Source organism: Physella acuta, unplaced genomic scaffold (assembly GCF_028476545.2).
Source record: "Physella acuta isolate Inbredline_101_S28 unplaced genomic scaffold, ASM2847654v3 ptg000089l, whole genome shotgun sequence".
Taxonomy (NCBI): Eukaryota; Metazoa; Mollusca; class Gastropoda; family Physidae; genus Physella; species Physella acuta.
Window position 1 is genome coordinate 103,699 of NW_026731609.1, and position 288,358 is coordinate 392,056.

The 288,358-nt window shown below is 35.2% G+C and overlaps 18 protein-coding genes and 1 long non-coding RNA gene across 32 annotated transcripts; 11 read left to right on the top strand and 8 right to left on the bottom strand.

The window, feature by feature from the left end:
• Positions 1 to 18,112: 18,112 nt before the first annotated feature.
• On the bottom strand, positions 18,113 to 32,860 carry LOC131927771 (uncharacterized). Its single transcript, XM_059283576.1, has 8 exons — positions 32,634 to 32,860; positions 28,933 to 29,121; positions 28,047 to 28,165; positions 24,027 to 24,099; positions 21,876 to 21,983; positions 21,017 to 21,205; positions 20,380 to 20,501; positions 18,113 to 18,416 (listed from the first exon to the last, which is right to left on the bottom strand). Exons 1-8 carry the CDS (start codon positions 32,717 to 32,719, stop codon positions 18,331 to 18,333), a joined length of 972 nt encoding a protein of 323 aa, XP_059139559.1. The 5' UTR covers positions 32,720 to 32,860; the 3' UTR covers positions 18,113 to 18,330.
• A 569-nt stretch (positions 32,861 to 33,429) lies between these two features.
• Positions 33,430 to 39,334, bottom strand: LOC131927713 (uncharacterized). Its single transcript, XM_059283489.1, has 4 exons — positions 39,177 to 39,334; positions 35,345 to 35,533; positions 34,600 to 34,718; positions 33,430 to 33,657 (listed from the first exon to the last, which is right to left on the bottom strand). The coding sequence occupies exons 1-4, from the start codon at positions 39,260 to 39,262 to the stop codon at positions 33,587 to 33,589; spliced, it is 465 nt and encodes a 154-aa protein (XP_059139472.1). The 5' UTR covers positions 39,263 to 39,334; the 3' UTR covers positions 33,430 to 33,586.
• A 5,186-nt stretch (positions 39,335 to 44,520) lies between these two features.
• On the top strand, positions 44,521 to 49,574 carry LOC131927878 (uncharacterized). The gene is made up of 5 exons (XM_059283751.1): positions 44,521 to 44,539; positions 47,546 to 47,642; positions 47,855 to 48,034; positions 48,595 to 48,719; positions 49,359 to 49,574. The coding sequence occupies exons 2-5, from the start codon at positions 47,551 to 47,553 to the stop codon at positions 49,436 to 49,438; spliced, it is 477 nt and encodes a 158-aa protein (XP_059139734.1). The 5' UTR covers positions 44,521 to 44,539; positions 47,546 to 47,550; the 3' UTR covers positions 49,439 to 49,574.
• An 864-nt stretch (positions 49,575 to 50,438) lies between these two features.
• Positions 50,439 to 59,328, top strand: LOC131927896 (uncharacterized). Its single transcript, XM_059283770.1, has 5 exons — positions 50,439 to 50,523; positions 55,520 to 55,616; positions 57,195 to 57,371; positions 58,056 to 58,177; positions 59,012 to 59,328. The coding sequence occupies exons 2-5, from the start codon at positions 55,525 to 55,527 to the stop codon at positions 59,089 to 59,091; spliced, it is 471 nt and encodes a 156-aa protein (XP_059139753.1). The 5' UTR covers positions 50,439 to 50,523; positions 55,520 to 55,524; the 3' UTR covers positions 59,092 to 59,328.
• Positions 59,329 to 60,895: 1,567 nt separating this feature from the next.
• On the top strand, positions 60,896 to 66,550 carry LOC131927887 (uncharacterized). Its single transcript, XM_059283759.1, has 5 exons — positions 60,896 to 60,945; positions 61,644 to 61,740; positions 62,028 to 62,204; positions 65,479 to 65,603; positions 66,242 to 66,550. The coding sequence occupies exons 2-5, from the start codon at positions 61,649 to 61,651 to the stop codon at positions 66,319 to 66,321; spliced, it is 474 nt and encodes a 157-aa protein (XP_059139742.1). The 5' UTR covers positions 60,896 to 60,945; positions 61,644 to 61,648; the 3' UTR covers positions 66,322 to 66,550.
• A 920-nt stretch (positions 66,551 to 67,470) lies between these two features.
• Positions 67,471 to 75,143, top strand: LOC131927754 (uncharacterized). Of its 2 annotated transcripts, XR_009383683.1 has the most exons (6): positions 67,484 to 67,519; positions 69,272 to 69,338; positions 71,246 to 71,342; positions 72,997 to 73,174; positions 74,141 to 74,262; positions 74,856 to 75,143. It is a non-coding gene; the product is annotated as an uncharacterized LOC131927754 (long non-coding RNA). The 2 variants fall into 2 exon arrangements; XR_009383682.1 differs by lacking the exon at positions 69,272 to 69,338 and having other exon boundaries at positions 67,471 to 67,519.
• Positions 75,144 to 78,976: 3,833 nt separating this feature from the next.
• Positions 78,977 to 83,359, top strand: LOC131927733 (uncharacterized). 2 transcript variants are annotated; one of them, XM_059283531.1, is made up of 5 exons: positions 78,977 to 79,131; positions 80,131 to 80,227; positions 80,446 to 80,622; positions 82,551 to 82,675; positions 83,045 to 83,359. In XM_059283531.1, exons 2-5 carry the CDS (start codon positions 80,136 to 80,138, stop codon positions 83,122 to 83,124), a joined length of 474 nt encoding a protein of 157 aa, XP_059139514.1. In that variant the 5' UTR covers positions 78,977 to 79,131; positions 80,131 to 80,135; the 3' UTR covers positions 83,125 to 83,359. The 2 variants fall into 2 exon arrangements, with proteins under 2 accessions (XP_059139514.1, XP_059139503.1); XM_059283520.1 differs by having other exon boundaries at positions 78,985 to 79,071; positions 80,128 to 80,227.
• Positions 83,360 to 89,820: 6,461 nt separating this feature from the next.
• Positions 89,821 to 92,805, top strand: LOC131927746 (cobalamin binding intrinsic factor). The gene is made up of 5 exons (XM_059283541.1): positions 89,821 to 89,923; positions 91,346 to 91,437; positions 91,629 to 91,811; positions 92,172 to 92,293; positions 92,544 to 92,805. Exons 2-5 carry the CDS (start codon positions 91,355 to 91,357, stop codon positions 92,624 to 92,626), a joined length of 471 nt encoding a protein of 156 aa, XP_059139524.1. The 5' UTR covers positions 89,821 to 89,923; positions 91,346 to 91,354; the 3' UTR covers positions 92,627 to 92,805.
• Positions 92,806 to 95,040: 2,235 nt separating this feature from the next.
• On the bottom strand, positions 95,041 to 112,059 carry LOC131927784 (erythroid differentiation-related factor 1). Its single transcript, XM_059283603.1, has 21 exons — positions 111,992 to 112,059; positions 107,331 to 107,560; positions 106,691 to 106,754; positions 106,267 to 106,395; positions 105,800 to 105,859; positions 105,406 to 105,482; positions 105,173 to 105,266; positions 104,710 to 104,949; positions 104,364 to 104,511; positions 103,719 to 103,930; positions 101,115 to 101,210; positions 100,659 to 100,946; positions 99,886 to 100,453; positions 99,396 to 99,584; positions 98,815 to 99,015; positions 98,275 to 98,492; positions 97,678 to 97,830; positions 97,222 to 97,371; positions 96,778 to 96,928; positions 96,104 to 96,299; positions 95,041 to 95,983 (listed from the first exon to the last, which is right to left on the bottom strand). The coding sequence occupies exons 1-21, from the start codon at positions 112,022 to 112,024 to the stop codon at positions 95,839 to 95,841; spliced, it is 3,642 nt and encodes a 1,213-aa protein (XP_059139586.1). The 5' UTR covers positions 112,025 to 112,059; the 3' UTR covers positions 95,041 to 95,838.
• Positions 112,060 to 114,512: 2,453 nt separating this feature from the next.
• LOC131927846 (uncharacterized) lies at positions 114,513 to 124,723 on the top strand. Of its 5 annotated transcripts, XM_059283725.1 has the most exons (5): positions 114,888 to 115,415; positions 115,722 to 115,902; positions 116,384 to 123,249; positions 123,434 to 123,564; positions 123,916 to 124,723. In XM_059283725.1, the coding sequence occupies exons 3-5, from the start codon at positions 116,384 to 116,386 to the stop codon at positions 124,464 to 124,466; spliced, it is 7,548 nt and encodes a 2,515-aa protein (XP_059139708.1). In that variant the 5' UTR covers positions 114,888 to 115,415; positions 115,722 to 115,902; the 3' UTR covers positions 124,467 to 124,723. The 5 variants fall into 5 exon arrangements, with proteins under 5 accessions (XP_059139700.1, XP_059139729.1, XP_059139708.1 ...); XM_059283717.1 differs by lacking the exons at positions 114,888 to 115,415; positions 115,722 to 115,902 and adding an exon at positions 114,513 to 114,600; XM_059283746.1 differs by lacking the exons at positions 114,888 to 115,415; positions 115,722 to 115,902 and adding an exon at positions 114,519 to 114,600 and having other exon boundaries at positions 116,685 to 123,249.
• Positions 124,724 to 126,298: 1,575 nt separating this feature from the next.
• On the bottom strand, positions 126,299 to 142,134 carry LOC131927781 (putative C-mannosyltransferase DPY19L1). The gene is made up of 22 exons (XM_059283589.1): positions 142,011 to 142,134; positions 136,983 to 137,007; positions 136,099 to 136,186; positions 135,655 to 135,792; positions 135,349 to 135,469; positions 134,945 to 135,038; positions 134,742 to 134,799; positions 133,930 to 134,021; positions 133,776 to 133,848; positions 133,174 to 133,278; positions 132,835 to 132,921; positions 132,678 to 132,734; positions 132,384 to 132,464; positions 131,872 to 131,973; positions 131,681 to 131,752; positions 131,387 to 131,469; positions 131,209 to 131,233; positions 130,926 to 131,045; positions 130,209 to 130,380; positions 129,743 to 129,842; positions 129,113 to 129,238; positions 126,299 to 128,741 (listed from the first exon to the last, which is right to left on the bottom strand). The coding sequence occupies exons 1-22, from the start codon at positions 142,132 to 142,134 to the stop codon at positions 128,582 to 128,584; spliced, it is 2,103 nt and encodes a 700-aa protein (XP_059139572.1). The 3' UTR covers positions 126,299 to 128,581.
• Positions 142,135 to 142,666: 532 nt separating this feature from the next.
• LOC131927790 (spermatogenesis-associated protein 48) lies at positions 142,667 to 147,770 on the top strand. The gene is made up of 9 exons (XM_059283618.1): positions 142,667 to 143,375; positions 144,418 to 144,473; positions 144,606 to 144,685; positions 145,163 to 145,301; positions 145,682 to 145,749; positions 145,998 to 146,039; positions 146,281 to 146,388; positions 146,488 to 146,598; positions 147,323 to 147,770. The coding sequence occupies exons 1-9, from the start codon at positions 142,835 to 142,837 to the stop codon at positions 147,444 to 147,446; spliced, it is 1,269 nt and encodes a 422-aa protein (XP_059139601.1). The 5' UTR covers positions 142,667 to 142,834; the 3' UTR covers positions 147,447 to 147,770.
• A 946-nt stretch (positions 147,771 to 148,716) lies between these two features.
• Positions 148,717 to 168,343, bottom strand: LOC131927822 (serine/threonine-protein kinase 17A). 3 transcript variants are annotated; one of them, XM_059283691.1, is made up of 8 exons: positions 168,183 to 168,343; positions 166,319 to 166,456; positions 159,660 to 159,872; positions 158,293 to 158,431; positions 157,193 to 157,319; positions 156,862 to 156,910; positions 156,037 to 156,216; positions 148,717 to 155,495 (listed from the first exon to the last, which is right to left on the bottom strand). In XM_059283691.1, exons 2-8 carry the CDS (start codon positions 166,411 to 166,413, stop codon positions 154,613 to 154,615), a joined length of 1,686 nt encoding a protein of 561 aa, XP_059139674.1. In that variant the 5' UTR covers positions 166,414 to 166,456; positions 168,183 to 168,343; the 3' UTR covers positions 148,717 to 154,612. The 3 variants fall into 3 exon arrangements, with proteins under 3 accessions (XP_059139674.1, XP_059139667.1, XP_059139663.1); XM_059283684.1 differs by lacking the exon at positions 168,183 to 168,343 and adding an exon at positions 167,761 to 167,838; XM_059283680.1 differs by lacking the exon at positions 168,183 to 168,343 and adding an exon at positions 167,650 to 167,832 and having other exon boundaries at positions 148,718 to 155,495.
• Positions 168,344 to 169,173: 830 nt separating this feature from the next.
• LOC131927798 (WD repeat-containing protein 11) lies at positions 169,174 to 185,799 on the bottom strand. Its single transcript, XM_059283629.1, has 31 exons — positions 185,687 to 185,799; positions 183,185 to 183,254; positions 182,694 to 182,735; positions 181,827 to 181,980; positions 181,518 to 181,691; positions 181,256 to 181,354; positions 181,021 to 181,147; positions 180,696 to 180,873; positions 180,421 to 180,544; positions 179,698 to 179,879; positions 179,032 to 179,184; positions 178,769 to 178,928; positions 178,408 to 178,492; positions 178,043 to 178,149; positions 177,824 to 177,896; positions 177,573 to 177,681; positions 177,194 to 177,321; positions 176,844 to 176,967; positions 176,525 to 176,631; positions 176,036 to 176,159; positions 175,778 to 175,946; positions 175,243 to 175,411; positions 174,971 to 175,036; positions 174,633 to 174,717; positions 174,292 to 174,474; positions 173,723 to 173,889; positions 173,505 to 173,599; positions 173,310 to 173,407; positions 172,780 to 172,860; positions 172,371 to 172,515; positions 169,174 to 172,014 (listed from the first exon to the last, which is right to left on the bottom strand). Exons 1-31 carry the CDS (start codon positions 185,749 to 185,751, stop codon positions 171,866 to 171,868), a joined length of 3,792 nt encoding a protein of 1,263 aa, XP_059139612.1. The 5' UTR covers positions 185,752 to 185,799; the 3' UTR covers positions 169,174 to 171,865.
• Positions 185,800 to 189,849: 4,050 nt separating this feature from the next.
• On the top strand, positions 189,850 to 204,925 carry LOC131927809 (delta-1-pyrroline-5-carboxylate synthase). 4 transcript variants are annotated; one of them, XM_059283638.1, is made up of 19 exons: positions 189,850 to 189,969; positions 192,268 to 192,332; positions 193,870 to 194,058; positions 194,346 to 194,441; positions 194,589 to 194,726; positions 195,595 to 195,624; positions 195,814 to 195,831; positions 198,179 to 198,286; positions 198,524 to 198,676; positions 198,850 to 199,062; positions 199,349 to 199,511; positions 199,705 to 199,848; positions 201,145 to 201,362; positions 201,490 to 201,627; positions 201,736 to 201,931; positions 202,088 to 202,209; positions 202,688 to 202,874; positions 203,067 to 203,162; positions 203,273 to 204,925. In XM_059283638.1, exons 3-19 carry the CDS (start codon positions 193,891 to 193,893, stop codon positions 203,452 to 203,454), a joined length of 2,370 nt encoding a protein of 789 aa, XP_059139621.1. In that variant the 5' UTR covers positions 189,850 to 189,969; positions 192,268 to 192,332; positions 193,870 to 193,890; the 3' UTR covers positions 203,455 to 204,925. The 4 variants fall into 4 exon arrangements, with proteins under 4 accessions (XP_059139621.1, XP_059139630.1, XP_059139641.1 ...); XM_059283647.1 differs by lacking the exon at positions 195,814 to 195,831; XM_059283658.1 differs by lacking the exon at positions 195,595 to 195,624.
• A 246-nt stretch (positions 204,926 to 205,171) lies between these two features.
• LOC131927840 (mitochondrial proton/calcium exchanger protein) lies at positions 205,172 to 218,410 on the bottom strand. The gene is made up of 13 exons (XM_059283704.1): positions 218,304 to 218,410; positions 216,772 to 216,838; positions 213,870 to 214,395; positions 212,683 to 212,823; positions 212,256 to 212,402; positions 210,805 to 211,008; positions 210,327 to 210,578; positions 209,720 to 209,851; positions 209,261 to 209,381; positions 208,973 to 209,160; positions 208,581 to 208,825; positions 207,881 to 208,022; positions 205,172 to 207,583 (listed from the first exon to the last, which is right to left on the bottom strand). The coding sequence occupies exons 1-13, from the start codon at positions 218,356 to 218,358 to the stop codon at positions 207,419 to 207,421; spliced, it is 2,385 nt and encodes a 794-aa protein (XP_059139687.1). The 5' UTR covers positions 218,359 to 218,410; the 3' UTR covers positions 205,172 to 207,418.
• A 198-nt stretch (positions 218,411 to 218,608) lies between these two features.
• LOC131927667 (calcium/calmodulin-dependent protein kinase type IV) lies at positions 218,609 to 224,655 on the top strand. 3 transcript variants are annotated; one of them, XM_059283425.1, is made up of 13 exons: positions 218,609 to 218,666; positions 220,310 to 220,406; positions 220,793 to 220,871; positions 221,446 to 221,508; positions 221,680 to 221,762; positions 221,886 to 221,958; positions 222,301 to 222,339; positions 222,605 to 222,656; positions 222,751 to 222,825; positions 223,105 to 223,180; positions 223,290 to 223,407; positions 223,506 to 223,664; positions 224,001 to 224,655. In XM_059283425.1, the coding sequence occupies exons 2-13, from the start codon at positions 220,315 to 220,317 to the stop codon at positions 224,112 to 224,114; spliced, it is 1,023 nt and encodes a 340-aa protein (XP_059139408.1). In that variant the 5' UTR covers positions 218,609 to 218,666; positions 220,310 to 220,314; the 3' UTR covers positions 224,115 to 224,655. The 3 variants fall into 3 exon arrangements, with proteins under 3 accessions (XP_059139408.1, XP_059139415.1, XP_059139425.1); XM_059283432.1 differs by having other exon boundaries at positions 218,654 to 218,749; XM_059283442.1 differs by lacking the exon at positions 218,609 to 218,666 and adding an exon at positions 218,673 to 218,684.
• Positions 224,656 to 224,923: 268 nt separating this feature from the next.
• LOC131927656 (uncharacterized) lies at positions 224,924 to 235,610 on the bottom strand. Its single transcript, XM_059283416.1, has 11 exons — positions 235,494 to 235,610; positions 232,934 to 233,033; positions 232,071 to 232,176; positions 231,498 to 231,933; positions 231,273 to 231,397; positions 230,930 to 231,028; positions 230,519 to 230,818; positions 230,147 to 230,289; positions 229,850 to 229,897; positions 229,061 to 229,376; positions 224,924 to 228,483 (listed from the first exon to the last, which is right to left on the bottom strand). Exons 2-11 carry the CDS (start codon positions 233,009 to 233,011, stop codon positions 226,316 to 226,318), a joined length of 3,819 nt encoding a protein of 1,272 aa, XP_059139399.1. The 5' UTR covers positions 233,012 to 233,033; positions 235,494 to 235,610; the 3' UTR covers positions 224,924 to 226,315.
• A 16,860-nt stretch (positions 235,611 to 252,470) lies between these two features.
• LOC131927720 (uncharacterized) lies at positions 252,471 to 262,604 on the top strand. The gene is made up of 6 exons (XM_059283501.1): positions 252,471 to 252,557; positions 255,508 to 255,581; positions 257,328 to 257,530; positions 258,467 to 258,701; positions 259,463 to 259,561; positions 262,195 to 262,604. Exons 2-6 carry the CDS (start codon positions 255,530 to 255,532, stop codon positions 262,260 to 262,262), a joined length of 657 nt encoding a protein of 218 aa, XP_059139484.1. The 5' UTR covers positions 252,471 to 252,557; positions 255,508 to 255,529; the 3' UTR covers positions 262,263 to 262,604.
• The last annotated feature ends 25,754 nt before the right edge of the window (positions 262,605 to 288,358 follow it).

Consider the following 288,358-nt stretch of genomic DNA (forward strand, 5'->3'; position numbering starts at 1 on the left):
TCTACAAACGTAGACTTCAATTGAGTGGGGGGGGGGGGGGAGGGGGGTGTAGAGGAGGTTCGTATATAAGAGTGTAAACATTGTGTAGCCCAATAGAGACTGCTAACGCCGCCCTATAGAGCTACATGTAGCCCATTAGAGACTGCTAGCCCCGTCCTATAGAGCTACATGTAGCCCACTAGAGACTGCTAGCCCCGTCCTATAGAGCTACGTGTAGCCCACTAAAGACTGTATGTAGACTGCTAGCTCCGTCCTATAGAGCTACATGTAGCCCACTTGAGACTGCTAGCCCCGTCCTATAGAGCTACGTGTAGCCCACTAAAGACTGTATGTAGACTGCTAGCTCCGTCCTATAGAGCTACATGTAGCCCACTAAAGACTGCTAGCCCCGTCCTATAGAGCTACATGTAGCCCACTAGAGACTGCTAGCCCCGTCCTATAGAGCTACATGTAGCCCACTAAAGGCTGTATGGAGACTGCTAGCCCCGTCCTATAGAGCTACGTGTAGCCCACTAAAGACTGTATGGAGACTGCTAGCCCCGTCCTATAGAGCTACATGTAGCCCACTAAAGACTGCTAGCCCCGTCCTATAGAGCTACATGTAGCCCACTAAAGGCTGTATGGAGACTGCTAGCCCCGTCCTATAGAGCTACGTGTAGCCCACTAAAGACTGTATGGAGACTGCTAGCCCCGTCCTATAGAGCTACATGTAGCCCACTAAAGGCTGTATGGAGACTGCTAGTCCCGTCCTATAGAGCTACATGTAGCCCACTAGAGACTGCTAGCCCCGTCCTATAGAGCTACATGTAGCCCACTATAGACTGTATGGAGACTGCTAGCCCCGTCCTATAGAGCTACATGTAGCCCACTAAAGGCTGTATGGAGACTGCTAGCCCCGTCCTATAGAGCTACATGTAGCCCACTAAAGGCTGTATGGAGACTGCTAGTCCCGTCCTATAGAGCTACATGTAGCCCACTAGAGACTGCTAGCCCCGTCCTATAGAGCTACATGTAGCCCACTATAGACTGTATGGAGACTGCTAGCCCCGTCCTATAGAGCTACATGTAGCCCACTAAAGGCTGTATGGAGACTGCTAGCCCCGTCCTATAGAGCTACGTGTAGCCCACTATAGACTGTATGGAGACTGCTAGCCCCGTCCTATAGAGCTACATGTAGCCCACTAGACTGCTAGCCCCGTCCTATAGAGCTACATGTAGCCCACTAGAGACTGCTAGAGCATGTTGTCCCTATCACGTCTCATCTTTTAAACTTGATCAAGGTAAACAAATTGACGAAAACAAATCAGTGTTAAATTATGCACTGTAGAAAAACACAACACCAATCATCTCTAGTTACACAAATGTTGAAGTCTAGCTTTTCTTTGTGTGCAGTTATACACAGAGTGTTATAACATTGTAGAATCCATGGAAAATTATATTAATGGCCATGTTAAAATATTATAGCGGCTATGTTAAAATATTATAGCGGCTATGTTAAAATATAATAGCCGTCATGTTCAAATTTTATAGCGGTCATGCTAAAAATATCTTTAAAACAATTTGCTAGAATATTACATCGACTTCAAAAAATTGGGTTGATATAAAAAAAAATTCAATCAAACAAACGAATCTGTTCGCAAATAGCCAACCAGGACTCATAACTCTGTACCCCTTTTCTTGTAGAGACTGGAGTGATTTCCCCTGTAGGAGATGTGTATCGCTGTGGTTGGGGCGGGGGCCGGCTAGTCCCGGGTCTCAAATTACACTGGGCGGTTGTCATGTCATTAAGGCAATCAGACTCGGTCTCCGCGCCACCTATGTCATGTGTATCGATTGTCTATCGATCTATCGGTTAATTGGCGGGGTAATGCTTGATTAGTAGGGTACATATTGGTGCAGCTGTGTGCGGCCATGTGTACACAGCGGCTATGGTCATGTGTGTACACAGTGCGTACGGTCACGTGTGTACACAGCGGCTATGGTCACGTGTGTACACTGTGCGTACGGTCACGTGTGTACGGTCGCTGATGCGTACACGTTTCGTGCGGTCACTGATAAGTACATACAGTCAATTGTGTTTACACAGGGCGTACGAGAATTGGTCCGTACACATTGCGTACAGTAACATGCGTGTAGACAGTGCATAATGCTACATGTGTATACAGTGCGTAATGTTACATGCGTATACAGTGCGTAATGTTACATGCGTATACAGTGCGTAATGTTACATGCGTATACAGTGCCTATAGTTACATGTATATACAGTGCGTAATGTTACATGTGTTTACAGTGCGTAATGTTACATGCGTGTATATAGTGCGTATAGTTACAACCCTAAGGGTTTGGTGAGTCCGTCTCAGGGGTTTGGTGGAAGTCAAAACACACACCCGACTCACATGATTCACGACTGGATTTTGTTCGGTGAATGCGTATTTGAATTTGATGGGGTTCATATGAAATTAATGGGATTCATACTTTTTAACAGTCACTGTATTTAAACAGTTTTTATTTAGTGTCACATAATCGATTTAGGAAACAGTTTAATCCGTCTGTAAACCCAAGTAGTAGTCTTAAAGTTGACAGTGTATAATAAAATAATGCATCCAGAGGCGTATCCAGGTTTTCGTTGTAGGGGGAGCGAAAAGAGCAAAAAAAGGCGCCGAATTTTTAACACGTTCTATATACGTGTATTATATATATATATATATATATATATATATATATATATATATATATATATATATATATATATATATATATATATATATATATATAAATATATAATATATATATAATTACTAGCTGTATGTCATTACTTCGCTATGATGTAAAATAAATTGAAAGTAGCACATTGAAGAAATAAGAAAAAACACACAATGTAGGCCGACAAAACAAAAACTGTATTAATCTAAACAAAAAAAACAAATATATATATATATATATATATATATATATATATATATATATATATATATATATATATATATATATATATATATATATATATATGTGTATATATACAAAACAACCAAAAACAATGAACGTAACACAATCTGTTTTGTAATTCTTGTAAAAAATTTCTTACATAATAATTCCTGGGAAATTATTTAAGACAAGTGAAATAGGGGAAATAATCACTCTCTTAATATAAATATGTATATATCTACACATTTAAATATAAATGTCAAAACAAATGAAATTGTTTAACACTATTCGTGTTTACAAAATGTTTTTGTCTATAATCAGAATTTAATATATCGTCATCATAAATGCTAAAGTATTATAGCATAATGAAAGTTTTTAAAATCAAGTTGGTATAAATAATAGTAAAACATTCGTAATATCAGCCCTCATTTAACGAAAATCGGTCTTTTAGTTCAGATCATATGTTTTTTAATTAACTACTGCTTCTTTGTGTTCTATAAAGATCATTTTTTAACATAGTGATAGGCATGGGTTAGATCACTGTATTGATCACACACCTTTTTACTGGTAATTGCAAAAACAATATTCATAGAGTTTTACGTTTAAAAAGCTAGCTTTCTGGCGGCATGGTACTTTGATACATCATTACGCTTTTTTCTACATGTACTTAACAGATCAGTTCGGGGTGAGTTGGGGGGTGGGGGGGGGGGGGGGGGGTTCAACTTCATTTACCACTGTCCGGTCACTTTTGGTCAATTATCCAACCCAGTGTATACCTTGGTGTGACATTAATGTCGCTCTACACAATTGTGGTGGTGAGGTGTGTGTGTGGGGGGGGGGAGATAACCAACTCAGAGTGAACATAGCGTCAGGTTTTAGATGACTGTTCTAAACATACATATATATTACACAAATATATATTACACAAATATTTATTACAGAAATAGATTTAAATAAGTAGCAGTGGTATTATGACAATATATTTTTTTACAGAGGGGTCCATGGGGGAGGGGGGTTGTAACTGTTTCATATAATTTGTAATCGTAATCCCTATCGCCCAAACTGTAAGATAACTACTACGCAGTTTGCTCATAAGTAAATTTAAATAGAGGTGCCACATCAGTTGTATTTGTTTCTGTATTGTAATTTTTTAAAATTAATCACAAGATTCAAACTGTATATATAAAGTAATTATGTGTGAAGTTTTATGTATAACATTTCTAATTCAATTATTCCTAAGCAAATACATTATACAGTTGCCTTCAACTTAACACCCCTCTTGCCAAGTGGTACTACCCGTAGAAGTTTTTTAAACATTGCAATGCATCGTAATGGTTATTTTTAGAATGGCAAACTGATGCAGCTGTTAATACGTGTTGTAAACGTAGACACTACTAGACTAGTACAATAATGTTTAATTGCTGCATGAAAAGAAATCTTGTAATTTACATAGCTGTGCCGACCAAAAATAATTTTTTAACAAATATCATTGTTTAAAACTTTGAGTTTAAAAAGTTTCCAAAAAGGCGCCACTTTGCTGAAAATGGCCAGAGGGGGAGCGGCCGCTCCCCCTGCTCCCCCCTGCGTACGCTACTGAATGCATCTCATAATTAGAAGTTTATTTCTATTTCTACCCCTTTTGGCGCCCCTTTAAGGTCAGCACCCGGGGCGGCCGCCCTACCCGCCCTCCCCTAGCTACGCCACTGTGTCAATTTATTGTCATATTGATGACTTTGTAGCAATTCGAACAACACTCTCGTATTTTAACTATCCTCGAATGGTCAGAAATTTCCGGCACAGTTTTAGAATATCCGGCACGATTACCGGAATAGTTTTTATAACTCACAGCATTGTGTTTCGCCGCTAGTCGTGGTTTTCATCGCTCATTAAAAAAAAAAAAAAACAACCGAAGGCGATTGTTAACAAGTAATTAATTAGCTGGTCACGATGACCTGGTCCAACATAAAACCTCAAGTTATTTTTGTATTGTATGTGTGTATTGCATGTGTCAGATAAAATTCAGATTTAATGTTTTAGATCTGGTGAACAGTCGGTTTTAATTTAGAATTGTATCGAACAGTCGGTTTTAAATGTGAATTTTATCGAACAGCCGTTTTTAAATTTGAATTTTACCGAACAGTCGGTTTTAATTTGAATTTTACCGAACAGTCGGTTTTAAATTTGAATTTTACCGAACAGTCGGTTTTAAATGTGAATTTTACCGAACAGTAGGTTTTAATTTGAATTTTACCGGACAGTCGGTTTTAATTTAAATTTTACCGAACAGTCGGTTTTAAATTTGGATTTACCGAACAATCAGTTTTGAATTCTAGAATAAAACGTGTTTGGTGAAGACAGTGCGTGAACAATAGATTACTGCAGACTATAATCAGGTGAATCTGGTACCGCTACTGACAGTGGCGTAGGTAGGAATATGTCATGGGGGTAATTTTTGCTGTCCATATAATATATATATATATATATATATATATATATATATATATATATATATATATATATATATATATATATATATATGATTTAGTAAGGTGAGATAGAACTGTGGTAAACAGGTGAGATAGAACTGAGGTAGTCAGTTGAGATAGAATTGAGGTAGACAGATGAGATAGAACTGAGGTACAAAACTTTTAGGTCAGATTTGTCAGAAATAATAAAAAAACTCTTTTAACGAATTCCATCAAACTGAAAAGAAAATGACAAATCCGTCTAAAAAAAAAGGTTTATAAACGTTTTTAATAGCAAGCTTTTATGTAGTAATGGATTAAAAAAGAGAAAATATAAGATTTTCTTTAAATATAATAATTAACTACTATTTAAATGACCCAAAATAAAAGCGTGGGTAGCTATATTATGTATTGAATACATTTACCAAAATAATACATTATTTTTAGTTATTTAAATAGTAATTCATTATTATATTTAAAGAAAATCTTTTATTTTTTCGTTTTTAATGTGTTGTTACATAAAAACTTGTTATTAAAACGTTTTTATTTTATTTTTATTTTTTTGAGAACTATAAAATTTTGAATACAGTAGTGTTGCATGACTAAAATCTATTGCGCACCTTGAAAACATGAACAATGCGGGCTTTATAGCGCGGTTAATAGTACTTTTTAATAGGAAATTTTAATTAACTCATAAAAAATTAATTAGACATCCAATCAAGTTGAATTTTATGTCAGATTGCATTGTCAACGGGTATTGTTCCACGTGCCAAGTTTGAAACGAATAGATCAGTTAAGAGTGATTGAAATTTTGCTCGGCAGTTTCGATCCAAGACGAAGAACGACAGACACAGAGGGAGCGCGTTACATAAAAGCTCGCAAAATAAAATGGCTACCATATCTGGTGTTTAAATATTGTGAGACGTAGATTAACTGCCTCGAAAAAAAAAACTCTAGCGTTCAACTAAAGCTGAGACCAGTTACAAAATAAGCTCAAGAATTACCTTGTATTGATTCTAAAATGTAACATTTTTTTATAAAGACTTGAAGTGGCTGTGAAATAAAGACTAGCCACATTTTCTGTAATGAATCTTCACGGGAGGGGAGGTAATTCTTACGTTGTTCAACGGGATTTTTTTTACCACGTGACTGCGCCGTGAATTCTGTCGAGCATTATGAAGGAGATCCGAAATTTTGTTACGAAATGTGACAGGTGGGCAATAACGGAACTAGAAAAAAGGGCCACCCCGCAAAAAAAAATTCTGGGCCCCCTATATATATATATATATATATATATATATATATATATATATATATATATATATATATATATATATATATATATATATATATATATATATATATATATATATATATATATATATATATATATATATATATATATATATATATATATATATATATATAGCCTATACAAACACAGAATACAAACATTGGATACTCATTTCTGGCCTGATCGGATTTTGAAAAAAGTGGCTTTTGTTTTTTTCAATTAAAACAAAACTTGTCAGGTGTGTGAGTGCACTCGTCTGTTTAAAAATTTTTATTTTAAATGTAGAAATAGTTTATTCACTGCATTATACACATTTCTTATCAACTAGTCTTTTGACGGTCAAAAGAATATAAAACAAGAAAGCTTTGTATGCGTAATGGTTTCTCGTGTTATGTTTATTTTAAAGTTTTTTTGTATTTATATTATTTGTTTTAAATATATTTCTTTTCATGCTATGTCATTCTTTAGTATATATTTTTAGAAAAAATAATAATTAAGAGAAGTAATTGCTTTTTAATTGGTTTAGAACAAATATTTTAAAAGAAGCTTATGAGCACCCCAATTTAACTATTTAAAAAGGGGAAATAAGTCATGGAAGTGTTTAGAACGTTTGCCTGCCTTTCATAGTACAGCTCAGACATATATATTTTTTACGCAACAGCATAATAATATGTTAGCTACTGCATAACATCACTACAAAAGTAGATCTATTTGTTATTCACAAAAGCTTTTACTGTCAATTCAAAAATGCAAGAAAATAGTTTTTTTTTAAAACTATAAAAAATTTATTATGGTGGGCTATGGGCCTCTAACTGGCGTGCCCCCCCCCCCCCATTGCGGGGTCTGGCGGCACTTTAGTTCCGCCCCTGCGGGTGGGGTGAAGATGGGGGTGTAACGACACACTACAGCATTTTTTTTAAATGTTCGGAAAAAATAGAAACTTAATGGACACCAGCGAGAAAAGTCTCAAAGGTATTTGAGAGGTGTATAAATTCATTTAAAAATCATGCACAGCGTAGTTACAATTAATATGGTTATAAAATCCTGTCTATCTGGTTTTTTTCGGACTTTACTAAAGATTGGATGTATTTGATGTTTATAATATTTTCGGTAACTAAATAAAAATTAAAAAAAAAAGCAAAAACAATTTGGTTTTCACGTGTGATGGCGACATAAACAATGGCATCCTGCTATTGGATAGGCCGCCATTGATTTTATTGTACACATTGTAAGCTAAAAATAGAAAACTAGGTCATGGGGTTTTAAATTTGCATTGTAATTTAAAAACTTGATCTGCAAAGTTTTGTAAACAAATAGTTATCGATCACTAAGTTACTGTACAGCCAATCAATATTTGTCTTACGAAAGTGAAACATCCGGTTATAACTTAGGCTTGATGAAAATAAATAGAAATGTAGCCTTAAACTCAACAAATTATTTTCAAGTTCTCTGGATTTGCAACTTTTATAACATTTATTCTAAAAATATAAAATTTCTAAATTAATTTTAGGCTTAAGTTTTTATTTTTTATTTTTTTTTACGGTCTAAATCTAAAAAGCACGTTTTTATTCCATGTCAACAACATTGGGGACGGAATCTCGTCAACTCGCTCGCCTCCATTGTAGCCTTTTATTTATCGTTTCAAAAGAGAGCTTTTGTAAACTAACAGAAATGGTTGAATGTACTCAATGTTGTCAGAGTTTGGTAAATATTTTTAAAATGAAATTTTGATGGTTAAAACTGCAAATTTTTGAATGGTGTTGTTGGTTGATGTGTGGCCTATGAGGAAGGGGAGGTAGAGGTAGAACTCGTACAAAAAACTAAAGCGTTACGTCGTTTATGGATGACCCCCTTAACGTAATTCAAGTACATTTCTTTATTTTTGTACGCACGGGACATCTTTATTTCAAAACGCAACAAACTCTAATTTAGTTATTACTATTTGAAGATTATACTAGCTTGGCAGACCCGTTGTACGCCTCGGTGGATAGAAAATAGCTCTCCTTTAAATTAACAAACGGTCACATTACTCTTATAGAGTTCCGCTGCCATTTGTCCGGGGTTTGATCAAGACCTATAAGATCTAATATCTTGGGCACCCGTGCTGATAGCCCCTACCCCCCCCCCCCCCGATAAGGTCTAACCTGGTCAAAACTCCATGAGGCTGACCAAGCCAAACTACCTGTATAGTTGAGCGAAGGACGGATGTAAGGCCATAATGACACACAGAGATTATTGGTTTGCTTTCTTTTGATATCAGAATGCTAATATCTTTTTGAAACCAATATTTTTTTTTTTCTAAAATCATAATAGCCTACATTAAAAATGGAAAAAAAGTGTATACAGTAAATGGAAAGAATAAACCCAATTTAATTTTTATTGTTAACAAAGCTTGCTCAAAAATCTTTTTAAATAACAAGTCGTTAAATGCTCTAAAAATAAACCTAAGATACATTTATCTGCAACGTTTGAAAGACATCTCCCCATTAAAAATAGGTCAAGATTGAGCAACAAGATCGTATCACAACCCACAAATCACCCTATGACCTAGGTTAACGTCGGTAAAAACAATAGTCGATAAATGCTAATTCTCGACAATTACAAGAATTCAATGACGCCGCCATGTTGCATTGTCATGCTTTTGATGTAGATATAAATAGAAACTCGTGACACGGAACCCATTGTTTAGACGTGTTCGCTATTTATTGGTGATTTGTCGTCATTAGGTGTCGCTCCGGAACCCCGGAACAAACTGTAGCTCGCGAATCGCGTTGATTTAAATCAGCTTTTAATGAGCTATTGTTTTCTTTCTTCTTGTAATAGGCCGTCTGTCTGTCATCTTATTGCGAAATAGAAAAAAATCTTTTGAATTTAACAGTTACAAAGTATCAGTTATGAAATACGGCACTTACGAAACCTAATCGTTTGAGTAATTTCGCCTAAAACATCGTTTAGTTTTTATCCTTAAATTCTTACATTATATTCTCGATTGTTTCTATGAAATAAACAAGCGTAGCCCTCGCCCACTGATGCGAATTTATGAACAAAGGAAATTCAAGGAAATTCATTAAGATAATATTCAATTGATACCTTCTTCTTCTTCTTCATCTTATGCTGCAATGTTGGACGGAATATCATCCAATAAAATTAAGTATTACGTGTCGACCTGTATATGCTGTTGACTGCTTTTAATTTAATATTTACATCCACAGCCTTTGTCCATCTGAGAAATAATTTCAAGGCATCAGTTGTTTCAATTTGGTGTTTTCTCTCCTAGATGGGTTGCTGTCTCCAGCTATCGAGTTGTCTCTCCTAGATGGGTTGCTGTCTCCAGCTATCGAGTTGTCTCTCCTAGATGGGTTGCTGTCTCCAGCTATCGAGTTGTCTCTCCTAGATGGGTTGCTGTCTCCAGCTATCGAGTTGTCTCTCCTAGATGGGTTGCTGTCCCCAGCTATCGAGTTGTCTCTCCTAGATGGGTTGCTGTCTCCAGCTATCGAGCCTCATCTGGTCGGGAATTGCTACTAATATAATTCTCCTCTGCGAGCCATTAGAAAACAAGCTGCAAGCGCCTCCTTACAGTCCCCTCTCTTTCTCTCTATCATTATCACTACCACCCTACCCCCCCCCCCCATCATTTACCCCATGACGGGAAGGGGGGGGGGATAATGCCCAGTTCCCTATTAGTTTTAGGTTATTGTCCGTTTGAGTTGTAAATTATAACGGGTGATAATGGTTCTTTTTTTTCTCTAAACTTAAACTTATACGTTAACCTAAACATAAACTCAAATCAAACCTAAACACAAACCTATACCTATACCTTAATCACAACTTTAATTTAAACCTTAACTTTAACCTCGACCCGTATAAATTGATCTGCAACAATGTACCACATGATCCTATCTGACCTAAGCTTGTGGAAATCTTGTAAAAATATTTGATCCAATATAAACTTTAAAGTGTGAATGTACCCCGTGGGTGGGATCACTGTATTAAACCACTTGCTAACACGTGACGCGTTTAGCATGAACTGTCTCATGTTTTATAAATAAACTGCCCGGGGTCTTCCATGTTTAACTCCCTTTGTCAGACTTGACCAATTATTTACCTCGGTGTGAAAAAAGCGGCAACCTAACACGCCCGCCGTTAATTGTGGCAGAAATGTCTTGTGGTGAAGGCCCAATTCACTACAGCACGATTGTCAATATGTGATCAATGAATAAATTATTGATTTTTTTTTCCGGGGTGGTTAATCTAAACGGTTTTCTGCGTTCTCCCAATATGGAACACTTGAAACTTGCCGGAGAAAATAACAAGTTGTGTCGTGATTGGCTGGACACTTGAGACTTGCCGGAGAAAATAACAAGTTGTGTCGTGATTGGCTGGACACTTGAGACTTGCCGGAGAAAATAACAAGTTGTGTCGTGATTGGCTGGACACTTGAGACTTGCCGGAGAAAATAACAAGTTGTGTCGTGATTGGCTTGACACTTGGGCCGTGGCAAGAAAATAACAAGTTGTGTCGTGATTGGCTTGACACTTGGGCCGTGGCAAGAAAATAACAAGTTGTGTCGTGATTGGCTTGACACTTGGGCCGTGGCAAGAAAATAACAAGTTGTGTCGTGATTGGCTTGACACTTGGGCCGTGGCAAGAAAATAACAAGTTGTGTCGTGATTGGCTTGACACTTGGGCCGTGGCAAGAAAATAACAAGTTGTGTCGTGATTGGCTTGACACTTGGGCCGTGGCAAGAAAATAACAAGTTGTGTCGTGATTGGCTTGACACTTGGGCCGTGGCAAGAAAATAACAAGTTGTGTCGTGATTGGCTTGACACTTGGGCCGTGGCAAGAAAATAACAAGTTGTGTCGTGATTGGCTTGACACTTGGGCCGTGGCAAGAAAATAACAAGTTGTGTCGTGATTGGCTTGACACTTGGGCCGTGTCAAGTCGGGTTTGTTTTGTCAGTGGGATGTGACCAATGGAACATGTAGGATGGAAGAATCTAATTCACGGCCAATACATCGCAGGGTGGTGGCGCTTTAGTTTCTTGTTGGGGGGGAGGGGGGGGGGTACCAAGTAGCCTGAATGTACACCCAAGCATTGAAGCAAAGGTTTATTAGTACCGCATCGGTTCTGCATTGTTACGTTTAGATTTCAGGCAACTACATCTTTTTTACCGAATTGATCAGAATATTTCAGTAAATTCACCTGAATTTTCATCAACTTAACCAGAGGTTAGGTTAGGTTAGCCCGTCACCCCACCTGGGATATGGGCCGCTGACAACAGCTTTCCAGGCGAGTTTCTCCAACTGTCCCCAGGTGTATCCAATTTGCTTAGTGTCTTCTTCCAGGTCACGTCTCTAGGTCTTTATTCTACGTCCTCTTTTCATTTTGTGGATTCCAGGTGAGGGCCTGTCTTGTTATGCTGGATACAGGCTTCCTGAGTGTGTGGCCAATCCATCTCCATTTTCTCTGGAGGCTCTCTACTTCAGCTGGTACTTGGTTTGTCCGTTGCCATAGAATCTCATTTTAAAAATACTACACCTGATATTTTACAAATTGAACCAGATCTTTGTAACGACTTCACCAGATCTCTTCACTAAAGTAACCATAACAACGCCCCTAATTCGCAACAAATTCTAAACCGGAAGAAAAACCGTTTCAGTTTAATTGCCGACAGAAATGTATCGATTAAAAATTAAAATCTCTAGTTCAGATTAAAGTTTCCAAACAAAACAAAAAAAACAAAAAAACTATATAATGCGAGAGAATGGCTGCGAGACTAAGCTCTTGAATGACCACGTGACAGCAGGTGTCAAATGGTTGCTCAGGTAACAACAAGGTGTGTTCAAGACACGGCCCATTGAGCACTAATTTCTGACCAACCACAGGGCGGGTTTTGCGCGATTAACAAACACATAAAATCTAGTGACAACAACAGACCCATAAACTTTAGGGACAGAACAACAGACCCATAAACTGACACAACAACAGACCCATAAACTGTAGGGACACAACAACAGACCCATAAACTGACACAACAACAGACCCATAAACTGACACAACAAAAGACCCATAAACTGACACAACAACAGACTCATAAACTGACACAACAACAGACCCATAAACTGACACAACAACAGACCCATAAACTGACACAACAACAGACCCATAAACTGTAGGGACACAACAACAGACCCATAAACTGACACAACAACAGACCCATAAACTGACACAACAACAGACCCATAAACTGACACAACAACAGACCCATAAACTGACACAACAACAGACCCATAAACTGACACAACAACAGACCCATAAACTGACACAACAACAGACCCATAAACTGACACAACAACAGACCCATAAACTGACACAACAACAGACCCATAAACTGACACAACAACAGACCCATAAACTGACACAACAGACCCATAAACTGACACAACAACAGACCCATAAACTGACACAACAACAGACCCATAAACTGACACAACAACAGACCCATAAACTGACACAACAACAGACCCATAAACTGACACAACAACAGACCCATAAACTGTAGGGACACAACAACAGACCCATAAACTGACACAACAACAGACCCATAAATTGACACAACAACAGACCCATAAACTGACACAACAACAGACCCATAAACTGACACAACAACAGACCCATAAACTGACACAACAACAGACCCATAAACTGACACAACAACAGACCCATAAACTGACACAACAACAGACCCATAAACTGACACAACAACAGACCCATAAACTGACACAACAACAGACCTATAAACTGACACAACAACAGACCCATAAACTGACACAACAACAGACCCATAAACTGATACAACAACAGACCCATAAACTGACACAACAACAGACCCATAAACTGACACAACAACAGACCTATAAACTGACACAACAACAGACCCATAAACTGACACAACAACAGACCCATAAACTGACACAACAACAGACCCATAAACTGACACAACAACAGACCCATAAACTGACACAACAACAGACCCATAAACTGACACAACAACAGACCCATAAACTGTAGGGACACAACAACAGACCCATAAACTGACACAACAACAGACCCATAAACTGTAGGGACACAACAACAGACCCATAAACTGATACAACAACAGACCCATAAACTAACACAACAAAAGACCCTATAAACTGTAGGGACACAACAACAGACCCATAAACTGACACAACAACAGACCCATAAACTGACACAACAACAGACCCATAAACTGACACAACAACAGACTCATAAACTGACACAACAACAGACCCATAAACTGACACAACAACAGACCCATAAACTGACACAACAACAGACCCATAAACTGTAGGGACACAACAACAGACCCATAAACTGACACAACAACAGACCCATAAACTGACACAACAACAGACCCATAAACCGACACAACAACAGACCCATAAACTGACACAACAACAGACCCATAAACTGACACAACAACAGACCCATAAACTGACACAACAACAGTCCCATAAACTGTAGGGACACAACAACAGACCCATAAACTGACACAACAACAGACCCATAAACTGACACAACAACAGACCCATAAACTGACACAACAACAGACCCATAAACTGACACAACAACAGACCCATAAACTGACACAACAACAGACCCATAAACTGACACAACAACAGACCCATAAACTGACACAACAACAGACCCATAAACTGTAGGGACACAACAACAGACCCATAAACTGACACAACAACAGACCCATAAATTGACACAACAACAGACCCATAAACTGACACAACAACAGACCCATAAACTGACACAACAACAGACCCATAAACTGACACAACAACAGACCCATAAATTGACACAACAACAGACCCATACACTGACACAACAACAGACCCATAAACTGACACAACAACAGACCCATAAACTGACACAACAACAGACCTATAAACTGACACAACAACAGACCCATAAACTGACACAACAGACCCATAAACTGACACAACAACAGACCCATAAACTGTAGGGACACAACAACAGACCCATAAACTGACACAACAACAGACCCATAAACTGACACAACAACACACCCATAAACTGTAGGGACACAACAACAGACCCATAAACTGATACAACAACAGACCCATAAACTAGCACAACAAAAGACCCATAAACTGTAGGGACACAACAACAGACCCATAAACTGACAAAACAACAGACCCATAAACTGTAGGGACACAACAACAGACCCATAAACTGTAGGGACATAACAACAGACCCATAAACTGACACAACAACAGACCCATAAACTGTAGGGACACAACAACAGACCCATAAACTGACACAACAACAGACCCATAAACTGTAGGGACACAACAACAGACCCATAAACTGACACAACAACAGACCCATAAACTGACACAACAACAGACCCATAAACTGTAGGGACACAACAACAGACCCATAAACTGATACAACAACAGACCCATAAACTGACACAACAACAGACCCATAAACTGACACAACAATAGACCCATAAACTGTAGGGACATAACAACAGACCCATAAACTGACACAACAACAGACCCATAAACTGACACAACAACAGACCCATAAACTGTAGGGACACAACAACAGACCCATAAACTGACACAACAACAGACCCATAAACTGACACAACAACAGACCCATAAACTGTAGGGACACAACAACAGACCCATAAACTGACACAACAACAGACCCATAATCTGTAGGGACACAACAACAGACCCATAAACTGACACAACAACAGACCCATAATCTGTAGGGACACAACAACAGACCCATAAACTGTAGGGACACAACAACAGACCCATAAACTGATACAACAACAGACCCATAAACTGACACAACAACAGACCCATAAACTGACACAACAACAGACCTATAAACTGACACAACAACAGACCCATAAACTGACACAACAACAGACCTATAAACTGACACAACAACAGACCCATAAACTGACACAACAACAGACCCATAAACTGACACAACAACAGACCCATAAACTGACACAACAACAGACCCATAAACTGTAGGGACACAACAACAGACCCATAAACTGACACAACAACAGACCCATAAACTGTAGGGACACAACAACAGACCCATAAACTGTAGGGACACAACAACAGACCCATAAACTGATACAACAACAGACCCATAAACTAACACAACAAAAGACCCTATAAACTGTAGGGACACAACAACAGACCCATAAACTGACACAACAACAGACCCATAAACTGACACAACAACAGACCCATAAACTGACACAACAACAGACCCATAAACTGACACAACAGACCCATAAACTGACACAACAACAGACCCATAAACTGTAGGGACACAACAACAGACCCATAAACTGACACAACAACAGACCCATAAACTGACACAACAACACACCCATAAACTGTAGGGACACAACAACAGACCCATAAACTGATACAACAACAGACCCATAAACTAGCACAACAAAAGACCCATAAACTGTAGGGACACAACAACAGACCCATAAACTGACACAACAACAGACCCATAAACTGACACAACAACAGACCCATAAACTGACACAACAACAGACCCATAAACTGACACAACAACAGACCCATAAACTGACACAACAACAGACCCATAAACTGACACAACAACAGACCCATAAACTGACACAACAACAGACCCATAAACTGACACAACAACAGACCCATAAACTGACACAACAACAGACCCATAAACTGACACAACAACAGACCCATAAACTGTAGGGACACAACAACAGACCCATAAACTGTAGGGACATAACAACAGACCCATAAACTGACACAACAACAGACCCATAAACTGTAGGGACACAACAACAGACCCATAAACTGACACAACAACAGACCCATAAACTGACACAACAACAGACCCATAAACTGTAGGGACACAACAACAGACCCATAAACTGATACAACAACAGACCCATAAACTGACACAACAACAGACCCATAAACTGACACAACAATAGACCCATAAACTGTAGGGACATAACAACAGACCCATAAACTGACACAACAACAGACCCATAAACTGACACAACAACAGACCCATAAACTGTAGGGACACAACAACAGACCCATAAACTGACACAACAACAGACCCATAAACTGACACAACAACAGACCCATAAACTGTAGGGACACAACAACAGACCCATAAAAAAGAGACTAAATCAATTGAATAAATCCGCTGTTTAAAACAACTGACTAAAAACAACTGACTAAAAAAACTGACTAAAAACAACCTGCTAAAACAACCCACTTAAAAATAATTGACTAAAACTAACTATACAAGCCAAAAAAAAACTGACAGAAAGTAATGCACTTTTTAACAAGTCCAAATTTATTTCTTGCTGATAACCCCACCGGTATCACGTGGTACACCAGTATTGAAACGTCCAGTGATGACGCCATCGGTGAAATTCGTACCTAGGTTTGATGATTGACTGGAATCTATGCTTGTATATGTCTTTTCCTGACTTACATATAATTTTATATATAACTCACAATATCACTAGACTTAGCAAGTTTAAGATAACTTTTACCCGAGTGTATTAATAAAATATACAAATATCGATCATCCAAATATATAATTAACAGATTCTCTAAAATTGTATACGTAGATAAACTTGGCATTTAATGGCGAAAATTGTAATGGGAGACAACAATCAAAATTAACAGATGTTGAAATGTTATAATTACTCCCCTTGTATTACTTGTGACGAAGTAAAGTGACAACTTGAATTTACTGGGTCGTTGAACCCCACCTACAGAGTTTCTTTCAGGCAAGTCTTTTTTTTTTTTAGACATCTGCTTGTGTATATCAGTCAGAAATTGATCCTAGCGGTTCTTACATTTTTTTTATGGTAACGAACCCCACTAGTTTCATACAGAGTTTCTTCCAGGCATCTCTCCGGGCCCCCCCCCCCCGAAATTTTTTTACCGCCCCCCCCCCAACGGAATGAAAATTATATAATTTATATAGAAAATATATACTTTTAACAGTGTCCGCCCCCCCCCCCCCCGAAGAAAGTTTACCGCCCCCCCCCCCCCCCCCCCCGAAGATTTCAAGAAAAAAGTCTGGAAGAAACACTGGTTTCATATGTGCATTCACTGAACCCTTTTTAGTATTTTATCGTCCGCACTGCCAAGATCCAATCGTGAATCATATGAGTTAGGCGTGTCTTGATCTCCGCCGAACCCCTGAGAATGACAAACCGAATCCCTAGGGTTCGATCGAACCCAAGATAAGAACCACTGCCCAAGAACTACGTGTTTGCTCACAGTGAAAAAAAAACATACACAAGGTTAAGCTTCAATATATATTTAAAATTTTTAAAACCGTAATATTTTAACGACACGAAAAAATCGTCACATCCATCGTCAGCAACTGAATTCTCACAGTGTCTTAACTCAATGTGAGCGTCGATGTTTGTGTGTGGTATCTAGGTCTGTAACACAATGGTGCCATTTGAAGCCTTGACCAGTGTCCAGGCTCCAGGTTTCTGCTGCCGAATGCTAAAAACTCACGTGAAGTCGTAGCCAGCATCCTGGTAGGTGGTGAAGTTAAACAGAATTGTCTCCCCGTTGACTGGGATATAGCTAGACACGCCTAGACACATGAGAAAACCGAATTAGTTCAGGAAATGGTCCGATATCTTGTTTTATGAAATGCCGGGTTTCTCTCTATATATATCTCTCTATATATATCAATATCATGTATAATAGATATTTTCAAGAGGGGGTGGGTATCAATATGTGGTTGATTGTCAGGGGCTAATTGCAATAGTGGAGGGAGTTTATTGACCGTTGGGGTAATGTCCTGCCCCGCCCTTCTTCTTCTTCGTTTTTAATTTTAATGTTGGACAAGATTTTCTCCAACACAATTAAGTACTACGTATCCACCTGTTATGCGCCATATAGGCCGCGGACTTCTATTTCAGCCTGCTTTTTGGTTTGTCTCATTAGTCCTTGTCTATCCAAGAACGAAAGTACAAGACAGCATTTGTTTGATTTTTGGAGTTTGCTATCCTAGATGGGTTGCTGTCTCGCGCTATAGTGCCGCATCTGCCCGGGGTTCAAACTCCACATTCATGCTACGTCATTTCGTTCGGTCGAGGGAATGTCTCCCAAACTTTCGGCTAAAACAGTTCGATAATGCATAATCCTAGACCACAATGCTTAATGCTCACGATAGCTACACCTGTGTTTTCAGGTGAGTGGATATAGGTTGAGACATTCACATGAGGTCTGTATGACCTGTATGACCTGTATGACCTGTATGACCTGTATGATCTGTATGTTCTGTATGACCTGTATGACCTGTATGACCTGTATGACCTGTATGACCTGTATGACCTGTATGACCTATATGACCTGTATGACCTGTATGACCTGTATGACCTGTATGACCTGTATGACCTGTATGACCTGTATGACCTGTATGACCTGTATGACCTGTATGACCTGTATGGCCTGTATGACCTGTATGACCGTATGACCTGTATGACCAGTATGACCTGTATGACCAGTATGACCAGTATGACCTGTATGACCTGTATGACCTGTATGACCTGTATGACCTGTATGACCTGTATGACCTGTATGACCTGTATGACCTGTATGACCTGTATGACCTGTATGACCTGTATGACCTGTATGACCTTATGACCTGTATGACCTGTATGATCTGTATACCTGTCTGTGCGTGATCTTTTCATTGCTAAAGTCCCCTCGCGATGTTTTTCTTTTTAAAACTGGCCCCCATTTTACCTGACACTGACACCTGTCGTTCACTCACGTGACCATACACCTGACTACCGTTCACTCACGTGACCGTACACATGACAATCGTTAACTCACGTGACCATACACCTGACTACCGTTCACTCACGTGACCGTACACATGACAATCGTTAACTCACGTGACCATACACCTGACAACCGTTAACTCACGTGACCATACACCTGACAACCGTTCACTCACGTGACCGTACACATGACAATCGTTAACTCACGTGACCATACACCTGACTACCGTTCACTCACGTGACCGTACACATGACAATCGTTAACTCACGTGACCATACACCTGACAACCGTTAACTCACGTGACCATACACCTGACAACCGTTCACTCACGTGACCGTACACATGACAATCGTTAACTCACGTGACCATACACCTGACTACCGTTCACTCACGTGACCATACACCTGACTACCGTTCACTCACGTGACCATACACCTGACAACCTTTAACTTACGTGACCATACACCTGACTACCGTTAACTCACGTGACCATACACCTGACTACCGTTCACTCACGTGACCATACACCTGACAACCGTTAACTCACGTGACCATACACCTGACAACCGTTAACTCACTTGACGATACACCTGACAACCGTTAACTCACTTGACCATACACCTGACAACCGTTCACTCACGTGACCATTCACCTGACAACCGTTAACTGACGTGACCATACACCTGACAACCGTTCACTCACGTGACCATACACCTGACAACCGTTCACTCACGTGACCGTACACCTGACAACCGTTAACTCACCACATTCGGCCGCCACACCGTTGCTGCTGATGTGCCAAAAAGTTTCATTTGGAATCGAACCTCGAACTCCGTTGATGCTGTCAATAAAGTAGCCCAGCCCAGCGTAGTAGGTGGATTCGAACCTGCATTTAAAAAACATTAAATTTGTCGAGCTTCTGAAGACCTAGGTTAGTCAAGGTAAAAACAAGTTAATAAAAAGTCTAGTGACAATTTAAGCGCAATTACCTTAATTAATTTTTTGTGACCGAATGAAAGGATATTTTTGAAAACTTTCTTCCGCAATATTGTTCTAAATTATGGCAGGAATCGATTGATAAATGTTTCAAGTCGCTAAGTGGTCTGGTTGCCGAGATATTGGCCAAAAACTGCATTTTTTCGAGGTTTTTTGGCTTTTCCGGGAAATCCAGGAAGGAATTCCGGGAATTTTTTTGGCCCACAATCATCCTCGGAACTTGCTTAACATATTTGCTTTGGAACTAGTCCTCGATATTGCTTCGTTGAGGAGGAGATACGACTTAAAGCTGCGGACACACATCGGACACACATCCATCCTTGACGAGTTAATAATAGCAATTGTCCGTATGGAAATTGCGCTAAAAAAATACTAAAATTTCTTAAAACGTAAAAAAGAACCAACTTGAAAGCAGCGTTGATCACACACGCTTTCTCCAAGAAGGTGAGTAGTTCTCTTTGAAACTCGTTGACGATGTTGGCGGTGAGTTCAAATGTAGGGGGTGTCAGGTTGTTTCTGGCTATGAGGGTCACGTTAATTTTTCTCCCACACAAGCCACACGGTGGTTGATCGAAGTCACATGAGTTCTGTGGGCTGGGGAATACAAGGTGAGTGGTGGGGGTGAGGTAGGTGTGGTGGGTGTGGTGGGTGTGGGTGTAAGTATGGTGGGTGAGGGAATACAAGGTGAGGGGTGGGGGTGAGGTAGGTGTGGTGGGTGAGGGGGGTGTGGGTGTAAGTATGGTGGGCTCGGGAATACAAGGTGGGGGGTGGGGGTGAGGTGGATGTGGATGTGGGTAAGTTTGGTGGATGTGGGTAAGTTTGGTGGATGTGGGTGTGGGTGTAAGTTTGGTAGTGTGGATGTGGGTAAGTTGGGTGGCTGTGAATAAGTTGGGTGGGTGTGGTTGGGTGTGGGTATAAGTGGTATATTTTCTCATGTTACAAAAACATACCAATACTTTTAATCAATTAGTTACTGACAAAAACAACCATAATGTACCAGCCTTTAATTAATTATCTTCATGGATATCAAAATTCTGTGGTTGAGTCGTAGGACAAATTACTCCTATCACGAAAGACATGAGTTCGGCTCTAAGACATGAGTTCACCCAGCTCCTATTGCGTACCTTACTCAAGCCGAGTAAAGTACAACTGACCTAGATAATGTGCATGACAAACAAACCTTTCACGTGCCGCTATCAAATAAACAGATAAACTCTACGTCACCTTTTTAAAGTGTCTGTACAGCAAATCGGGTTCAACTTACGGGCAGATTTTCTTTTTCTTCTTGGCCTGGCCCAGCATGAAGCATGAGAAGAGAATGAGAAGTACGGCCAGTGTCCTGAGTTTCATTGTGTCGCTGTGTCTCAACACACTGGCTCACAGTTCCAATATCAGCTCACTAGATAGATCAGTGTGCCTCTGTGTCTCGACACACTGGCTCACAGTTCCAATATCAGCTCACTAGATAGATCAGTGTGCCTCTGTGTCTCGACACACTGGCTCACAGTTCCAAGATCAGCTCACTAGATAGATCAGTGTGCCTCTGTGTCTCGACACACTGGCTCACAGTTCCAAGATCAGCTCACTAGATAGATCAGTGTGCCTCTGTGTCTCGACACACTGGCTCACAGTTCCAAGATCAGCTCACTAGATAGATCAGTGTGCCGCTGTGCCTCGACACACTGGCTCACAGTTCCAAGATCAGCTCACTAGATAGATCAGTGTGCCTCTGTGTCTCGACACACTGGCTCACAGTTCCAAGATCAGCTCAATAGATAGATCAGTGTGTCTCTGTGTCTCGACACACTGGCTCACAGTTCCAAGATCAGCTCACTAGATAGATCAGTGTGTCTCTGTGTCTCGACACACTGGCTCACAGTTCCAATATCAGCTCACTAGATAGATCAGTGTGTCTCTGTGTCTCGACACACTGGCTCACAGTTCCAAGATCAGCTCACTAGATAGATCAGTGTGTCGCTGTGTCTCGACACACTGGCTCACAGTTCTAAGATCAGCTCACTAGATAGATCAGTGTGCCTCTGTGTCTCGACACACTGGCTCACAGTTCCAAGATCAGCTCACTAGATAGATCAGTGTGCCTCTGTAAATATTTAACTATGTGAATACAGACAAACCAGATAAAGCTCTCATTAGTAAAAACTCCTGTAAGCTTTAATACTTAACAGATCTGAAATAAAATGATGATGATTTATGATAAAATGTTTTTTTATCCAAATTGTTTACACTTTACTGTAATATTGCAAAAAACAAATGGACTACACACAAAAAGTTTCGAACGAACCTGAAACTGATCAACAGCTTGCATGCGAATTGTGGTCTACCTGTGTTCGAATCCCAATGATACAATACCACAGTCACCTGTTGAAATCACTAGCACAGGTGTGGAGGTCTGGTGGTGACCACTGGCTCAATCCACCAAGATATAATCCATCACATGTTTATTCAGCAAGAATTTATGTAGTACTTTATCCACTAACGATTTTACCCAATATCCCCAAAGAGGAAAAAATTCGTCATAAGTCAAATTTTAATGTGTTTCGCATAAAACGCGCCATTTTTCCCATCGATTTTTACACCAAATCAATAAGTTGACGTGGATGATTGTGACTTATATTACTTGCAGTAAAAAAATCAATTTAAAATAAATTCCAAAACAATATATCATAGTCAGCTGAAAGTAGCCTTGAAAGAGTTTTACTTTGCATAACTAAAGGGTTTTACTTTCCATACCTGAAGGGTTTTACTTACATATCTACAAGTTTGTTATTTCTCACCTGCATATTTCACGTGGTATCAGGTCAGTTCTTATGCGGACAAGGCTTATCTTTCTGATAGGCAGTGGGGGAGGCAGGGGGCGCAATGGACACAATACCCCTCCCCTCCCCCCACCCATACTGAAATGAGAGTTGTCTCACGTCATTAATCAGTGTGTGCTTGTGGGGCTATATATTTTGTTTTTTTATATTTTCAAAGACAAAAAAATATTTCGTTCACAACAAAGTTATATATATATATATATATATATATATATATATATATATATATATATATATATATATATATATATATATATATATATATATATATATATAAAATTGGGTCTCAGGCTCTATACACTGTACCGCCAGCTACAGTGTGTGTTATAGTTTACTTTTTTTAATCTAGCATCTTATTTTCTATTTTCTATTTCAAAATGTTCTATCGTAAGATCCACAGAATTTTAAATGCCACAAACAACCCCTAGTACAAACAAAACTTATTACATAAACAATGTGTACGAACTCTACAAGGCGAAAACATAGCGATCACACAGCATAGCATATTTTATTGAAACAGTTTAGAAGGACAGTAAAGTCATCCAAGCCACAATTGTTCACTATCCACACATCACGGTTATCCAGTGGATGCATACGAGGTGAACTTGAAGATGATTTCTTCACCGTTTGCAGGTATGTAGTTGGAGACACCTAATGTAGTAGTAGGAGATTCAAGTTATGTATTGGCGGATATGTTTATGTATGGCTAGGGGTAGGCTAAATTTAAACACTTTGCGGTTGGAATTAAAGTATATATAATATGTATATCCATATCTCGTTCATAAATAAATAAATGTTTATATATCTATATCTATCTACATATATATATATATATATATATATATATATATATATATATATATATATATATATATATATATATATATATATATATATATATATATATATGTTACGTGGGGGTTGTTAAACCCGAGAGGTGATCTTATTCACTCATCCGTGGCATTCCCGTTGGGACAGGAAGGTCTAAAAGACCTGAGCAAACTAATTACTTTACAAACACTACAACATTAATTTTACACTAAAAAATAAAACTTAGTAAACACACAGTTAATGCATTTATTTATCTTCATTTTGACGTAACAAATATAGACGTAAAAGCCAAAGCTAAAGACACCACACAAATAAGACCTGGCCAGTCTTTCATATTCAAGAACATCACTAGAATTCTTAATACAGATTAAAAATGACCACAAATCCTTAAACTTCATCTTCATACTGAATTATTCACCTTGCTTACATTAATTCATAATAAAACATACAACTCAGAATACACACATATAAATGTCATTTCCTTAAGTCCTGCGCTACTGCTCTGCTTAGGTAATCTCAGAATTACACTCGTAACTGTTAGTTCTAATCCTAATTTCATTTCTCGCACTGTTACATAATCTCAGAATCACACATGTCAAAGTTATTATTTCTAGTCCTAATTTTATTTCTTGCACTGCTACGTAATCCCAGAATCACATCTGAAAATGTTAATATCCCTAGTTCTGATTCCACTCATTCTTGGTTTAAATCCTTCTAAAAATTCGGTCCTTAAAACAACCTAGTTCGACACTAGAACAACAGGAATATTTCCAACCGAGGAAACTAGACATCAGACATCTGGTAAAAACATCGTACTCAAGTGGCAGGAGGGTTTCCAACCACTGGAGAAAAAGACATTGGCCTCTGGTACAATATCTGGCCACACGTACCACATCCATCTAGGCCACAGCAAATAACAATAATATCACACAGGAACGAAGCACATTGTTACAAGAACACGACGTTGGGCCGCTGGTGTAAACACCAGGCCATATCAACCATACATCAGCTGCCATAAGGCCTCGAGTAGCCTCTAGCCCTAGCTGCGTGTGTGTAAGAGACAGAGAGCTTTACACAGTCCTCTTAAATAGCCTACATCCAACCAAACTTTTTCCCATACTTTTAGACCATCTGCTGACCCCAACTGACAGTCGCGACCTCAAGCTCGTAAATTTAAGCAGACGACCATTGGGGAGACAGGACATAAAATTGAACACAATGCATGCACACACCTAGGGACCGGTCACGGCCACAGTCCACGACTGTGAACCTCGTCAATTATCCGTGACACCGGCACACCCTGCCAGACCTCATCGCCGTGAGAACCGTGCGGCGTCTTGTGAGAAGGGGAGGGGGGAACATTACCCCGATCCAGCTATGACCAACCCAGAATGTAACTACACACAAAAAACCAGCAACCTGTGACAACCATTTAATAACCAGCCAGCATTAGGATACCAGCCAACATGCTTCCCCCGCAAAAATGATTGCGTCCCCGCAATCAACTTAACAAAGACAACTAATTGAGATAAACATTCTACTTTACTGTTCCCCTACTGACACAACACATACCTCTAGTTTACAGTAAAGGCCACTGAAGGCATAAACATCAATGAGCATACTGAAATGTCTCAAAAATGAACATCTACTGAAACCAGGTATCAACACGTATTTATCTCTAAAGGGTAGTTAACCAAAATGGACAAATCACGCCTTTCGACTACAAATAAATGGCCATCAATAAAGATAAATACTCGTCAGTCACACATACTTTTATACCACAAGGCCTGATCATGTACGTCCAGTACCAATATCAGCCAAGTCTTCCCAGTCATAAAATTATGTAACAGCATGTTTCATCTACAATAATTACTATTCAACGAATACCATAGTTGCCAATAATACGTTCAACACCATTAAAACTTACAAAGGTTGCATGTCAACTGGCCACCCAAATTCTTATAAAAAATGGTCTAAAAATAATTCCGTCAGTGCTAATATAAGTGTTTAACATTAGCACAATGCAAAAACACACAAAATAACAGCAATCACACACACATTCTTACAGTAAACTAAACGTATTCTACACGTTCCAACAGTTAACAATGCAAATAAAAAAAGGTATACACATAAAAAAATTATGCTGAGGTAAACCAACATATACTCAACATATTTAAAAAACCAATTTTTGAAAAAATCTTAATTTAGTTTGCTCAAGCACGGATCCCACTTCTGACACCAAATGTTACGTGGGGGTTTAGTTAAACCCGAGAGGTGATCTTATTCACTCATCCGTGGCATTCCCGTTGGGACAGGAAGGTCTAAAAGACCTGAGCAAACTAATTACTTTACAAACACTACAACATTAATTTTACACTAAAAAATAAAACTTAGTAAACACACAGTTAATGCATTTATTTATCTTCATTTTGACGTAACAAATATAGACGTAAAAGCCAAAGCTAAAGACACCACACAAATAAGACCTGGCCAGTCTTTCATATTCAAGAACATCACTAGAATTCTTAATACAGATTAAAAATGACCACAAATCCTTAAACTTCATCTTCATACTGAATTATTCACCTTGCTTACATTAATTCATAATAAAACATACAACTCAGAATACACACATATAAATGTCATTTCCTTAAGTCCTGCGCTACTGCTCTGCTTAGGTAATCTCAGAATTACACTCGTAACTGTTAGTTCTAATCCTAATTTCATTTCTCGCACTGTTACATAATCTCAGAATCACACATGTCAAAGTTATTATTTCTAGTCCTAATTTTATTTCTTGCACTGCTACGTAATCCCAGAATCACATCTGAAAATGTTAATATCCCTAGTTCTGATTCCACTCATTCTTGGTTTAAATCCTTCTAAAAATTCGGTCCTTAAAACAACCTAGTTCGACACTAGAACAACAGGAATATTTCCAACCGAGGAAACTAGACATCAGACATCTGGTAAAAACATCGTACTCAAGTGGCAGGAGGGTTTCCAACCACTGGAGAAAAAGACATTGGCCTCTGGTACAATATATGGCCACACGTACCACATCCATCTAGGCCACAGCAAATAACAATAATATCACACAGGAACGAAGCACATTGTTACAAGAACACGACGTTGGGCCGCTGGTGTAAACACCAGGCCATATCAACCATACATCAGCTGCCATAAGGCCTCGAGTAGCCTCTAGCCCTAGCTGCGTGTGTGTAAGAGACAGAGAGCTTTACACAGTCCTCTTAAATAGCCTACATCCAACCAAACTTTTTCCCATACTTTTAGACCATCTGCTGACCCCAACTGACAGTCGCGACCTCAAGCTCGTAAATTTAAGCAGACGACCATTGGGGAGACAGGACATAAAATTGAACACAATGCATGCACACACCTAGGGACCGGTCACGGCCACAGTCCACGACTGTGAACCTCGTCAATTATCCGTGACACCGTCACACCCTGCCAGACCTCATCGCCGTGAGAACCGTGCGGCGTCTTGTGAGAAGGGGAGGGGGGAACATTACCCCGATCCAGCTATGACCAACCCAGAATGTAACTACACACAAAAAACCAGCAACCTGTGACAACCATTTAATAACCAGCCAGCATTAGGATACCAGCCAACATATATATATATATATATATATATATATATATATATATATATATATATATTATCCATATTGGCATATATATATATATATATATATATATATATATATATATATATATATATATATATGCAAATTTGTATTTACCACAGTCAAGGCTATCCCCAGCGAAGATCTTCCAGTAGGTCTGTGTGACCGTTGACCCGGGCACGTTGTTGATGCTCTCTATAAAGTAGCCATTGCTAGGGAAGTAGGTCGCCTTAAACCTTTAGAGTGAGGGAGGGGGTGATGGGTAGTAGATGACAGGAGTTTAAGAATAAAATCATTTTGGTTAATGAGGCAATTTTATTGAATAACAGGTTCCCCATTTTTATCGGGGTTATTCATTTTAATATTGTATAGGATATCCCCCCCCCCCCCCAACGCAATTAAGGATTACGTGTTAACATGCATAAAGACCGTTGACTCCGGTTTCAGCCTGCTTTTCTTTCTGGATTTGCTTCCATAGCTTTTAACCATCCAACAACAATCTATATGGCAGCAGTTGTTAAATGTTGGAGTTTTCTCTCCTAGATGGGTTGCTGTCCTTGGCTAACAATCTCATGTGCCTATTTGTCCAAACTCGGGACTTTTGGAGTTAGAAATCACACGCTGTCCATTAGGTGATCCATACTAAGGTCTCGCTCATTAATGAGAAACGCAGGTAAAATAACAGGTCACAATCTGTCTGATACTCTAGAGTATGTACACAGCTACGTACACAATTTCGTGGTATGTTATCAAGAGACTAAAAAAAAGCCTTTGGGATTTCACCAAATAACAACTGACAACTCAAGGAGTTCAATGTGCTGGTTTTAGAGTGAAAATATAGAGCTAAAATTTAGAGCTAAAATATCGAGCTAAAATATCGAGCTAAAATATCGAGCTAAAATATCGAGCTAAAATATAGCTAAAATAGAGCTAAAATATAAGGCTAAAACATAGCTTAAATATTGAACTTAAATATAGAGCTTAAATATAGAGCTAAACTAACCTGAAGTTAGGCACCATGTTGGCCGCAAGTTCCAGCAGGGCCAACAACTCTCTCTGGTAAACGTTCATCAGGTTGGCGACGATGGAGAAATATGGCGTCTGTAAGCTATTTATAGCCCTGAGCGTGACGTTGATCTTGCTACCACAGAGCCCACAGGGCGGAAGTTGGAAGTCACAGTAGCCGCCACTGCTGGGGATACAGGGGAATTTTAGAGTCACAGTAGCCGCCACTGGGGATACAGGGAAATTTTAGAGTCACAGTAGCCGCCACTGCTGGGGATACAGGGAAATTTTAGAGTCACAGTAGCTAGCACTGCTGGGGATACAGGGAAATTTTAGAGTCACAGTAGCTAGCACTGCTGGGGATACAGGGAAATTTTAGAGTCACAGTAGCTAGCACTGCTGGGGATACAGGGGAATTTTAGAGTCACAGTAGCCGCCACTGCTGGGGATACAGGGAAATTTTAGAGTCACAGTAGCCGCCACTGGGGATACAGGGAAATTTTAGAGTCACAGTAGCCGCCACTGCTGGGGATACAGGGAAATTTTAGAGTCACAGTAGCTAGCACTGCTGGGGATACAGAGGAATTTTAGAGTCACAGTAGCCGCCACTGCTGGGGATACAGGGAAATTTTAGAGTCACAGTAGCTAGCACTGCTGGGGATACAGGGAAATTTTAGAGTCACAGTAGCTAGCACTGCTGGGGATACAGGGAAATTTTAGAGTCACAGTAGCTAGCACTGCTGGGGATACAGGGAAATTTTAGAGTCACAGTAGCCGCCACTGCTGGGGATACAGGGAAATTTTAGAGTCACAGTAGCCACCACTGCTGGGGATACAGGGAAATTTTAGAGTCACAGTAGCCACCACTGCTGGGGATACAGGGAAATTTTAGAGTCACAGTAGCTAGCACTGCTGGGGATACAGGGAAATTTTAGAGTCACAGTAGCCGCCACTGCTGGGGATACAGGGAAATTTTAGAGTCACAGTAGCCACCACTGCTGGGGATACAGGGAAATTTTAGAGTCACAGTAGCTAGCACTGCTGGGGATACAGGGAAATTTTAGAGTCACAGTAGCCGCCACTGCTGGGGATACAGGGAAATTTTAGAGTCACAGTAGCTAGCACTGCTGGGGATACAGGGAAATTTTAGAGTCACAGTAGCTAGCACTGCTGGGGATACAGGGAAATTTTAGAGTCACAGTAGCTAGCACTGCTGGGGATACAGGGAAATTTTAGAGTCACAGTAGCTAGCACTGCTGGGGATACAGGGAAATTTTAGAGTCACAGTAGCTAGCACTGCTGGGGATACAGGGAAATTTTAGAGTCACAGTAGCCACCACTGCTGGGGATACAGGGAAATTTTAGAGTCACAGTAGCTAGCACTGCTGGGGATACAGGGAAATTTTAGAGTCACAGTAGCTAGCACTGCTGGGGATACAGGGAAATTTTAGAGTCACAGTAGCTAGCACTGCTGGGGATACAGGGGAATTTTAGAGTCACAGTAGCCACCACTGCTGGGGATACAGAGGAATTTTATAACGGTCTGAAGGTCACAGTGAGCAACTTGGCTAGCAGTGTCTCTTCCAGACTTTTTTCTCCGGGGGGGGGGGGGGGGGCACTTGAAATTATCGGGGGGCGGTAGACTTTCTTCGGGGGGCGGACACTGTAAAAAGTATATATTTTCTATATAAATTATATAAATTTCATTTCGTTCGGGGGGGGGGGGGGCAATAAAAAAAATTCGGGGGGGGGGGGGGGGGGCGCTTCGCATCCCCGAAGAGATGCCTGGAAGAAACTCTGTTCGCTAGGGTCTGAAGGTCACAATGGCCTGATTCAGACAGTATTATTCAACTAGCCAATGACTGAAACAGTTTTGAGCCTTCCAGAATTGACATCAATAGCTTATAGCAGGGGTCTCCAAACTTTTCAGCCCGAGGGCCGCATTAACTATCAAATATCAGTTCGGGGGCCAGAGTTTCTTTAAGGCATCTCTTCAGGGTCGTGGCGCCCCCCGAAGAAGTCTACCGCCCCCCCCCCCCAATAAAATATAATTTATATAGAAATATATACAAATTTCAAGTGTCCATCCCCCCTCCCCCACCCGAGGTCCACGTTTGCTCTCAAATTGTTCTTCACGTATTTCATTCTTGAAAATGTTTTTTCACACAGGTATGTTGTTCGAAAATTTGAAAGGTACTTTGATGAAAAAGTTTTAATGTTAGCAAAGTCTTCCTTGTGCAAAAACGTATGAAAACCCATCCGGCCTTCTTTGAACTTGTCTCTGAGGAAGTCATTTTCTTGCAATTCAATGACCTCCAGCTGCAGTTCATCTTTGCAACTGGCCGCATTTGCTTCAAATGGGCTTTGAAACAGTCTCACTTCTTCTGCCTTTGAGTCCAAGTCAGAAAACCGCTACTGAAACTGCAGCTGGAGGTCTTCAACGATATCGTATGTTAATGACGTGGGGAACTCAGTGGTTGCTTCAGCCGTAAAGACCTTGCACTGCTGAAAGTGTGTCAAGTTGTTAGCCTGTACTTGTTCCAAAAACATGACAAGTTTGTATCTTAAGGCCTTTAGGTGGGTGTATAGATCAGAAACTAGATTTCACTCTCTTGCCGTTATAGGTTCAGAAAATTTAAATGACTAGTTATGTCTGCAGCAGAGGCCAATTTCTATACCCACTCTTTATCAGACGATAATAGCTGTGACTTGCCTTTACTATCAGGAAGTTGTCTATTTCTTTTCTTAGATACTCTGCTCAGAATTTTCTCGCAAAATTAGCTTCTTCTTCTTCGTTCTTAATTTTAGTGTTGTAAGGGATCCCCTCCCACACAATTAACTATAGTGATGCGAAATATGGTAAATCTTGCGATTTTCTGTTTGTCTCTGAACTATCTATGGTTAGATATCCTCTATGGTAACAGTGTCATACATTATATGTAGGGAAGCCAGCTCTTGTGTTATGTTTAGATCTTCACCCACACCTCTAATGAACACAAGAAGTTGAGAGGTGGAACAGCTGTCCAGCGACTCATCCATTGCAATTAAAAAGCGAAACTTGCTTATAGCGTAAGGGTTGGCACTTTCCCCCTCTAGTTAAAGAATCAAAACCTGGCGGTCAGTTTTAGATTGTTCCCATGAAGATAGAAATGGTACTGTGGCCACTGACCATACCAAAATAAAAACAAACATTATAGAGAAGGTAATGAGGAACATACCCAAGTAGACTTACAGACAAAGCTACGAGTTTTGACTATAAGATATGGGACATTTTTCTGTTGTGAACAACATTGGTATCAAGAAGACATCCATGTCAAAAGTAAGTCTAAGCAGTATATATACATACACACACATATATATATATATATATATATATATATATATATATATATATATATATATATATATATATATAATCTTAAATTTATTTGAGAACGGATTAGTTTTTTCTTTGTTGAATATCACTAATATGTATGCACTTACAGTAATGTGTGTATTGTCACCAATAATAATTGTATTACTAAATACCTCTTAGTCATGTTTATATACTAAATTTAAAAACCTGTCTTTTAATTCTGCAGAATTCTATCAGAAATATTCAAATACGTTTTTCATCAGATTCATTATGTTAAAACTAAAATGTGTAGTATTTTATTAAACTTAAATCACGTTTTACTAAAATATCACCGCTTGACTTACCATGAATCGTCCTTACCCTTCTTAGTTTGACAAACTATGAAAAAACTTGAGAAGACGACCACTGCAATAACTAACTGTTGCTTCATTCTTTTCTGGTACTTGTGGAGCTGGTACGACAAGGTATCACAGTGTTGGAGACCGGCTAATGGTAGAGACGAAATGTTTCAGCAGTATAAATTCTAAACTACTGCCCCATAAAATTCAAGATTTAGCCAATTTGTTTGCCCAGATCTCAGCATCTAAGACACAATACACACTTAAACGTCGTCAACCGCAGTCATCAACATCAAGCAAGTTTCGTATATAGTGTTTCATCTTACTGTACAGACATTTGTATTCATATTTTTATTTGATCTGTCACTCACAATACACAACACAGAGTGGCAACAAATTGATTAAAACATGTTATTCGGAACCAGGGGCGTAGCTAGCTACTATTCTCAAAATGCCACCTACCTTTTTTTCCAAGGTACGCTTCTGCTACGGCGTTTAAAGTTTGTTGTTATGGGGTTGATTTAGCGAACTTTTCTTACAAAACATAGTGATGGGATGTTCAAGGAAAATATATATTTAGAACTAGTTCAGTCAGCTTCAAATAATAAGTAACACAGTTGCCTACCAATATACAACAGCACAGTCGGTTTCAAAATATGCTTGTAAGTTAGTTAAAGAGTCAATATGAATTTTTGAATATAGGTTATATAAAGAGAAATACACTGTATTTATAAAAGTAGATATTTATATCAATATCCTATGGATGTGTGTGTGTGGGAGGGGGGTATCCAAATTTAAAATTGAAAGTGATTCATGAGATTTTTTTTGAATGAGTTTTTATTAGATTTTAAAGTAGTATGGCAAAAACATAAAACGCAGGGTCCGCATGGCAATCCACAATCCATTATCCACAAAGACGCGTATCCACAGAATGATATCCTAAGACGATATGCCTTGTATCAACCAAATGAAGAGGGCGAGTAAAGTAAGATGATTTCCTCTTCGTGATCAGGTACGTAGTTGTGTATACCTGGAGTGTTAAGAAAACATTCGGGTGAGTAGAGAAGTTTAGATGTAAAGTTCAAATGAGTATAGAAGTTCTGAGGAATAGAGAAGTACAGGTTTAAAGTTCAGGTGAGTAGATACGTTCAAGTGTGATGTTCAGGTATGATGTTCAGGTGTGTTGTTCAGGTGTAATTGTCACAGCCCTTTTGTATGACTGGGTTCACGACATAAACTAAAAGCAAATACCAACCACATTACTGGTGATTTCACAATTTTATTAATATTAGATCTACATATTCAGAATGATATTCAGCAGCTACACTACTCAACAAACACGACTTTCAGTTTCTTCATCTTTCTTGTTCTGTCGCCTTCTACCTCTCGCTTCCTTTCCTTTTACGCATGCGCACACCCACACTATCTTTTATATTTTATCTCGCCTTTTTAATACACACACTCGCAACATACATTCATATACATTTAACTGTTATAGTAATGTTCAAGTTTGATGTTTTGTGTGATCTACATGTGTGATATTCATGTGTGATGTTCAAGTGTGATGTTCAGGTGTGATGTTCATGTGTGATGTACATGTGTGATGTTCAGTGTGATATTCATGAGTGATGTTCATGTGAGATATTCAGGTGTGATGTTCAAGTGAGTAGATACGTTCAAGTGTGAGGTTCAGGTGAGTAGATACGTTCAGGTGTGATGTTCAAGTGTAATGTTCAGGTGTGATGTTCAGGTGAGTAGATACGTTCAGATGTGATGTTCAAGTGTGATGTTCAGGTGTGATGTTCAGGTGTGAGGTTCAGGTGAGTTGTAAAGTTCAGGTGTATTATTCAGGTTTGATGTTCATGTGTTATATTCAGGTGAGTAGAGACGTACAGGTGTGATGCTCAGGTAAGTAAAGAGCAATTTCAAAATGTTCATGAACACAAAATCTCCACCACCGAGATATATTTACCACAAAAATCGTCTCCTGCACCATTGTTAGTCAGCAGCCAATACCTTTCATTGGTCTTAACCAGGTCGTTGATGCTGTCAATGGAATATCCCAGGTTGGGATAGTAGTTCAGCTTAAACCTGGACAGTTAGGGAACATCAGGATATATTCAATTCACAATGGTAGACCATATATCTGAATTTAACACATCGGCCATTATTATATAAGTCAGCACATTGACCGACCATACCAACCTACCTAAAGTTAGACAACACCTTGACCGTCCATATCAACCTACAACACCTTGACCGTCTATAGCAACCTACCTGAAGCTAGACAACACCTTGACCGTCCATAGCAACCTACCTGAAGTTAGACAAAACCTTGACCGTCCTTATCAACCTACCTGAAGTTAGACAAAACTTTGACCGTCCATATCAACCTACTTGAAGCTAGACAACACCTATACCGTCCATATCAACCTACCTGAAGTTAGACAACACCTTGACCGTCCATAGCAACCTATCTGAAGTTAAACAACACCTTGACCGTCCATATCAACCTACCTGAAGCTAGACAAAACTTTGACCGTCCATAGCAACCTAGCTGAAGCTAGACAAAACTTTGACCGTCCATATCAACCTACTTGAAGCTAGACAACACCTATACCGTCCATATTAACCTACCTGAAGTTAGACAACACCTTGACCGTCCATAGCAACCTACCTGAAGTTAAACAACACCTTGACCGTCCATATCAACCTACCTGAAGCTAGACAACTTATTAGCCGCCTCTTCCATCATTGAACTCAACCTTCTCTGGTAAACATTGACCAGAGTCACTGAGATGTTGAAGTAGGGGGCGTTCAGGTTATTTATAGCCGTTATTGTCAGGTTGATCTTCCGCCCACACACCCCACACGGCGGCTGTTGGAAGTCACAGTAACCCACATTACTGAAACAGTAACGTTAGAGTACTCACAGTAACCACAGTAACCCACATTGCTGAAAATTTAAAGCAACAGTAATCACAGTAACCACAGTAACCACAGTAACCACAGTAACCACATTGCTGAAACAGTAAAGTTAGAGTAATCACAGTAACCACAGTAACCCACATTACTGAATCAGTAAAGCTAGAGTAATCACAGTTACCCACATTGCTGAAACACAGTAACGTTAGAGTAATCACAGTAACCACAGTAACCCACATTACTGAAACAGTAAAGCTAGAGTAATCACAGTTACCCACATTGCTGAAACAGTAAAGTTAGAGTAATCACAGTAACCACAGTAACCCACATAGCTGAAACAGTAAAGTTAGAGTAATCACAGTAATCATGGTAACCGGGCATAGTGCTGACCACACTATCTCTTCTTATTCCGAGGTAACAGAAACAAATGAACTCTACCTCACTTTCCCTATAGACCGTCAGGTTTGAAAAGAGAACATTACTTTTTACTTTCTCGTATATACGAAGTATAGAGAAAGTATTGTAATCGTGCAAAAAAATCTTTTAAAATTTTAACAATTTTCACCGTATTACACCTCAGTCCTTTATCACATCCGAAGTATAGAGGACTTATTTTAATCGGGCAAAAATTATCAATCCAGATTTATCAAAATTAAGAGGTTTTATGCGTAATCCATTCTGAAAAACTGGGCTTTGCAATTCTGTCCGTATGTCTGTGTGTCTGTCTGTCTGTGTGTAAACACGATTACTTGAGTACCGTTACAGCTAGGTTGATGAAATTTCATATATAAGTATTTTATAAAAATCGTAGATCCGTATCAACTTTTGGGCGATTTCCGAAAAACGGAAGTGGTACTTTTTCTACTTTGAATTTTTCAAAAGCCTATAACTTGAGTACTACTTCAGATAGATAAATGAAATTTCACATGTGAGTAAAAGATCTAATTTTCTACCTTCTGTTAAATTTTGAGTAATTTCCGTTGACCGGAAGTAGTAATTTACGCTACTTCCGATTTCTCAAAAAACTAATGTAAATTTTTAAAGTACTAATAATATTGCGCACTATTATGCGCGTTTTACTTTCTCGAATATACGAAGTATAGAGAAAGTCTTGTAATCGTGCAAAAAAAATCGCGATTTTCACAAATCTCGACGTTTTACACCTCACTGATACGGAAAAACATAATTTTGCAATCTTGTCCGTATGTCTGTGTGTCTGTCTGTCTGTCTGTCTGTGTGTGTGTGTGTCCGTGTGTAAACACGATAACTTGAGTACCGTTACAGCTAGATTGATGAAATTTCATATGTAAGTATTTTATCAAAATCGTAGATCCGTATCAACTTGAGCGATTTCCGATAACCGGAAGTGGTACTTTTCCTACTTTGAATTTTTCAAAAGCCTATAACTTGAGTACTATTTCAGATAGATAAATGAAATTTCCCATGTAAGTAAAAGATCTAATTCTCTACCTTCTGTTAAATTTTGAGTAATTTCCGTTGACCGAAAGTAGTAATTCACGCTACTTCCGATTTCTCAAAAAACTAATGTAAATTTTTAAAGTACTAATAATATTGCGCACTATTATTTTTTTTTTATTTGGCGTTCACTTAGTGTGCAATTAATTTGTCTACGAGATTTTATTCTATTTTTAAAACTTTAAGTATTTAAAATGGATTAAAAATCGTGTCTATAACCCGAGTTCCCATCCCCTGTTATTTTATATAAGAATATTCGAGAAAGTTTAGGGGAGATCACTCCCGGTTTATTAATCACAGTAACTGCTGAAAAAAAAAAGTCACAGTAACCGACATTGCTGACAAATTACTATTTCTTTTTTACTTTCTCGTATATACGAAGTATAGAGAAAGTCTTGTAATCGTGCAAAAAAAAAATCGAGATTTTTGCAAATCTCGACGTTTTACATCTCACTGATACGGAAAAACATAATTTTGCAATCTTGTCCGTATGTCTGTGTGTCTGTGTGTGTGTGTGTGTGTCCGTGTGTAAACACGATAACTTGAGTACCGTTACAGCTAGGTTGATGAAATTTCATATACAAGTATTTTATCAAAATCGTAGATGCGTATCAACTTTTGAGCGATTTCGGATAACCGGAAGTGGTACTTTTTCTACTTTGAATTTTTCAAAAGCCTATAACTTGAGTACTATTTCAGATAGATAGATGAAATTTGATATGTAAGTAAAAGATCTAATTTTCTACCTTCTGTCAAATTTTGAGAATTTTTCGTTGACCGGAAGTACTTATTTACGCTACTTACGATTTCTCAAAAAACTAATGTAAATTTTAAAAGTACTAATAATATTGCGCACTATTATGCGCTTTTTTATTCGCGTTCACTTGGTGTGCAATTAATTTGTCTACGAGATTTTATTCTATTTTTAAAACTTTAAGTATTTAAAATGGATTAAAAATCATGTCTATAGCCCGAGTTCCCATCCCCTGTTATTTTATATAAGAATATTCGAGAAAGTTTAGGGGAGATCACTCCCGGTTTATTTACTTTCTCGTATATACGTAGTATAGAGAAAGTATTGTAATCGTGCAAAAAAAAAAAAATCGAGATTTTTACAAATCTCGACGTTTTACACCTCACTGATACGGAAAAACATAATTTTGCAATCTTGTCCGTATGTCTGTGTGTGTGTGTGTGTGTGTCTGTGTGTGTGTCCGTGTGTAAACACGATAACTTGAGTACCGTTACAGCTAGGTTGATGAAATTTCATATATAAGTATTATATCAAAATCGTAGATCCGTATCAACTTTTGAGCGATTTCCGACAACCGGAAGTGGTACTTTTTCTACTTTGAATTTTTCAAAAGCCTATAACTTGAGTACTATTTCAGATAGATAAATGAAATTTCACATGTAAATAAAAGATCTAATTCTCTACCTTCTGTTAAATTTTGAGTAATTTCCGTTGACTGGAAGTAGTAATTTACGCTACTTCCGATTTCTCAAAAAACTAATGTAAATTTTAAAAGTACTAATAATATTGCGCACTATTATGCGCTTTTTTATTTCGCGTTCACTTGGTGTGCAATTATTTGTCTACGAGATTTTATTCTATTTTTAAAACTTTAAGTATTTAAAATGGATTAAAAATCATGTCTATAGCCCGAGTTCCCATCCCCTGTTATTTTATATAAGAATATTCGAGAAAGTTTAGGGGAGATCACTCCCGGTTTATTTTTTAATTAGTTTATGCAGCCGGTTAAGGGGAGCTAACTATAAACATATTTTGTTTCTGTGATTACATCCCTTCTCACATCTTAAAATATTCTTAAATCAAATTGAAAATGTTTTCGACATTAAGAGATACAACTTCGGCGTTGTCTGTTTGTTTAAAATTTTATACTCTACCCCCACTCGGAGAAATGCCTGAAAGAAACACTGTTCTGCATCGTTATCCACTTATCTAAACCCTCCCCTCCCCCAAATCCCTAATTAATTAGTACACATTGCTGTCATGTTCTACACATCCAATCATACACAGATGCTCTACACATAAATATCGACAACCTTTAAAATACATATCAAACGTAATCAACGGATTTTTAAAACGTTTACTTTTCAAAACAAAAGGAATTAAATTACACTTACACGCATTTCTTTTTCGGCAGTTTGGATTGACACAGAAGGAAATAACTTGAGATAAAAACAAACAAAATCAGCCTGTGATGTTTCATAATTCAGCTCAGTTCTCCAGACACTCATTAGCTCTTGGTAAAATAAACTGAGAGATTTAAACCCTGATATTGTATAGGTGAGGGGGGGGGGGGGCAGTATTTGTGGGAGGAGCACAGTCACATTAAGTTAGATTTATACTGAGCCCCCCCCCCCCCCCCCCCACCCCCGGCTTGATACTTCTATTTCAAACAACCAATCAATTAGCTCATCACCCCACCCCCACTGTTGTGAATATTATGTTTGGGTCGATGTGATATTAAATTAACGCGTCCATTTAGCTATAAATGTCACGGTCACAGCGACCTGCACATAAAGATTTAGACATAAACGCTTCATTGATTTATGTTCGTGTCGAATCTTTAAAATTTAAATGTGAATCGATACTAAAATCTACGGAATACCAGTTTGTTTTTTACTTGAACTGACCGGAGAATCGGGTAATTTTTGCCGGAGAATCGGGTCATTTTTACGGGAGAATTAGGTAACTTTTACCTGGGAATCAGGTAATTTTTACCGGAGAATTAGATAATTTTTACCGGAGAATCAGGTAATTTTTACCGGAGAATTAGGTAATTTTTACCGGAGAAAATTGTTGATACAAAATAATAAGATCGTTGGAAAGTTTGTATATTGGTCTGATGTGGACAGGCGGGTATATTGGTCTGTATATATCTATATAATAAATATTATTTAATAAATATTACTTAACGCAACTTTCGATAAATAAATACTATTCGGATCTTTTATATTTAAATTGCTTGTAATTATATAATTGTAGGTTTGTCCAACTACTGCTCAGAACACAACGAGGTTATTCTTGTAAAGCTGAAAAACTAAAGATTTGTAGAGTCTATGATTATCTAATAGGACGAGATTTGTGTATCTATGTCGGGAAAAACAATTTTCATTTACTTGACGAAAAACAAAACAAAGCACTCGAATAAATTAAACAATGGACACAAGCAAGTTGAAGAGATTCCTTCCACAATGTTGTTGACATGGAATAAAAACGTGCTTTTTAGATTTAGACCGTAAAAAATAAAAAATAAAACAACTTAAGACTAAAATTAATTTAGAAATTTTATATTTTTAGAATAAATGCTATAAAAATTGCAAATCCAGAGAACTTGAAAATAAGTTGTTGAGTTTTAGGCTACATTTCTATTTATTTTCATCAAGCCTAAGTTATAACCGGATGTTTCACTTTCGTAAGACAAATATTGATTGCTGTACAATAACTTAGTGATCAATAACTATTTGTTTACAAAACTTTGCAGATCAAGTTTTTAATAACAATGCAAATTTAAACCCCATGACCTAGCGTTTCTATTTTTAGCTTACAATGTGTACAATAAAATTTATGGCGGCCTATCGAATAACAGGAAGCCATTGTTTATGTCGCCATAACACATGAAAACCAAATTGTTTTTGCTTTATTTTTTATTTTTATTTAGTTACCAAAAATATTAAAAATATCAAATACATCCAATCTTTAGTAAAGTCCGAAAAAACCCATCAGACAGGATTTTATAACCATATTAATTGTAACTACGCCGTGCATGATTTTTAAATTAATTTATGGACCTCTTAAATACCTTTGAGACTTTTCTCGCTGGCGTCCATTAAAGACAAGTTTAAATGCTTTACAATTTAAAAGGAACAACATGTTTTAATACAAAAAGATACTATGTAAATTTAGTAAAGACGATTGTCTTTAAATTTTCTAACTTCTTAGATCGCAGCAAGGTACGTTAGCAAGCCTATTACATAACTCTAAAGTCAGCCCCAACTCTAATTTAACGTGACTCCACTAAACCCGGAAGTCTAGCTGATGGTATGCTAGAGCAACTCTCTAGCTGATGGTATGCTAGAGCAACTCTCTAGCTGATGGTATGCTAGAGCAACTCTCTAGCTGATGGTATGCTAGAGCAACTCTCTAGCTGATGGTATGCTAGAGCAACTCTCTAGCTGATGGTATGCTAGAGCAACTCTCTAGCTGATGGTATGCTAGAGCAACTCTCTAGCTGATGGTATGCTAGAGCAACTCTTTAGCTGATGGTATGCTAGAGCAACTCTCTAGCTGATGGTATGCTAGAGCAACTCTCTAGCTGATGGTATGCTAGAGCAACTCTCTAGCTGATGGTATGCTAGAGCAACTCTCTAGCTGATGGTATGCTAGAGCAACTCTCTAGCTGATGGTATGCTAGAGCGACTCTCGATTCTTAAGCCTGTTCAAAACTGCCTGGGAAATGAAATAAACCGGGAGTGATCTCCCCTAAACTTTCTCGAATATTCTTTTAACAACAGAGGATGGCAACTCGGGATATAGATATGATTTTTAATCTAATATATATAGATCAATTCTGTATGAAAAACGTTTGTAAAATGTTTGTCGTGGATACTTCGATGGATTTAAGTGTTAGATTATTAAAGTGCTTATGGTCTAAATGTATGATTTAAAAAATTAATACTGAAAGTGTTGGGAAATAATTTTCCTTTTTCAAACTGAAAGTAATAATTGTCGGCATGTTCATTAAACACAATTTTTTAAAAATATCATCTTTTACAAAATTCTATTTGTCTGAAAATTATTTATATTTAGTCCTTTAGCACTTACTTCCCTTTGATCAATTAGGAAAACACAATTACTTCCCTTTATAAAACATTGTATTATTGGAAAAGAATTTACTTTATATCACTTTGTTTTGGTGTTGGGAAAAAAATAATTACATAATTAGCGGGGATTGAGCAAGTGCAAAGGTTGTAGATATTTTTAATACTGCCTTTTATTTATTCTATACACTGAACTTACTGTTTACTAAACTAATTATTTTTTTTAAAATCAATAACAGTTAATAAGCCAGGTCCTACATGTCCTGTATGTTTTATTTCTTTCCGTTTACGGATAAGCTTGGAGTATTAAAATTGTCCTCTGGCGCCCAGACAGGGTGCTATTTGGGGCCCCGGGCCTCCCGTGTTCGGTTTGGCGTCTACGTTCGTTTAAGTGAGTGCAAAAGACTATGAATAAGTTGGGGTATTATAGTCGTTTATTAAGCTGAAACAGGCGATTTCGCCGGCGCCCCAGTATGGTGCGATTTGGCGCCCCGGGCTAGACTGTGAGTACTTTGCGTTTATGTTCGCGTTTGTGTTTTCTTTGTGTTTAGGTTGGGTTTGCGTTAGTGGTTGGGTTTGCGTTTGGATTTTGTTCGTTGATTTTCGTTCTTTCTTTTTCGTTTTCGTTTGTTTTTTTGTTTTTGGTTTGTGTTTGTATTTGTGTTTGTGTTTGTGGTTGGTTTTGTGTTTGTGGTTGGGTTTGGGTTTGTGTTATCGTTTGTATTAGTGTTTGCGTTTATGTTGTTTCCTTTCTTTATTTGTGTTTTGGTTTTGGTTGGTTGTGGTAAGGGTGGCCAATGCCGGTATATGCTGATTACTAAACACACATGTCATGTTTCTTTACAGATAGGTTTCAGAAAGCTCTTTTATAGACACCTGCACCAAACTACAAGAAGATATACAATTTTATATAATACTAGCCGTCTCGGTTTGTGTTGTGTTTTGTTTGTGTTGTGTTTTGTTTGTGTTGTGTTTTGTTTGTGTTGTGTTTTGTTTGTGTTGTGTTGTGTTTTGTTTGTGTTGTGATTGTGTTGTGGTCGTGTTGTGTTTGTGTTGTGTTTGAATTATTTTCGCGGTTCTTTTTTTGTGTGTTTTGGTTTTGGTTGGTTGTGGTTAAGGTGGGCAATGCCGGATATATGCTGATTACCAAACACACATGTCATGGTCCTTTACAGATAGGTTTTTCACAGAGGCCAGAGCAGGGCCTGGCCGGGACGGCTAGTACATTTTAAAACTTAAACTTTTAAAATAGAATAAAATCTTGTATAAAAAAAATTGCACACCAAGTGAACGCCAAATAAAATGTGCATAATAGTGCGAAATATTATTAGTACTTTATAAATTCACATGCGTTTTTTTTTTTTTGAGAAAACGGAAATAGTGTAAATTACTACTTCCGGTCAACGGAAATTCGACAGAAGGCAGAGAATTAGATCTTTTACTTACATGTGAAATTTCATCTATCTATCTGAAATAGTACTCAAGTTATAGGCTTTTGAAAAATTCAAAGTAGAAAAAGTTCCACTTCCGATTGTCAGAAATTGCTCAAAAGTTTATACGGATATAATACTTATATATGAAATTTCATGAACTTAGCTGTAACGGTACTCAAGTTATCGTATTTACAGACACACACACACACACACACACACATACACACACACACAGACATACGGACAAACGGAGCTGTAAAACGTCGCGATTTGCAAAAATCTAGATTATACGAGAAAGTAAAAAAGCTTGAGCCAGTAACGAAAGTATACGAGTCCTTCGATCTGTGATCGATATATTTAACCGAAAACTTCTCGACTGACAACCTCTTGTTGGCGGCATTTTTTAATTGGGTTTCGTTTGTGCTGTTTCAAAAAAATAAAATGATCAATTTATTGCTTGTCACCTGGCCTGCATATCCTACACATCTCCCCACATTCCATGTAGATCTAGTTGATAGAGGCCACCCCACACACACACCCACACAATGTATTTTTAGCTCATGAGAACTAATTTAAATAAAAATTTCCCCGCTAGACTGGGCACTAGCACTGTAGTTTCTAAAGCTTTGAATCTTTTCATCTAGAGTTGGTGTAGATTTCCCTTTGAACCAGGTAGTCTCCCTCCTCGATAATGCACCTGGTTGAGTGCTGGGCTTGATGCATGACGGCAATCCAAGTTTACGTCACATGACAGCATCACGTGACCTCAAAAAATGGTCAACAGGATACACGAAGTCAACAAGCATGGGCAGGTGATTTCACCCCACAAAGCACATCCGGGTGGCTTTTAGGTTTAGCCCATTCAGAAAATTGTTGTAGTTATAGTTTGAATTTGAATTTTTTTCCCCAAATGTGGTTAGTTGTCAATGTGTTCTATACAAACATTGAAAAAAAGATGACACTGCAAACATGCCGTGTAGCCCATGACATCACGTGACACAAGCTTGTCAACACACCCAGCATACACTCGGTTTTCATTGAATTTGTGACGTCACCAGCTGTTCATACCTGGATGACCTTCATCTTGAATTTTTTTTAAAGCAAATCACGATGACCTAACTATAAAAGCTCTGCTGGTCTCTGAGAGTTCTATACAATACGATCATTTTACAGAACAAGTGTAACATACAGAAGACTTTGTCATATACAGAACTACACAAGAAGTTGCAGGTGAGATTTTCTTGGCTATAGTTGACGAATGTGTTGTACGGCTAATTGCTGGGCTGTAGTTGTTCAATTGTTTGCTTTTATAGCCGCGTTTGGTGTGTTCTTTATTTGGATTGTGTCGTTTTTACTTTGATAATGAAAGAACTCATTAGAGATGGACTGTTTTTTTAGTGTCAGCGATATATAGACATCTGTATGCCGAGACGCCGTAACTCTCTCTTTAAAAAGCTGTGAGGTCTCATTGTAGTTCTATTGACGCTGACAAAGGGATCCGACCTCGAGAGTTATGGGCTATCAATCGTGTTCTACTACTTGACCAAGTGAAATCTGACCCCAGCTATTGAACTGGGTCTGATACTGTCTGTATCATTAAGATGAGTGTATGACAAAAGGCCGACACGGACAAAAGGCTGACACCAAAAAGGCCAACCGGACATAAGGCCGACTGACTATAAGACCCACCAGAACCAGCGTTAGGGGTACGCGGGGCCTAGGGCCAACCATCCGCGCGAGGCCTTATATTTTTCCATTGGTGTTTAAAACATGTACAGAGAGGCGTTTTTTTTTCTTCTTCTCAACGCGAATTAATATTTATAACGATATGTAAGGTATTTTAAAGCTGCTTATCAATGTCGTATATTAGTTTTAGCATAAAGACTGATTAAAAAATAATTTGTTTACTTAGAAGTAATTTTGAAATGTTGCTTGTTTATGTAAATGCTTTTTTGTTTGAAAAATAAAACATAAAACAGATATAAGTTCGAGACATGCATTTAAGAGACAATGAACGTGAGCTTCAAATCTGATTTTTTACATAAATGTTTATTTATGAACATCTTACTAGTACGTTCACAAACGAAGATCTCACTTTTCTTGCCTTTCGTGAGAAAAATTCCTTGATTATATCATCATAGTCCTAATTGGAGACAATGTCTTTTTCTATTGACAGAATCGACAGGCTACAGAGCCTGTATTGGGACATCGTTGAATCATGTTCCCAATTACCCGGATCGTATATATCTTTTACGATCATTGGGAATGAATTATTTTTGTCAGAATCATTTTCAGAATGGCCGCTTGATTTGTCCCTATTGTCGAAGTTCGTGGGGTTTGCAGCTGACAATAAATGATTCGAGGATTCATTATTACCGTCATCACCACAAATGGTTGTACTCTCATTGTAGTCCTTTTTGTTACTTTCTACATTCCAAAATCCACAACCAAATCAAAAAGTTTGTGTTGTTTAACGACTTTCTTTGGGTAGTGTATGTACTTGTCCAACGCTTTTGATGCACCTGATTCATACTTGCGAAATCTATCTCTGTCTCTTGTAGACATGGTGTCAAGGAAAAATAGTGAAATCACCGGGGAAAATAGCAAAACATTGATAGATTTCGGACCAAGCTCGAATCGTGAAAAAACACTGTTTACGGATATAGATATCCAAATGAAATGACTCTCAAATGTAATCACGGACGCTCAGTGGGGTGGAAAACTGGGGTGGGTGACAGTTGGTGGGGTGAGGTAAAGGATAACTGTACATTTAAATCTATGGGATGCCAAACGCTAAGAAAAAAAATCTCCCAGTTCGAACACTACGTTACTGGATCTCTGACCGCAGCCATTCAAGAGAAGGTGCGTGTTTATATAGCATACACGTATTACATTACAGGTTAAGATCACGTTCTCACAAGAGAAGGTTAGTGTCTATAATTAGAAAGTGAACCATGTGACAGCCAGCTTCACCTTATTTATGAGTTTCGCGACGGCATGCTCAGACTTCCGGTAATTTAGACGTTTGGGGAAATCAGGAGAACTTTACCATAAAAAGATCTCGGCACTGTGTATCAAACAGTATAGACATAATTTGTTTGGTATCCCCAAACTATTTTAAAACAAAAATCACTATGGTCTTAACTATTATACTAGATATCCCTACAATTCATTAAAATAAACATGGGCTTAATCACTCTACGAATACCGTTAAAGTTTACGAAAATGAATATGGACATAGTTACTGTGTAAAAGCCCTTCAAAAATATAAAATAAATTAAATACAATTATAATGTATTTAAAGATGACCTGACAATATATAAAATGAATATGAACATAATTACTGTATGGATGCCTGACAAACGTATCGTGGTGAATAAGCATAATTACACAAAAGATGCCCATACAGTGTATAAATTATGATTTTAGGGATAAATACTCTGGATGCCCGGGCATGTCCCCATCCGCTCCCCCCTCCCCCCTCCTCTGCAAGCCATCATCAGGTCACTGACTGTTTACTACAGGCACCCCCGCCTGCTCACTAAAAAAAAACGTCTTCAACGGTCCGAATACAATAGAGTATCTCATTACGTGTTTTCCCGATTTCACCTCCCATGTCATGTCGGGGGCTAATTCGCAACCACCATCACCAGTCACCTCAGGTCAAAAGCGAGTCGACACTAAGCGAGGTGTAACACAAATGTCTTCGTATCGAATGACGGTCTGTCCCAGTTCATGTAGGGGATAACTCACTAACATCAGCCTTGGCCTCAGTTTATAACAATCTACAATTTCGGCCATTTTATTTTCCAAATTCAATTCAGCAAAGATTATTTAAGTTTACAAACTAATTCAGACAACAATAGCGGTGGTGAAGCGCGGGGCCCTTTCAAGCGCGGGGCCTGGGGCGGCCGCCCCGTTTGCCACCCCCTAACGTCGGCACTGAGACCCACAGCCAAAAGCAGACACACAAAAAGCCGACAAACCATAAAGTCAACAAAACAAACCTTATTTCTTGTCGGCCTTTTGTCTTGTCTTGTCGGCCTTTTGTCTATGGCGGCCTTTTGCCCTTTGTCCAGATCCCCATTTAAATCTAGTATTGTTTCAACTCGACCAAGAGAAATCCGACCCAGCGATTGAACCGTGTCTGATTGTGTCTAGTCTGTAGCATTTAGATCTAGTTTAGTTTCAACAGCCACAGAAAAATTTATTCGGAAATTTATTTTTTCTTCACAGTAAAGATGGCTGCTAAACTTCACTTTTTCGTGACATCTCTGACTTTGTTGAACCTTGCTGTAATGACCAGTGGTCATTGGAACAATAAACCACCAAAGTAGAAATTTTATAAATCATGTAGCAATTTAAAAAGAAATTAGTTATATACATTTTATAAATCTTGTATTATTTATTATAAATTATTGTTTAGCAAAGTTTATAAAGTTTGTTTAAACTAAATAATTTAACGAAATTTTATAAATCATGTATGAATTGTAAAATAAATATTTAATTAGCAATTAAATGTAAATTAATTTATAATTTCCCCAGCCAATGTGAAACGAGTGGTCCGTCGTGCTTTTCGTTGATTAGGCCTTACCCCCGGGTGACGCTACAGGCCAAAAACATCCTGCAGACGCCCACCTTTAATTACGTTGCCGTGGTAACGCTGCGTCAACAAAACCTCCTGGGGTTCTTGGAGAAAGCTGCGGACTCAAACTACGGTTTCAGGTGTGTAGGTTTATAGGTTCAGGTGTGTAGGTTTATAGGTTCAGGCATGTAGGTTTACAAACTACAGGTTCAGATATGTATATTTACAAACTATAGGTTCAGGTGTGTAGGTTTACAAACTACAGTTGAAGTAGAGTTCATTTGTTTCCATGATCTCGCCATATAAAGGGATAGTATGGTCAGTTATAATCCCAGCATCCCTTAGTTTCCCCAACATGAACCAGGTACCGAATAAAGCTGTGGACGTCTTACAAGGACGTCTTACAAGGACGTCTTACAGGAACGTCTTACAGTGACGTCTTAAGCACTCGAGCTTGGGATCCGAACTCGAGACTTTCGGGTAATACTAAGCTTTACGGCCTAACTACGCCGCTCCATTTCAGACATGTAGGTTTAAGTTACTGTAGAACATTCTAAACGAAAAGTTGACCATTTAAACTTAAACTACTGGACTAAGATGCTGGTGTAAAACAGTTGCTACATTGAGTTTTGTCCTAATTCATCCCGTGTCCCCAGGTTCTCGTCGTCCTACTTTGTCCTAAACCATCCCGTGTCCCCAGGTTCTCGTCGTCCTACTTCGGCAGCGCCCTCGGCTACATGGTGGACAAGATAAACGGCACCGCCGCCTCCACACAGAACCAGACTTTCTGGCAGATCAGCAGCAACGGCGCTGCTCTTAACTGTGGTAAGGTCATTCACCTTTAAAACCAACATTTAAACTTTCTAACGATTGTAAGTTTATTCAATGTGCACGTGACAAACTATACCATTTTTTTCAAAGCTAACCATATGGATCTAAATTTATCACATCATTTTCATTGAAATCTTTGGGGGTCGGCGTGGTCGAGTCGGTAAAGTTGCAAAACCGAAAAGTCCCGAGTTCGAACCCTCGGGCAGATGAGACTCGTTAGCTGGGGACAGCCACTCTTCTAGGAGAGACAACACCAAAATCAAACAACTGCTGCCCTGTAGTTTGTTCTTGGTTGAACAAAGGCTATGGAAGCAAATCCAAAAAGAAAAGCATGCTGAAATCGGATTCAATGGCCTCAATGACGCATAACCAGTTGACACGTATACTTAATTGTGCTGGAGGCGTTATCGAGTCAGCTAAGCTCGAAAAAGTCTCGAACAGATAAGGTTCGAACCCTTCCAACACTAAAAATTAAGAACGAAGAAGAAGAAGATTGAAAGCTTAGATCCATATGGTAAACATTTGAAAAATGTATGAACCTGTATGATTCACTTTTTAAAACACGCAACCTGTATGATTAACTTCTTAAAACATGAAACCTGTATGATTAAAAACGTGTAATCCCCCCACCAGGTGTCTCCACCTACTACCCCAGGAACAACGAGGTCATCCTCTTCAACTTCACCACCTACGCCAACGCCGGCCACGTGTGAGAGACAGCAGCTCACATTCTCACTGACACCATCAATGTTTTCCCCAGATCCTTTCTAACAAATTAATGAAATTACCTTTCTAAGATTACCTTTCTAAGATTACCTTTCTAGGATTACCTTTTGTATGTCACTTAATTTAAGCATAGTTGGAAATCTTCTGATCAAATATGTTTGTTTGCTTAATAAAGTTTATTTAAGATCCTCAAAACATTGTGTATTGTTTGTTTGAAGGCCAACCAGTTCTTAAACGAAAAGTATCGTGAAAATATTTTTTCATAGCGTATGTGTCATTGTATCACACCCCCCCCCCTTCAATTAACGCTATATAACATATCCTAGACCAGCACCCCACACGCTATTTCATTTTTTAGACGACCCCTCATCTCCGCAAACACACCCCCACATATCACACCACACATCCACATATCACATCACACATCCACATATAAATAACGCGGAAATACAAATGTTTAAGAATCAAATCGTTTTAGTGAAAATGTAGTTTAACATAAGAAACAAATACAACGAACTATATATATATATATATATATATATATATATATATATATATATATATATATATATATATATATATATATTACCTAGGCATACTGTATAATATACAATGGGTATAGAGGTATACCTTTTGTCCATCTTACGGAAACGGTGGGGGGGGGGGGAGAGACGACTACTAAAATTTCCCCAAAGAGATGCGTGGAAGAACACTGGTTTCATTCAGGAAACTTCTGGTGTTATTTCAAAGTGAAACGTGTCCTTGATTGAACCATGTTCGATGTAATCATCTTTACCCCATGTGGACATTGTACCTCAACCAAAAATTTCCACAATGTCCCGTCTATAGACGATTATAAATTTTACAGTCTCCCAAGACATGCTTGCGGTCTTCAGTTGTGTTTTAATTTAAACTGCGTCTTACTCAAAATGTTACCCAACTCAATCAATCTGTTGCTCTAATCTTAATTGCTTTCAATTGATTGATCCTAATTAACGCATGTTGGCTAGCTGTATATTTTTCAATTAATTGCTAATACAACTTCATACCTGTAACTTCATACCATACAGAGGTAAGTCTTTCTATTTATGAAGAGTACATCATTATATTGATAACAGTGTTTCTTTACAGTTTTTTTACGGTAAAAAGTAAAGTTTAAAAACAATTATTATGATTCTGTTGAATGTTTTTTACTTTGTAAAGTAAAGTTGTATTCCGAACCTGAGTGTCCATATGGCAGGTTAAGTAGAGTTCAACTGTTAAGTGACCTCGGCATATAAAGAGGCGTAGCGACCCTTCCTGGCGCCCGTGGACAAACTTTCAATTTGGCGACCCCCCCCCCCCCCCCAATATATTTTTTATATTTATAATGCAAAACTGCAGCTAAAATGAGCTTTTAATATTTCTTTTTCAACCCATTTTGGCGTCCCCTTAGGGTCGGCGCCCGGGGACATATGTAATCCCCTCCCCCTCGCTACGCTTCAGAGGAATAGTGTGGTCGTCACTATGCCTCAGCCAACTTTACTTTCCCTAACGCGAGCAGTGTTTCTTCCAGAATTTTTTCTCCTTGCACTTGAAATTTTCGGGGGGGGGGGGGGGGGGATAAAATTTCCGGGTGGGGGGGGGGGGGGGGGGGGACACTGTTAAAATTACATTTTTTTTCTATATAAATTACATTTCGTTCGGGGCGGTAGACTCTCTTCGGGAGGTTAGGGTTAACAGCCCCCCCCCCCCCCCCAAAAAAAAAGAGATGCCTGGAATAAACTCTGCCCCCACCCACTAAAAAAATACTTCAAGTACCCCTGGAGAAAATGGTCTGAACGTGACCTCATCACGTGACCTCAAGACCAGTCAACAGGATACACGGGGCACGGGGTCAAAGGGCGTGGGTGGATGACCTCGCACCACTAATCATATCCGGGTGGCTTGTAGCCCATCCAGAAACTTGTCGTTGTCGTTCCATTTTTTTAAGGCGGCGACCAATGTATCCTACTATACAAAACTATTCTAAACCGAAAAGTCTCGAGTTCGAACCCTCAGGCAGATGAGGCTCGTTAGCTGGGGACAGCTCTCTTCTAAGAGAGACAACTCCAAAATCAAACAACTGCTGCCTTGTAGTTTGTACTTGGTTGGAAAAAGGCTATGGAAGCAAATCCAGAAAGAAAAGCAGGCTGAAATCTGAGTCATGACAGAGTTATACAGTTATGCGTCATGAAAATATGACGCATAACTAGTTGACATGTATACTTAATTGTGTTAGAGGCGTGGTCAAGTCGGCAAAAAGCTCACGGTTGTTAAAATTAAAAAAAACTCTCGAGTTCAAACGCTCTCTCTGATAAGGCACGATCGCTTCCAATACTAAAAATTTAGAACGAAGAAGAAGAAAGACTAAACAATATACAAACATGAGAAAAACTGACACCGCCATAGTTGTCACATGTAGAACTAGTTGTCACATACATAACTAGTTGTTACATACAGAATAAGTGTCACATATAGAACTACTTGTCACAAGCAGAACAGATGTCACATAAAGAACAAGTTGTCACATATAGAACAAGTTGTCACATACAGAACAAGTGTCACATACAGAATTAGTGTCACATGCAGAACTAGTTGTCACATACAGAACTAGTGTTACATACACAACTAATTGTCACATACAGAAGAAGTTGTCACATACAGAACTAGTTGTCACTTACAGAACAAGTTATCACAAACAGAACAAGTGTCAAATACAGAATTAGTTGTCACATACAGCACTAGTTATCACATACAGAACTAGTGTCACATACAGAGCTAGTGTCATATACAGAACTAGTTGTCACTTACAGAACTAGTTGTCATTTACAGAAGAAGATGCAGGTGAGATTTTCTTGGTTATAGTTGACGACATTGTTGTACATCTGACATGATGTTGTTCACTTGTTAACTTTTTAGATGCTTTTTTTTGTGTGTTCTTTATTAGGATTTTGTCGTGACTACGTGACCAAAGTTAATTAATTGCAAATTGACTTTTGTGGACCTGTTTAACGGTAATTGTTTTTTGGTGTTTTTTGGGAGAGGGAGGGGGGGGGGGGGGGGTTGTGATTATCTTTTGAATTGATCGAATGGTTAACGTTGAACTGGTTGTGGTGAAGTATTTTGTCACAACAACCTAAATTACGCTTATTGTTTAATTTGAAAGTAGAAGAACAATATCTATAACGAGAAAAATGGCCCGTTGAGGAAGGATACAACGGGCGCTAGGCTGATAGTGCTGTCTCTTTTCTCTAAACTAAAACCAACCCACCCCCCCCCCACACACACCACCCCCACCCCCCCCACACCCCCCCCACCCCCACCCCCACACCCACACACACCACCCCAACCCCCCCCCCCACACACACACACACACCCCCACCCCCCCCACCCCCATCCCCCAAAAAACATGTCTACCGTCCCATTCAACGAAATATAATTATATACTTTTTCCAGTGTCCGCCCCCTCCCCGAAAATTCTACCCCCCGCCCCCGAAAATTTCAAGTACCCCCAACCCTCTCCGGGGAGGAAAAAGTCTGAAAGAAACACTGGTGTCGCGCTTAGCCACTACCCGAAGAATTGCATTAAAGAAATTGCAAGAAAACCACTTTTTAGATTAGACACATTAATTAGGCGGTAATTTTATATAGAGTATCGATGAAGAAATTTCTTTTGAGTTGGGGAGGGGGGGGGGGGGGCTCAGACGTTCTTACGCGGGGGGTGGGGCTTCGCCCCTACCCGAAGAATTGTATGCAAGAAACTCTTCACGCAAACCATTTAGATTAGACAAAATTTCCTTTTTATTCAATGTTTACTCGAGAATCAATGACGTCATATTACTGTGTGCACTATCCGGCTTGAGATTATTTTCTACTCTATGCTAAATGTGACCGCGTCATACTTCGTTTTTCGAATTACTATGCATGTTTTTATTTTGCTTGTGTTTTCTCTACAGCGTTCTTGTCAGACAGATAGATACATAGACAGACAGCGAAACTATTAGTATTAACGAGAAAAATGGCCCGTTGAGGAAGGGTACAACGGGCGCTAGGCTGATAGTGCTGTCTCTTTTCTCTAAACTAAAACCAACCCACCCCCCCACACACCAACCCCAACCCCCTCCCCAGCCCCACAATGTTTACTCGAGAATCAATGACGTTATATTAATGTGTGCACTATCCGGCTTGAGATTATTTTCTACTCTGTGCTAAATGTGTCGACGTCATACTTCGTTTTTCGAATTACTATGCATGTTTTTATTTTCCTTGTGTTTTCTCTAGAGCGTTCTTGTCAGATAGATAGATAGACAGACAGCGAAACTACTAGTATTAATAGGCTAGGTAGTGTGTCAGTCCGTCATTGCTATAAATTTTCGAACCGTAAAAAGTAAACATCGTACCATGCAGTGCTTTTCAGTGCATCGCAGTGTCTTACTATAAGAAGTAGAGTAGGGTTTGTTTATATAACGACATAGAGTTACTTTATAGACGCCACTGTTTTTACTCTTTTGCATAACGTAAAGAAAATATTAAATACACGCACATTCCTAAAACATATTAAAAGGATCAATATCAAATATCATTTTCCATTATATTCCTAAAAAAGTGGATACATTTTAATAACATAATAACAGTAGGGTAGAAAAATCAAATTAATTTAACTCTTTTTTTCTAATTTTGACAAGGGAGGTAATTTAAAAATAAATTAAACTCACTCTAATAAAAAAAAATGTGAATGTAAATCTACGGACGTCCTAGAAGGTATTAGTGTTGCAATAATATAATTAGCAAAATGTGAATGCAAATTATGTGGATGTGTAAGAGGAAATTATTGTTAGAAAATTATAATTAGCATGGATTGATAAAAGGCAATCTTTTATTTATTTTATTCACTGAACGTACTGTTTACTACTTATAATTTTTAATCAACTATGCCGCACTATTATAGACGCGTCGTCACGTTCATTGGGTGCGCAATTGTTTTAGTTATGAAACTCTAGGTAAAAACACGGATATTTTAAATACTGCCTATCATTTATTGTATACACTGAACGTACTGTTTACTAATTATTATTCTATCTTTCGGTTTGCGGACAAGCTGGGGGTTTTATAGTCGTTCACTGAATCAGGCACGTCCGCCGGTGCTCGGGCAGGGTGCGATTTGGCGCTACGGGCTAGACTGTGAGCACTATGCGTTTATTTTTGCATTTAAGTTGTGTTTATGTTATGTGTTTATATTTTCATTTGTATTTTTATTTGCGTTTGTTTTTTCTTTTGTGTTAGTGTGTTGAGTTTGTGTTTTTGTTTGTATCTGTATTTGCATAGTGTTTATGCTCTCTTTGTTTTCTTTTGGATTTGTGTTTTCTTTTGGGTTTGTGTTTTGTAGTTTTGAGTTGTTCTGTTCCCAAGATGGTATATTTAAAACAGTTTTACCGTGGCGGTATGCATCTACCCCACCGTAGCAAAGCATGGGTATAAGCTACACACGCTGTACGCTAAAGGAATATTCACCCCAATGCGGGGATCCGCACGCAGCGCGTAAACGCTGAGGTAATATTTATATCCACACCGTGGCGAAGCACGGGTATACGCTAGTTCTAAATAGGTTTAGACGTGGATACAATTATGTTAGAGTGCGTGGGATATTCGAATACTAGCTGTTGGCAGTTTTATTACACGCAAGCTACGATCTTAAAGAAATGGTGTTTAGGAAGTGTTCAAACGCTAGATATGATTGTCTGGTGCAAGCACTAATTACATATAAAAATAAAGTACAGAATACTTCAAACCTCAGATTTAAGTAGAGTTTGTTTCTTTGATATCATTATGCCGAGTCGTTATTACTCTCTCTTTAAAAACTGGGAAGTCTCACTATAGTTCTATTGACGCTGACAAAGGGATCCGACCTCGAGAATTATGGGCTAGCTATCGTGTGTTCTACCACTTAACCAAGCGTAATCTGAAAGCACCTATTCAACTGTGTCTGAACTGTCTGTACACTTCAGGGTTGTTTCTACAGCCAACGGGAAATTATTTTTTCTTCACAGTAAAGATGGCGGCTAAACTTCACTTTTTCGTGACGTCTCTGGCTTTCTTGACCCTTGCTGTGATGACCAGTGGTCATTGGAACAACAATCAACCCAAGTAGGTTGAGAAGATGGACATTTAGGATCAAGATTTAAGCTTGCTCTTTTAAATTAAAAAAAATCAGATATTGTATAAATGATTTCTCTATTTTTAAAACGAAATTATTTACCCAAATTTTTATAAATCTTGTATTATTTGTTACTAGACTACCCGTTATCTAGTTAGATAACTGTGGGTTTCGGGGACATAGGCGCCAAAATGGGTTGGAAAAATAAATTGAAAGCTTGAAGGGGTGCAAATCGAAAGTCTGAGGGGGGGGGGGGTGCAAATCGAAAGTTTGTCCCCGGGCGCCGGGAAGGGTCGCTACGCCTCTGTTCGGGGTCATCCATAAATGACATCACAAAATAACCAGACCCCACATTCAAAAAGATGTGAAAGAACGTACATATTTGACTATCTAAAAAAAGGGAAATAAGTCATGGAAGTGGTTTGAATGTTTTCCTATCATTCACACTACAACTCATGTAGTTTATATACTTTTTTCCTTTACGAAACAGCGAGTGTTAGCAACTGTAGAAAATCACTACTCTAGTAGATCTGTTTTTTTTACAAGAAAATTATTTTTTAACTATGAAAAAATTGATTATGGTCGGCTATGGGCCCCTAAACGGCCTGCCCCCCCCCCCCTGCCCCCCCCCCCTGCCCCCCCCCCCCCCCCCCCCCCGCATTGCCAGGTCTGGCGGCACTGTAGTTCCGCCCCTGGGTCTGAAATAGTTTAGTATATTAATTCAATATTATCTAGATCTAGGTAGTAAAAGTTATCTAGATTCTACGACTTGTTTGGTTAAGTCGAGTTTTCTCGTAGATCTAGCTAGAACCTAGATAGATAAATCACTTGTATCCTTGAATTAGATGATCCGTGAAGCTAAAACGCAAAGATTTATATCAAATATTTAAGGAATAAAAAAGTTTAATAAAGAAACTCAATAATTTATTCTGATTTTAAAATGCTTTTTAATTTTAACGAATTAATTTTGGTTTGACCCAGATTATAGATCTAAAAACAACTCCCTTCGGCATCTCATCTTTAAATTCTGATCTAGAGAAATTTATTTCATACTTAAATGAAAAGGACTGTTGAAAATTGATATAAGTGTTGGAACGTAATAAAAAAAAGCAAATGGACTTATCGTTAAAGCTGTAGCCGACAGAACATTAGCTATATAATGCGTTATAATTATTTTTGAATTAGCAGCAAAATCTTGTATTGAAGCCGCCATTATTGTTGTAAAAAGTATATAAATCATGTGACGTCACTATTCACTATATGTAAAGACATTGTAAAAATTGTTCTTTATCTAAATACTATTTTACAGCTCTACACATAATGCAAATTCTCTCGTGTAACCAAACGGACAAACAAACAAAAAAAAATATTCAAACATGTAAACAAACTTGAGTTTTGGTATTATATAGATAAATTACTGTTTAGCAAATTATATAAAACATAGTATGACATATAAACTAAATTACTTAACCTAATTGTATAAATCATGTATCAATTGTAAACTAATTTAATGATTCAGTTACTTGTATACACGTTACATAAAATGTCAACCAAATTATTTTCCCCAGCCAAAGCGAAACGAGTGTTCCCCCCTGCCTCCCAATAAAGCCTTACATCCAGGTGACGCTACAGGCCAAAAACGTATTGCAGGCGCCCAACTTTAAATACGTTGCCGTAGTAAAGCTGCTTCAACAAAACCTCTTGGGGTTTTTGGAGAAAGCGGTGGACTTAAACCAAGGTTTCAGGTGTGTAGGTTTACAAACTACAGGTTCAGGCATGTAGGTTTACACACTATAGGTTCAGACACAATATAGTTTCAGGTGTGTAGATTTACAGGTTAAGTCGTGTAGGTTTAAAAACTAAAGGTTCAGTTATGAAGATTTACAGGTTCAGGCATGTAAGTTTACAAACTACAGGTACAGATGTGTAGTTTTATAGGTTCAGAGATGTAGGTTTACAAACTACAGGTTCAGGTGTTTAAAGAATGTCAGAATACACCTGTGGGCCAAACAATCAATACGGCAGATGAAGTAGAGTTTACCTGTTTCCGTCATCTCGCCTTATACAGGGATAGTATGTTCAGTTATTTTCCCAGTAGCCGTTTCCCTAACATAAACCTCGTACCGAATGAAGCTTGGGATTCGAACCCGAGACTTTCTGGTAATGTGTACTGCGTTCTACGGCCCAACTACGCCGTCTCATTTTAGGCTGTAGGTTTACGTTACTTTAGAACATTCTAAACAAAATGTTGACCTTTAAAACATACATCGTACATTAGGTTGAAAATTGAAACGTACACAGTACATTAGATTGACCATTAAAACGTACATTGCTGGTGTAAAACTGTTGCTACATCGAGTTTTGTCCTAAACCATCTCGTTTCCCCAGGTTCTTGTCCTACTTTGTCCTAAACCATCCCGTGTCCCCAGGTTCTCGTCGTCCTACTTCGGCAGCGCCCTCGGCTACAGGGTGGACAAGATAAACGGCACCGCCGCCATACAGAACCAGACTTTCTGGCAAATCAGCAGCAACGGCACTGCACTTACACTTGGTATGGTCATTCACTTTTAAAACCTGCTTTAAAACTTTCTATAGTTATGTTCTATAACAGCATGATTTGACTCGTGTGTGATAAGATTGACATTAGTAACTGACGGTGGACTTAGACCTCACAGACGTCAAAAGCAGTCGAAGATGGAGTAAGACGGTGGATCTACATTTTAAACGTTCATTATATTGATTGTGAGTTGATACAATGTGTACGTGACAAAGTATACCATAATTCAAATGTCAACGATTCTCTGACAAAAAAAGTTTCTCGGAATAGAGGTAACAGTAAGAGTACCCCGTGTAAACGGTATATTTAACACAACATTTTCATTGAAAACTTAGATCCATATGGTTAGCTTTTGAAAAATGCACGACCAGCACGCGTCACACGCATGCTTAGAGCGTGCAATCGATATCAATAACTTATTAAAACATGCAACCTGTATGGTCAACTTCTTAAAACATGAAACCTATATAATTAACTTTTTAAAGCATGAAACCTGTATGGTCAACTTCTTAAAACATGAAACCTGTATGATTAACTTCTTAAAACATGCAACCTGTATGGTCAACTTCTTAAAACATGAAACCTGTATGATTAACTTCTTAAAACATGCAACCTGTATGGTCAACTTCTTAAAACATGCAACCTGTATGGTCAACTTCTTAAAACATAAAACCTGTATGATTAACTTCTTAAAACATGAAACCTGTACGATTAACTTCTTAAAACATGAAACTTGTATGATTAACTTCTTAAAGCATGAAACCTGTATGGTTAACTTCTTAAAACATGAAACCTGTATGATTAAAAACGTGTAATCCCCCCCACCAGGTGTCTCCACCTACTACCCCAGGAACAACGAGGTCATCCTCTTCAACTTCACCACCTACGCCAAGGCCGGCCACGTGTGAGAGACAGCAGCTCACATTCTTTCTAACATTGTCATTGTCACTGAGGTTGTCACTGTCACTGACAATGTCACTGACACCGTCAATGTTTTCCCCAGATCCTTTCTAAAAAAATTAACGAGATTACCTTTCTAAGATTACCTTTCTAGGATTACCTTTTGTATGTCACTAAATTTAAAGCATAGTTGGAAATCTTCTGTTCAAATGTTGTTGTTTTTTTTTTGCTTAATAAAGCTTATATAAGATCCTAAAAACATTGTGTATTGTTTGTTTGAAGGCCAACCAATTCCTAAACGAAAATATCGTGAAAATATTTTTTCACGAGAAAAATGGCCCGTTGAGGAAGGATACAACGGGCGCTAGGTTGATATTGCTGTCTCTTTTCTCTAAACTAAAACCACCCCCTCCCCCCCCCCACACACACACACTCCAAAACATTTCTATCGTCCCATTCAACGAAATATAATTATATACTTTTTCCAGTGTCCGCCCCCTCCCCGAAAATTCTACCCCCGCCCCCGAAAATTTTTAAGTACCCCCACCTCTCTCCGGGGAGGAAAAAGTCTGAAAGAAACACCATTGGTCGCATTTGTAGATCATACAAACTAAAGGAAGAACCTGGGCGGGGCTGTGCACTCTCCGGCTTGATATTATTTTCTTCTATATGCTAAATGTGACGTCATATTTCGTTTTCGTTTCATTGTGAAAGTTTTTAAATTGCTTGTGTTTTCTCTAGAGCGTTCTTGTCAGATAGATACATAGATACATAGATACACAGACAGCGAAACTATTAGTATTAATAGCGTTATTGTATCACACACCCTTCTCCAATTAACGCTATATAACATATCCTAGACCAGCACCCCACACGCAAGTTCATTTTATTGAGGCGTCCCCTGATCTCCCCAAACACACCCCCACATATCACACCGTACATCCACATATACATAACTTTTTTTTTACGAGGGTGGGGGGGACTAAACAGAGTTTCTTCCAGGCATCTCTACCGCCCCCCCCCACCCCCAACGAAAAGAAATGAAATGTATATAATTTATATAGAAAATATATACTTTTAACAGTGTCCGCCCCCCCCCCCCCCAGAAGAAAGTTTACCGCCCCCCCCCACCCGAAAATTTCAAGTGTCGTCCCCCCCCCCCTCGAGAAAAAAGTCTGGAAGAAACACTGGGACTAAAGTTTCCGGGAGGAGGGGGGAGGGGAGGGGGGTGGACACTGTTAAAAGTATATATTTTCTATACAAATTACATTTTGTTCGGGGGTAGCGGTAGACTTTCTTCGGAAGGTTAGGGTTAGGAGCCCACCCCCCACCCCCCTTAAAGAGAAGCCTGGAATAAACTCTCCCCCCACCCACAAAAAAATATTTTAAGTACCCCTGGAGAAAAAAGGTATGAAAGAAACAATAGTGACATCATCACGTGACCTCAAGACCAGTCAACAGGATACACGGGGCACGGGGTCAAAGGGCGTGGGCAGATGACCTCGCACCACTAATCACATCCGGGTGGTTTGTAGCCCATCCAGAAACTTGTCGTTTTCGTTCCATTTTTTAAGGCGGCGACCAATGTATAACACTATACAAACATGATAAAAACTGACACCGCCAACATTCCGGGTCGCCCCTGACACCACGTGACACAAGCTTGTCAACACGACCTGCATACCTCCGGTTTTCCACTTAATTTATGACGTCATCGGCAGGTCATACCTGGGGGACCTTGATCTTGAATACTTTTTTAAGAAAGTCACAATTACCCAACTATAAAAGCTCCGCCGGTTTCTGGGAGTTCAGTATCAAACGATCTTTTACAGAACAAGTGTCACATACAGGACAAGTTGCAGGTGAGATTATCTTGGCTATAGTTGACGAAATTGTTGTACAGCTGACTTGATGGACTCTTATTGTTCAATTGCTTATTTTTTTTTAGACGCTTTTGTTTGTTCTTTATTTGGATTTTGTCGTGACTAAAGATAATCAATTACAAATTGAGTTTTGTGGGCCTGTTTAACATTAATTGTTTGGATTGATCGAATGGTTAACTGGTTGTGAGGAAGTATTTTGTCACAACAACATAAATTACGCTTATTGTTTAATAGGTAAATAGCAGAACAAAATTCTAAATAGGTTGAGACGTGGATACAATTTATGATAGAGTGCGTGGGATATTCGAATACCAGCTGTGGACAGTTTTATTGCACGCCAGCTACGATCTTAAAGAAATGGTGTTTAGGAAGCGTTCGAACGCTAGATATAATTGTCTGGTGCAAGCACTAATTACATATAAAAATAAAGTACAGAGTACCTCAGATTTAAGTAGAGTTTCTTTGGTATATAGGCCTCATGAAGCAGAGTCGCTATTATTACTCTCTCATAAAAAGCTGGGAAGTCTCATTGTAGTTCTATTGGCGCTGGCCATGGATCCGACCTCGAGACCACTCAACCAAGCGCAATCTGAAACAACCTCTTGAACTGTGTCTGAACTGTCTATACACTTCACGGTTGTTTCTACAGCCAACGGGAAATTATTTTTTCTTCACAGTAAAGATGGCGGCTAAACTTCACTTTTTCGTGACGTCTCTGGCTTTCTTCACCCTTGCTGTGATGACCAGTGGTCATTGGAACAACAATCAACCCAAGTAGGTTGAGAAGATGGACATTTAGGATCAAGATTTAAGCTTGGTATTTTAAAAAAAAAGCTCCGAAATTGTACAAATGATGTCGCTTTTTTAAAACGAAACTATTTACCCAAATTTTTATAAATATTGAAGTATTTGTTATAAATTACTGTTTAGCAAAGTATAAAAAAAATGTATGGAATTATTTAACCAAACTGTATAAATCATGTATCAATTGTAAACTAAATCATTGATTCAGTAACTTGTATACACGTTAGATAAAATGTCAACTAAATTATTTTCCCCAGCCAATGTCAAACGAGTGTTCCCTCCTGCTTCCCTATAAAGCCTTACATCCGGGTGACGCTACAAGCCAAAAGCATCTTGCAGACGCCCACCTTTAATTACGTTGCCGTGGTTACGCTGCGTAAACAAAACCTCTTGGGGTTTTTGGAGAAAGCGGTCGACACAAACTACGGTTTCAGGTGTGTAGGTTTATAGGTTCAGGTGTGTAGGTTTATAGGTTCAGGCATGTAGGTTTACAAATGATACGTTCAGGTGAGTAGGTTTACAGGTTCAGGCATGTAGGTTTACAAGCTACAGGTTCATTAGTGTAGGTTTACAAACTATAGGTTCAGGTGTGTAGATTTACAGGTTCAGGCATGTAGGTTTACAAACTACAGGTTCAGGTGTGTAGGTTTACAAACTAGGTTTACGTTACGTTAGATACATTCTAAGCAAAAAGTTGACAATTAAAACTTACACCGTACATTAGGTTGACCATTAAAACGTCCATTGCTAGACGTAGATGCTGGTGTAAAACAGTTGCAACATTGAGTTTTGTCCTAAACCATCCCTCGTCCCCAGTTTCTCGTCGTCCTACTTTGTCCTAAACCATCCCGTGTCCCCAGGTTCTCGTCGTCCTACTTTGTCCTAAACCATCCCGTGTCCCCAGGTTCTCGTCGTCCTACTTTGTCCTAAACCATCCCGTGTCCCCAGGTTCTCGTCGTCCTACTTTGTCCTAAACCATCCCGTGTCCCCAGGTTCTCGTCGTCCTACTTTGTCCTAAACCATCCCGTGTCCCCAGGTTCTCGTCGTCCTACTTTGTCCTAAACCATCCCGTGTCCCCAGGTTCTCGTCGTCCTACTTTGTCCTCAACCATCCCGTGTCCCCAGGTTCTCGTCGTCCTACTTTGTCCTAAACCATCCCGTGTCCCCAGGTTCTCGTCGTCCTACTTTGTCCTAAACCATCCCGTGTCCCCAGGTTCTCGTCGTCCTACTTTGTCCTAAACCATCCCGTGTCCTCAGGTTCTCGTCGTCCTACTTTGTCCTAAACCATCCCGTGTCCCCAGGTTCTCGTCGTCCTACTTTGTCCTAAACCATCCCGTGTCCCCAGGTTCTCGTCGTCCTACTTTGTCCTAAACCATCCCGTGTCCCCAGGTTCTCGTCGTCCTACTTTGTCCTAAACCATCCCGTGTCCCCAGGTTCTCGTCGTCCTACTTTGTCCTAAACCATCCCGTGTCCCCAGGTTCTCGTCGTCCTACTTTGTCCTAAACCATCCCGTGTCCCCAGGTTCTCGTCGTCCTACTTTGTCCTAAACCATCCCGTGTCCCCAGGTTCTCGTCGTCCTACTTTGTCCTTAACCATCCCGTGTCCCCAGGTTCTCGTCGTCCTACTTTGTCCTAAACCATCCCGTGTCCCCAGGTTCTCGTCGTCCTACTTTGTCCTTAACCATCCCGTGTCCCCAGGTTCTCGTCGTCCTACTTTGTCCTTAACCATCCCGTGTCCCCAGGTTCTTGTCCTACTTTGTCCTAAACCATCCCGTGTCCCCAGGTTCTTGTCCTACTTTGTCCTAAACCATCCCGTGTCCCCAGGTTCTCGTCGTCCTACTTTGTCCTAAACCATCCCGTGTCCCCAGGTTCTCGTCGTCCTACTTTGTCCTAAACCATCCCGTGTCCCCAGGTTCTCGTCGTCCTACTTTGTCCTAAACCATCCCGTGTCCCCAGGTTCTCGTCGTCCTACTTTGTCCTAAACCATCCCGTGTCCCCAGGTTCTCGTCGTCCTACTTTGTCCTAAACCATCCCGTGTCCCCAGGTTCTCGTCGTCCTACTTTGTCCTTAACCATCCCGTGTCCCCAGGTTCTCGTCGTCCTACTTTGTCCTAAACCATCCCGTGTCCCCAGGTTCTCGTCGTCCTACTTTGTCCTTAACCATCCCGTGTCCCCAGGTTCTCGTCGTCCTACTTTGTCCTTAACCATCCCGTGTCCCCAGGTTCTTGTCCTACTTTGTCCTAAACCATCCCGTGTCCCCAGGTTCTTGTCCTACTTTGTCCTAAACCATCCCGTGTCCCCAGGTTCTCGTCGTCCTACTTTGTCCTAAACCATCCCGTGTCCCCAGGTTCTCGTCGTCCTACTTTGTCCTAAACCATCCCGTGTCCCCAGGTTCTCGTCGTCCTACTTTGTCCTAAACCATCCCGTGTCCCCTGGTTCTCGTCGTCCTACTTTGTCCTAAACCATCCCGTGTCCCCAGGTTCTCGTCGTCCTACTTTGTCCTAAACCATCCCGTGTCCCCAGGTTCTCGTCGTCCTACTTTGTCCTAAACCATCCCGTGTCCCCAGGTTCTCGTCGTCCTACTTTGTCCTAAACCATCCCGTGTCCCCAGGTTCTCGTCGTCCTACTTTGTCCTAAACCATCCCGTGTCCCCAGGTTCTCGTCGTCCTACTTTGTCCTAAACCATCCCGTGTTCCCATGTTCTCGTCGTCCTACTTTGTCCTAAACCATCCCGTGTCCCCAGGTTCTCGTCGTCCTACTTTGTCCTAAACCATCCCGTGTCCCCAGGTTCTCGTCGTCCTACTTTGTCCTAAACCATCCCGTGTCCCCAGGTTCTCGTCGTCCTACTTTGTCCTAAACCATCCCGTGTCCCCATGTTCTCGTCGTCCTACTTTGTCCTAAACCATCCCGTGTCCCCAGGTTCTCGTCGTCCTACTTTGTCCTAAACCATCCCGTGTCCCCAGGTTCTCGTCGTCCTACTTTGTCCTAAACCATCCCGTGTCCCCAGGTTCTCGTCGTCCTACTTTGTCCTAAACCATCCCGTGTCCCCAGGTTCTCGTCGTCCTACTTTGTCCTAAACCATCCCGTGTCCCCAGGTTCTCGTCGTCCTACTTTGTCCTAAACCATCCCGTGTCCCCAGGTTCTCGTCGTCCTACTTTGTCCTAAACCATCCCGTGTCCCCAGGTTCTCGTCGTCCTACTTTGTCCTAAACCATCCCGTGTCCCCAGGTTCTCGTCGTCCTACTTTGTCCTAAACCATCCCGTGTCCCCAGGTTCTCGTCGTCCTACTTTGTCCTAAACCATCCCGTGTCCCCAGGTTCTCGTCGTCCTACTTTGTCCTAAACCATCCCGTGTCCCCAGGTTCTCGTCGTCCTACTTTGTCCTAAACCATCCCGTGTCCCCAGGTTCTCGTCGTCCTACTTTGTCCTAAACCATCCCGTGTCCCCAGGTTCTCGTCGTCCTACTTTGTCCTAAACCATCCCGTGTCCCCAGGTTCTCGTCGTCCTACTTTGTCCTAAACCATCCCGTGTCCCCAGGTTCTCGTCGTCCTACTTTGTCCTAAACCATCTCGTGTCCCCAGGTTCTCGTCGTCCTACTTTGTCCTAAACCATCCCGTGTCCCCAGGTTCTCGTCGTCCTACTTTGTCCTAAACCATCCCGTGTCCCCAGGTTCTCGTCGTCCTACTTTGTCCTAAACCATCCCGTGTCCCCAGGTTCTCGTCGTCCTACTTCGGCAGCGCCCTCGGCTACATGGTGGACAAGATAAACGGCACCGCCGCATCCACACAGAACCAGACATTCTGGCAGATCAGCAGCAACGGCACTGCTCTTAACTGTGGTAAGGTCATTCACCTTTAAAACCAGCATTTAAACTTTCTAACGATTGTAAGTTTATTCAATGTGCACGTGACAAACTATACCATTTTTTTCAAAGCTAACCATATGGATCTAAATTTATCACATCATTTTCATTGAAATCTTAGGGGGTCGGCGTGGTCGAGTCGGTAAAGTTGCAAAACCGAAAAGTCCCGAGTTCGAACCCTCGGGCAGATGAGACTCGTTAGCTGGGGACAGCCACTCTTCTAGGAGAGACAACACCAAAATCAAACAACAGCTGCCCTGTAGTTTGTTCTTGGTTGAACAAAGGCTATGGAAGCAAATCCAAAAGAAAAGCATGCTGAAATCGGAGTCAATGGCCTCAATGACGCATAACCAGTTGACACGCATACTTAATTGTGCTGGAGGCGTTATCGAGTCAGCTAAGCTCGAAAAAGTCTCGAACAGATAAGGTTCGAACCCTTCCAACACTAAAAATTAAGAACGAAGAAGAAGAAGATTGAAAGCTTAGATCCATATGGTAAACATTTGAAAAATGTATGAACCTGTATGATTCACTTTTTAAAACACGCAACCTGTATGATTAACTTCTTAAAACATGAAAACTGTATGATTAAAAACGTGTAATTCTCCCACCAGGTGTCTCCACCTACTACCCCAGGAACAACGAGGTCATCCTCTTTAACTTCACCACCTACGCCAACGCCGGCCACGTGTGAGAGACAGCAGCTCACATTCTCACCGACATTGTCACTGACATTCTCACTGACACCATCGATGTTTTCCCCAGATCCTTTCTAACAAATTAATGAAATTACCTTTCTAAGATTACCTTTCTAAGATTACCTTTCTAGGATTACCTTTTGTATGCCACTTAATTTAAAGCATAGTTGGAAATCTTCTGATCAAATATGTTTGTTTGCTTAATAAAGCTTATTTAAGATCCTCGAAACATTGTGTATTGTTTGTTTGAAGGCCAACCAATTCCTACACGAAAAGTATCGTGAAAATATTTTGTCATAGCGTATGTGTCATTGTATCACACACCCCCTCCAATTAACGCTATATAACATATCCTAGACCAGCACCCCACACGCAATTTCATTTTTTTAGACGACCCCTCATCTCCCCAAACACACCCTCACATATCACATCACACATCCACATATACATAACGCGGAAATACAAATGTTTAAGAATCAAATCGTTTTAGTGAAAATGTTTTTTAACGTAAGAAACAACTACAACGAACTATTTTATATATATATATATATATATATATATATATATATCAACTAGGCATATATATATATATATATATATATATATATATATATATATATATATATATATATATATATATATATATATATATATATATATATATATATATATATATATCAACTAGGCATACTGTATAATATACAATGGGTATAGAGGTATACATTTTGTCCATCTTACGGAAACGGTACTCGTTCGGGTGGAGCGGTAGAATCTCTTACGGGGGGGGGGGGGACGACTACTAAAATTTCCCCAAAGAGATGCGTGGAAGAACACTGGTTTCATTCAGGAAACTTCTGGTGTTATTTCAAAGTGAAACGTGTCCTTGATTGAAACATTTTCGATGTAATCATCTTTACCCCATGTGGACCCTTGTACCTCAACCAAAAATGTCCACAATGTCCCGTCTATAGACGCTTATATATTTTACAGTCTCCCAAGACATGCTTGCGGTCTTCAATTGTGTTTTAATTTAAACTGCGTCTTGCTCAAAATGTTACCCAACTCAATCAATCTGTTGCTCTAATCTTAATTGCTTTCAATTGATTGATCCTAATTAACGCATGCTGGCTAGCTGTATATTTTTCAATTAATTGCTAATGCAACTTCATACCTGTAACTTCATACCATACAGAGGTAAGTCTTTCTATTTATGAAGAGTACATCATTATATTGATAACAGTGTTTCTTTACAGTTTTTTTACGGTAAAAAGTAAAGTTTAAAAACAATTATTATGATTCTGTAGAATGTTATTTTACTTTGTAAAGTTGTCTTCCGAACCTGAGTGTCCATATGGCAGGTTAAGTAGAGTTCACCTGTTTAGTGACCTCGGCATATAAAGAGGCGTAGCGACCCTTCCTGGCGCCCGTGGACAAACTTTCAATTTGGCGACCCCCCCCCCCCCCCCCCCCCAATATATTTTTTATATTTATAATGCAAAACTGCAGCTAAAATGAGCTTTCAATTTTTTTTTCAACCCATTTTTGCGTCCCCCTAGGGTCGGCGCCCGGGGACATATGTAATCCCCGCCCCCCTCGCTACGCCTCTGAGGAATAGTGTAGTCGTCACTATGCCTCAGCCACCTTTACTTTCCCTAACGCGAGCAGTGTTTCTTCCAGAATTTTTTCTCCTGGCACTTGAAATTTTCGGGGGGGGGGGGGGGGGGATAAAATTTCCGGGTGGGGGGGACACTGTTAAAATTACATTTTTTTTCTATATAAATTACATTTCGTTCGGGGCGGTAGACTCTCTTCGGGAGGTTAGGGTTAACAGCCCCCCCCCCAAAAAAAAAGAGATGCCTGGAATAAACTCTACCCCCCACCCACTAAAAAAATACTTCAAGTACCCCTGGAGAAAATGGTCTGAACGTGACCTCATCACGTGACCTCAAGACCAGTCAACAGGATACACGGGGCACGGGGTCAAAGGGCGTGGGTGGATGACCTCGCACCACTAATCATATCCGGGTGGCTTGTAGCCCATTAAGAAACTTGTCGTTGTCGTTCCATTTTTTAAGGCGGTGACTAATGCATCCTACTATACAAAACTATTCTAAACCGAAAAGTCTCGAGTTCGAACCCTCAGGCAGATGAGGCTCGTTAGCTGGGGACAGCTCTCTTCTAAGAGAGACAACTCCAAAATCAAACAACTGCTGCCTTGTAGTTTGTACTTGGTTGGAAAAAGGCTATGTAAGCAAATCCAGAAAGAAAAGCAGGCTGAAATCTGAGTCATGACAGAGTTATACAGTTATGCGTCATGAAAATATGACGCATAACTAGTTGACACGTATACTTAATTGTGTTAGAGGCGTGGTCAAGTCGGCAAAAAGCTCACGGTTGTTAAAATTAAAAAAAACTCTCGAGTTCAAACGCTCTCTCTGATAAGGCACGATCGCTTCCAATACTAAAAATTTAGAACGAAGAAGAAGAAAGACTAAACAATATACAAACATGAGAAAAACTGACACCGCAATAGTTGTCACATGTAGAACTAGTTGTCATATACATAACTAGTTGTTACATACAGAATAAGTGTCACATATAGAACTACTTGTCACAAGCAGAACAGATGTCACATACAGAACAAGTTGTCACATATAGAACAAGTTGTCACATACAGAACTAGTGTTACATACATAATTAGTTGTCACATACAGACTAGTTGTCACATACAACACTAGTTATCACATACAGAACTAGTGTCACATACAGAGCTAGTGTCATATACAGAACTAGTTGTCACTTACAGAACTAGTTGTCACTTACAGAAGAAGATGCAGGTGAGATTTTCTTGGTTATAGTTGACGACATTGTTGTACATCTGACATGATGTTGTTCACTTGTTAACTTTTTTAGATGCTTTTTTTTTTTTGGTGTGTTCTTTATTAGGATTTTGTCGTGACTACGTGACCAAAGTTAATTAATTGCAAATTGACTTTTGTGGACCTGTTTAACGGTAATTGTTTTTTGGGGGGTTTTTTTGGGAGGGGGGGGGGGTTGTGATTATCTTTTGAATTGATCGAATGGTTAACGTTGAACTGGTTGTGGGGAAGTATTTTGTCACAACAACCTAAATTACGCTTATTGTTTAATATGAAAGTAGAAGAACAATATCTATAATAGGCTAGGTAGTGTGTCAGTCCGTCATTGCTATAAATTTTCGAACCGTAAAAGTAAACATCGTACCATGCAGTGCTTTTCAGTGCATCGCAGTGTCTTATTATAAGTAATGGAGTAGGGTTTGTTTATATAACGACATAGAGTTACTTTATAGACGCCACTGTTTTTAATCTTTTGCATAACGTAAAGAAAATATTAAATACACGCACATTCCTAAAACATATTAAAGGATCAATGTCAAATATCATTTTCCATTATATTCCTAAAAAAGTGGATACATTTTAATAACATAATAACAGTAGGGTAGAAAAATCAAATTAATTTAACTCTTTTTTTCTAATTTTGACAAGGGAGGTAATTTAAAAATAAATTAAACTCACTCTAATAAAAAAAATGTTAATGCAAATCTACGGACGTCCTAGATCTAGAAGGAATTAGTGTTGCAATAATATAATTAGCAAAATGTGAATGCAAATTATGCGGATGTGTAAGAGGAAATTATTTTTAGAAAATTATAATTAGCATGGATTGATAAAAGGCAATCTTTTATTTATTTTATTCACTGAACGTACTGTTTACTACTTATAATTTTTAATCAACTATGCCGCACTATTATAGACGCGTCATCACGTTCATTGGGTGCGCAATTGTTTTAGTTATGAAACTCTAGGTAAAAACACGGATATTTTAAATACTGCCTATCATTTATTGTATACACTGAACGTACTGTTTACTAATTATTATTCTATCTTTCGGTTTGCGGACAAGCTGGGGGTTTTATAGTCGTTCACTGAATCAGGCGCGTCCGCCGGTGCTCGGGCAGGGTGCGATTTGGCGCTACGGGCTAGACTGTGAGCACTATGCGTTTATTTTTGTATTTAAGTTGTGTTTATGTTAAGTGTTTATATTTTCATTTGTATTTTTATTTGCGTTTGTTTTTTTCTTTTGTGTTAGTGTGTTGAGTTTGTGTTTTTGTTTGTATCTGTATTTTCATAGTGTTTATGCTCTCTTTGTTTTCTTTTGGATTTGTGTTTTCTTTTGGGTTTGTTTTTTCTTTTGGTTTGTGTTTTGTAGTTTTGAGTTGTTCTGTTCCCAAGATGGTATATTTTAAAAAGTTTTACCGTGGCGGAGCACGGGTATGCATCTACCTCACCGTAGCAAAGCACGGGTATAAGCTACACACGCTGTACGCTAAAGGAATATACACCCCAATGCGGGGATCCGCACGCAGCGCGTAAACGCTGAGGTAATATTTATATCCACACCGTGGCGAAGCACCGGTATACGCTAGTTCTAAATAGGTTTAGACGTGGATACAATTATGTTAGAGTGCGTGGGATATTCGAATACTAGCTGTTGGCAGTTTTATTACACGCAAGCTACGATCTTAAAGAAATGGTGTTTAGGAAGTGTTCAAACGCTAGATATGATTGTCTGGTGCAAGAACCAATTACATGTAAAAATAAAGTACAGAGTACTTCAAACCTCAGATTTAAGTAGAGTTTGTTTCTTTGATATCATTACGCCGAGTCGTTATTACTCTCTCTTTAAAAACTGGGAAGTCTCACTATAGTTCTATTGACGCTGACAAAGGGATCCGACCTCGAGAATTATGGGCTAGCTATCGTGTGTTCTACCACTTAACCAAGCGTAATCTGAAAGCACCTATTTAACTGTGTCTGAACTGTCTGTACACTTCACGGTTGTTTCTACAGCCAACGGGAAATTATTTTTTCTTCACAGTAAAGATGGCGGCTAAACTTCACTTTTTCGTGACGTCTCTGGCTTTCTTGACCCTTGCTGTGATGACCAGTGGTCATTGGAACAACAATCAACCCAAGTAGGTTGAGAAGATGGACATTTAGGATCAAGATTTAAGCTTACTCTTTTAAATTAAAAAAAAAATCAGAAATTGTATAAATGATTTCTCTATTTTTAAAACGAAATTATTTACCCAAATTTTTATAAATCTTGTATTATTTGTTACTAGACTACCCGTTATCTAGTTAGATAACTGTGGGTTTCGGGGACATAGGCGCCAAAATGGGTTGGAAAAATAAATTGAAAGCTTGAAGGGGGTGCAAATCGAAAGTCTGAGGGGGGGGGGGGGGGGGGGTGCAAATCGAAAGTTTGTCCCCGGGCGCCGGGAAGGGTCGCTACGCCTCTGTTCGGGGTCATCCATAAATGACATCACAAAATAACCAGACCCCACATTCAAAAAGATGTCAAAGAACGTACATATTTGACTATTTAAAAAAGGGAAATAAGTCATGGAAGTGGTTTGAATGTTTTCCTATCATTCACACTACAACTCATGTAGTTTATATACTTTTTTCCTTTACGAAACAGCGAGTGTTAGTAACTGTAGAAAATCACTACTGTAGTAGATCTGTTTTTTCTTTTACAAGAAAATTATTTTTTAACTATGAAAAAATTGATTATGCTCGGCTATGGGCCCCTAAACGGCCTGCCCCCCCCCCCCCCCCGCATTGCCGGGTCTGGCGGCACTGTAGTTCCGCCCCTGGGTCTGAAATAGTTTAGTATATTAACTCAATATTATCTAGATCTAGATAGTAAAAGTTATCTAGATTCTACGACTTGTTTGGTTAAGTCGAGTTTTCTCGTAGATCTAGCTAGAACCTAGATAGATAAATCACTTGTATCCTTGAATTAGATGATCCGTGAAGCTAAAACGCAAAGATTTATATCAAATATTTAAGGAATAAAAAAGTTTAATAAAGAAACTCAATAATTTATTCTGATTTTAAAATGCTTTTTAATTTTAACGAATTAATTTTGGTTTGACCCAGATTATAGATCTAAAAACAACTCCCTTCGACATCTCATCTTAAAATTCTGATCTAGAGAAATTTATTTTATACTTAAATGAAAAGGACTGTTGAAAATTGATATAAGTGTTGGAACGTAATAAAAATAGCAAACGGACTTATCGTTAAAGCTGTAGCCGACAGAACATTAGCTATATAGTGCGTTATAATTATTTTTGAATTAGCAGCAAAATCTTGTATTGAAGCCGCCATTATTGTTGTAAAAAGTATATAAATCATGTGACGTCACTATTCACTATATGTAAAGACATTGTTCTGAACTTTTATAATTAATGTGGTTAATCTACCAATGAATAAATCAATAAATTAATTTACGTCTTTAAATTAATTTGTGATTAACAGTCTCTCTAAAAAAAAATGTTCTTTATCTAAATACTATTTTACAGCTCTACACATAGTGCAAATTCTCTCGTGTAACCAAACGGACAAACAAACAAAAAAAAATATTCAAACATGTAAACAAACTTGAGTTTTGGTATTATATAGATAAATTACTGTTTAGCAAATTATATAAAACATAGTATGACATATAAACTAAATTATTTAACCTAATTGTATAAATCATGTATCAATTGTAAACTAATTTAATGATTCAGTTACTTGTATACACGTTACATAAAATGTCAACCAAATTATTTTCCCCAGCCAAAGCGAAACGAGTGTTCCCCCCCTGCCTCCCAATAAAGCCTTACATCCAGGTGACGCTACAGGCCAAAAACGTATTGCAGGCGCCCAACTTTAAATACGTTGCCGTGGTAAAGCTGCTTCAACAAAACCTCTTGGGGTTTTTGGAGAAAGCGGTGGACTTAAACCAAGGTTTCAGGTGTGTAGGTTTACACACTATAGGTTCAGACACAATATAGTTTCAGGTGTGTAGATTTACAGGTTAAGTCATGTAGGTTTAAAAACTACAGGTTCTGACATGTAGGTTTACACACTATAGGTTCAGACATGTAGGTTTACAGAATATAGTTTCAGGTGTTTAGATTTACAGGTTAAGTCGTGTAGGTTTAAAAACTAAAGGTTCAGTTGTGAAGATTTACAGGTTCAGGCATGTAAGTTTACAAACTACAGGTACAGATGTGTAGTTTTATAGGTTCAGAGATGTAGGTTTACAAACTACAGGTTCAGGTGTTTAAAGAATGTCAGAATACACCTGTGGGCCAAACAATCAATACGGCAGATGAAGTAGAGTTTACCTGTTTCCGTCATCTCGCCGTATATAGGGATAGTATGGTCAGTTATTTTCCCAGTAGCCGTTTCCCTAACATAAACCTCGTACCGAATGAAGCTTGGGATTCGAACTCGAGACTTTCTGGTAAGGAGTATTGCGTTCTACGGCCCAACTACGCCGTTTCATTTTAGGCTGTAGGTTAACGTTACTTTAGAACAATCTAAACAAAATGTTGACCATTGAAACGTACATTGCTGGTGTAAAACAGTTGCTACATCGAGTTTTGATCTAAACCATCCCGTGTCCCCAGGTTCTCGTCGTCCTACTTTGTCCTAAACCATCCCGTGTCCCCAGGTTCTTGTCCTACTTTGTCCTAAACCATCCCGTGTCCCCAGGTTCTCGTCGTCCTACTTTGTCCTAAACCATCCCGTGTCCCCTGGTTCTCGTCGTCCTACTTTGTCCTAAACCATCCCGTGTCCCCAGGTTCTCGTCGTCCTACTTTGTCCTAAACCATCCCGTGTCCCCAGGTTCTCGTCTTCCTACTTTGTCCTAATTCATCCCGTGTCCCCAGGTTCTCGTCGTCCTACTTTGTCCTAAACCATCCCGTGTCCCCAGGTTCTCGTCGTCCTACTTCGGCAGCGCCCTCGGCTACATGGTGGACAAGATAAACGGCACCGCCGCCATACAGAACCAGACTTTCTGGCAGATCAGCAGCAACGGCACTGCTATTACACTTGGTATGGTCATTTACTTTTAAAATGCTGTAAAACTTTCTATAGTTATGTTCTGTAACAACATGATTTGACTCGTGTGTGATAAGATTGACATTAGTAACCTGACGGTGAACTTAGTTAGACCTCACAGACGTCAAAAGCAGGCAAAGAAGGGGTTGACGGTGGATCTACATTTTAAACGTTCATTATATTGATTGTGAGTTGATACAATGTGTACGTGACAAATTATATCATAATTCAAATGTCAACGATTCTCTGAATTTTTTTTCTCGGAATAGAGGAAACTGTAAGAGTAACCGGTGTAAACGGTATATTTAACACATCATTTTCATTGAAAACTTAGATCCATATGGTTAGCTTTTGAAAAATGCACGACCAGCACGCGTCACACGCATGCTTAGAGCGTGCAATCGATATGATTAGCTTCTTAAAACATGAAACCTGTATGATTAGCTTCTTAAAACATGCAACCTGTATGGTCAACTTCTTAAAACATGAAACCTATATAATTAAATTCTTAAAGCATGAAACCTGTATGGTTAACTTCTTAAAACATGAACTCTGTATGATTAAAAACGTGTAATCCCCCCCACCAGGTGTCTCCACCTACTACCCCAGGAACAACGAGGTCATCCTCTTCAACTTCACCACCAACGCCAAGGCCGGCCACGTGTGAGAGACAGCAGCTCACATTCTCACCGACATTGTCACTGACATTCTCACTGACACCATCGATGTTTTCCCCAGATCCTTTCTAACAAATTAACGAGATTACCTTTCTAAGATTACCTTTCTAGGATTACCTTTTGTATGTCACTAAATTTAAAGCATAGTTGGAAATCTTCTGTTCAAATGTTTGTTTTTTTGCTTAATAAAGCTTATATAAGATCCTAAAAACATTGTATATTGTTTGTTTGAAGGCCAACCAATTCCTAAACGAAAATATCGTGAAAATATTTTTTCACGAGAAAAATGGCCCGTTGAGGAAGGATACAACGGGCGTTAGGTTGATAGTGCTGTCTCTTTTCTCTAAATTACCCCCCCCCCCCACACACACACACACTCCAAAACATGTCTAAGGTCCCATTTAATTTAATATAATTATATACTTTTTCCAGTGTCCGCCCCCTCCCCGAAAATTCTACCCCCCGCCCCCGAAAATTTTTAAGTACCCCCACCTCTCTCCGGGGAGGAAAAAGTCTGAAAGAAACACCATTGGTCGCATTTGTAGATCATACAAACTAAAGGAAGAACCTGGGCGGGGCTTCGCCCCTACCGGAAGAGATGCATAAAAAAACTGCACGCTAAGCACTTTTTTTAGATTAGAAAAATTCCTCCCTCCGGAGAGGAAAAAGTCTGAAAGAAACACTGGTGTCGCGCTTAGCCACTACCCGAAGGAAGAATTGCATGAAAGAAACCACTTTTTAGATTAGACACATTAATTAGACGGTAATTTTATTATAGAGTATCGATGAAGAAATTTCTTTTGAGTTGGGGAGGGGGGGGGCTCAGACGTTCTTACGCGGGGGGATGGGCTTCGCCCCTACCCGAAGAATTGTATGAATGAAACTCTTCACGCAAACCACTTTTTAGCATAGACACATTAATTAAGTTGTAATTTTATTATAGAGTATCGATGACATTTTTTTAGTTGGGGGGGGGGGGGTCGGCTTAGACGTTCTTACAGGGGGGGGGGATGCGCTTCGCCCCTACCCGAAGAATTGTATGAAAGAAACTCTTCACGCAAACCACTTAGATTAGACAAAATTGGCTTTTTAATTCAATGTTTACTCGAGAATCAATGACGTCATATTACTGTGTGCACTCTCCAGCTTGATACTATTTTCTTCTATATGCTAAATGTGACGTCATATTTCGTTTCCGTATTACTATGCATGTTTTTAAATTGCTTGTGTTTTCTCTAGAGCGTTCTTTTCAGATACATAGACAGATAGACAGACAGCGAAACAATTAGTATTACTTTAATTTATACAAAATATAGTCATAGGCATATCCCTAAACCATGAACCTAATCTCATTCATGACAAAAGTCGCATTTAGAGTTTCTTTCAGGCAACTCTACTTGGGAGGAGGGGGCTTCGCCCCCCCCCCTCCCCCCCCCCCCTCCCCCCCCCCCCCACACACACACTCCAAAACATGTCTACCGTCCCATTCAACTAAATATAATTATATACTTTTTCCAGTGTCCGCCCCCTCGCAGAAAATTCTACCCCCGCCCCCGACAATTTTCAAGTACCCCCCACCCCTCTCCGGGGAGGAAAAAGTCTGAAAGAAACACTGGTCGCATTTGTAGATAATACAAACTAAAGGAAGAATCTGCGCGGGGCTTCGCCCCTACCGGAAGAGATGCTTGGAAAAAAAAACTGCACGCTAAACACTTTTTAGATTAGAAAAAGTTCCCCCCCCCCTCCGGGGAGGAAAAAGTCTGAAAGAAACACTGGTGTCGCGCTTAGCCACTACCCGAAGAATTGCATAAAAGAAATTGCAAGAAAACCACTTTTTAGATTAGACACATTAATTAGGCGGTAATTTTATTATAGAGTGTCGATGAAGAAATTTCTTTTGAGTTGGGGAGGGGGGGGGGGGGGCTTAGACGTTCTTACGCGGGGGTGGGGCTTTGCCCCTATCCGAAGAATTGTATGAAAGAAACTCTTCACGCAAACCACTTAGATTAGACAAAATTGGCTTTTTAATTCAATGTTTACTCGAGAATCAATGACGTCATATTACTGTGTGCACTCTCCGGCTTGATACTATTTTCTTCTATATGCTAAATGTGACGTCATATTTCGTTTCCGTATTACTATGCATGTTTTTAAATTGCTTGTGTTTTCTCTAGAGCGTTCTTGTCAGATACATAGACAGATAGACAGACAGCGAAACTATTAGTATTACTTTAATTTATACAAAATATAGTCATAGGCATATCCCTAAACCATGAACCTAATCTCATTCATGACAAAAGTCGCATTTAGAGTTTCTTTCAGGCAACTCTACTTGGGAGGAGGGGGCTTCGCCCCCCCCCCTCCCCCCCCCCTCCCCCCCCCCCCACACACACACTCCAAAACATGTCTACCGTCCCATTCAACTAAATATAATTATATACTTTTTCCAGTGTCCGCCCCCTCGCAGAAAATTCTACCCCCGCCCCCGACAATTTCAAGTACCCCCACCCCTCTCCGGGGAGGAAAAAGTCTGAAAGAAACACTGGTCGCATTTGTAGATAATACAAACTAAAGGAAGAATCTGCGCGGGGCTTCGCCCCTACCGGAAGAGATGCTTGGAAAAAAAACTGCACGCTAAACACTTTTTAGATTAGAAAAAGTTCCCCCCCCCCTCCGGGGAGGAAAAAGTCTGAAAGAAACACTGGTGTCGCGCTTAGCCACTACCCGAAGAATTGCATAAAAGAAATTGCAAGAAAACCACTTTTTAGATTAGACACATTAATTAGGCGGTAATTTTATTATAGAGTGTCGATGAAGAAATTTCTTTTGAGTTGGGGAGGGGGGGGGGGGCTTAGACGTTCTTACGCGGGGGTGGGGCTTTGCCCCTATCCGAAGAATTGTATGAAAGAAACTCTTCACGCAAACCACTTAGATTAGACAAAATTGCATTTTTATTCAATGTTTACTCGAGAATCGATGACGTCATATTACTGTGTGCACTCTCCGGCTTGATATTATTTTCTACTATATGCTAAATGTGACGTCATATTTCGTTTTCGTTTCACTGTGAAAGTTTTTAAATTGCTTGTGTTTTCTCTAGAGCGTTCTTGTCAGACAGATACATAGATACACAGACAGCGAAACTTTAAGTATTAATAGCGTTATTGTATCACACACCCTTCTCCAATTAACGCTATATAACTTATCCTAGACCAGCACCCCACACGCAAGTTCATTTTATTGAGACGTCCCCTGATCTCCCCAAACACACCCCCACATATCACACCGTACATCCACATATACATAACTTTTTTTTTACGAGGGTGGGGGGACTAAACAGAGTTTACCGCCCCCCCCCCCCCCGAAAATTTCAAGTGTCGTCGTCCCCCCCCCCCCCCCCCCGGAGAAAAAAGTCTGGAAGAAACACTGGGACTAAAGTTTCCGGGAGGAGGGGGAAGGGGAGGGGGTGGACACTGTTAAAAGTATATATTTTCTATACAAATTACATTTTGTTCGGGGGTAGCAGTAGACTTTCTTCGGAAGGTTAGGGTTAGGAGCCCACCCCCCACCCCCCCCCCCCCCCTTAAAAAATATTTCAAGTACCCCTGGAGAAAAAAAGGTCTGAACGAAACACTGGTGACATCATCACGTGACCTCAAGACCAGTCAACAGGATACACGGGGCACGGGGTCAAAGGGCGTGGGTGGATGACCTCGCACCACTAATCACATCCGGGTGGCTTGTAGCCCATCCAGATACTTGTCGTTGTCGTTCCATTTTTTTAAGGCGGCGACCAATGTATCCTACAATACAAACATGATAAAAACTGACACCGCCAACATTCCGGGTCGCCCCTAACACCACGTGACACAAGCTTGTCAACACGACCTGCATACCTCCGGTTTTCTACTTAATTTATGACGTCATCGGCAGTTCATACCTGGGTGACCTTGATCTTGAATACTTTTTTTAAGAAAGTCAAAATTACCTAACTATAAAAGCTCCGTCGGTCTCTGGGAGTTCAGTAGCAAACGATCCTTTACGGAACAAGTGTCACATAGAGAAGAAGTTGTCACATAGAGAAGTTGTCACATACAGGACAAGTTGTCACATACAGAAGAAGTTGTCACATACAGAATTAGTTGTCACATACAGGACAAGTTGTCACATACAGGACAAGTTGCAGGTGAGATTATCTTGGTTATAGTTGTACAAATTGTTGTACATCTGACTTGATTGACTCTTAATGTTCACTTGTTGACTTTTTAGACGCTGTTGTTTGTGTTCTTTTTTTGGATTTTGTCGTGACTAAAGTTAATCAATTACAAATTGAGTTTTGTGGGCCTGTTTAACATTAATTGTTTGAATTGATCGAATGGTTAACGTTGAACTGGTTGTGAGGAAGTATTTTGTCACAACAACATAAATTACGCTTATTGTTTAATATGCAAGTAGAAGAACAAAATTCTAAATAGGTTTAGACGTGGATACAATGATGTGAGAGTGCGTGGGATATTCGAATACTAGTTGTAGCCAGTTTTATTGCACGCCAGCTACGATCTTAAAGAAATGGTGTTTAGGAAGCGTTCAAACGCTAGATATGATTGTCTGGTGCAAGCACTAATTACATATAAAAATAAAGTACAGAGTACTTCAAACCTCAGATTTAAGTAGAGTTTCTTTGGTGTCAGCGATATATAGGCATCATTAAGCAGAGTCGCTATTATTACTCTCTCATAAAAAGTTGGGAAGTCTCATTGTAGTTCCATTGGCGCTGACCATGGATCCGACCAGAGTTTCTTCCAGGCATCTCTTCGGAGGGGGGGGGGGGGGGCTAAGGCCCCCCCCCCCACCCCCCACCTTGAAATTTTTTTACCTCCCCCCCCCCCCTCGAAAGAAATGAATTTATATAATTTATAAAGAAAATATATACTTTTAACAGTGTCTGCCCCCCGAAGAAAGTCGAACACCCCCCCCCCCCCGAAAATTTCAAGTGCCCCCCCCCCCCCCGGAGAAAAAAGTCTGGAAGAAACACTGGATCCGACCTCGAGAATTAGGGGCTATCAATAGTGTTCTACCACTCAAACAAGCGCAATCTGAAACCACCTCTTTAACTGTGTCTGAACTGTCTATAGACTTCACGGTTGTTTCTACAGCCAACGGGAAATTTATTTTTTCTTCACAGTAAAGATGGCGGCTAAACTTCACTTTTTCGTGACGTCTCTGGCTTTCTTGACCCTTGCTGTGATGACCAGTGGTCATTCGAACAACAATCAACCCAAGTAGGTTGAGAAGATGGACATTTAGGATCAAGATTTAAGCTTGCTCTTTTTTATTTAAAGTTCATAAAATTGTATATTACTGTTTAGCAAAGTATTTAAAAAATACACTAAATTATTTAACCTAATTGTATAAATCATGTATCAATTGTAAACTAAATTATTGATTCAGTAACTTGTATACACATTAGATAAAATGTCAACTAAATTATTTTCCCCAGCCAATGTCAAACGAGTGTTCCCTCCTGCTTCCCTATAAAACCTTACATCCGGGTGACGCTACAGGCCAAAAACATCCTGCAGGCGCCCACCTTTAATTACGTTGCCGTGGTTACGCTGCGCAAACAAAACCTCTTGGGGTTTTTGGAGAAAGCGGTGGACACAAACTACGGTTTCAGGTGTGTAGGTTTATAGGTTCAGGTGTGTAGGTTTACAAACGATACGTTCAGGTGAGTAGGTTTACAGGTTCAGGAGTGTAGGTTTACAAACTACAGGTTCATGTGTGTAGGTTTACAAACTATAGGTTCAGGTGTGCCAAACTATAGGTTCAGGTGTGTAGGTTTACAAACTACAGGTTCAGGTGTGTAGATTTTCAGACTATAGGTTCAGGTGTGTAGGTTAACAAACTAGGTTTACGTTACGTTAGATACATTCTAAGCAAAAAGTTGACAATTAAAACTGACACCGTACATTAGGTTGACCATTAAAACGTACATTGCTAGACGTAGATGCTGGTGTAAAAAGTTGCTACATCGAGTTTTGTCCTAAACCATCCCGTGTCCCCAGGTTCTCGTCGTCCTACTTTGTCCTAAACCATCCCGTGTCCCCAGGTTCTCGTCGTCCTACTTTGTCCTAAACCATCCCGTGTCCCCAGGTTCTCCTCGTCCTACTTTGTCCTAAACCATCCCGTGTCCCCAGGTTCTCGTCGTCCTACTTTGTCCTAAACCATCCCGTGTCCCCAGGTTCTCGTCGTCCTACTTTGTCCTAAACCATCCCGTGTCCCCAGGTTCTCGTCGTCCTACTTTGTCCTAAACCATCCCGTGTCCCTAGGTTCTCGTCTTCCTACTTTGTCCTAAACCATCCCGTGTCCCCAGGTTCTCGTCGTCCTACTTTGTCCTAAACCATCCCGTGTCCCCAGGTTCTCGTCGTCCTACTTTGTCCTAAACCATCCCGTGTCCCCAGGTTCTCGTCGTCCTACTTTGTCCTAAACCATCCCGTGTCCCCAGGTTCTCGTCGTCCTACTTTGTCCTAAACCATCCCGTGTCCATAGGTTCTCGTCGTCCTACTTTGTCCTAAACCATCCCGTGTCCCCAGGTTCTCGTCGTCCTACTTTGTCCTAAACCATCCCGTGTCCCCAGGTTCTCCTCGTCCTACTTTGTCCTAAACCATCCCGTGTCCCCAGGTTCTCGTCGTCCTACTTTGTCCTAAACCATCCCGTGTCCCCAGGTTCTCGTCGTCCTACTTTGTCCTAAACCATCCCGTGTCCCCAGGTTCTCGTCGTCCTACTTTGTCCTAAACCATCCCGTGTCCCCAGGTTCTCGTCGTCCTACTTTGTCCTAAACCATCCCGTGTCCCCAGGTTCTCGTCGTCCTACTTTGTCCTAAACCATCCCGTGTCCCCAGGTTCTCGTCGTCCTACTTTGTCCTAAACCATCCCGTGTCCCCAGGTTCTCGTCGTCCTACTTTGTCCTAAACCATCCCGTGTCCCCAGGTTCTGGTCGTCCTACCTTGTCCTAAACCATCCCGTGTCCCTAGGTTCTCCTCGTCCTACTTTGTCCTAAACCATCCCGTGTCCCCAGGTTCTGGTCGTCCTACTTTGTCCTAAACCATCCCGTGTCCCCAGGTTCTCGTCGTCCTACTTTGTCCTAAACCATCCCGTGTCCCCAGGTTCTCGTCGTCCTACTTTGTCCTAAACCATCCCGTGTCCCCAGGTTCTCGTCGTCCTACTTTGTCCTAAACCATCCCGTGTCCCCAGGTTCTCGTCTTCCTACTTTGTCCTAAACCATCCCGTGTCCCCAGGTTCTCGTCGTCCTACTTTGTCCTAAACCATCCCGTGTCCCCAGGTTCTCGTCGTCCTACTTTGTCCTAAACCATCCCGTGTCCCCAGGTTCTCGTCGTCCTACTTTGTCCTAAACCATCCCGTGTCCCCAGGTTCTCGTCGTCCTACTTTGTCCTAAACCATCCCGTGTCCATAGGTTCTCGTCGTCCTACTTTGTCCTAAACCATCCCGTGTCCCCAGGTTCTCGTCGTCCTACTTTGTCCTAAACCATCCCGTGTCCCCAGGTTCTCGTCGTCCTACTTTGTCCTAAACCATCCCGTGTCCCCAGGTTCTCGTCGTCCTACTTCGGCAGCGCCCTCGGCTACATGGTGGACAAGATAAACGGCACCGCCGCCTCCACACAGAACCAGACATTCTGGCAAATCAGCAGCAACGGCACTGCTCTTAACTGTGGTAAGGTCATTCACCTTTAAAACATTTCAGGATTCATTAAAACTTACTAACGTTTTGTTCTAGAACATCGTGATTTGACACGCGTATGCCAGGATGGACATTTGTGACCTGACGGTGAACTCGGAACTTGCAAAGCAGGCGAGCATGGAGATTGATTGAAGAACTACATTTTTCTCCTTGTTTTTTTTTTAATTATTATTTGTTGACGTTTTTTTCTTCTAAATGCAGCATTAAAAAATGTTCATTATCGTTTGGGAAGTAATTTGAGTTGACACAAAGCGCGCTTGAACATTGATCAACTGTCAACTATATTCTCTTAGTCTTATTTTTCTCGTAGTAAAAGACCTTGTATTGTAATCCTCCCACCAGGTGTCTCCACCTACTACCCCAGGAACAACGAGGTCATCCTCTTCAACTTCACCACCTACGCCAACGCCGGCTACGCGTAAGAGACAGCAGCTCACATTCTCACCGACGTCACTGAAATTGTCATTGCAACTGATAATTTCAGTGACATTATCATCGACATTGTTACTGATGCGCCTCTGTCTTCCCAGATGTTTTTATAAGAAATCAGCGAGATTACTTTTCTTAGATTACCTTTTGTATATCACTAGTTGAATGCATAGTTGTAAATCTTTTGATCAACTATTTTTGTTTACTCAATAAAGTGTATATAAGATCTTCTAAAAACTGTGTGTTCTTTTTTAAAGACAATCGATTCCTAAAAGTATCGGGAAAATATTTTATCACAAAAATATGACATTGTATCACCCCCTCCCCTACTTCATGTAACGTTATATTACTATATCCTAGACTAGCACCCCACATACAATTTCATTTTTTGTTGAGCCAACCACTCACCTCCCCACACACACACCACACACACACACACACACATCTTGGATGTACAAATATTTGAGAATCAAATCTTTTCAGTGAAAATGTAACAGAAGTAATTACATCGAACTATTATATAAATATATTAACCAGGCACACTGTATAATTCACAATGATTGTAGAGGTATAAATTTTGTATATCTAACTGAAACGATACTCGACTTATAGGGCTGGTAAGTAGGTCACCAACCAGTTCTACGGCTCAATAATACCTGCATGAGCCATATAGCTGGTTGGTGACCTACTTACCAGCTCTATAGGCTTTTGAGGATCCGGAAGTAAAGTTAATACCACTTTCGGACATCGGAAATCGTTCAAAGGTGAAAGAAAGCTACATATTTGATATAATACTATATATGAAACTTTGTTAACCTAACCGAAACAGTGATCAAGTTATCGTGTTTACATACTCATAAACACACGCACACACACAGACACCCCCCCCCCACACACACACACTAGTGGCGTTGCTATGTCGGGTGTCACCCGGTGCTGCACTTTGTGGTGTCACCCAGTGGCGGATTAAGGGGGGGGGGGGCTGAGAGGGCTGCTGTCAGGGGCTCCCGATTTTTAGGGGCCCTCAAATTTCCTTTTCCATAGTAAAATTTACTTTAAAGCGAAATGGTTGTCGTTGTTTTTTTTTTATTATAAAAACCAATTTTTTAATATTTGTTTTTTTTTTCAAAATATCAAACACGAGTACACACTTTAGTATAAATACCACCTGTCATCACCTTCTGCCCAATACATTGTTTACATAAAGGCGACGCTCCGTAAAATAAATAGTCCCGACAGCTTTTGCTAATGACAATAAAATTGGTTGATTTTTTTAGTTAAAAAGCACAATCAGCAGCCGAATTCTGACAAATGAGTTTAGGCCCTATGATTGACGCCTCTTGAAAAATGCACAGCAATTAAAGTTATTCATTCAGATAGGGTCTACATTGTGAATAGCTCATCTCGCAAGCATTGAGACAAGCAGCATTATATACTAACCCTAGCAATCAATAATAAAATACTTAAAAAAAAACTTTTTTAAAAACCACGTTTTTCTTGTGGACTAAAAAGTAGAAAATAAATTTTCATACATTTGATGACAAAAAACGTGGGTACGTTCACCATCAAATTTCCCGACCCATCTGCCCGACCCACGTTTTTTGTCATCAAATGTATGAAAATTTATTTTCTACTTTTTAGTCCACAAGAAAAACGTGGTTTTTAAAAAAGTTTTTTTTAAGTATTTTATTTTCTCCTTTTTAGTCCGTTGCTACACATGAAAAACGTTGTTTTTAAAAAAGTTTTTTATATAGTTTATTTGCTACTATATCTAATGACTTGATTAAGTATGACTTGACTAAGTGTTTATAAATACACGGACTAAAAATCTTGAGCGACCAGGATTCGAACCTGGGTTGTCGCGGCCACAACGCGAAGTACTAACCACTATACGATCACGGCCAGCGCGCTCACATCGATTGGGGCCGAAGTAACTGTGCCAATAGGCCTCCAGTCTTGTCGGTATCTTTAGAAATCATGTCCTCAATTTTATGGTCCTTGGGGCGTAATTAAATTAAGCTAATTACGGTCTCTAATTGCTAGTTTTTATGATTGCATCTGAAATTGTTAGGCGAAAGTAGCCTACATGCCAAATTTCAGATCTATTGAGCAATCAGAAGTGGGCTAATTTTCGATGTCAATTTTAACAACAAACAAACAAATCCACAAACGCGAAGCTGAGTTAAGATAAGATAAAATACTTAAAAAAAACTTTTTAAAAAAACACGTTTTTCTTGTAGACTAAAAAGTAGAAAATAAAATACTTAAAAAAAACTTTTTAAAAAACCACGTTTTTCTTGTGGACTAAAAAGTAGAAAATAAATTTTCATACATTTGATGACAAAAAACGTGGGTACGTTCACCATCAAATTTCCCGACCCATCTGCCCGACCCACGTTTTTTGTCATCAAATGTATGAAAATTTATTTTCTACTTTTTAGTCCACAAGAAAAACGTGGTTTTTAAAAAAGTTTTTTTTAAGTATTTTATTTTCTCCTTTTTAGTCCGTTGCTACACATGAAAAACGTTGTTTTTAAAAAAGTTTTTTATATAGTTTATTTGCTACTATATCTAATGACTTGATTAAGTATGACTTGACTAAGTGTTTATAAATACACGGACTAAAAATCTTGAGCGACCAGGATTCGAACCTGGGTTGTCGCGGCCACAACGCGAAGTACTAACCACTATACGATCACGGCCAGCGCGCTCACATCGATTGGGGCCGAAGTAACTGTGCCAATAGGCCTCCAGTCTTGTCGGTATCTTTAGAAATCATGTCCTCAATTTTATGGTCCTTGGGGCGTAATTAAATTAAGCTAATTACGGTCTCTAATTGCTAGTTTTTATGATTGCATCTGAAATTGTTAGGCGAAAGTAGCCTACATGCCAAATTTCAGATCTATTGAGCAATCAGAAGTGGGCTAATTTTCGATGTCAATTTTAACAACAAACAAACAAATCCACAAACGCGAAGCTGAGTTAAGATAAGATAAAATACTTAAAAAAAACTTTTTAAAAAAACACGTTTTTCTTGTAGACTAAAAAGTAGAAAATAAAATACTTAAAAAAAACTTTTTAAAAAACCACGTTTTTCTTGTGGACTAAAAAGTAGAAAATAAATTTTCATACATTTGATGACAAAAAACGTGGGTACGTTCACCATCAAATTTCCCGACCCATCTGCCCGACCCACGTTTTTTGTCATCAAATGTATGAAAATTTATTTTCTACTTTTTAGTCCACAAGAAAAACGTGGTTTTTTAAAAAGTTTTTTTTAAGTATTTTATTTTCTACTTTTTAGTCTACAAGAAAAACGTGTTTTTTTTTAAAGTTTTTTTTAAGTATTTTATTTTCTCCTTTTTAGTCCGTTGCTACACATGAAAAACGTGTTTTTTAAAAAAGTTTTTTATATAGTTTATTTTCTACTTTATCTAATGACTTGATTAAGTATGAATTGACTAAGTGTTTATAAATACACGGACTAAAAAAATCTTGAGCGACCAGGATTCGAACCTGGGTTGTCGCGGCCACAACGCGAAGTACTAACCACTATACGATCACGGCCAGCGCGCTCACATCGATTGGGGCCGAAGTAACTGTGTCAACAAGCCTCCAGTCTTGTCGGTATCTTTAGAAATCATGTCCTCAATTTTATGGTCCTTTGGGCGTAATTAAATTAAGCTAATTACGGTCTCTAATTGCTAGTTTTTATGATTGCATCTGAAATTGTTAGGCGAAAGTAACCTGCATGCCAAATTTCAGATCTATAGAGCAATCAGAAGTGGGCTAATTTTCGATGTCAATTTTAACAACAAACACATCCACGCGAAGCTGAGTTAATAAAAACGTGTTAAAAAACGTGTTAAAAAATGCCTGACCGCCTTTGTTTACACGCTACGCTACTAAGAAAAGTATGAAAGATGCTTTACATGTTTGTTATTGGAAGTGAGTTTCGGATAGTCGGTTTTTTTAGGTATAGGATATCTGGATCTAGATATTTTGGATTAAAACTCCATAGATGCATTTCTTAGTTGCCCATTCGGGTCTTGTGATCATATGAAATATTAGGTAGGAGTTCACATATTTTGTTTTTCTCTGCAAATTAGGAGATATTCTGATCAGTTCTAGATCTATCCCTAGCCGCCTTTAGTTTTCAAAATATGAGACAGTACCCATCTGAGTTGGAAGTTCTTAGATTTGAAAATGGGATCAGAGCTCAGGACTTTTACTTTTAGGTTAGCAGTTGTGCGTTCTACCACCTATTGTGAACTCGTAATTTTTTTAAAAATCTCAATAGGCCCAAAACCGTTTGGCCTAATTAATTAGCTTGTAATTTCTTTGGCGTCTAACATAGATTTATCTTGAGAATACAAGAAATCATCAATTTATGTATGGGGGAGGGGTGGGGGGTGAGGAAGTGCCTATGTGGACATCACAATCATAATATGTATTGTTTATAACAAAAACAAAATTGCATAAAAATTGCAAAAACTTATACGGCAGTGCCTGTTATTTTAACCCACCTCGACTGCCAATTATGCCACGGCAGACCTATTTGGGCCCTATAGAACCGTAATTGACAGTCAGGCCTACATTAGACTTAAACTTTTAAAAACCCTATAAGGCCTTACTTTCAGTGAATTTTTACTTACATCGCGTGTAGAAGCTAGAGGCGGCGTTCTTTATAAGGAGACGCTTATGGAACACTCCCATAAATGAATGACACTTAAGAGGATGGAGGTGTGTAATTTGACGCTTATGGCGTGCTTACTATTTTTCGTTGGGCCTAGTTTAACCTCTGTATGTTATTGATAATTTCCTACATAATGTGGTTCGAAATTATATGTTTTCTTTTTGCGTCTGCAATCAAACAAGTGCCAACAGTCTTTATCGTCTGCTTTATAACGACATTAAAATATTATCTTGGATATTTATTTTTCTTCAATGTTGGTGTGAATTGTCAGCTTTCACACATGTAAAATAAATACTTGAATGATAGTCGAATAACTATAAGTTCTGATTCAGATGTTGGAGACTTATACAGGCCTAAAGTAAACAGCCATTAAATATTTAGTACTGCTGGCGTAGGTGGATCTCACCTCTCGGTGTTTTGTGAGTGTATGTGAGGTACCATGAGGTGCCGCACCGGGTGACACCCGACCTAGTGACGCCACTGGTTTCAATACATTCAGCTTTTAAATGTATTCGGTTCAACTTAGTGGCTAAGGTCAAAATGTTCTAGAATGTACTTGGTTCGACTTTGTGGCAAATGTCAAGTTGATCTAGAATGTACTTATGTCATCACTCTCTTCCTGGTCGGCTGAACGAGACGAGTTGTTGGAATAAAATATTGAACCAAGTCACGTGATGACGAAAACATGTTTACCTGAGCTATTAATACATTGGCCATAAAGTGGAACTCGGTAGGTAGGTGGAGGTTGGTGGAAGTTGGTGGAGCTCTTAGATTCTGTTGTTGGAAACTCGGTCAAGGGCAAGCCGATTTCTGAGAAAAATATTGTTTTTTAACCGTTGTAAATTTCTGGAAAATACCAACCATTTCTAAACAAAATTGTTATTTTTATAAACTTATGGGCTAAACAAAAAAACAGCGTTGCTGTTGGGCCTTATGCTTAAACAATGACCCTCTACAAAACACAAATCTTTTCAACATAAAATTAATATTTTAATCTTTAAAAAGCTTGAGAGACTTTCTTCCTTTTCAGTTAAATGATTATCAAGCCGATTTAATATATGTCGAAAGGATAGTTGCACCGGTGAGGGGGGGGGGAGGGGCATGACAGATATCGCAAAAGTCTCGACGCGCGATCGTGGACAGTAGAGGTGGTTGGGTATAATCCTGACCACACGATTGTAGACAGTAGAGGTGGTTGGGTATAATCCTGACCACACGATTGTAGACAGTAGAGGAGGTTGGGTATAATCCTGACAACACGACCGCTTCACATAAATCAACTCTTCTGTATGTTCCCAATGCACCGTCGCACCTAAAATTTTGCTGTACTAATTTACATTGAATAAAAATAAATATTTCTTTCTTTAATCAAATCAGAAAATTGAAATTAATATTTTGAATAAGGGGTCGTCTATAAATGACGTCACACTCGTAGGGGGAAGGGAGTCCGAAATGTAGTGACGGTGTATGATGAGGGGGAGGGGGGTTCAGATGGTGTGACGTCACACTTTTGCATTATAAAAAAGCAATGTTAGAAAACGAGTTTTAGCCGTTATTTTGCGTTTTAGAAAACAGTTTTAATAAATTGTAATAGGAATTGTTTAAAATACTCTATTTTGACAGAGTTCTGACAAGATTTTGGAAAATATCGATGTTTTTAAGAAAATTCAACAGCAATTTTGAGGGGGGGGGGGGTTGTAGGCTGAGGTGTGACGTCATTTTAGGGGGTCTGGCTTTTTGTGACGACGTGTGACGAAGGGGAGGGGGAGGTAAAAATCGTCCAAAAAAGCGTACGTCTTTTATGGATGACCCTTAACTTTGCAAACAGATCAACATCTAAATCAATCTGTTCATCTGTAGCGCTGACTGGTAAATGCAAAGTAGGCCTACTTATCCTATAAAATCAAAACACATTTTATTTAGTTTAATCTTTGAAATTAGTTTTATAATTTATGTAAATCAAACACAAATATCCGGTTTACAGCGGGGTTTTTTTGTGTGTAAGCCAACGGTCTATAAATAACCTCGCATTGTGTGTCGACCAACAGAAAACAACGAGATCCGTGATTATTCTGTCCAAACACTCAGCAGACAAGGTAAGAACAATGTAGACCTTCATTTCTCTTATTGTCCCATTTGTTATGCAATAACTTTACCACTTTCATCCACACATTTTATTTTTCTAGCAGACAAAGTAAGAACAATGTAGACCTTCATTTCTCTTATTGTCCCATTTGTTATGCAATAACTTTACCACTTTCATCCACACATTTTATTTTTCTAGCAGACAAAGTAAGAACAATGTAGACCTTCATTTCTCTTATTGTCCCATTTGTTATGCAATAACTTTATTATTTTCATCCACACATTTTATTTTTCTAGCAGACATGGTAAGAACAATGTAGACCTTCATTTCTCTTATTGTCCCATTTGTTATGCAATAACTTTATTATTTTCATCCACACATTTTATTTTTCTAGCAGACATGGTAAGAACAATGTAGACCTTCATTTTTCTCATTGTCTCATTTGTTATACAATAACTTTATCACTTTCACCCACACTTTTTGTTTTTCTAGCAGGCAAGGTAAGAACAATGTAGACCTTCATTTTTCTTGTTGCCCGATTTGTTATGCAATAACTTTACCACAATTTGTGTCTTTCTAGCTGCTCAACATTTGATCAATAATGTGATTTTAAAATGTGGTAAACATTTATGTATTCAGTATCAAATGTTTTCTTAAAAACTCTGATTTGTGACGTCAGTAGGCCAGGTTACTGAGGCCTAGTTACTCGGGCTTAATTACTCGCTTACTTCACAGGCGGTGTTACTTTGTGATGTTATTACAACACATCCTTCACTTTCTTTACTCAATAAGTTCCCGGATGTTTTCCCCCGATAGTCTTGTTCGTTTGTCCCTGGGACTGACACGTTTGTCCTTGACTGACACGTTTATCCCTAGACTGATACCTTTGTCCCTGGGACTGACACGTTTGTCCCTGGGACTGATACGTTTGTCCCTGGGACTGATACGTTTGTCCATAGACTGATACGTTTGCCCATAGACTGATACGTTTGTCCCTGTGACTGATACGTTTGTCCCTGGGACTAATACAATTTTCCCTAGACTAATACGTCTGTTCCTTGGAAATAATACGATGTGAAATAAAAACAAAGACATTGACTTTACTATCCCATTTGTCGTAAAATGAATGTAGATCTAGACCTAGATGATTTAACACTGTACAGACACTTAAAACAGACACTGTTGATGTTATCCACTGTAGGTTTGTTTGTTGACATTACGCAATTGAAATAATTACACATGAGCTCATTACAAGAAGTGGCCTAGTTAGTGGATACAATGAGTCACAGTCAACATCGCAAGTGTTTCCCATTATTTGTAACACAGTTCACCCACTAGAGCCTTCACATTGTGGTAGACATTAGTGTGGTAACTTCAGTTTGAAGGTCTCCCTTGCCCTGATCCATGCAACTTGTGTGCGTGTATTCTGCAGATAAAAACAATGGCGGCTTCTCTACAAGTCAGGAGTTTTTTGACCGCTTCCAGCGTCGTCCTGTTGTTGGTAGTTGTCAGCGGCGCAGCTAAGTAAGTGTTATTTGGTCACAAAAGCTCTCACTGTCCGTCCGTCCGTCCGTCTGTCCGTCTGTGTGTCCGTCTGAGCATCAGTCCATCTTTCCATATCTATCTATTTGTCAATTGTCGTTGTATTTTCTTCATGTGATTACATATAACAATTAATTTTGATTAATTTCATCCAATTATTGTGTTGGTTTCAGCAACTCATGTGACTTCGATCAGCCACCGTGTGGATTGTGTGGGAGAAACATTAACGTGACCCTCATAGCAAGAAACAACCTGGTACCCCCCACATTTGAACTTGCCGCTTCCATAACGAACGAATACCAAAGGGCCCTGCTAGCCTTCTTGGAAAAAGCATGCAGTATCAACAAAAGTTTCAAGTAAAAAGATTGTTATTTGCACTTTACATTTTTTTGTCTTGCATGATAGTTACTCTACACACAATAGCCCAAACAACACCCTCTCTAGCCCAACCCCTCTAATAAACTAAAACGTTGTACTAGAACAATAAACCCACATAAAAGAAGTTTAAAGTATCAGTAACATTTAAACTATCGTTAATATATTAGTATCGACAACGTCTTAAATTATCGATAACATCATCAATCATCTTGTAACATTTTAAAGAATAGATAACGGTCAAGATGGATCTAAGGCTAAGTAATTCATCACTTGCTCTAAATTTTAATTGTGGGAAGTGTCTAAGTGGAACTTCAAATTGTATGCCGCCTTTTATTCAGGTTCGAATCCACCTTCTACGCTGGGCTGGGCTACTTTATTGACAGCATCAACGGAGTTCGAGGTTCGATACCAAGTAAAACTTTTTGGCACATCAGCAGCAACGGTGTGTCGGCTGATTGTGGTGAGTCCACTCAAATTTTGTGTGTCCAACATTTTTTATTTCAGCTGGGTGACAACCGGAAATTTTAAAAATAATAATAACAATAATTATGTACACAAAACAAATAATTAAGTGTAAGAAAAAAATAAGAAAAGTATTTCAATGCAGCGTTAACTAGTTAGTTGGCCTGGTTTTAAAGGATCAAATCAGATGGAGAATTAAAAATTATACTTGTTTTTACAAAATAATATTTTTTAATTTCCATTTCTAGGCGTGTCTAGCTATATCCCAGTCAACGGGGAGACAATTCTGTTTAACTTCACCACCTACCAGGACTCTGGCTACGACTTCTAACGAAAGTTTTCTCATTTGATGATTGTACGTGTGATCTATGTGTTATGATATCTGTATATATGCTATTTAAAAGATCACTTCTAATTGGTTTTTAGAATGTCATACCATTTTCTGCACTACTTACACTTTGTGTTCCTTTACACATGTGACCTATTAATTAAAAACTGTTTTAAGTGTAATTTAGTTATTGTTTTTGGCTGAAATAGATTAAAAAAAGAAACGATCAACAGAAGCGGATGTTAAAGCCTTACATGTTACATTTGTGTATGTTTATGTCAATGATGAGGTGAATGAGAACCACTTGTTTAATGTGCTAGAGGATGGGGGCGTGGGGGTTGGGGTTGTACCTTTCAACTAAATGTTGGGTCATGTGTCACATCCGCAAAGGTGGGAAGTTTTTTTTTCTTACAAAATAAAGGTCCGGGTCCTAAACACATTGTTTATTTATAGACTAGCTAAAACATTCCGGTTCATTCACGCTTTGTATTGGGAATGTGTTGGGTTTAATTATTAGTGTGGTCGGCTATTTAGTTATGTATGTTGTCATAGGCCGTTTGGCTATGTTGTCATGTACTGTTTGGCTATGTTGTCATGTACTGTTTGGCTATGTTGTCATGTACTGTTTAGCTATATTATCTGTGCTGTTTAAATATGTTGTCATGTGCTGTTTAGCTATATTATCTGTGCTGTTTAAATATGTTGTCATGTGCTGTTTGGCTATGTTGTCATGTGCTGTTTAAATATGTTGTCATGTGCTGTTTGACTATGTTGTCATGTGCTGTTTAGCTATATTTTGGTGCTGTTTGGCTATGTTGTCATGTGCTGTTTAGCTCTATTTTGGTGTTGTTTGGCTATGTTGTCATGTACTGTTTAGTTATATTATCTGTGCTGTTTAAATATGTTGTCATGTGCTGTTTGGTTATGTTGTCATATGCTGTGACCAGAGGCGAAGCGAGGAAGGGCTGGGGGTAGTTATGTCCCCGGGCGCCGACCCTAGGGTGCGCCAAAATGGGTTGGAAAAAAATTAAAAGCTCATTTGCGCTGCAGTTTAGCATAATAAATATAAAAATATACATATATATAGGGGGGAGGGTGCCAAATTAAAAGTTTGTCCCCGGGCGCCGGGAAGGGTGTTTAACCATAATGTCATGTGCTGTTTGACCATGATGTCATGTGCTGTTTGACCATGTTTTGTTACGTCACTAAGTGACTGCATGTCTGTTACCCCCGCACATATTCCACCAAACCAACCAATGTGGCTTTAAATGAAAATATTTCCGGCACTATATTTAATATGTTGAACCACATTACAGTTTAAAGTGCAGTTCTAAACGTTATTTCCCTTTTTAACACAAAGAGTCAACACGCCCCGGTAAAGTGCACTCTCACAGTCGGGTATTCAAAAACTTCTTTTCACATTTTTAACAAGGCACGAAACGAAGTTTGCTTTGGTCCCAATCAAGCACCAAAGTCTCGATTTCTCGTCCAACTTTTAGATCTGTTTACTGTTTATTTCCTCAAGTTATCGTGTCAAGTGTTTCGATATTTCAATGCTGTGACCCAACTACGGCACACGACGCAGTAGTAAATGAGGCCAGGTTTAAAGCTTATATATCTATCCATTTGTTTATCAATTATTTTCTAAACACATCCGTGGGAGGGGGGGGGGCTTACTTGTGAGATGATATATAATGTGGGGGGGGGGGGAAGTTTAAGAAATAGCCTAACATGTAGCTATTATTTTGTATTTAACAATCAAAAAGTTTATTATGATTAGAAATTTAATTTATTTTAGGATGGCGAGTGGTGGGAAAGGGAAGTTGGGTATAGATGTGACGTCACTGTAGGGGTTAGGCTTGTCTTTTTGTGACACAAAGGGGTGGGGGTGAAAAAAATCAGCGTATTGCCAACACTGTACTACCCTAAATGTTCTAAATGGGCCAGTCTAAATAATTAAACCAGTCAGTGACAGTATACTTGATCATACAAATCTTTTTGCTTCTCTTCTGGTGGTGGGTGAGGTGGTACGGAATTATGTTTTTTGGAAAAAGATTTAAAGAAAAAATAAAATTATTTTAATTCTCACTCCTGAATTCCTAAAGGTATAAAACATTCAAATTCAGATGTTTTGGTTGTCAGTAGACCTCACAGAACCAAAGTCAAATGGAGAGTTCAACATTTAGCAGAGAAGTGGAGTTCATCAACATTCATAACATTGATATGATCCATGTCTAATGGGTCATGAGATCTAATAAGTCAGGATGCAGACAACAGATCTAAACACTAAAACAATGTGCAACTACATGTACTTATCATGACAAATGCTAGCCAAACTGTGTCATTACTTTCTTTTTTCTATTCTACTAAATCAACTTTAAAAAAAGAAGACAAAACAGGTTTTTTGCTTGATTTTTTGATGTATATTTTTTAACAAAAACTGTTGGTGATATTAACATAATACAAATTTGAAAGACAAACAACAGCTGCTTTATAAAGTGCTGGCACAGCAGAAAAATATGTATACATGCAGGCTGCACACTACCCACACACAACAAATCATTCAAACTGGCCACTCAGATCACATCACTCACACTGCCCACTCACATCACACAGCCCATACAGGTCACACAAGCTGTCCACTCAAATCACTCATTTTGTCACATCCACAACACATGGATAAGTCAGTGGTCAGTAGGTCAACTAGTGGAGTAAGTCAGTGGTCAGTTAGTCAACTAGTGGAGTAAGTCAGTGGTCAGTAGATCAACTAGTGGAGTAAGTCAGTGGTCAGTAGGTCAACTAGTGGAGTAAGTCAGTGGTCAGTTAGTCAACTGGTGGAATAAGTCACAGGTCAGTAGGTCAACTAGTGTAGTAAGTCATTGGTCAGTAGGTCAACTAGTGGAGTAAGTCAGTGGTCAGTAGGTCAACTAGTGGAATAAGTCACAGGTCAGTAGGTCAACTAGTGCAGTAGGTCAGTGGTCAGTAGGTCAACTAATGGAATAAGTCACAGGTCAGTAGGTCAACTAGTGTAGTAAGTCAGTGGTCAGTAGGTCAACTACTGGAGTAAGTCAGTGGTCAGTAGGTCAACTACTGGAGTAAGTCAGTGGTCAGTTAGTCAACTGGTGGAATAAGTCACAGGTCAGTAGGTCAACTAGTGTAGTAAGTCATTGGTCAGTAGGTCAACTAGTGTAGTAAGTCAGTGGTCAGTAGGTCAACTAGTGGAGTAAGTCAGTGGTCAGTAAACTGTTGAGGTCAACAAGAATGGCACAGAGCGGCTTGAGCAGCTCCACCAGAGTTGTGCTGTTAACCAGTCCTAGACTCCGCTGGTACAGCTGTTTTATACTGCTGTTGGACTTGTCCCTGAAAAATTATTGAAGCCTCAATTTTTTATTTTTTTACCTCAAGAATTTTTTTTTTATTTTGTTCTGATTTTGTAAAATAATAAAAATGGCTACAATGATGATATGGGAAGTAACTCACAATTTGAAGTATTTCATGAGGGCTGTATTGAGATCAGTGTGCAGTTTCTTCACACACAGAAAATTTGTGCTCAGAATTTCCAAATTGTCTTCAGGGTCAAAGTCATTATTTTCTATAGCATACAGTGGAGGCAGAAGTTCACACAGGTGGGTGAAGACTGCATGAAACAATTTCTTTTTCCCCTTGACAGATGCATCTGTAAGTAAAATGTGAGCTGAAATTTAAAACTGTTACCCTTTTTAGAATGTTTATATCAATATAAAATGCCATTAGTAGTCTTGAATGTCAATATGCAATGTTAACTTCAACAACTAATACATTTTAAATGCGTATGTTTTGAAAACAAAAAATGCATGAAAACCCATGAAGTGGAATAAAAAAACATTTGCAAAAATCATATTTGTTTCTTAAGTTTTTAAAAAATAATTTTTAGTTTTTCATGTCTTGGTATGTTTGAATCTAAGTGCAACCCAGAGTTCTTACGGCTGCCTTTGTTTGGTGCTGGCTCATGGAACTTTCTAATGCTGTATTTATGATCATATAGTTTGAACACTTTCAAATGCTGTGATCATATAGTTTGAACACTTTCTAGCGCTGTATTTATGATCATATAATTTGAACAAGTGAGAAGAGTTTAGTTTACCGAAAGAAAAAAGAATTCAATGAAAACTAACTAGCTTCAGCTTCTTCTGTAATGGTCTCCAACCAGAAATATTTGACGCACATCTGTGACCTCCGCCATTTGATCTGGTGGTAGATCTCAAACGCTTTTTGAAAATTTTCTTCCATTTTCTGTTTAAAATTTTTCTTTCTTGTCTGGTGGGTCTGTGGGAAATGTTTTGTTCAGTTTACCCAGAGTACAATTACAGTACAGTAACATTACTTAACATAACGGAAACATCACCTAACACAACACAAACATGACATAACACAACACAACATCTCCAAACACAACTTAGCACAACATCACCTAACATAGCACAACATCACCTTACACAACATAACATCAACAAACAACACAAACATCCCTAATCACAGCACAACATCACCTAAGACAATACAACACAATCATAACCTAAGAACCCAAACATCACAGAAAACAAAAGCTACAAACTTACAGATTTAAAACTTTCCACATCAAAAATCCTGGCCAGGTTCAAGTGGTTCAGCCCTGCACAGATCTGGCTCTTTTTTAACTGCCTGCCTCCAGCAGTCAAAAAACAGTAGGACAAAGATTTCTGAATGAGGTCTTTCATACTTCGCAAATCCTTTTTAAAAAAGTTAATAACAGTTAATAAAAAAGAAAATTAAACAACACAATTAGGTATCTGGTACAAAGCTGCCTTAGTGTACATTAAACTAATACTCTGGGCCAACATAAAAGAAGAAAATCCCATAAGGTACAAGTTTTAATGGTTTCTAGGCCCAATTATGAAAGGATTACGAAGTGATAAAATACAACTTATAAAAATCACATTAATCCAAATCATAACATTTAAATGTGAAACAAGCTCTGGAACTTTTGGGCTAGGAAATGGATGCAATGAGCAAATATTTCAGCAGTGAATGCTAACCTGTTCTGTCACAGATCTGGGAGGAATGAGGAAGTATCTTGTGGCCATCTCCTGGTACTGCATCCTCATGTTGTGGTAGATATTTTCTCGGGCATCGTCCATCCCTTCACCTCGGTCATACTTGCTCAGCCCTTTCTCATACCATTCAATAGCCTGCAGTAAAAAGTCACAAACATGTCAACAAAGGAAAACACTAGCCCCTTCTCATACCATTCAATAGCCTGCAGTAAAAAGTCACAAGCATGTATAAACAAAGGAAAACACTAGCCCCTTCTCATACCATTCAATAGCCTGCAGTAATAAAGTACCAAACATGTCAACAAAGAAAAACATATACTGTTGTCTATACTGTTTCAGCCTTCCCAGACACCACAAATTATACACAAAAATGAGACCTATTAAAACAAGAAACAGCCAACTGTCATTCCTGCTGGAGTATGGGCCACCATCTACAGAAATGTACCAGCGTTCTGTATTTTTTTTTCCCAAATGGAATGTTAAATTAGTTTAGTTACTTCCCATTTATACAATTTAAATAAGCAAGGGAAACAACCTATCCTGACTTGGATTCTGAGAGTGGGTTAAACAACACTAAACCTTAAGTAAATGATCCTTCTCCTGGGGCAGGAAACCAATCTCTGTGGTGGAGTTATGGACGCTGGCAGCAGCTATGACATGCAGATAGGCAGCGTTGCTACAGACATGGCCTGCAGTGTTCCTGTCATTGACAGCCTCAAACATCCTGATGGACTTCTGGTAGTTTTTCATACCTTTTTCCCATACCGCTTTTATGTTTTCAAACAAGTCTTTGTTGTCTAAAATTTGAAAAAGTTTAACTTAGTTGAGAAAAAGAATTTTTTTTAATGCAAAACATGTTGGCCACTAATCTAAAATCCTATGTTTCTACATTTTAAAAATATTGGCTTTTTTTAATTATGGGTCTTTATGATCAGTAGGCATATTTCAGTGTAAAACCTATGAAACATCAGTTTTTACTTAATAAAAAAATATTACTTAAAGAGTGCTACAGAGAGATTTGGTGTTAAATTTTTCTTTTTTATGTATGGCACCTAGTCATGATTAATAGATTGGGTGTAAAGATTTGTCTCAATCAATGTGTTTATGGATGGCACCTACTCATTACTTTATCTTTACAAATCTCCATCTGGGTATTCCCCAGGTTCATCACACAGGCTGCGTGGTTTTTCTTCATGAGTAACCTAAATGAGGCGGATTTTTTCTCTAAGGCTGGGAGTTTAAAAGCTTCCTCATAAAGCTCATTGGCTGCAAGCATGTTGGCTTCTTGACTGCTGGGCCATTCATAAACCCACGAGTTCTCTGAAATTTAAGAAAGAATTGAATTCATCAACAAAAAGATGTGACTATCTGACCTATGCTTCAACATAAAAGCTACACCAACTGAATGGTCCATCAAAATAAAGACTATACTATCTCATCTGCCTTTTTAAAGAAGAGGCTACCTCCTCAGCATTTTTTATTCAAATTTTTTAAATTCAAAAATGAACTGACTATTTTGTAAAGACAAATTCAAGGTCATTTTATATCACATATAACAATTTTAAATAAAATACGTTTTTTTTTTTGTTTTTTAATAATTTTTGCATAATTGAACTAAAAGAACTAAAACATAACTATGACAATAATATACATAATACACTTGTTAAAAGAAATTTGGCATAGAACTACCATGCACATACTTGGTGTAGGAATGACTGTCTGAGCAGAATGTAATATAGCGGCTTCTTCTTCTCCAAGCTCATCAAAGTCTCTGTGACACTGGTGCCAGTTGGACACCAGGCAGCATCGAGCCTGCGCAGCCAAGTACAGCAACATGACATACAAATCTTGAGAGTCATCTTTCACACTTTTAAATAGCTCACACGCCTCTGAAAGTTAAAAACATGTTAGTAAAACTTCAACATTTTCACACTAATATTATGTAAAATAGGGGGGGGGGGGGGTGTAGTAATTCTGGCTAATATTTAAAAAAAAACATTATTTTTTAAGGTGGAATTTTATCTCAAATATTATTATTAATATTTAGATGAAGTTATAATTCTAATATTTAACCGTAAAAATTTGAAATAAGTTATATTCGTCATTTGACTAAAATCAATAAATGAAATTAAAATTCTATTGCTTTACTGAAAACATTAAGGTGAGATCTAACTCTAATTGTTAGTTTACCGTAACAGTGAACAGCATAACGAAGATGCCGAAGTGTGTGCCCGTATTTTTTTATCTCAAAAAACTCCTTGGCCAAAATAAAGTAAGTGATGGCAGCCTTCCTAAGGAGCTGGAATTTGGCGTCAACATGCCATGTGTCATATACGGCTCTCTCGTCATGACATCCTGACCTGCTTGACCCCTCAGATGCGTCTGACTTGTCAGTGACCTCTGACAGGAAGCTGTTAGAGCCAGAGACGGGCGTCACATGATCAGCTGATGTTCTGATATTGATGGCGTCTAAGATGTTGGACAACTGCTCCATGTTGCCGGCCGAGTCTTGCATCTTGTTCAGGGGTGTGTATTTCAGGGGAATGGCCCTAGAGGGGTCACACATTTCTGGGTCCCCTTCTTCCTGCTCTGTGCTCTCTTTAGCTCTGTCTGAACTCTCTTTAGCTCTGTCCTTTCCAGCCACATTAAGTGGTTGATAAAACAAAGGGATGGCCTTTGATGGGCTGCATGTCTGTTGTTTCTCTACTAGGCCAATGTTTTTTCCTTTTCCTTGATCTCGATCTATACAGTTAAGCCCCTGTTTATAAACATTTTAATAGTTAAGCTGCTGTTTATTAACAAGCCCCTATTTATAAACATTGTAAAATGTAAGCCCCTGTTTATAAACATTGTAAAAGTTAAGCCGCTGTCTATAAACATTATAAAACATAAGCCCCTGTTTATAAACAGAGTAAAGCATAAGCCCCTGTTTCTAAAAGGCAAGCCCATGAGCCAATACCCACCTTACGGATATGAGTTAAAGCCATCCTACAGCGTTCATCCGTTGTCCCAGCTATCCTACAAGCATGCACAACCTCCCACGCCTTGCGCTTGATCATTCCGCGCACAACCAACTCTTTGAGTGCCACAGAATTTTTCAGCTCTTCCTGCGTCCTATCAGTTGCGGTGTCTGCCTCCCCAGTGATAGCTTTTACGCCATCATCAACTGTATGACTGATCTCCCTTGACTGTAAATCTACGCCATTGCTCTCATCAGAGCTTGCTTCATCTTCATCATACAAATCTGAAGGCTAGAGTTTCATTCAGTTCATTTTAGATTTGTATAATCTTAATAAACACAAAGCATTAACAGAAATAAAGCTAATTTTATAGTTGTAGATGTTTGATTAATTTTTCTAATAATGTAAAACAGCTATATCAATCAAAACTAAAAGAGAATTTAAAAAATTAAAACGTACTGGGTCAGAAATTTTTCCTTTTTCTTGCCAGATATCAATGACAGATTTATCTGGCACCCACATATCAGACAAGTGGAGATGGGCATCAGCACATACCTGTCCAAAATAAAAATATTTATATGCACATATGAGCTCTTAAAGGTGTCTTTAAAACAGTAAAATATTTAACTTGAATGACATACAAATCTAAAGCTGGCAATAGAAAAAAATTAGCCAAAGCAGAAGATGGGGGATTGCTGAACGTTGGCTTCATGTGGTCACTGCCCAATATTCCTTCACAGGCAGGTGCGGGGTGCGGGGGGGAGGAAATAAGAACAAAAGCTGATCCTAGCATTGTACCCGATATACAGATGTGCTATAGCTCTAACATACAGGTGTGCTATAGCTCTAACATACAGATGTGCTATAGCTCTAACATACAGATGTGCTATAGCTCTAACATACAGACGTGATATAGCTCTAACATACAGATGTGATATAGCTCTAACATACAGATGTGATGTAGCTCTAACATACAGATGTGATATAGCTCTAACATACAGATGTGCTATAGCTCTAACATACAGGTGTGCTATAGCTCTAACATACAGGTGTGCTATAGCTCTAACATACAGATGTGCTATAGCTCTAACATACAGACGTGATATAGCTCTAACATACAGATGTACTATAGCTCTAACATACAGATGTGATATAGCTCTAACATACAGATGTGACAGCTCTAACATAGTGTACTATAGCTCTAACATACAGATGTGATATACCTAACATACAGATGTGACATAGCTCTAACATACAGATGTGACATAGCTCTAACATACAGATGTGACATAGCTCTAACATACAGATGTGACATAGCTCTAACATACAGATGTGACAGCTCTAACATACAGATGTGCTATAGCTCTAACATACAGATGTGATATACCTAACATACAGATGTGCTATAGGTCTAACATACAGATGTGATATACCTAACATACAGATGTGATATACCTAACATACAGATGTGATATAGCTCTAACATACAGGTGTGCTATAGCTCTAACATACAGATGTGACAGCTCTAACATACAGTGTACTATAGCTCTAACATACAGATGTGATATACCTAACATACAGATGTGACATAGCTCTAACATACAGATGTGCTATAGCTCTAACATACAGATGTGACATAGCTCTAACATACAGATGTGCTATAGCTCTAACATACAGATGTGCTATAGCTCTAACATACAGATGTGACAGCTCTAACATACAGATGTGCTATAGCTCTAACATACAGATGTGATATACCTAACATACAGATGTGCTATAGCTCTAACATACAGATGTGATATACCTAACATACAGATGTGATATACCTAACATACAGATGTGACAGCTCTAACATACATATGTGATCTAGCTCTAACATACAGATTTGCTATAGCTCTAACATACAGATGTGACATAGCTCTAACATACAGATGTGACATAGCTCTGACATACAGATGTGCTATAGCTCTAACATACAGATGTGATATAGCTCTAACATACAGATGTGACAGCTCTAACATACAGTGTACTATAGCTCTAACATACAGATGTGATATACATAACATACAGATGTGATATAGCTCTAACATACAGATGTGATATAGCTCTAACATACAGATGTGATATAGCTCTAACATACAGATGTGACAGCTCTAACATACAGATGTGCTATAGCTCTAACATACAGATGTGATATACCTAACATACAGATGTGATATACCTAACATACAGATGTGACATAGCTCTAACATACAGATGTGCTATAGCTCTAACATACAGATGTGATATACCTAACATACAGATGTGATATAGCTCTAACATACAGGTGTGCTATAGCTCTAACATACAGATGTGCTATAGCTCTAACATACAGATGTGATATACCTAACATACAGATATGATATACCTAACATACAGATGTGACATAGCTCTAACATACAGATGTGACATAGCTCTAACATACAGATGTGATATACCTAACATACAGATGTGATATACCTAACATACAGATGTGACATAGCTCTAACATACAGATGTGATATACCTAACATACAGATGTGACATAGCTCTAACATACAGATGTGCTATAACTCTAACATACAGATGTGATATACCTAACATACAGATGTGATATAGCTCTAACATACAGATGTGATATAACTCTAACATACAGATGTGATATACCTAACATACAGATGTGACATAGCTCTAACATACAGATGTGACAGCTCTAACATACAGATGTGATATAGCTCTAACATACAGATGTAATATAGCTCTAACATACAGATGTGACATAGCTCTAACATACAGATGTGATATACCTAACATACAGATGTGACATAGCTCTAACATACAGATGTGATCTAGCTCTAACATACAGATGTGCTATATCTCTAACATACAGATGTGCTATATCTCTAACATACAGATGTGACATAGCTCTAACATACAGATGTGATCTAGCTCTAACATACAGATGTGCTATATCTCTAACATACAGATGTGCTATATCTCTAACATACAGATGTGCTATAGCTCTAACATACAGATGTGATATACCTGGGCATGTTTTGCATCATCCAACAATCGCAAACAGTTTTCAAACATTGCCCTAGCATCAGCCATACGCCTCTGTCCAGTTCTTTTCAAATTGCTGCCCACTCGATGACACAGCAGCCCAACAGGAACTGTGAAGGGGTTGTCACCTTCCATGATTTCATTTTTACAGTAGTCTGTCAGGTCATACAGCTTGACCATGTCATCATTCTCACCTGGTGGATGGAAAATCAGCTTCAAATACTGACTAACAGTAGAAACGTTTATTTTTTTATTATGTAGTTAGGAATCTATTAATTGTATTTTGGGAATATGTTTGGGCATTGTATTGGGGGAACATACCAGAATCTAATAATAGATTTGGTCTGTGTATTGAGGAACATACCAAATCCATCTAACTCTAAACCCAAACCCTCATTAGATAGATGGTACTCTTCACTAGAGAGAAAGTACAAGTGTGCAGCTATTGGAGCCAATACTGATGTGTACTGAGTTGAGCAACTTTTAGTCAAATACATCAAGAGTAGCCTCGGTTTATTTCGGGATTTAGCAATAACAATGGCGGTGGTTTGGAGATTATGTTGAGAGGTGGAAATACAACAAGGGAATATATTTTTTAAATTAAAGACTAAATTAAAGAAAGTTTACTTTTGTAAAGCCAGTAGGTATGGCCCTCTACAGCAGCATTTCTTTTAATAAAGGACATTATATTCTGGGCGATGTCTAAAACTTCATTCGGGTCAAATTTTGAATTCTCCAGGTTAGGTATGTCTTCTGTCTTTATCACTTCATATTTCTGAAAAATTACAGGGAAATAATATAACATTAAGCACACAAAAAATGTGCAAATAAAGTTTTTAAATTAATTTTAATTACTGTGGTTGTGCTATTATTGCTGCCATGTTGTTTTGTCACCAAATTGTTTATTTTTTTAAGAAACTGAAAGCGTTTAGCCAAAATATTATTTTTCTTATCTTGTTTTTTGTAAACTTACCTTCACAAAGCCATTGACATGGTAGCACATGGCCACCTCCGGTACATTACTCATTAGATTATCAAGCCAGTAGTCCAGGCCAGTTAAAATGTTTATGGGCGGTGACCCTGCGTCTCTTAGTCTCAAGCTGATGCAGGGACGCGGGGTCTCACCGTGACCAAATATGGGCAGGTCGCTGTCAATCAACATGCTCATGTCCTCAAACTTCCACATTGTCTCATGATGGAATCCTTTCAGGTCCTTCAAAATAATTGTAACCATATCTGATACATTCAATCCCCAAATAGCTTTAATCATGCAACATTAAATTACACAAATTACTCTTATTTCCTTTACAGGAGGCCTGAATACTGATAACTAAAGCTAGATGATGTCCCTATAGTGCACATAATGATAACCAAAACTAGATGATGTTCCCTTAGAGCACATATGGTAACCAAACCTAAATGGTGTTCCCACTTACCTCTAATGTTTCTGGAATGGGCTGCATCTGTCTGGATTTGTCTTTGTGTGCTTCTAAGGCTGTGCACTTCTCATCTTCAATGCTGGCAGCATAACTAAAATATTAATTCAATATGATACACAAATCCATGCTAATTGAATCAAAACCATTTTACTAAATGTATAAACTCAAGCTGGGCACTTATTGACATTTTAAACTTACCAACTATGCATTATTCAGTAGTCTAAACTTACCAATGACGAATAAGATTCATGTACATATTCTCTGCAAATGAATCTCGTTTTGTAGTGGTACCGGTTAAAAATTTTGCCTACATGAAAATTTTAAAAATGAAATGTGATCTAGAAGCACATGAACAAAATCTTTATCAATTCTTTGCTATTTAAGACAGTCTGATTTGGTAGTTACAAGGATTTTTTTTTTTACTCTAATGTGAGACAATTTCTTTCCCATTACATATTTGAAGGCATTAAAATTAAGATAAATTGAATAGAATTACGTTCTAAAAAATGTTTTTGAAAATCAGAACATTCTATTTTTTGGCAGTTCTCTTGCTATCAAGTAATTTTAACAAAGGTTTTTTTTTAAAACTGCTATATAATATTTAGTTGAACTTGTTTATTATACCTTCTCTTGATCTTTAGTAACGACAGTATAGTAATACTTCTTTAGCCAGCTCCAGTCCTCCTGTACATAAAGCATACATATATATATATATATATATATATATATATATATATATATATATATATATATATATATATATATATATATATATATATCCTACAAAAATTTATTTATATATATATATATATATATATATACAGCCTTCATAAATAATATGTATAAATAGGCCTATATATATATATATATATATATATATATATATATATATATATATATATATATATATATATATATATATATATATATATATATATATATATATATATATATATATATATATATATATATATATATATATATATATATATATATACCTACATTTTTTAATATAGACTTTTTTAATATGTTATTTGTAGAAATGAATCAGTCAAAACAGACTAGTAGCATGAGTACACACAGCTACTCACAGCATGCATTTTTAGAAGATTTTTGTGGACATCAAATTCCTCCAACAGTAAGGTTTTTCTAAGTCTGTGAACCATAATGCTGATGTGAGGGGAGTCACTGTAGGGCATCTTTAGTAGAGCTTTGATATTCTAAACAAAAACAAAAATGGTACTTGAGAAATAATTAATAGAAAACATTTTCCTATGAGTAAACATCTGTTGAATAAAATTTACAATTAGATTATTTTTTAGTTTTCAACTTATTGTAGCGTACAAACATAAATATAAAATATTTAACATGCACTATTTTTAGTAGATGAAATACTGACTTAAACTGACTTTGTTTTAAATTTATCTTTAAACTATATTAAATTTGATTTCATCCTATCAAATATCACTGGTAAGAATATGCTTTTTTCATGAAGCTATGTAAATAAAGAAATACCTTTGATGATGAAATAACATCGACCTGTCCTACTAAATCTTGGTATGTGTCCGCCATGTTTAAACTGTGTTAAGGGAAACAGGATTGAGCTGTTAATTTAACTTAAATTTATAGACATTTCCCCCCAAAAATGAATTAAATCCTTTCAATGATGTTTTCTTTAGAAACAATACTCAGACAATATCTAAATTTGGAGCTGTATCAAAACAGGTGGCCAAATTAGTTATTTATCAAAGAAATAAAGATCCAAGAGTCTTATTTTTTTAGAAGAAGATCAAAGAGTCACAGTTTAGGGTGACAAATTATGGGAGAACACTGACTGTTATTTGAGGATGCCCTACTTATGGACAGGAAAAGGACAATACCCCCCTCCATCAATTACCCCATGTCCATTAAACACACCCCTGTCCCCCCGTCCAATTATGGATAGGATTAGGATGAAGATTAGCATTAGATTAGGGTTAGACATGTGTTAAAGCTGTTTTTGATAGTGTTGCTAACTTGGCCATATTTTTTACCCTTAACCTTACTTCATTGGGAGAAAACCTAAAGCTATTAACATTTGTTTAAAAAATCCAAAAAGCAAATTATTTTATATTTTTTACATCAAATTGTACAAACATAAAAGTGTGTAAAATACCTCAAGAATTCCGAAAACTTTTCCCTAGTTGCATGCCTCGTCCTGTCAGAAAACATATAATAACCTGAATGGTGTCTATCACTTGGTGGATGGTTGAGATCTGTGTTCTGGCGAATTTGTGAAATTTGAACCGGAAACTTAACAGAAGTGTATTTTACAACTGCTGTAGACTTAACATCTACTGATGTTCCTTGGTTTGGGACAGGCATCATTGGGCCTGAGTTCGGTATCTGTAAGAAAAACCATGTGATTTATATTTTGCTTGTTTAAAATAGCTACAAAGGCCTAAAACAAATGAGAAAATTTAATATCAACATATATAAAAATGTTATCAAAACAATGAGTTAAAACAATGTTTTTATTACAACTCTTATTATTAGCTTTTATTGTTTTGAAATTAAAATATCTTCCACACATATCTGTGAGTTATTCTTGCCTCTGTATTTTTTATGGTTATTTAATGCAAAAAAGATAATCAGAAAAATTTAACAAGTACTAGTTTATACCCGTGCTTCGCTATGACAATAGCAAGAAATTGCACTACGCTTTCATGGATGTCCACAAAGACAAAGTTGCTATACCGTTTATGTTATGCCCTTATGTAAATAAATTAATCTCCCAAAGCACCTTGTAGATCTTGTGGATTTTTTAAACCAGTGTCTGATAATAGAATCTTCTCTAAATAGGGGTGTTAAGTTATTGGTAGTTAACTAAATATACAAATGGCTTACTAATGTCTAGGCTAACCTTATCCCTAACCCAAACCGTAAGGCTCAATCTTAATTTCTAGCCATAAATCTAGTATAGATTACTAACAACCTAACATACCTATTTTGGGAAGAGTCTATTATTGGAGATTGGTATCCTCAATCATCCCATTACTAGTTTACTAGCTCCTACTATCAACTTTTTACTTCTAATCTTTAGATTTTGATCTAGACTAGTACTAAAAAAAGAAGAAAAATAAGGATTTACAGGTCTAGTGTACACTCTGTGCTGCAGAGTTATGGAGACTAAATGAGAGGGTAGAGCCACTTTGGAGGCTTTGAAAGAATATCCCTCCAATGTATCCTCAGAATAAAGTGGGACAACAAAGTCCCGAACAAGGCAATAAAACGTAGGACAGGCTTAAACGACAGTTTTTCAGAAGTATGCATGAGGAATGGTGATGGCTGGGTCATGTCCTTCGCATGAACAGAAGAAGACTCCCCAACATGGCGCTGAAGTGGACTCCGCCTGGAAAACAAAAGAGAGGAAGGCCACCGGGAACATGGAGGAGAGAGATGGAAGAAGAAGTGCAGGCTACTGGCAAGACCTGGCATGAATTGAAGTGGCTCGCCCAAAAAAGAGTTGAATGGCAGAGATTTGTTGTTGCCCTACACTGTATACTCCACAGGGAGTGACGAGGATTAAGAGAAAAAGTACTAGATAGCAGATAAATTAGATCTATTAGGCCTATAAGTTAAACTAGATAAGTTATAATTGGGAGATTCTAGAAATCTAAGTTATTCTAATCTTAATAATAATTTATAGTTAGATCTAGAATCTAGATGTAATTCTAGTTTCAGATAGCTGATAAACTATGTTAAAGTTAAACTAGATTCTTAGAAACCTAACTAATAATACTAGTAATAGTTAGCCAAACGAAATGATTTAATTAAAGTGAAGTTTAAGAAGTGAGAAGTCACTGCCACTACAAGTGTACTCAGTCGTAGTGTGTGTAGGCTAGTCTCAGACTAGTCTGTTAACAGTACAGTTAAGTATCTTATATTAAGTATTTAGTAATACGGTAATCTATCGTTTTGGGTACGTAAAATCGCCCGCGGCTATTAATGTACGAAAACGTTACCTCATTGTCAAGGCTTTAATAGAAGTTTATTTTGATATATTTGTGTCAAATATTATAGATATATGAATAATAAACCTAAATCAATGGCTAAATATATCAATATAGGCCAGAAATTAACTTTAAACAGCAGTGTTTGCGAGCAAGATTTGCTATATAAACAGCAGCCATTTGTAAAATAGAGTGACTTCCCCTGAATCCTGCGCTATAAGTTTAAAAAAAAAACTTAAACAAGATGGCTGCTATAGTAAAAATGAGCATGGTTGCATCTGTTGAAAACATCGCTAGTCTTCATTTATTACTAAAAAGTTTTGATTCAATTGTTTAAAAACAGGTACATAAATGAAACAAGAAAACATTTTTGTATTTTTCAAAATATAGATCTAAATCCTCCTCGAAATGTGAAATAATTATTAAAATTTAAGAAGTCACCTGTTTTTCACATTACTAGACTAGTCGCGGGCGATTTTACGTACCCAAAACGATAGATTAAAAAAAAAAATTTAATACCAGTAATACTAACTAATTATTACTAATTATTAATTGACTAACTATAACTGATTAACTAATGCGTACAGTGTGATTAGGGTTGTCGGTATCGGCCGAGATCGCGGTAAAAACATGACCTGAAATCGCCCATTACTTTCTGATACCGGGCGCACGAGATTTGGTTTTGCATACTAATAAGTTTTTAATTTATGGTAATTAATTAAGTTTAAAAGGTAATTTCCTAATGTTAAATGAAAAGTAGAATGGTTTTCCCATTGTTTTGATGGCTTAGCAATCTGATTGCACGCTGTCTCTGCTTTGGTCTTCCCCCTGTATGAAGGCTAGTTTCAAATACGTTGGAATCACGATTTTTTAAAAGGTTATTCTAGATGAGTGAAGATTACTGAGCAGACATATCTTATATATGTGGAAATGATATTTGTTTTTGGATATTTTGACTCTGACATTAGATATACTCGTTTAGAGGTGGTCACTGTATGTAGGTCGCGTTGCCACCATTGTTATATTTTTTCATCCCAATCTTCCGGCCTTAAGTTTGATCAACTAACAACAGCATTCTTATGGAATGTGCAAACAAATCTCCTAATTTTTTATTTCAAAATATATTTACATACCCATCTTTAGTTTTTTCAGCTCTAGTTCTAGTTTTGCAGAATATGTTTTTCCTAAAATCCAATTTTGTCACACATAAAAACATTGATCTGATAACTTCATTTGACTTATTACAAAATGGCTTTTATATGGACTCTACTTCACCTGCCCAAAATAACAAGGCAGTTATAGACACATTACAGTGTTCAAGTCATTTACTTTAGATTTCTGACTATGGAGTTCTTTCATTCACTGTATTTATATAAAATATTGCTTTAGAAACATTTTCATATTTGCGCAGCAGTTTTATAACAAAATGGCTTAAAGATGGACTCGACTTCACCTGCCCAAAATAATGAGGCAATTATATGCACATAACAGTGTTCAAGTCATTTACTTTAGATTTCTAACTTTGTAGTTCTTTCATTTGCTGTATTTATATAAAATATGGCTTTAGAAACATTTTCATATTTGCGCAGCACAGTTTTTTGGGGTTATGGGAGGAAGCTAACACATAAATTTAAGTTCTGTATTGTTTTTATTCATTTCAACAGCATTTACAAGTTCTATATATCATTCTAGTTAAACTCTGCAAATATGAACAAAATACAACTGCAAGTAAAATAACTGCTAAATTTATTCAGGTATACCATGACTTGTCACAATTGGCCAATGCAAAAGTAAGGGGATTCCACCCCTCACAAAAAAATTCGCTAAAAAAAAACTATTTGAGCTAGACAGAAAATCTTTTTTGTTTTGTTTTCATATAGTTAAGCTCTACAAGAATATGTAATTTTTATTTTTATATGATGATTAGTGTTTTTTTTACCAAAATCCCTAGTGTGATGTTATTGTAATACAGCTACCTAATGGCTATGCTATACAAAATCCTACTAGACTCTAGATCTAGATCTCTAATTGAAAATTAAAATACTAGATATCTATAGCCTAGTTAAAATAATAAAATAGCATTGGATCTGCAATTTTTTCGTTGCAAAGTCACAAACTTTACTGAAGTTTAGTTTAGTTGGTAATCTATCGTTTTAGGTACGTAAAATCGCCCGCGACTAGTAATGTGAAAAACAGGTGACTCCTTACATTTTAATAATTATTTCACATTTTGAGGAGGATTTATGTTTTGAAAAATACAAAAATGTTTCCTTGTTTCATTTATGTACCTGTTTTTAAACATTTGAATTAAAACTTTTCAGTAATAAATGAACACCGGCGATGTTTCCAACAGATGCAACCACGCTCATTTACTATAGCAGCCATCTTGTTTAAGTTTTATTTTTATAGACATATAGCGCGAGATTCAGGCGGAAGTCACTCTATTTTACAAATGGCTGCTGTTTATATAGCAAATCTTGCTTGCAGACACAGCTGTTTAAAGTTAATTTCTGGCCTATATTGATATATTTAGCCATTGATTTAGGTTTATTATTCATTTATCTATAAATATACACAAACATATCACAATATACTTCTATTACAGCCTTGACAATGAGGTAACGTTTTCTTACATTAATAGCCGCGGGCGATTTTACGTACCCAAAACGATAGATTACCTTTAGTTTACTCTTTCAGAACTTTCTGAGTCTTCAGTACTGTGATTGCTTTGCAACGAAAATTGAAATTAGTTAAACTACTAACTAGTGAACGAAAAAATAGCAGATCTATACTAGATCTATTATTCTAACTTATAGATACTAACCACAACATTAGATGTTGGATCGTTGTGTGCCATGTTCTAGAACTTCTTTAAAATTTTGATAGCACAACAACAATCATTGACAAAAGGTGGATAACTCTCAAATTTATTTTCGGAAAAATAATCGAAAACATAAAAACAGCATCTTGGCGGTGTGAATATTTTTTTTTTTTTTTGCCGGTCTTTATTTTAAACTCAAATTAATACATTTGATATCGTTAATACTAATACGTTATCATTTTACTAAGCCTAGATGTCTTACTAGATTATCTAAGCATATAGATCTAGATCTAGACATCTAGATCTAGAATATCCTTTAAAAAAAGTCTTCGATTTATGATTTAGAAAAGGCGCTAGTTTAGAAAAAGCATTTTAAATAGTCCAGAAATTAAGGCTAAATAATAAATATTTAAAAGCTAATTCTAGATCTTGAGAGAATAATTTTTAGTTTGTAATAAACGTCAAAGTATAGATTTCTACCTAAATATATTATTTTTTCAATGATATTACCAATCAAAAATGTATGCTAAGTATTAAAATTAAACACTTTATGCGGGGGGGGGGGGAGTGCTAGTCTAACACGGTATAATTTATAATTTTATTTCTGTAATCGTTGATGAATATATATTTTTTAATGATTAACATTACCATTAGGCTTATGCCCTAGATCTATATGGTTAATAATATTAATAAGTCACAAGGCCTCCTCGAGTTCATACTCATAGCCTCTAGATATATGTCTGTTTACGCCATCGCTCGCTTTCCAAAGTTAAGAAGCTATTTGGATAGGGGGTCGTCCATAAATGACGTCACACTCTAACGGGCGGGTGGGGGGAGGGTTTAAAAAGTGTGACGACAAGATTTTGCAAGTAGGCCTAGTTTGAAACTGAATTTAAGCCGTTGCTTCACGATTGTAATTTTTATTTTTAATTAGATCTAGATCTACATAGAAATCAATCTATGCCTACTCATCGTTGACCATGCTCAGTAAAGAATTCAGAAAAATGAATAATTGCTGGGGGTTTTTTTAAAGTACAGTTTTGAGTGGTGTGGTAGGCTGAGGTGTGCCGTCATTTTAGGTGTTGTGTGTCCTGGCTTTTAGTGTAGACAGGTGACTTTGATGACCCCAATGTATGTGTAAATCCAGTGCTTTATTTGCATGTTGCGATGGGTTTTTTTTTTTTTTTAAAAACGCGACTGTCGTCTTAATTTCACTTTTACTTACTGGATACTAGTTTTATGTCTGTTTTAAAATGTAAGCACTTGCATGTTAAATTATGAGGACCCTCACCACTCCCCACCCACAAACAAACGCGTCCACAAAAGTCGATTCCCCGCTTCTCCCTCGGTGTGGAAGTCGTAAATGGATGACCCCGTAATGCATTTTCCGAGGCACACGGGTATTTACTTTTAAACTGGGCATCGCAAGCTATTTTTAACACTGATATTGAATAGGAATTAACCATGCTTGGATTATTTTGCAAAAAAATATTGATTTGGTTGTTTCCCTTTGTCCATAAAACCATATCAAAACAAAGCGTACAGTTAAAAAAAAATAATAAATTAATACTCCAGGAAACGTAACTGCAAAAAAAAAAAAAAATTGTATATCACCAACACTTTTTTTTTTTACAAAGAATAACGCTCTTTTGATATTTTATAACGTGTTATGCCTAAAGAAACAATCCTATAGTGGTAGAGTTTCGTCATCTTTTTTTGTCATGATCCTGTCCGAAAGTGAGCAGATTATTCCAGGCATCTTGGTGGGGGGGGGGGCTCTGCCCACCCACCCCCACACCCCTAGCGTTTGAATGTTATCATAGCCTGTTTCCAGTGTTTCTTCCAGACTTTTTTCTCCGGGGGGGGGGGGGGGCACTTGAAATTTTCGGGGGGGAGGGGGCGGACACTGTTAAAAGTATATATTTTCTATATAAATTATATAAATTTCATTTCGTTCGGGGGGGGGGGGGGGGCTCCGAAGAGATGCCTGGAAGAAACTCTGCCTGTTTCTTTGAATTTTCTTTATTCTGAGACCGCAGTAACACGCAAGACGGGCTTGAGAGCATGTTGTGTGTCGTCAATGTTCAGTAGTACTTTCTTATATTGTTTTTATCGTTTATTTTTTACTTCAACTTCAGCCTTTGCAATTATTTGATCCGACGGTGTAAAAACCTACTAGATCTATACACTCTTACAGTTTTTCGTAAACGCGGTCATGTCCATTCGTTTATGCCTATAGCGATATTTTTCAAACAGTATTTCTGGTAGCCTACATTATCATTATGCAAAAGGCCTCGGTGCTTAGGGATGGTAGCCAAAGTTTGGGATTCCCTACACATTTAGCACTGTAAATCCCTCGTCTAAAACAACTGGCAAAATAGAAAATACCTGACCATAAACTATTGGTTACTACAGTCACGTGCGCCAAGTTGATGTTAGGCCTAGTCGTAGCAGTACAGTAGGCTAAGCTCCTAATGTCTAGGAATGGATCAAGAGATCTATCTAGTAGATCTAGATTCTAGACTCTAGATCTAGTCTACTCTTGATCTAAACTGGAGAGGCTATCTATCTAGGATTTTCTTCTGACTTGGGATAATCATTTTTTTTTAAAAGTTCGTGTGCATATTTTACTTATTCAAGCAAATAAAATTCCAAAATAAAAAAAAATGTAGGTCTAGGCCCTATTCATTCTTGCTTTCTTTAGTTATTTTCTACGAATGTTATCGAAATTGACATGTTAGTTACATACAGTAACAACTTGAATAAAACTTAGATCTAGATCTAGGAATAAAATTTAACTTAGTTAACAAACTAAAACTACTAAACCATTCATTTTTAAAATACAAATTAAATTAAACAATTAGATGTCTAGTTATTAGGCCTATTTCTATTGGTTTGATTGAACCCAAGATCTAGAATATCTATTCTAGATCTAGACTAGTCTTGGTCTAGAATATTCTAGATCTATTCTACTTTTGAGTTCTAGATATCAAGTCTACTCTAAGTCTACTTCTAGATCTAGATTTAGATTGTCGAAGTCTAGAGATCGATCTATGAAGTCAAGTACACTGGCTGTTCTCAGACTGTCTCTAGACTAGAATTCTAGGTAGTGTGTCAGTCCTCGTGTCATTGCTATAGATTTTGGAAGTCTCCCCCTGGGCGCGGACGCTCTAGTAAACGTGTTGTTCGGCGGCGGTTTAGATGATGACGTGGGTTCGGGGAAGAGAGATGTCTGGGTTGGCATTTGTGAGAGCATTGGCTCTCAATTTAATTTAAATTTTCTCATATATTCAAACTTTGAGGTAATATCCATATCCCCACCCTAGTGCAGCGCAGTAAACTCTTTAGGATACCGACACAGGTGAGCTAAAAAATTATCCGCCCCAATGCGAGGACCCAAATCCGCGCACAGCGCGTTAACTCTGAGGTAATATTCATATGCACACTGTGGCGAAGCACGGGTCTAAACTAGTTTAAGTATATTATATTACATTTGTATTATTAGTAATTAGTACTAATTTGGCCTACTATTTACTATAATCAGTTTTTCTTCCAGACTTTTTTCTCGGGGGGGGGGGGGGAGGACAACAGTGGTAAAAGTATGTTTACTAGCCTTTATAAATTCCATCTCGTTCTGGGGGAGGGGCAGTAGACTTTCTTTGGGGGTGGGGGAGGGGGTTTGAGTCCTGAGTTAAGACAACTTTCACAATAAGAATCACTGTTTTCTAACCAGCTATCACTAGGTCCCATTGGACCCAGTCTGCAGGATTAAATAGTCCACATTTTACACATCAGAATAAGAAAGTCTTGTGGTTTATAGTATAATGATTTTTAATAAACTACAGTTATTAGTAGACCTAATGTGTAGCAGGAAATGAACTGTTCAGATTTAGGATTCTTGGAGGCAAACAGGGGTGAGTCTAACTAATCTGCCTTTGTGCTTTCCCCTGATAAGCCATGTGATTTCATAACATGACATGGAGGTGAGAAGTGTTTAGGGGAAAGCAGTGGTAATTTCCTCTTTGATCTTTGGTGGACTTTGAGGGCCATAAATTACAAAAATAAACCTATTTGGTTAAGATCTAAGATCAGTAACTTGTTCCCAACAAAGGGATGACAAGTTTCATGGTAATTACATAATGGTTTTAAGAAGGTGAGGAATTTTAAGGGGAGGACAGTGGTACTGTTATTTTTTTTTAAAAACACTGGTTTATTACGAAAAAGTATTTTTATTTGATAAATGCTGGTGAATTGTTCTTTTGGGTAATAATTTATTTAACCACTATTTCTAGTAATTATGTTTTGAGGAGTTGAATTATTTTGTAATGCCAATATTAATTTTGAATTTTTGTTTTGTTCATTAAATTTTTTTATTTTACATTTTTTTTTTAAAAGATGACAGAAAACCATGCGTCTAGTGCAGATGCAGCATGGCTTGGCCTAGGTCTACAAATATGTTACAAATGTAACCTGAAAACCAATGATAATGCCTTTTTCCAAGCACACAACTGTAAATTCAAAAGGACCATAACAGCATCTAATGTTTCTCTTCAAGAAACACCTCTGATGAACACAACAAACACAGAGAGTACCCGTACCCCAATAACATCTAGTGTTTCCATTCAAGAAACATCTGTGTTCAACAAAACAAACACAGACAGTACCCGTGCCCCAATATCTTCTGTTTCTATTCCAGATACATCGACGATGAACAAAACAAACACAGACAGCACTTGCGTCCCAATAGCATCTGTTTCTACAGATACATCGGCAATGAACAAAATAAACACAGAAACTACCCAAACCCCAATAGAATCTGTTTCTGTTGAAGAAAAATCAGTGATAAAAAAAAAAAAAAAAAAAGTCAGACCTAAAAAACCACAGGTTGCACAAGTTTCTAATACTGTTATGGCAGGAATCAGATACAACTCACAATCTGAAACATACACTTGCTCTCTGTGCTGCAGGGCAGATTTTCCTGAGCATAACTTTCATAGTCACCTTGAAAAACACATTTCTGCTATGCCTTACCAATGCAAGTTTTGTTCATATACTTGTGATACTGTTTCCCTGATGGCTCAACACTTCAATGAACTTCACCCCAATAGTATTGTCTTGTTTGATTTGAGAATTACAAGTCTAACAAGTGAATTAATCAGGAAGGCAAAACAAAATCCTTTTAAAATTCAGTTTTTTAAGCCAGTCAGATACGATGTTTTCAGTGATAAAATGTTGGCAGTTCCGGTTTCACAGAACTCTAGCCCATTCGTTGCTGCAAGTTACCCTGCTGTATCTGAAGTGGCTTCTCAAAATGTTGTTTCACAAAATATACCTGGTCATTTACTTCTCAGTTCCCCACTATTAACTCAAGCGCTGGCTCCACAGGCTTGTATATCAAATCCATCATCCGGACTAACCAGCGCCATGAACATGGACTCTATGCCAGCAGCAAGTCTTTCTGGCTTTAGGAACTTTGAAGTGAGCCAACAAAGCTATCATCAAACACCAGCTGTCTACTCATATCCACATTTGAGAGTTATTAACCATCCAATCAGCATGACACAGCTCAGCAATCAAAATTCATTGGGCTATAACTTTGGATTAGTGCCATCTGCACCTACAATAACAGCTGCACATGCCAATGTTGTGGGCGGTAGCTCTAGCAATCCTGTACTGGCATCTCAGTCGGAAGAATGTGATGATGGCATTTCAAACATTGTCATCAGTTCTGTTGTTAGTTTAAGTAATGTAGAAGATTCTGATATTGCTCATGTCGAAATGAATACCACAGATTTTTCAGAATGTAACATAAGAGAAACTGAAACACAAGAACAGGAGGCAGAAATTAAACATGAAAATCAAGATAATGGAAACAATGTGAAAAACAAAACAGCCAAGTTACTTGAGAACAAAGCAAACAACTTTGATTATTTATGTATTCATAAAGGATTTTATTTGTGTTTAGATTGTAAAATGAAGTGGTGCGACGAATGTTTATTTTTTAAACATATTTGGGAAAAACATGCTCATAGTGAAGGCTTTCAATGCTGCCCATCAGGATATAGCTTGAAGTGTGAGAACTTAATCCACATTTTAAAAAAACTCTATTTACATTGCCAAGAATCTTTGTCTGAAGCTGCTAGGATACATCTCCAGTTCCCTCCCCTTAACCCTCCACAGACTGGCTCAACTAGGCCAAGTCATGTTCAGCTGGCTGCTAACACCACTGAAAGCTCTCATGTGCCTGACCTACGGCTGCCGGACCAAATTAATCAAAATACCCCCTCACCTGTGTCAACAACTGCTGTTTGCAGTAGGACTATGTCACCAGCTTATCAAAGCAGCAGATCCACAACTGACAGTCCATTTTCTAGTAATAACAGTGAAGCTTTTTTTTATCAGTGTGGTTTTCATAATTGCCTGTTTTCTAGTCTGCAACCTGTAGATCTACTTATTCACAGTGAGGAAAAACATGGCTCAGAGTTGACATTTCCCTGTTTATATTGTGGTTATCTAGGCCAAACTGGCAGTTTGTTGTTAGATCACATGAGCCAACACATTGGACTGGATGATGATAGTGTCTTTGCTTGTTCAATGCTGGAGAACTCGCTGGTTCTAGCTAACTATGCTAGGCAAGATGTTAAGCTTGTCACTGCTGGATTTGAAGAGATCATGTCTAAAAAGGCAGATATCTCGCAAATCAGATTTATATGTAACACTTGTCAAACCCAGTTTGAGAAACTTATAGATCTTAAAGAACACTTGCATAATTTCCTTCTAAAAGTTATAAAATGCAAGCATTGTAGAAGTTACTTTTTGAATTCCATTTCCTGGCAGAAGCACCAAGCACAGGAGCACCCAAATGAACCACGGTTGTACTGCATTAATAGAAAGCTGCTTTGTGATGATCGTAAAAAATACAAGGAGGATTTCAAACAAATTAGTGACAGAAGAATATTGTTTAGGAGAATGTCTAATTTTGAAAAAGATGTTGCACTAGCAAGTAATGGAGAGAGAGAAGAGCTGCCTAGTCAGCGTGCAATGGATCCATCAAATACTTGTGAAGACAAGGAAGTTCCACAATCCCTGGCAAACGTACACAATGAAAGTGCAGAATCACGTGCTGTTTCCGAACCCCCAGTCAATGAAACCTCTCGACCAGAGTGTGTTGATTCTTTGCCAGCCAATGGTATTGAACCTAAGCAACTATTTCAGCTCAAAGATGATGAACCTTGTAAAGCAGAAAATGAAGAGTCTTCTAATGCACAAAGTACGGAATCATTGCAGTCTGATGCTGGGGAACAGTTGCAACCTAGAGCTTCTAAAGCTCCAAACAACAGGCCTTCTCATGCAATGTGTAGTGAGCAATCACACCCAGATGGCAGTGAACAATATGTTCTTTCTCAATCACCTGTTTGTGAGGACACAGGACGTATTCAATCACCTAGTTGTGGGGACACAGGACGTACTGAATCACCAGTTTGTGAGGACACAGGACGTATTCAATCACCTAGTTGTGAGGACACAAGACTTCCTCAATTACCAGTTTGTGAAGACACAGCACACATTCATTCACCAGTTTGTGAGGACACAGGACCTACTGAATCACCAGTTTGCAAGGACACAGGACGTACTGAATCACCTAGTTGTGAGGACACAAGACGTACTGAATCACCAGTTTCTGAGGACACAGGACATACTGAATCACCAGTTTGTGAGGACACAGGACATACTGAATCACCAGTTTGTGAGGACACAGGACATACTGAATCACCAGTTTGTGAGGACACAGGACATACTGAATCACCTGTTTGTGAGGACACAGGACGTATTCCATCACCTAGTTGTGAGGACACAAGACGTACTGAATCACCAGTTGGTGAGGACACAGGACGTACTGAATCACCTGTTTGTGAGGACACAGGACGTACTGAATCACCTGTTTGTGAGGACACAGGACGTACTGAATCACCTGTTTGTGTGGACACAGGACAACCCCAATCTTCTGTTTTTGAGGACACAAGATGTCTTCAATCACCTGTATGTGAAGACTCAGGACTTTCCCAATCACCTGCTTGTGAGGACAGAGGACTTGCTCAGCCTCACAGATCTGACCACCACAGCCTAGTCCAAGACACATTTGACAGCTTGGATCATACTGAACAACATGACATGTTCAAATCTGAACTTAGTGTTTCAACACCTAACTCAAATTTAGCTTTGTTGGAAAGTGAAACCTCTATTTCCATGAAAGAAGTTTCTCCTTCGGTTGCTAATGCTTCTGTTGCACATGAGAAATTTAACTCTACTGAAAACAAATCTCATACGAGTTGTAGAACTGATTTACTAAAGAATCCAGCAGACATTGCAGTAGAAGCCGAGAGCAGTCCTATAAACAATAGTCAAACCTTTAATACTGTTACACACATCTCATCTACGGGCTCTGCCACTATCAAAGACTTGCATGAAAATGTTATGACTAACTGTGCTGAAAAGTTTCCACAATTAGAAGACAACAATCTCACAGAACTCTGCCATGATGTTAGTGAGAACACACTTTTACCCAGAGAAACCAGCAGTCAACATAATGACACACATGCCACAAACACATCAACTCCCATCTACAAGAAATTGCTTCACGTGCTGGATAATCCCAAGCTGTGCCCACTACTGGAGCCTCTGTATGATAAATCTGTGGCATCATATACTTGTAAGAAGTGCCAGAAACATTTCAACCAGTTGAAAAGGATCCACAGCCATGTCTTCCTCTGTCTGGGAAAGATGGGCGTAACATTTTGTCCTGTTTGCTTGTTCCAGGGAGAAAACATGTCCCTAACTGTCAAACATAAAGAAAAGGCTCACCCTGATGAAAACAGCAAATTCATTGGGTATCGCAATATTAAAATTGCTGAACTGATAGAAAAGCTGAGCTCAAACACAGTTACCACAGAAACATTTGTAGATCTTTGTGCGCCATTTCTCCTCTCAGATCAGACTCTTTTAAGTGGTAGAGGATCAAATTTACAAGCAGATCCAACCTCACAGCTTCTGAATCAAGGACCTTCCACTCCAACCAACAGTCAAGAACCTCCTACTCTAACAACCCACAGCCAAGAATCTTTCTCTTCCACTCCTAGTAAAGCTTTGAATCAAGAATCAACACCACCTGCCAGCCATTCAGCTTTTGTATACGACAGTGTCACTTCTGAGGAAAAAAAGGTTCATACTCATGAAAAAGACGTTAAAACTAGTACTAGTCAAGTAGAACAGCCATATTCATCCACTGGAAAGCACAAAGTTGTTGCTTTGCATTCTAATAATCTGAAAGAAAAGCCAGTTGACGGTATTGTTGATGCAACACCAGTTTCAACAAATAATAAAAGAAGTTCTGAAACAGAGGCAAGTGAAAAAATAGTAACTAAAAAAAGAAAGAAGTCCCCGCCAGGTGAAAAAAACTCAATAACTTGTCATTCTGTAGAGAATGCCACCAACCAATCAAATCCAGCAGACAGCATTAGTCTATATGAAAAAGTAAGCACAGCTAAGTCCTACACCTGCACCCACCCTAAATGTGGTTTTATCACTACGTGGGATGAAGCTGCCATGTTGTTGCATTGGGAAAAAACTCATCTTCATCTTCAGTGTGGCTACTGTAAGGCAGTCTATTTTAATAAATTACATTTAGATAATCATTTAAAGTTTGTTCATAGAGGAATGGAACCCAAGGTGTTGCATTTTTTGGAACTTAAATTTATGTTTAAAGAGATTAGTGATAGCTCAGATGAGAGTGATGTAGTGGAAGATGATCCTGTTGAAAGTATTGTTGAGGATATTGACATACCAAAGCAAGAAGTTTCAGATGAAGAATATCCCAATCACTCCCAGGCTAAGTATAGAAAGTGTAGCTCTTCATCTGATGCTGTTAAGCCATCACTTTCAGAAGAAGTAACACAAATATGTGGAGCAGTGAATTCAAATAATACTAGTATGCCAACTAAGTTAAAGGAGAGTAAAAAAGAGAAAAATGGAAGTGATAAGTCACCAAATGTTTTCAATAGTTCAAACAAAAATCAAACCTCTGTATGTGCACAGAGGATCAGAAAATTTTATAAAAAAAGAAACATATCACAACACACAAATAACCTGAATGAGGATGACAAATTTAGTCCATCAGAAATGGTCACCACACATATGTTCTCTTACCCTGAAGAGACTTCAGATACAGATTTCATCAACCAAGACATAACTATAGCGGATGCACCTGTGGCTTCTGCTTCTGTTGGAGTGAGCAGTCCTCCAAAATGTCATTTTTCTCGCAGTGGACAGTTGTTACCAGTATCACATGGAACTAGTAAAACTGATGCAGTGCAATCTTCTTTGCCAGTATTAAATGACAAAACTAGGATTAAAGGTGAAGGTAAATCTTCTTTACGATTGCCAGATGTCGTTACTAGTAGCTATGATGCAATGCTATTATCAGATGCCGCTGCTAGAAAAATTGATGCAATAGCAACTCATCCTTCTTCATCTTTATCAGATGGTACTTCTGGTAAAAATGGCGCTACTCATCCTTTGTCTTTATCAAATGCGAATGTTGATAAAACAACTCATCCTTCGTCTTTATCAGATGCGACTGTTGATAAACAGACTCGTCCTTCTTCGCCTTTATCAGCTGCTACTGCAGGTTTAAATACTGCAACTCGTCCTTCGTCTTTATCAGATCTCACTTCTGGTAAAAATGCCGCAACTCATCCTTCATCTTTATCAGATGTCACTGTTAGTAAAAATGCCGCAATTCATTCTTCATCTTTATCTGATGCTACTGCAGGTAAAAATGCCGCAATTCATTCTTCATCTTTATCTGATGCTACTGCAGGTAAAAATGGCGCAACTCATCCTTCATCTTTATCTGATGCTACTGCAGGTAAAAATGGCGCAACTCATCCTTCATCTTTATCAGATGCCACTACTAGTAAAAATGATGTGAAAACTGTTACAGCCCCTACTGTTAAACGCAAAAAACCAAGCACTAGTAGTTTTCCCTTCAAGTGTTGGATGTGTATAGGTGTATACATGAAATCCGTGAAAGACATGGAGGATCATTTTAAATGGATTCACCAAAAAGAACAAGCCAAGTTTATTGATAGGAGGTGTGGTCTTTTATTTTCTTGTGATGGAGAGCTACAAGGTGGTGACAATGACAGTCTTTTGTTTTCAGAGACTCATTTATGTAAATATTGCCCTTTGAGAAGTGGAAGCAGGTTGGTACATATTTTAACAACTGTGTTTTTATTGTTTGATAATTCTCCAAATAAATTTTTGTCTACTTCATTAGCTTAAAACTTTTTATTTTTGTACCAATCTAACAAAGGCTAATGTCAAGATTTGTGTGTAAAGAGAATGCGTCCTTGTGCCATAATGTAATTACAACAATTTCCCTCTCAGATCTGATGTTGAAGCCCATATAAGAATTGAACATCCACTATGCAGCCTGGTAGTTATTTCGTTAAAGAATCCTGCTTTAAGATTAGTGAACACAGATAGCGCTGAAACATCTGAGAATGTTGCTGTTAAAGGTAATAAATTTGAAGATCCTCTACATCTCTAAATAATTGCTGTAATACCTGTATTGATTAATCTGCTCAAGTATTTTTTTCTATTTCTAAACAGTGCAGTATAAAATTTTTACAAATGTATTATGATGGTAAAGTAATTTAATGTTCACTCATTTCTTACATAATAAAACTAATACATCAGTGTACTAAGATTTTAAGCAGTATATCTTCTAAACAAAAGACTAAGTCTAACAGAGATTCACCGATAAGAAATTACTGCTCTACTTTCAACTTAATAATTTGGACCTATACACTACCCACAGAATTTTTACAGGCTTGGTAAAAAAAAAAAAGATTTTTTTTTTTTTGCAGTAGCAGCAGCAGCAAAATCAATTTTATCATTTTATGACTGCAACATCTGTGGAGAAGTATTGAACAGCGAGTTTTTCTTTCGACTTCATCTTGCTAAACATGAGTGTTTCAAGCATTTAACTGTACTGAACTCAACTGATGGGCTGCTTGTATGTCCCACGTGTGCCTACATTGCCAGCAGCAACAGTGATATGGCACAGCATACAGGAACACATTTAGATGAGAGGCGCTACAAGTGCTCACACTGTAACACAGACAGCCATCAGAGATGTGGGATCAATGCTCACATCAAAAAGTGTCATCCAGGCGATGACAAGGTTACGGTTATAGATAGGAACAAACAGATTAATTTCTTACGGTTGAAGCCCACTTTGGTCAATTTAGACCCTAAAGTTAAACTAGTCAATCCATTTCGACAACATCCTAACTACCTGATGAATTTATTGGTTGAAAATGGTATTAAAGTTCTTGATGTCTCTGTCGATATTTGTACAACCATACTAGCTAACAATAATGATGAGAAGTATTTCTGTGTTAAACCAATTAACTAAAACAAGTGGAATTAAGAGACTAATGTGTTCAAAAACATTATGCATTTACATAATTTAATGGGGCATTTCACTATTTCAATCTAAAGATTCTTAGATGGTTTTTATTAGCTCTGTTCTATTTCTTAAGGCAAATTTTTTACTATTTTCTATTGTAACTTTTATTTAACACAAGTTGTTTTTAAAATGCTTGGTAAATTCTATATGTTGTTTCTACCTAACAAAAAACAGCTGATAAGGTATTTTAGTATCACAATGCTGTGCACAAAATGTTCAACGTTAAAAAAAAATATTTTTGTGTGAATTAAACCTTTTAAAGTTTCATACTGGTATTTTAGTGGAGATGCTTTATTGGCCAAAGTTCATGTTTCAACCAGTAAAAATGTTAGGGATTTTATATTTTAATTGTTGAAGTTACACTAGAATAGGTTGATGGGCATGAACTTTTTTAGCTCATATTTATGTTTTTAAATGTCATTTGTCAATTATTTACTACCAAATTAATATGTTGAAAGTGTGTTCAAGTTTTGAAGTATTCTTATTTATTATTGTACTTGCTAAAAGCTGGAAATAGTTGATATTCTCTGATTTCAATTTTTTTTAAAAGTTTTCTTTGAAGAATTTGCTAAGTCCTGTTGCATTTTCCTAGTGACTACCTAAAATTGTTTAGTAAATTAGATATACGTTCTTTTAATACTCTTGTGAAATTATTTATCAGGAAAGTGTTTTACTGATCTATTTTATCACAGCAAGCAGTTTATGAAAATTGAAACCTTTTTGTGAACCATTAATTAATGTGTAAATTATTATAGCTTTATAAACACATCATTTACTTTTTAAATTTTACTGTACAAATATTGGTGTAACAAGAGGGAGTGGTTTATCCAGGGTCCCCCTTTTTCTTTTATGTGTGTGGGAGGTGACAAAATCCAGATGCCATTCCTGTGTTCATGCAAACAGGCAGCAAAATAGTACAGAAGAGAAGGGGCATATGTGTGCACTAAGTCTGTCCATTAATGATGTGACATTATTTAAAACAATTTTTGCTCTCCCCCTCCCTATTGTTAGACCACTAAACATGTCACATGTAACAGCCTCCCCAGCCTGCATTGTAACTTTTGTGTTTAGAAACAGCAATGTTTTTCTGAAATATTTTGTGCTGGGTACAAAATCGGTATAAAAATCAAGTTATTATAATTTACAATTAAAAATCGTAAATAACCTAAAAATTCAGTCTGAAAAGTAAGTTTTGCTGTTTAAAAGTGTGAACCCCCCCCCCCCCCCCCCCCCTTACATTTCACAAGTAAAAAAAACTCCCATCACCTGTGTGTGATGTCATTTATAGACAACACCCTACCTAATTGTTCTAGGCCCACATTGGATTTGATTTTAAGTTTGTTTTTGGTTATTTATTTGTCCTCTAACACCGCTCACTACTGGTGAGTCAAAAAATTTTAGTAATTTTTCAAATGGTTAGCCTTTTTTGATGAGATCAATGGTTGAGTAGAGTTGGGATATCAAACACATTATTGGAGGAAAAATTCTCTTACCATCATAAAACTCATGCAGTTCTATATTAATAAATAATAGGTCATTCTCAGCACTAAAAATGTATCTGAAAAGTCTCCATATCCAAATATGCGAACCTTTCTTTGTAATTAGTCCTTCATTTGATAAAATGTGTTGATAATTCTTAAGGGGAAATTTAAATTTCTTTTGCTTGATGTTAATTATTTTACAATTAAATGACTTTCCTAAGTAACTTAAAGTACAAATGGTTTATTCCCAATGGTTTTATTTTCCACATAATAAATCAAAGATTTAAATAAAATATGTTCTTTGTTTAAATGTGCTTGGTGGTTGTTTTTTATGAGTAAACCGTTAGATCAATTAATATATCCCCACTTTAATTTCACACCACATTTATTTGATTAAAATTTGAACAATTTATCAGGACATTACTAAAGTTTATTTCTTAGCAACAAAACAAATTTTTAAAAGTAAATTGCAAGTAAGAAAGAGTGCAGGGAACAAAATTTCTTTATCTAGTTTATGCAGACTGAAGTAAAATGAGGTTTATCCAACTTGAGACAACCTTTCACAGAACAACTTAATGGTTAAGTTTAACAGAGCTCAATTGTCTTTAAATATTTTGTAAAGAAAATAATGTTAATATTGTCAAATTCAGCAATGGCACATACGGCATGCAGTATTAGTTAAAAAATTTATTAATCTCGAAATTACAAAAGTTATAAGCCTGAAGCATTTAAAAAAATAACTTAAAAATAGCTACTAGCATGTACTAACAAAACTAAGCAGTGAGTAATTATACATGGAGTATTTTAAAAAGCATGCTCATTTATACTTAGCACCACCACCACTAACAACTTTTCAACTACTAAATGCATGGATGATACAGCCTCCTCCTTCAAGATAATCTACACTGATAAGAATTTATGATTGAAGTTATCACTGTAGTACTTGCAATATGCAGGTTGTGAGTAAAAATATAATTGCACTTGAATGATCATGGGTTTTTTTTATTCAGTCATCGGTACTTCATTTTAACTGAAGTATAGGCTACTCAGGCAACATTATAGATCCATGTAAACTTGATGCTTACTTTTGAGAAGTTCATTCAGCTTTAAAATTGTTCATTTAGACAAAGAGAATTGAACATGTAGCTAACAAAGACAAATGTATGCAGTAGCAAATATACATTATATTTATGTGACATTTTCATCTGTAGATCTCATTTTATATACACAATCAGCAGAATATGGGGTCTTAAAATTAAGTCATGGTTAATAAAGACAAACAAAAAATCAAAATGTCTAGGAAACTTGAACAATAAAAATATGAATGTAATCCAACTAAACAATAATATAGTGCAAAAGTCACCTAATTTAATAAATCATAAATATGTTCCACATAGCAATTAAAAAACTACAATGGACAATAGATGACCTGGTTAACAGAAAGAGAATAGGGTATTATTTCCTTTAACTTAAAAAGACATTTTTGTTTTATTTCTTAAAGGGGGGAAGAGCCAAGACAGGTTGATTTCACAAAAATGTTTTGTTGTTTCCCTTTGCAAAATTTTTTTTTTTTTTACAATTTCTACTGTTGGTTGACTTATCAGCAAAAAAAACCTTATTAATCCGTCACTATTAGACCATTTTAGGGTCAAATTAAGATTAATCTATCAAACTCATAACCATTAATGAAAAAGTATTTACAAAATGTTAAATAACCGCTAAAACTCATGTTTTAAAACATTTCAAATGCAACAAGTCTGATATCACACTTTCTTGGCCCACTCCCTCCACCTAGTAATGTAACATTATTTATGGATGAACCTTTGACCTTAAAACAATAGGCAAAAAAAATCTTTTCTTTTATACATAGCAATTTTTTGAAGCATTTAGATAAAAATGATCATTATGCTATTGCATTTAAATGGTAAAAATAATTTACAATAATAATAGTAAATTAAATTCAAGTTAATTAAGTTTAATTGAAAAAGGAGACCTTATTAATCAAAATAATGTAAAAACTAAAACACTGAGAAAATATTTTTAAAATTCTTTGTGAACTATTGCAATGTAGAATTTATTAAAAAATACTCATCTTTTGAATGAAAAGTTTAAAAATGATTTATTATTGAATAGCAACCTCTTAGCAAATTAAAAAGCATCTTAAAATTTTGTTCAGATTTGTCAAATTGTATTTTTAAACATCTTTTTTAACTGTACACTGCAACTAAACACTTGCAGATTTTGCAAATAGTATTGGATGGAATAATACTAAAATAAAAGAGTAGAGATTCTTACAGTAGAAAAACATTACTGCACTTGAAAAAATATACATTAGCTTATTTAGTAAAGCACACAATGGGTGAATAACTATTCCTACCTGTTTTATAAAGAAAAAATCATGAGCACCTGAATTATTTTATCCAAAGGGTGATGGTGGAGACAAGGCTTTAATAAATATATATATAAATATATATGCTCTCAGAAGTTGTTTTTTTTATATGCACACATGTATACAATCCTAATAGTAATGACAGAGTGAAATAAATAACTATTGTACTTATGTGAAATGAGTTCCAAAGTTTAAGAATTTATCAACCTGAACACATAGTACACACTGTTTTTAAAGACAAGCTTAAAAAGTGAGCTGTCAGTATTCTTCTTCAGCCTAAGGCAGGCTGCTTGTTTTCCATGGTTTGCCACATCTTCTATGTCCCAAATTTCTGGCATTGAACACCCGTCTCTGGAAGTATAAACCAAACAAGTCTATGATTTATTAGAGTGCTGGTGCTACATACTGTACATATTTTTAAAAATTAATTCTATTATGGATTTACTGATGTTCCTGGAATATTAAGCCCTCCCTACCCCTGATTCTACTTAGTAAACTATCTTACACCACTTACAGAGAGCAACCTCCTTAATTCTATGATTTATTCAAACAACTACGCTGTAGACTTTAAAACTATTGCTATTTTTTCAGTGAAATAAGGTGGCAACATCAATCCAGCCAAATTAAAACTAGAAATTGCTATTTTCTGGAAACGAGAAGGAATTACAAAGCATTTTCTTATAAAAAACAGAGCTCAACAGATGAAGTGAATCCATTCTTACCGTAACCTTTGTGAACACCATGAATCCTCCAATATAACATATTGGACTCCAAGTTTGTCTAGATTACTTTTAACTTCAACGAGAGGCTTACGACTATATATGCTATAAACTAGTTTTGTTCTTTCCCTGGAATTAATAATAAACTTGTTAATTTGACAAATATATCTGTATAACAAACAACCATTATGACACAATTTCTCTTAATTAATTTAAATAACTTATTATCTGATTATGTTAACACTTTTATAATAATTTAAAAATTATATAAATTGTTATACAAAAGTTCAATAGTAGTAGATGTTTTGCTTGAAACTTGCAGATGAAATAGGAGTTAATTTTGCCCTGAGAGACATTGTATGAGCCCAGAGAGATGAAATTCTATCTAGTGTACATAATTGGGCATTAGATGAAGAGAGAAGAGATCATGAGTTGCCAATGCATCATGATCCCTCTCTCAACTTCGTGGGTATAGTCCATAGGAATGCTAAGCATTAGGTCTGGTACAAACTCAGTAGCATATGCTGCTCCAGCAAACAAATCTCCATCTGCATGTGCCCAAACTCAGTTTCAGGATAACATGCAAGCCCTCCCCCACCTAAGCATGCAGAGCATATAAAATAATTGTGTTACCTTAAACCAGCATCCTCATAATGTGGGTGATTGACAATAGGACGGTGAGTACATAGCTTGACAGTAGCCATTGTTGGCATGGCTCCAGCAAACACAGCATCTGAAAAAAATATGGAAAATGTAAGGATTTTTCTGTTATTTTCTATGTGCAGTTATAAAAACATATTTTTACTGGAATTTGATTTTAAAAAATTAGATGTGGAGCTGGAGCAATCAGATACTAAGCTATTTAAAAAAAAGTTAGCCATATTTTATTAAGACACCTAAAAATATAATGATTACTTTTTCTTTATTTTCCTTATTAAACAAGTAACTGCCCCAATGTAAAAAAAATTATAGTCATGAATTAAAATGACTAGCTTATGAAGTATTAAATTATCTACCCCTCACCCAGAAACAAGAGTGTCAAATTAATGGCGATAAAGTGATAAACAATTGTTAATAAAATGTTTGAATAGGATGTTACCTTTATCTGTTTTAGAATTAATCCATTCAACCAGCTCCTCTTGTGGAATGTTACTGAACTCACCAACTCTACCTAGTTGTACCTTGACATTACTGATACCATACAAAGCCATACAGGCTACCAGTGCTGCGAGAACAGCAATGTGATTTTCTTTCTTTAGCCAAGGAAAGACCTGTATCCAAGAGATTTCATTTTAATAACAATTGGTCAAAGGCTATTTTAGTTTTTGTGACAAGGACTAGTCATTTAAACTTAGATGGCACACTTTAAAATTTTTAAACTGAATTTTAGCAACTAGCTTACATTTTAAAAAGTATTTTTTGAAAAAATTAGTAGTACAATCAATCCAAACACCTAGACCTAATGGTATCCCAGGTTTGCTTAAATTTTCAGCATTTAAATTGTAATAAGCTGTTATACTAGCAAACAACACTGGGGGAGTGGGAAGGTGGTGCAATTTATGTATGACACTAAGGTTAATTGAGATGAAAAAGAAAATATTCTACTGTAAAAAAAAAAATAAGATATTTACTTATAAGCTGTAAAATTGTCATCTAGCCTTTCAGTCATACATAAAAAAATAGTTCTTGTGGTCTTGGTTTGAACAAATTTAATACCAAACATCCCATTTGGCTTTTACTTAGGTAAACCTTTATGGATAAAACTTTTTTGGCAAAAATTAAATGCTAATACATTCTCAAATTGTGATAACATTACCTTTCTGGAAGCTAGTAATGATGAAAATAAACAAAGATGAGGAGTCCAAAACAGCTTGAGACGCATGACAAGAATAGCCACTGCAGTAAAAGCTATCAGTTGGAGTGAATGATACAATAACTGTAAATAAAAAAGTATATGCATAAAAGTATAACTGAGTAATCCTACACAAGTACTATTCTAAAACTTCAGCGGTGTTTTAAAACATATTTAAATTTACTAAGTAATTATTTAAAGGCCATTGTTGGCTACATTTGAAGTGATAGAAGTGGAGAAAGCTTACTTCTGCATCATACTTAGAAATATGCCTGAAAGAAAAAATAAATAAAATATATTGAATTAAGCAAAACAACAGTTGAAATTCAAATTGCTTTTCTAGTAAACCATTTTTTTTAAATTTAAATTTGAATTGGCTTCTTAAATTAAACAAACAATTAAATTTCTAGGTCTATAAGAACTACCTGCTGTAGGCCAATGATGCTTCAGCCTTTGTGTCTTTATTATTTAAGACTACATTTGTGCCTTTTATTTCTGCTCTCAAAATCTGATGGAGGATTTTTAAAGTTAGGTTATTTTTTATTTTTAAAAAATAAATTCATTATTCACTATCTAAAAGACCATCAGAATTATAGTTTAATTTATCCAATTAGACCACATTATTGTAATTTAGATCCTTAAAAAAATTGCATTAATGACATACATTTAAATTAAAGGCTCAGGTATGATAGAATTAAAGAAAAATGGTTAAAACTTACATGAAAAGCAACTACAATTTGCGCAACTAAAGCACTGGGAAGAAGCAATGTCATCGACAGTTTCCAAATTGTCTTAAATAGAAGTTAATAAAACATTTTAATGAACCTTTTCTAATACTAGTACTTAAAAAATGGTTGTATTTTAGTCCTTTGCAACTTAAGTACTTAGTTGTAAGTTTATCATTACTTACCTCTGTTTCAATAAAATCAAACTCTTTGGCACAGGTGTACAACATGGTGTGAAAGTTTTGAAAATTTGTAAATTTACTTTTAAAGATGTCTGCAATATGTGCCTGACAAAAAAAAGGTAGGTTGATAACTTAATAACTTGTACACAATGCCTTACAACAGAAATTAAAAGCACAACAAACTATTTCTTTACACATATACTCCTTGCGCCAGATTTAACAACAGGGTATTTAACTAATTTTACAATGATGAACACAGAAATTCACAGTGAGAGCTAAAACCAGCTGTCAGTAATTTAAGTATGTAGTCAGAATTTGTTAAAAAAAGAAAAACATTTTACAATTAAAAGTCTTCATACATATGCTACAAGTAAAAACATTTACTTATTTATTTAATAGCATTATCTCATTTAACATTTTCAATTATATTTTTAAGTTCAGTAAAAAAAAATTGTAGCTGATCTTTGTTACTTCACCATCACAATAGCGTAAAAATGTATTTTTAGAAATCTTACATCATCCTCGAGCTGAAATAACTTTCCAATGACAAACTTTGAAGATAGAGTGACCATAATGAAAGTAATGCCTTGAGATAACTGAAAGAAGCAAATTTATTAAGTATGCATTAATAAATTGATAACTATAATAAAAATTCAGAGTTATAAAACCAGTTACATCTTTATATAACAGATGTATCCCTATTTTATAATAAAAACTTGAATTATATGAGAAATTCACTTGAGTACAGTATGAAATATAAATGCTCAGTTTGCTTTACTAATTGTTACAAAGAAATGTTCCATACATACCAAAACTAAAAATCGATATTTTAATCCTTTATAAAACTGTTCAAAAAATAGAAGCCCCTAAAAAGAAAATGTGCATATAAGTGAAACTGGAATTTACAAAATGGGACATTTTGTTACACAAACAAATAAGCAAACAAAAAGAAAGGTTTTCACTTACCCAAGCAGCAATAATACTACAAGAGAAGAATGATGTGAGAAGCATTTCATTACCAAAAAGCAACAGATAGCTTAGCACAAGTCCAATCTAAAGATAAAATAAGAATGCAAAAATAAGGAAAAATTAATAAAACTGGGTTGTTGTTTTTTTTACTTTATTAATAAAGTAAACAAAAACATAAATACAAAGTAATCTCAATACATAATAAGTATCAATATATATATCAAAGTATCAATGATATATCAAACATAAATTTCTGGACAACTAGTGTGAAAAAGATTACAATTAAATATTACTATTCTGTACTGGCTAAACAAGTGTTCACTATGTTATACTTACAGTTTGACCACGCAGAAAAGCTTTATAGATGTCTGCAGAGATAAACTGAAGCACATACAGAGTGAGTACTGCAAGTGTTTGGGTTAAAAGAGCAAACTGGGCAAACTGAAAAATTAAATTTTTAAAAATTATTACTAACTGCAACAAAAATGTGTCATTAAAAACATTTGAAGTCTGTATTGTTTTAACAGAGGTAGCATAGAAGTCAGAAATTAGAATGCATTGCATTTGAAATTTTTTATTAAGAATTTCAATGAACCCATTTCAGTCCCATGCACCCAAATGTGCCTGAGGTTTTTCTTATGTGGGTATGCAAGATATTATTTTTACTTATTTGTAAATTTTAATGCTATTTAGCCTTAAACATAATAAACTACGGCTGTTTTTTAAGATAGTGCTTTTTGTTTGAATTTTTTTTAAGTGGATATTTTAAAATAAAGTGTTATGGTTGATAAATGCATTGTCATTTTTTTTTCCATACAGGAAATAACGTTTTTATGCCCATAATGTAAATGGTTAAAATATATAATGTTGAAAATTCTGTAGGCTTGATAATCAACCAGCTTAAATAAAAAGTGAATTTTCTTTTTGTAATGACTTACCTGCCAAGAGAGCATGAAACATACTTGAGACCATGCAATGAGTAAAGAGTATTCCATAGTAGACTTTCGACTCCTGGTTAAAAAAATATGATACAGTGTTATGTCATTATCACTGTTTAGATAGTTGGTGTACTTTCTTCAGTATAAAGGTTACCTGAGTACATAGGTTACGACAAACATTTGAAGAACAAACAGTGGGTAGCCAAAACTTTCTCTTAGCGGAGGTGTCCACATCACTCTTGTTGCCTGAAAACATTTTACACTATACTATTAAATTGCTGTAAAAATGCTGGCTGGACAATAAAGTGTTGTGTCAATTTTTTTTTCTATCTGTGTCTGTTTGGGTCAGGGTTAGCATCAATGTCAAGGTTAGAGTTAAGTAGCAACACAAGCAAAGTGAGGATGGCTTGGTAAGCAGAAGACCAATAGTTCTGTTTTGGGACTTGAGGCCACCAAGCTCTGTGGGCACCTGAATCAAGTTGAGGAAAACTGACCAGAGTTTATCACACAATCCCTTCAAATACTGAGCCCACAGAAACAGGTGAGCTCAGCTTCATCAGCTCTGTCATCAGGTCAGAAATGATGATTACAATTACATGCAAAAAATAGATTCAGATATGATCCACCAACCCATTTGTAAGTACAAAAAGAAACTACCATCAAGCTAAAGATAACCATGGTCAAAAGAGTTAAGACAAATTGCTTCTAAGATATAAAATTTTTGAAAGTTGTTTGAAAAGTACAGCATATAAATAGAAATGAAAACCTAAGTAAGAAATTGTCTCCATTTTTTTTAATCTGTTGCTTACTCTGATAGATTACAATTTCACAGAAAGTTAAATAGTCCTACAGCTAAAAGCTGTCCAGGCATACTGAAAATCTACTTAAACTTTCCAAGATAATGTAAGTGAGAAAATGGAACATTATACTTTATAGTTCTTAAAGCTTTCATAAACCAAAAATTACCTCTCCATGATTGAATAAGAAGCAAATAACTGTTATCAGTCCTCCAAATATACTTCCACTGTTAACATAAAAAAAATAAATAAAGAAAACAAAATTGAATGGCTAAATAAATACATTACACTTAACAACAATTTATATATACAAAGTTATTTTTAGACAACTTTAGTTGATCATTTAAAATAAAACTAACACTCATTACCAACCTTAAATATGTTCCAAAAAGAAAAAATGTACCCATCATAAAACCATTTAACAGAAAAACGGCCTCTATGTAGAAATAAGATGGTTCACCTAGACCTGTATGAATTAAATAGTAAAACTTGTAAAGAAATACTGATATAAGTACATCTTTAAAAATACCAGAAGATATTTCATATACTATAATTAATTTTAAAGAACTTAACAATACTAAATATACAGTTGACATTTTGAATTAATGGTATATTAAAAACAAAAATCAACTTGGTTTCATATAAAGGAGATTTTTTTCCTATTGTAAACTTGTTTCTAAGTTTGGCAGCCACTTTCAGGTCATCTTTATAACAAGAAATTCAGCTTTCAATCTATTTATAATCTAAAATGAAGGAGTGAATTATTTTAACCATACCTTCACAACTTTGGACAGGGCTAAGATTATCACCTCGGTTGACAGTCCAACATGTCTTAGTATGATGACCAAAAAAGTCACTTGTAGTTTGAAAAATCCTATAACCAAGACCTAGTATTACCTGCAAAATTTAAGGTTAAAACATTTTAAAATATGTGTGAACAAAATTAATAATAAAAAACTTACAAAGAACATTTATAGTAAATTATTAGTACTGATTTTTAAAATACAAAAGCAAAATGTATTTTAGGCATTATAAAAGTGGTAAAAATTTAACTGATTTCAAGTTTTTCAAGATATAATTACCTCTGGATAGAGATTAAAACGCTTCAATGTGTTGATTGTTGATGGATATTCAGTAATGTTATCTCTCATAATTTGATAGACACCATTAAAAAATGTCTCTGCATCAATAATAGTTTTAAAATAGGAGAAGTACAAGCCCTAGAATAGAGAAATGTGTAAAGAGTAAAGAAATGGGTTATAATCCTAGTATACATAATCAACCAACTTCATAAAAAATTCTAGTCTAATATCACATTTTAAAGGGGGTTTATCTTTCCAGCTTACACATTGATGAACACTAGCATAACATACATACATAATTTTTAACTGATTCTTAACAAAAGCATAGTTAAAATATAAAGAAATCTAAAAACAATTTGTCAATTTATTAAGCATCTTAAAAATTTCAATAATTACATACCCTAAAAACTCAATAAAATCAACTAAAGAGGTAAAATATTTTACCATTTCAGTCCTAAAAGATAACTCTCGCTCAAGACTCGATAGGTGAGAAAAATGTCTGTCATTTTCAAATAATGTAGATAGAAATGTTCTGGAAATATTTTAAAATAATTAAGAATATCTGTATTAAAATACATTTTATTTTCCCACAAAACATTTTTTTAACTCAACGCTTGCGGACCCCCTACCCCCCCTTTTTTTTTAAATGTATAGTCACAGGAAGCAGTAAAATAAACAACTTGGGAGATAGTAAAAAAATGAAAACAATGAATGACACTTGTTTTGAATCACTGGCAATAACAGTGGCAGACCTATGAATAGTTCAGTGAATATGGGTCAGGCAACATGCAAGTTAAACTGCTGAATGTTTTATACTTTAAAATATGCCTGTCTTTCTTCCCCTTATCTGCTAGCTTATATTTAACTTTTTATAGAACAGACCCTTGTAAATCTTAAGGTTATATAATCCAGACAAACCCAGCTGGTTCCCTTTAGTTGCATTTTATCAATAAAATGATTTTTACCTCCATCCCCTCCCCCACCATACTCAGTGCACCAGATGTTCCAAAATCTCCAAGTGTACATGTTTCAACTTAAGGCTAGAAAAGTAGCTACACTAAGCCCTTGTCTTTGTGTAATTATTTTTAAAAGTGTTCCCCTGACTTAAGTAAATAGAAAGCTTACTAAGCAAATGTCAGTCAAAGCCAATCCCCCTTCTCATGAAACAAACCTTAATTGTAAAACTTGTCATGGGAGGGACAGGTAAAGGTCAATGACAGGGTTGTTGTTTTTTTACCACATTCCAAATGTGGGCCCAATGATGAGCACATAAATTGTGTATCACTCTAGTTAATTAGCAAAATACTTTTTAAAGATTCTGTACTAACCTATGGCTTATGCTGATGGTGCCAGCTGAAAAATAATGTTGATAATGCATGTTAAACAGTTTTAATAAATGATCCGCAAATAAAGTAGCTAAAGCAAAGCTTTTAATTTTAGTAGCAGTTTAATCTTGATTGTAATTGCAATTCATGTTTGGATTTTGTTTTTAAAATTTCACTATACTGAAGTGTAATGAGTAATATTCACTTCATTGATAGAAGCAGTTGTAAGTAAAGATAAAACTCTAGCAGAACACTAAGATGTTTACTTTATAAAAGGAACAAGTTTTAGAGGAGATGATGATATGTATGAGAAAAAAGTTACAATTCAAGAAGAGCCTGGTGTATTAGATTTTTACATTTAAGTCAGATAACCAATATTCAGATATGGAAACCGTTTCCCCAAAAACAATTTGGTTGTTTACATTTTATCACAGAAAATGTAAACAAAACTGGCAGAACTCAGTTATATGGTTTAAAAAAAAAATTATTTTCAAATTTTAACAGCTAAGTTTTGAGAACAAATTACTTTGATGTGAGGTTTTCAGAGTGTAAGTGGCTGATGGGACCCAACAGCAACTGTTGGGACCCAGTATTAAGTTTGGTCTATAACCTGGATTAAAATGTATACCTTTTATGCTGATTTGACTTTTTTTTGAAGATTTTCTAGTATTTTATTGTGATGTTTTTATTATATACATATATAATTCTGTGGATTTGTTAGTCGATCTAATACCATTTCTAAATACCCACTATCTAAATACAAAATTATTAAATGTAGAGAATTCGTTGTGAGGAGTCGTTGCCAAGTTGAGTAATTCTACAAACTTTCCAAATATTGTAATTACCAGTTTGAAACCAAACTGCACTTAATTTTTTTCTTGTTTATACCCAGAAAACCAGACATTAAAGACCTGAGAGAAGAAAGTTTTAAACTAAACAAGTAGATCTATTACGGGTGTTGAATATTTTATCTAGATTTAGATTTTTTTAAATGTTCAAGAAATAGATATTGATTTAAACCAATTCTTCACACTGTTGCTTCTAAGATTGCCTGTACTTGTTTTCTTATCAGTGGGAGAAAAATCCTGACAGTCTAGGGATCACTGTGAGTTCACTTTAGTTATGATATTAGCAGGCCTATAGCATACATCATAGTATGAACAACTGCTACTTGAGATTGTCGATGTCAGTTCTGTTTTTCCTCAGACTAAGCTAAATGAAAAACGTAATTTGGTTCAGTGTGAGTTTACATGAGCTTCTATTATAGCATAATATCACACATGCAAGATTAGAGTTAAAAAACGGAACGCTGAAGTTGTAGCCTATTGATAGATCTATTTCTTTTTATTTTATAAATTTCAGACTAATGTAAAATGAAACTACATTTAAATGTACATCATAAGAGAAAAAAAAAGAATGTTGCATTGAGATTAATAACTATAAATGCACTAATTTTTATGATTGGATTTTTTTTTTTAATTTAGATCTACATGTAGATTCTAATTAATCAAGAAAATATCCATGCGTGCTCAACATTTGCAGAGTAGAGAAAGCTTATACCACCAACTTAACTACTACTGTTTGCCTTGCCATTTGTCAGTGAGGATATTGGGTGTTTAGAGCAAGATCTAGATTCTGGTTATCGTGTGGAATTACAAGAAAAAATTCAAAACAACATAAAAGAAATAGAACCTCCATTTTATAAAGTAGTATTTCTCGCTAACCCGCAGGCGTTGCCGGTTGCTAACAACAATATGGCGTACGGACCGGATGCATGACTTCCGACGATTTTTTCGTCTTAGTACCAGAGACCTTCTTAGAATTACTTTTAAAAATGTTTATCACGAGTAAAATGGCGGGTTTTCACGTTATAAAAACATGCTATAGGTGGCAAGGCTAAATATGCCAGAAAAGCATTTTAAAATTTGCTTTGGAGAATGAAGGCTAAATTTAAAAGTTGGTCTCATTAAAATTAATAGAACTTCTAAAATATCAGCCCGGAGGTCACAAAAATGAATTGGAGGTTGTAGAACTATTAGGTTTATCATTATATGAAGAAATAAATCAAATATTGCATGCACTTTTTAAAATAAGACACGACTTTTGAATGACAACCAAATTTATTTATTTTTTTAAACCACGTGACCGCTATTTGATGATCACTAGTGGGGAACTCTGGGTACATGGCCACTTAATAAGTCTAACCTATTTGTGGTTTTCTTTACGTTCAAGCTTAAGAAGAGTTGTCATGGAGAGGTGTGTTGACCATGGCAGTGAGTGTCAATAAATATTAAATTAAGTAATTTAGTTTAAAACGAACTAAAAACTTCTAAATTAGTGCCTAATGGATTAAATATGGATGTCTATCATTCAGTAGTTATACTTAATTTGAAATTTGGGTAAATTCTAGATTTAGTAAGAAAAACTATTATAAAGCTAAATGGTCTAAATCTTAACAGAGTTAATGCGAGGCTCCCAATAGTGCCAGCGGCTATAAGGAACCGGGTCAGAGTCATACAAAAGTGAAATTTCAGGTTATAATTTAGGGTTGTAGCCATAAACTGGCATCAACAGATAAACTCAAAAAACTATTTTCCAGTTATCTGGATTTGCAACTTTAAAAACATGGTTTCTAAAAAAAAATTTAAGTTCTGAATTATTTTCGGGCTTAAAGTTATTTTTTCTTAGTTATTTTATGACCACTTAGATTTAGATGGCAAGATCTAAAAGAATATGATTTTATTAGGGATTTTGGTAAAAAAACACTAATCATCATATAAAAATAAAAATTACATATTCTTGTAGAGCTCAACTATATGAAAACAAAACAAAAAAGATTTTCTGTCTAGCTCAAATAGTTTTTTTTTAGCGAATTTTTTTGTGAGGGGTGGAATGCCCTTGTTTTAGCATTGGCCAATTGTGACAAGTCATGGTATGCCTGAATAAATTGAGCATAGTTATTTTACTTGCAGTTGTATTTTGTTCATATTTGCAGAGTTTAGCTAGAATGATATATAGAACTTGTATATGCTGTTGAAATGAATAAAAATAATACAGAAGTATATTTTTGTGTTGGCTTCCTTCCATAACCCCAAAAAAACTGTGCTGCGCAAATATGAAAATGTTTCTAAAGCAATGTTTTACAGTGATTGAAAGAACTACATAGTTAGCAATCTAAAGTAAATGACTTGAACACTGTAATGTGCATATAACTGTCCCATTATTTTGGGCAGGTGAAGTAGAGTCCATCTTTAAGACATTTTGTTATAAAACTGTGCTGTGCAAATATGAAAATGTTTCTAAAGCAATGCTTTATATAAATACAGTGACAGTGAATGAAAGAACTACATAGTTAGCAATCTAAAGTAAATGACTTGAACACTGTAATGTGCATATAATTGCCTTATTATTTTGGGCAGGTGAAGTAGAGTCCATCTTTAAGCCATTTTGTTAAAAGTGAACTGAAGTTATCAGATCAATGTTTTTATGTGTGTATTGTGTATGAATTCTGATTTTCAGCATATAAATATAACTATAAGTAAGGGTAAGTAGAACTAGAATACTTAAAATTACAGTTAGCACATAGTGCCACATAGCTAGTGTAGTGTATTCTAAGTGTATAGCAACAGACAGATAACCTATGTCTGACTCTGCAAAATTTTACTTCAAGCAAAACTAGAACCAGTTGAAAAAATGAAAGACAGGTATAATAAAATATTGTTAAAACAATAAGTAGGAGATTTGTTTGTGGTAATCTATCGTTTTGGGTACGTAAAATCGCCCGCGATTTGTAATGTGAAAAACAGGTGACTCCTTAAATTTTAATAATTATTTCACATTTTGAGGAAGATTTATGTTTAAAAAAATTCAAAAATGTTTCCTTGATTCATTTATGTACCTGTTTTTAAACAATTGAATTAAAACTTTTCCGTAATAAATGAAGACTAGCGATGTTTCCAACAGATGCAACCATGCACATTTACTATAGCAGCCATCTTGTCTAAGTTTTATTTTTATAAGCTTTTAGCGCCAGATTCAGGGGGAAGCCACTCTATTTTACAAATGGCTGCTGTTTATATAGCAAATCTTGCTCTCAGACACTGCTGTTTAAAGTTAATTTCTGGCCTATATCGATATATTTAGCCATTGATTTAGGTTTATTATTCATTTATCTATAATATTTGACACAAACATATCACAATATACTTCTATTAAAGCCTTGACAATGAGGTAACGTTTTCGTACATAAATAGCCGCGGGCGATTTTACGTACCCAAAACGATAGATTACCTTGTTTGTACATAGTACATACCATAAGAATGCTGTTGTTAGTGTATCAAAACTAAAAGCCGGCAGATCAGGATGAAGAAATATAACATTGGCGTCAATGGGGTCAACATGACCTACTTACGGTGACTACTTTCAAATGAGTATTTACTAATGTCAAAGTCGAAATATCCAAAAATAAATATCATTTCTATAAAAATGGGATGTATCTGCTTTGGAAACTTTCATTATCTAAATGGAAACTTTTCAAAAATCGCGTTTTTAACGCATTTGAAGTTAACCTTTATACGGCAGTAAGACCAAAGCAGAGACAGCATGCATTCAGATCGCTAAGCCATCAAAACAACTGGAAAACCATTCTACTTTTCATTTAACATTAGGAAATGACCTTTTAAATTTAATTAATTACCATAAATTAAAAACTTATTAGTATGCAAAACCAAATCTCGTGTGTCCGGTATCAGAAAGTAATGGGAGAATTCAGGTCATGTTTTTACTGCGAACTCGGCCGATACCGACAACCCTAATTTTATCCAGGTCAACAATAATGATTAAGATTATAATTAATGAATAATGATTATTGATAGATTGAAGAATGGAGGAAGAATTCTGCATTTCTTCTGCAGTTTCTAGTCTAGTCAACTCCTCCATTTATTAATTTTATTTGCGGCTTTTGCCATTAACATTTTAAAGTCAAGGTATTTCATCGTGAACTTCAATTTTTAATACAGTTTTCATATTTACCTAGAATTACCAATATGATCAAGTAAGCATAATGTTTATGTAAATCAGACGCTTGTATTTTGCTTGGTCCATCATCTCTCGGGTTCCCTTGGGAAGCTACTTTACGTTGTCTGCTGGGTGCCATTTTGAAACCAATGACGGCTTTTGGGGTTCAAAGGTCATGTGTGGAAAGTTCAGTTTCTTTCTTTCGTCGAATACATTTTTATAAATATATTTTTTATTTTATTTTTAGTTTTAAAACGCCCATTTATTTAACGTCCGTTTTATTTAATTGATCAAATGATTTACAACTGAGTGCATAATGTATTGAAGCATATTGAGTTAAATCTAAATTCTATATTTAGTAAAGGCTAGATCGTTATAATAATAGATCTATTTAGTTATGCCTAATTTTTTAAATTTTACATTGTATTTGATTAGGCCTAAATTATACATATTCAAAACTCAGTAATATGTTCTATTGTTACAGTTGTCAAATAATAGTTTAAATTAAAAATTATAGTCCCCTATTTAGTTATTATTTAGTTGCTTTTCTATTTAGTTTTTTAGACAGTTTTCTTTTTTTATTTGGCAACATCACGGCTTATATGGCAGCGCTGTCTCCACTCGGGTTTCCAGCCTCGCTAACTTATTTCACAAATAAAAGAGTACCGGTATTGTCGTAGCAACGGGGAAGCTTTCTCTACTTGTTGCCTTTGTCCAACTTGTTGTGTCCAGGTTAAATATAATTAAATAATTTAAATATAATAACTGTTTACAAAACAAGTTTTTCAGTTTGTTATAAAAGTGTGTCAATGCTTTGGTCATTCAGATAGTGATTAATTATGTCAGAAACTATGTACAATATCGTACCACACCAAACGACTGTGGACAACAATGAATTCGTCAAATTTTCTAACTTTGTTTATCCGTACATGGATTTAAGAGCTAGGGATCAAGCACTAGAAAATATAGAGCAAAACAGACGTCTTAGGAAAATGAAGTTCCCCTCTTTGAGGGGAAGACATGACGTGGACTCATTTCAAGAAGATATCAGAACTAATAACAATTTCACAAAATGGAATGAAAATGGTGAATTCCGTGCAACTGCACCATGCAGATCATATGATAATGCAATTGACCCAACATCTGGTTTTGTCAGTGCAGGTTATGATGTCACTGATAACACAGGCCATTTCAATATTCAGTCAATGGTTCAGAATAACAAATCTCCACAGTCATTAACACCTTGCAGAATAAGTACCATCCGTAATGAGCCTGCAGCTCCTCCAGAGTTGAAGCATGAGAATATGCGTACTCAAACTGCACCAATACCATGGAACAGTCGTAAAACTTTAGATGTATGCATAAGATCTAAACTAGGAGGTATGTACAAGCAATAAAGAAGATCACACTTTATAAAAATAAAACTGGATGTGTCACAGATTAAATGAAGTAAACCTTTCTGTAGTTTATGCATTAATTTATGAAGAATGTTTAAAATAAAACAAATGTGGCATCTCACATAAGAGCTAAGTGTATCATACATTTTTAAAACTTTAAACTGACTCAGGAGTAAATTATATTTTGTATTAATTATATTATACTAAATTAAATTATAGGCATACGTTATTTGGAACTACAACTATTATTTGTTATATGTACATTTTATTCTAGTTACTTTTTTTTTAGAATTACAACTTTGGTAGTACTTTGCTACATAGGCACTACCCATTAATATTATATCCCTTAATCCTTAACTAACTGCAGTTAAACAATACTCATATTCATTGCTCTGCTAGATAACAAGATTACTAACATATATAAATACTTAAAATTCATAAAGTGCATTTTTTGTCATAAAGGCATTTCCTGCACTATGTCAGTGTATTCAAAATATTAACAGCTTTTCAAGTTGTAGCAACAATTTTTTCACGCAAAAGGTTTAAGCATATCTGCTAGGCTATGTTAAATATGTGGTGTCCTTTTAATCTATGGTCTTCTTCTTCTTCTTCGTTCTTAATTTTAGGGTTGGAAGGGATCCAACACAATTAAGGATACGTGTCAACTGGTTATGCGCCATTGAGGCCATTGACTCCGATTTCAGCCTGCTTTTCTTTTTTGGATTTGCTTCCATAGCCTTTGTCCAACCAAGAACAAACTACAAGGCAGCAGTTGTTTGATTTTGGAGTTGTCTCTCCTAGAAGAGTGGTTGTCCCCAGCAAACGAGCCTCATCTGCCAGAGGGTTCGAACTCGAGACTTTTCAGTTTAGCAACCTTGAGCTTTACCGACTCGACCACGCCATGTCAATAACAGACACAATTGGGAAAGGCAGGCAAAAATTTTTAGTTAAGATCAGGCTCATTAGTCTGTTTATTATGTATAACTAAAACTTGATGGAGATTTTTATTATGAAACTTTTCTCAGGTTGGACTAGTGATGTAGACCCCAGAAAAACGCATAATACAAAACAAAGACCAAAGGTGACAGACTTTTGAAACTTTAAAAAATTAATAATACAATATTATCAATAGGTGTGAATATCATAGTCTATATCTGAAAGATATTTGAAAACTTTAAGAGAGTACAATCATTTTTTTTTCCAACTTGAACAGACTTCCCCTGCAGCTGAACAGTCTAGGATAGAACGAGACAAATTAGCATTAAAGTATATTTATGGAACTTCAACTCAAAGGTATTTAGTCAAATATCTAAACACAGACACTAGAAAAATTGATTTTAAATTGCTTATCACAAAAGTACATTTGAAAATGTTCTGTGTACTAAATATACAGTAATAAATAAACACCAAAGATGGCTTTCGCCTGGAGTCAAGTTGAGAAGATGTCACAGGACAGAGAACTCTGTAGATCTTTGGTTGGCGTGATGGGCAGTGATGATGATGAAATATGTTTTAAAAAAGTAGATTCCTCTTTAGACTTAGTGATCGATTGGGCAGATGCAGTAGAGTTCATGATTTTTTACCTAGGCATATGAAGAGATGCTGTGTTCAGCACTAAGCCCAGCCACTTTTACTTTCCCAACATAAGTCAGAGCTGGGTGGAAACAGGGACATTATATAGTTCTCACATTTAATGTATGGTTTTGATACTTGGTATATTTCTTTATGTGGATATATACAAATAACTGTCCTAAACATTTTAACTCCTAGAGCTTATGAGGAAGTACCTTGGGATCTCATTTTACCTCCGAGGATCCGCCCACCTGTATCAACAATGGAAGATAAGCCAGATAATGTGTCTCATCGCTGGGGAGACAAGCGGTATGCAGCAACTGCACAAGAATGGCAGGTATGGGATTTAGTTTTTATGCAGAATATCACTATTTATTAATTGATAAAACTGCATGAAAATTTTAGTTCTAACACATTTTACAAAGTCAATTTTTAATATACAAGATTTTCTATAAAAGCCTCTTAAAACATTTTATTAGCCCCCCTTTGACCAAATTAAATTCTGTTTTTGTTATTATATTATCTGTGCTTATCACATACTCATCAAATAAAAATGTTCTTATGTAATTTTAATTTTAATAATTTTATTCTTTTCCTAAGCTGGAGTAAAAAAATTGTAAAAAACAGCCATTAAGAACAAAACAGTTCTTTTTTGTTTTAAAATTATTTTTTTGTTTCTAATAGAGCCCTTAATTAAAATATTTTTATTTTTTTAAGGCGGTAGGCCCAAGCCTTGATAGATTTCTTCCACGTAAAGGACACTACAAAGATGGACCAATTAAATTGTATGTCTTATTTAGTGAACTGTATGAAAGTGAAAAGAATTGTTATTACTTTCTTTTTAAAAAGTGCTTCTAATGTTATGTTACATTAATTGAATTATGCCATAGTTTTCACTTTAGATATATTCTATGGTCAAAGTCTTAAACAAATTTAATTCTAATTTTAATTTGTGAAATATTTTTCTCTTGGCAACTTTTGATGTTTGTTTAGCATTCCACAACATTGATGTTTTTTTTTTTTCTAATCATAGTTGTAGCCCTTGCTCAAGAGTACAGCAAATACCACTTTACAGGTGATTATTATGCAACTTTAAGCTTAACAATAGGCCCTCTATTTATTATGGATCCTCAATTTTTAAAAGCACAAATGTGTACATCTACTAAAATTTGGCTCAAAGGATTTGGCTTTAAGTTAAAAAAAAAATTATATGATAGTTTAAATGTAATGTTTATGTAAATGCCTATCTATCCTATAAATCTTCCCAGTATGTAAATGTATGATAGACTTTTAATTACAATTTTTTAATCTTTAAGTGGATGCATTGGAGCTGAAAACTTAGACGAAGTTGACAATGAAAAAGAAAAATTCGAACCATACACAGTAAAACGTAATCCACAGCCAAAACCAACAGACACTTCCCAGTTAGTAGTTTATTTTTTTTTAAACTTGATATTGCTAGAATAATTTAAATCTACAAGATACATAAAGAATAACAAATGCTATAAAATTTTAACTTACAGCCGTCCCAATATACCTCTGTATGATGGATGTACTCTATGGCAAGGAAGTTATGCCCCTGCTCACCAAACACGTGCAGTGCAATTTGAGACCTCCACTTCAAGTGTACATAGGTGAGTTTTTATCCTCCTAGCTTTTTATCAAGTTTTTTCTGTTTGCCTGTGATTGCTTTTTTTGTTTTTAAATTTTATAAACTTACAAAATTTCAGTGATCATATTTTTCAAACAACTACAATAAATTTATTAAAACCTACAAACATTTCTAGTTAATAAAGTTATAAGGATATAGAATAAGGATTTTTAAAGATTTGAATGTTTTTTAGCAGATTATTTATTAAAAAAATTTAAAGTGCAACTAATATATATATATATATATATATATATATATATATATATATATATATATATGTATATATATATATATATATATATATATATAAGCAATTGAGCTTTTTATTCGCACGCAAGCATCTATATTTGTTATAAAGAGCACTTCACCAGGGATTTAGTATGCTAATCATATATGGGCCTTTGTAGTAGTTGGACCATGTGTTCTACCTCAACCTTGCGGAGGGGGATTTATATAAACCAAATATCTGTTGTTTTTTTCTGATGCACATGCTCATTATTATAGCAACAACAGCAATAGGTGTAAACACATCATTTGTAACAAATGAATGTTATCGATTGTCCATGAATTTCTTTTCTTCTGAGATTACAGCAACATGCGTGACAGGTTACCTACGCCAGTGAACAGTATCGAATTAAAAAAAATTATTTTTATAATGCTGTTTTGCTTTTCTATTAATGTGATGAATGTTCTAATTTTTTTCTTAGATCGTTTCCCACTGAATCACCAGCTGCATTACACAAGAAAGGGGCAGATTTTGCCAAAATGGTTACTCTGGTATCTCCTGGTAATCCTTACAATAGTGTGATGAAAGAACAAATTCAAGTTTAAAAAGAAGGAAAGAAATGGCATTGAATGGCAGACTTTTAATTTATTGACCAATGTACTTTTTTGCTAGTGTTTTTGTTAAAGGCAGTTAATTTATGGGAATGGTTCATATACATTTTTTATATTGCTAATATAGTTATTTGCATTTTTGTAGAACTATGATTTTTTAATGGTAAATTGTATTCAAATTGTTAAAACTTAAGATGTACATTGTATTTTTTTTCTTGCTTGATTCACTGTAATTTTCTTTTTTTTATTGTCAGATATAGTGATGGCTGTTTTATACTGTAAAATTTCTATAATTCATATGGCATATCTAGGGTCTTGTTTGGATGGAGGAGGGATTGGGGGGGGGGGGGGGTCTTATGACATTAAAATTTTTAAACCCAATGCAACAAAAGAGGGTTGTAGCCAATAACTTGCCTAAGTCACTGTTTCATTACACATATATGATGATCAACAAATATTCATGTAAGATTGGTGGAGAGTATATCAATTTAAATTGTATTAGCCTTATGGAAAAAAATATTAATTTCTGCCTTGTTCACTGATTAAACTTTTTTTTTCCAAAAATCAAACAGCAACCAAAGTATATATTTATTTAAATTTGCTAGTGCTAAACAGAATAATTTGACATGGGAGACTTAATGATTATTTGTAGAGAAGCCTTTATATTGTGCCGAATGTAAGTAATTTCTTATTGCCAAATTAATGGAATTGACTTTTTGTCCACCAACAATTTTAATGTTTTACCTTTTTACATACTGACACACTTAAAATTGTAGCTTATTAAATGTCAGCTTTAATGCCTTAAATTTGATAATTAAAATGAGTGTTTTTTTAAATATATTTGCAATTATAGACTTGTTAATTTAGGTTTGTTTTGCTAACATGATTGCCTTAAAGACTTTTATTATTTTAATGCTTTAGATGCCAAAAATTGCTGTATACTATCAAATACAAAAATAAAAATGCTATATTTGGTTTCAGAAAGCAACTGTAATGGTTAACTGTTTTGTAGCTTTAGGAAGCCACAAAAATGCGTGCATTCTTTTTTTAAAATAAGAATGCAAAACTGTTTTTATAAAGTGTTTTTATCAAAAAGTGTGGCTGCTGGTCATTTTTTTTCCACGTAATGATAATATGAACCTGGATCTATATCCATATACTCATTTGACAAAGCATAAAATCAGAATTAATGTTAATCAGTAAACTTACTATGACCAGTAAAGTTTATACATAGTTTTCAAATGATAAAAATAAAGACATTTTTTTAAAAAACATAACACTGGAAGATGATTTCCTTTGTCCTTTTTTCTAAAATAAGTTTATTAATATCATGATGAAATGTACAATTGTATCTATGTACACACAAGGATAAGAGATGATACAACATAATGAAGAAAATGATGCCTACACACTACACACTATGTTAAATTAACACAAGACTATTGTGTTAGAAATTAGAATCTACTACATCTAAAGATCTACTCTCATAGCTAACACAATGTACAATGCAAAAAAATGAAGCAAATTATCAACATTCATGAAAACTCCAATAAAAAGTGGTTTAATTATAAATGACTATACAAAAAGAGCAGTTTCTTGAGTTTTCTTGATAAAATTACAATGAGAAATGTGTAGTCAAATTTCAACTCAACTGTTTTGCATACAACTAAGTGATATGGAAAACATTATGGTGTTCAGTGCTTACAGCTAATAAATTAATGAACTTTTAGAGGTCTAATTTCTAAATGTTTAAAAACATTGTATTCTAACTTAGTATTATCATTAAGGCCGCATTGCTGATTTTGTCCATAGGGAATAATAAACCTTAGAATTATAAAGCTGAAAGTGATTTTCTATTATTAGCAATTAAAACTAGTAAATCTTGCTTGTTGAAATGGGCATGCTTGTAAATACACTTTTGTTAATTTTATATGTAACACGCCAACACAATTAGTTGCCTTATCACATCAACACAAAGTCAAAAAAACATGATAAATGTTACAAAACTAGACTGCAACATAAATTATAAAGCTAGTAAAACATGACTTTGAGAGATAAAATGCCAGTAGTAATAAGAGACAATGTATGGAACTGCAGTTTTTAGGTACATTATGGGGCTAACTATTAAACAATATCTGTAAAACAACTTTTGAAGATAAAATGCAGGAAATACTGTACCACAAATGTCTAAATAGGGTATCTGACACAAAGTTGTAAAAAGCAATCACTAACATCACAGTAACACATTACTAAGCACCCACAAAAGTTAGATATGCTGGAGGATTGAACTAAATCTCAATTTTTAAACATAGAGAACTTGCAAAAAAAACAAAAAACAACCTAATGCTATAAACTATAATAAAACAAATTACCTGCATCTAATACAGATTCTAGTTGTGAATTACATTTTGCATATGTACAATTAGAATGTTAACTGTACTTAGCATAAAAATCTTTAGTTAATACTATTTTAATGTAATACTAATGACCGAATTGAGCAATAAACTGTTACTGCCTTATTTTTGTGTGAATTTCCAATTCAAGATAAATGCAGCATCCTGAAAATCAGGTTGGAATATCAATCTTTCTCTAGACATTTAAATACTATTCACATCATAAAAAACAGGAAGTGTGCTATATTGTAATTATATGGAATAATTGTTCAAGGATCCACAAGAATATTAAGTTTATTACAAATATTACTCTGGAACTATATGCCTATAGCTAATGGAACATTTCCATTAGTTTCATTTCTTATAAAACTGTGCACAAGAAAACAAATTTTAGGCACCATGGATCACAACCAATGGTTCTTTGTTTACAACATCATACAAGCTATAGAAATGTTCTAAATCAATGCTGTTGTTGTTGAGTACACATGTGTTAAAGGTATTGAGGCACTTCATCTATTGCAATGTCAGATGGTAATAAAGCACGATAAAAATACTTACACAAATCAGAAAGTCTAATACTGATTCTGTATTTAAAGTGTCTAGCTACTTTCTGTCCTATTTTTGTCTACAAAATTTTAAAAATGGAATACAAGTTCAACCAATAAAGTTGAACCAAACTAAGAACCAAGGCAGAGTTTTTAGGAATACATAGTGGCTTTGTATCCATCCCTGTAGCATAAATCATGAAAGACCACACAATTGATGGCATTTATATGAAGGCACTGACATGTTTTATTAATACATCATTTACAATTAATGCCAAGCTAAAATCCTACTTACACTGACACCAGAGATTTGGTATTTGAACTTCTTAGAAATATTTATGTACATGCATCATATGAGACATAGAGAGGGGTTCTAAATCAGCTAAACATTGGACTCAAAGCATCATATCAGACAAAGGGAGGGGCTCTAAATCAGCTCAACAATGGACCAAGTGTGAAACAGAAGACAACAGAGGTTTCATCTGGTTGTCGAGGGCGAAGGGACGTGATATAACAGGTTTACTAACAGGATAATGATAGTCTAATTTTTTTAAGTTAGGGTTCTTAACGGCTTTTGACACAAATTTAATCAAGCAATCGTTTTTACATTTAATAAAAATTAATTAGTTACCTAACAAAGGTAAAATTAAAAATATATGCAAGGAAATTTAAGTCTTAAAAAGCTGGAAAACAATTTCTTTTTAAACTTTGTCCAACACAATTTTGATACCCTGCAGAAATTTAGGTTAATTTTTCAGATCTACCACTAGGCAATGAGGCAGGAATAATCCTAGTGGTCAACAGATAATATTATGCAAAAAAAAAAATCATCAAGAAATTTTAGACTAAATAGTGTGATAAAATGTTATATAGGTCACAAATACATTTAAAACCAATTATTTGTCAATTTTATTGTTTCAAATTATTTTTGAGTAAATCTAATTCAATGCTAAAATAAGACTTTAACACATCCAGAGCCAGAAGTGAATAATTTTTAAAACAAAAGCAAGTTTTAAGTACAGCATTGTGCAATGTTTCAGATATGTATCAAACATACAGCTGCAGTTGTTTCAACAACAAAGAGTATCAATTGTACATCAATTATCTGGTGAAGTCTTTATGGTGTATAGTTTTCCTTGTGTATAGCACATAAAACAGTGGAACACTTTGATTGGTTGACAGCAGATTACCAAAACCAGAAACATGTTTTTTGTTGCTTATGATCATCTCTAATAATTAGATATCAGTTTTTGTCCTCAAATCTACTAGTGTATATTTACTTTTGACTCTAATTATAGTGTCCCAAATCACACAGATGTGCATTTTTGTCCCCATTTATACGTACTTATACTTTTGTCTCCTATTATATAGGTAAATAAATTTAATACCAATCCCACAGGGGTGTTTTTTTTTAAATAGCTTAGTGTAGATGGATGCAATGATTTAACAATTTTTTATACACCTCACAAGCAAAAAAAATTCAGAATGGTGTCATTACAATATTTTATAAATATTTTTAATTACGCAGTCTTTAGCAGTGGTTCAGAAATATAACTTGTACACTACTGCTCAATAAAAACTGAACACATACAGCACAGTGCTAAATAGCACTGCAGGATGAAATAAAGAAATTTAAATGTAATTGCGCTGATGAACATTTATGGTATCTAAAAATTATCATAGAAAATTACATCACTTTCATTACCCGATAAGTTAGTTTGATTATTTCTGAAGATGAATTTTAATTAAAATTTAAAATTAACACCAACTCACCTAGAATAAACACAAAAAGTTTTGAACATGGCTCTACATTATAATGTATAACTGAAAACACTAGCGTAAATTGAGGATTATTTATCTATCATCTTAGAATTTTGAAGAAATTATAAAAAACATTAAAGTAGACCTATTGTTAATAGATTTGTATTGGTAATATTGCTCACTGACACTCTGAAGAATAACTTAGTTAAAAACTTAGTTGTGTTTTATTGAACATGAGATTTTTAAAATTAGTTAATGTCATTCAATTAAACAAGAATCAGGGGCATGGGAGGGTAGAATAGGATGGGATATAGTTAAAAAAATATTTTTTTAAACAGTTTCACATCTGAGTTTTCTTGGTTTATGATATATTTGATTTTAAAATAGTACCTTTTTTTGTTTACTTCATATAATTTTTCATAACATTATAGCATGGCATAATGTTCAGAAGGACAATTTATTTACATTTGATAAAACTCATCAATGACTAAACTGTATGTTCACTTTTACATACAAAAATATTTCAATGTTCGTAACAAAGATTCCAATGTTATTAAATGAGACTTAAAAAAAAATTCTTTAGAAAATAATACAAATATTTGGGCTGATGATAATACTTGTGGCTTAACATTTCACAGGTATGGTTGAAAGGTTAATTATAAGGGAGCAGAGCATTACGCCCCATGTCAATCCTCCCCTCTACCTAAAACTGGAATAGGGGCTTACAGCCTATCTAGTACAAATTGATTCTACACCAAATAACACAAAGTACTTTTATGTTAGGGAATTTCCCCAATAGAATAAGCTTGTTCTACACAGTTCAAGACACCATCTGTGGTGCTGTACAGAATGCCCAAATTGGGTTTCTCACTCTGCTGATAACATGTATAATAGGTATTGTCAAGAGGTAATTTCCATCTGGAAATGACAGAGGGGTAAATTATCTGAGGATGGGGGGAGGTGGTAATTGACAGGTGGTAACATCTTAGACCCATTTATAAAGTTAGTAACAAATTGCATTTTACAATACATTAGTTGACCATATTATTACAAGGTAAATTACTAAAATAGTAAGTTAAAATGTTAATGAGTTTCTAAAATTAGTAATTGGGGTTAAGGCTACAATTAATAGTAGAACCCAAAGCACCATTTGAGCATTGGTGCTCTTTACATACCCAGGGGGGTTCAGCTTTTCTAAAGCTTGCTCAGTCCAAGCATCTTATGAACCAAGAAACACTAAAAATGTGTTTCTTGAAGGGTGTTTAACAATTATTGATTGAAGTTAAAATAAAGCTATCAAGGGAGCAGTTTCTTAAGTAAAACGATGTATAAACAACTGTGTTGAAGACTTGCAAAACCTAGTTTAAAATATTTATAAACAGTATTTTAAAATACTCCTCAGAACATTGGCTTGTGAAAGGCTATTAATGTATCTGTATTCATGAAAAAGCATACATTATTTACTTTCAAGTATTACACCAAAATCCTAGCAACCACTGCTTAATTTTTTTTCTAACATTGTGAATTACTGTTTAATGATAAATGTATGGCGAAATTTCACCAAAAAACCTAGCAATCGCTATTGCCCTGAATGATTATATAGTGTAAAGATGTTTTTAATATAGATTTATAACAAAACTGGTTACAAAATTGTTGAAGCAAATCAAACAAAGACACAGAAGAGCTTTAAATAGCTATGGAACTGCTTACAATTGAAGAGCTGGCATACCAAATTTTACTCTTATTTTTAAATCATTGAAAATATAATGAAACAAGAGACAAAGAATGTGTAAATTGTGCAGATAAAGTTGGTCTGTAAAAGAGGTTTAAAACCAAACCTAACAGAACAAACAGTAATGGAATGAAGTAAGAGTCAGGCTGGAGCTGATGTGTCCCAGCCCTTGACGTTTACTTTGAGATTAACTAGCATGGAATGGAGATCAGAACCTTTTACACTGACAATAGCATGCTCCATTACACACACTTCTGTTAGCTTCTTGGTGGTTACAACTATTCTCAAGACATTTTAGACAAATATGTCAATTGGGGGAAATAGATTAGGAATTTATTTTTACAAATAAAATTGTTATGAAATGTATTAATGCCACTAAATTTTTATCTTTACAAATCACAACAATGAAAACTTCCCTTTACAATTAAAATTTAAAAAAAAAGATCACAGCCTAAAAAAAAAGGACAGGTATAAGAAACAACATCTAAGTGCTGTATGTTACCAGCAAGTTTGATTTAGTACACATTTTATTATCTACACACGGAGCAAGAAACTTTTGTTATAAAGAAATTGTTAATTATTCTTGTTGCATAATATATCTCATATTTTATGATATTTTTCATTAACTTACATAAAAAAACAATATTCCCAACATGGAATAAGCAAGCAGGAAGGATTAGTTATTGACGCAAAAAATGTTAAAATCAAATTAAACACTGTTGACCAAAATCAAACAGCATTCCTAAAATCTTCAATGCCGTTGCAAGTCTCAGCAGGCTCCTCCGAACACTGGTCACCATTATCTGCAATGGCCCCTTGGCTCACTTGTGTGGATAGTGAATGTTCAGCGTTGCTGTCTGCAGTCTCCTCCCCCTCTTGGTAGCATTTGGCTTTTTTGGGTGGGATTTCCATTGACATTCGTTTCAACAGATTAGCCTGTTTGTTGCTGTCTGTGCAGGGGACAAAACCCTCACTGAACGTGTTGGACACAGATGACTTCTCTTGCACAGAAATGTATTTAGAGGAGAAGTCCAAGCTGTTGTCTGCACTCATGTCTGATATACTATTCATTGTCATACTTGATGTGTATGCATTTGACTCAATGAGTTGGAAAACATTTTGAGATACATCAGTGGCAAAGTCTGAAAGTAAATGGTCTGAGTTTGACGAGGCTGATAAGCTCTGTTGGCTCGAGCTATCCTTTGCCGAGCCTTCAACCAGCAACGTCTCAGAAGAGACTTCTAGAGTTTCGGGGCAGGTTTCAAATGAAGCTGAACTACTTCTGTCTAAACTGTTCCTGTCAATATCTATGTGAGACAAGGTTTGAGTAATCGAGTCTTTTTCTTCACTTTTTCTCAGTGTAACTTTTTCAAAGTCTGAGCTGTCCTCAGCTTGTTTAGAGGTCTGAGCACCCATGTCTTTGAACTGCAGTGGAGCATCTACGGTAGAAAGGCTGGAGCGCCGGTCAGGGGACATGTGCCAGTTACTTGGCACCACCATTTCATGCGCCAGCTCCTTAGAGTGATCTGGGCTTGGTATGGAGATAGACATGCTCTTCTTCAAATCTTTCAGCCACGGGTGGTCTAGACACTGTCTGGCTGTCATTCTGTCACTAGAAATAATCAGTTCAAACATCTTGTTAGCTATCAATCACACTGATTTTCTTTTACTTAGTAATATTATTTTTCAATTAAATTAGTAAAGTAAGTAAAGTTTCTCTTTCAAACCTGACGGTCTATGGGGCAAGTGAAGTAGAGTTCACTTGTTTCTGTGACCTCGGCATATGAAGAGATAGTGTGGTCAGCCCTATGCCCAGCTGCCTTTACTTTCCCTAACGTGAGTTGGGTGGACTCAAGAGACGGTCTACTGATTTAAATTAAATTAGTACAATAGCAATAAGCTGTTATGAGGGGACAAATGGTAGAGCTGTTGACTGCCAACACAAATCTCAAGTTTGTAAGATGTCTCCGAGAAAATAAATGTGGCTGGGCACAGTGCTCACCACATGATCGCTTCATATTCTTAGATTACTGAAACAGGCAAACTCTACTTCATTTGTCCCATGGACCTTAATGTTCGAAAGAGTACTATACATAATCTAGTATTGCAAACTTTTCACCAAAAAATACTTGCTTAACTATGGCAACACCTACCGTGGTCTTTTAACCAACAACTTAGAAATAAAATCAATAGCTAGTGGGTTAATATCAGCAAACAAATCTTCGGGGTAGTCTACTTTAACTTGAGTGATGTTACAGAATGTCTCTTGCTGTGTGTCACCAGCAAAAGGGGAGCATGTGGTCAACATAACGTACGTCAGAACACCCAAGCTCCTGGAAACAAATGTAGATACAATAATTGTTAACAATTGTGGATGGAGGTAATTCCACAAACAGAGAAATAAGCCCTAGTTTCCCAAAAAGATCAACTAAAAATGAGACATTTCAATAAAATTGTAAACCACAGCGTTTTTCATTAAAAAGCAAAGTTTTTGCTGAAATTCTTTTTAAAAAGTAAAATAGGAACACTTGCATCTCTGCTTTTTATGGTTCAATTTTCAAAAAGTAATTACTAACATTTTAAACCAATAGAAATAACAAGCCGGCCCGCGGCATAACATACGCCGCTATTTAGTTGTTTTTTTCTACTTTTCAGTAATTCATAATTTGTGAATTCGACAGTACCAACGCTGCCACTGAAAATATTTCTTTAAAACACTATAAGTAGCTCGTTAAGGACAATAACCCCCCCCTTCCTCCCCCCCCCCACCCCACGTTTAAAATCGTTGGCTCTGCTTGTAAACATTTAGAGTGAACACAGCTCACTAAAACCATGTAGGGGTGGGGAGGTAGGGAGCGCGTTTACAGCTTGTTTTCTAGGCGCGTTTGCAGCTTGTTTTCTAGCGGCTCCCAGAAGAGAATTATATATATAGATATCAGTGTAAAAGTTTAGTGTTATTTCAAGCATTAAATACTTACCACATATCTGTTTGTATATTTAGAGGTTCATAATCAAGAACTTCAGGAGCTACATTAGAAACACAATTAATAAACAGATTTAGACATGTATGTTTCATATATCATACAAGTGTATTACATTACTGTACCCTGGAACTATACATGCTCGTATAAATTAAAAATTTGTTAATCTTACTATAAAAAAATTTCATGCCTAGAAAATATTTGAGCACAATTCAGTAGGTTAATTCTATTGCTGTCTATATAAAAATTCATCTAATATGTAGGTAGGGAGATTCATACACATGATAGGCAATATTATGGTAGTGCAAAAATAGACAATTTCCCTTACCAACATAGTCCGGAGTCCCAATTATATCTCTAATGTCCTCCCCAGTATTTGTTAAGCAAGCAAAACCTAAATCACAAATTTTTATCTCCCCTTCTGGAAAAGGTTTTGTTAGAAGAATGTTTTGAGGCTGTAAAAAAAGATATACATTAGGCTACTTTTAATTTCAATGGTGTACACTAGTAAAATAAAACACGTTCCAATCAATTTAAATAAAAACTGCCTGTATATTAAATTAAGATAAAAATTTATGCAAAACTATCACAGGAGTATGATGTGGTTTGAAAATTTTTGTCAGGAAGAAGGAAAACAGATATAGAAGTTCCCCTCCCTCCAGAAACTTCAACCATTGTCTGTCAGTTAAATTTAAGCCGATTCAGTACTGTCTGCATCATAAAAAACTAATTTGTCTTCCACTGTCAGTCACAATTTATATGTTCCACATACACATCTTATCAAATACTAACAAATAATAAATGCACGTGTTCCATCTGTAACAAAGTGTTTTTTAACCCCCCAGTAAGCACATACACTTGTGCATGCTAATGTATTTTAATCAGCACTTTATTAAGTCAGAAGAAACGGTAAATGACCTTGACAATAGTGTCAGCTCTTAGTTAATGTGCTAATCAAGCAGATCTACACTACTTCAGTCTCTTTACATGTCAGATATGCATAATTAACTAAATAGAACAATGCCACTGTCATGGGCCTTATGGAAGCATTTAATTATTTTTTTGTTTCTAAACAAATGATATTTTTATTTCAACTATTGCAGTCTGACAAAATGGCAAGCAGAAAAAAAAAAATATATATATATAGGCCACACACACACATATATACATACATAAACATATGTATACATACATACATATACAAACACACACACACATATATACACACAGACACACACACACACACATATATATATATATATATATATATATATATATATATATATATATATATATATATATATATATATATATATATATATATATATATATATATATATATATATATATATATATATATATATATACACACACATATATATATATAAATTAACTAAAACTATGCAGCAAAGGTATATTATTCCTTACCTTGAGATCAAGATGAACAATATTTTTATCATGTAGATAAGCTAATCCTTCTAAAATTTGGACTAGTAGTCTACGAACATCATCTTCTTTAAAAGATTCTTTGATCACACATTCATCAAACAGTTCCCCTCCAGAACAGCTGCAGAATAAATTAACATTCTACAGTACTCAACAGCAAACTAGTTCAAAGTTGCAATAATAATTTTTTTTTAAATATGAAAATTTTGTTATGAAGAGGAACAAAGAAAGTTAACTAGCATTAGTGAAATAGCCTTTTTTGCTTTGTTGTTTACATAGAATACAGGGGAAGTACTGTGACCAGGCAAAAAGTCAAAACTGAATTTATTATGCTTTACATCTTTCTGGGCCCATCCAAAAACATAGTTTTATAATCTGGTATGTCCGTGTACCATTTCAGTAGTTTCACTTAACATTATTATATATCAGATCCTAAATGTAAGTTTCTGTCAATTTTAAGCAATTTCCAGTTTCTCAAAAACCTTTGTAATTTTATAATTTTATATCAATTTCTCATATAGCAGTATATCCTGGTCACTTTTTGGCCCCATGTGTTTTCTCAAAAAAAAAAAAAAAAACAAGGCTTTGTTACAAACTTTCTACCAATCTATAGTCTGACTCCCTTAGAAAAGCCACCCCCCCCCTTAGTGTTACTTGGAGTTTGCTGCTGCTTTATTGTTTAGCCATAATAGCACACATGTTTTGATCTTAAATTAATGTTTTACAACTATGAGAATTGAGAAAGAGATATTATGGCTAAGGTTTTATTTTTAGCTCCCAAAAAAGCTTTATCTATATAATAAACATTACATTCCAAGAATGAAAAGCCCTTTTCAGTATGTATAGATCATAAAACTGGTTTTCATGCAGAGCTGAATTTTCAGTGACATACATTTATGAATAGACGGCAAACAGAAAATTACCCCTTGTGTGTTAGTGCAACACAATTGATATGGTTCAGTAACCATAATATTTAGTTTTAACACTTAGCATACAAAAAAGAATTGTGTTAACATTTATAACCTACATTCAAGACGTTAACAATGAGAAGATTTTTTTATGATTTTTGAAATGTCGAGAAGACAAACAATGTTATTTTACCTATCTTGAAAATCTATATCAATTAATGTATAGCTTAACTCTCAAAAGGGTTATTCAACCTACTCTCAAGAATAAATAAATGAAATGTTCAAGTATAAAATTATAAACACATAATCTTTTAAAGTTTTTAATCAGAAAAACAGGTGAAGTTGAAACTATACGACTCAAAATTCACTTCACTGCAAGCTATATAAAGGTAATTTATTCACTTCATTACATTAAAGAAGGAAAAAGAATGTATTACTTACTATTCCGTGACTAGTATCAACTCTGTCTGTGTTTCAAAAACCTCTCGTAGAGAAACAAGTCGTGGGTGAGCCATAGCGAGCTCCAGCATGACGACCTCTCTGAGAATTTCATCTCGGCAGCTTTTTCCTTTCCTTCGTTTACGAATTACCTTTGCTGCCACTATTTCTCCAGTATCTATTTTTACACACCGCCTTACTACTGCAAATTTTCCTCTGAAAATTATTGTTTTGTTCATTACAAGACAATGAAATAAAGCTTTTAATTTTGGGAGATGAGGGGTGGGGGGTGTGTTGAAAAGAAAGATACTTTGAAGAGAACTTATTTATTTTCTTTTATAACTTATTTTTCAGACCCTGAACAAATCCATTGCTTTATCTTTTTTTGTTTTGTTTATTTACTTTTGTTTTACTAAAAGGTAAGCCAGACTTTTTGTTCTCTTACAGCATTTATTACATGAGCTCTAGTCCCATTAGCACCACTAACATAATTATACACACTCAAACTATGAAAAGATTTTTTTGTTTTTCATCTGATCCTAAAAACAGATGTAGCACTTCAAACAGGCCACAAAAAAGTGAAAGTGAAGTGGTTAGAGTTAGGATAATCAGAATAACTGAAACCAAGACTTGTGATGATCAGAAGAGCCACTTTGCTTTTAACTAGAACAAAATTGTAACAGAGCAATGACTCAAACTAAACAAAAATATAAACTTTTAACTTTCCCCGGATTTGTTTCTATTAGTTCAATTAATACACATGAACTATACTCTCCCTTCAAGAGAGGCTAGGTGGCTTTACATTCTCCTATAACAATATTGGCCAACAAGCTGAGATAGAACATTTATTTCATTAACAGATTATACAAAATTTGATAGGGAATTATCAAACTTTCGTGATGATTAAAAGCGTGCCTATAGGTTTTACAAGAAGTGTTCTTAAAGCTGCTAATGAACAGCATGAACAACCACGTGAACACAACCTTACAAAACATAACACATTTTATCTACCTGGATTTGGCACATATCCAAACAAACGGGGAAAGAGCATAACTAGATTAAATCTTTAATTACCTATCGGTTACCTCTTGTTTTAATAAAATACAATCATTAATAGAATTAATTAAACCACACCATGCAGGCAAAGATGATTATTTGTGTTCATGATATTTTTATATGAGGTAATTAAAAGCTAATGAAGTTAGAGTAGGTAATGTGTGATATGATTGCTGGTTATCAACACTGAACTGTGTGATATGATTTCTGGCAATCAACACTGAAATGTGTGATATGATTGCTGGCAATCAACACTGAAATGTGTGATATGATTTCTGGCAATCAACACTGAAATGTGTGATATGATTTCTGGCAATCAACACTGAAATGTGTGATATGATTGCTGGCAATCAACACTGAAATGTGTGATATGATTTCTGGCAATCAACACTGAAATGTGTGATATGATTGCTGGCAATCAACACTGAAATGTGTGATATGATTGCTGGCAATCAACACTGAAATGTGTGATATGATTGCTGGCAATCAACACTGAAATGTGTGATATGATTGCTGGCAATCAACACACTGAAATGTGTGATATGATTGTTTGCAATCAACGCTGAAATCTGTGATATGATTGTTAGCAATCAACGCTGAAATGTGTCATATGATTGCTGGCAATCAACACTGGAATGTGTGATATGATTGCTGGCAATCAACACTGAACTGTGTGATATGATTTCTGGCAATCAACGCTGAAATGTGTGATATGATTGCTGGCAATCAACACTGGAATGTGTGATATGATTGCTGGCAATCAACACTGGAATGTGTGATATGATTGCTGGCAATCAACACTGAAATGTGTGATATGATTGCTGGCAATCAACACACTGAAATGTGTGATATGATTGTTTGCAATCAACACACTGAAATGTGTGATATGATTGCTGGCAATCAACACTGGAATGTGTGATATGATTGCTGGCAATCAACACTGAAATGTGTGATATGATTGCTGGCAATCAACACTGAAATGTGTGATATGATTGCTGGCAATCAACACTGAACTGTGTGATATGATTTCTGGCAATCAACAATGAAATGTGTGATATGATTTCTGGCAATCAACACTGAAATGTGTGATATGATTGCTGGCAATCAACACTGAAATGTGTGATATGATTGCTGGCAATCAACACTGAAATGTGTGATATGATTGCTGGCAATCAACACTGAAATGTGTGATATGATTGCTGGCAATCAACACACTGAAATGTGTGATATGATTGTTAGCAGCCGTCGGTGACCGCAATTTACAGACAACAGCAAGCTGATAAAGTAAATGATAGTTCTTAATCGTACAACCTCCATTATTTTCAAATAATTTAAAAGCTATATTATCTACCCCTAATAGCCTTCACTAATTCGACCTGGCTCTGCGATTGTAAACAATCAGCGTGAATCAAACAACTAACCAGACTAGATGGGGTATAGTGTCTAGAAAGTTATCTCCCCTTCTCTTATTGAATATAATAATCTATTGAGTGATTTAATTTTGTTATCTCCCCTTAGTTTCAAAACCATTTAATTTTTAGTGACAAATTAAACATCTAATTAAATTAAAATATAGATAGACTTGTATTGTCATTAAAGTAGAATGTATCTGGAAAGTTTGAACAAAATCACTGCATTAGAAGTGTGTCAAGCCACAGACATTGGGAACTAAGTAAAAGCTTGTAAAAGAAGGCTGCTTAACAGAAAAACTAATGATAAAAAAGTTGAAATTGTTTTATTTTCCCAGTCATGATAATTTGTGTAAAGAATGAAATGTTTTGTTCAAGTTATCCCCAAACTTGTGACTCATCTAAAAGAAATGAGAGACATGTCCCAGTAACATCTTGTAGTTAAAAAAAAAACGGTAGCATTTAAGTAGTGCACCAATGCCAAGTGGTGAGATCATTGTTTACTGTAGACAACCTATACAACAGGCATGTACATAATTTGTTGGGGCTGCGTGAAGGATGTAACAAGGTCAGGTTGCAGCTTCTTGTATAACACACAGCCATCAAACAAGACGTGAATGGGAATGCACTAGTAGCTGACCTACTTCAGTAACTATGTAATGAGTAGCAAGCAACACGGGGGCTTCTCACAAACATAATGTTCAGTAGCCAAGCAAGGGGTCATCCATAATACATGCTGTGCACTTATGGAATCTGACCTTCAGTCATTATACGAGGACGGGAGGGGGGGGGGGGTAGAATGGAGACGTTTAGAGTTTCTTTGAAATAAAAATAATTTAAAAAAAAAACACGTTAATTCTGCTTCAAATTTTTGTTATTCGGAGGTTGGTGTGACATTTTTCTAGAGGAAGTGAAGTTGGTATGACGATTTTCTGATGGGGAGGGGGTAGGGTGGAGCTACGCTAAGAATACGTGACGTCACGGATGTACAACACCGATAGTTCGTGTGTATCAAGCCGAACGCGAGGCTTCGCAACTCTCTTCTTACACAACTGCATAAACAAATTTATTTCTCAACATTTGCATGCATTAATTATTTCAATTATTCGCGCAACATTTGTTTTTCTTTTACAATGAATGACATGGCCCAGGGCAATCGATTCAATGATGTTTTTTAGTTGGCCGCCCGACCGGCGTTATGATAGCGCAGATCTAGATGAAGAAAAGATTAATCAAGAGACAACTAGATAACATCAGTCGCCGGCGGTGATGTCATTCATAGTTTCTCTCATAAAACTGGCGGCTTTTTACTACGAAACAGATGTGTAGATGAGGGCTTTATAATGTAGGAAGTACAGGCTTAAACATTTCGGAGAAACGCGATACAAACATCGTTTATACTGTCCAGAGTTTTGACACGATTGAAGTGAGTGAGTAACCACTCATCTTTAATCAATTGAAGGTCGCGAGTTTTAAATGACATAAAAAAAAATCTAGTACAGAGATAAAACTAACATACGTAAATAGCTATAGTTGAATAGCTGAACACAAAGCATGGCGTGCTATGTAATGGTTTTTAGACAGCCTAGATGAGGATGTGTCATGGAACTGTAGAGACAGGTACACACTATCTCTTACATTAACTGTGGTATTGTTAATGAATGAACGGACACAGAGATACGCGGTGTCACATATAGGCCATCCTCGTGGTGATGTAATGTGCTATGAATGAATAGCCTACACATAAATACAGAAACGTTGTGTCCAAACACATACAAAGCCGGTGGTAGTACAGTAATATACCATGACTGAATGAACAAACACAAACATAAAGATACGTAGTGAGATTAAATACTCATTGAAGTGAGGGTAGTGGGACAGTCTGGTGCACAAATCTAATAGAGAAAAAAAATATATAGACTAGCTTGAAATAGACTCCAACAAAACAGCTTTTCAGGCAAATGTGTGGGTTGAGCGCGCAGAATTCACGCACTGAATCTAGCGCTACTGACGCAAGTGTCATTTGATCGCATGCGAATCAGGCTGTAAATCGGAGGATTGGTTACTGTATTGTAAAGGAAACAATAGGGGACAGGCCCGTTCCGCTTGGGTCGGTTCAGCAGAAATGTGACATGGGAGCTGTGCAGTGGTGGAAGGACAGGGACCAGATAACAGGGTGACTCAGACCTAGGCGGGATTTGGGGGCAACGTAATCATTCATGTGAACAGGACGAACTGAAACAATTTATCAACACCTGCACTAACGGATGCCTCGGCCTTTTTAGCCGAACATAAAAATGTAGGCCCAACTGAATGCTGGTTAGAATACAGTGATGTGTTCGTGATGGTGTTATAAGACGCAACTCGTTAGCCAACGTTAGAGGGAGAAAACACTGTGTAGTTGTCCCACCAATACATCACACGTCAAGCCGATGATGACTGAAACTTAGCCCTATAGCAATAAACCCATTCGATCAATCCTACCCCATCCCTTCCTACTTGCTTATGCACAACAAATTTAAAAATGTAATGTCAGTACATCAGGATCTTCACAAGATGCAACTCCCCTTTATGATCACGAGTTTAAGGAGTTTTTTTTTACGTTGTAAAATAATATTTGGCTATTTGCCATTCAATCCCCGCCAAGAACTTGATGCGTCACAAAGCAATAACCAGTAAAACAGTCTTCAGACAACACCATTTTTACTAGTCCAACAGAGTCTTCACATGCACCATTTATACCATTAAAATGGTCTTCACGTGCACCATTTTGACCAGTAAATAACACAACTTTCAGGCTATTTTTGAGCATTACCTTGGTATCCATCTAAGTTTGACAGAGACCTAAAGGACCAGGTGTTCAAACATACACCTAACACACACAGGTATCAACGCACATGCACAAGCAGCCATCACTAATTAATGTCATAAACATTTTTAATTGAAAATAAAAAGACTCATCACACAGCCATTAAAACTTTACATAGCCATTGATCTGTTTTAATGTTATACTTAAGGCCCAAACAGAAAAATGTAGGCACAAACATAACAATAATTGTATGACCACCATAAAATTCAGTGAGAATTCACTTTATAATAACTGTTAATAAGGTTGTAATATTCACTATGCAGGCCTACACTTTTCTAAACATCAATGTTTACTGTAGTTTCTATTAGTTTGCTGCTCCAAAAATGATTACATGGTAGCGTAAATGGGGCCACCTGTCTCTGTTCTTTGGCTTTTCATTAGACAATATTAATAATAAAGCCAACATATCTTTTTACGGTATGATAATATTGCAGATATTTAGGTGTACAGAATGCAAATACATCTAGAATTTAAATAGATTTTTTAAAAAAAAGTAAACCTGTAGGCCTATATATTAATATTAACACAAGTATTTCAAGAAGTAAAAATAAAAATTGTAAGTATTTAGTTAATAAACGACCTAGAGAAGCATTTGTTGGCAGACTGTGCACAATGTATTTTGATACTCCTCCCTCCCCCACCCCTAGTAGTTGTGTCACTAAGTCAGGTAACTGTGTGGTAACCCAGGGTGTCATCCAACCCCCCTGCCAACTAATGTATCGATCCCCAACTCATTACAATGCATTTACACATGCCACATTATTATTATACATGTCTGGAATAAAAATAACTCGCAACATTAAATTTTCAATGAAAACATTTTCCCCCTGCAACATATATACTTACTCATGAGTTATTTTTTCTAGACGTAAAGTATACATGTCACATGTGTAAACACAGAGTAAGGTGTCATTTTGAACTTAATGATGTATATAATCTTGATAAGCAATTAAACAAAATTCCTCATTAAAACTAGTTTTTTGTATATTAGTGTCATTATCTCGTATGGTGTCATGTCACCCCTTGTGAAGCTACTGCCCCCACCGCCAGGTTGGCTCTGCATACATATTGCAATGCCTTAACTGTTCCCATTATCTGGTACCCAATGATAAATAGTCCTTATTACTTTAACAATAAACAGACATTAAAAAGTAGATTTAAATGAAATGTTGACCAAGTTTTCTTTTTTTATACCATAAATTCTGTGATCAGCATGAACAATGTATAATAACCCATTTACTTCATGTAATATTTTCTAACACAAAACAACGCCCAGTTTATTAGTGAAACAAATATTGTCAACATGTAGTAGTATAAGGAGATATTACCTGCCAATGTCTTCTTGCACTGTGTATTTGCTGTTGAATGGTTCTGTGCAGATAGGACTGCTAGGCACATATTTGCCGGGGCTAAGACCATTCATGGTGAATGTCTACTCAAACATTATTTAATTATCATGTCGCAATCTGCAAATTCAATGAAAACACATGTATTATTATTATCATATGCATTCAAATAAAACATTTAGTTTATCAAAACATGTAGGCCTAGATCATTTGATAAAGATGCAATAAAAATATAATCATCAGGATTCTTTTCAGATGTGCTCCTTTACAGTTTATTCTCATCTAGGCCTAGGTCAGTTCCTAAGGATAAAATCTCATGGTAACAATATGAAATGACAAAATGAACTACTCTTGATTCATTAGTACAGTTGAAAACATTAACTTTGATGTATCTTTATAGCTTATTTATATCAGGTTACATATCACTGATCAGACACTCGAACCTATTTAGTATTTAAATTATACTGTTCAGAATATTACTCAATTTACTGTTTTAAGTTTATATCTAACTTGATTGATGTAGCAAGCCTGCAGGTTGGTTGAGGCCTTGCCAGGGGAACATTCTGACCGGGATTCAAAGGGACGACTCGAAATATCATCCCTCTAAACTACTATATAGACCTACTATATATATATATAGATCTAGGCCTATATCATCAGTAAACTCTTGACTTAATTAAACTAAATACACTGAACTCTTTAAACTCCCAAAAGCCCAATCTAGAATCTAACTTAACTCTAAACTAAACGTAGATTCTAGATCTATACTAAAGACTAAGGCCAATGCTAGCCGGAATAAGATACGCATGCGCAATGGAGAGAAACTACGACTTGCCTTCGCGGCGATGTTTTCGATGGTACTGCGCATGCGTGTGTTTACAACCGCAGAACCCTAACATCAACCTAATCCTATCCCTAACCCTAGCCCTAACCCTAATCCTACCCCTAACCCTCATTCTAGCCCTAACCCTAGGTCACTGTGCATGCGCAGAGCTATCTTTTGCCGACTAAGTGGAGACGTTGGGGAGAAAAATCTTCTTCCGAGTAGTCACTTCGAAAGACTAAAGATAAAAGTTTAAATCAGTAGGTAAACTCTTGTTGAAAGTGTATCTTAAATTTTTTTAGTGTATTCTAGATCTAGATCTACTACTACTCTACACTAGATTCTAGTCTAGATTTCTAAGTCTAATAAAAATTTAAAATAAAATAGGTCCATGGTCTAGATCTAGTCTAGGAGTCTATGCCTAAAAAAATATTAGCGCCCCCCCCCCCCCCAATAATAAATTTAATAAATAAACTAAACTCAAACTGACCTCGAATTTTTAAAGAAAAATAATCCAAATTTCCAAATAGATCTAACCTACATCTAGATCTATAATCAGTAGTAGTTCACATCAGTATGGAGACGTAATTTTAATAATTACCTAATAAAATGTAAACTAAGTAAGTTAGATCTTTCGGTTATGCAGAGTTATGCTGTTTCTACTTCCCTTCCAGGTTTCCCTATTCTTCACGATTACAGTGACCTATTCTTCTTCCGGTAGGCCTACTGTATGAAAACGAGGCCATAAAACAAGAAAAAAAAGCATTCACACGCCTTCCCTAATCTAATTATGTCAAACAATTATGAATTATGTGATATATGCTTCTAACTTATAAGCATATATCTACCCATTCCTTAATTAGACCCAACTTTATAAGATAATTAGCTTAGCGTCAAATCTTTAATACTACCTATTTTTTTAAACCATTTTAAAATTGTTTATGACCAAGTTGGTGATTCAGAATCCGAGGGCGCTAAGATCTGAGACGAAAGATTATCCTGTTAGATCTACTTTCTACATACTTTTTTAAAAATTAATCTTTTTTCGTTGAATGTATTTTTATCTCATTTGACTCCATACAGAGCGTATGGTCGATACCACACTTCTACAAGGACCTCGACCGTTTGATAACTCTTGTGTCGACCCTAATCTAAAACTTCTGTCTAGTCACAGCCAGAAGCAGGATTCTCTTGCCTCGACATAGACTAGATCTAGAACTATTACCAATTTTTAAATTTATTATTTACATCTCTTTCACATAAAAAAAAAATTGTTCCAGTTTTCAACATTTACATATTTAGATGGACTCCAATTATTTTAACACCATTTAACATTGCCTGAATGTATGTTACGCTTATCTACAAATTAAACTTTTATTACAACTAATAGTTTCGTTTAATCAAAGGAAATTTTTATTATGTAGACCATTAGACAAATAGTCAATTAAGTCGTTTATTATTCAAGTTTATTGTATTGTATTGTAATAAGAAATTAGTATCTCCATTTTTAACTCAATTTCTCCATTATGTTGAGAACAAGTTTATTGATAATTTCCCTTAATTTTTATGAATTGACTAATGGGAAGTAACTAACACAATTTCATAATTAACACTGAAATTCCAAGGATATTGGAGCATGGGTATTTGGTTTCTACAACTAAACAAACATTATAACCTAGTGGGGGCAGAGTTTCTTCCAGGCATCTCTTCTGCCCCCCCCCCCCGAACGAAATGAAAATTATATAGAAAATATATAGGCGCCCCGCCCCCCCCCCCCCCCAAAAAAAAATTTCAAGTGCCCACCCACCCCCCCCCCCTGGAGAAAAAAAGTCTGGAAAAACACTGAGTGGGGGGATGGGTACTTGAAACTATATAGGCCAAGATTTTCTTTTCTATTTTGGGGTACGACCCCCTCCCACCTCAGAAAGATGCTTAAAAGAAACAGTAACTGCTCACTTGCAGCAGATGAGCAAAATGTAAAGTGGACAAATATTATGAAGCCAGGGCAACAAGTAGGCGATGTAGAATGCTTGCAGTGCATGATAAATGATTGTGTAATTACCTAACATTGGTCTGGTAAATACAGATATTGACAGCCTCAGGTCTCTACTGGTTTTTTATTTTGTTTTCTTTACGATAAATCAGTGATTGTTTTTTTTAATTTTTTTTCTGAGAAAGAGCCACTGTAGGTCCCACTAATCCACTGACTTTTAGTGCCACTCCCATTGTTTGATTTTTTAAGACACCACAAACCCAGAGGAATAAAAGGGTGAAGGCTCAGATTTCCGTGACATCTTTATTATTATGAATATTTATGCCAAAAAAAAAATATTGCTTAGTTTCAAATTTGCTTTTTTAATCCTTGTGGATTCCATGATATGCCTTGTCTGGTAATACTTTTTGCTGGTTTCCTCAGTGCCTATTCATCTTAGAGTTATGATTCTTGGAAAAAAATGGTCCATTGTTTATTACAACTGCTGAAATTTCCAAACACTGTCCTTCAGCATTTGGTAGGCAAAAATTAATTTACCATTTTAATCTTGCAGTCAGTCATTATATGAATTATGAATTATATATGATGGATCTTTAAGTCAGAAATGAAGTTTTAACATTATAATATGTAACAATTACACAGGCATATTACTTAAAAACACAATACCAGTAAAAAGAAATAAAGTGAAATACTTTACAACATTTATTAAGCTTTAAAGGCAATGTAAGAAGCAGGTTATTTCATCCAATGAATTACTTAAATTTGTTAGATTATCTCATCACTTATGATTTCCTGAACTCCTATATCAAGTTACAAAAACAACATTAAAACATTGTAATGTCAACTACTTGTCTACACCTCAAGTTATGGGAGCTGAAGAGAAATGAAATATCACACAATTTGGCAATACACGTTTAAAGGAAATACCAAAAGTGATGTTGTGAGTTATTACTAATAGATTTAAGCTGACCCTAGTGCCAGCCAGATCACCTATTAAACTGAAACAAGAACTACATGTCTGTGCAGAATGAAGTGCAAGAAAGGCACAAAGTGAAATGAAAGAGGGAAGACTACTCTGAGGGAAATCTTGTTGGTAAAGGGTGGTAACAAGGGATCTGCAGCCTGCTCTGTAGTGGTTTACACAAGCAATGTCCCATATTATATGACAGGTTGTAAATGGTCCAAAGTGTTCAACCGAATGTGTAAAGAATATAAAGATTTTCATCTAATACAAGGAAAAACATAGAACAGCCATAAAGAAATTTAAAGAAAATTTTAGTTATGCCAACAATTTTTAAAAAATATCTCTCTTATATGGAATTCCCATTCTAAACTGAATTTAGTTGATTAGTCAGCTTAAACTTAAAGAAGATAAAGGGAGTTGGGTTCATGCATTAATGTCCCAGCCATCAGAGGAATCACAGCAGCTATCACCAGTACTTAATTCAACCTACTCTTTGTAACACACAAGTACTGGTTTATCACAGTTTTAACTTTGGAGATTTTTACTTAGCAAAATAACTATATAAATTTGGTTCTATAAACACATAGAATCTACTATCTGTTTCCCTTTTAAAAGATTCAAATTGAAAAACTATAAACTGGTGTAGCATTATCAGGCACATAAAGCAACTAATGTGGCTGCAACTATAAACATATATATAGTATACATCCCAAATATACAATTTTAAAATGTTTCAAATTTTAAAAGTTATTTTAAATCATAAATTTAAGCTTTTGAAAGAAGATTTAAAATCTAGGAATGAAAATACATTTTGACTACTGTATCAAAAGCCTTTTTAGACATAAAAGATTTATTTTTATCTACTTTTCAATTCATAAACCTAATAAAGCTTGTAATGAATTATCTTCCAGCAATTATTTCCTTTACATCCAAAAAGAGGTTTGAATATTGTTTTTATTTACAGTTGGAAATATTGTACAGTAAACAATTCAACAACAGACAAAATGGAGATTGAATTTACAAAATTAGCTGTGACTAGCAGCAACCCTGTCTAAATCAAAAAGAAAAAAAAAAACCCTCAGAATTTAGCACTGGCTGACTTGCTCACAGTGTGAATGAAGAATTTACAAAATATTGGTACAGTAAACTGGGCTTTCTCAACAAATAAAAATATATTCAATACATTATTTCCAAACAGAATATAATATTTATAATTTAAAAAAACAAACTATGTGATATAGGAATAACAAAAAGTATACAAGTCTCTAACAGAAAACAGTATTACATATTCATTTTACATTTTTAAATGTATACACAAACATTAATATAATGCAACATAATTAGTTTTTTGTTTCTTTATATTAAAATGGAATGAAGTATTGGTAAATAATGGAAACAGGGTCTATCTTCTTTTTTTCTCAATTCTTTTTTAGCACGTCTTTAGTTGAAATCAAAACATTTGAGAAGGTATAACCAGAAAAATACAACAATAAATGGTGTGTTGAACTTCACAGAAATTTTTAAAAGTTATTTCAAATCTCTTTATAATTAAAAAAATTAATTTTCTTAACAGATATCCATAATGTAATAGTAATAGTACACATATTTACATAATGCCATTAACTGCTAAATCATTTTAAGATTTTTGGCCAAAAACCTCTTTACTGCTACAATGTTTGTTACCTGTTGAACAATTAGACTGAAAGAAACATGAAAACTGCAGACAGTATCACCTAGAGCTGCCAGTAGCTATCCAGAGGAAAAGAGAATCTTTACCTCCTTCAGGAGTTGTTCTGCTTTGTCACCTGCTTTCAGACAGTAATACTCTGCTGCTTGACCATGACCCAAATTAATTAGATAACGAGCATACTCCAAGTAGATTGCTTCAATCAAAGATTCTGAATACAAACAGATAAAAATGCCTCGTTTTATCAATACAAAACATTTGTAAATAAAATTATTATAAATATTTGTTTTCAAAAACATCAGTGTAAAAAATGTATTTTATAACATGTCTGTGATTAAAAGAATTTAATGAGCAAGTGCTCATGTATTATATAGTAAAAAAATAAAGTTTCCCTTTTCAACCTGACAGTCCATAGGGAAAGAAAACTAGAGTTCACCTGTTTCTGTGACCTAGGCATTTGAAGGGATAGTGTAGTCAACACTATGCCCAGCCCCCTAATGTGAGCTGGGTGGACTCAGGGACGTTCTACTGACTCATATTTTATAGTGCCTGTTAAAATTTCCTTACGTGTCTGTTCACTCTGTCGAAGTAAAGAAAACTCCTGGCAAGCTTCAAGGAAAAGTACAGCTCTGTCAAAGTTCCTCATGCTGTAAAGGTTTTCAAGAACTTTGTAGAACTGTCCAAGGCTCAAAAGTACTAGCACAGACTTGCTCTGGAAATTATTGTTCAATTAAGTCAGAATTAAGCGATAGCACTGAGTGAAATAATTCAAACTTACAGAACATGATAGCTCCAAATATTAATATGTTTAACGAGAAAAGCTACATTTTGTTATGTACAATTACTTGTATCTATTATATTAAAAGTAACTCTTGAAGAGCTATTTCTATTACTTCTTAGGATCTAAAATTTTCCAAATATATATAGTTGTATAGTGTTAATTACAAGTAATTAAGAATCAGTAAATTAACCTTACCTTTTGATTAACTTGGGTGCTACTTAAATATTCAGCCCATCTTTTCATTACCTCTGCACATTCTGAGGATTCTAAACTTGCCTATTTAAAAGGTAAAATAAAATTCTAATGATAACAAGTCGACTCTTGTGTATTTGTGAGAATTTCCATAAAGATAATAAAAAATTAAAATTTTATATCAGATGTAAATTTTTAAAATATATTTTTTTTACCGACTACATTCTTTTCAAAAAGTCTAATCATGAAAGACTAATGAGAAAATTAAGTGTGAGGAATAATATAAAGTTACTACTTAACCTTTGCCTTTACTAATACTTAATACAGTTTAAAGAGAAGTTAATTTTTCAAACAGTTATTGCATTCATTTATTTTACTTTTACAATAGTTATTGAAGTAGTTGTACTTCTGTTCAATAAAAGAAATTTTAAATCCAGACTGCAAGTTTTTTTAAAAATGAAATGTTACAAATGAATGAAAATAAAACACTTTGTCTTTAAATTGTTTAAAGAAATTGGGTTTTTAAGACCCACCTTAGCCAACCACACAGCATGGTCCCATGAGCCATATGTCTGCAAGTAGCGGCATGCATCAAGTCCTTTGTTTATCAAACATAATAACTGGACACCCTCTGGGATACAGGAATAAAAATAAATTAAAAAATGATACATTAATTTTTAGAATTGTCTTGACTTAATTTTTTTTTTAACAAATATTTAAAATCCTACCTGTGAGACGCCCACTAGCAATTAAATTTGTAGCAACAAGTTTTATTGTACTTTGTGAAGCTCCTGATGACCTTATACTAGCCACAAGACAAGCTCTGTACAAAAATTTTCATGTTTGCTCAAATATAATATTTTTTAAAGTCATAAGTAGAAAGACTTATATTTATCATAAGTTTCTGAAACAAATTTAAAAAAAAAAAATGAGTTTTGGTCCTTACTTAAGGCAATCTATGTAGTAATTATCTGATTCTGATTCAGTCTCTAGCAGTAGCTGGACAGCTCTGTCACTTTGACCCAGCTGTACATAACTGTCAGCACATTTCTGAGTGTGCTCCATGGTGGCTCGCTTGCTATCTTGTAGATGCACCCGGTCAAGCTGGTATTTCTAAATTAAAATACATAAGCATTACTCTTCCATTTTAAATGTTGAAAAAATTATTGTTTTAAGTACATTTTAATAATTTGAAGAAATTTCTTTAATCTTACAAAAAATTGCTGTATTTGCAATAATTTAGCCAATGTAAGTAGTATTTGATGAACATTTCTTAAGAAATAATTTTTATGTAATTTACATCATGTTAAATGTTCACAGCTAATTTAGGATACATTATTGACATTTAGCTTTCATTTAAACATATACTATACAAAAAGCTTTTATTACTCACACACTATTATTCTATCTAATTGATTTTCAAAAAATGTCTTTATATATAAAAAAAATGCATTTACTATTTTTGTTAAAATTAAACATGCTTGACATAAATATTTTTTAATAAAAATAAATTACCTTAAAACTTTGGTTGTCACATAAAGTATCATAACATCGTTCCAAAGGCTGATCTTTAAATACAGCACTTTGGTTTTGCTCTAAACTAGACTGGTCATCTAAAACCACAAGGTCATGAGCCTCTTTGTGAGCAGGAGTAGGGGGGATAAACATGTCTCCACCAGCATCAACTCCACCCTCAGTCTGCTCAAGAACATGAGTTTTAAAGAGTTATTTCTAAAATTCTATTACTCTCAAAATAAAATTGAGTACTAGACACAAGAGCTAACCTTATTGTAAGGTAAACTCTATCAATAAAATAAAGTACATAAAAGAGAAATAAAATTAAAGTGAGCACCAACTTTGAGTGGTCCATGAGCTCTGAAGTATCTTAAGTAGAACAATGCAACAGTCCAAAAATGAACTTCAGATTCATCCCCAAACAATCTATAAGTTAATATAGAATGCATTTTTAAATAAAAGGATCCAGATAAGGTACTTGTAACTGTAACTAACATTAAAAAAAATTTAAAACTCTAAACGATGAAAAATTTAATTGTTAAGTTTGAGTTTTTTGTATTAATGCAGAAAATATTAACAAAATGAAAAAAAAAAAACTCCAATCGCATTAATTGGCTATATCAAAGATCTAAAAACATTTTTACTAAAAGATATCTTCCATACTTAAAATACAACATACCTGGCTATGAGAAGACACCGATGAGCAGTACCAAATTTAGCAAAGGGTAGATAATCAGCCAATTCCCTTTTAAAAATTAAAAACAATTTATTTTTTGGATATACTAGACTTGAGCATATAGTTTTTATTCTTAAGGTCTAAATTAAATTTTAATCCACAATTTTTTTTTAAAAACATGTAGATTTATAGTTAAAAATCTTTAAAAATCAATTACACTATTTTTTATAGATATGATTTTACAAGAATATTGAAATTAAAATGATAGTACATACTTATCGATTTGATTCAGCTGTGCATTAAGGCGCTTTTGAGAAGACTTGTCTTGGTCCAACACGCCTGTGATGGACAATGTGTAGTTCTCTCTCCAGGCTTGGTGCTGCAGCAAACATTTAAGCAACTGAGACTGACGAGCTGTCAACAGATGGGGGTAGAATACCTGTTCTGTAATTCAACATTAGTAACACTTTTAATATTCTGTGCTGACTTATATGCATTATATTTATATATTTTTTATTGCATTTAAAAATAAAATTATGTAAACATCTGACACATGTTTTAAATTAAACTAAGTTATTTTACTTCTAAATTTATACATTTTCTGAAATAAAGTTAGCTGAAAAGAAAAGCGAAAACATAATTTAATGTAATATTTTATCCAAGAATTTTTAAAGGTAATGTCAAGTTAATCTATACAAAAATTATCTTTATATTAATGATGATTTAAAATGAGGATAATGTAATAATTCACAGTACTGTAATTTAGTGTAATTGAATTTTGGAATGTGAAATAAAATGTGTACAAAGTACCAGGCAAATCCCAATTTTCTATGGTGGATGTGGCAGATTTCAATGTAATATCACAGATATGAAGAGAACTGTGTGTTGTTATTAATGCTGGTCTATCAGAGCCGGCCCAGTCAATGTCCACTACTTTACTGATATCCTTTGGGCTTTTGATGGAGTGAAGAACACTGGACTAGAAATAAAATATGGGTAAACAAAAAGAACTAAAAAATTGTTAAATATAGTTACACTACTAGGTAGGTAATATATGTGTGTATATACCTTCCCTTCTGCACCAATGTCCCATATTAAAACTCCATCATTGTGCAATGTAAAGAACTTCATGTTGTCTCTTCCTGGAGCAAATCTAATTTTCTTGATCCATCCTCGGTTAGTAGGGGTTGTCCTGAGACAGATTGAGTCAAAATTTGACAAATATATACTTCAAGACTGAACAAAAACAAGCATGTTAAACCAATCAAAAGTTCGTATAAAAATGCAGGTAGGAAATACAGCATCATATGTCTGCTAGCATCACTCTTATTACTCAGGTTTAAGATAATTGGAAAAAAACATTAAATGCATCAAACTGTTGTATTGATATATTCCTCTGCTGCCCCTGGAGAGCAAAGGGCTGCAATCACACCTCTCCACCGGACTGTTTTGGCCGGCTCTCCTTATGTAAGCCCAACGAATTTTGCCTTTTCTTCTACTGTTCTTCCGTATGATTTGTATTGTATTAATTATCCTATTTAATTTGTATATAAATACCTTGACACTTTAGCTTTCAGGTCCCACAAACACTGGAATCCCTCTGCATCACCAAATATCAAACAATCCCCTTTCCAGGCCAATGCTGTGATACGGGCTAACCCACTCTGTGGTCAAAAAAACATTTTTAAGATCATTAAACATGTTTTACACTGGGTTTAAATAATTAGTATTTCTTACTTAACAGTTTTAGTGTGTAAAGTATTTAAGTTTACACATGTCCAATTGTAATTTTTTAAAAAATACAAATATTCAAATCATTATTTTTATATTAAGTAAAATTCAAAAGAGAATATCTAAAAATCTTTTAAACAGATACCTCAGGTGGGATCTTTGTGACATCAGAAATGGCAGCTCCCTCTACAATAAAATGAAATACAGTGCCATCTTTGTCTGTAATCACAAAGTGCTCTCTGACACAGGTCTTAGGATTCTTCGTATCTCTTTTAATAGTAAAATATTACATTCAATTTGCTGATATTATTGTATATTAAAAAATGGCTAATGGGGTACATAAAAAGAGTTTTTTTACAAAGGACTACCTTTAGAGCTAAAATGAAATATCATATATTCCAAGACATATCTACAAAAGTAAAACCAGATCTGCCAAAAGCAATGAAATTGTTAATTATTTACAAAAATAAATGAGTAGAAAACACAGCAATTTACTTTCCCTCTTGTGAGTCTGATGATGTAGTCATCTTTGCAGGAGTGCTTGCTGGGGCTGATTTATCATCCTCCCCACTGTCGAGGAGTTTCTTTCTCAATGTTTTTAGACTGTGGGAAGGTGACCAAACCTAAAAAAAAATTAGAGTTAACCATATGATATTCATTATGTAGGGTAGATAATTCTTTAAAGCATTTCATAAAATGTCATGACAGAAAAATTTAAAATTCATTTTGGCTAAAGCTTTTTAAAGAACATTTAAAATAATTTGTATATGGTCTAAATGGCCTTAATTTTATTACCAAATTAAAATTAGAAGAAATGCAAAATATTATACAAAAATAATTGGGAAGAAAAATGAAAAAAAAACAACAAACTTACAACTGTAGTAGGACGTGGGAAGTTGCGAGGAAGCTCACGTACTATGGTCTGTGTTCTTAAATCCCATAATTCTAAAGGCTTTTCTTTAAAGAGGATAACCAAGTATTGCCTGAAAGTAAAGCTTGTATTTAGTATCATCGACATTAAGGTTTTAAAAATAACAGCTAATTTGTTGTTTAAGACATTGGCTTATCCATGTGTTAATGATACATAAAAGCCTAAAAATAACTATAGAAAATACAGTAACTTGCTTCAAATGTGAAATCGAAATCATTTCTATAGGAGTTTCACTCTCCCTGTTTGTTCTCAGTTGTTCTTGTCTACCTAAAAGTAAGCACAATTTTAAAAATGTGTAGTTTCACTAAATTATTTAATATGAATTTAATTTAAACAAATATTGTGAGTGACATTTATCAGAAATGAGTAAAAAAAAACACTGACTGTTATAGTTTTTTAAAAAGTATCAATACCTGTTGTTAAATCCATACTTATTAGCTCATTTTTAACTAGATTTGTTGGCCCCAGATTAGGATATGCAAACGACACAAATGTTTTTAGCCCTGACCATTCTAAACCCCTGAAAAAAATTACAACAGCTTATGATATAAATATGTATCCATTTTAACTAAGTAGACAATAACATACATTTCTGTACAAAAAACAATCTGTTACAATATTGTAAAATGTAAAACCCTAAAAAAAAATTCAATTCAAAACCATAGTGTAATAAAGAAACTATATTTTTTTTTAAATTTGAAAATGAATCTGTACAGTGTAATTTAAAAACTTGAATCATATTGAACTGTACTTTCAACAGGAGGAAACCTTCAGTTACCTAACTGGGCTGGAGTGTAAATTGTATTCTCTTTCTATCTGTCCACTGGCAGCATTGGCTATCTGTACACACCCTGAGTGAGTTCCTGGAGAAACATTCACATCAACCATCAGTCTATTCACTCAAACATGTGTTACAATATACTATAACAAGATAACGTTAAAAATATATTGTGATTTGTTGATCTACATTAGGAAGAAAACCTCTTTTAAAAATCCATCAGTCTTTATACATAAACGTGTTACAATCTTATGATAAGAAAATAGCTAGGAATATAATAAAAACTCATCATTACATAAACAACAGTTACAATCTTACAGCAACAATAAAAAACAACTCAATATAAGATGTAGCAACCTACCAAGTGCTATAAGTGGTTGATATACATCCATGTTTTTGTTAGTGAGTGGCGGGCACATCTTCATGACTGTGACGTGAGCTGAGACACCACTAATAAGTCCAGTGAGTAGGAACTTTAAATGTACAGACTGGTTTGTGTAGTCCAGTGCACTGTCTATTATCTGCAGAGATAAAATCATCCCTCTTAAACTGCATTAGACACAGAGTTTGATGAACATTATATATAACAACAGACTCATAGCATATTGTAGTTGATAAATGTACCTGTGAAGTTCCAATAGAATCTGACAATGAAAATTGTGGGTGTGGCACATTTGAAAAAACTGGGAACGGAATATTTTCATCATGTTTTGGTGGTTTTGCATCCCATCCTGCTCCGATCAATGGTGAATTGATATGGTAGTCATTTCCTGTTGTCTATTAACAGAAATTTTGATTTTAGTAATTATGTAGAAGAATCTAAATGAAAATAAGAACTTTCTAGCTCTGAAAGTTCAACTTTTTTAAACAAGAAATTGTACGTGATTTTTTTTTTTTTACATGATGAATATTTTTAAAATAGTATTGTTTTTCACTGGCATGGTCGAATGATAGAGCATAAGACTGCAAACACGAAAGTCTTGAATTTGAATCCGGGTGCAACTTGGTAAAACGTCATTGAGCCCACACATGTCTGATTCATCCCCGACTCATGTTAGGTAAAGTAAATGTGGTTGGGCATAGTGCTGACCACACTATCCCTTTATATGCTGATGTTACAGAAACAGGTGAACTCTACTTCTCTTGCCCCATCACGTTTGAAAGGGAACTTAACTTATATTTACTTATTGTTTATCACTGAAAATTTAAAGAAATTGAAGAATCTGATTTTTATCAATAGTAAAACCATAAGATATTACAAACAGTACAATAAGTAGTTTTTTTAAACACCTGCAATGCTGAGAGCTCCCAAAACATGACACGGCTGTCACTCATAATAAGGGAGATAACTTTCTCAGACACTGGACACAGAGATGAACAGTACAGCTTGTTGTGTCTTGTTACCCGTAATGGATCTGACTGACAGCGTAAGTCATATGCCACTTCCATAGACAGTTGTGTGGGTGTATCATCTGTGGTAAGGGACACAACAGTAAAGCAGGCATTTTTAAAGTAAATACATTTTTTTTTATATCTGCCATTATTTTTAAAACCCAAAAGCAAAATACACACATAAAGAAAGCTTCGATATAAGTGAAGTATTTTCTGTATTTTAATAACATCTAGTTGGAGATGATAATTTTCTTACTATTGCATATTAAATGGATAAAAAGAAGCAAAATTTTAAAATTCTAAGAAATTGTGTTGTAAAAACAAAGTTTAATCTAAATCTAACTTTGTAATATAAAATTATATATTTAAGCTACACAACAACAAGCAAAAAGCATTTTTATGAGATTATTTATAAGTAGGCATTAAAAGCAAGTGAGAAAAATAATTTAATAAAGGGAAGATAATTTAATTTTACTTACCATTGAAAGGGGTATAGGGACCAACAAGATAAAGCATAAGAACAATTATAAAAACTATGATTTATAAAATATTTTCAACAAGAACATAATTTTACACATTTTTAGTTTACTCTGATGCATAAGAGTTCTCCTGAAGACTTACCAAAAGCTCCATGCCCTTCTGGAGCAGGTGTGTTTACAGAATTATTTCTGCGCCGAACTCTAACTGAAACACTGCCATTTTCATGTACGCACATCAGAACATCTCTCTGCCAACAAGCTATAACCTTCAAAAATAAATTTAATATTTTAAATTCTACTCCTTCTATACAAAACAAAGTGTTGATTTGTTTAGTTTTCACGCTAATTTATTAGATTAAAAACTGTTTAAAAGCTAAAAAAATATTTTAAAATTAGTAAAAAAATATTCTGATTAACCTTTGTGAAAGATGAGCTTGATCTATCCAAGGCTATAATCCCAACTGTTTGGTTGATTTCAAGGTCAAGAATCAACATTTCTCTGGGATAGAGAAGCATGAGGTGGTGTCTACATGAGCGGTGAAAACACAGCTGTAAACATTCATTCAAGGTGACACTTTCCTCGTCAGGAGACCCTCTAGATTAAAAAAGAAACATGTATACATAACATTCATACATAAAAGTATTCCAAATTTAGATCTAATAAAAATTCATAAAAAGAGGTACGTATTGCAATTATTGAATCAAGAACACTTGTAGTGAATACCGTAATTATTTTACTTACTTGGGTTTGGCTTCGCCAACCAAAATCCGGCTCATTCTCTTTGCCAGATTTTTTGATGAAGATGCTGATGACGTTGAAGTTTTTCTCTCTAAGCTGTTGGTGCTGGCTGATCGTGACATGTTTGAAGCTTTTAAAATACATTGATTTTTGCTTTAAATAATTTCTGCTTTCAAAAAACTATAAGCAATAAAAAATTTTTTTAGATAACACTCAAATTTTATTTTTAGGAAACTACCTTGACTTGGATTGGAGATGTAGAATTTCTTTCCATTACTAGATGGTGATTTGTTGATGTTGAAGTCAGTCACAAAAATAATGCTATCCTGGCCCAAGACTAAATCATAAAACATAAAACACAAATATTTTAAACATCTTTGTAATTTACTAATTTAAACTAACAACTTTAATTTAGAAAAATCACAATGCTATTAAAATAACAAAATAAAGTGAAATTTTAAAATATATTATCTAGGATTAATAATATTTAATAAACTTACATGCCAGATTTTTGCTACTAAATGGATCAAAAGTAAAACTTAGCAGGTTTTCAGTGTAAGACTTTTTCCATAGTTTGGTTCCAGTGTCAGCATTCCATAAAATAAGGGAATATGGTGGATGCAAACACACCAACAAATCCCTGCAGGCATCTTGATTACTAAGCCATTGCATTCCTAGAAAACATAATTGGGATATTTTATTTATTTATTTTACAATTCTGATTTTGTTTAAAATCAGTTTTTATTCTAATTAAATGTTTTTTGTTTTTTTTTTAATATTATAATCAAATTTAAATTGAAGTGAGTAACCTAATATGGGCTTGTTTCCATCCTCAAAAGCAGATCTAACTATACCCAGCCCCACGTCCCATACTATAATGTGACCATGAGTGTCTGAAGATGCCAAGCGAAGTGTATATGGAGAATTCAGATCATGGTGGTAATTTTCATGGGCCCATTTAACCTAGCAGAACAATTAGATGTACAATCATAAATTATTTATAATCAAACTAAAAAATGCTTCACACAATATAGTTTAGTAATTATTTTAATAAATTTGTTAGCAAAAGAAATAACTAATCTAAATACAAGTTACATATAATAAGAAGGTTAAAAATATATTGGTGTTTCATTAATAAAATCAGGTTTTAAGATGTTGAATAAATGAGAAAAAAATGTATTAAATATTGCTATTAATTTTAAATACAAACAAACTTCCCAGAAATCAGAGAAAAGGGAGTGGACAACTAGTAGTGGAGAAGGCTGTTGCTATGTATTAAGAACAGTCAAACAATTAATGAGGAGGAAGGATAATCCACAGCTCAACAGAGTAAGATGGCAACTATTTTTTTTTTAATTGTAAGTGAACAGGATTATAATAGTGATTTAAAAAAAGATTATGAAAAAAACCCAATCATTAACCCACATTTAACTATTTTTACATATAATGTGTAGGCCACACAAGAATTGACCAAGAGGTCTCTATCAAATCTGCTCTGATGGGACCTGCTAAGTCAGGGAGAGTAAAGATGGTTGGGGATTGTGCTGATCACAAAAACATTCATATGCCAAGGTAATTAAAAACAAACTCTACTCCATCTGCCTAATAAACAAATAGATCTGAAAGGGTGCTTCTTATATTTTATTAAGTGATGAAAAGTATGCTACATCTCTTACCTGAGTGATAACTCCTTTATGCTTATCCAGTACTTGAATAACCTACAATTATAAATCAATTCATTAATATAGATTTACAAAGATGCCTTAATTTACTACAAAACTTACTAATCATACTCATGTCCCCATCTTTCTAAACTGCACTGTTACTTATTACTAGTTTAATGCAATGGTTATAAGAGTGTACTAGTGCGAGGGAGAGTGAGAAAATTTAAATGTTCATAAAAGAAATAAACATAAGTCGATATGTTGCAGGTATATAGAACATTTTCTGGGTACAAAACCACACCCCTTTTTGTGTTCTGGACTAAGTTTTTGTTTTTCTTGTTAGAGATCTAATTCATCTTGTGCAAATAATAACACAACATACATGACAAACTATTATAAAATGTGTATTGTGGGTATCATTCATATTGGTCATGTATCTTCTTTGATAATATGAGTATCAAAATATTCTTTTATTTTTTTTATTTTTAAAGAAAAATACAAACCTGGACATGTTTGGGTTCCACAACAGTAACCAAATTTTGGCAACCATAAGCCAGGTATCCTTGCCATCCCCTGTTAATAAATATTCCACAATTATACGAGTTTATTTACAAAATTAATAAGAGTTTGTGCACTAAGTTAACAGGAATAGCCTGTATATTTTTCACAGAGCAGAAATGATCTACAAACCAAACAATGTTTTTAGTTTTTACTTTTGTCCATAAGGGTGGGTTCTAAGTGGAAGAATGAAAAGATCTCTGGTCAGATTAAGTAAGATTATAACTGAAAGCTATAACAAAATGGATGATCTTATGGAAGCTTGGTCATAAAAACAAAATTAAAACTCAAATCAACCCTCTTCCAGTTTTCATAAATTATTAATTGAACTGCAAAACCTAAGTAAATGTCAGCAACTTATGTAAAAGTGTTGTTTTTAATGTTTAGAAATCTATATTTAGGTTTATTTGCATTACAAGAACATGGGCCCTTACAGTTATACTATACCACTTACATTACAACCATATTTATTTAACAATTGCAAATTGGTAGACTTTGGGTCTTGGACATCACCCCCCTTCAATTACCCCCTACCCCCCACCCCTAGCTCAAGAATCCTGACCATGAACCTAAAGAGTCCAATCATTTGGCTAGATTTATGACTGTTTTTTTATTTCACACCTAAAAATAGAATGTTTACGCTTTCTTCATTGATGATCGTTTTTATTATTTTTTAAACTGAAACTAATATAACTAATAATTTAAAAGTATGAATTATTAGTTAGATTGCATGTTTTGTAACTTGGTATACAATTGTGATTTGCCACACCCGGGTCACACCCCCTCAAGAAAGCCTGTGTTTATTAAGCTGTTTACCTCACTTTACAACATTAATTAACATTGATTTTCAAATTTTTATTACTTATTGGGTGAGATTAAGCACATGTTTACTAAAAATAAAAAAATAAAAAGTAAATTTTGTGTTATGAAACGACGTCATCAGTATGGTGGGTATATGATGGTGATGATGACTGCAGTGAGAGGTTCAAATGAAACGCCAACACAATTTCAGCTGAACAGGTTTAATATCATAGATAATGGAACTACACTGTATATGGTAGTCTTACTATCGTCTAAGGAAGCAGAACTAGTTCATTAATAGCGGCTGGCCTAATAGGGGCCAGCCCTACCACACTTTACTAGAACACAAAAAACACGACTACATTCTAACCAGCCTAACGTTCAACTGTCCTATCTTTCTGGCCCAAGCTTGACCCTTTAGGTTCCTTAACCCCTGCCTGACCCCGGCATTCCAGCGAGGGGGAGGGACGGGCGCCAGCAACTGCTAGGTGGGACTGATGCATTGTGTCCCAATTCAGGGGGGGGGGGTGAGGGGAGCTGCGGAGGGGCAGTACACGCTATCACAGTTCAGGTGTGGGGCAGGAGGGGGTGGGGTAGATACCCACTAGCGGTGGGACGAGGGGGTTGGACTCAGTTATAACATTCTGTTTTAATGAAAGTCACAGGTCAAATATTTTTTCCTTCAGTCTCGTTCAGTGGAGGGTGCCACAGGCTGACATGACTTTGGAACTTTTTTCAGTAATAATGTATATATATAATTCTCTTCTGGGAGACGCTAGAAAACAAGCTGTAAGCGCGCTCCCTACCGCCCCCACCCCCACATGGTCTGGTGAGCTGTGGTTCACGCTAAATGTTTACAAGCAGAGCCGGGTTTAGTGACGACTATTAGGGGCAGATAATTTAGTTTGAAACGATTTTAAACGTGGGGGGGGGGTAACTAAGTGGAGTTTACTTTAACGGAGAAGGGGGGAAGGAGGGGGGGGGGGGGTTATCGTCCTTAACGAGCTACTTATAGTGTTTTCAACAAATATTTTCAGTTGCAGCGTTGGTACTGTCGAATTCACAATTTATGAATTACTGAAAAGTAGAATAAACAACAACTAAATAGCGGCGCATGATATGCCGCAGGTCGGCTCGTAAGTTAATAATAACTTTGCACAAAAAGTTAAAATATGCTAAATTAAATTGGCTTAGTTTACTAGTGTGCTAGCTATTAGTATTATTGATAGGCTACATTTTTAATAAAAAATGATTCTGTAGTGTAATTCTCATCAAAATGTGTAGTGTAGGCTATGGCGTATTAGTATGATTTATGATGATCAGCTGAGTATGTATGTCAGTATGTCTTCTTACTCTTACATTTTCATTTTCTTCTCACATTTTACAGCATCGTCATTTCACATTATGCATTTTACCAAGACCTGATAACTGAATAAGAAAGATATTCAATATCATGTCTCACCTCAGTATCACTACTCTGAGACTCTCAGTCTCACTCAGCAACTCAAGTCTCCTCAGTCCTCAGTCAGTCACCGACCGACTGACTAGTCACCGAGTCAGTAGTGTTGTCAGGGGAAAACATCCAACAACTGGGAAATCCCCCATTCATTAAAAAAAATTAAATTCAAATTGCAGTTAAAACTTACCAATCACAGGCATCTTTGTTGTGTGCATGAAGGGTACCGGTTATAATTTTTGGATATAATTTCATATTTATTTATGTTACGATTGTATTGTTGATACTACAAAACGGAAGTGATAAGTGGGTGGGTTATTGATCTTGGTCGAGTTTTAGGAAACTGAGCGCTACAAGCGCATTTGAGTATTTTCCTTAAAATAAAATCTATGCTGGGGAGGGGGGCGCAAAAAAGCAAAAAAAAAGGAATATTATATTAAGAAATCAGTCCTAGTCATAGTAGTGATTTTAAATTTAATCTAGATCTAGATTATATCTATAGTCCATCCTGCATCGGAGTAAATTCAAAATTCACACTGGGCTCGATAATGTAGGTCCCCTGGGGTGGTACATAAATGGCGTCACATACATAGAGGGGGTTTCGTAATGATGTAGGAGGTTCAGATAGTGTGACGTCCCACTTTCGCATTTTAAAAAAGTAATGTTAGAAATTTAATTTTTGCCAATTTTAGAAAATTGTTTTACATTCATAAATTGTAGTGGAAATTGATAGAACACAGACCCATTCTAGATGCATATGTTGATTGAGCTCTAATATTTTAGAAAGAAATCGATCTTTTAAAAAAAAAAAAATCAGCTGCAAATATTTTTAATGGGAGAGGGTGGGAATTTTAGGCTGATATTTTAGGGGGAGGAGCGGCTTTTTTGTAACGAAGTGTGACCGAGGTAAGGTGGCTGTAACAATCGTTAAAAAAAGCGCGACGATTGTAGGAAAAGTCACAGGAAATGAAGTCCCCAAAAAGTCATAAATTTTTACTTGCATGGAATCCGCTAACTAATTTCTTTTTAAAGCAAGTATTTGGATATTACAATTCAATATACATTTAACTATAATATTAATGTAAACATTTTAAATATTTGTAATAAATTGTGTTACTATATGGTCAAATTTATGAATATGTAAAAACATTTAGTCTGTAGTTTTTTTTAACTTCTTTGTATTCAACATTTTTTTTTTTAAATTTGAATTTTCGTGAAATAAGAAGAAAAAATCAATGTGATTGGCTGGTTCCAACCCATCGCAACAATATTTCAACCATGTCGAGAGTGACGAGAGAAAGAGATAGATTGGCTATAGGCCTATTCATCTTCAATAATGTAATGTTTTTACTGCTCTCAAAGGTACTGTTATATTGTGATATTCTTGCTTCTATCAAATGTAACGTTCTTCTTCTCTTCTATTTCTCACTCTCAGTCACAGTCACAGACGATCAAGAACGAAGAATAAGCAGTCTTCTGCAATCTTTATTTGACTATCTTTCTTGAGCGGGAATTGTCTGTGTAGCGCGCATCTAACAAGACTATAGCGCCAATACGTGTGCTGCATAAATTACTCGCTAGGGCCGTCGTTTCTCCATCCCCTCTAAGGCTAACGCACCGGCTTATATACCCCACCCGCGAGCGTCTCGGATGACACCTTGCTCTTGGCACGAATTCTAACGCTTACCTGTGAAAATTTCCCCCGCTTTTGTGCTAACCGACCCCAAATAACCCTATATAAAAACTTAACGCGATCTCCTAAAATTCTAATAAGCTTATCCTCTGAAACCACAGACAATTCCCTTTACAATGATACAAATTACAATAAACATCAATAAGTTGTTCTTCAACAATAATACTTTAAACATGCAAATATTGTAAAAATATAATCAAATACACCTAATTAAAGTAGATTTCCATAATATCGGCTTGCTCCTAACTAACACTAAGATATTCTAATTAAAGATCAAGCTTGGCCTAATAGTTCTTCCAATTTTCATGCTATAATAACAACTATTTATTAAGATATGAATTTTTCTTCTTGCCCTACTAAGCACAATTGACTGATTTCTAACAAATTCACTACAATAATTGACACTTGACAAAACGTCCCGCGACTAATTGCTTAGTACCGAAAAAAAAAACCCCAGATGTAGCCAAAGATGGGAACTGAATAGAAAATGGTGCATCTGATCGTTGTTTATGTCATCCACTATAAAGCCACCGAAAAGACGAAGAAGAATGCATTTCATGCGTAATAAGTGATTATGTAATAATTAAAGTATAAATGAAAGTATGGCTATTATTAGTTTTAAGTTTGTGTTATAAATTTTCAAAACGAGAGGTTTCTTTTTTTTGGGCTTATTTGCACAAGTTTAATAATGAAAACCACGCGCGAATATGGTTTTGATTAGTAATGAATGTATCTTATTAATTATGAGCTTGACATGATTATTTGTTATTACTGTTTGGTTTTTTTTTTAAATTGAAAAGCCAGCCATGGGATTGGCAATAAACTACGTCATCCAATTTCGCCGAACCCCCTCCCCCTACCAATCGCTAAATGTAACAAAAATCCAGAACCACTAAAATCCACGCGACCTACCAGACCACTAGGCTGTATGGGCTATATAAATTTAACTCACCAATAAAAACATGTTTTCAATTTAAAAAAAAAAAGAAACGCCCAATAAACGTCTTCCATTATGTGTGACGTCACTTAATGAGACCAGCCCCCCCCCCTCCCCTTTCTAAAAAGTATTGTTAATGAGCATTTCTCTTTGTTTCATTGCGTTGAAAGGTTTGAAGTATACTATTGATGAAGTAGCAATTTGCGCCTGCGCCGTTCTTCTGAATAAATAACTCATTATCAAGAACCCCGTATCATAAGGTACACACTACAGTACAAAGTCTATGTTGATATTTAAATGCTATCTTGGATGCTGGACTACTTCAGTTGGCGTTAGCAGCTCTTCAGCGTCGTGAACAGCGTGATCAACACAAACCAGGTGCTGGCCACGCTGTCTTGTTGTGGTGATCAGCTGTGAATTGGAAACTCTGTTTATCTCCCTTTTTAAACATAATTTTTGAAAAAAAAATGCACAGTGTTGAATACAATAGAAAAAATATTTTTAAATAGAGATATGTTTACGATTTAGACTAGGGATGATAAGTAGCCCTTCAAAGAATGTTATTGGTGGGGGTCCGGGAGGGGGGTATTAGCCCACAATAGTTTTATTGCTCAAGGGAACATTTTAAAGCTAGAAGCAAATAAATGAAAGAGTAAAGGTTAGGATTATGATTAGGGTTGGAGCAGAGGCGTAGCGACCCTTCCCGGCGCCCGGGGACAAACTTTTCGATTTGCACCCCCCCCCCTCAAACTTCCGATTTGCACCTCCCCTCGAGATTTCGATTTGCACCCCCCCCCCCTCAAACTTTCAATTTGCGCCCCCTCAACCTTTCAATTTATTTTTCCAACCCATTTTGGCGCCCCCTAAGCTCGGCGCCCGGGGACATATGTCCCCCCCGCCCCCCCCCCCCTCGCTACGCTACTGGGTTGGAGGTATACCCATTCAACTATAGGCTATCTATTTCATTAGTCTTTTAGTCTTTTTTTTGTGGCTTAACTGAAGAAGCCTTTTCTTTAAAGGGTAGCTTAAAAGGCCGGCAAACATATTGAACCCAATCTCAAATAAATAAATAAAGTCCCGCAATATTTGAGATTTTTTTTAGCTATAAAGTTTACTGTGTGAGCAAAATTTTCCATCTTGATATTTCGGGGGGGGGGGTGGAGGAGGGGGGCGAAACACATTTGCCTGGAGGGGGGGGGGGTGTCCCGTTGTCAGTCCCCCCCCCCCACCACCCCCGAAAAGATGCCTGGAAGAAACAAACTCTGTGTATATATATATATATATATATATATATATATATATATATATATATATATATATATATATATATATATATATATATATATATATATATATATATATAGCCCTTGACTGAGCGTAAACTAACTGGTCATTAATATTTTTATTAGTTACATTAGGCTTACAATGTATTTTCTGTATGGTTTATTTTTTAAGGACTAGTGTGTCACAGACGATTGCAGTTTTTATTTTTGAAAAAGGGGGGAGGGGAGTGAAAATTCATAGCTCCGGCAACCTAAACTGCATAAAGATTTATCTGAACTAGATATAGAATCTACATCTAATCGATTCTAATGCTATTATAAATTAGAGGTTCCTTGTTAGGCTTGTAAGCTTATAAAAAAGCATGTGGCTTCTATCTTGCAGTTTGTAAACGTGTAAATGTCACTATTACCTTGTTTTTATTCGATCCAAAGGTGAATGACCCTGACCTCGAATGTCAAGACAAGCAGTGCGCCGTACTATCAAATCATATGGGATGATAACAGCAACAGCTTCGCATTTCATGTCTCATTTGTAAGACATACACTGATGCTTAACATAGGTAAAAATGATTAACATTCTAATTAGTTTTTAATGCATTTATAGATCTACTTTATTGCACTAGAATCTAGATCTAAATCTAGTAGATCTCTAGAACTAGAAATCTAGACTAATTCTAGCCTATAGAAAAGAATCTATTTTTATTTTTTAATTTATCAAATAATATTGAATCACATTGGAAACTGACTGTGTAATAGTCTAATTATTAGACTCTAATAGCAGTGTGTAACTAGATCTATAAACTAAGTCTAGATTTGGTAATCTATCGTTTTAGGTACGTAAAATCGGCCGCGACTAGTAATGTGAAAAACAGGTGACTCCTTATATTTTAATAATTATTTCACATTTTGAGGAGGATTTATGTTTTGAAAAATACAAAAATGTTTCCTTGTTTCATTTATTATTTATGTACCTGTTTTTAAACATTTGAATTAAAACTTTTCAGTAATAAATGAACACCAGCGATGTTTCCAACAGATGCAACCACGCTCATTTACTATAGCAGCCATCTTGTTAAAGTTTTATTTTTATAGACATATAGCGCGAGATTCAGGCGGAAGACACTCTATTTTACAAATGGCTGCTGTTTATATAGCAAATCTTGCTTGCAGACACAGCTGTTTAAAGTTAATTTCTGGCCTATATTGATATATTTAGCCATTGATTTAGGTTAATTATTCATTTATCTATAATATTTGACACAAACATATCACAATATACTTCTATTACAGCCTTGACAATGAGGTAACGTTTTCGTACATTAATAGCCGCGGGCGATTTTACGTACCCAAAACGATAGATTACCCTAGATTTAGTTAGAGTGACTAGACTTAGTTATAGTATAGTCTAGACTAGAACTTATATTCTAGATCTAGATCCAAATCAGTACAACAGTAGTCATAGTGTAGACTACTATAGTACTGTTACAGTACTGTAGAGTCTAGATATTAGATAATTAATAATTAATATAATATTAATGGGATTGTTCAAGTCACTGCAATAGTCATACACTAAATTTAACTCAGTTAAATTGGGGTGTTGGGAAATTGCGAGATGCGAAATGGCGAAGTGGTAAACTGCGAGAAGGGCGCAAAACCCGTCGAAAACCGTCGGTCACGTGATATTTTTGCCTCGCATTTTACCATCACCCGATACTTACGCAGGGGGGGGGGGTGGTAGGATGCAAAAATATGGGTGTTAGGATGCAAAGCTATCTGCGAAAATATTACCGCGACCAATTTACAGCGAGATTTGTTTTGTGTGTTGTGCCGTAATACATTTAAACTAATAAACTAAATAAATAAGCTATCTCCCTTTATTTTCTTTAGTGATAATTAAATTAACTAATTAAATTAATTAAGAAATGAGATTACAAATTTCCTGTAAATTTTATTTACTATTACAGAAACAGCTGCGTTGTTTCAATACAATAACATCTGCTCTCTATCTTAAATGAAACGTTACACTTTTGACCTCGACCACATTAGTAATTTTTTTTAAAATTCGGTGGAGAAGAAGAGGGAGGGCTATATAGTACTCATTGAAACAGAGTGAAAAATGATTTACCGAGGTATTGACCTTGAATAACGTTGTGGCATGTGGGTATACTTTTCCCCTCGAAAAAACAAGGCAGTATGATATTAAGGTCGCAATTATTAAGTCACGATGTAGATTTAATGAGTAAAAGTGGGACGGTTCGAAATTTATACCGACCTCTCAAGTTTACACCCCCCCCCCTCTAGATTTACCAAGAGGACACTGCTGATACTGTATGCAACAAATTAGATTATATATATATATATATATATATATATATCTATATATATATATATATATATATATATATATATATATAGATAGATATACATATATAGATATAGATATACATATATAGATATTTATATATACTATTCTAGATCTTTTGATTTAAGCCTTATGCTAACTAAGGTCAGGGTCATCCAAAATGATGTGACACTCTTAGTCTTTTTTATAATCAATTTTTGTTTAGGTTGTTGAAGAGTTAAATATTAAATAATAACTAGTGAAGAGTGATCATCCATAAATAACATCACATTTTTTGTGTGATTTTTACCTCTCTTCCCTATAGTCACTCATCATCACAAAAAGCCAGACCCCCACTTCTTTAATGAAGCCACATTTTTGTTTACAACCCCTCTCAAAATACTCAAAATTGCAATTTTTGTATCTTAAAACATTGATTTCTTTCTAAAATATTTAATGCTTAAGGCTAATTATAAAATCTAATAAATAATCTCAACTTTCTTTTACTCATTAACAGAAACACATAAAGAGCCTTCCTACACATTTAGGGATTCTCAACTTTAGCAAAGCTATTCAAAGAAGGTAATATTTCATTTAATTCATCAAACCCACTGCTTGGTAAAGGCCAGGATGATTTGCTAGTGATACAATGATTTGACTCGAAATATCGACCAAGATTTTATTTGGCATCATTCATTTTTTTATTTCATATGCTACTCATCCACATCTTGCTATCTTAATCCATGTAAGACTATTGTTTATAACATTTAGCAAAAAAAATTTCGGCCACATGATGTAATATGTGCACAGTAGCTAGTATAACAAATAGTGTTGATAATTTATTAAAGTTTTAGTTGAGATTAATCTTAAGTTACATTTAAGCATACACGATTTCCATACCATACCTTTAAGTTGCAACAACAGTTAAATATATCAATAATAGTTTTTTTTTGTACTTTGAAAAATTAATTTCTGCACTTAGTGAAAGTTTATATTAAAAGACAATGATAAAATACACATTGTGAACTTAAATGGCATAAGCAACCCTTTTTGTGTAAACCATTGTGCTCTAGGAAAATACAGTGTAGAGGAGTATCAGCTTACTGGGCTGCCCATAAATGATGCCACACTCTTTGGTTGGGGAAGATAGAATTTTAGTTAGTGATTAGAAAAATATCTGTTGAAAAACATTTATCAAATAAGGGAACATTAACTGTTTGTATATTCACCACAACAGCTGAAGACTTGATTGACCTCAGAAACTTGTAGAGAACTTCTACTTTATTTCAATTAGTTGCCACTATTGCAGTAGTGATTAATACCTAATGAAATTTATTAATTTAAAGGCTGCAAAGAAGCTTAAACATGCTGAGTTTTACTCTGGCTTATCAATATCTTGCAAGAGTTGAATCCCCTATCACTTAGTACAATGTTATGTCATTATAAGTGGATCAAAAATGATAAAACAGGGTTAAGTAGTCATCTAAATGATTAAGGACATGCTTACAGCTGCACTATTTATTTGATAAAGTTCAAAGTGTAAAAACTAGGTTAGCATTTATTTTTATGTATATATGTGCTTCTTAGAATATATTTCCATTTCATTTTTTAACAGTCAACTTTATCAGGTGATTTGAGATTTTGAATTTTTTTTATTCTGGCTAGGTTTCAGTTCTGTCAGTTGTCAAATAAAGTAGTGTGACTTTTATTTTAAAAGTTTCAGGGCAAAAATTCAATACCAGATAAGAATATAAAGTGTTTATTGATTGATATTTCCCACCTATGTAGCAGCTAGAAAGCAGCTGGATGGAATGAAGACATATTTTATTGACTGAAAATTTTCAAAACAATGATGCAACCATTTGAAAGAAAGTTTAAAACTCTCTTGCCCATATTTTCAATGTGCTATTTATATTACTAATGTGTTTTTAATTTTTTAAAAACTGTACTAATAGACACAAATTAATGTTTGGATTATTGCTTTAAAAGGAGGTTAGCAAAGTGCATTGAAATTTTTATGTTTCCAAAAATAATATTTATAAAAATATAGATTTTAATAAAAATATAAAGTAAATTTCTTTTTTTTAACATTGTCAACTTAAAAACATTTTGATTGCAGTGATTTGCTTACTGGACGAAAATGTTATGTCGACGAGCTGCTATCTACCTAAAAGAATATCAGAGCCTATCTTCCCGCTTTGCCAACACATCATGGACTGGTCACAGGGCAAAGAGTACAGCAAAGATAATTGATGAAGATGATGTGCCACAAACTGGTGCTGCACTTTTGAGGAGTGATCTCAACAGAGTAATACTCTCTTAGCTATATTTGATCTGATAGCCATATACACACATTCATGTAACTTGTACCTTTGTTTTTATCTAAGTGTTAGGGGGGATAATCAAGTCTAAATTGTCTTTTGCCTCTTAAACTTAAAGAATTTTAATTCACAAGACGAATGACAAGAGAAACAATGATGTGAAATTATTTCAGAGTTGTTTTTTTTCCTTTTGAATTTAATGAGTAAACAGCACTCTAAATCTGCATAATGTTATTGCTTTATTATTGTATTGAATTTGTTTTAAAATCTGCAGGTCAAAAGGATTGTGATTAAATTGGGTAGTGCTGTTATTACAAGAGAAGATGAGTGTGGTTTGTCTCTTGGCAGGTTTGGTTCCATAGTTGAACAAGTAAGTAGACTGAGTATTTAAAAGTATCTCACAGCTTACATATTTGCTTCAATTTAGAAATTTAAACAAAGCTTTGTATAAAATGTATTGAAATCAGAAAAAGATGGTTTTCTTGTGGTTACTAAAAATGGTCTCTTATGTGTCAAGGTTGCAGAGCTACAGAACCAAGGGAGGGAAATGATAATTGTCACTAGTGGGGCTGTTGCCTTTGGTAAACAGAAATTGCGTCAAGAAGCTGTTTTATCAATGAGCATGAGACAGAATCTAAGCAATGTTGAAAGTGGGGTAAGCCAATTATAAGTCAATGTAAATTTCATTTAAAATGACCCACAAAATTAAAATTTAATAATGTTCATATTTTCTTTTTAAAAAAATTTGTGTTTGTGGTTTATTTCTAAACATATCAAATGAATTTTTAAAGGTATATTCATCATTTGTAAATACTTATTTATTTAAGATGATAAAACAAAATTATTATTTTAGAATTAGTTACTTTTTCTCACAATTACCTTTTTTTTTTCATATGTTTGTCACTTGCCCCTTCTAATGGTTTATTTGTGGCTTTAGTAGTATGTGAACATTTGTTTTCCTTTTAGAATAGTACATCAGATCAAACAATACATAAAGTTTCTCCCAAATATGATAATTGTGTTAGACATTATTTTAAAGCACAAATGTTTTTCTCAGAGAATAATTTGTCTTCATGTTTTAGCATGAAAAATTGGTAATATCATGCTTGTTTTATTATTACATGTATCGGCTTTTATAACTAAAATGTATCAAAGCTAGTTTTTAGGAAAAAAAGTTTCCTTTTTTTTTAAAATTGTTTTACTAACCATAATTAAGTAAATATAGTTTTAGAGTGTATAATTTCACTTTTTAGTTTTGTTATGAACTAAGAGACAAACATATTTCTAAACAGATATTTGAATGGCTTTTTGTTGATTTTTAAAAAATTTTCACTAGACTTAAATATTACTTATAAAAATAATTTTGCATGGGTGTAAATTATTCACATTTCTTAAAATAATTAAAACATTGTAGAGGTTGTTAAGCTGCTTATAAGAAGTATTGTGTAATATAACATTATTTAATAAGAATGTGTAAGAAATATTTGAAAGTGTTTACAAATGCTGAGGTTGCACTTTTACAGATGCGACTGAGTGAAAGTAATAAGGGAAAGGCAAGCACAAGCTTTTCTTGTCCTCCCCATAACAAGCTTTTATTTTAGCGTGATCCAAACAATTTTTTCTTATTGACTTTAAAAAAAAATTAGTTTTCTATACAAATCCATGTTATTTATTTATAAGAACATGACGCACAGAAACAATTCAATTCTCCATTAAAGTCACTTTCTTCTTGAAACAAACAGCAAAGTGCTTGGAGTAAGGTAAATATGTTACTACTGGAGAGTGTCGTTTCTTTTACTCACAGCGCATGTAGCACTTTGCCGTAAATACTTAAAGTAGCTGGAAATAATGTAGAAGCTGTTTCTTCGCTGTCCTAATATTTGAACAATTCACATACACCATGTATATCTCAGTATACTAGAGCTTGAGCACATACTTACCTGATATATATTCATAGAAATACATTTATTTTCAACCTGTATTCACCCACAAAGAATTAACAAAATGTCCTGTGTGTGTGCAACAGATATGCTTGCTTTTTATTGACTTCTTCCAACAATTTCAGTTAATAGTTATATAATCATTAATCAAGCATTATCATCATAGTAGTGCAGTAATAGTTGTTTTTTTTAAAAATATGTTATTGTTCACATGTTCAAGTAGATGGAAACTTGATTAAATAAAATAATGAAAAACAGAGTTTTTATTATAGAAAATACCTCGTAATATATCATGGTTGGAACAAGTGAGCTCTTTTAACTTTCCTTTTAATGTTGGCTTTGCTAAGTATTTCCTGTCTTAACCTTACATTTAACCACTTGTAAGCATGTGGATTCAGTCCATCTTGTATGTATATATTATAAACATTTGTACATTATTATATTTTCTATTGTTTGCATATTCAAAACTAACTTATAGCTAATTCAGCTTAGTTTAAATTCAATTTATCATTATTTTAATTGTGTAGTCGTTAAATAGTCCCATTAAAAAATATATAGCTCTAAACACTTATCATTGTATGATATCTTAGAATGCACTGTTTGAAGTCTTGTTGAAGTGCTTTTAGACACCCTTTGTTTTTTGCTAAGACATTATAAACAAGTCTCTTCAGAAGTTGTCAAATATGATATAGAAAACAAAGATTATTTTTCATTAAGGTCCTATTTTCTTATCTATATGTTATTGTTGATGTACTTTGTGAGGTGGGTTGTTGCACTTTTACCTACCTGAATTTAAAGCTGTACAAAATCTGTTATATATCAGGTTTAATAGAAATTCAGAATAATGTTTTTTTCTAAATTGGTTGAACAGCATCATATACATTATGTTGTAGCTAGTTTTTCTTTTTGCTTGAATTAAATTTTTCTTTTAGTTATTTGTCTTAAAATGCATGTAAAACTCTACTAGTTTTTTTGTATATAGATTAATATACTCAAAAAAATGATCTACCCTTGGCTTGGAAATCTATTTAAGGAAAGCTCATGAATTTCAATACAAACTCTTGTTTCATTAAAATTTTAATGCAGATGTGTTGTTTCATATGGACTGGGACCTTCTGTATATTTATTGCCTTATCAGTAACAAAGAAAAAGTTGGTCTTGGATTTCATTTAATCATTGTATAGCATAGGTTACTGCTTTCTTTATCATTATGGGCATGGTTTAATCTCTGTTTTAAAAATGTTTTAATTTTCTTCTTCTAGCTACTGTCTCACACTCACATCAGTTTGGTTTTTAAAAATCAATAAGCTTAAGAAAGATTATGAAAGTTCATAAAAGATTCTAGTAACAGATGTTTCCCATACTAGTGAAATTATAAAAATGTGAAAAAATTCCATTAGTCAAACCTTTCACCTAGAGAAATATTGGATTCCACAGCATAACTAATCCGTTCCAAATATTTTTATAATGCGATACTTTTTTATTGACTGAAAGTAAACAAATTATTTATTCTCAAATAGAAATATCTTACTTATTATGATTTCAATTATGTATCACTGTTTTAATTTCTCTATTTCACTTTGTTAGTGAATTAGGTATAATTATTCAATTATAGAAGAAAAATTGTTATACATTAGGTCTACAAAAAAAAAAACTAACCCACTTCTAAATAGCCCCAAGCTCTCTATGCCAGCAACCTGTTTGTTTTATGAATATTAATTGTCAAAAAAAAAATGAACAAACAACAGTTTAATGGGCCCTTTTAAAAAAATTGGTTTGAGTCAATTGTAGTTATTATGTATGTTAATAATAACTTATTTATAAAATAACTGTTTCAAAATTTCGTGTAAACATGTGAAAAAAACAAAGCTACAAAAATGTGACCAAACTTAAAAGGCATTGTATTTGGGTTTTAATGTACACAATACACAGTGTGTTAGAACTAAATATCTGAAGCAGCTATACAATAATTTTTTACTTCTGTTTTTTGAAAAAGTACTATTCATATTTTCATTAGAAGATTTGGTTAAAAATCACCATAATAGCAATAATATAAAATAGACACAGACTTTTTTCATTGAAAGATAGCATTTAAGTATACAATGATCATCACAATTTTAAAATATTTATTTGAAGTAACTATGTCAATATCTTTTTACCACTGTAGATTAGACCACCATCTCTTGAGCCTAGGGCTTGTGCTGCAGCAGGACAGAGTGGCCTCATGTCATTGTATGATGCCATGTTTCTTCAGTACGGTGTTAAAACAGCACAGGTATCATCTGTTTGTTTTAGTGCTACTCATTCTTTATAAATACTTCTTCAATATAACGTTATCATTTTACTAATATTTCTCTCTTTGGAAAAAAATTATTGATGCTTCTTGAATGTAGTGTAAACTTATTTAGTCATTTCACTAATATTTCTTACTTTGGAAAAAATATTTTTAAAAAAATTCAATTTCAAACTGCTTATGCCTGATGAGCATCAAATAGTTATATTTTCCTCTCAGATTCTGTTGACAAAACCCGACTTTCAAGATGAGCATAGCCGAGATAACTTGAGGGGTACTTTAAACGAACTTCTCAAACTGAATATCATTCCTATTGTCAATGCTAATGATGCCGTAGCTCCACCACCAGAACCAGATATGGATTTAGCTGGGGTAAAAAAAAATTTTTAGAATTAAAATTAATACACTTTGATTTTTAAATTAATTTTTGTATACATTTTAAAAATTATACTTTGAGTATTTCTTCGAATTGTTTAGTACACACAATTACATTGGTGTTTTGACATGAGAATCTTGCTGTATGTGCGTTGTGTAAAAATGTGTAGGTGATCAGTGTCAAAGACAACGATAGCCTTGCAGCCCGTCTGGCATCAGAAATGAAAGCAGAACTTCTGATCATCATGAGTGATGTGAATGGCCTGTACACTGCACCACCAGGAATGCCAGACTCCAGACTTTTGCATACATACACTCCAGAGATGGACCAGGTAGTCATAGCTGGCAAGTCAAGAGTCGGCACTGGGGGTATGGATTCAAAGGTAAGGCTTGGATGACTGTTTTAGTTCATTTCTTTGGTTTTGTTCCATTTTGTATCCGAGTTGAAGCTTAGCTTTCTATTTTAGCTTGTTTATTTATGTCTTTTTAAAATGTGTGTCAGAGTTGAGACTTAGATCACTATCTTAGTTTATTTATGATTTTTTTTTTAAAAATAGGTGTCTTGAGACTTACATCACTATTCTAGTTAATTTACATATGTGTTTTTTAAATTGTGTGTCGGTGTTCTTCTTAAAGACACTTAAATACTTTTGCATTTCACTTTTTTAGGTGAAGGCAGCAACATATGCCCTAGCAAGGAACTGCTCAGTGGTGATATGTAATGGTTGTGAAGAGCACGCAATCATCAACATTGTTAAAGGAAAGAAAGTTGGGACATTTTTTACCAGGGCTCAAGCTAGGGGAACACCCACAGAACTGCAAGCCAGATTAGGTATGCGTCACATGGCTTTTTCATTCAAAGAAAACTTTTATAAAATTCTCTCAATAATTTATGTACTATTTTGCTTAATTATAATTTCAATTTATACAATATTGTTAAAACATAATGTAAAATTTCCTAATAGATTATTATTTTTAAAAAAATTTGTTGTTAATTAACCCTGTTTTATAATAATTTTATTAAGCTCGTGAAGGAAGCAGAAGTTTGCAAGCCTTGTCTGGCATGCATCGTACTGCCATTGTTAATAAACTAGCCGATCTCCTGCTGGAAAGGAAATCTGATATTTTGGCGGCCAACCAACAAGATGTTCAAGAGGCATTTGCTTCAGGTGTGTAGTGCATCATTGCTTAGCTGTTTGTGTTTTATCTCTGAGATACACTTTAAATGCAACATTAACTTTTTAACATTTCATTTACCTCAGATATTTTTGTGTTGGTTTAAGGAAAAAATAATTTATATATTCACATTTTTATTTTTATACCATTAAATGTATATCTGTGTTATCAATGTAATAACAAATGATTTTGAAACTATTAATACCTACTATTATGTACTAACATGATCAACCAAGTCATTTTTAATAAATATTTTTCTTTTACATCTCATTGCATTAACAGCAAAGTCTAAAGATCGACACATTGGTATTATTGTGTGAAATGCTATCTTAACTTCCAAAATGCTAAATTTACCATCATGTGTGATTGACAAAGCTGATAAGCCTGTTAGATACAAAGCTGTTTTGCATATCTTCTTTATAATTGTGTGTACTATTTGAACATTTTGACAAGCAGTTTACCCTCTCACATCCTGTTTTTGCCAGTTTCTGCCTTTTTATAAACTTAATTCTTCACTATCCAATTTAAAAAAAATTATGATTTAATCTGTCGAGAACATAAAATTTAAAGCTATTTCTATTAGATTATTCTATGAAAAAATTTTTTAAAATGTCATTTGAGGTTTATATTTTCTTGCCTAGGAATAAAACATAAAATAGAAACAAATTACTGAAAAGCTTTCAACAAATATATTAACCAATTATTTTTTGGATATAACTTATATATTTTTAGTATGTTAAACATTAAATATCTTCTTCTAGATGTTTTGACCACACCCACTTTCCCTTTTTTAATTTTTCCAGTTAATTAGAAAAGTTCCTTGCATCTTGTTATTGTTTTCAGTTGTATTTCTTTAAAGAAAGGGAGGCTTTTGCAAATTTTCCAGTGTGATTTGCACATATACGCTAAGAATTCTGTTATCGAGGCCTATATAAAATTATCTATAAATACACTAAGCTGATAAAGTTGTGCATAAAAATAAGCATTAGTAATTTTTTTCTTCCATTAAATCTCTTCTATATATAATAGTTTTTAAATTTGTGTGAAAAAAACTACCTCAACCCTTCCCCAGTATATTCTAAACATATTGACTATGAAAATTTAAGACTAATACTTGGACATTTAACCTGTTATAAAAACAGCAGTAATGTGTTAAAGAAGTCAGGTTTTATTACAATGAGAGCAAAAAGAATGTACATATAAATTTTAATTTAAACCTTTACGTAGACAAGTGGTATTTTAAAGCTGTAAACAGAAAATTTTGAAATTTTTGTTTCTTCCTGTACCAGGCATGCAGCAGTCTGAAATGGCGAGGTTGTATCTCAGTGAACAAAAGCTGGAGACATTAGCAGCAGGACTGAGGCAGATTGGAGCCAACTCAATCAATGCTGTAGGAAAGGTTGTGCAGCGAACTCGTCTCACTGATGGGTTAGAGCTAGAGAAGATCGCTGTGCCGATTGGTGTTTTATTGGTCATTTTTGAGTCTCGCCCAGATGCATTACCACAGGTATTATTTACTCTACTTCTTTTGACCCTTTTAAACATATGAAAATAAAATATTAAAATTAAGGTAAAAATTGTATGTAAGTTTTAAAGCAAATAAATATTCTTTTTATCTTTAATTAATTGATCAGGTTGCTGCCCTTTCAATATGTAGTGGAAACGGTCTTTTGCTGAAAGGGGGCAAGGAGGCCAAACACAGCAACAGAATTCTGTTTTCTCTAGTACAAGAAGCTCTGGAACCTTTTGCACCAGTGGATACAGTAGCTTTGGTAAGTGTGCATGTTTTTGGTGGAAGTATTTGATTTATCTGTTACCTTGGTTAGTGTGGTCTGTAACTGATCCATCTAATGGGAGAATTGAAAATAATTTATTTATAGGTGAGTAGAAGAGAGGATATAGCTGACCTCCTGCAGCTGAACCAGTATATTGATTTGGTAATACCCAGAGGATCTCAGGAATTAGTTACACGAATCCAGCAAATGACTCAGGGAATTCCAGTACTTGGTCACAGCGAGGGAATTTGTCATGTGTACATTGACCAGGATGTGGACCCAGAAATGGCAATGCACATTGGTAACATACATTCTTAGTATTTCAAACATCTAATCCTAGAGAGAACATCTCATTTTCAAAACAGTTAAAAAAATTGTTTTAATTAACTAGGTTATTTGTTGTTAAGCTTTCAACATGTGTGTGAAATAACATTGTTTTTTTTTCATCCAATCACAGTGAAAGATTCAAAGTGTGATTACCCTGCAGCATGTAACAGCATGGAGACTTTGCTGATTCATAAGTCACATAGAGAAGGACCACTTTTTGATAGAATGTGTGAAATGTTGAGGCTGCAAGGAGTAAGTAGTGATACTCTTTTAATACTATGCTCATTTACAAAACAGCTGTCATACAAGTTAAGAAAAAGTATTATGAACCTTTTAAAGATATTATTTTAACTGCAACTCAATTTTACATATTAAGGTACTGAGCTATTTTGACAAGACACAAAGTAATTCTTTTAAGAATTGTTTGTCATAATGGTAATTTCTTTACCCAGGTCTTTATGTAATATTTCATATCTTTATGTAATGTCATTTTTTTTAATGTAATGTTGTCATGTCTTTATCAGGTGAAGATCCATGAATTATTTATGTTATGTTGTCATGTCTTTATGTAATATCAAATCTATATGTAATGTCATTTTATTAATGTAATGTTGTCATGTCTTTACCAGGTGAAGATCTATGAATTATTTTATGTTGTCATGTCTTAATGTAACATCATATCTTTATGTAATATCATTTTTTTATTGTAATGTTGTCATGTCTTTACCAGGTGAAGATCCATGCAGGTCCAAAGCTAGGCCAGCTCCTCAAGTTTGGTCCATCTGTTGCCGCATCCATGCGCACAGAGTACAGCTCATTAGAGTGTGCCGTTGAAATTGTAGATGATGTAGATGATGCAATAAACCATATCAACACATATGGCAGCGCACATACAGATGCTATTGTTACAAATAATGGTATTTGAAAAATATTTTATGTGATTATTTTAATTTCAAAGTATATAATATTTATTTTCAATGCTAAACTCATATAATTTTGAGTGAATAATATAATTTTTAAGTGAATAAAAAATACATAGTAAACTAACATAACTGCTTGTTATGTTACCTATTTTTTTGTTTTTAAAATGTTTTGAAATCTTTTTACAGAGGAAAATGCTCACCGCTTCTTTAAAATGGTTGACAGTGCGTGTGTTTTTAAGAATGCAAGTACAAGGTTTGCTGATGGATATAGATTTGGCCTAGGTAACCTTTTTTGGTATTTTAATTTAAAACATTTGACAAATTGTTACCTTAAAACGAAACGTATTTTGGTAATGTTAAACTACCATGTAAATACAATGTGATACCCACAGGTGCCGAGGTAGGTGTGAGCACATCTCGCATTCATGCACGTGGACCAGTGGGTCTGCAAGGTCTTCTCACCCACAAATGGGTTTTGTCAGGCACTGGTCAGGCTGTAGGAGATTTCACATCAGGCAAGTTCAAATATACCCACCAGAACCTTCCAGTTACAGAGGAGCCTGCCAACTCATGATTTATTACAATAGTAGAATACATAAACAATGAATGAATGACATTAGGACCAGACTTGTAATAAAAATAGTAAATAAATGAGATTAATCATGGTAAATGATACTTAGCACAGAGATAAAATTAATTAAAGAATTAAGTTAAATTATCGGCACAAGATTTGATAAAATGTAATCTTTCTAGAATTCCTGATTTTTTTTTCTTATGGAAAACAATAATATTAACTCAATTTTCTGAGTAATGATTTTAGGGTAATTCTAATCAGTCATAATTAATAGAAAAAAAATTACTGTATTTAGCAAAATAATAATTCATGTACATAAAAAAGGTGAAGAGTAGAAAGTAAGTTTTAAAACCATTCTTAACAAATGAGTATTAATTTTAAAAAAACCAACAAATTACTGCTCAGGTTTTCCTGAATGATTTTATTTGGTAAGTATTTGATGTTATTTAAAAAAAACTTATTTTTTGTTGCTTGTGAAATTAATAAAGTAGCTGTCTCAGGAGCCTAGCCATGGCCATTCACAATCTTTAAAAAGTTTCAGTGGGAAATCTTAAGAAAAATATTAAGCTAAATTTATATTTTCACAAGATAAACTGCTAACTCTGACAGGTGAAAACAATTACTAGCGTTAAATGTTAATTGTTGATAATTTGCTTTATTTACCATTTGAGTATTTTTGTATACAGTTGTTTCATTTTACTGAAGGAATTCTTCTTTGGATTTTTTTTTTGTTTGTTTGATGTCCATTCATATTTAAAACTACACAACAGAAAATGTTTTATTGAACAGAAAACACTTGACCCATTACATTATTTGAGCTAGTTTTGTAAAAAGAAAATTGTATAAAAATTCCTTTTATACTTTAAAGAAATAATTTAATACCTTAGGTGTTCAGAAACCCAAGCTTTTTTAGTGGCAGGTCTGTTTTGTAAAATTATTTTAAATGTCAGCAATACTTAAAATTTTGAATTAAAACTAGCGTTGTTCTTCACATTATGTAATTAAGGCTACATTTGTCGCACATTTTATGGCTGAACTAGTGTATAGATGTTTGTATGTACAGAGTATTTTTGTTTACAAGTCACCCTGGTGGAAACATTTCTATTTCTTCACCAATTCAAGATGTTTGTTTCACTTTTTCATAAACTCCAGGCATTTGTTTCAGTTGGTTATTAATTCAAGAGTACTTATAATGTATAATAGAATAATCAACTGTCATCCATTGCTAACTTATAGTGGGTTGTCTGTAATAGTTCGCCATCTTACCCTGGAATGAATATAAAGACTTTCGTCACTTAATTGTACCATTATGTTGACATACATTTATCATTTGTTTATATACATGCATGTTGACGCAAGTCAAAAGGTGCCTTGTTTGTCTTAGACATTTGAACTCGACAAATTACATAATAAAACACTGTGCTGTTTTAACTCTGCTGTGTTGATTAAATTTATTTTGTTAAAACTTCGAACCTTTTGTTTTGTGTGCGGATTTGAAAGCTTATGTTTTGAGTCGCATCATCTACACATCAGGAATAGTGTGCATACCTGTGGGATCTACTTGCTACATTACTAATTGCTTGCAACACAAATACATTTATTGAGGTGTTCACTTATGTGTGAATCTTTAACAATGTTTATTGTTAAACTAATTAGTTGTAATGTGTCACACTGTAACCATGCATCACAAAAACTAATAAAACTCAAATTGTGTATCACTTATTTTAATCAATGATTTAGAAATCGAGTAGTTCTTCAATTTTTTTTTCTTCAATAACTGTAAAAAGGTTAGTAATAAGATATATCCTTATGGTGATAATTTCCAGATTTGTAAATTTTTATAAGGTAAGAGAGCTACTACCACCTGTAAAAAAAACTGTCAACCTGCTGATTAAAAAGGGCAGTTACAAAAAAATAAAATCTAAATAGATCTGGGTTTTTTCTGAATACAAAAATTTACACATTGGTTAATGAATGACGCGCTAAAAATAAAATTACTACACGAGGTAGAAGCCCGGAATAGATCACACACAAGTATAAATTGTTATAAATTGCTTTAGCTGCTCCAGTGCTTAGATAATGCAGAAATTAAATGGTCTGTATTATAATCCATCTTATTATAGAATTTTGCTATTATCATAAGTTACTAATAGGGCAAGTAAATGTGATCTTGCAAAATAAGTTATGACTATGTGATTGCAAAACTGATTTCTATTCAACACAAATACATTTAACATACCATTTATTCATAACATTTTAAAACTGTTAAATTAATGGGTGTTCATTATTACAGATACTTTTGATACTTTCAAACAATTTTTTAATTTAAGAATGGATAAGTCAAAAAGAAATTATGAAGCACTGTACTAAAGGGTTTCTAATAAGGTGAACTTAAATATATTTTTTGAGTAATCCTTAGTTCTTATCAGAAACTCATCACATTGTAAGAAATTGAGTTGTGGAGAATAACATTAAGAATATCTGAGCATCATAAAAATCATTAAAACTAATCATACAAATTTAACTAAAAAAAATAATTCTATCGTTAATTTTTTTGTGTGTGCTAAAGGCAGTAGAGTTATTTTTGATGTGGATATTTTGGAAACGCAAGATGCATTTCAAATTAAATGTGGCAGATGAAAAAATAAAAGAAGAATAAGAAGCAAAAGTAGTTAAGAATTTTTTTAAACCAGCTTGCAAAAAAATGGAAAGATTTTAAGACAATTACATTTGATTTTTAAACCATGTGTGGTTATTTGTCTTATAAAATGGTTCTTGTAAAAAAAGCATTCATTAACAGATTATGGAATTAAGTTAAAAGAAACTGATCTAACAGCAAATGCTACATTAAATACTACTCCCAGAAAAAGTTATTTGTTGTGGATAGCAAATGCTAGTAATGTACTTGTTTATATGTCTAAGTATATATGTTTATGTGTGTGTGTAATTATATATATATATATATATATATATATATATATATATATATATATATATATATATATATATATATATATATATATATATATATATATATATGCCAAGTTAAATTCTAGAGAATTTACTGCCCCCTAACCAAATGCTATAAAATATATTTATGTACAACTCCAAATAGATCTTTAAGTTACAACCTTGTCATCTAAGCATGTGACCTTTTAGCCCACAACAAATGCTTAAATTTTATGTATATTTCCAGATGGTTAAATTCTGATCATATCTGCGTTATATAGTAACCAAGCCGAAAATGTTAGGTTTGTCCTGATAAACTTGAGTGTATTTTAAAGCAAATGCTTTTAATGAGTAAAACAATTTAGACCGATGTTTTAAGTTGATGCTAATGTTGAGACACAAGTCCTTTTAGCACCAAGGTATGAGCTATCTTCAAAATGTAATGATTAGTACTTAAATACGCTCCATGTAGGAATGATTGTTTTCATTAAAAGACTATTGTATAGGTGAATGTAATCAATGTATCTGAATGCATATAGGCTAAAATAAATCTACACAAGAAATAATAGACAGCAGTTTGGGTGACATTTATCAAGATAGAAGAAGCAAGTATATACACATCAAGAGGCCAATAAGTAGAAAACTGGCACACAAAGTTCATAAGCTTACATTTTTTCTACAGTAAACAAAACACAAGTTCAGTCATTGGTAATGTCAACACACAACAAAGACCGCAGGTTACATCACAGTTTCTAGCATTGAGAGGGTAAAATAGGTGAAATGCTAAACTACACAAGTACAATATTAAAATCTAATGAAAGACCTGCAAAAAATGTATAATCCACTTCATCATAAAAGACAAAACAGAGTGCTTAAAGCCTAGTCTAATGTACACAGATATTTGCAGAATCTCCCCCAACATCATAAGTACTAAACTATCTAAAAAAAATTCTTACAATATCATTCTTTTATTTCAAGTTTAAATTATTTGTATATTACAAATCTATGCTTTTACTTAAAGTTGTTCTTTTTGCTTTTCAGCTTCCCTTTTTTCTTTCTCTTCTTTTTCTTTCCTCCGCTCTTCCTCCTCTAGCAAGGCCTCATGTTTCAATAAATTGAGTACTTCATCTAGTTGTGTGGGGCTCAACTTAAGATGTTCTTGACTAAGTTGTTCCAGCACCTGTACCCAATGAATACCAGTGATTAGCAAAAATTAGGTATTAAAAAAAACGGATAAAACAAAGTGGAACAATTACTGTTTACCTAAGGATGATAGAAAAAAGTGGATCCATTACTGTTTGCTTTTAAAACTTTTACAAACAGTTCATTGAAATAACAATAGTTCACCATAAATATTTGTTGTGTGTTTATAGAGAAGTTTTGTTTAACCAAACTTATCTTTTGACAAACAACATTAGACAATTCTCTGCTTTGAAAGTGAAAGTAAAAATGCTGGTTTAAAAAAACAACAACTGACCTTTAAGGCATCGTTGATATCTATGCTCCCATCCTTGTCCTGATCAAGGACTTGAAAGATATGCTGCAGCTTGGAATCACTGGGGACTTTCTTTAACCTCTTTAACGCCTCCATCATCTCATTTATTGAAATGATATTTGACCTAAATGAAAAGAATTTGTTAAATTAAATTCCAACTGTTTTCCCAAGAGAAATGGAGTCAGAGTAATGACAATTAGAGTGAATATTTCTTCATTTATTTCATATTTGCTACCATGACATCATAGGATTATGAAAATAAAAAATGATATGGAAAGAAATTATTTTTCATGTGCTATTTTAAATAGCATTTAGATAATGTTAAGAAAAACAAAATGTTTACATTTGCAGAATTTCTAAAAGTTGTTTTCAGAATTTAATAAACTTAACATACTCATTCTCTCCAGTTATATTATTAGATCTATTATTCATTTCAATCTATAAAATAAGATACTAAAAGTTTAAGACTTTAGGGCCTTTTTAGACCTGTTGAAAGTAATCTTTATTTATATCTAAAATTCTGTATAACCTTTTTTAGACTAGAATTAGGCAGCCATTACAGATCAGTGATACCCTATGAACTTCAGCCAATATATACCAAACTTAAAACTCTATTACCCCACTCTACCACTTAACTAATCCATCCCACCATATAGATGCTACATAAAACTGAGTCCCATACTTGAATTCACCAAGCTGTTCCTGAGTAAGGTTGGCAGTCTCAACATTTTCTTGCAGATTTTTCTCCACCTTTGAGATCTTTTCCTGTATGCTACTCTTCTCTTCTTGAAGACTGGTCACAACTGTGTCTAATCGTGAAATCATGCGGTCAACTTTCTTGGCTAATCTTCTGGCAGCCTTGGACTCCCCAAATTCTTTTTCATCTGCGCCATAAACCACTGCAACATCCTTCAGATCCTCCAAATCCTACATTGAAAATAAAAAACAACAAATTAGTAAATTCTTCTAGTACAAATACTCACTAAATCAACAGTTCATATTTAGTTTTGAGAAAATCAAAATTGTGCATGTCTTTTTTCTCGTTAAACCACATTAAATTCTACTTAGTCTTACCTCTTTATATTCAGAAACTTCATCCTTTAAGCCTTTCAATGCATCCTGTGCAATGTTTATTTTCCTTTCTTTAGCTATTTCCTCAAGGACAGATTCCATTTCATCAAGATCCTTGGTTGTGATTTCAGGTGTGGTTTTAAAACTTTCACTTGGAGAAGTCTGCATAACCTCTGCATGATCTATCAAAACTGAAAAACAAACATGATTATAAAATCAGACAGTGATGATTAAGCTAATGATTTTGTGGACTGGCTAAAATTTAAAAAAAAAACATGCCACACAGCTTACCTTCCTTCTGACTGGGTTCTAATATTCTAGCTGTGTCATCTAAACCAAGTTGTTTAGACTCCATAAGAGTTTCAGCTGCTTTAGCTTCTGCCATATCTCTAACATTCTGTTCTTCCAGTTGCTGTTTACAGTAAAGAACCATTTAATTTTTTTAATTGCCTAATCTTTTCAAAGTATTTCACATTTTGAATATGTCTATAGCTGGTTATCACTCAAACAGAATTGTAACACATCAAAATCAACATTAATTTTTTTATTCATTTTATGATTACTGGAGGGGGGAAGGAGGTGAGCTGACAAATACTGTACTTGTTAATTCATTAAGACCAGTTTAGTTGGCTCTTTTGTCTTAAGAAGACCATACCCAGAGAATATTTAACTATTACAAAAAAAACTGGTGATAATTTTCATCTGATAAGCATTGTCTAATAAAATTGGATGTGTTTAATATATACTAACCTTGATTTCTTTAGCGAGTTGCTCTTTTTCAGCAGCAATGATGGCTTCCTCATGTTTAATAATTTCCAGTTTAGTTTTGTTGTCCACTTCTTCACCAGACATCTCTGCCACCTTAATCTTAGCTTCATCAGCCTGTAGATACAATTGTGATTGTTGATTTTTGAACAGCTGTTAATTTACTTAACAGTGAATAAAAATTTAACAAATTTCATAATACAACTGTCTTCATTAGGTGAATAAACTTCTCACTTTTATGTTATTTATTTTGGCTGTGTTCTCTATTAGGTGTGTTGTATAATCAAATTATTATTCTTTTTGACAGAAACATTTGCAAAAAAAAAAAAAAAATCATTCTAGCCCAACTACCATTTCAGCACTAAGCAATCCTTCAGTCTTTTACCAAACTATTAAAAGGGACATAACTCTGCCATAAAGGGAGGCAAGTTTTGTAAAAAACAATTTTTAATACAACAGTAACTAAGGATTTACTCTTCCAAGATATGTGATTGCTTACACAGCAAAGTGCAAGTTTTGCAAAATGTTCTTGAACAAGTTGCAGAAAAGTTTGTAAAGCGTAGTGTTTGACTGACAACCACAGCATACTCACAGCAGTGACAGCAAGCTGTGTGATGGTGGCTCCAATCTTCTCCTCAGTGGATAGAGTCTCTGGTAGGTAGAGAGTCCTGGACAACAGCAACAGGGAGGTGGGGATTTTTTCCTCCAGATGAAGCTGTAGCCATTGCTGCATCTGCTCTCTCAGTCGTTCCTCTGAGACACCAAGGGCTCTCATACCTCGAGCTCGATTAGCTGCCTGTAGCTCAGCAATACTTAGTGTTTCAATGCCTTCTTTTTGGATCATCTAACAAGGGAAATAATTTATATTTTGTAGTGAGCATTTTAAAATATTAAATGCTTTGAAAATGTTTAAAATAAACTAATAATAACAATAAAGGTTCATCATAGCAATTTTAAAAAAAACACCATGTATTATTATTACTATTTATTTGTTTCTAACAGAATAATTTTAAAATATTATTTATTATCAGAAAGTTTCCTGATTGTATTTTTTAAAAACTTGAAATAACCTTATCATCAGCACGCAGACCACGAAGTTTCATCTGAAGGAGAAATCTGAGCAAAGCATCACTTCCGATTGGAGTGACATTTAACATGATACAACATGCTCTCAGTTGCTGACGTGACAAGTTATCTAGAGTTATCTCATCTTCAAACAGTTTGGCAAATTTCATTATGTCTGTTGTACTGGGCTTGGTTCCTTCTGTTCTAATCTTTTTGTGAAAGAAAAAAGGAATTACAAGATTTTCTGAACATGATACAAAGAAAAAAACATATTTCTAACAGATAGTATTACATCACATGGTTTTTCAAAATTACATTTATACTTTGAACAAACATTTAAATATGTTGGCATACATTGATTTTAAATAATGAATGGTGTTTATACATATTTTTCAGTTCTCTACATATTTTTTTAACGCAATTTCCATTCTGGAGAATTGCGTTTATTAACTCGTCATTTCTGGGAATGGATGGATGAATGAATGAATGTATGGATGTATGAATGTGTGTCCGGGCTTTAAGTCGTATCTCCTCCTCAACGAAGCAATATCGATGACTAGTTCCAAAAGCAATTATGTTAAGCAAGTTACGAGAATGAACATAGGCCATAAAATTTCCGGGTTTCTTTCATGGATTTCCAGGAAAAGCCAAAAAAACCTCGAAAAAATGCAGTTTTTTGCCCATATCTCGGCAACCAGACCACTTAGCGACTTGAAACATGTACCAATCGATTCCTGCCATAATTTAGAACAATATTGCCGAAGAAAGTTTTCAAAAATATCCTCTCGTTCGGTCACAAATTTTAAAATTACATAAACACCTACAAACCGATCGTTCTTCTAGCTTGAACGCACCCTAGCAGTATACGTCAGAGCTATTTTTAGATAACATAAGGAAATTGCGCATAAATGTCACTAGACTTTTTTAATTAACTTGTTTTAACTAAAACGTAATGATAGTACCATGTTGTATGATTCAACTAATAGACAGGTTGGTACCAATGTCTTTTTCTTCACACACTTTTTATTAGATTTATTTAAATTAAGCCAGATTATCCATTGAATAATGGTCTGTGTATGATAAATAGTAAATAAAAGTATATTTTAATTTTAACAGCATCAACGACAAAGCCACCTAGCTTTAAAAATAAGCAATGATTACCAATGCTCAATTTACTGCATGTTTTAGAAGGAGAAAAAAGTTGCAAATTATTATGTTGAAGTTTTTTAAAACGTATTAATATCTTTATAACCGTCTTTTATTTAAAATTTTAACATTAGCATTTTTACCAACAACAATAAGTATTCCTAATTGCATTAAGCATTGCTGATCTTTAAATACAACAAAATAAATAAATATACTTCACATAATTTGGTTTAGTTTAGTAGTTTTGTAATAAAAGACAGATAACTTTATCGCACATGAAAATAATGTTTTATTTAAAGTAAAAGATTACCTTATCAATAAATGAAGCAAACGATTGAGCAGTTTGTCCTTCTTGTTTTTTTGCCTCTACTGCAGACTCCTTGATGGTTTTTTGCAAAAACTTTGCCATTTCTATCTTGGCTTTTAGTGTTTTCTTGGTCTTTTCATTTTCTACTTTCTGTAATAAAAAAAAAATAGTTGCCCATTATTTCACCAACTGAACAAAAACTCACTACACCATTGTTAAACACATAATAAGAACAATTTATATTAATACAAGTTAGATTATGAGGAATCCAGGGGAAGTTATTCAAGCAAAATGTAATTTTGTTGAGTTTTTAAAAATATAGCTTTAACTGTGTACAAAATAAAAACTCATATCTATAGCTTTAATCTGATCTTCATTATAAACTATGTTGTCTACTTATCTACCATAATAAATAAATTAAAAAGGCTACCTCATCTGTTTCTTTAAATGTACTTGGCAACATATTGGGGAAAAAGTGAAGGACAAATGGCAGAAGGAATTCTGCAAATGGAACAATGATGAAAACCAACATTGGCAGTAGACGAAACATATCTGCTGTTGTGCGAACCAACTGAAAAAGTATAAGAAATACTTAAAATAATTATATAAATTAACAAAAAAAGGATATTTCTGTATTTTGTAGACAAGTAAACAATACACGCTAATTTTACAAATCTAAATGTCTATAAATAATAATGTGGGAGCACATCTCCCCTAACATTTCTCATATATTGTTATATAATTATAAGGGAAATATTACTTTCAGTGCAATCTGGCTTTAGAAATGCTTTATATTTTTTTTATACTTAAAATTTTTAATAGAATAGAATCTAGTAGTACTAATAGAAAAAAGAATTGCACAGCAAAATAAATGTGTGCTTTATAGAGTGTAAAATTGTTACTTTATAAATGATAACATGAATTAATTTTTAAAAAGTTATTGACATATCTAATTAAGTCACATTTTATGTCACAGTGCATTGTCATAGAGTCTTGATCTACATGAAAAGTTTGCAGTGAATTGATAGTTTGAGAAATTGGAAATAGTGTCAAAATTAGACTGAATAAAAAGAATAAATCCATACGGAGAGACAGACGACAAAATTGCAATAACTAAGTTTTGACGGATCCAGAAGAATGTAATACATAAAAATTTATCAAAATCTCAATTAAAATTTCTTGCGCAATTACAATATATTCTTCATATTCTGTATACTATACACGATTAAGTAGAGAGGTGTAAAACAGTGGCAACTATCAAAATATCTATTAATTATTCAGCATGATTACAATACTTCCTCTATACTCTGTATATGAGAAAGTAAAAACATGGTAAAAATTACTAAAAAGTATCTTGTACATTGGTTGAGTTAGTTTCTTGAAAATTGTATAAAATAAAATGCAAAGTTTCTTAAGTTTTTTTTTTTTTTTTAAAGTATTTTTAAACCATAAATAAATAATGTTTCTTTAATGTTTCTCCTAATATTATAAAGAGTAAAATGTAGTTTTCACAAAAATGGTAGATCAACGGTCAGTGAGTAGCTATGAGAAGTAACAAAAAAAAATATGTAAAAGGAGAATACCTGTAATGTTTACATATTATTGATTTTTTTTTACCTGGTTGTACTCTCTCCTTGTCAAGCTTTTCCCATTCATCAACTGCCACAACAGTTTGGTACAAATTTTAACATCAATAGCTAGAAGACGGAAACCATGATAGTAATGTTTACACACTCCAACAATTTTTTGCCATATGCTCTTTTTGGCCACAACGGCAGTTTTTTCTGGCTCCACTGCAGGCACAGTGGGAGAGTTTGCACTGTCTTTAAGAGCTTTGACGGTTTTTTCAACTTTTGATTCCTCCTTGCACCATGATGCAGAGGTTTGGATATGTCGAATGGGCTGGTATTGGTAATGATTGGTGACATGATTTTTTACAGAGAATGCAGCTAGACTGGGCAGTAAATTAACGGCATTATGAGATGAGCTAATTTTCCAAGTGTGCTGGGCCTTAGTTACTAGTTGTGAGTTAAGATCGATTCCTGTTGGGTATATAAGATATTTAGATGTAAACAACCAGTTCTGGGATGAGGGTTTTACTGTTGACCTATTAACAGAAGATGCTTGAAACCCACTGTGTTTTCTGGAATAAGATTAAACAGTACAGTTAAAACAGACATTTACAAAGAAGAAAGTATGTTTCAAATGAAGAAGCTATTCTTTTAAATTTACAAATTATAGCATAAAATTGTATCAATTGTTTTCTCTTTTTATCTAATGACATATAGCAGTTTGGCTAAATTTACACCAACTAATTTCATTTCCCTAAACGTAGTGGGCTTTTGTAGATAATTTGAAGTAGTCCTGATCTGCCTAAACAAAGTGTGGCCTAGTCCCCTTTATATTCCCTATTGAGTTACAATTTAAGGGCATGGGCGGGTGATGAGTACCAACTTTCTTATTTCCGAGTCTAAAGATGTAATACTTGGCTAATAGTTATAACTCAAAGAGTTAAGCATAAAAATATTTTTTTTAATTTTTTAAATCTTGCGTTGCCATGGTGACGGCGGCCATATTGGATTTTATTGACGATTTTTAAATGGAAATAACTCAAAAATGGTTTGTACAAATTTCATGAAAACTTAATATAGTCTGCAGACACATGTGTTTAAGACTACTGATAGATTACATTTTCAAAAAAGAAAATAGTTTTTTTTTTACTTTTTTTTTTCAAACATCACTGTAAAAATTTCATTATTTCGTCCAATTTTTTCACTATTTCAACAACAAAAAATTTTTTTTTACAAAAATTTCAAAAGTGTTCTATCAGTTTTATTTGAACATATATAAAGAGTAACTGGAGCAAATTTAGTTCAGTTCTGATAATTATTAACAAAGTTATTTCAACAATTGTACAAAAAAACATCAAACTGAGAAAAACGCAAAAAACTAACAAAAAGTTGCAAAAAATGAAAATTTATCGCTGTATGTCACTAAAATCGACCACATTTATAGCCTGAAGTTTGGTGCTGCTGAATATATTCCTTCTGAGCTTGTTCGGCTGTTAGTTTTATTTTTTTCTGGCGCTCTTTGTTTTACCTAGAGTTGTAGTAAAGCTGTTGTCATGGCGTCTTTTTTCGCGTCCTTCACTGAGTCTTCGACTATGGTTTCCTTGTTTTGACAGCAATGCCATAGCATGCCTGGGCCCAAAATTGAATTATGCTATCGCAGAAACAGAAACATATTTTGCATGGTCTCATGTCTAAAGCCAATTATGATAAGACGATGTCTTTGTTTATTGTGAAAGGCCTTGTTCTGGATTCTTTCGCAGTTGTATACTTACGGTTTACAACATTTTTATTACTGCCACACCATGCTTGAAGCAAACCCTTTACACTTTTTTCATCAATAGTAGGCCACTACATCACATGTATTGATAACATCAAGAAGCAAATCACAGTCGACAATAATTCTGCATGGCTGTGGTTTACAATTAGTACTACCAGTACGAGATGTAACAGTGCTTTCTTCTGTCTGTAAAAACTGTGTCTTACATTGCCGCAGTTTCTTAGTAAATGTGCATATTACATCTGCACCAGTGCTTGTCTGAATAGTGCTAGATTGAGTGGAGGTAGCTGCAATCAGTTGCATTCGGACGTGCCCTAGCTTTAGTAAATTAGTTAGATGTGTGTAGTGTATCTATTTTTAGCGAGTGTTTTGTTCTACGCATTATCGAAAGAGAAACAAATTAAATCGCCTCACTGCTTATGATAATTCACACAAACTAATCTAAACTGTTAATAGTATATTTAATTGAAATAATTATATGTTAAAATAATGTAAGTATTTTACAGAAGCTTAGAGAAACAAAACTAGATCAAACTTAGCAACGCGCTGAAACTAAGGGAATGTTTACTTACGAAGCGAAACGACCAATCGCTAACTAGCTTCCGCCGCCGTATGCCAATGAAAAAATTGAGGTCAAAAATTTGCATACCGGAAAAACCCGACTGAGTAAAATAAACAACTTTATGACGTAGAAAAACAATCACATTAAAATAGGTATTTTGATTGGTCATTTAATTTTAGAACAAATAAAGAAAGGAGGTCACGGCCTTTCCATTGATATGAAACACATTAGGTTTCCGCGAAGCCTAATAGTACTTTTCTAGGTCGAAAAATTGCTATTTTTACTAAAAAATTAAACAAAAGACCCTGTACACACTACATTGAACCCGGTTTTTCATAATTAAATACTAATTTTAGGGTCATAACAATGTCATTTTTAGATTCAACGATGGTTATTCTGTATAGATCAAGTAAAAGTGGGAAATCGATGATTTAGTGGATTTATGACGAAAAGTACACCCGCCCATGCCCTTAAGCTGGATGGATTTCAGCCAATCAGTGTGTTAGAATCCAGGCATAGATTCTATTACATACACAGTAAATAACAGTTACAAACTGCTTTAACATACAGTAGTTGATAACAGCAGTGATAAGAAATTTAAAAATTTACCTTCCAAAATCTTTTTTTTTACACGAAACTGAACATGCTTGGCAGTAAACTAAACTCCACCTTTTTCCTAGAAATTGAAACATTTTTATAACTTTAAAATTTGTGAACAACACATTGTTTTCTTGTAAAAGTTAATAAAAATGAAAAATTATAGTTATTAAGATAGTTAGCATTAAATTAACTTAAAATTAATTACTATAAATGGTGAATTTTTTTATACCAGGGTCCGACAAAAGAATCTTCTTAAAAAAGAGGTGTTAGAAAACTGGTAATTGACAAAATACACACATGGCTAAAATAATTGGCTTGCTAATGTCAATGCTAACCCTAACCCCAACAATAGTCCTACCATACACCTAACCCTAATTTCTAACCATACAACTAGTCGAGATTATAATACTCTTACAACCTGAGACTCCTATTTTCTGAAGTCTAATAATTATAATTATCCTAAATCAGTATCCTCAACCATCAAAATATTAATGTACTATAAATAAGCTATACATCTATATAAGCCTATAATTTATACATTTTTATCTTATTTTTAATGAAGTTCCTAATTTATAATTTAGATCTAGATTCTTAAATAAATCTAATTAGCCTAACTAAATATTATAATAATCTAATAATAAATTAAACCACCTCCTAACTAGTAAAAACAGAAGTTTAGGCCTATTTATTTTTACGAAGTGACTACTCTGAAGAAGCTCCTTCCCTCCAGCGCTGGTCTGGCTGGCAGAAGATGAAAAACACAGTGACCTTAATAGATGCACAATTGGCTCAAATTAAATACTATTAATAGCTGCGCAATGGGCTCAAAGTATCCATTTATTGCTGTGCAATGTGATAAATTTTCCTTTTTAGCCTTATCTTCTGACAAAACTATCTGTAACCTGTGTTCCAGCAGTTGCACTTCGGACGGGTCGTCAGGGGTTGAGGATTCACAGTATTAAGTTATAGTGGATAACTTACTAGTTAAGAGATCTAGACTATAAGTGAAGTATAAAATATTTTATCTATTTTAATAGATTTTAATTTAAATGTACTATTTAAGTATTAATTAAGTTAATCCATGTCTCATCAAGACAACATATATGCCTAAACAATGAACATTTTTTTTACATGACAAGAAAAACCAGGTAGATCTAATTTGAAGCGCAGCTATGCGCATATTCTTCCGGCTAAAATTGGCCTTATTTATTTACTTATTTTTATTAAAAAGTGTGTCTTGCTGACATAAATTATTAAATTTACTTAAAAGTAAAGAAGTATTTCTAGAATAAAGATATGGGTATACCAAGATCTAGATCTAGAATCAAGATCCAAATCTAGAATTCTAGATCTCCACTTTTTAATTTAGATCTATTTTTAGACAAAAGAAAAGACTAAGAGGAAAATGTGGAAAATCATCTGATCATCCAACCGCAGTTTGAGGTCATCGAACAGGTGATTTATAAAACTTCGAACGATTGTTATACGTTGGTAATGATTACGTATGACATGCTTTTTAGAATGGTAATGAAGTTGTTCACCTGAAAAAGACACTCTCCCAAAATTTCCTATTTGTTTAACAATAAGTGAAGACATTTTCTTTTAGTGTATTTTTCAGTGCAACCATTGCAAATTGGGGTCAGGGGGTCAGGGTAGAATAAAAAAGCTACCACAGAACAAATACTGTTTAAAATAAAATTTCCGAATTGAGATTTAAAAAGAAAATTCAAGTGTAATGCATCAGAATTGTAAAATAAAATTCTTATTTATATCATTAAAAGTTTTGAATTTTATCTGTAATATTTTTATTTTTTATTCTGTTAAGAATTTTACACGTGTATCTTTTATAAAAAGCGTAGCAACATCAGCGCGTCAATAGTTACACAGCCACAGCTGAGCCACAGGTAAGGCTCTTTCAGGAAGGAAAAATGAAATAGGGGCCTCCATTACCTTAGACTAATAAAGCTAAAAGAGCCATGCTTTAATGGTTTAATTAAGAAAAATAAATAATTTTCCTTAGGCCTAGAGAATATCCATAATTAATAATAATTATAACTTACTGTAGATTCGAATTTAATTTCAATTTTCAATTTTTATTTACTTTACTGGTTTACCTAGATCTTATTAAAAAATTTAGTACCTACTTCTTTAACTTAAAAACTTTTACAATTATTATTTTATAATTTATAGGCTGTAGTAATAGTTACTAGATCTAGATGTAGATCTATCTATAGTCTATAGTAGCAAAGTTTAACTAACAATTTTTTAGTTTGAAAATAGTTAGTAAGACTATAATATATAATTATATATTATATAATTTTAAATTATATATTATATAATTATACTGCCTACTGAACTATAGTATGTATAGTATTTATTTATAGTTAAGTAAATTACTTAGTTAGTATAAGTATACTACTCCTACTCAACTTCCTACTCAAGTATACACTGTCTACATAGAGTCAACTAATTTTTAGTTTTAACTACAAGTATTTAGTATTACAGTAATACTATTACTATCAATTTGATAGACTTTCCTCCTACACTAAGTCTAAGAATATACTACTGTAGCCTAATTGTAATCCCCCTTCTGCTTCCCCACTAATAGTGATCACCAATCACCTTTACTACTATATGTACACACTAAACAACTTGCTCATACATATATAAACACAATTCACACTATAAATAACAATAACATTCACAATTATCAAAATGTAATACAGAAGAACATAGCTTAGCACAACCATTAGCACTTATATTTATAAGCATTGCCCAAAGTTGGTAACACATATATTTTAACCCACCCCCTTCCCTACTCATTACTCCTGACATCACACTTCATCCTACCCTCCCCCAAATAGTTTTTATTCTTTTTAAAACACCTTTTTAAAAAAGAAATTAATTCAGCTCTGTCAAGATAAAGTGCATTGATAAGTTTACCAAAATGCAAAATAACAGCAAAAATTCAGTTTAAAAGAATAGCATTTTAAAATGTTAAAGTATGACATAACATTTTCTTAACCCCTTTACAGCATCACATATGATCATAAAAGTCTGACCTCCAACTCAAAATAGTAAAGCTAGATTCATCTCCTTTTCCCTGTTTATGCCCAAGACACATGGGGCAGATAAAGTAGAGTTAATCTGTTTCAGAGACCTTGGCTTACAAGGGGATAATGTGGTCAATACTATGCCCAGCCGCATTTGTTTCCCTAAAGTCAGTTATTCATCAAGGCTGGGTGGACTCAGGGATGTTCTACTGATTTGAACCCAGATACTAACTCGAGACTTTTGTGTTAGCAGTCTAGCTCGCTACCACTAGGCCATGCCATCCCATCTAAAGCTAGATTAGAACAGGAAAAAGATATTTTAAAACAGAAACAGAGAAATGTTGATTGAAAAAATCATTTTATGTAGCATCTATTAAATTTTTAAAATTCCTAAACAGGTTATACTTCATATAACTTCTATAAAAAACAGACTGATGTTTGGCTAATTTTATAAACCCATAATTGAAATCTCATTTCTATGTCATTTGTTCCAGCAAAAATGCCACAAAATATGCAAGACTATTGGTTGTCTGAAAGTATTAAGGATAAAAGATTTGAAGATCAGTATGACCTTGGGAAAGAACTGGGCAGGTAGGTTGCCATATCTTATTTATTTTGCATGGCAAGGACAATTGTTACATTTTTACATTTTAGGGTTCTGGTACAAAGACAAGAAATTAGGTTACACATTTTTGTTAATTTATATCTATATTTTGCAGCCATTTAACATTTTTGATTAATTTTATTTACAGTAGTAGATATTTGCAAAACAGCTTCAGTTTTTTTATAATGTATCAAAGACATGATTTTTAAAATAACTTTTTAAAATCATATTTATGAATACATAGCTGCAATTAAAAAATATGATAAATTGCTATGAGTATTTTAATTTTGTGATTCTTAATATAAAGATTTCCTTATTTAAAAAAGAAAGAATTTGTTTAAAAGGGGATAATGTTGTGTCTCACTTTTTGTAGAGGCTCAACAGCTGTTGTATACAAATGCACTGTTAAAGGAACAGACCAAGCATGGGCAGTAAAGATTATTGATAAACGCGTATGTATTAAAAATTTATATATTCATAATTTTTTTTTTAAATAGGGAACTTAGGGGAGGGTGAGGGACTATATATTATAAAAATGTATCAGATTATTTACATTGCCTGTTAAAAAAAGCTTACTAGAACTTCATCTCATATGATAAAGACAATAAGTGGTTTATAATATTTTAATTGTGTCTATTTGACCATGATGTTGGAAAAAAAGGTTAAAAATAGTTTATGCAGAAATTGTGTAGATTTCATTAGTCTACCAAGATTTAAACAACTAGAAGCATTGTCAATAGTGCTAATTGTCAGTGTTTCTTGCAGACATCTTTTCTTGGGGTTGGGAGGGGGAGTGGGACGACACTGCTTAAAGTATACCTTAAAGTATATATTATCTATATATATATATTACATATTTTGTCTTTACCTCCACCACCCCAATGAGATGCCTGAATAAAAAATTCAGTTCATTATTCAAATTGCATACAAGAAGAAAAAAATACCAACATAAAAAGTTTATCCTGTTATTATTGCAGAAAAATAAAGTGTGTTACAAGATGTTAACTAAGATTTATATTACTACAGGTTGAGCACAAAACAGTTTTGACAGAAGTTGGCATCCTGCTCAGGCTTGATCACCCAAACATTGTGAGTTAACAAAACTAAACATTTTAAACTTCCCTAATTGGTAGACAATATATTTTATTTGAACAAAATGAAACTTCAAAATATCTGTAGATATATGTATATCTATTCTAATGCTTTGTAGTGTTGGACAATAATGTAATTTATTTCTTTTTACAATGTTCACAAAATAAGGTACGAATGAAGGAAGTTTATGAATCTCTTGAATATGTTTATATTATTCTTGAGTTAGTCATTGGATCTGAACTTTTTGAGAGGTAAATTTATATAATAAACGTACATACCTGTACAGTTTTTTTTAAATTCAGTGGTTCCTTATAATTAAAATATAGTATTCTACTTTATCTAAATGAACTCACAGCATTTTTTTTTAACCTCAGAATTGTATCCCAGCAGTTTTATTCAGAAGAACAGGCAGCTATTGCTGTAAGAGACATTATAACAGCTGTGGATGTGAGTGGATATTTTGTTTTGATAGTTTTGATCTATTTAAATGTTTTGTTATTCTTTTTAGATCTAGTTGCAGTACAAAGGAAGGTGATAAACATGAAAAGAAAGCTTTTGTTATTTTTGTTTTCATTATTGAATCATAATCATTTCCAGTATTCCATTTAATATTGTATATCTATTTATTTTCATATTTTAAAGTTTGTATACATCTTTAATTAAATTAGTGAAATTTGAAAATTGTAGTATTTTCAAATTTTTAATAAATATGCCAAATTCTTATAAAATACAGACCTATCTGTAGCAATATCTATTAATTAAACAGAACTTGAATTATTACTATTTCAGTATCTACATAAACATAATGTTGTTCACAGAGACCTTAAAGTAAGTTGTCATTTATTTTTCAAACAAAACCCAGAGAAATTCTTTATGTTGAATTACGTTTGATTCTGTTATTGATAATTTAGTAAAAAATGCACTTTAGAGTGGAAAGAACACAATTTTGTTGTTGGTGGTGTAATTAGATAGGGGCAATGTTAATTACTTATCAATGTTTGACACTATATGAGGACAAATATAAAGCACTTCTAAAATTACCCTCATTAAATTAATAACTTGGCTACTTGTATTTTATTGCTTTTTGTTTTAGCCTGAAAACATACTGTATGAAAATCTGTCACCAGATTCTAAATTAAAAATAGGTAAGAATTATATATCTATAGAAGAATCTTTTTCTGCTCACAACATAATGAATGCTTAAATTGCTATTTTCAGTTTTAATTTTATAATTTTTAGCTGACTTCGGACTATCAACCATTGTCAGCAATAAAGTGTCTCTTGTAACTGTTTGTGGCACACCAGGATATTGTGGTGAGCATTATTCTAAAACAATATTTTTATTCAAATATTTCAACCCATAAATTTAGTCACATGTTCATCACAAGTTTATCGATTATATTTTATTTAAAAACCCTGTTGATAACATCATTTTTAAGAATACGGTTTTATTTTTAAATTAATGAAGATAAGAATTTTATATATAACAATTTTAAAAATAAATTTAAAAATTAATAAATATATAAAATGTTCACTAATTAAAAAATTTACGATAATTTAAAAAAAAAAGTGTTTTCTTAAATTTTCTTTTAGCCCCTGAGGTGTTAAAGGGCGAAAAATATGACAAGAGCTGTGATATGTGGAGTGTGGGAGTCATTGCTTACATTATGTATGTTTGTAGAAACTGTTTTAAAATATCAACTGAATAATTATTACACTAAAATATTATTTATTCTTTAAAATGATTTATTTTTATATTACTACACATCATTATGCAGGTTAAGTGGCTATGAACCATTTTATGCAGAGAATGAAGCATTAATGTTTAAAAATATATTGAAAGGTCAATACACATTTGATTCTCCTTGGTGGGATGAAGTCAGTGAAAATGCTAAGGTAAACAATTGATTGTTTTTTTATTTTCTTAATCAATCGCAATATATTTTAACAGTTTTACCTTTACAAAAAAATGATTACTTTAAAAATTCTTTTAGGACTTAATAAGGAAGTTGCTGGTTGTAGATCCTAAGAAAAGACTAACCTCAGCAGCAGCTCTAAAGAATGTTTGGGTAGCTGGAGTGGCCAATAAGAAGGATCACAAGGAGGCTACTGTTGAAAAACTAAAAGAATTCAATGCTAGAAGAAAACTTAAGGTTTGTATACTGAATTTGATGTTGAATATACTATATCATCATCTTTTCCCTATTGTGCCCAAGACACATAAGGCAGATGAAGTAGAGTTCATCTGTTTCAGAATCCTCGGCATATAAAGGGGCATTATTGTCAGATCTATGCCCAAACACCTTTGTTTTCCTTTGTGTAAGATATCCATCAGAGCTAGGTGGACATTCTACTGACTTGAACCTGGATTTGAACTTGTAAATTTTGGGTTAGCAGTCTATCTCTCTACCGCTAGGCCACACCATTACATAAGGTACTATATAATAAGTATAAAATGGTTTTATTGAGAGAATTTTTTACATTGACAGTTTGCAACTGACACATTAATGGCAGTGGCAGGGGCAACCAAAAAAATGCCTCTGTTCAGTCTGTTTGCACAGGACACTGAGGATAGTGTACAAGAAGAAATGGAGGTGAACTAATTTTTTAAAACTCATGCTGTTAATACATTGGCAATGTTTTTTTTTACTATGACTGAGATGTGGAAAATATAACTTTGAAAATTCTTATATTAATTAAAAGTTCTTGTGCATATTGTGATTGCTATTTTAGTTATAAATATCTATCAAAAATAAAAATATATGTAATATATAAATATAAATAATATGTAAAATTACTGTATGAAAAAGAGCCCCGTATTAAATCTAAAGCATTTTTAGCAGAGCATCAAAAATTTCCTAATTTAATTCTACACCAGCTGTTAGTTGTGAAAAACATCTAATTTTATTGGTTTTTTTTAAATGTTGTTATAAACTTTTCAATTGTGTAAGTTTAGACATTTTAGATAATGATAACAAATATTCTATTTTTTTCAAATGCACAGTGGTAACAGTTGAAGCTTTAAAATGCCATTAAGAAATTATTGTAAAAAAAGCCTTGATTTACAAAGTATTTTTATAATTACTGTATTTTTCTTGCTGAACTATTTTCAATCTTCCAAATAAATCACAATTTACTATGTAAGCAAAATGTGTTTGTCATCTGTTTAAATGACTGTTGTCATTATGATTGATGTTTCTCTGATTTTAACAACATTTATCACTATTTTACTGTTTTTGCCATACTGGAATACACTTGAATTTATTGTGTTAAAAAACAGTCATAGAATTCTTTTTAAAAACTACCACGGATGCATTCATTGAAAACCACTCAGTGGCTAAAATATGAATATGGTTAAAACATAAACTATACAACTTACAGATTACAAAAATAATTTTCAAGAAGTCAAATCTTAGATTGTGCAAACACTTTATTAATAGCTTTACTTCTTAAAATTGTGTACATTAATTGCCTAATAAAACAAAACAAAGCAATGCAGAAATGTCATAGCTGTTGCTACATTTTCATAATTTTACAATGTGTTATGATGTTAAACAAGCTACTAGGTTATGTTTGCTTAATCTTATGCTACAAAACTGGTCCTACTTTAAAAAATAAAATTGTGCCCTAAGCCATTAAAACCGTAACCAAAAACAAATTGCATAACCACTACCTTCCATTTAAAGGGGGAAAAACAAAACTGAAAATACAAAACACTATAACACCAGACGATATATTGTTTCTTTTATAACTGATACATCAAAGTTAAGTAGATGAACCTGTTTCAAGACGCGTAAAAAAAACACGATGTTTAAGATCAGAGTTTTCATTGAAAAGAAACAGCTGTTTTTCTTGAGCATGTATGACAGTGAGCAGTGACTGTACATTAATGTAAAAAAAAAGCTTTGTTTATCATGAGCTGTTTCCTGCAGTATAAAAGTGTCTGGTGAAAATGCAACAAAACATATTTGTGTTGCTAACAAAACAAAATACTAAACCTTTTCTATTTTTAAAAGTTACCTAAATTTGTTTTAAATGTACAAAATAGATATATATTTCACCACAAGGGGTTTGAATTTCTAACATTTCAGCAGTCTGACAACTATGAAAGAAACATTAAATAGAAGTGTTGTACGAAATATTAATCATTTCTCCAATTATAAAAAGCAATACTCAAGGAACATTTTTTTTTCTCGATGTTATGATGAGTGGGTAAACATTACTGAATGTTATCATTAGTTGATGCATGAGGCAAAAGAATAATTTTTTTTAGCAGTAATTAGTAAATCAATTTTTCAAAGTCGCTTACTTTAAAATACATTAGAACAATTTAGTATAAAACAAATACAAAAATATATTCGACTCAGGGGTTAGAAACAAGACAATATCCAAGTTTAGTAAGCACACTATACATATTGCTTATATGTGGAGAACACAACAAACTCTGACAGTGTGCAAACAAATAAGACCCACTAAAACATTCTGTTTAAATATCATACAATAATCAAATGAGGTGCAGGAATTTGAATGTTCACAGCTAAGGCTCAAAAGATGCCTACAATTATTAGCATTTATTTTTCAGATTTTGTTTCTTCTTGTAACAGAATTCATTTTTAAAATCTTAATTTCACAATGTAAAAGTGAATCCATTTTAGTAGTGACAGTCCATCATATATGTTTTACTCTCAGTGGGCTTTTAATTTCTTGCTTATAAAATAATATATTTTTTTTCCACTTTTTTCTTTATGTTGGTTGAAGGTGGTTGCTGATAATGTGGAATGCTGTTAAAGGCCACAATAGATGTTTAAAAGGTTTTGTGGTGTTTCCTTCGTTCAGCTGCTCGTTCAAAGTACCAATCAGACAACTTTTCCTCTTCCCTCACCTTCTGCCTTTCATAGGCCTGTCTGGTGTACCAGTTCTCTGATGGACCGTGCTCTTCTTCTAAGATGTAGCTTTTATCACAATGCTTGTCAGCCTTATCACAAGCAAATGTTTTCGCTCTTCTGTTGAAGTACCATTGAGATTTCTCATACTGACGAGAGTCAAGTCTTCGCTGCAGTTCTCTATCGGATGCTTTGTTAAAAATCCATTCCGCTCGTTCTCTCTCTTTTCTTGCATTTAATCTATATCTTGCTCTTTCCAGTAGCCAGTTTTCTTCTTCAGCATTGGTATTATTGTTTTCTAATGAATCTCCGCTATCCATATTAATTTCCTTAAAAGATGTTTCAAAATCTGAAAGATAGCGCAGGGTAATATGTGTATTAGCTCGGGTAGCATCCCCTTGTATATCAGGGTTATCTCCTCCATCTTTACCATTAGCAAAAGAAGTTTGTCCCATAAAACTAGAGCCATCTTTTTTATTGACAAAATGCTGTTGTGCACTATTCCCCTCTCTCTTGTCCTCCTGCTCAGCTTGAGTGTGGCAATGTGCCTCAAAGGCAACTTCAGGTTTGATTGAGTCACACTTGTTTTCTTCCACATGGTATTTTGGATTCATCTTGTGCTGAAATGCTGTTGAAAGCCACTGATTCTGACACTTAACCCACTCTAGGTCTGATTTCAGAAGTAACTTAGAGTTGGCATTCACATTATAAAAATCTTTGAAATTTCTTTGAAGTATTTCTAATTTACGTTGTTTCATTTTTCTAACATTTTCTAGATATATGGGCGTAACTTTTAAAAGGCGAGAAAACTCACTGTTGATGGTTTTTATCATCTTTTTAACCTGTTTCTTATCAGCATTGCATTCAGCACTAAATTTGCCTAGAGTTCTGCAAGGATTTTGTAGAAGCTGTTGCTGATACATTTTTCTAACCTTAGATACACACTTACTGTGGATATCCAGCTCTATCTTTCCTTTACTCAACAAAGACTTTGGCAGATCGGTGCATAGTTTTGTAAGCTTTGATGATACCTGGATGACATTGTGACCCAAACTTTCAACCATTCTCACCAAAGAAGGTTTCTTCTCATGCCAGATGTTCTTGATTTTATGCCAAGTGTTAGCCACCTTTCTACCAACAGAAGCCCCTGTTTTCTTTAAAAGCTTCCCAAGCCGACGTGGCCAATAACCATCTTTCTTATCCCTGCTGTATGGGGGTGTTGGTTCATGTGGCATAGATGCTTTATGACTAAAATGGTAGGATCGGTCAATGTTGTCGAAAGGGTAATGTTCATCTTCGTTAACAATGCTTTCTAGTACATCTTCACCATTCAGATTAAAATCTGCAGCCAACAACTGCTTAAAATCTTCCATAATATCTGTTACGTACATGACCAGAGTATCCTTATCCAGTGCAACATCACCCCACTTCTGGGTGTCAAAAGTGACCTTAGCAAATTGAAGTAAAATCTCTTCAACCCTCTTCCAAGCGGTGTGTATAGGGTCTGAATGTGACATCCTATCAATGCTGCGTTTCAGGATGATGAGCTTCTCCTGGAGGTAGTCTACAAGTGTGTCTTTATCACTCCCCCTTCTGATGTCGTTTAAAATTACGTTGATGTAATCCATAATCATTGTTTTATTCGGTACTGTTTCTTGCAAAGATTTTAGAGGGGACTTTTCTAAAGTATTTTTTTGTAAATTATTGATCAAATCTTCAGCACCTTCCCAAACTTTGTGTACAGAATCAAAAACAGACTGTTTCAATTCAGCAACTCCAGATAAAAGCAAGGAAAGATTAGCAAAATCATCAAAAACTGAAACATTCCATTTAGCAATGTGTTGAGTTAATGTAGTGATATTGGTGGATAAAAGCCTCTTAATGCATTCCACGTGCTCTGCATGTTCCTTCTCACTCTCCCACTGTTCCCTGTCTCTTTCATCTTCCAGCTCCTCATTGTCCCTCTCCCTCTCCTTCTGCCGGCGCTCCAACAAGTACAGCTGCTGCCAGCGCAGGGCTCGCTCCTGTTCTCTTGTTAAAGACTGTTGGAGTTGTTTGATATCTAAAGGAATGGGAAGAGCTGCTCTACCTGGAGAAATGGAAGAAACTTTGTATAGCAATAACATAAGTAACATCACAAATAGAAATGGTGGAAACTTTGTAGAACAATAACATAAGTAACATCACAAATAGAAATGGAAGAAACTTTGTATAACAATAACATAAGTAACATCACAAACAGAAATAATCTTAATTAGTCAACTGTGTGGGACAGAGTGGACAAGCTGACTGTCAAGTCTTGAGTTTGAGGCTCAAGTTTGTCCTGAGTCGTCGTGTCCCCCCCCCCCCCCCCCCCGGCTTTAATGGATACTTAACCCTAGTGTAGTAAAGTAAAGGCGCCAGAACAAATGAGTGATGACACAATCCCTTCATGTGCAAAGATTTTAAAAAAAATGTAAACTATATGAACTAGCAAACCTAAATTAGTACATTGTTTTTTGTCCAGTAAGTTTTTCAACCTTGTTACAGCATCTTTTAAAGAAAAGAAGGAAAGAAAAGGAAGGTTAGAAAAGAAAGGAATTCCCAAGCAAGGGATATCTGTCAAAGAGCAAAAGCTAATGTCCTATTCATAAACTAAAATAAAACAGTACACAATTGTTTGTTACTTTTTTGTAAGAAGTCAGCAGCACTGTGACCTTCTGAGACTGGTTTTTCAATGTCTTGGCTGTCCTGCACAAGTCTATCATCCTGTGTCACCTTGTCCAGGTCTACAAGAGTATCATATGTGGTGCTTGCATATGTGGGCTTATGTTGTTGCTGCTCTTCAATTTTCATTATGCTGTAGCTTTCAATGAATGGCCGTAGCTTTAAGTAGCAATGATACCTCATGACCTGACTCAGTTCTTCACAAACAACGAAATCTGTGATGACTTTTCTAATCATTGAAAATCCATCTCCAGAACTTTTACCATCTTCTTCACCCTGAAAAGTTGATGATCTGAATTCAATTATTTTTTAGAATCATGAACCATCATAAAAGTGCATTTAGTAAAAAAAAAAAAAAGATAAAGGTATTTGATACAAGCTTGAAGAGTAAAATAATATTTAAAGATTGTGAAGAACTATACTAATGAAGCTGTTGTTTGAAATGGATGTCAAGGCTTTTATAGGAAATTCACCAAATTCAAGCCCCACCACTCAATATCAGGAATTAGCCCTAGACAGGCTTGGACCTAAGCTTAAAACCATTGTTCATTATTTGCTTAATGTGCCCCAAGTGTTGCTAGTAAAATTACGTTAATTTAAAGTAAATCACACCTACATAATAAAAAAAAAAGACCATCACAATTCTTGAATGAAATTAACATTGTTCAAATTAGAAAAGTTTATTAGCTAAAGAATTAAAAACTCAACTAGATTTAACAAATGATTTAAAAATTGTCTAACATACTCACATCTGTTGCTAAAATATGTAAAGCTGTATCATAACTTCCAACCTGCAGCTGTAACAAAAGAAACCTTCTCTCAGCATCATGTACAATGAGCAAAATAAAAACTTTAATCTATTCTTAACCTTCTGCTGAGATCTTCACAAAATGTGTTTAAAATAAGACTACCTTAACAAAACATTGCTAAAAAATTAAAAACTAAGGCTAAAATACACTCATATAAACAGTTGTGCATTGTGGATAAATTAAATGGATTAAAATATTTTTGTTTTAATAAATTATCGAGTCAAATGGGGCACCAACCTTTAACTTGTCCATAATGCTGTTGAGCTCTTGCAACTTTCTTTCACCCTTCTGGAGCTCTTTGATCTGGCTCTGAAGTTGGTAAACTTTTATTGACTGTACCTCGTAGGCTGTTTGCCACTCTTCAATCTCCAGGTCAGTAGCTTTGTATGATATAAAACATGGTAAAAAAAGTGTTACATTTGTTGCGCTTCTGTATAAATTATCAAATTTAATTTATATTATTGTATTTTAATTTTTAAAAGAATGAAATATTTTGTTTTATGATGCTAAATAGCGATATACTTTGTCATCTTTTTAAGGTGATTTCTGTTAATGTAAAATAAAATTCATTACACAACAAAATATTTGAAAATCAATATTTTCACTTGCCCATGATGATTCCTAAGCTAATACCCATAGTGAGGATAGCAGCAAGGACCACAATAATATTGAGGATGGTACTCAAATGGTTGTTTGGGCAATGAATGTAATTTCTTGGACCAGCTTCTAGTGGTAAGTCGCCAATATCAGCAAAGACTGACAGATCTCCAACATCATTATGAGCTGAGAGGGAACCAGTCTCACTCTGCTCACTCTCAATGCGATCGTCAACACCTTCTTCATTGGAGGACTCTGTATCATCATCTTGATCTTCTTCTTCTGCATTGTCAAATCTGTGCTGTTCATACACTAGACAAATCAACAAATTTAGAATTTTTAGAATTACAGCTTTTTGTTGCTCATAGGTAATATTGAACTAATTCAAGCAGGATAATTTCCAAGCAATTATAAAAGTCATACCCGAAGCCCTCATAAAACTGAAACTTGGAGCAATGGAAGAAGCAGGTGGTTGTACATTTTCACTGTCTTCCTCTGAATCCAACCGAACGAAATCTGAATCTGAAAAAAAAACAAAACTGGTTTTAAGCAGGTTAAGACACAAATTAATATAGCTCCCAAATGGCAAGATTGTAAATTTAACACACAAGATTATTTTAACAACTTTTTAAAATATATGAATGTGAGTTTAATTAAGTAGAAAATATTTTTAATATGCTTAATTAATCAAAGAACTAGCTGTAATAAGAGAATCTCAAACACATCATCCAGTGTATATAAGACTGCTGTAACTAGTAATATTTACCTGTATCGCTTCCTGTTAAGTCACTGACAGGTGACATAACAATGCCTGTGTCTTCGAAAGTTACAGAACAAGGAGAAGATGCCTTTTCCTCAGTTGAACTGCTGTCTACTAAATCACTAGGCTGTCTGAAAAACATAGCCATATAATGTATTTCTGGTAAGAGTTTTTGTGCAGGTTAAGGAGCACAAAGCTTGAAATGAAATTATTAGCTATGAATGAGGGTACCTCTGAGTTAACAGTTCAAGACAGCAGGCTCCCATACTTTCAACTACTTCACCATCATTGCCAGCAACTGCTTCAGCATCTGGTGTAGGTAAAGGTGAATGAAACTCAGAACCTCCTGGTTCCTCACTACAACCTGCTGGATCACCTTGCTGCAAGGGAAACTCTTCGTTTACCTCAGAGACACACGGTCCAGGGGTACCAAAGGACCCAGCTGATGTTGGAATGCCCACTTCCTCACTACTATTGTTAACAGCATCACACAAACTCGACTGGACTTCTAAATGTGTGTCTTCCTGTCTGGATAATTCTGCAATATATTCCTCCTCTTGTTCTTGATTTGAAGAGCAGGAGATGTTGAGAATATCATGCAGTTTTTCATCATTGGATGACGTGTAATGCAAGTCATCACTTCCATGATCTAGCAATTTCAACTCTCCTAGAAAAAGTCAATCCATTGTTAGACATAAAATCAAATGTATATGTATGTGTGTGTGTATATATATATATATATATATATATATATATTACACACACATGTCAGAACACTTATTTTGGTTAAAATCCATTAGTCACCTGACTGAAGGTCTCTGTTTTTCAAATGATATGAGACAGTCTCATCTCCTTCACAATGAACCACCTCAATAGAACTTTCAGATGATTCAGAGTCTACATCTCCTGACTGAGTTAAAAGATTTTTTTTTAAATCAATAAAGTTTATTTATTCTTTAGAAAGTTAGATAATCTCACTTAAATACCATAAACATGTCAGGTTCTTTAAAAAACTAAATAGCTCTTAGAAGTTAGTTTCAATACTGAGGCTACATTAAAATTGAAAAACAAATGATTTAACTCTGCATTGTTGTGAAGGGACAAATGTGTTTTCCACTACTCTCCAGCCATACAGAGGGTTGTGTAATGTAACCGAGAGCCTTGTTTTTGTCTACAACTGGTGATGTCCCATAGGTGTAATTAAATGAGTGCAGAATTTGGTTTAGTTCCCATGGCAATAAATAAATCAATTTACATTTTTAAAAGTTTTTTATAATTCAACGTTGACCTGTAAAGGAGAGTCTTCATTATTTTTTTATTCTGTTTATATCTTGAATATATTTAATCGGTCCTATGATATTTTTAATTACATCTCTTGCTTTATCCCATTCTTATAATTTGTTTGTGAAACATTGTGCTTGCACACCAACTGTGAGCCAGTGGGTCACAAAACCAATTACAGGGTAACAGATGGCCATTGCTCATTGTTAACCTTATCAATACTTAAGTTATCAATTCTAAAAAATGCAAGCTACTACCATCCAAGTTATTTTATGAAACAATCAACAGTCAGATATTAATACTCCTAAACTGTACAACAATTTATCTAGCTAGAATTTTTCCCATTTCAAAATTAAATTACGGAAATATTTTGTAACTTTACTGACCAGTATTTCTCCTTGATTATCAACAACAGTCCAACCTGAGAGAGCTAGTGCCTCACTGTTTTCCTGAGTATTTGACATATCCTGGCATCTGATGTTATTTCTAATCAAAATACATTATTTTGTTACACAGTTACTTAAACCAAATCAAAATGCAATCAAACAAAAATTTGTTGATAAGTTTATTAAAAATGATAAATATTAGTATCCACAATGATTATAATGAATACTATTAAGTTTATTATTACGCCTTGTGCTAAATATTGATACACATGAAGTTGATGAAGGCTTGTGTTAAAGAAAATTTTATTAATACTTTTTTATTTAGTATTTGCATGGCTCACTGAATACAGGTTTTTGTTTTTGCAAACCTTTTTCCAAGAGGGGGGGGGGTGTTAGAGAGGAGGGTATACCAAAGTATTTATTTTCTATATATAAACTAAAAAAAATTTCATTTCATTTGGCAGTGAACACACCTTGAACAACACTGTGTTGTGTTAACTATATATTCTAAAATCTGTAAAAACAAAATAAGTCTGTTTGCTATTTTTCTTAAGTTCCAACACTATTATCAATAACCAATAGCCAGTTTTAATTGGAGTATACAATAAATTTATTTAGCTCTAAAGACAGGCCAAATCAAAATTAATTATTTAGAAACAAAAAACAAAGTATAAAAATACAATAAATAATTATGTTTCTTTATTAAACTATTTTAGTCTTTAAATATTTGATATAAATCTTTGCTCTTTAGCTTCACAGATCATCTAATTGGTGATGTCAAAGAATTTATCTAGAGATACAGATTTAAACTAGACTTAAGCTATTTTTCGTCTGTCCGTAGCTGTAAATTGTAGGTCTAGCTTTAACTAGACTCTACAATCCAAGCCAATAATGAGATTCTGTACTAAACTATTTCAGGCCATAATAATTTTATATAAATCTTTGTTTAGCAATGGAATTGGCTAAATTTTAATTTAAATATTTTAAAATAATATTCACGTAATTTTTTTTACGCTGGCTTAAGTTTAATAACTCCCTATAATTTCACCATATGATATATGCGCCTTGCTGGCCAAGATGATAGTATAGTATGTAGGTGGTATGGTTTCCAAACACATCATGTTAATGTTAAATTTTTATGTTTTAATTTTCCCTCATAGAAAATGCACAGCGCAAAATCACAACACATGTGATTGGTTCTATTTCATTATTATTAGTTTGACATTAGCTTTGACAATTTATTCATTTATTATTCAAATGATGTTCGAGCTCAGAAAATCTTATACAAAAATATTGACGTTTTATAAAAGACAAAAACATCTTTTTAGATGTGAATGATAAAGTTGCCTATCGGGACATGGGGCAGGTGAAGTAAAGTTCACCTGTTTCTGTGACCTCAACATAGGAAGGGATAGTGTGGTCAGACCCATGCTCAGCCTAAATAGGTGTTTTAAAAAACAAAAACATATATGAAATGTGACGTCTTTTTAAATGTGGGGGTCTGGCTTTTTGTGATGTGTGACTGTAGGGAGGGGAGAGATAATAATTGTCAAACAAATGTGACGTCATTTGTGGATAACCCCCAAAACCCACAGTTATCCTAGGAAAACGGGGTCTTGTAAACGTAGACAAATCTCAATCAACTTTTATCTGAGCAAGAAGAAATTACACTAAATCAGGGGTCTCCAAACTTTTCAAATTTCAGTTCGGGGGCCAGTTCCTTCCAGGCATGTCTTTGATTTTTCTGGGCAAAGTTCCTCAGCCATCAGCAACAAACGTTTTTTTCCGTGGACAAAATTGATCTCCAAGGGCCGGATAAGAGGACATCGCGGGCCGCGGCCCGCGGGCCATAGTTTGGAGACCCCTGCACTAAATGGAAAGTTTGATCAAAGAGGTCAGCCATCACATAAAATTTCAACAGGCCTATGCACTGCATACTGCATAGGCCTGTTGAAATAGTCAGAAATAGTATGCAGAGAGAACTAAAAAATTAGACTTAGGTCTAAATAAATATAAAATTATTAAATAGGCCCTAATAAATTATTAAATTATATATTAAATAATAAATCAAATCTAAATAGGGTGTAGGCCTAGCCTTTTTATAAATTAAACAATAGTCTTTGACTTTAAGTTAATTTAATAGGCCTATTAAATATTAATAAATAATAGGCCTAGGCCTATATAAGTATATATATATATTAATTGATATTTAATAGGCATAGTATAGGCCTACTTAAATTAGTTAGGGCCTAAACATCTAGTAGGTCTATCTACTTAACTTATTTAACTATTCTACTAGTACTAGTTCTAGCATTAGGCCTAAAAGTGCCTAGATCTAGATCTTAATCTATTAAAACTAACTCATTACACTTTTTTTTTAACTGAAAGAAATAACTCCAACTCCTGCCTAGGACTAGAGTCACTAGATCTAGAAATCTAGAAGATTGTAAGATTTTGCATTTACCGGACGACTAACAGTTTTCTTTAACTTTACTATGTGTGGCTGAGTATCTATTAAAAGTGAATAAGCCAAACATAAAGCAACACGTCAGTCTATTACCTTCACTTTTGATGAAAACTGAAGGCAAATCCTTACTCAAATAGTATGCAACTGACCCAGAACATTTCCTGTAAAATTCCCTGTAAAAATAACAACATGACCCCATAACCTACGTTTAGCCAGGAGCAGTTTTTTCCCCGCATAAATTGTAATTTCCTTGTAATCAATTTAGAAAAATAATTATCGGTCCGAAACAATAAAAATAATAAAATAACTCAGATATCAGATCAAACGATACATTAAACAATAACCCCCTTATTAATATACAAAGTGTTATTCTTACGAAACTACGACCATTAATAAAAACCTGGACATGAGAGATGACCTACATACATAGGCCTAATCTCCTAAATCAAGTCTAGACAGCAGAGCATAAGCAATACAGTTTTTTGTTCGGCTATACAGGACTGCGCTTGACCAGGGAGCTGAGAAAAAACCAGTCGGCCAGCATGAAAGACATTATAACTCACCAACTTTAAATGAAGTCGCGATTGTCATAGCTGGCGAAGAGTTCAACTCGCGTGATATTATTCTTTATCACAGAAATGAGAAATGGTAATGTTCAGTCTGTGAAACGCATCGGTCTTATGACTTATGATGCTTTACTCATTGCTTTACAATACCGTATACCCCATAATATTTTGACAAGGGGAAGATGGGTATCATTTCAATATCAAAATGATAAATCTAGAAACAATTAGTGCTATGAAGTACTATGCTTATCGGCTGATGATTCATGAATTGAAAATCAAGAGAATAATTTTCCATCAGTACATTGTCGACATGTATGCTAAAATTGAGAGCGAACGACTTCTTTTTATTCGACTGAATCAAGCCAAACTGCGCTCAGAAGCAACTACTACCGATGCCAATCCCAATGATATTGGGAAAATGGTCATTTTGCCAGCTACATTCATAGGAAGCCCACGGCACTTACACGAGTACGCACAGGATGTGATGACCTATGTTCGCAACTACAGCCGTCCAGATCTATTCATCATGTTTATGTGCAATCGCAAGTGGGATAAAATCAAAGAACTTCTTTTACCTGGACAGTCACCTGCGGATCTTCATGACATCATCGCAGTTATATTTTCTTCTAGTAGGCTATTAACTTGAAGTTAACTGACAATGAGCAAAAGTGATTTTAAAACAAATTCATGGTATATTTTGAGCAAAGGGTGGGATTACATAACCTTAACATTTGATAGTTATGTAACAATGTTGGACCATTTTAAATCTACCATTAGCTTCAGCATATACAAATGTCATATTATAGATTAAAATAGCGTTACATTTAAAGAATGACTTCTTATCACATTGATTATTAGATGTTTTAAAAAAAATTGAAAGGGGGGTATTACATAATCTATGAGATTAGTAGGTTGAGTAATCGAAGGACACTTTTTAAAATAGCATCATTGGATTCAGCATACAAAAATCTATAAAATGTCTTAAAATTACATCAATTGATAAAGTATTTTGGCTTTTATACCACTTTTAGTGAAAAACGCTTAAAAATTTGGTCCATACCCTCCCAGTATTTTTCCTCTTTCAGGGTCTACCCCGGTTGTCTGAAAAAACTGCTGTTTTTTAATGACTAAAAAATTCAAACTGATCTGTAATCAGATTGACAGCCCCTATCCAAATATGTAACTATTTTATTGTTTTACTGAAATTAAATTTTTGCATTGGCCTAGCTTTAATTTGAGACCCCTACTAACTTCTAATATAACTAAGCTAGAACTCTCAAATTTCTTCCACACACTGCCAGTAAAACAAATAGCAAACCCAAGTTTTTTTCAAGATAGTCAGACAGATATAAATATAAATTTATTCACATAAAAATGAGCCAAAGCACAATTTTACCAAAGCACGAAAAGGGAGACAAAAAGTCAATTTACAGTCATTTATAAAAAAATCAACTAATTAAGCCACATTAATAATATAAATGTTCTAAGAAAGAAAATTCAAAGCAGGTTAATATGAAATAAGCAGGTAAAGAATTAGTAAAGAAAGTAATTAGCAAGACCCGATTCTGCAAGGTCAGTTTATAAAAATTAGAAATTTCATCCTTTTTTAAAAAATGATAAAAAAAGTAAGGTATCTTAATAAATTTTACACCATCTTAAAGCACACGATGCTCTTAATATATAATGAACACAGAAACATAAAATAATCATTCTGCAAAACAATACAAGGCATCCTTCCTTAACGCCCAAAATTAAGAATTTTCATTACCTAACATCTCGCAAAAAGTGTCCTTACTTTTAAGAAAGTAATATAAATTGTGTAGGAAACATGTTAGCATTACTTTGTTATAATAAACTAAATAACCATACTATTACTTTACTTATATACTATAATAATAAGAAATTCCATGCATTTTAAAAACTGACGAAGTAACAACTAATTTAACTGAAATTTTTTTTAAATGATCCTAATAGTTTTGTGATGTTCATCTAGTTTTGTTACTCTGGTCCCTAATCATGACATGTTTAGCATAAATTTACTGTTATCAGTATATTTATAGTTAGTTATTGATCAATGTCAACTTCTAAAAATGGCTAGGTCTGTAACTTGTACAATTATCAGAAATCTTAGAGCAGGTTAAAAAAGACAGGTCAATATCCTGATAGGGCATTGTAATACATGATTGTGAACTGGCATCAAATCAAATTATGGAATCTAATATTAGTAAGGGATCCTTCCATTGGTCCAGAGCAGGGGTCTCCAAACTACGGATTTGATAGGTAATGCGGCTCTCGGACTGAAACGTTTGGAGACCCCTGGTCCGGAGTATAGAAAATGTCTGTGAATAAAAATTATTAATTAGCATTTCAAATATACTGACTTATATAGTAGGCCTGTATATCGTTATACCTACTTAGATATCAACCATGTAACTTTACATCATTATAAATAATAAGCAAAGTGCATACAATACTAACATTTGACACGGTTTCCTTCAAAAACATTTAGGAGTCCTGTTGTTGCTTACACAAACAATATTTTTTGGCAGGACTTTCAGTTTCCCCTTATTTTATGCTAACATCTTGCTCTGTTAATAGAATAATATTAAAAGTAAGGCTGCTCAATGTTTTTTAGATATAAAATGTAAGCACTATAGATAGTTCTACTACTATTAACATGAAAGCAATAGTGAATCTAACTAATCTAAGTAGATCTAGTTCTAGAAACAATTTTGGACTAAACTATTTAAACTTTAAGTGTTAATTAAATTATAACAGTTTTATGGTAAATCGGGCGCCTGTTCTGAATATATAATTTTGCCGGCTGTAAAATCATTTTTTCATGTAAAAAAAGCATTTAAAACTTTTAAATCTATAATTTTTAGCATTAAATTACATTTTACACCGTGCAAAGTCATATCATCTTAAACTACCTAAAGGGCTTCCATTCTACTTTCTATATTAGTTTTTAGTGAATGCGTATGTATTATGGTATCGGATCTTCGAGCGTTGCCGCAACCCGCCCAAATTTTTTTGCGCGCAGCGAGTTTTTTTTTTTGGCTCATTTAGAATAGAGTCCTTGCAAACACGTGACCTAAATCACATGATACCTACGTCCGCCGCCACGGTGGTGTACACCAGACGTAAACACAATCAGCTGTTCACCAGCGCTGGACGCGTTCACTGTATGTAAAGAACCGCACCCGCGGAAAAGGAAAAATACGTTACAAAAACTTGAACTCTTAGGAATTGAAGATCCTTATACTATACTCTTATTGACAGTTTCGTGGATAATATAAATATGTGGCCGAAATTTCTAAATAAAAATACTGTTAGCAATACTGTTTGCGTTTAGAGTTTAAGTAGACGAATCTGATCAAATGCAGTAATATATTATAGGTTATCTAGATCTGGTTAATGTAGATACTAGATTCTCTGTTAAGTACAAGATTTAGTAGCAACAGAGGCGTAGCGACCCCTCCCGGCGCCCGGGGACGTAATTTCAATTTGGCGCCCCCCCCCCCCCCCCCCCCCCCCCCCATATATTTTTTATGTTTAGAATTCAAAACTGCAGCTAAAATGAGCTTTTAATTTTATTTCCAACCCATTTTGGCGCCCCTATGGTCGACGCCCGGGGACATTTGTACCCCTCCCCCTCGCTACGCCTCTGCGTGTCAAAAAGATCGACATTAGTTTTAAAGACGTAGTGCCAGGCTTGCTACAATTGTTAACTGAACATATTAATTGGTAGATCTAAATGTATCCGATATAATTTAAACAATGGTTTTAAGAAAAAAATCTTGATTTAAAAGATATAGGCTATGCAAATCTATTTTCATGATTGCCTGAGTAAAATCAGTGCTCGGAGTAAGCAGAGTATAAAGAGCGCTGTTGAAGTTCCAGCAAAACGTCACTAAGAGTACAAACAAAACATTCTACAAATGTATATCATTTAGATTTAATCTAAAATTGCAATCTTCAAATAATTTTGCACTTACAAATACAAGTTCATAAAATTAATTGAAGACTAGTAAATTCCTTTGTGTTTTTATTTTCATTCGGAAACAATTTTCTATACGTTATTAATTTTAAATTGTTTTTAGTGTGGGATGGAGTGAGTGACGGATAATACATAGATATAGATGCAATATATTCAAACTATTCATAAACTTAAAATGCATAGATAAAAGCGAAACAATATAAATCTTCTATGCCAATACTTACTTCTAGTGTAGGAAAATTGAAAGCCAGTCGGATCATGGAGGTTCAGTATGTTTATACATTGGAAGTATCTACAATTCTCCACATTATCATTTAAATTTTTGACGTAAAATTTCAAGGATCTGTTTTTAATCTGAAATGTGTAATGTGCCGCTGAGAATCGTGGCGACAGGATACAGGAGGTACTGTTTCGATCTTTCGCAATGGATGTATTGAAAATCTACAAAGGCAATAGATGGACATCAGACTTTTATATAAAAAAAAAGTAAAACTTAAAAAAAAAAAGAAAAGCACAGTCCTAGTCCTAGTCATCTCAAGTTAAAAAAACGGCTTCATATGGCTCTGCATAATACGAAATTAAAAATTTGCATGACACATAAGACAATAAATTAAAAAATCAACTAGTATCTTCCCTTTGGGTAATTTGATATATTTTGCCCTAGAGATTTTTAGTCTGAGATATTTTAACCTGAGATATTATATACACATGTATTTATATATATATATATATATATATATATATATATATATATATATATATATATATATATATATATATATATATATATATAATATATATATATATATATATAATATATATATATATATATATATATATATATGTAATATATATATAGCCTATATATATAGCCTATATATAGGCTGTATATATATATATATATATATATATATATATATATATATATATATATATATATATATATACATATATATATATATATATATATAAATTACTAAATTCTGAGAGAAATACATTACGAGAAATGTTTACTAAACAACCACAAACCTGAATGATGCTCTTGGTTAAGCCGTAGTCACCTAAACATATAGAAAAATATTAAAATATTTTTACACAATAACGTCGTTATGCTATAATACTTTGACACTTAATACTATCTAATCTATCTATCTGTCTGTCCGTCTGTCTGTCTGTCCGTCCGTCCATTCATCATTCCATCTATCTATATATATACATACATATATATATATATATATATATATATATATATATATATATATATATATATATATATAAATTTGGCGACAATTTTCGAGCGAACTAATTGGTCCCCACCCCATTCCACCATCCCATCATAACACACTTTAGAGAACAGGTGGAACAGTTCTAATGCCAATGTGTGAACGTGTTACGTGCCCCTTATTTAGCTATCAAAAGGGAGCAACGAGTCACAGAAGTTATTATGATTTAAAGGTTTGCCCATTTTTTACACTACAATTTGTGAAGTTGTTTTTAATGTTTGCGAAGAGCGTGGTATAGTAACTGTAAAACAAAGATAATCGTACCGCAGCTGCAGTATTTTTTTATATAAACCAAACATCGAGGCAAAAATTCGCGTAAATTAAATAATTTTAAAACACGTTAATTATGGTCGGCCGTGATCCCCCTATACGGTCTGACCCCCCCCCCCCCCCCCCCGCCATGGAACTGAGGGATCTAGTGGCATTGTAGTTCCGCCCCTGCAATACACAATGAAAATTTTAAAAAAAAATGTAAAAACCTACAGGAACAAACAATCTTTTTTTGTCTAACCCCCTTTTTCTCGCTCTCGTTCTTTCCCTCTCAATACGATAAATGGCGATGCTTTTGGTTGCATTTTTGTTTTTGTAGTGTTGAGCATTTTAAAAAAAGCTGTTCATGCAGCTCATTTCAAGAGAAATCTGTTATTAGACCTGGATTATATATATTAAGGCAAAACTTTGTGCTGTACTTACGGGCAGAAGAAAGGACAATAAAATATGTGACGATTAGCCACATGGCATGGCGCAAATACGTGATGATCAGTGACATCTTGTTCAAGTTTTGTTTACTGCTCTATTTCTAAGAAAAATTGAAATACATAATGTTTTAAACAAACGTAGCCCGAGAACAATGCAGTAATATTTTAGGAGACTAAAATTGTTGGCAAACTTCTAGGGTCTCAAAATATAAAGTAGCTTTAGTCAGTAGCTTCTCAAGGCGCGATGTGGTGGTGCGGACAGCATATGAAAATACCGTTAAGGGGGTGACACCAATGTGAAACATTTCTAAAAACACATAAGAAAATGCTGTTTTCGTTTCAATTTGAGATTAATTAGAGTTAAATAGTCTTTTTAATGCATATCCACAAATCCTGATAATGGATAGGGGAGGGGGTACCACCTTGACGTAAACTTGGCAAGGATAGAGAAAGCCACTCGTAATGAATTTTTTTCCGACAAAAAAGAAGTACGCTACCAGGCACTCTACGAGTTATTTACTCCTAAGGCTCTAACTCTAGTTTGATGAACGGTGAGCTGTTTGGCTAAACTTCAAAACGTTTTAGCAAATATACTAAGCATGCAAAGATAAGAGAGCTATTAACATTTTAATCTGTGACTATCACGACAGTAAAAATTGTCTCGAGTTAGCTAGAGAAAATAATATGCACATAAAATTAATCTGCAACTTCAAACATCTAAATATGTTGATTGAGTCTGAAACTAAAAGTATTATATGTTTGATGAACGCGGAGGGATTTAAATGAAGTGGGGGATGATGAATTGGAATACTTCAAGAAGAAGCAAATCCTTGACAGTATCAGAGGAGTAATATTTGTGAGAGCCTCTATGGCAGTTCCAACTATCCGAGGGACAGATCAGGGCACTTTTGATGCAATCCGGAACCTTGGGGACTACTAAACAAACACAAGGAAACAATTTTTAATGTTATTTTTGCAGTTGGTTATCATGTAGCCTACATGCACTTGCACACGCACATGCACATACCCATATGCATACATATACACATACGCATATATATACGCATACGCGTACACCAGTAGCGTACGCAGGGGTGGGGGGAGCGGCACCACCGCTCTCTCCTAATTTTCAGCAAAGAGGCTCCTTTTTGGAAACTTTTTAACTCAAAGTTTTAAACAATGGTATTTGTCAGAAATTTATTTTTGGTTGGCATAAAGATGTAAATCACTTACATGATTTCTTTTCATGAAGAAATTAAGCTTATAGTACTAGAATAGTGTTAAATCATGATACCATTTAGGAAGCTGTATTGGTTTTCCATTCTAAAAATAAACCGGGAGTGATCTTCCCAAAACTTTCTCGAATATTCTTATATAACTTGGAATATAGACATGATTTTTAATTACTTAAATTTTTAAAAATAGAATAGAATCTCATAGAAAAAAGAATTGCGCACCAAGCGAACGCCAAAACAAAATGTGCATAATAGTCCGCAATATTATTAGTACTTTATAAATTTACATGCGTTTTTTTAGAAATAAGATATAGCGTAAATTAGTACTACTTCCGGTCAGCGGAAATTACTCAAAATTTGACAGAAAATAGAAAATTAGATCTTTTACTTACATGTGAAATTTCATTTATATATCCTAAATAGTACTCAAGTTATAGGCTTTTGAAAAATTCAAAGTAAAAAAAGTACCACTTCCGTTTATCGGAAATCGCTCAAAAGTTGATACGGATCTACGATTTTGATAAAATACGTATATATGAAATTTCATCAACCTAGCTGTAACGTTACTAAAGTTATCGTGTTTACACACAGACAGACAGACACACACACACCGACATACGGACAAGATTGCAAAATTATGTTTTTCCGTATCAGAAAAAAAAATCTCGATTTTTTTTCACTATTACAAGACTTTCTCTATACTTCGTATATACGAGAAAGTAAAAAAAAAAACAACTCTAGTACCACTTGACAAGAGGGGTGTTAAGTTTAAGTCCACTGTATATTGTATTGATTAAGAATGATTGAATTAGAAAATATATAAGTACAAAATATACCAACAACCACATCAGCTCGTATGCAGAATCAAGTCGAGACTTAAGACAAAAAGTTGATGCCCATAAACATTTTAGAAAAAAAAAAGCATTAGAAGACGGTATTTACAGAACAGTGAGAGTCAAACTTAATGCTGTAATTGATACAAATCTGGAATATCCTACAGATCTTAATTTTTATTTTTTTATACACCCGTATCACCGGATCTAGTACATGCATTATTTGAGGTTGATCCTTGACAACCAGGCGTCCACTTTCTTTCGTATATTTCTGACTTTACCACATAGCATTGTGGAGCAGAAAGATCATTCAGCCGTCTTAATTATATTCCTGAAAACATACATTCGTTCTACCATGCACGAAAAAATGTTTTCTAGCTTTAATAACCCTGATTACGATTGAACGGCTATTCGCACCTGATTTTGATTTAAAAGACGTAATATATCATTTTGCGAGAAATAGAGAGATGTAGCTCTATCAAAATTTCCCGAGTACGGCCTATAACAAAATTGTTATCAAATGTGTTTATATTGGACAAAAATTAATTGTTTTTTCCAAATTTAATTTAAAAACAAAATATGCAATACAAATATCTGTACTAACGTGTCCTATGCAATTCCAATTTTTAGAATGGACATGTAATAATACACCAGAAAATCAATTATTTTCTCCTTCTTAGTGCATTATTGCAAAAAATTCATAAAAAACGTTTTAATAACAAGCTTTTATGTAATGATGCACTAAAAAGTAGAAAATAAATTATAGACTACTATTTAAATAACTATAAAGAAAAGCGTGGGTCACTTTAGTATCTATTGGATACCTTTACTAATGTTAAGGAAGACACCCACGCTTTTCTTTATAGTTATTTAAATAGCAGTCTATAATTTATTTTCTACTTTTTAGTGCATTATTACATAAAAGCTTGTTATTAAAACGTTTTTTATGAATTTTTTTTCAGTACTTTACATGTTTTATTTACAATAGAGTTACATGACTAAAAACCATTGTGCGCCTACTGAACGTGATGTCGCAGCCATTGAACTTGATGGCGCAGCTATTGAACGTGATGACGCGTGTGGTGTGGTTGGATAGACATGCCTACTAATTCGGTCCAAATTTTAATTAATTCATAAAAAATTAATTAGGCATCCAATTAAGTCAAATTTAATTTCAAATTGCATTGTCTTCATGTCTCGACCCACGTGCCAAGTGTGAATCGTATCGGTCAAGTAGAAGTTTCCGAATTTTCACTCCGGCGTTTCGGTCTAGACAGACTGACGACAGAGGAAGTGAGTTAAATAAAAGCTTGTAATAAAAGCCTTTTTATTAAGGAGAAATAAATTATTTTAAATATATATATATATCAGTAGCGTACGCAGGGGGGGAGCAGGGGGAGCGACCGCTCCCCCTCTGGCCATTTTCAGCAAAGTGGCGCCTTTTTGGAAACTTTTTAAACTCAAAGTTTTAAACAATGATATTTGTTAAAAAAATATTTTTTGGTCGGCACTTCTATGTCAATCAGAAGATTTCTTTTCATGCAGCAATTAAGCATTATTGTACTAGTCTAGTAGTGTCTACGTTTACAACACGTATTAACAGCTGCATCAGTTTGCCATTCAGGGGCGGAACTACAGTGCCGCCAGACCCCGCAATGCGGGGGGCCCAAGCCGTTTAGGGGGCCCACAGCCGCCCATAATACATGTTTGTATAGTTATAATTAATTTTCTTGCATTTTTGACCTGATGGTTGTTTTGAAAAAAGAATACTGTAGCTGCGGTTGGAGTATCTTTATTCTATAGACACCATCTCACGCTCATGTATATTCTTTTTCCTACAAACACACGCTGTTGTCGGCAAAATTCTTTTGAAAAAACATCAATGGCGCGAGAGGCCGCTAGATATTAAGACGGCTTTGTGAGACCATCCCAAATTTGGTACTGATGGATAAAAGCACATCGGTGCTTTGTTGTCCCTTTTAAGTTCCTTTCTCAGACCTCCCCTCCCGCTCTTAGCCTTACAATTAGCGAATAAATAGCGCCTGAACAAGTAAGCTGGCTCGTATCGGTGGTAGTGTTGACAAACTAGCGCTCCAACAACTAATATCCAAGAAATAAAGTGCCGACATTGTTTATGTTTAATAACCACTGTTCTAGAAAACAAGGCAACGTCTCAAATAAATACATGAATGATAGCGTGTTATATATATATATATATATATATATATATATATATATATATATATATATATATATATATATATAAATTAGTTTCGTCACTGGCACCTTGGTAGTGGTTTTGTTAATAATAAACAGATAACAGATCTAATACAGTAGTGATGTTATATAGTCGCTAAGACATGTTGTTGCATAAAAAAAATAAAAATAAATAAACACATTAGCTGTAGTGTGAAAGATAGGCAAACGTTCAAACCACTTCCATAAATTATTTCCCTTTTTCAAATAGTCAAATAGGGGTGCTCAAAAGCTCCCTTTAATAGATTTGTAATAATCAAATAAACCAGCAATAACTTATCTTAATTATTATTTAAACAAAAATAAGTACTAAAGAATGGTGTAGTATAAAAATGAAACGTAGTTGTAGTTAAAAATATAAACACAAAAAAACATTAAAATAAACATAACACGAGACACCATTACTTATACAGGGCTTCATGATTTGTATACTTTTGACCGACGTAATGATTACCAGTATTAAACATAAATGAAATGAGAGATTTTCACAACAGACCAATGCACTCATACACATGACATGTTGTGATTAGATTTAATTGATTTTTTTTTCAAAACCCGATTAGGCCAGAAAGGAGTATCATATGTTCGTATTGTGTTTGTATGTATATATATATATATATATATATATATATATATATATATATATATATATATATATATATATATATATATATAAATATATATATATATATATATATATATATATATATATATATATATATATATATATATATATATATATATATATATACATATACATATACATATATGGGGGGCCCAAAATAATTGTTTGCGGGGTGGCCCATTTTTTCTAGTTCCGCCACTGTTGCCATTCTGAAAATAACCATTACGATGAATTGCAATGTTTAAAAAACCTCTACGGGTAGTACCAATTGGCAAGAGGGGTGTTAAGTTTAAGAAACTGCATAATGTATTTGCTTACAAATAATTAAATTAGAAAATGTTATACATAAAATTTCACACATAATTATTTTATATATACAGTTTGAATCGTGTGATTAATTTAAAAAAATTACATTACAGAAACAAATACAACTGATGTGGCACCTCTATTTAAATTTACTTATGAGCAAACTGCGTAGTGGTGGGGAAATTTTGACAAGGTCAACGTCATCACGATGAAGTAGTAGTATTATGACAGTTTGGGCGATAGTGATTACGATTACAAATTATATGAAACAGTTACAACGCCCCACCCCCATGGACCCCTCTGTAAAAAATATTGTCATAATAACACTGCTATTTATTTAAATATATTTCTGTAATATATATTTGTGTAATATATATTTGTGTAATATTTGTGTATGTTTAGAACAGTCATCTAAAAACTGACGCTATGTTCACTCTGAGTTGGTTATCTTCCCCCCCCCCCCCCCCACACCTCACCACCACAATTGTGTAGAGCGACATTAATGTCACACCTAGGTATACACTGGGTTGGATAATTGACCTAAAGTGACCGGACAGTGGTGAAGAAGATGAACCCACCCCACCCCCCAACCCACCCCGAACTGATCTGTTAAGTACATGTAGAAAAACGCGAAATGATTGTACTAAAGTACCGTGCGGCCAGAAAATTAGCTTTTTAAACGTAAAAGTCTGTGAATATTGTTTTTGCAATTACCAGTAAAAAGGTGTGTGATCAATACAGTGATCTAATCCACACCTATCACTATGTTAAAAAATGATCTTTAAAGAACACAAAGAAGCAGTAGTTAATTAAAAATATGATCTGAACTAAAAGACCGATATTTAGTTAAATGTAGACTGTTATTCCGAATGTTGTTATTTGTTATCGAAATGCGTGGTTTTATACCAACTCTGCTTTTAAAACTTTCATTATGCTGTAATACTTCAGCATTTATGATGACGATATATTAAATTCTGATTATAGACAAAAACATTTTGTAAACACGAATAGTGTTAAACAATTTCATTATATTCTAAAGTAATTATTTATTTGTTTTGACATTTATAATTACATGTGTAGATATATACATATTTATATTAAGAGAGTGGTTATTTACCCTATTTCACTTGTCTTAAATAATTTCCCAGGAATTATTATGTAAGAAATTTTTTTTACAAGAATTACAAAACAGATTGTGTTACGTTCATTGTTTTTGGTTGTAGTGTATATATATATATATATATATATATATATATATATATATATATATATATATATTTATATTTATATATATATATTGTTTAGATTGATAGAATTTTTGTTTTGTCGGCCTACGTTATGTGTTTTTTTAATCTTTCAGTGTGCTACTTTCAATTTATTTTACATCATAGCGAAGTAATATATATAGGCCTATATATATATATATATATATATATATATATATATATATATATATATATATATATATATATATATATATATATATATATATATATATATATATATACACGTTAAAAATTCGGCGCCTTTTTTGCTCTTTTCGCTCCCCCTACAACGAAAACCTGGATACGCCTCTGATATATATATATATATATATATATATATATATATATATATATATATATATATATATATATATATATATATATAATACACTTCAATTTATACTTTACTATAAAGAAATGCGTGGGTCAATCTATTATCTATTGGATACCTTTACTAATATTAGGAAGCGACCCACGTTTTTCTTTACAGTAATTTAAATAGTAGTGTAGTATTATATATTTAAAGAAAAATCCTTTATTTTCTCCTTTTAATGCATATGACATAAAAGCTTGTTATCAAAACGTTTTTTGTGCCATTTTTTCAGAACTTTAAATTTAAAAAAAAAATTACAGTAGAGTTGCATGACTAAAAACTATTAGGCACCAAAAGACATGACAACACGCGTATAATAGTGCCGAATAGTTGAATAAGACTACCTACTAATTTCAGAAAATTTTAATTCATTCATAAAAAATTAAATAGTCATAAGTCAAATTTAATGTCGTATTGCATTTTCATCGGGTCTTGTCTTGACCCACGTGCCGAGTTTCGTAGAAGTGCCCGAAATTTCGCTCTCACGTTTTGATCTAGACAGGATTAACACAGAGGAAGCTAGTTAAATAAAAAGCGTGTAAAAACTCGGCTATTCTGTATTTTTTTTTCCAAATAGTTTATTATTTTTGGCCGAGAAAATTGCATACATTTCATAGCGAACGTCTTGAAAAGTAGATCTTAGAGCTAAATCAAATTTGAATGAAATAGTTCATTTCTTCATCTTCTAACGCTGGAAGATGTGGTAAGCGAATCTTATTGAAGATAACATCATTAGTATTGTGTATCGTTTTCGACATTCTATTTTTAATTGTATTTTTATTCTAAAGTCAATGACGCCATTTGTTTCCGTAGTTTAAACATATGACATGTGACATCATTGTGTTTTTGTGTTACTTGTATCTTCTTTAGGCGTATGCAGGTTTTTGGGTCAGGGGGATTGGCGAGTCGACAAAAAAGGCGCCATATATATATATATATATATATATATATATATATATATATATATATATATATATATATATATATATATATATATATATATATATATATAAACTAGCTGTAAGTCATTGCTTTGCTACGGTGTAAAATATATTTAAAAAGTACTGTTTGGGGGAAACAAAGGAACAAAACACAATGTAGGCCTAAAACACAAAACAATTTATTACAGACAACAAAATACAACACAAAATATACACACAACACAACCAAAACAAGAAACGCAACAATTCTTGTTTTGTAATCCTAAAAATAAAAAACAAATTTGACACAATGGTACATAGAATATTAAGACAAGCGAGCAACATTATCACTCTGTTAAGATAGATGTGTAATAGGCATACACATTTAGTTGTAATTTTTAAAAATTCAACAACATTAATCATTTCATTTTTGTTTAAACAAATAAATTAGTACAATTCTTTTTCTACGATCATAATTTAATATTTTATTTTTATAAATCAATGCTAAAATATCACAGCATGAAGAAAGATTTTTTTTTAAGCGGAGACCGTATAAAAAACGCGATTTAAAAACAGTCAAACTAAATTTAATAGTAACAGATTTATTATTTTGAATAATTGCTAACAGCATAGTTATTTTTTAGCGCAATTTCCATACTGGGATTGCGATTATTAACTCGTCATTTCTGGATGGATGGATGTGTGTCCGCAGCTTTAAGTCGTATCTCCTCCTCAACGAAGCAATATCGAGGACTAGTTCCAAAAGCAAATATGTTAAGCAAGTTCCGAGGATGATTGTGGGCCTAATAAATTCCCGGAATTCCTTCCTGGATTTCCCGGAAAAGCCAAAAAAACCTCGAAAAAATGCAGTTTTTTGCCCATATCTCGGCAACCAGACCACTTAGCGACTTGAAACATTTACCAATCGATTCCTGCTATAATTTAGAACAATATTGCCGAAGAAAGTTTTCAAAAATATCCTTTCGTTCGGTCACAAATTTTAAAATTACATAAACACCTACAAACCGATCGTTCTCCTAGCTTGAACGCACCCCAGCATTATACGTCTTCTGTTTTGTCCCCGTGTGTGCTTTACGCTACGACAGAGCTATTTTTAGATAACATAAGGAAATTGCGCTTAAATTGTCACTAGACTTTTTATTAACTTGTTTAACTAAATTAGTTGTTTCAACTAAATTACTTTTCTTTACATTTTTACCTTCTGGTACACGAAGTAGGCTTTTTGGACGATTTTTACCTCCCCCCCTCCCCTCCGTCATATATCCTCACAAAAAGCCAGACCCCTCCTCCTAAAATGACGTCACACCTCAGCCTACAACCCCCCCCCCCCCCCCCCCCTCAAAATCGCAGTTGATTTTTTTTTTTAAACATCGATATTTTTCCAAAATCTTGTCTGGACTCTCTCAAAATAGAGTATTTTAATCAATTCCTATTGCAATTTATTAAAACAGTTTTCTTAAACACGAAATAACGTGTAAAATTCATTTTCTAAAGTGAAAATAGTAATTCATAAAAAAAAAGAAAAAACAGTATCCGCTTCCTCACCCCTCCCCCCTCCCCCCTCCACACACACAAACACGCACCCACACACCCTCCCCGGACAGTTTAAAATGCCGCTACCCGGAGATAATTATCTAATAGAAAAACCGGGTAGCCTTTTGTAAAGAGAAGAGAGCTAAAAGTCACCAGAATAGCCTGTGTAACGGGTACCGATGGCTAGTATGTGTATAATAGTGCGTAATATTATTAGTACTTTATAAATTCATATGCGTTTTTTTTTTGAGAAATCGGAAATAGCGTAAATTACTACTTCCGGAAATGACTCAAAATTTCATAAAAGGCAGAAAATTAGATCTTTTACTACATTAGTTGTTTCAACTAAATTACTTTTCTTTACATTTTTACTTTCTGGTACACGAAGTAGGCTATAGAAAACGTATTGTAATCGTGCAGAAAAAATAAATCAAGATTTTTGCAAATCTCGACATTTTACACCTCCCTGAGTCGGAAAAACATAGTTTTGCAATCTTGTCCGTATGTGTGTGTGTGTGTGTGTGTGTGTATTTGTGTATGTAAGTCTGTGAACACGATAACTTGAGTACCGTTACAGCTAGATTGATGAAATTTTAAGTATTACATCAAATGTGTAGTTCTGTATCAACTTTTCAGCTATTTCCGATAATCAGAAGTGGAACTTTTTCTACTTTGAATTTTTCAAAAGCCTATAGCTTGAGTACTGTTTCAGCTAGGTAAATGAAATACACGTGTAAGTAAAAGATCTAATTCTCTGCCTTCTGTTAAATTTTGAGTTATTTCCGTTGACCCCAAGTAGTAATTTACGCTATTTCCGTTTTCTCAACAAAAAAAAAAACGCATGTAAATTTATAAAGTACCAATAATATTCCACACTATTATACACATTTGGATTGGCATTCACTTGGTGCGCAATTCTTATTTCAACGAGATTCTATTCTATTTTAAAAAGTTTAAGTAATTAAAATTGGATTAACAACAGTGTCTATATCCCGAGTTACCATCCACCGTAGTGTTATATAAGAATATTTGAGAAAGTTTAGGGGAGATCACTCACGGTTTATTTGTGTGTATTTAAAGCATTTTGTTCAAGTGCAAATAAAAACGGAAAATACCCATCTAGCACTAAGTACAACTGCTGTTATACAAAAGATACGTTGTTTTCAAAATCATCAGCAAGATGGAAGGCAGTTTATAACAAAAGACGTAAACATAAATCAACGTTAAAATTTAAAAGTAAATGGCATGTGCATATTTTAAGTTACCATTGACTTCAAATAATCGAATTCACATTGACATTAAGTTACGTTAAACGCATTTTTGTTTCTATTAGTTAGTGTTAGGCACTTTTAGATGTTTATTTTATGTAGGATAGATCTATAAGAAAATTTAAACCAAAGCCACCTTAATGGACATACAGAGTAGTCTCGAAATTATTCGAAAAGCCCATTAAATATTTTGTACGATGTTATAAAAATAACTCTGATTGTAAAATAGGACTGTTTGATTTTTTAATTGGAAAGAAATTGAATATAATAAAGCGGGAGTGTTCTCCCATACACTTTCTCGAATATTCTTACATAACACTACGGGGAATGGCAACACGGACAGATATGATTTTTTTTATCAATTTTTAATTACTTAAACTTTTAAAAATATAACAGAATCTCGTAGAAAAAAAGTGAACGACAAACTATCCTAATATATAAAAACCCATGTGCGCACATTTCTCTCTCTGTCCGCAAAAAAAATTCACTGGCTATCAAATCAGTATCTTCAGCGATATATACATATGGAGAACTTGATACGGATTTTTATCTATTAGGATTCTAATTCTAGATCTAGATATTCTAGATCTAGATATTCTAGATCTAGAGATTCTAGATCTAGATCTACGAAAAACTAGACAGATCTAGAATCTACATCCAGACCCTACCTAGATCTAAAATCTATTCCAATAATAAATTTCTATACCAAACTATTTCAGGCCTTAATTATTTTAATGAAATCTTTGTTTGTTTAGCTATGCGATTGGCTAATTTGTGATAGAATTTAATCTGAAAAGAATAGGGCTTATTCGCGTAAGTTAATTTTCTTAAGTACCTGTTTTATTGTCATTAATTAATATAGTGTCTAAATACCCGCATGATAGTGTAATTGTTACCACGTGAGAGGTCCGGGTTCGAGACACACAACGACAATCTTAAAATATATTTTTTTCAAATTTTTTTATATGTGAATGATAAATTTACCTATCGGGACTTGGTGGGACAAGGGGCAGGTGGTCATCCATAAATGACGTCACGCTTTTTTTGACGATTTTTACCTCCCCGCCCCCCACCCCTCCGTCATATATCCTCACAAAAAGCCAGACCCCTCCCCCTAAAATGACGTCACACCTCAGCCTGGACTCTCTCAAAATAGAGTATTTTAATCAAATCCTATTGCAATTTATTAAAACAGTTTTCTAAAACACGAAATAACGTCTAAAATTCATTTTCTATCATTTCTTTTTTATAATGCAAAAGTGTGACGTCGCACCATCTGAACCCCCCCCCCCCCCCCACACACACACACACCGTCGCAAAATTACGGACCCCCCCCCCCTCCCCGTGTGAGTGTGACGTCATTTATGGACGACCCCCAAGTAAAGTAGAGTTCACCTGTTTCAATAGGGATAGTGTGGTAAGACAAAAACAACATAACTACCATTGAACAGCCGGGTTTTTAACTAAATCTTTTAAGTTTCTTAATTTTAAGACTCTTAATCAGCGAGTGCATTTAATATGGTATTGTGTTGACTAATACTGTATTTAATTTGGTTTTAATTTTTCTAATAGGTATTGGTAGTCTATGTTATTTTAAACAAGTATAAACATAGACGATACATAAAACAAAACCCTTTTGATCCAATGCTTTTGATCAATAAAATGTTTCTTTTCCTGAGTTTCCGATTATGAATTTTTTTTAAAGCTGAATTACAATTCATTTCATTACTCCCTTTACGTAGGTATACACATTTTCTTCCGAACGAAATTGAAAAAAGTAATTCATAAAAAAATAAAGAAAAAACAGTATCAGCTTCCTCACCCCACCCCCCCCCCCACACACACACACGCACACACACAACCCACACACCCTCCCCGGATAGTTTAAAATGCCGCTACCCGGAGATAAATATCTAATAGAAAAACCGGGTAGCCTTTTGTAAAGAGGAGAGAGCTAAAAGTCACCAGAATAGCCTGTGCAACGGGTACCGATGGCTAGTATGTGTATAATAGTGCGGAATATTATTAGTATTTTATAAATTCATATGCGTTTTTTTTTTTTGAGAAATCGGAAATAGTGTAAATTACTACTTCCGGAAATGACTCAAAATTTCATAAAAGGCAGAAAATTAGATCTTTTACTTATATGTGAAATTTCGTTTAAATAAATCTATTTTTTTTCCGACTCTCTTACGCATAAAACGCCGACATTTTGATTAATCTGGATTTATAGTTTTTGCCCGATTAAAATAAATCCACTATAGTCCGTATATGATGAAGCACTGAGGTGCAGAGGGTGGATGCCAAATGCTTCCTCTATACTGTGTATACGAGAAAGTAAAAATGGCAAAAAATGGTATCGGAAAAGTTTATATATATATATATATATATATATATATATATATATATATATATATATATATATATATATATATATATTATAATATATATAAATATAAATAACGTGTTACTACATTTTTCATTTGTACTATTGGTTACTTTTCTAAGTGCTAAAAGATATACCTACATTATCCAGTGTAGATCCCCTCATATTTCGGTCACAGGAAATTTAATTGTGTTTATTATGCTTTTACACATTCAATCTAGAACACTCTTTTATTTACAAGTAAAGAATTTTAGCAGTGTATTATTCAATCTTTAAAAGCAGCAAGAGATAAGTTTTTATTATCTATATTCTTAAACATTTTGCGCCTGTTTCCCCCAGTGCCCCCCCCTCTCAAACCCTATAATCCATTTTATAATGGATTATAATCCTTATAATCCATTTTATTAATCATCTGTGGTTAACATTATAGTTAAATGGTGCTTTTTAGATTAACTTTCAAAATGATAGAAGAATTGAATTAATTAAATGATGCAATACTTGTACTGTAATAATTTCTATCACGTATTTTATGTTTTCAGGTTCGGCTCCAACACGAAGAAAATGGACCTTGCTAGTTCTGTTTTAGTGCTCCTGTTCATTGTCAGCCTCTCGGGTTTGTGCCATATATACATACAAACATATATAAATATATGCATATATATATATATATATATATATATATATATATATATATATATATATATATATATATATATATATATATATATATATATATATATATATATATATATATAATATTATTTATATGTATATTTTACAGGAAAATAATAAATCTGTATGTACAACGGTTTAAAATAAATATAAATTAAACTGGTTTTCTTTTAAAAAAATAATGAACATATATTTTCAAAATTAAATAAAAACCATTATAGACTTCTATGATACAGTGTAATATACACTAATATTGCTGAATGCCGATAGTTTTAATATATTTTGGAAATAGATTACTCTTAGATAGTATGTATAATCTATGCTTTTAGTTGTAGTGGTATAAGAATGGTGCGATATTATATTTTGAGATAGACGTAGATCTAGATGTAAATATTGTAAGTATATCGATTGCTTGAGAAACCCTACCACCCCCTCCAGTTTTTATTTTGGTATCACACAACTCATGTAGAAAACAGTAAAATAACTATTTTAAGCTAAGTAGCAGTATATTTTCTTAACTTAAACTATCTACCATTCAACAAAGCAGCTCAGAACGTGTTTTTTGTTGTTTTCTACCACGTCTGGGTGTTACCTAGGGTCGCACTCGGGGCCCTTGACCCACCCTCTCTTTCCTTGCTACGCCTCTGCACGGATATAACAATTAACCAAATGTAACACTAATACGAGATTTCTTGAGCGACAAACGATTTTTATTGTGAGTCTTTTACCTAAAAGTAAAATATAGTAATGATTTGTGTTTGAAAATTTATTAGCGATCTGCGCTTTTACTGTTATATCTAAAATCTAAAGCATTGTTTTAAGTTTTTAAAATGTTGTGCATTTAAATGAAAGCTTTTTTTTAAATTTGAATAAATAGTTTTTCTTCTACATTTTAGTACTTAGAAATATCAAAAGCATAAATAGTAATTCTTTAAAATTATCAATATCAATCAGCTCCATACCCTTTCTTTATATTCCGATTATTCAAAAATTGCACGACTAAATACTCTTGGTTTGAAAATATCAGTGAACACGACGCACCTCAGTTACTTGACTGGTCAAGTGATCGCTTTTACTGAATACTGTTTTAGCCAATCTGTTATTTCCTATAGTTTTCTTTTAATTATTAACCTAATTTTTATTTCCGATTTAATATTTTATTAGGTTAAGAAATAAATATCCTTGCGAGAAAATTCACTGCATTAAAGAGATAAATTTAGTTCACAGATAAAAATACAAATAGACAGAAAGACAGACATTGTGAGTTTAGCAAAAACTTTAAACAATGACACACAGCATTAATAACAATAATTTGAAAGTCATCTACGACTAAAAGCTTCATAATATAAACTTTATGTGTTTTGCAACCTATGTTTGTAGTAGAACAGTGGAAAATATTTTAAAGTATATTCGAATTTAAATTCACAGTGACTCTTGATTTCGATGCACAGTGATGCATATTTCAGAACTAGTGTACTAGTATCGAGCACACAGTTTGGACTAATAAAATATCATTTATTGATACAACCCTTTCCAGTGACACGTTTTATATATACAATCTCAACGCTGTAATAATTAAAGAAATCTACAATCAAAACAAACTTAGATAGTAGGATCAAATCAACTAAACCCGCCTTATAAACTTTGATCAACCTTGTCTTACAAAATGTACCTTGTATCTACACAGAAGGTGCCGTAACCCACAATGTAACATTTGAGAACAGGATTGAGGGCTTTGAAAGAGAATGTGACGCTCCAGGTTGCCGGTACACTGGAAAGATTGTTGGAAGTATCACGATCCATGGATTGAATTATCCAATACCACAGCTTTGCTTTTACATTTGGCTTTATACATATGTACCCATAAACGGAAAATATTATTGGAAGCCGGTAAGACGATTTGAGACAAATGGAGATGTGTTTTTGATTTGTATTTAACCTTTAATTTTTTCGTGTATGAGAGCACGTTGGATGTTTGAATGTTGGATGTTTGCATGTTGGATGTTTGTATGTAGGATGTTTGTATTTTGGATGTTTGTATGTTGTATATTTGTATGTAAGCGTTTGATATGAGTGTAAGCCTGCCTGAAAAAAAATATTAAGGAATCTAATCACGTTACTACGGCGACAAGCGTAGTGGGGGGGGGGGGGGAGGAGACATTTTATGCAATTCTATTGTTTGAATTTTAATGTCTTTTTTTTAATGTTTATTGTTTTATTTAAAACTGTATTTAAAATTAAGTGTTTCGCAAACATTTTCTAAATTCTTCGGATGGGTATATAGATATTTGAAAATAAGGTGATCATATTTTGAAAAGTATTATATGAAATTGAATTTTAGTCATTAAATCGTGTGTGTGTGTGTTTTTTTTTTTTTTGACAGAGCTGAAATAATAAAAAATTAATACCGACACCCCGAATAGTTAAATTTACACGCAGATCACTATAATTACAAATAATTCGAAATAGGTTGAATGGGATATCATTTATATTTTATTGAAAATTTAAGTTTACCACGTCAATATGTAGTCTAGTGGTAGGATTTCTTTTAAAAAGGAGAGACAAAACTACCAAGCTGTATAAATATTTGTTATAGAGATGGAAAAGCATTTGTCTTTTAAATTTTACGCATCTGGAACTAAAAGATTTATTACAATTTTTTTTCGACGTATTTTTTTATTTTCTTATTTTTCCACACGGTCTTCCTTCAACTGGAATAACTTAACATAACCCAAAAGACGGTGTGCTACTTATTCTTACTACACTTATTTACATGTATTTAACCAATGTTGGTATTAGATGTATGGTAAAACATTTCTGTTTCAGATATGCGAAATCACGCTCTACCCTTGCGACGAATGTAAATTTCCATTCACTGGATGCAACTGCTCAGGATATAATCCACTCAGAATCCAATTCTTTCCATTTGACGGTTCTCTATATAAGATCTTAATTCAAGGGTCCTATGAAGAGTCGCCGATTAAAACATATCCCTTCTTCTTTCCAATACATTTTGACGAGCTATCTTGGAGCAATGAATTTGACTCTTCAATCAAACCAGGTGATTGTATCGATGTACACACACATATATCTAAATATATCTATATCTATATATATATATATATATATCTATCTATCTATCTATATATATATATATATATATACTATATATATATATATATATATATATATATATATATATATATAATTTTCCACACAAAGTACATGTAGTGCAGAACAACTGAAAACTGTAGCTTATTGTGTGAAATAGTAAAGAGTGTGGCGTACACTGCACACAATGAACTCATTCAGAAAATTAAAAGGCTTTAAACACATGCACTTACACAAGTTGGTTAATGCAGGAATTCACATAAAGGCCGTTTACAACACAATCTGTACAGGTGGTTTGCTTCTTCCACCCTTCAGATTGTTGTGAAATTTGTTTGACAAAGATGTTATATTTGCCATGAAATGTAAAACTTGCGGATCCTGTTACTCGTATATCAAATTTTACTCGTAACTTAAAGCAAAAATTCTCTCTATTGACTGCTCATATCTCGCATGTCGGGTCACTCGTATGTCGATATACCAGTCTCTTTCTCTCTCTCTCTCTCTCTCTCTCTCTCTCTCTCTCTCTCTCTCTCTCTCTCTCTCTCTCTCTCTCTCTCTCTCTTTCTCTCTCTCTCTCTCTCTCTCCTCTCTCTCTCTCTCTCTCTCTCTCTCTATATATATATATATATATATATATATATATATATATATATATAATAAGTTGTTTCTATATTTTTGGATAACAATACGTTCTCCGTTTTTTTTAAACAGATAACTGGGATCCGATTTACATTCATCATGGTCCGAACAAACAAATTCCGCTCCATCTCAGGCAGTTCTCGACAAATGGAAACAATCAACTCATCGCAGGTCTGAATAAAGTTTAAAATATCAAAATGCCTTATTGGAAGGAGGCTATGTTAATTTTTAAATTATCTTTTATGTGATGATATGAAATACTTTTGAACAATCTGTCACATACGTCAAATCGAATAACCAGCATGGTTACATTTTTGCCTTGCTAGATAGGCAGTATAAAATTATTATAATATCAGGCTTTTATAACCAATAAAATAATTTTTAAAAATATTTTAATTTAATTTATAAATAATTGATAAAATACTTTTATAATATCAAGTGTTTATATTTACACTAAAAAGGAGACAATATAATGACTTTGTATAAATATATAGTAAGGTCGAGCCCTGAGCCCTGTTCTGTATAACTTCCCTGAGCCCTGTTCTGTATAACTTCCCTGAGCCCTGTTCTGTATAACTTAACTGAGCCCTGGTCTGTATAACTTCCCTGAGCCCTGTTCTGTATAACTTCCCTGAGCCCTGTTCTTTATAACTTCCCTGAGCCCTGTTCTGTATAACTTTCCTGAGTCCTGTTCTGTATAACTTCCCTGAGCCCTGGTCTGTATAACTTTCCTGAGCCCTGTTCTGTATAACTTTCCTGAGTCCTGTTCTGTATAACTTCCCTGAGCCCTGTTCTGTATAACTTCCCTGAGCCCTGGTCTGTATAACTTCCCTGAGCCCTGTTCTGTATAACTTTCCTGAGTCCTGTTCTGTATAACTTCCCTGAGCCCTGTTCTGTATAACTTCCCTGAGCCCTGGTCTGTATAACTTCCCTGAGCCCTGGTCTGTATAACTTCCCTGAGCCCTGTTCTGTATAACTTCCAAGAGCCCTGGTCTGTATAACTTCCCTGAGCCCTGGTCTGTATAACTTCCCTGAGCCCTAGTTTGTATAACTTCGTAGGGTAGAGAAAGCAAAATCGGCTGGGCGTTAAAACTTATCATACTATGCCTCATATTAACTTTACTTCAACTGCCCTATAAATTGCCTAGTCTGAAACTTAATACAATGTAAAAAAAAATAAACATTGATAGAAAATTATTCCGTCTTACTGCTGGCTAGGTGGGTTTCTTGTGATTTGATAATAGTAACAGAATTAATTGGTCGGAAAAAAATATACTTTAATTACAAAACTTAAAAAATGTAATCATCGCTCATCTAAAAGATTTAAACACCAGTAAATATTGACTCAAATGTTTCACGCTGTTAAAAAAGACTACTATTTAGCATGTGAGTGTAGTGGTATGGAACGCGAGTACTTAGCTGAGGTCCTGGATTTTGTTTTGCGGCTATTGAGTAGCCCTCGCTGTTATTAGTAGGGCCTAGTTTACTGTAGTAAGGAATAGAGTGAATGTAGATGAATATAGTGTTGTATATGTTACGGTCAAAGCCCGAAGTCGGCCAAAGCACGCATTGACCGGCCAATATCGCCACCCATTGACCGGTCAAAGTCCGAAACTTTACTTAATTTCGGACTTTGGCCGGCCAATCCACGGACTGGCCATGATGGACCGGCCAAAGTTTTGAAATGGCTGTTGATTTCGGCCTTTGGCCGGCCAGTACGTCCAGTCCGTGGACTGGCCATGGTGGACCATGGAATTAGAAGATCTTCTGGCTAGGGACGACCGGCCAAAGTTCGAATTGGAAGATCATGATCTGATTTTGGGTTTTTTTTAATACCGTAAGGATCATGAAATTAGGTCTTTATTGATTATTAATTATAGTAAATGACATTCAAGTTATTTTATTGTACTATAATCTCAATCAATGTTGTCACATTTTACAACAAGTTGGACATTTATGGCATTTAGAATGACATAGTAGGTTGTTTTTACACTTGCAGCGATTTGTTGTGCACATGGTTGTGCAATAGCAGCGAGTCTAGCTTTGGCAGCCGGTCAGTGATTGTGAAGATACGATGGTTCGTAGTGATTTTTCCTCAGTGCCAACGGACGACAATGAGAGCAGTTTTACGTGAAGAATTGAAAACCGACTTCTAGCATGAAACCGCACACAGAATAATGAAAACGCGATCACAACATAGTCTAGATAGGACATTGGCAAATGCGTGCATTGGCCGGCCAATGCATGATATACGGTGTCAAGTTTAAGCGCTTCGGACTTTGGCCAGTGCACGCATTGGCGGCCAATGTACGAAATACGCTCTCAGTGCAAAGCTCTTCGGGCTTTGGCCAAGAGAGCCGGCCAATGCGCACATTGGCCGGCCAATGCGTGATTTGGCTGCACTTCGGGCTTTGACCGTATCATATATACATGAAATGAACGCAAGTCAATTTTTTAAAATAGCAATTTTCATTTTTTTTTTAATTTGCTTTTGGTTATATGTGTGGGTTTTTAATTGGGGTACATTATATGTATCGACATTTATTTTTATGTTATCAAAACAGTGATACTATGAAACAAGTTATATGTTTTTAAAACGATTTTTACTTATATTTCATTTATTTTTTAACGACACCGTTAAACTATATCGATAACTATGCTGTATAAAACAATCACGATCAGCATATTTTTGTCCTACCATTTGTATTTGTTTGATTGTCCGTTAGCGGTTACATTCTAATGAAATATTTTTTTTTCTAGAAGCAAAACGATACTTTATTACTTATTTTTAAAATAATCCTCAGGAACTAACATCGTTGGCATGGCAACTCTGTTTGCTTTCCTCCTAACCAAGATGACGTTTAATGAATAAGGATTTGATTGGCATACGGATAAAGGGACAAGCTTGGCTTTGTTATGAAACAAAATGTGGAGTCACACATCACGACCATATTTATATTTTAAATGATATCTCATGTTTAAAGTTAAATATAGTTTTAAACTGATAACTCAAGATGCTAGTCACTTTAAAAAAATTATATCTTAAATAAAAATAAAACACTGTCAAGATCTCTGAAAGATAACTGATGTAAACTATCTATAGCTGTACTGTAAGCTCTTTTATCTTTTATTTACTATAATAATTTATACGTAGAAATACGATTTATCTTCAATTTAAGTAGGAATAATGAGAATAAATATTGCATATTATGAAAAAGCAAAATAATTTTGTGGTTTGTTTCTGTCAATATTGTCCAAGTCTTGTCAATCAGTTATACACGACTGAATTCCCTCCAAACATTGAAATGTGTGTAATTGCTGAACTCGTCCCATTTTATTTAACAAGTGAATTAATAAATTAAGAATAAACAATCAGAGGAAAGGTTCAGAAGTTTTGAAAATCAGTTTAAAACTTGTTTAAAAAACAGTCAAATAAATTGGGTTTTTTTTAAGATTAAAAAAGTGTCACTTGTCAACGGGCTCTATCATATCAATAAATGTCATCCTAGGATTAAGATGACATGTGTCATTATATGATATAGATGACCATATGAATTAACCATAACAAAAGGAGAGAGAAATCGTGAGCCCTGTGTCTGCGTTGCAATTCAAATAAACCGGGAGTAATCTCCCTTAAACTTTCTCGAATATTCTTTATATAATACAACAGGGGATGGCAACTGGGGATATAGACATGATTTTTAATCCTTTTTAAATACTTAAACTTTTTAAAATAGAATAAAATCTCGTAGAAAAAGAATAACACACCAAGTGAACGCCAAACATAATGTGCATAATAGTGCGGAACATTATTGGTACTTTATAAATTCACATGCGTTTTTTTATAAATCGGAAATAGCGTAAATTACTACTTCCGGTCAATTTTTTTAGATGATTGATGAATTAATACATAGGGTTTCTGATAGTTTATTTGTTTTCCCCCTTCTCGTTATAAGGCATCACCCATATTTTTCTGAAATATATGATACATTTTTTTATGAATTGAAAATAATTTGAAAAAGTCTTGGATAGGAAAGCTGGCTACAAATTGTATCAAATGGTTGTGGGCAAAAAAGCATATTTTTCAAACAAAGTTGAATATTTTTTAACATTTGTGAAATAAGTATAAAATGACTTTCAGTTTTATTAAGGCTTGAAATATTCAAACATATAATTACTAGTAATATAATAGTAATTTAGCTTCTATTTTTAAATTTGGATTAGTAGAATCAGGCTGTTGTGTTCATAGGGGATGTTATATTGTTAAATATAAATAAACTACTAGGGGTCGTCCATAAATGACGTCACACGCCTAGGGGGGGGGAGGGGGTTCAGACTTTTGTGACGATGTGTGACGAGGGGGAGGGGGGGGGGTAGAGACAGTGTGACGTCACGTTGCCTAAATTCCACGAATTGATTAACATGCATTTTTTTAGTTTTTAGAAAAATAAACATACTAAATACTAAATAATTTTTTTACATTGGTTGCGATACTTCTAAGTTGTCAAAAGATTGTGAAATATATATTTGTTCTAATTAAATTGCCCTATAATTTGATGTGTGTTGTGTAGTAGACTGCCCTATATGCAAATTTGTCAATACTGCTATATGAATAAAGGTCGGAAGCGTATCAACTAGTGAGGGTGAGGCATGGGTATCAGTGTAATGCTTACTATTCTTTGAAGTTTACAGAGTAGGGCAGTCATAATAAAACTTTAAACCCCGTTTTCCGAATATTTTATTTAAAAACTTATGTTCACACTTAGGGCTGCGACTCTTGCCCTTGATGACACGCCGTGTCTCCCTTACATCATGTTGTTCATGCCTATAGCTCATGCTTGTTGAACGATCTAGTGGAAAAATAACTAGTACGATCAGTTCCAAGGTCGAGATCACGTGATTTTTGTAGGTGCGGCCAAAAAAAAGCGGATGTGTGTAGAGTCAGCTTGTGATGCGTGTTTATTAGATCAACTTAAATAGGCCTACACGTGTCTTGCTGAATCAACTTTGTCTGTGTGAGGCTTTTCAATTGAAAGGTAGATCTAATAATCTCATATATACTGCTTAAAAATCGACAGTTAATGATGGATAAAAATAAAATGTTCCAATGTATTTTTGATGCCTACGTGCTGGCATATCCTAAAAAGAGTAAAAAGATTTGCCAAGAAGAAGTCGTTGAAAAGTGGACTCAACTAAAAAGCGATTTAGATCTTCACTTGAAAGCGGAGGTCTGGCTGCAAGAGCTAAAAGCAATTGCTGCCGCTAAAAAAGGCTCACTTTTGACGTTTTGGGCCAAACAAACATCTGTATCTACATCTACAAATAAGAAAACACCCTATGATTTGGCAAAAGAAATACCTAATACTAATAAGTCACTGAAGTCAGATGAAAAAGTGAACGATGCTCATGAAGTCAGTGATTTCAAACCCTCTACCAGCAAACCATCAACATCTAAGCAGGCTACAGTCCAGATAAACTTACAATCAGAGATTGAGATTCTGAATTCTGATCTAGTTGGCTTGTGTGCGCGACAAACTCGCGGAATGTTAACGCAAGAACAGAACATGGAGCTTAAAGAAAAGAAACAGACAAAGAGTGATTTGGAAAAAAAGCTAAAGAGGAAGATATCTGATCAAATAAGATCTCAGAAAGCTCGAAATGAAAAGAAAACTGAATGCTTTGTTTGAAGAGAATCCGGGGCTACGCGCCACTTTGAATGTTAGATCTAATTCTGGCAGGCCAAGGATTGAAGAAAATCAATCTTCTTTATTGGAAACTATCATAAACATTGCTATGCATGGATCAGCATCACACGAGAGGAGACAGTACGAAGTCTACAGGACTATTAAAACATTAGATAAGCTAACTGATCAGTTAAAACAGGATGGGTTTATAATTAGTAGAAGTGGGCTGTACCTTCGACTGTTGCCAAGACGTACTTCTTCTCATGAAGGGCAACGACATGTATCGACAGTCCCAGTAAAACTGATAAGAGCGCAAAACGATTGCCATGCAAATCACATTGATCGCTTGTTTACAGCGGCAACACTGCATCACCTAGAAGAGTTAGCTTCCATGCTTGGACCGAATGAGGTATGCTTTATAAGTCAAGATGACAAGGCCCGCGTTCCGCTTGGGTTGACAGCAGCTAAAAAACAGAGTCCATTGCTCATGCACATGGAATACAGGGTGAGCTTGCCTGACCATGACTGGGTTGTGGCTGCTGGACATAAGCTGATCCCTTCAGTTTATGCAGGGATAAAAATTCAGCCCAACGCCTTGGGAAATCGAGAAGCTGTTGGATACTCCGGCCCAACATACATATCAATCAGATCTGGTAAACATTCCTCATCCACAGCGCTTAGTCATGGACTTGATTTTGAAAAATTACTTACTTTACATGAATTTGATGATATCACAAAGAGCGGTGTGGATCAAATTGTTAAACCAATCTTAGTGTTGACGGTTGATGGTGGCCCAGACGAAAATCCTAGGTATCAAAAGGTGATCAAAGTTGCGGTACACCACTTTCTCAATCAGAACTATGATGGTTTGTTCATTGCTACAAATGCACCAGGAAGAAGTGCATTTAATAGGGTTGAAAGAAAAATGGCGCCACTTAGCAATGAGCTCACAGGATTAGTTTTACCCCATGACCACTACGGCAGTCATTTGGATAAAAGAGGAGTCACAATAGACACAGATTTAGAGAAGAAGAATTTTCAGTTTGCCGGAAACACTTTGGCAGAAATATGGTCACACTTGACAGTGGATACATTTCCTACAGTGGCAGCATACATAGATCCAGAAGAGTCTGAACTCCTTGAAACTTCTCTGCTCTCAAAAGATCAGCGTTGGCATGCTATTCATGTGAGAACTAGCCAGTATTTGACTCAGATCGTTAAATGCATGGATGGTAAATGTTGCTCAAAGCCAAGAAGCTCGTATTTCAGCGTAATAACTGATAGATTTCTTCCTCCACCTTTACCAGTCGCCCAAACAAGCTGTGGACTAACAATACCTGAGCGTTCAACAGATGGCTCTTCACATAAATTTCCATCTCTTTTTGTTGCTCAAAGTATAAAAGTGGATGAAATCCTTTCCCGCTCTTCAAATCCTTATCGCACAATCCCTTATGATTTGTATTGTCCGTCTGTTCAATCCGTGATCAGCGACAGGGTTTGTAAGAAGTGTCATTCATACTTCTCTTCATTGGTTATGCTGCGCAATCATTCTTTAACTCACAAACAGGAATCATCAATTGCGCCATTACAGCGCATCAGGCCTCTGAGAGTTGCTGCACGTCACCAACGTGAACTGATGGTTATAATTGCCAATGAAATTAATGGTGAGAGTGTAGATTGGATAGAAGAGGAAGACCTTGATGTAAAGGGAATTCCCATTCCATACAAGAAAAAAATCAATTCCGTCCCTGTGTATTCAATGAATGAACATTTTAATTCTCCATGGGAGAATGAATAAGCTTAAAATTAAATATCACAACTTTTAATTTAGGATTGCCATATTAATACTGTTGTAAGTAGTTTTTAAAAATACTTCTGTTAATGATCTTGTTAAGATTTAGAAATATGAATGTATATAGATATCGTCGGTTAAGTATAACTTGTTACTGATATTATTATTTAATCGTTATTAATAAAATTTCTATAAAACTTGCTTAGATTTAAGTCAGTGTGAAAGTATTTCTTGTCCTATTTCAACATCCTCTTCGCTAACGGCAAACCACGCAATTTAATAATCTAGTGGAGAGTCTTTACTATTAAAAATCAATTACATTTATATTGCTTTGTGAGAGATGACATCCGTTAAGTCCATCATATAGGCTACAATGAAATATACTAGGAAAATTAAAGGTCTGGGTATACTGCTGACATTTAAATAATTTGCATATTATACTCAATATATGGTTATTCTCACGTGTGTCGTCATGTCTGCAAGAAATACCTACATTTATATTAAGTATTTAAAAAAAAATTAATCTTATCAGCTTTAACATCACCTCACTGTATTACTGTTTACCTGCTGGTGCCACGAATGGGTCCTGCGCTCTCATTTTTAATGCTGTGTCAACGAGCGGTAATTTTAAAGGGATGAAAACACAGCAAATTTAAAACATAGGATAAATTGTAAATTAGGGGGGGTGGGGTGGAGTGTGACGTCATTTTAGGGGGGGGGGGGTCTGAATTTTTGTGACGATGTGTGACGTAGGGGGGGGGGGGGAGGGGGTAAAAAAATGGCTTAAAAAGCGTGACGTCATTTATGGACGACCCCCCTAGGCTGTACCCCATTAACCTCTATTGTGTATTTTATCACGGAAAACAATTGTTGTTACTTTCCCTGAGGACTCAGTTGACTTCAAGGAGGGGTTGAGGGCGTTTATTAAAACTATTTGAATTGATAAAATAATTCTAAACGGCTTTTCAACGGCTTATATTCAATAAAAAATATGAAAATGATTGTAATCGATGGTTACCAAACAGCTTTAAGTTTTAAAAATGTAACTATATTTATATCGCTTGCCATATATTTTTAAAAAGAATTTTTTTAATGTAGATGATGATATAAACTTATCAAGAAATGTTTCTCAAAGTTGTTTAGGATTTATCAAGTTATTTTGCATTGTCTTCATGTCTTGACCCACGTACCAACTACAAACCGTATCTGTCAGTTAGAAGCCTATAACTTGAATACTTATATTTTTATAGATAGATAAATGAATTTTCTCATATAAGTAAAATATACAGGCCTACTTCTCAACCTTCTGTTAAATTTTGAGTAATTTCCGCTGACCCGAAGTAGTAATTTATGCTATTTCCGATTTCTCAAAAAGCGAATGTGAATTTTTAAAGTAGGGCCTACTAATAATATTCCGCACTATTATGCACATTTTGTTTGGCGTTCACTTAGTGTGCAATTCTTTTTTCTACGAGATTCTATTCTATTATAAAAAGTTTAAGTAATTAAAAATGGATTAAAAATATTGTCTATATCCCGAGTTGCCATCCACCGTAGTGTTATATAAGAATATTCGCGAAAGTTTAGGGGAGATCACTCCCGGTTTATTTAATTTTAATTTTCGACAATTGAATTAGTTAAACCGATGCAATACTTATACCGGTATAATTTCTATCATATGCATGTCAAATACAAAAAAACAAACGGGGAATACCAATCCAGCCCTAAGCACAACTGCTACTATACGGAAGATGGGCGAAATATTATGTTTTTTAAAATCCTCAGCAAGACAGAAGCCTGTTTTAAAAATAACGTAAGCATAAATCGGCGTTAATATAAAATATATTTTAAATGCCGTATGCATACTTCAAGTTATTATTCTTTTCAAACAATAGAATGTACGTACATTTAATAGCATTATTTTTTCTCTCGATTAATTAGCGTAGACTTCTTTTACTTAGATCCTCTAGATCTAGAAGAAACGTGAAACCAAAACAACCTAAATTTATAAAGGATAAGATTCATCCAAGATTTTTTTAGAGGGTAAAATCACGGTATAGCGTCGGAAATTATCTGGTAATATTTGTTGAGTTTCGGTAACATTCGTTGCTGTAAACCATAGTTTATCTGACCGTTGAAATAAAAATAGAGTCAAGTGCATTAAATTAATGTTTTAACTTAATTTAATGTTTAATTGACAAAAAAATTAGCAACAATTAGTAAATCTGAATATTATTAATAAATGTAGTAATTAATGTTTTTTTTAAGAAACACAGAAAAAAACCTCCAGAAGATTTGCGACAACTAGCTCCAGTTCTGTTAGTAAAATAAGACGATTAGATTTACTAAAGTTAAAAGTAGTAAGAAGAACTAGAACAACGTTTAGTTGCAGCAATAATTAGCACATACACTTAAAATAATTAGAAATTCAAAATAATTAGCAAAACAGTATTTAAAATGCAACTAAAATCAATCCTTGCACATTTTTAAACATTGGGTACTAAAAATGATATGGCGGCAAATAAATTATGGTTTACAGTATTTCCGTTGGTTTCACCTTCACTCCCGACAGAGGCGTAGCTAGGGGAGGGCGGGGAGGGCGGCCGCCCCGGGCGCCGACCCTAGGGGGGCGCCAAAAGGGGTAGAAAAATAAAATAAAAAACTCATTTTAAGCTGCAGTTTTGAATTATAAACAGTCAAAGTAAAGAAATTTAACGGCTGAGAGCCTTTGCATACTGATTTAACTGTTTTCTACCATGATTGTGTAACTGTAAAACGTATATTTAAGAAACAGTGACCGGAAAATCCGCATTCCTTTCCTAGATAGGGGGGGGGGGCGCTTTTTCGAAGACTAAAATCGGAAAAATTCACACCGGATTAAGGAATAAATAACCAATATCACTCAGAAAAGATACCCATTGTACTAAAGTGTATTTTACGATTTTGTAACATCAAAAAAGAGTTAGTGACGTTTAAAATCCGCTCTACCTATTTCTCCAAGATAGTGAGGCCCTTTTTCACCAACAAAAATCGCAGGATTTGAACTGGATCGGTTGCTAGATAACTCTTTTAACATTAGAAAAGAAATCAATTGCATTAACACTTAATGTACGATTTCACTACCCAGTTTTGCTAAGTAATAATGCGACTAGTTCTTTGTACGATTCTTACGATTTTCTCAACTTGATCGTGAGAGATCAGATACTTTTACTTAATTGCATTACATCTTGCCTGGATCACCGCATTAAAGAGAAATAAATATAACCGATTCTTGTATCGCTATCCGATAAGTAAAATAGCAGACTGTCGGAGCGGGTAGATGGGAAGCGACACTCTTTGCCAAAATTTGTAGAGAGAAGAGAATTAGTATATTGTACTGATTATTACTTTGTTCAACCTAACTTATAATTCAAAATTGTAATATAGGCCTACTATTATCGAAATTGTTCTAAAGATACGATCAAAAGTAGACCAACTAAGGCTTGCACCTTCTACAAAATACACTCTAAAGCAGTGGTTCTTACTTTTTTGGAAAACCGAACCCAACCAGTTTCATATGCGTAATCACCGAACCCCTCTAAAAGTTGTATCGTCCACAATGAAAAAATCCGATCATGATTCATATAAGTCGGCTGTGTGTCTTGACCTCCGCGGAAGCACTGAGACTGAATTACCGAACCTCTCGGGTTCGATGGAGCCCACTGTTCTAAGCTCTTTTGATTTTCTACTTCTTTCGTTTCGGCATCTTAACCCTTTGAGCCCGCCAGGCCGGTAAACCGGCTTCAACATTAGGCATATATGTCCGAAAAGCCGGTTTTCCGGCCCGACGATCTAGCGTCATATTCCTAGTGACCGGTATACCGTCTAATTAAATATAATTAGCGGAAGACTGACTAAAACTGCGCATATGTCTTTTTAGTGCGGAATTATGATTCTAAAATAAATTTTAGGAAAAGTGAAAGTGTTTACATTTCGTAGCAATGCCGCCGAAACGAAAAGCTGAGCCACAGCCATCGACTTTAGCACATAAAGGTGGTGCAAAAAATGAAGCAAAAGTCCGAAATATCAACACAAGAAGTAGAATGACTGCATCTCAGGCAATACAACTACTTATTGATTCTGATGAAGAAGATAATATTCCTAGTCTATATTGTGATGATAGTGACGTGGAATTTGAGACTGAACAGAGTGACATTGAAATTAACAGTGACAATGAAACTGTTCTAGATCTAGTACGTTATGATGCATGTGGTGCCAAGGACAAAGACTTGCCGAAACGAAAAAAAAACAACTGTTTACTGGTGCAAAACACGCGAAGTTTTCCATTGCATCGGGTGCGGCAGTGATAACTGTTTTGAAAGTTATCACACAAAAGTAGACTTCTGGCGATGAACTAGTGTGGCCAGGTATCAATAATAACAAAACAATTACTAAATGTAAATTGGTTTCTTCTATGTTCTATCAAAACAATAATTACGTGTTCGTTTTATATACATTGTTCTGTTCATACATAGTAAAAAAATAATAATTTCAGAATCTTGCTGAATTGTTGTTTGATCCTGAGTCTGGATACCAAATTTGGCTTGATTATCTCAAACGGTTCAAAAGTTATAGGCAAAGTTAGAAGCAGATAAGTGAAAATTGGTTTGGGCCTGGGAGCTCAGGAAATGGGAGAAATTAGGTCAGGGAGGTCAGGGCTCAAAGGGTTAAGGGGAATTTAATTGGCGTCCAGTGAAATTTTAGGGAACGACAATCAGCGTAATTTTTATTTTTTTTCCAGACTGTCGCACACACATACACACACAAGCATATATATATATATATATATATATATATATATATATATATATATATATATATATATGTGTGTGTGTGTGTGTGGGAGGGCGCCAAACTGAAAGTTCGCCCCGGGCGCCGGGAGGGGTCGCTACGCCTCTGACTCCCGATAGCAAAGGAAATGTTTATAATCCATTTTATTTTGAAATTGGTAGTTAACATTTCTGTTAAATTGTAAATTTTAGGCTGACTTTATAAAATGATAAAAGATTAGAATTATTTAAACAGAAGCAATACGTATACTAGTATAACTTTGATCATGTTTGTTATGTTTTCAGGTTCGGTACCAACTCAAGGGAAAAAAATGGAAATTGCTAGTTCAGTTTTAGTGCTCTTGTTCATTGTCAGCCTCTCGGGTTTGTTCCCATTTACTATTTGTATAATATAGATAGAAAATATAAACCCAAATATGAAAAATGTGTAAATAAACTAATAAGAATAAGCTGAGTCTCTTAAATAAAACAATGAACAAATGTTTATAAAATAAAATAAAACCATGGTTTACTATTTGTATGATGCATTTTTAAAAGTTTGGCGATGTATAGGTTTGTCTCTAAATACAAACAATCCTATAAACTTTATATACTTCTACAGAAGAATATACATTTGTTTACAAACCATCTTTGCTATTCGTTTGATATTTCAACACAGAAAAAATTAAAACAATGTAAAACCAAAGCAACCAAAATAAGTAAGATCAAATCAACCAAATCCGCACTATAAGCTTTGATCAACCTAAACTCACGAACTGTATCTGTATCTTTATAGACGGTACTAACATCTACAACATATCCTTCGATGTCAAGATTGAGGGCTTTGAAAAAGAATGTGACGCTCCAGGTTGCCGTTACACTGGAAAGATTGTTGGATTTGTCACGCCCTATGGACTCGACTATCCGATCCCACAGACTTGCTTTGAAGTTTGGATTTTTGCGTACAATCATGCCTGAATTAACTATTAAGGTCAAACTTGCGTTCTTTCCGGTTTTTTTTTCCGGTTAATTGCCTCAAACATTTAATTAACAACATCATTTAACCTTGCAATGTTCGCTTTAATCTTACTGCTTTCATCATCGGCTTGTGAGGACTGGTACAGATTTACAATCCTACAACTTCTTTCTGACATGTAGTTTTATCATTGAAGATGGTTTACTTATTCTTACTTTCACACGCAAATATTATAAACGAGAAAAATGGCCCGTTGAGGAAGGATACGACGGGCGCTAGGTTGATAGTGCTGTCTATTTTCTCTAATGTAAAACCAAACCCCCTCCCCCCCCCCCCCCCCACACCCCAAATCATGTCTACCGTCCCATTCAACGAAATATAATTATATACTTTTTCCAGTGTCCGCCCCCTCCCAGAAAATTCTACCCCCCCCCCCCAAAAAAAAATTCAAGTACCCCCACCCCTCGCCGGGGAGGAAAAAGTCTAAAAGAAACACTGGTCGCATTTGTAGATCATACAAACTTAAGGAAGAACCTGGGCGGGGAAGAGATGCATGAAAAAAACTGTGCACGCTAAACATTTTTTAGATTAGAAAAAGTTCCCACCTCCGGGGAGGAAAAAGTCTGAAAGAAACACTGGTGTAATTTTATTATAGAATATCGATGACGACATTTCTTTTGAGTTGGGGGGGGGGGGGGGGTCGGCTTAGACGTTCTTACGCGGGGGATGGGCTTCGCCCCTACCCGAAGAATTGTATGAAAGAAACTCTTCACGCAAACCACTTAGATTAGACAAAATTGCCTTTTTATTCAATGTTTACTCGAGAATCAATGACGTCATATTACTGTGTGCACTCTCTGGCTTGATATTATTTTCTACTATATGCTAAATGTGACATCATATTTCGTTTTCGTTTCACTGTGAAAGTGTTTAAATTGCTTGTGTTTTCTCTAGAGCGTTCTTGTCAGACAGATAGATACATAGATAGACAGACAGCGAAACTATTAGTATTAATGCTTTTTAAACCTTTCATTTCCAAAATTTTAGAAAATAAGGATGAATGCGAAACCCGTTTTTTTAAATAATAATAATACGCTTTATTTTGATTATAATGTGTATTTGTCTGTGGGTTTGTAGCAAATTTAGTAACTGCTGCGATTTCGCTGAAACTTTCCACACATATTTGTCTTTGTTGAGATTGCAAGGTTATCTAATTGTTTTATTTTATTAGAAATTGAATTAGTAGTTGAATATTAATACAGAAACTGCTATATTCAATAATAAAAGGCGAGATTGCAATATTTTATGGATCTGAACCCATTATTCTATCAGCCTGTATAGAATAGATTCCATGAGCCTTAGAAGGGACATGTCACTGTCTTTGGAGATCGACAGCTATTGACCGTGTTTAAAGCAAATATTGGTAGTTGTATGTGGTAATTCAGAAAGAATTATTAAGACGAGAAAATAAAACAAATTTAAAACACTTTATAATCAAATTAACTGAAAAATAGTAAATGTTACTTTTTTACTAAAAGCATTGGTCGCACGCTTTAAATCTCTGACTCAGTTTAATTTTAACAACCAAAGCTTTTATTAAATAACGTGCTACTCATTCTTTCTGTTTGTCGCTATAAGATTTATTTAAAATTGACCAATCTGCTATTGGCATTACATGTATTGGTAAATTTCTGTTATAGATATGCCATCTGGCTCTCTACCCGTGCGATAGATGTCTAATTCGTTGGACAGCTTGCAACTGCTCAGGATATAATCCACTCAAAGTTGAATTCTATCCCTATCGAGGTTCTCTATTCAAGATCGCAGTCATAGGCTCTTTGAAAACAAAGCCTAAGGGAACTTTTCCCTTTCTCTTTCATATGGATATCGATCACTGGAAATGGAGCAATGAATTTGATGCTTCAATCAAACCAGGTGATTGTATCGCTTTAAACGAAAAATGTTACTCGAAAAGTACATTTATGTACAACACACATTGTTAAAATAAATGTGAATGTTAAAATGTGTTAATATTATGCACTCACAGATAGCGGCGTAGAAAGGATTTCGTCATATATATATATATATATATATATATATATATATATATATATATATATATATATATATATATGTAACTAGGGTAGGCCTAGCTACTAGTTACAAATCTGATAACGAACGATAAGCCGAGACGCAGTATTACAGTCTGATGCAACCGATAGCAGGTGGCTTATTAGATCGGACTGATAACAATCTCAAAGCCAACGCGTGCTATTTTGGGAAACGGTACGAGGGGATTCAGACGGCCTGTCAACTTTGATTGATAGGACGCAGATGTTTTATTAAACGGACTGTGCGTTAGAACTGCGCAACTAGTAGTCGGAGACATCGAGTACAAGTATCGATTACGGAGGAATACAAGTACGAATACGAGTACGAATACAAGGGATAAATAGGAGGGGACGACTGAACTCGTGGCTCTTCCCCCTTTTCGATCGCTCGCTCTCTTCATCGCTCGCTTTAGATCAGTCAGTCTGTGTGACATATCAAGTTGGTTATATTGTGTTAAGAAGGACAATAGACATGTGGATTCAGTTATATGAAGCCTAGTGAGGACTGTTAGGGGTCAGTTGATTCAGACTATTATTGTGAAGCATTCCTGTTGATTCATTGTGTTATATTGAAGCATTTCTTGATTCATGTAATAAAAGGATCAATAGCGAACCTGCATCTTCGAGTCTTTCTACTGTAGTCGATGTTGTGTAGCATGAGTGGTTAAACTCGTTACATTTGGCACTACAGGCAAATAGTCTCGTAACATGTGGCGTTGCGAGCAGGGTAACTGTTCGCTCGTTACAATTGGCGTTGTCGGCAGGATAACTGTTCGCTCGTTACAATTGGCGTCGTCGGACAGGATGAATTCAACTAGACTTGCCGCTTTAGGCACCCATAGTCAACCTTGTGCATAACTGTGTTTAGTGTGTGTGTGAATTCGGACATTCAGGAACTGTGAAAATTGAGGAACGAGGAAAAATTTTTTCATACACACACGGTAAGAAAGAACTCTTTTGTTTTACTTACGGAATACAATGTCTACTCTGGACGAGAAGCAGACCCATATAGTGGTCCTACCCAGAGAGTCCCACATTAACAAATTTTACGGGGACGGTGATCCAACTTTAACCAACAGGTTCAGTGAAGAGGTCAAAGCGGCCTGGGCCTCGAGAGGCATGTCACCAGAGGACAGATTAAGACTGCTGATGGGCAGTATAGGAGAGACGGTTAGGGCAGAGGTCAAATGCCATGATAAAACCATCCAATCAGATCCGGATAAGGTGCTGGATCTGATTATGGAGACCTTTGGGGAGAGACGGTCGGGATCGCAACTGCTAGCAGGGTTCGTAGGCTTAAGGCAGAGAATGGCGGAGAGTGTGATGGAGTACTCACACCGGATGAACAGGGCCTTTGATTCGGTAAAGGTCAAAACACCTGACATTGATGTGCGCCTACTGAGGGACCATTTCATCGAGGGGCTAGCAACCCCGATCCTAAGAAGAGAGTTGAAAGAGGAGGTCCACAAAGACCCGCAGTTGACCTTCCTTCAGGTCAGGAACTCAGCGATCCGCAGGTCCGAGGATGAGGACCAATCGAACTGTTCGGTGGACAAAGTCTCTGTGCCTGAACAGAGACAATCCCCACCCACAGGGGCCGACACGATGGAGACCATGATGGCTCAACTGTTGGCCCACCTAGATAAGGTTGACCAACGTTTGGAGAGGTTAGAAAGCAGGTCAACAGCTGAGAATCAGGAAAAGAACGGGACAAAACAGAGACGGATTGGACGGCCGCGTCCTGCCAAGCCATCACTCCAATGGACGGCCGACGGTCGACCAATTTGCTTGTCCTGTTCACAACCCGGACACATGGCACGGTACTGCCAGGGAAACGGTCGTCCTCTGTAAGGCAGGGTCAGGCTACAGAGGGGCGAGGTTATGGCCCAAGAAACAAAATGATGGGAGTCTGTCCCGAAATGGTGATTACGATTGGGGACATCGCGGTGAAGGCAATTGTGGATACAGGCTCCCAGGTGACGACAATCACGGAAAATTTTTACACCAAATGGATGAAAGGAAAAGACCATAGGTTAAGGTCTGACACGTGCATGCGCCTGACGGCAGCGAATGGACTAACCATTCCATACTGTGGTTATTTTCTGGCGGATGTCGTGGTGTCAGGACATAGGTTGAAGCAGGTTGGGGTGTTCGTTACGAAACACAACCTAGAGACAAATGTGTCAAATATACCTTGCCTATTGGGCATGAATATTCTTGGCCAGTTGCCAGAATTTCTTACAAATATTGTCGGATCGACCACACCAGGTCGGGGATCCAAGTTGGCCAGGTTTGCCAAGACCAGAGGAAGGACAGCAGTCCCGGCAAACACGGTCAAGGCAATCACATTACAAATTGGTGATAGAAGCGTGAATGGTGATGTGATGATAGAACCATGTGGCGCCGCACTGAGGGCAGGCGTCGTGTTACTGCGGACATACACATCAGCGGAAAACGGACTAGTTCAAGGGTTGGTAGCTAATGTTTTGGATGAGGAAATTTTTATACCGCCTAATACTCTGGTAGGAGTACCACAGAACGTCGAGGTACTAAGGTCGGCACAGTGCATCGAACTGAGCAATACCAGCAGTAATGAAGTAACAATTAGGTCGGTCAATGTGACGGCCGAGGTGAAGAAAGAGGATGGCCGATCATATACATTCCCGGAAACTGAGGACCCAAAACTAAATGAATTGCTGAAGAAATACAGTGATATATTTGCCTCGTATGAGGGTGATTTGGGGTACACGGAAGTAATCAAACACCAGATACCCTTACTACAAGACAAGCCGGTGGCGCAACCCTACCGAAGATTACCACCAAGTCACTACTCGGCGGTGAAAGCACACCTGAATGATCTACTAAAAAAGGGAATTATTACAACCAGTACAAGCCCGTATGCGGCACCGATAGTAGTGGTAAAAAAGAAGTCAGGGGAGATAAGACTGTGTTGTGATTACCGGAAATTGAACAATATCACAGGAAGGGATGCATTCCCCTTGCCTCGTATTGATGAATGTCTTGATGCGTTGGGGGGAGCAGGATTTTTTTCTACCTTGGATTTGGCTAGTGGCTACCACCAAGTGGCCATGCACCCCAACGATCAACATAAAACGGCATTTATTTCTCCACTGGGACTGTACGAGTGGACCCGTATGCCGTTTGGTTTGACTAATGCACCTGCTACATTCCAGCGAGTAATGCAGAGTGCTATGAGTGACTTTCTATTTCAAATAATGTTGGTGTACTTGGATGATATTCTAGTTTACTCAAAAACTTGGGAGGACCATCTAAAAAGATTAGAACAAGTGTTTCTCCGTCTTAGGGAGATAGGAGTAAGGCTGAACCCAGACAAATGCTGCTTTGGTCTAAAATCGGTACATTTTTTGGGTTATGTGATTTCGTCGGATGGCATCGCCACTGACCCAGATAAAATTGCAGCTGTTAAAGAATGGAAACAACCAGCAACTACGGTAGAGGTCAGATCATTCTTGGGTTTTGCTTCCTATTATAGAAAATTTGTACCTGGTTTTGCAAAAATTGCCGCACCATTGCATGACTTGGTAAACAAAATGACAAAGAAACACAGTAAGGAGAAAAAGAAAGGCAAAACGCAACTGATAGGTGAATTATGGACTGATGAATGCCTGAACTCGTTTAAGCTCTTGAAAAAGGCTTTGACAGAGGCGCCGATATTAGGATACGCAGACTTTGACAAACCATTTCGGCTAGAAATTGACGCCAGCTCTAAAGGTCTGGGAGCTGTGCTATCACAACAACAAAAGCAAGGTTTCAGGGTTATTGCGTATGCCAGTCGAGCTCTGAAGGGATCAGAGAAGAACATGACAAATTACAGCGCCATGAAACTAGAACTTTTGACATTAAAATGGGCTGTGACTGAAAAATTCAGGGACTATTTATTAGGGGCTAAATGTGTGGTATACACTGACAATAACCCCCTGAGTCACCTAAAGACAGCAAAGTTGGGATCCATCGAACAGAGATGGGCAGCGGAATTGGCACTCTTTGACCTGGAGATAAAATATCGCCCGGGGCGGTCCAATGGCAATGCGGACGCCTTATCAAGGAATCCTTACGAGAGACCGGGTGATGAGGAAGAAACGCTGACAGGAATATGTGAGGTCAGAGCGTCAACAGATATCCCTCATGGGGTGCAGGTGATGCAAAACGGACAGACCGGGGTGGAGCACATATCCACAGAGCCCGGACATATGGACAGTAGTGATTTTAATTGCCTTAATCACAAAAAGATAAGAGATGCCCAGAGAACGGATAGTGGCTTACAACCGCTATTGAAATACGTCCAGGAACAAAAATTCCCAGGAAGAAGGGAAAGAGAACAATTTGGTCGAGAAACAAAGAAAATACTGAGTCAGTGGGACCGTCTCAGTATAGAGGATGGTGTTCTCATGCGGAGAATTCATGACCAAATTGATGGGACAATACACCAGGTGGTGGTGCCTGGACAATTACGAGAAGAAGTGCTAAGGTTGGCACATGACAGGGCAGGACACCAGGGTCAGGACAGGACGCACAAAATTTTACGACGGAGGTGTTACTGGCCCAATATGGAAATGGAGGTCAAACGCCATTGTGAGGCTTGTGTGAGGTGTCAGCATGCGAAAATGCCAGTTGTCAAAATGAGACAGCCATCAGGACACCTACTAGCGACAAAACCACTAGAGATTGTGGCTATGGACTTTACGTCGTTGGAGCAATCATCGGATGGGACGGAACATGTGTTGGTAATGACTGATGTATTCACCAAATGGACTGTGGCGGTGCCCACACGAGATCAGACTGCCAAAACAGTGGCGAAGGTCTTAATAGAACATTGGTTCATCAAATATGGCATACCAAGACAATTACACTCTGACCAAGGAAGGGCTTTCGAGTCAGAAGTAATTAACCAACTGTGCAGCCACTACGGGATCAACAAATCTAGAACAACCACATTTAATCCGAAAGGAAACGGACAGTGTGAACGGTTCAACCGCAGCATGCATGATTTGCTGCGTACGCTAGAACCTGAACAGAAAAAACGTTGGCCTGATTTTCTCCCAGAGTTGGTATATCTATACAACTGCACACCCCATGCCACAACCGGCTTTGCGCCACACATGTTGCTGTTCGGACGGGAGGCTCGACTCCCCCTTGACTTGTTCCTAGGAAAAAAGGAGAGTATGACTGGCTCATACACCGCACTGGAATATGTGAATGAACATATGAGAAGAATTAGAGAAATGTACAGGGTAGTACAGGAAAGACTAGAACATGAAGCACGGCGAAGGGAACCGCCGGTACAGACAAAGGACCCGCCACTCAAACTGAATGACAGGGTATTACTGCGTAGCCACCCGTTAGGCAGAAACAAAATCCACGATCTCTGGGGACAGGAGATATGGCAAGTCGTGGAGATGCCTAAAGTAGCAGGTGGCCCCTTTAAGATAAGACCCATCGATCACGCCAAACCGGATCGGTGGGCGAACATTGCTCAATTAAAGAAATATTGGAATAGGCAAGAAGAGCAGTTACACACAGAGAAACCTAAGACAATTAGGGAACCGGAAGTTACAACGGAAATTCACATACCCATCCCGGAACCATATCACCATCAACAGAACAACAGCGATACACAAGTGGAGGATAACGGCAACAAAGAGGATCCCGTTCCTCCCAGAAGCAGAGAGACAGTAGACCATCAGATAAGTGGTCCGCGGAGAAGTTTGAGGAACAGAAGGAAGACGAAATTTTTTGTCAGCAACCATCAAGTCTTTCATGGTCGCGCTGGTATGAGAACAGACGGTTCAAAAAGCTATAAAAGTAAACTGGTGAAGGCACCAAACGGAAAGGGTGGATGTGAATTCTAGAACTGTTTGTGTCTCAGGAAGATGATGTAGACACAGTTGAGATGTGAAATAGGTATAACTGTCAATCGTATACGAATGGGACGACGTGGACAGGGAGTGGAACAATAAATTTGTTGTACGATGGTGCGATTGACTTTGGAGGAATGCACCTGCCAGGCGTTGTTTGTGGTGGAAAACACACAAAAAAAGGCAGGGGTGGATGTAACTAGGGTAGGCCTAGCTACTAGTTACAAATCTGATAACGAACGATAAGCCGAGACGCAGTATTACAGTCTGATGCAACCGATAGCAGGTGGCTTATTAGATCGGACTGATAACAATCTCAAAGCCAACGCGTGCTATTTTGGGAAACGGTACGAGGGGATTCAGACGGCCTGTCAACTTTGATTGATAGGACGCAGATGTTTTATTAAACGGACTGTGCGTTAGAACTGCGCAACTAGTAGTCGGAGACATCGAGTACAAGTATCGATTACGGAGGAATACAAGTACGAATACGAGTACGAATACAAGGGATAAATAGGAGGGGACGACTGAACTCGTGGCTCTTCCCCCTTTTCGATCGCTCGCTCTCTTCATCGCTCGCTTTAGATCAGTCAGTCTGTGTGACATATCAAGTTGGTTATATTGTGTTAAGAAGGACAATAGACATGTGGATTCAGTTATATGAAGCCTAGTGAGGACTGTTAGGGGTCAGTTGATTCAGACTATTATTGTGAAGCATTCCTGTTGATTCATTGTGTTATATTGAAGCATTTCTTGATTCATGTAATAAAAGGATCAATAGCGAACCTGCATCTTCGAGTCTTTCTACTGTAGTCGATGTTGTGTAGCATGAGTGGTTAAACTCGTTACATTTGGCACTACAGGCAAATAGTCTCGTAACATGTGGCGTTGCGAGCAGGGTAACTGTTCGCTCGTTACATATATATATATATATATATATATATATATATATATATATGTGTGTGTGTGTGTGTGTGTGTGTGTGTGTGTGTGTGTGCGCGCGCTTGCGTGTGTGTGTTTTTATATTTAATACTCTTTTTTTGTTTTTAACAGTGATATATGCTAACCGTTTTACATTTGTTTAACAGATGACTGGGATCCGATTTACGTTCATGGTCCAACAAATAAACAAGTCGGATTCGGATACTCGACAAACGGAAATAATCGCCTTAACGCAGGTCTCATTAATGCTTTAAACGTTTGAATATATTTAATGGGCACATGGGAGGGAGAGTCCATGAACAAATTTATGATTTTTTCATTATGTGGCTAAATTATATTTTTGTGTAACAATTTGTCATAGACAATAAAATGAATCATCAGTAATTTACCTGTTTGCTTTTACTCACAAGGTATAAAACAAGTATAAAAATTATTATCATAACAAACATTTATTTGCACTAAAATTATATTAAAATCGCTTCATTTAAAAATAGAGTAACAAGACAGTCTCTCTAGCTTCGACTTTACATTATCCCCATACTAAAGCTAATCAACATAAAAAGTAACACTATTGCTGATATAGCACCAGCTTTATTAATTATAGGAAAAGAAGAGACTTCATTCTTTTTAAGTTAAGTTGATAATTTAACCCATTTAATAAATATTGATGGGACTGCGTGGTTGGAAAAGAGTGGGAAAAGAGGTAGAGCGCACAACTTTTATCCAAAAAGTCTCGAGTTCGTATCTCGGACTTTAATCTGTTTAACGTCCCTAAGAGCACCCAGCCCCAGTGGGTACTATCTTATGTTAGAGAAAGGTAAAAGTGGCTGGGTATAAAACCTAAGCCCACCCACCCCCAGTGGGTACTATCTTATGTAAGAGAAAGGTAAAAGTGTCTGGGTATAAAACCTAAGCCCACAAACCCCAATGAGTACTATCTTATGTTAGAGAAAGGTAAAAGTGTCTGGGTATAAAACCTAAGCCCACCCAGCCCCAGTGAGTACTATCTTATGTTAATGAATGAATGACAAGATTGCAAAATTCTGTTTTTCCGACTCAGGGATGTGTAAAACGTCGAGATTTGCAAAAATCTCCATTTTTTTTCTGCACGATTACAATACTTTCTCTAAACTCGAGAAAGTAAAAATCCAAACAAATTAAGTAATTATTAATGTTGCTAAAATTTAGGCCTACTCAATTAGCCAGCCGTGCAAAACACGACGATTCAGCAAGTAAAATGTAAGAACTCGATTACCTACCAGGTAATTGAGTCGACCCAGCTCTTATTAGTACCTGACTAGCGGGGAACCGTAAAAATAGCTGGGTATAGTGTTGAATACGTATATTATTATGTTTGCCAATCAAGAAAACTTTTGGCTATAGAGTTGGGTTTGAGCTACAGGTCATTCAGTGTATGCTATTTCAGTTGAGCACGTTATCATAACCGTTATAAAATGAAACCAGTTTGGTTCATTTTCAAATAGTTTTTATTTGAATTTCTATTAATATTTTCCCGAAACTATAGAACTGTAAAATACGCAGTGTAAAACAATTACGGTCCGTAAAAAATTTCCTATTTGCATTCGTTGTTCGTTGTTGTTTGTTTCATTGTTCTCGAGTAACCAAAACAAAAAAAAAATCTGTTTAAATTATCCACAGGAACTATAATCGTTGGCATGGCAACTCTGTTTGCTTTCTTCCTAACCAAGATCATTTTTAATGAATAACGATTTGAATAACATAAAGGATAAAGGAACTAGCTTGGCTATGTTATGAAACTAAATGTGGAGTTACACATCACGACCATATTTATGCTACATATTGTTTTTGATACCTAATGTAAATATAGTTTCAAACTGTAAATTAATAATTTTACTCTTGTCATCGATTAATAAAAAAATTCAAAATGAAATAAACATTTGAAAAAGACAAAATCTCTACATGATATCAACGATGTAAACTAACTATAGCTGTAAGCTCTTTTACGTTTTTATGCACTATAATAACTTATACGTATAAACTCCAATTAAATTATTTTTAGTAGGGAAAATGAGAATAAATATTTGCATATCAAAAAGTTTAATAATGTTTTATGTTGTTTTTTTTTACAATTTTTTGTTTGTATTTTTACAATATGACAATGTTGCCTAGCTCCTGTAAACTAAGTATTTAAAATTATATTCCCCTCCACCATTATTCAAATTGCTGAACCAGAACCACTTTTTTATTTAACAAATGCATTCATAAATACAATAATAAACATATATCGAAGCTGTTTTCCCACTGAGCCTATCACACTTTTATTACACGCAGTCTTCACGCCCATAAAATACCCAAAATGTCATTTTTAATAAGGGTGGTTAAATTTATGACGTCCACAAAAATCAATAGTTTAGAAACTGTGCACTCTGTCCACACGCATCCACAAAAGTGATTTATTTGGACCTTTCTTTTGCATCCGCGTGAACGTCAAAATCGAATGACCCCTAATGTTTATTGTTATAATCATTAATATATATCTACAAAAACAAATGGGGGATGTATGACTGTCACGCTGTTCCTCCTAACAATTAGATCGGGTATTTGCGGTAAAGTTTGATGTCTTGCCAAAAAGCGATAACGGTAAAACTAGCAATCTCAATAGTCGGGTTTTAAGGTGACCAAAAACTGATCTAGACTGACCGAGATCTTATGTAAATAAACCGGGAGTGATCTCCCCTAAACTTTCTCGAATATTTTTATATAAAATAACAGGGGATGGGAACTCGGGCTATAGACATGATTTTTAATCCATTTTAAATACTTAAACTTTTAAAAATAGAATAAAATCTCGTAGACAAAAGAATTGCACACCAAGTGAACGCTAAATAAAAAAGTGCATAATAGTGCGCAATATTATTAGTACTTTAAAAATTTACATTAGTTTTTTTAGAAATCGGAAGTAGCGTAAATTACTACTTCCGGTCTACGGAAATGACTCAAAATTTAACAGAAGGTAGAGAATTAGATCTTTTACTTACATGTGAAATTTCGTTTATCTGTCTGAAATAGTACTCAAGTTATAGGCTTTTGAAAATTTCAAAGTAGGAAAAGTACCACTTCCGGTTATCGGAAATCGCTCAAAAGTTGATACGGATCTACGATTTTGATAAAATACTTATATATGAAATTTCATCAACCGAGCTGTAACGGTACTCAAGTTACACCCACACACACACACAGACACACAGACATACGGACAGAATTGTCCAGTTTTTCAGACTGGATTACGCATAAAACCTCTTAATTTTGATAAATCTGGATTGATAATTTTTGCCCGATTAAAATAAGTCCTCCATAGCCTACTTCGGATGTGATGAAGGACTGAGGTGTAATACGGTGAAAATTGTTAAAATTTCAAGTGATTTTTGTGCACGATTACAATACTTTCTCTATACTTCGTATATACGAGAAAGTAAAAATACATTAATCAAGTACTTGAATTCGATCGACCACTTGCAGCAGCGACTAAAAGTTAATATTTCGTAAGGAGAAAGCTGTGGTGCCTGGAAAAGCACCAGATTATTAGAAATAAGGAATTTAGGGATGGAAAACTGACCCGTTTTACCGCTAAATTTTTTTTACTATTAAAGGGATGTAACTGCATCAAGAATTTGAACTTTTCTTTTCCCCCGTTCTTTGACTTAACACCAAAATAAACGAAGAAAACCTTTGGATAAAAGAAAAAAAAAATCCTTTAAAATGTATTCTATATTGTTTTTAAATAGCTGTGAAAAATTAATTAATATTGACTAAGTATTAATACTTGCACCATGGCTGAAAAAAAGCATATACATCACAGATAAAACAAGTAATTAAAAAAAGTCTAGTGACAATTTTAGCGCAATTTCCTTGTGTTATCTAAAAATAGCTCTGTCGTAGCGTAAATCAAGAGCAGGGTTAGTAAAACCATTGGTTAGTTATTAAAACGTTTTTTATTAATTTTTTTTCAGTATTTTACATGTTTTATTTACGATAGAGTTACATGACTAAAAACCATTGCGCGCCTACTGAACGTGATGACGCGCCCATTGAACGTGATGGCGCAGCTATTGAACGTGATGACGCGTGTGGTGTGGTTGGAAAAACATGCCTACTAATTCGGTCCAAATTTTAATTAATTCAAAAAAAATTTTGTGACCGAACGAAAGGATATTTCTGAAAACTTTCTTCGGCAATATTGTTCTAAATTATGGCAGGAATCGATTGGTACATGTTTCAAGTCGGTAAGTGGTCTGGTTGCCGAGATATGGGCAAAAAACTGAATTTTTTCGAGGTTTTTTGGCTTTTCTGGGAAATCCATGAAAGAAACCCGGAATTTTTATGGCCTATGTTCATCCTCGTAACTTGCTTAACATAATTGCTTTTGGAACTAGTCATCGATATTGCTTCGTTGAGGAGGAGATACGACACACATCCATCCATCCATCCATCCATTCATTCATACATCCAGAAATGACGGGTTAATAAACGCAATTCTCCAGAATGGAAATTGCGCTAAAAAATTACGTTTATCAGTGCGTTTGGCGCGCATTTTCCGAGGCACTAATTTACTTTTAAATAGGGATTGAACAGTTATTTTTAACACTGCTGTTTAATAGTTCAAGAGGTTGTTTAGTACAAAGCATGGGCTTAAGATTTTTGACGTTTAAATAAATTGAAATAATTAGTTTAGTTAAACTACCACTAGTTGTTCTATGAAATTTCGAAAAATAGTAATGTAAATTGTATAGGATGGTATAGAGCACGGGTTTTGAAACAAAACATAAATATTTAGAAGAATTTTTGAAATTCGGCTTCATTAACATCACTGGAAATGTAATAGAGAAGAAACAAAGCGCACTGTACAAAGTTGTTCTCAGTCACGAATCTATGAAATCTTCAAAACTAAAACGCCATTTGAGACGAGTCATTCGAAACACACCAAAAAATATATGGAGTTCTTTCGTCGGTAAGAAGCTAGTTGCAAACGCCAGAGACTTGATCGAACAGGAAGTTTTCACCAGCATTAGTGCAAGCATCAAATGAAGTCGCGATAGAAAATGCCAAGCAAAAAAAAAAAACAATAGGAGAAAATCTCATCAAACGCTGCATGTACGTAAATGTTAAATAACACATTTTTATCGAAATTAAGCTTTCACTATTGTTTGCTTTTCAAGTTGATAAATCAACAGACGTGAGTTCGTGTTCGCAGTTGATGGTCTGTGTCTATATTCATGCGGATGATAGCAAAGAAGAGTTGCTCTTTTATGAAGATAGCATGGAGAAAATAAATACCTTTTTTGAAACTGGATGATTAAAATGGGTTAGAACGGCTGTGGGGGTTTGTACGGATTGTGCGCCATCTATGTGTAGCTCAAAATCGGGCTTTCAGATAACAGAAAATATTTAGCTCCCTAACCACTGCCCCAACCAATCGACATCAAGAGTCCATTGCTAGTTTAAGTCGTAAATTATATAAAATCTGAAGCCTTCAAAGAACTGAGCAAAAACATTAATATAGATCACGAGGTTCTACACTACAGTACGCTGGCTGTCAAACGAAATGTTGTAAATTGTGTTTTTGAATTGAAATCTGAAATCACATTGTTTTTGAATGTGCAAAGGAAACAAGACTTTTTGGTATACTTAAAACGACATAGAGTGATTGGAGAGATGTGTTCGAACATCAAGATAAGCTTAACCTGAAGCTTCCGGGAAAATGAAAGAATATTGTAACTTTTCATGATAATCTCGGGGCATTTTTATCAAAGCTGCAAAATCGGTAAAGAAAATAAATCTTGGAAATATTGTAAATTTGAGAAACTCTGCTGTGTGGTCAATGAATCTGATTGTGAGATAATTAAAATTTTGAAAGAAGCGATTTCTGGGCATCTTGAATCTCTTGACAACGAACTGCATCGCTATTTCTCTGAGCTGAAAAAAAAAAGAAGAATCTGCATTTACGCATTACCCATTCTCTTCTTCCCTTGATGTTGCCAGCATTCCCGATGAATTACAAGGTAAATTCTTTGATTTGCAGAATGATTCCGAGTAAGATGAAAAACACACAATTTTGGTGTAGTATTCACCATTCATACCCAAACGTAAAATTGATTGACTTTTCGAGAATATATTTTCAATACTGTTCTTCGATTAAACACAAAATTAAGATAATTATAATGACATAGGTTGGCGTTTTCAACACATTTTTTAAATTAAAAACTTAACCACGAAGGTTTAGTGAATAGTATGCAATTTTACTCATGCTATTAAAATAGTTATCAAGAGTAGGTCATTTTGAAAGTCTAATAGAAAATCTTATTTTAGTGCTTATTAATTTCCATACTAATTTAGGCTTTTTAATTCTATGGGGGTCGCGGGTCACTTACTTTTTATAAAAGGGGGTCGCCACTCGAAAAAGGTTGGGAACCACTGGTATAGAGCGATGTTTTTACTTTCTCTAGGAAGTATAGAGAAAGTCATGTAATCGTGCACAAAAAATCGAGATTTTTGCAATTCTATAATTTAGACTTGTTACCTCGTTTCCTACTTTTGGCCGGTAAACCTCACTCTTGCAGACAGTGTTTCTTTCAGATATTTTTCGGGGGGTGGGGCACTTAAATTTTTGCAGGGGCGAATAAAATTATCCGGGGCGGGGAAGCCCGACACTTGTAAAAGTAAAATATATTTTCTATATCTTATGTTATGAATAATTCAATATTGCAACTTAAAACCAG

Coding starts and splice junctions, on each gene's coding strand:
- LOC131927784 (XM_059283603.1), bottom strand. CDS start 112,024: ATGGCACACAACGATCCAACATCTAATGTTGTG. Junction 101,211..103,718: donor ATGATGCAAAACATGCCCAG/GTATATCACATC, acceptor TATTTTGGACAG/GTATGTGCTGATGCCCATCT. Junction 95,984..96,103: donor CTCATGAAATACTTCAAATT/GTGAGTTACTTC, acceptor ATAATTTTTCAG/GGACAAGTCCAACAGCAGTA.
- LOC131927846 (XM_059283717.1), top strand. CDS start 116,384: ATGACAGAAAACCATGCGTCTAGTGCAGATGCAGCATGGCTTGGCCTA. Junction 123,250..123,433: donor CCTTTGAGAAGTGGAAGCAG/GTTGGTACATAT, acceptor TTTCCCTCTCAG/ATCTGATGTTGAAGCCCATA. Junction 123,565..123,915: donor TGAGAATGTTGCTGTTAAAG/GTAATAAATTTG, acceptor TTTTTTTTGCAG/TAGCAGCAGCAGCAAAATCA.
- LOC131927771 (XM_059283576.1), bottom strand. CDS start 32,719: ATGAAGCAACAGTTAGTTATTGCAGTGGTCGTCTTCTCAAGTTTTTTC. Junction 28,166..28,932: donor AACATGGTGCCTAACTTCAG/GTTAGTTTAGCT, acceptor CTCACTCTAAAG/GTTTAAGGCGACCTACTTCC. Junction 21,984..24,026: donor TCGTATGCATCCACTGGATA/ACCGTGATGTGT, acceptor ACTGTGAGCCAG/TGTGTTGAGACACAGCGACA.
- LOC131927840 (XM_059283704.1), bottom strand. CDS start 218,358: ATGTCTTCACTTATTGTTAAACAAATAGGAAATTTTGGGAGAGTGTCT. Junction 212,824..213,869: donor CAAGGAGAGAGTACAACCAG/GTAAAAAAAAAT, acceptor ATACTTTTTCAG/TTGGTTCGCACAACAGCAGA. Junction 209,382..209,719: donor AACTCGCTAAAGAAATCAAG/GTTAGTATATAT, acceptor TACTGTAAACAG/CAACTGGAAGAACAGAATGT.
- LOC131927896 (XM_059283770.1), top strand. CDS start 55,525: ATGGCGGCTAAACTTCACTTTTTCGTGACGTCTCTGGCTTTCTTGACC. Junction 55,617..57,194: donor TGGAACAACAATCAACCCAA/GTAGGTTGAGAA, acceptor TATTTTCCCCAG/CCAAAGCGAAACGAGTGTTC. Junction 57,372..58,055: donor GACTTAAACCAAGGTTTCAG/GTGTGTAGGTTT, acceptor CCGTGTCCCCAG/GTTCTCGTCGTCCTACTTCG.
- LOC131927720 (XM_059283501.1), top strand. CDS start 255,530: ATGGACCTTGCTAGTTCTGTTTTAGTGCTCCTGTTCATTGTCAGCCTC. Junction 258,702..259,462: donor TGACTCTTCAATCAAACCAG/GTGATTGTATCG, acceptor TTTTTTAAACAG/ATAACTGGGATCCGATTTAC. Junction 259,562..262,194: donor AAACAATCAACTCATCGCAG/GTCTGAATAAAG, acceptor AATAATCCTCAG/GAACTAACATCGTTGGCATG.
- LOC131927781 (XM_059283589.1), bottom strand. CDS start 142,134: ATGGCACCCAGCAGACAACGTAAAGTAGCTTCCCAAGGGAACCCGAGA. Junction 135,470..135,654: donor GTTTTAATCTCTATCCAGAG/GTAATTATATCT, acceptor TAAATTTTGCAG/GTAATACTAGGTCTTGGTTA. Junction 134,800..134,944: donor CTTTTTGGAACATATTTAAG/GTTGGTAATGAG, acceptor TTATGTTAACAG/TGGAAGTATATTTGGAGGAC.
- LOC131927667 (XM_059283425.1), top strand. CDS start 220,315: ATGCCACAAAATATGCAAGACTATTGGTTGTCTGAAAGTATTAAGGAT. Junction 220,407..220,792: donor CTTGGGAAAGAACTGGGCAG/GTAGGTTGCCAT, acceptor CACTTTTTGTAG/AGGCTCAACAGCTGTTGTAT. Junction 223,665..224,000: donor ATGCTAGAAGAAAACTTAAG/GTTTGTATACTG, acceptor TTACATTGACAG/TTTGCAACTGACACATTAAT.
- LOC131927733 (XM_059283531.1), top strand. CDS start 80,136: ATGGCGGCTAAACTTCACTTTTTCGTGACGTCTCTGGCTTTCTTGACC. Junction 80,228..80,445: donor TCGAACAACAATCAACCCAA/GTAGGTTGAGAA, acceptor TATTTTCCCCAG/CCAATGTCAAACGAGTGTTC. Junction 80,623..82,550: donor GACACAAACTACGGTTTCAG/GTGTGTAGGTTT, acceptor CCGTGTCCCCAG/GTTCTCGTCGTCCTACTTCG.
- LOC131927713 (XM_059283489.1), bottom strand. CDS start 39,262: ATGAAACATCACAGGCTGATTTTGTTTGTTTTTATCTCAAGTTATTTC. Junction 34,719..35,344: donor AATAAGTTGTCTAGCTTCAG/GTAGGTTGATAT, acceptor CTAACTGTCCAG/GTTTAAGCTGAACTACTATC. Junction 33,658..34,599: donor TGCAGGAGACGATTTTTGTG/GTAAATATATCT, acceptor TTAACACTCCAG/GTATACACAACTACGTACCT.
- LOC131927798 (XM_059283629.1), bottom strand. CDS start 185,751: ATGAAATTATATCCAAAAATTATAACCGGTACCCTTCATGCACACAAC. Junction 179,880..180,420: donor AGAAGGGCATGGAGCTTTTG/GTAAGTCTTCAG, acceptor CCCTTACCACAG/ATGATACACCCACACAACTG. Junction 176,968..177,193: donor TCAGACTCACAAGAGGGAAA/GTAAATTGCTGT, acceptor TACTATTAAAAG/AGATACGAAGAATCCTAAGA.
- LOC131927746 (XM_059283541.1), top strand. CDS start 91,355: ATGGCGGCTTCTCTACAAGTCAGGAGTTTTTTGACCGCTTCCAGCGTC. Junction 91,812..92,171: donor AGTATCAACAAAAGTTTCAA/GTAAAAAGATTG, acceptor CCTTTTATTCAG/GTTCGAATCCACCTTCTACG. Junction 92,294..92,543: donor CGGTGTGTCGGCTGATTGTG/GTGAGTCCACTC, acceptor TTCCATTTCTAG/GCGTGTCTAGCTATATCCCA.
- LOC131927878 (XM_059283751.1), top strand. CDS start 47,551: ATGGCTGCTAAACTTCACTTTTTCGTGACATCTCTGACTTTGTTGAAC. Junction 47,643..47,854: donor TGGAACAATAAACCACCAAA/GTAGAAATTTTA, acceptor TAATTTCCCCAG/CCAATGTGAAACGAGTGGTC. Junction 48,035..48,594: donor GACTCAAACTACGGTTTCAG/GTGTGTAGGTTT, acceptor CCGTGTCCCCAG/GTTCTCGTCGTCCTACTTCG.
- LOC131927790 (XM_059283618.1), top strand. CDS start 142,835: ATGTCAGAAACTATGTACAATATCGTACCACACCAAACGACTGTGGAC. Junction 144,474..144,605: donor ATACAAAACAAAGACCAAAG/GTGACAGACTTT, acceptor CAACTTGAACAG/ACTTCCCCTGCAGCTGAACA. Junction 146,389..146,487: donor AAACCAACAGACACTTCCCA/GTTAGTAGTTTA, acceptor TTTAACTTACAG/CCGTCCCAATATACCTCTGT.
- LOC131927809 (XM_059283638.1), top strand. CDS start 193,891: ATGTTATGTCGACGAGCTGCTATCTACCTAAAAGAATATCAGAGCCTA. Junction 194,442..194,588: donor TTGGTTCCATAGTTGAACAA/GTAAGTAGACTG, acceptor TTATGTGTCAAG/GTTGCAGAGCTACAGAACCA. Junction 194,727..195,594: donor TAAGCAATGTTGAAAGTGGG/GTAAGCCAATTA, acceptor GCACTTTTACAG/ATGCGACTGAGTGAAAGTAA.
- LOC131927887 (XM_059283759.1), top strand. CDS start 61,649: ATGGCGGCTAAACTTCACTTTTTCGTGACGTCTCTGGCTTTCTTCACC. Junction 61,741..62,027: donor TGGAACAACAATCAACCCAA/GTAGGTTGAGAA, acceptor TATTTTCCCCAG/CCAATGTCAAACGAGTGTTC. Junction 62,205..65,478: donor GACACAAACTACGGTTTCAG/GTGTGTAGGTTT, acceptor CCGTGTCCCCAG/GTTCTCGTCGTCCTACTTCG.
- LOC131927822 (XM_059283691.1), bottom strand. CDS start 166,413: ATGAATGGTCTTAGCCCCGGCAAATATGTGCCTAGCAGTCCTATCTGC. Junction 157,320..158,292: donor TTGTTCATCTTGATCTCAAG/GTAAGGAATAAT, acceptor CTTTTTTTACAG/CCTCAAAACATTCTTCTAAC. Junction 155,496..156,036: donor TTGTTGGTTAAAAGACCACG/GTAGGTGTTGCC, acceptor GATTATTTCTAG/TGACAGAATGACAGCCAGAC.
- LOC131927656 (XM_059283416.1), bottom strand. CDS start 233,011: ATGTCAAATACTCAGGAAAACAGTGAGGCACTAGCTCTCTCAGGTTGG. Junction 231,029..231,272: donor CTTAACAGGAAGCGATACAG/GTAAATATTACT, acceptor TTTTTTTTTCAG/ATTCAGATTTCGTTCGGTTG. Junction 228,484..229,060: donor TGCTGACTTCTTACAAAAAA/GTAACAAACAAT, acceptor CCATTTCTCCAG/GTAGAGCAGCTCTTCCCATT.